This window comes from Mobula hypostoma, chromosome 5, assembly GCF_963921235.1.
Source record: "Mobula hypostoma chromosome 5, sMobHyp1.1, whole genome shotgun sequence".
Lineage (NCBI taxonomy): Eukaryota > Metazoa > Chordata > Chondrichthyes > Myliobatiformes > Myliobatidae > Mobula > Mobula hypostoma.
Window position 1 is genome coordinate 12,096,635 of NC_086101.1, and position 288,358 is coordinate 12,384,992.

Consider the following 288,358-nt stretch of genomic DNA (forward strand, 5'->3'; position numbering starts at 1 on the left):
GATACAGGGAAGGAGCAGGGGACCCAGGGCAAGGTGTTGGGCAGGTGAGAAAAGGTAAGAGGTCTGAATGGGGAATAGAAGACGAGGGGAGGGGGAGGGAATTCTTTTTACTGGAAGGAGAAATCGATATTCATGTCATTGGGCTGGAGGCTACTCAGATGGAATATAAGATGTTGCTCCTCCACCCTGAGGGTGGCCTCATTGTGGCACAAGAAGAGGCCATGGACCGATATGACAGAGCCACGACTCCCCACTCTAACACTGACCCACTCACTCAATGGCCGCTCCCACAATGACCACTCAGCTTAGATCATAAGAACTCGGAGCAGGAGTAGGCCAGCCTGCCCCGCCATTCAATAAGATCATGGCTGATCTGTCCGTAAACTCAGCTCTGTCTACCTGCCTTTTCCCCATAACCCTTAATTCCCTTACTATGTAAAAACCTATCTAACTGTTTCTTAACTATATTCAGTGAAGAAGCCTTAAATGCTGCCCTGGGCAGAGAATTCCGCAGATTCAACACTCTCTGGGAAAAATAGTTTCTCCTCATCTCCGTCCTAAATCTTCTCCACTGAATCTTGAACCATTTTATTGGCCTAATTACAGACAATCCAATGTCTCAACGCAATATGTGTTGTGCAGAACACCCATGCAGCCCCCTGGGGTGGATCACCACTACAATAATTGAGGGGCTTCCTTCCCCAACATGGTCCCTCCCTGCACAGTAGTGGATGGATTACTCTGGTCCTTCCCCTCCAAGCCCATGCAGTGGCTACACCAGGCTTCAGTGTGTCCCTCAGCACGTCCTCCTGCAGCCTAGAATGTGCCAGTCAGCAGCGTTCCCTCACAGTACACCATTCGGGTTTTTGGACAGTACACCTGGATGACAGACTTGAGTGGAGCACTAGCACAGAGGCTGTGTGCAAGAAGGGTCCCGAGTCGCCTCTATTTCCTGAGGAGACTGAGGTTCTTTGGAATATGCAGCCCTCTCCTTCACGTGTTCTAATATAAGAACTACCAGTCTGTAGTCCCCAGTGCAATCTTCTATGTGGTGATGTGCTCAGCCAGTGGCATCAACACCGGTGATGCCAACGGGCTCAATAAACTGATTAGAAAGGCTGGCTCTGTTATAGCAGTCAAACTGGACACACTGGAGGCTGTGGTAGAATAAAGGATCTACGGGAAATCCTGGCAATTCTGGACAATGTTTCTCACCCTCTGCACGCTACCTTGGCTGAACAGAGGAGCCCTTTCAGTCATAGACTAAGACCACTGTGCTGCTCCAAAGAGCGTTATATCAGGTTATTCTTACCCTCGGCCATTAGGCTCTGTAATGAGTCAACCTGTAGCCGGGGAAGTGATGACCCCCCCCCCCCGCTTCCTGTTAGACTGTTTGTGGCAACTTATTTTTTTAAATTCTCTCTACTAATATTTATATCTGTGCATTTGTAATACTACTGTAACACTGTAATTTCTTTTGGAATCTCTCTATCTCGATGTGCTGGCTGACCGCGACGTTTCGGGCGGACCACAGGGAGTTTTTCCCTTTGTTGATAATCGGCCAGCAGTACTTAATGTGCATCACCAGCTGGAAAGTGTACTCCATCTGAGTTCAGATTAAAGATTTCTGACCCATCATTTTATCCCCCGCTTGTTACACATTCAGATTACGTTTAGATTGTTTTTATTTATCACACGTACAGTGCCCCTGTTTGCCGCGTTTTTCGTTTGCTATACAGGTAATTAAGGAAGCACCTAATACCTCTCTCCCCACTGGACAAGCAATTTCCTCGCCTCATTAGATACTTTAGTGGTCATTGCATCTCAATTACTCTTCTCGGGTGACGTTTTACATTAAAATAGATCAGCCAATACCCCCATTCTACTGCGAACAAGACTTCTCTTCACGTCCTCCATTCTAAATCATCCCTCTTCTTCCGCAGGATTTAAAAGCTGTGGAAGTCTGACCGGAATGAGAGATCTACATTTCCATAATGCCTTTAAAACCGCAGGATGTTCCCAAGAATGTTTTAATCGTGGCCAGCGTTGTAAGGTAGGAAAGACAGCGGGCAATCGTCGCACAATATCAGTGAAATGCGAGCAGAAGTGCGCTGGTCAGCCCGTCAAGCCTGCTGTGCTGTTCATAAGAATATTTTCTTATGCGTCGCCTAATTACACCCATGTGACCAATTACCTATCAGACCATAAAACGAGGGAGCAAATTAGGCGATTCGGCCCACCAGGTCTGGTCTGCCATTCTACCGTGGCTGATTTATTACCCCTCTCAACCCCATTCTCCTGTCTTCTGCCGGTAACCTTTCACACGCTGACTAACCAAGAACTTATCAACCTCTGTTTTAAATGCACTCAATGACTTGGCCTCAGCCGCACCTGGCAATGAATTCCACAGATTAACCAGCATCTGGCTAAAGAAATTTCCGTCTCATCTCTGCTCTAAATGGACGTCCCTCTATTCTGAGGCTGCGTCCCCTGGTTCTGGACTCTCCCACTATAGGAAACATCCTCTCCACATCCACTCTATTCCAGGCCTTTTAATATTCGATGGGTGTCAGTTCTATATCTTCCCCCCCCCCCCGCCTCCACCTCCACCTCCACCTCCACCTCCACCTCCACCTCCACCTCCATTCCTCTAAACTCCAGCGAGTACAGCCCCAAAGCCATCAAGAGCGTCTCATACATTAACCCATTCATTGCCAGAACCATTCTTTTACTGGCATAATTTACATATTACTGTTTAACTATTTATGGTTCTATTACTATTTATTATTTATGGTGCAACTGTAACGAAAACCAATTTACCCCGGTATCAATAAAATATGACTATGACTTATGACATAGAAACATAGAAACATAGAAAATAGGTGCAGGGGTAGGCCATTCGGCCCTTTGAGCCTGCACCGCCATTTATTATGATCATGGCTGATCATCCAACTCAGAACCCAGCCTTCCCTCCATACCCCCTGACCCCTGTAGCCACAAGGGCCATATCTAACTCCCTCTTAAACATAGCCAATGAACTGGCCTCAACAGTTTCCTGTGGCAGAGAATTCCACAGATTCACCACTCTCTGTGTGAAGAAGTTTTTCCTAATCTCGGTCCTAAAAGGCTTCCCCTCTATCCTCAAACTGTGACCCCTCGTTCTGGACTTCCCAACATCGGGAACAATCTTCCTGCATCTGGCCTGTCCAATCCCTTTAGGATTTTATACGTTTCATGCTGACTTTGTCCGATCATTTCACCACTTTCCAAATGTGCTGTTATCACATCCTTGATAACTGACTCCAGCAGTTTCCCCACCACCGACGTTAGGCTAACCGGTCTATAATTCCCCGGTTTCTCTCTCCCTCCTTTTTTAAAAAGTGGGGTTACATTAGCCACCCTCCAATCCTCAGGAACTAGTCCAGAATCTAACGAGTTTTGAAAAATTATCACTAATGCATCCACTATTTCTTGGGCTACTTCCTTAAACACTCTAGGATGCAGACCATCTGGCCCTGGGGATTTATCTGCCTTCAATCCCTTCAATTTACCTAACACCACTTCCCTACTAACATGTATTTCACTCAGTTCCTCCATCTCACTGGACCCTCTGTCCCTTACTATTTCTGGAAGATTATTTATGTCCTCCTTAGTGAAGACAGAACCAAAGTAATTACTCAATTGGTCTGCCATGTCCTTGCTCCCCATAATCAATTCACCTGTTTCTGTCTGCAGGGGACCTACATTTGTCTTTACCAGTCTTTTCCTTTTTACATATCTATAAAAGCTTTTACAGTCCGTTTTTATGTTCCCCGCCAGTTTTCTCTCATAATCTTTTTTCCCCTTCCTAATTAAGCTCTTTGTCCTCCTCTGCTGAACTCTGAATTTCTCCCAGTCCTCAGGTGAGCCACTTTCTCTGGCTAATTTGTATGCTACTTCTTTGGAATTGATACTATCCCTAATTTCTCTTGTCAGCCACGGGTGCACTACCTTCCTTGATTTATTCTTTTGCCAAACTGGGATGAACAATTGTTGTAGTTCATCCATGCAACCTTTAAATGCTTGCCATTGCATATCCACCGTCAATCCTTTAAGTGTCATTTGCCAGTCTATCTTAGCTAATTCACGTCTCATACCTTCAAAGTTACCCCTCTTTAAGTTCAGAACCTTTGTTTCTGAATTAACTATCTCACCCTCCATCTTAATGAAGAATTCCACCATATTATGGTCACTCTTACCCAAGGGGCTTCTCACGACAAGATCGCTAATTAACCCTTCCTCATTGCTCAAAACCCAGTCCAGAATAGCCTGCTCTCTAGTTGGTTCCTCGACATGTTGGTTCAAAAAACCATCCCGCATACATTCCAAGAAATCCTCTTCCTCGGCACCTTTACCAATTTGGTTCACCCAGTCTACATGTAGATTGAAGTCACCCATTATAACTGCTGTTCCTTTATTGCACACATTTCTAATTTCCTGTTTAATACCATCTCCGACCTCACTACTACTGTTAGGTGGCCTGTACACAACTCCCACCAGCGTCTTCTGCCCCTTAGTGTTACGCAGCTCTACCCATATCGATTCCACATCTTCCCGGCTTATGTCCTTCCTTTCTATTGTGTTAATCTCTTCTTTAACCAGCAACGCCACCTCACCTCCCCTTCCTTCATGTCTGTCCCTCCTGAATATTGAATATCCCTGAACGTTGAGCTCCCATCCCTGGTCACCCTGGAGCCATATCTCTGTGATCCCAACTATATCATAATCATTAATAACAATCTGCACTTTCAATTCATCCACCTTATTATGAATGTTCCTTGCATTGACACATAAAGCCTTCAGGCGCTCTTTTACAACTGTCTTAGCCCTTATACAATTATGTTGAAAAGTGGCCCTTTTTAATGCTTGCCCTGGATTTGTCGGCCTGCCACTTTTACTTTTCTCCTTTGTACTTTTTGCTTCTACCCTCACTTTACACCCCTCTGTCTTTCTGCACTGGCTCCCATCCCCCTGTTGTGAACTAACCTCCTCACGCCTAGCCTCTTTAATGCCAACTCATCTTTTCTTGGATAAGAGGCCCAAACCTCTTCACAATACTCCATGTGGTCTGCCCAATGCCTTATAAAGTCTTAACATCACATCCTTGCTCTTGCATTCTAAATGAAATGAATGCTAACATTGCATTTAACTTCCTCGCCACTGACTCAACCCGCAAGCTAACCTTTAGGAAATCCTGCACAAGTACTCTCAAGTCCTTTGAACTCTGATTTGTGGATTTTCTCTCTGTTTAGAAAATAGTCTACCAAAGTGCATGACCATACACTTTCCTACACTGTATTCCATTCACCACTTCTTCCAATCTGTCCAAGTCCTTCTGCAGACACCCTATTTCCTCAGTACTACCGTCACCTCCATCTGTCTTCATATCATCTGCAAGGTTGGCCACAAAGCCATCAATTCCATCATCCGAATTGTTGACATGTATATCATGAAAAGAAGCAGTCCCAACACCAGCCCCTGTAAAACATCATGAGTCACCAGCTGCCCACCAGAACAGGACCCCCCCCCCTTATTTTGACTCTTTGCCTCCTGCCAATCAGTTCTGAAGAAGGGTTTCAGCCCAAAACAGTGACTGTTTATTCATTTCTGTAGATGCTGCCTGACCTGCTGAGTTCCTCCAGCATTTTGTGTATCTTGGGAATGTGGGAGGAAACTGGAGAATGCAGGGGAAACCCCGTAGTCACAGGGAGTACCTATTAACGCCTTACCGACAATGGCAGAATGGAACCCAGTCTCTGGTATATAATACTGTCACGCCTACTGCTACACTACCGCACCACCATCCTCCCACCACTATCTCCAGCCCTGTGGCTCCTTGAGACCAGTGCTTCAGGTACATATCAATGTCATTTGCTTACAACAACATGGGCCATTCACCCCACAAGTTCCATGCTCGATCTCCTCAGAGCAATCCCAGCAGTGCCATCCTCCACCACAAGTGTTTCCTCTTGTCACGTGCTTACAACCAAGGGCCAACTAAAGTTCAGACTGATTTGTCACATGTATATCAAACCATCAAATCGTTCATTGAAAGAGTCTCCACATTTCCAGCACCAACATAACGTGCTCGCAACTCACTAACCTTCACCCGTACGTCTTTGGAGTGTGGGAGGAAACCGAGCACCCTGAGGAGATACATGTGTTCGAACTCATTACAGAATCGAACTCTGGCCAGTGATTGCCGGTGTTGAACTTTGACCAGTGATTGCACTAACACTATCGTGCTGCACTACCAGGTTTGTGGTGAAACTGCAGCGGCCAGAGAAAGCCAAGGTCACCATTGAACCTGGCACCCTGGGGTTCTGTGTCAGCAGCCCCAGCTCCCGGGATCACAGTGTCCTGGGGTCGACACCCACTGGGCAGCAAAGTGCAGAGGGCAAAGCCCTGGGTCAAAGGCCAGAGTTCAGAGGCAGAAGACTGAAGGTCAAAGACTAAAGTTTGCAAATTCAAAGTCAGAGCTCCAGGGTCAGTTTATCTGGAGGTCAGGGATCCAATGCCTTCAAATCTGGGAGACTGGAGACAGGTGGTTGTCTGTCCTGGGACTGGAGGGCTGTCTGTCTGAGTGGGTGGGAAAGGGCTTGCTTTGCTGGTGTTGTCTTGTTTTTGGTTGCTGGTGTTGTTGCTGCAGCTTGTGTTGTTCCGCTGAACACCGTGGACACGTGGTGCTGGTGCTGGGATGTGTGGCCACAGTTGCTGGTTGCCCCGGGCACATCCGTGGGTGTGTTGGTTGTTAAATACGTAAACCTTTTCACTGTACATTTCGATATAGATCTGATAAATAAATCTGAATCTGAAATAAATTTCTTAGTGTAACTTATGATAATCACCTATACAATCACCTATGTCAGGATGCTGTTCATCGACTATAGCTCAGCATTCAACACCATCATTCCCACAATCCTGATTGAGAGGTTACAGAACCTGGGCCTCTACCTCCCTCTGCAATTGGAAGACCGCAATCTGTGCGGATTGGTGATAATATCTCCTCCTCGCTGACGATCAACACTATCGGGGTGTGTGCTTAACCCGCTGCTCGACTCTCTCTATACCCATGACTGTGTGGCTAGGCATAGCTCAATACCATCTATAAATTTGCTGATGATACAACCATTGTTGGTAGAATCTCAGATGAAGATGAGAGGGCGCACAGGAGTGAGATATACCAACTAGTGGAATGGTGTCACAGCAAAAACCTTGTACTCAACGTCAGTAAGACGAAAGAGCTGATTGTGGACTTAAGGAAGGGTAAGATGAAGGAACGCATACCAATCCTCATAGAGCGATCAGAAGTGGAGAGAGTGAGCAGTTTCATGTTTCTGGGTGTCAAGATCTCTTGAGAACCTAACCTAGTCCCAACATATCAATGCAGCTACAAAGAAGGCAAGACAGCGACTATACTTCATTAGGGGTTTGAAGAGATTTGGTAGGTTAACAAAAACACTTAGAAACTTCTATAGATGTACTGTGGAGAGCATTCTGACAGGCTGGATCACTGTCTGGTATGGGGGGATTACTTGACAGGACTGAAAGAAGCTGCAGAGGGTTGTAAATTTAGTCGGCTCCATCTTGGGTACTGGCCTACAAAATACCCAGGACATCTTCAAGGAGCGATGTCTCAGAAAGGCAGCCTCCATTTTTAAGGACCTCCAGCACCCAGAGCATGCCCTTTTCTCACTGTTACCATCAGACAGGAGGTACAGAAGCCTGAAGGCACACACTCAGTGATTCAGGAACAGCTTCTTCCCCTCTGCCATCCGATTCCTAAATGGACATTGAACCCGTGAACATTCCCTCACTTTTAAAATATATATATATTATTTCTGTTTTTGCACGATTTTTAATCTATTCATTATACATATACTGTAATTAATTTATTTGTTATTATTATTTTTTCTTCTATATTATGTATTGCATTGAACTGCTGCTGCTAAGTTAACAAATTTCACAATGCATGCCAGTATAACAAACGTGATTCTGATTCTGAATAATTTTTAAAAGTTTATTTCACTGTATATAATACATCATAGGATATAGGAGCAGAATTAGGCCACTCAGCCCATCAAGTCAACTTCAGCATTCCATAATGGCTGCTATATTACTCCCCTCGACCCCATTTCCCTGCCTTCTCCCAGTAATCTTTAATGCCCTGACTAATGAAGAACCTATCAACCTCCACTTTAAACATACCCAATGGTGTGGCCTCCATAGCCATCTGCGGCAATGAATTCAATGGATTCACCTCCCTCTAGCCAAAGAAATTCCTTCTCATCTCTATTCTACTTTCCATTCTCATTCTGACGTGTCAGTCAATGGCTTCCTCTTCTGCCGCAGTGAGGCCACACTCAGGAGCATCATCTTATATTCTGTCTGGATAGCCTCCAACTTGATGGCATGAACATCGATTTCTCAAACTTCAGGCAATGTCTCCCAAACCCCACCCTCTCCTTCACCATTCCCCAATCCCTCTTCTCTCTCCCACCTTATCTCCTTACCTGCCCATCACCTCGCTCTGGCACTCCTCCCCTTCCTTTTCTTCCACGGCCTCTGTCCTCTCCGAACAGATCCCCTTTCTCCAGCCCTTTATCTCTTTCACCATTCAGCTTCCCAGCTCTTTACTTCACCCCTCCCCCTCTCCCGGTTTCACCTATCACCTACTTCGTATTTCTTCCTCCCCTCCACGCACCTTCTTATTCTGACTTCTCATCTTTTTTCTCCAGTCCTGATGAAGGAACTCAGCCTGAAACATCGACTGTTTACTCTCTTTGCCTGGCCTGCTGAGTTCTCCAGCATCTTGTGTGTTTCTTCCCATCCTGTGTCACCACTTTTCAATGATTTGATTTCATTGTTTACCTACAGAGCCAGCCCACTCTATCTGCCAACCGGTCTTCCCTTTTGATACCTGTATCCTTGGATACTAAGCTCCCAACTATGATCGTCTTTCAGCCATGACTCAGTGATGCCCACAAAGTCATAACTGCAACGGCACTGGTGAAACCCAGCGACTGCTTTTCAGTGGCAAACAAGACTTAGTTAATTTCACTTTTTCTGTTTAAGTTTATGGTAACTGATCACCACAAACAATGGAGAGGCTGGTAGAGGCGAGCAAGAATCGAGGATCAAAGCGAGCAGAGGTGAGACTGAGTTGACGGTCGAAGCGAGCGGGTGTGAGCTGAAATCGAGGCTGGTTCGAGGTGAGGAAGAGTCAAGGCCCGTCCACCTAAACTGAGGGCGAGGTTTGATCGATCCAAGCGCCAGGCCAATTTGTAAAGTTTGCGTACGGGCCGTAATGTGGCAGTGAAGTCTAGGCCCAGAGTGTATGTCATGACAGAGCTCCGACCCTAGAGCGAGGAACGACCCATTGTTCAGACGATTTAAGCGCCAGGCCAAATTGAAAAGGCAGGGTATCAGGACCAGAAGTGGATGTCAGGCCAGTTCTGCTCACTGTTCCGCAATATTTACACAGCACTGCGCTGAACTGAGGCTAAGGCTTTGGCCTGCTCTGGGTTTCACGACTGTCGATTTACTTTTGTTCTGAATGCAACTTGCTTACCGATATTGTTTGCATGATGTTTTGTTTCTCTGCACGTTGGGTGTTTGACAGTTTTCTTTTCTTAGGTTACACTTCAACTCATCCCTCTGACTGCAATGTTGCCCAATCATCTGCCTGTCCTTTCTCACAGGCTCACCACACACTGCATTGATTTGTAAACCAACATCCCCACTCTCAGCCCATTCACTCTGGTTCCTTTCCCTCCGCTAAATTTGTTTAAACCCTCCCCAACAGCTGTAGCAAACCTGCCTACAAAGATATTGGTTCCTTTGGGTTCAGATATAATCTGTCCCTTTGTACAGGTCATATCTTCCCCAGAAGAGATCTCAATGATCCAGAAATCTGAAACCCTGCTTCAGCCATGCACTCATCTGCCAAATCATCCTTTTTGTACCCTCACTGTGTGTGGCACAGGCAGCAAACCAGAGATTACTACCCTAGAGGTCCTGCTTTTCAGCTTTCTACCCAACTCCCTATATTGTCTCCTCAGGACCTCCTCCCGTTTCCTATTAATGCTGTTTACCACAATGTACCATGACATCTGGCTGCACACTCTCCCCCTTTATAATGCTGTAGATCTGATCTGAGATATCCCTGACCCTGGTACTTGGAAAACTATCATCAAGGTGTCTCTATCACGACCACAGAATTGCCTGTCTGCTCCTAATTATGAAACCACCCCCCCGCCCCCCGCCATCACTACTGCACTCATTTCCCCCTTCTTCCCTTCTGAGCCAGAAACAGTGCCAGGAACCTGACTGTTGTGGCTTTTCCCATTAGGTCATTCCACCCCACCAATGGTATCCAAAGCAATGTACTTGTTGAGGGGAACAACCACAGGGGTACTCTGCACTGGCTACCTATCCCCTTTTCCCCCTCCCGACAGTCACCTAGTTACCTGTGTCCTCTACCTTGGGTGTAAGTGCCTCCATCTGTCCTGTCGATCAACCCCCCAGTCTCCTGAATAATTTGGAGTTCGTGCAGTTCCAGCTCTGACTCCCTAATACGGTCTGGAAGAAGCTGCAGCCGGACGCTGGAGGTGTCCCTGTCGCTTCCCACGTACCACACGAGGAGCATCTCACTATCCTACAGTACTGCGCAGAAGTCTTAGCAAACCTAGCTATGTTACATATCTAGGGTTCCTAAGACTTTTGCACAGTACTGTAATAATTTTATGTATTGTACTGTACTGCTGCCCCCCCCAAAAAAATCAAATTTCATGACACGTGAGTGAGGATAAACCTGATTTTGATACCAGTCTCTGTTGAGGACTGAGTGGAAGGGGGAGGGAGAGGGGAATCACATTTGGGAAAAGGAAGAGGCGAGAAAGTGAGAAGCCCCAGAGACACCTTAATGATCAATAAACCAATTGTTTGGCACCAAATGCCCCTGCCTGGTGTGTGTCAGGCTGGGTGTGTCTGTACTCGCGACACCCCATGCTCCTGGCACTCCACTCTGCCACTTGTCCCACACCATGCCCAACATCCTTTGCTCTCACTAGATTTGCAAATGCATTCTCCGCTCCATGTGGACAAATAGTAGTGTGCAAGTCTTAGGCGCATATATATAGTTAGGGTGCCTAAGACTGTATCGTACGTACGGATAATAAACCTGATTCTGATTCTGAAAAGCTGGATCTCCATCTTTTACAGATTGCAAAGTAAACACTGCCTGAGGACTGCTGTGGTGTTCGTGCACCTAAAATTGGAGCATCCATCTTCATTGTGGTATTGTTTATGGAATCACAGCCAAGCCCAAAGGTCTATTCCGGACCATTTAAGTGCGACTCTGGTGTTACTAAGTCATTGGTCTGCGATTGCCAGTCACCGCCATCATTCCAGGTAATCATAGTCATACTTCATTGATCCCAGGGGAAACTGGCTTTCATTACAGTTGCACCATAAATAATAAATAGCAATAAAACCATAAATAGTTAAATAGTAATATGTAAATTATGCCAGGAAATAAGTCCAGGACCAGCCTATTGGCTCAGGGTGTCTGACCCTCCAAGGGGGAAGTTGTAAAGTTTGATGGCCACAGGCAGGAATGACTTCCTATGACGCTCTGTGCTGCATCTCGGTGGAATGAGTCTCTGGCTGAATGTACTCCTGTGCCCAACCAGTACATTATGTAGTGGATGGGAGACATTGTCCAAGATGGCATGCAACTTAGACAGCATCCTCTTTTCAGACACCACCGTGAGAGAGTCCAGTTCCATCCCCACAACATCACTGGCCTTACGGATGAGTTTGTTGTTTCTGTTGGTGTCTGCTACCCTCAGCCTGCTGTCCCAGCACACAACAGCAAACATGATAGCACTGGTCACCACAGACTCGTAGAACATCCTCAGCATCGTCTGGCAGATGTTAAAGGACCTCAGTCTCCTCAGGAAATAGAGACAGCTCTGACCCTTCTTGTAGACAGCCTCAGTGTTCTTTGACCAGTCCAGTTTATTGTCAATTCGTATCCCCAGGTGTTTGTAATCCTCCACCATGTCCACACTGACCCCCTGGATGGAAACAGGTGTCACCGGTACCTTAGCTCTTCTCAGGTCTACCACCAGCTCCTTAGTCTTTTTCACATTAAGCTGCAGATGATTCTGCTCACACCATGTGACAAAGTTTCCTACCGTAGCCCTGTACTCAGCCTCATCTCCCTTGCTGATGCATCCAACTATGGCAGAGTCATCAGAAAACTTCTGAAGATGACAAGACTCTATGCAGTAGTTGAAGTCCGAGGTGTAAATGGTGAAGAGAAAGGGAGACAAGACAGTCCCCTGTGGAGCCCCAGTGCTGCTGATCACTGTCGGACACACACTGTTGCAAGCACACGTACTGTGGTCTACCAGTCAGGTAGTCAAGAATCCATGACACCAGGGAAGCATCCACCTGTATCGCTGTCAGCTTCTCCCCCAGCAGAGCAGGGTGGATGGTGTTGAACGCACTGGAGAAGTCAAAAAACATGACCCTCACAGTGCTTGCTGGCTTCTCCAGGTGGGCGTAGACACGGTTCAGCAGGTAGACAATGGCATACTCAATTCCTGAATGGTGGTGCAGGCTCGAAGGGCCGAATGGCCTACTCCTACACCTATTTTCTATGTTTCTAGTCGGGGCTGGTAGGCGAACTGGAGGGCATCTAAGTGTGGCCTGACCATATCTCTGGAGCTGTGGTAAGTCCTTCATTTTACATTGCACAGGCACCACTGTTAATTTTCCAATTTATTTAGTTTAATCAGAATGCACATGGGAGTATTGTGAGCAGTTTTGAGCCCCATATTCAAGAAAGGATGTGCTGGCACTGGAGAGGGTTCACGAGAATACCTTGAAAATAAAAGGGTTAATGTATGAAGAATGTTTGATGGATTAGGCCTGTACTTGCTGGAGTTTAGAAGAATGAGGGGGGAATAAAAACTGAATATTGAAAGGCATACATAGAGTGGACATGGAGAGGATGTTTCAAATTGTGGGAGAGTCTAGGACCAGAGGGCACAGCCTCAGAACATCCCTTTAGAGGGTGGTGAATCTGTGGAATTCATTACCACAGACAGCTGTGGACTCCAAGCCATTGGGTATATTTAAAGCTGAGGTAGATAAGTTCTCGATTAGTGAGAGCGTTAAAGGCCACGGGGTGAAGACAGGTGAATGGAGTTGAGAGGAAAAATAAATCGACTATGATCAAATGGTGAGCAGACTCAATAAGCTGAAAGGCCTGATTTTGCTCTGCTCTCTCTTGGTCTTAAAATTGAGCTTTGGTAATCATCAGAACAGCAAACTGGATTAAAATAGATATGATTTATTGTTTAAAAAATATTACTCACAATATAAATATAAACTTCAGTTTTTGATGAAAACATTAGGAATTAGGGCCAACCTGTCAGATATAGTACAAAAGCAGAAAGCTGGTTAGTGAAACCTTGTGATTAAACCATTATATGGGGTATAACAAAACCAGCTGTCAGAGAGTTTAAACTTCCACAACATTACGTCCGTGGTTGATAAGGGGGTTACAACTTGGCTTGTGATCGCTCCCCTCTGCTGTGTCAGGAAAGGCATGTATCCCAGTGCGTAACCTTTTCGTTTAAGCAGATGGGAACTTGGTTTACCGTTTTGGATTTTGCAGCTTCAGATTCACTGGACTAGGAATGAAACCTCTCAGCGTTTATGTGGAGAGGCACGCACCATGAGCTGCAGAGCATCTGACTGTGCACCAAACTAGTGTGATGAAGATCTACTTCAGAGAGCTGCGGAAGCAGAAATGAGCTGCAGCTCGTATTCTCCCACATGCATCACCAACTGATCTTATCTGCGGAAGCCTGTGATCACCCAGGAGCATTAATCAGCTGGCAATCTTCAAGGAAAAGTTGGCTTGAAACTTCCTTCCTTCCTACTGAGTTTCTTCCTCCTCCTCCTCTGTTATCTCTCTCTCCTCTTCATCCATAGTCACTGCTGCGCTCAATACTTGCAGTTCCTTGAGAACCTCTGCAAGGGAATCTGGAATCGGGGGAAAAAGAACTATTATAATAGCCTTTCCTAACTCGAAGGCATTAAAGTGATCTATGATGACTAACAGCCGCATCTTTAAAGAGGTAGTAGCATTGTCCAATACTGTGAGTAAACTCCTACAAATGTCAGTGCGATGATCATCTGATTGTATTTCTCAATGATGTCACTCAAGACAGGCCAAGTAGCACAGTGAGTTAAAGCTGCCTCCTCAAAGTGCCAGAGACCTGGGTTCAATCCTGACCTCCAGTGCTATCTGTGTGGAGTTTTCACGTCTTCTGTGTGACTGTGGGTTGCCTCCATTTTGTCCCACGTCCCAAAGAAGTGGAGGCTGGTAGGGTACCTGGCCAGCGTAGATTACCCCCAGTGTGTGGGTAAATGGTAGGACACGGAGAAGGGGAATCGATGGGTATGTGGGAAGATTAAATTAGGATTGATGGATGGTTAATGGTGTGTCCTTCCAGTAAGATGGTGACACGCTCAGATGCAGTGGGGTCAACCACAGATGTCATTGTCTTTTTTATGATCGCAGACCCTGCTGGACATTAAAAACTTAAAAGTACTGCAGGCCTACACATTCATCGAGTTGCTCATCAGCAGAGAAACTGACGGAGCTGGACGGTGCGGACCATGATACTGCCTGTGTCACTGCATGAAGGAGGTGTGTAGGTTAGTAGAGAGTGAATCGTCTTAGTCACTTGTGATCACAAGACCCTGTTGGTGGTGGGGACTACTGAAAGTCCAGTTCATTGGTTTGTTGGAAAACGGCAGGGCCAGGCAGCGGGGGAGATGAGTGGCCTCAGTCGTGGCATGGACTAGGCCTCAAGCCGCGGTGCTGCCTGTTTGCAGCCGCCCAGTGGCAGGTGACGGAGTTGCAGGCAGTGTGGTGCGGCCTCCATGCTCGAGTCGGTGCTGCCCCCCCAGTGTTCGCTTGGCAGAAGACAAGCTGTACTGTGTTCCACTGCACACTGCTGCAACATTCATGGACTCGGGCACTTGGACTATTTTGTTCTGTGACTGCATTTTACTGCTGTCTTATACTTGCCACCTTTTAGGTGTTTGCTACCTTGTATGTGCTACATGTGTCTTATGTTGGCACCTTGGCCCCTGAGGAACACTGTTTCATTGGGCTTTATTCATGGGTCTTCCTGTATGGTTGAATGACAATTTCATTGAAAACTTGAACATGAACTTTGGGTACACAGGACTTCCTGCTCTCCCTCAGTAGGACCTTCCTCTGCCCTCCCTCCCCACCCCCCAGAAGGTGGACACGAGCTTCATTCAACATCCCTTCCAAAAGCCTTAGCTGCTTCCCTGCTCAGTGGAATGGAGGAAGGGATAAACAGGTGAGAGTGAGGGATAAGGATGAGAACATAGAACGGGACAGCACAGGAACAGGCTCTTTGGCCCACAGTGTGCCAAACTAACTCAATTAGGAATCAAGTGGCCAACTAAAATGATCTCTTCTGCCTACATAATGTCCATATCCTTCTATTTCCCTCATATTCACGCTCTTATCTAAACATCTCTGAAAAGTCAATGTTTCTGCCTCTACCGCCATCCCAGGCAGCACGTTCCATGCACCCACCACTCTCTGTGTGAAAAAACCTGCCCCTCACATCTTCTTTTGAAGTTACCACCTCTCACTTTAAATGCATGCCCTCTGGTGGGAACCGCGGGGGACAGTGGATGAAAAGCCGATGATATCGGAAGAGTTGATGTTATAAGGTGGCATCATTAGATGAAGTGCAATGGGGAGAGGGAGAGCAAGAGAGGTGAGCGAAGTCTGGGGATCAGATGGTTCAAGGCTCGAAGGCCACAGCTTCTGGATCGGCACGTCCAGTGGTCTGCGATTCTGGGCAAGGGCTCGAAGGTTGCAGGCCTGAAGTCTGAGTCTGAGAGTCTGGGGCTGAGGTCTGGAGGTCACAAGTCTGGAAGCAGCTTGTCCTGATCTTGGCGGCTTAGCTATGTGTGTGAGTGGGAAAGGGGCTTGCTTTGCTGTTGCTGGTGTTGCCTGTGTTACTCTGGTGACTGTAGTGAGCACGTGGTGTTGGCACCAGAACTCTGGCAACACTTGCGGGCTCCCTCCGGAACATCATTAGGTTTCTGTTGGCCATTAACACAAGTGACGCATTTGACTGTATGTTTCGATGTAATCCAGGTGAGAGTTTTCTGTTTTAATTTGCAGTGCCGAGCTTGGTGATAGTTGCAGATACTTAAGGGACTCTTTGACAAGCACAGGGACGGGAGAAAAATGGAGGCATGGAGAAGGGGTAAATTGATTTTGGAGTCGGTTAAAAGGTTGGCACAACACTGGGCTGAAGGGTTTGTACAATGCTGTACTGTTTTACAATGTTTTACATTCTGACATCCCCCTATACTTTCCACCCATCACCTTGTTGTATTAGCCATTCCCATCCCGCAAAAAAGGTTCTGGCTGTTTCTGCTACACCTCTATCAAGCCACCTCTCACCTTCCTTCGCAAAGTGACTGGTTCCAGCGCCCTTCTGCTTCAGTCATCACGACGGGAAACTGCAACTGCTCACACGTACCTTTCGAGGGGTCAGTGCCTCTAGGCCTCGAGGCTGGCGACTGGGCTGGGGCCCTGGTTGGCTTCGACTGGTCAGAGAGGGCAGTAGACATGTGGACAGCCACAGCTCGGCTCTTCCTGAACTGACTGAGTAGCCCTTCCTGTCTCAGTGTCGCCTGCCGTTTTAAAAAAAATAAATTTCACTAGTCACATTTTTGAAAAAATGTTATTTTGAGACACAGCACGGTGACAGGCCTTCCAGTCCAAGGGGTTCCCAGTTCTAATTGTAGCTCAGTGACGTGAACCCCCCGCATCCCCCTCCCACCCCCACGGATACTGCTGAGCAGATCCCCAGCTCTGTTCTCCCCACCCCCGCCCCCCCCTCCGAACCTGCCTGCACAACAGACAACTCTCACCTCCTGTCCCCCACCAGGGCGGTGCTTACCACCAGGAGGTTCTTGTCCCGTTGCAGCTCCCTCAGCTGCTCACTCAGCTTCTGGGCCTCCCGCTGGAGTTGCTCTTCCTGTAGCTTCGCGCAGGTCTCCAGCCGCTCCTTGTCTCGCGCCGCCTGGCGGTCCGTTTGGCGCAGGGCCACCACTGTGTTTGCGAGAGACCGAGAAAACGCCTAAACAGCTGCTAACGTAACAAGCTGCCACCCTTGCCCATTTGAGGGGATTTGTTAGGTCACCGTATTTCCACAGTTGTATTGTGGAGAGCATTCTGATTGCTTCACCGTTTGGTATGGAAGGGTGCACTGCACGGGGTTGGAAAAAGCTGCAGAGGGTCGTAAACTCAGCCAGCTCCATTATGAGAGCTCTCTTCACCATCAAAGACATTTTCAAAAGGTGATGCCTCAGAAAGGCAGCGTCCATCATTAAAGACCCTCATCACTCAGGACATCCCCTCTTCTCATTACTACCATCTGGGAGAAGGTTCAGGAGCTTGAAGGCACACACTTAATGTTTTAGAAATAGCTTCTTCCACTCTACCATCAGATTCCATGAACCCATGAGGACTACCTCAGTAATTTGCTATGTGTTCGCACTGAGGCTCAGACGGTGAAGTCTGACCCTCCATTGAACCCAGTCACCCCCCACTTGAGCAAGACTGCTGGACCAACAACTACCCTGACTGACAGAAGAGCAACCCATTCACAGCCACCCGGTTAGAGGGACTGTCGGATTAGACTTAGGGGGACAAAGGAGTTTAGCTGGAGAACTCTTGGGACCCAGGACTTAACCCACTGAATCAGGGATGCTTCTCAAAGTTCATTTATTATCAAAGTATGTATACTTTATACAACCTTAGGTTCGTCCCCTTGCAGGCAGCCACAAAACAGGAAAACCTAATAGCACTCTTTAAGAAAAGAAACCTGTCAAACACCCAAAGTGCAAAAAACAACATTCATAACTGAAGCCCACCGACATGAAGCCAGCCGTCACTGTAGCTGATTCAGAAGTGCGGTAGTTGCAGACAACTGCCTCAGTTCACTGCAGAGCAAGCAAACCTCATGGAGCAGCGGGCTGTACAGGCCCGTCTCTTGTCTCCAGCCTGACACGCTGACCTTCCCAATCTGTACAGGCCCGTCTCCTGTCTCCAGCCCCGACACCCCGACCTTCCCAATCTGTACAGGCCCGTCTCCTGTCTCCAGCCCCGACACCCCGACCTTCCCAATCTGTACAGGCTCGTCTCCTGTCTCCAGCCCCGACACCCCGACCTTCCCAATCTGTACAGGCCCGTCTCCTGTCTCCAGCCCCGACACCCCGACCTTCCCAATCTGTACAGGCTCGTCTCCTGTCTCCAGCCCCGACACCCCGACCTTCCCAATCTGTACAGGCCCGTCTCCTGTCTCCAGCCCCGACACCCCGACCTTCCCAATCTGTACAGGCCCGTCTCTTATCTCCAGCCCAACACCCTGATCTTTGCAATCTGGCCTGGTGTTTAAATTGTCCAAACCTTGGGTTGCTCCTCACTCTGGGGCCTGAGCCCCGCTGCCCCGATTCAGTCCGTACCTGACCTTTTTAATTCGGCTTGGTGTTTAAATTGATCAAGCCTTGGATCTTCCTTTGCTCTTGGGCCCGGGATCCACCTCGACTCTGCCTCACCTCCACTTGCCTTGCCTCGGTTCTGCTGCATCAAATTGTCTCCAAGTGCACTCCAGCAATGGCCAAACATTGGCTCATTCCCTGCTCTCTGACCCGGACACCGCTGCCGCAATTCAGCCCGTATATGCCACTCTGCAACCGTTCTGCACCTTCCAGACTTCAGCTCCCACCGCAAAAATGCTAAGTTCAAAAGCTCAATTCCGACAGGGAAATTACAGGCACCGACATAGTGTGCCCACAACTTACCAAGCCTAACTAAATGACTTTGGAATGTGGGAGGAAATCCACGTCCTTACAGACAGCGGTGGGAATTAAACCTTCTAAAACATTGCACTATGCTACCACGCTGTCCAAAATGTCAGCACTTCCTTTCCTCCCACAGCAGACTGTGTGTTGTTCCAGAAGATGGACACTGTGATGATGGGTGGGGGACCCTTTCTGCCCTTGTCTCACCCCCCTCCCAGCCTGCCCCACTTACCTGCCTTGGTATGCTCCCTGCGCGCCTCGTTGAGTCGCTTCTCCATTTCGGACAGCTGCTCGGCTGCACGCCTCTCCACCTCCGCCATCTTCTCACGCAGGGCTGCAGGGACAACGCAGGCTGGTGAGCCTATCGCAGCCACTACTGGCTTGTTACTATCACACAGGATTCGGACTGCAAGTCCGTAAGACACAGAAGCAGAATTTGGCTGGTCAGCCCATTCTAATCACCCCATTACAGGAAGGATGTGCAGACGAGGTTCATCACGATGATGCCTGGATAAGTTACAAGGAGAGGCTGGACAAAATTGGATTGTTTTCTCTGAATTGCTGAAAAAATTCGAGAGGCATAGACAGTGCAGACAGGATCCTTCTTCCCCCCAGAGTAGAAACGTCAGATACTGCAGCATATTAAATTAAGCTGAGGGAATATTTAAAGGAGAGGTCTATTTTACATAGAGAATGGTGGGTGCCTGGATAGTGATAGAAGCAAAATATGACAGTGGTGTTTAGGAGGCTTTTATATAGGTTGCATGAATATGTGGAGAAGGGAGAGATACAGATGGTGTTTAGGTTTTAACTTAGTTTAGCACAGATATTGTGGGCTAAAGGACCTGTCCCTGTGCTGTACCATTTTGGGCCATTCCATACAACACTGTGCAGCAGTCTCAGACACATATATAGCTCGACTGTCTAAGCCTGTTGCATAGTACTGTCGTGATTTTTATGTACTGAACTGTACTTAGGCCACAAAAAAACAAATTTCATTACATATGTGAGTGATGATAACCATTATTCTGATATGGGTCTCTACTGTGGACTGAGATTGGGAAGGGGACAGGGAGAGGAGAATCATGGTTGGGAAAAGGGGAGGGAACAGGGAGGGAGTGGGAAGCACCAGAGAAACGTTCGGTTATGGTCAATAAACCACTTGTTTGGAATCCAACGACCTTGTCTGGTGTCTCAGGGATGGGTGTGTCTTCACCCAAGCCACTCCCCACCCTGGCATTCCTTCTCTGCCAACCGTCCCATACCCCTCCACAGCAGACTGTGTGTCTCCACCTGCAACGTTCTCCACATCCTTTGCTCCCGTCAGGTTTACAAACTCGCTCTCTGCTCCACGTTGACAAATACAGTACTGTGCAAATGTTTTAGGCACCCTAGCTCTATATATGTACCCAAGACTTTTGTACTGTAAACCACCTCCTCCTCCAGTGTTATTCAGGGTGGGCTATCAACACTAGCCTGGTGGATGAATGGGCCTGGATCATAAGAACGAACTGAAATGGACGGACGAAGTATGTTCTCCACTGCAGCTTCCCATCTTGGCTGTGGATTCTCTTTGCACCGCGCTCCAGCCTCACCTTCTTCGTAGTGCGCCTGCTGCCGGCACAGGTCTGCCTTTAGATCCTCCGCGGCCTCCCAGGCCTCCTTCAGCTCCTGCTGGGCCTCGCTCAGCTGCTCGGTCAGCCTCTGCTGCTGTCGGGTCTCCTGCGCCAAGGCTTCCTCCAGCTGCCCCTTCGCCGCCAGGTGCTCCTTCAAGTCCACCTCAACTAAAATTAGAACAGGAAGAGGGGGAAATGGAGAAGGTCTCTCCAAAGAGGTTTCAGATAAGAAGTGTGGCTTTAAATGCCAGTTTAGCATGGTTCCATCAAAACCCAACACCTCTCCAGGAGAAATTACAATCACTGTCAAATTTTGCTGGTGTTTATTGAAGCACCTATCCAGATGCATCACTCTTTGTACGGCAACTGTTCTATCTGTGACTGCAAGAAACTGCAGAGATTTGTGGACACATTCCACAGTCCACCATCCTTTCCTAACAGATTCCTTCATCTTCAGTACTTTACCTCTTCAACCTATCCCCTCCCAGCTTCTCACTCTCACCTCCCCCCTCAGCTGGTTTCCCCTATCACCTGCCCACTTGTACTCCTTCCTCTCTCCCCACCTTCTAACTCCGGCGTCTGCCCCTGCCTTTCCAGGCCTGATGAAGGAACATTGGCTGTTTATTCCTCACCATTGATGCTGCCTGACTCATTCAGTTCCTCCATCATCTTGTGTGTGTTCCTCAAGATTTTCAGCATCTACAGACCAGGTGTGGGTCTGGTGCAAACCGATGGGGTGGCTCCCAGAGGGGAGAGTGCCACAGCATACTCACACTTCAGCCGCGCCTCTGTAACCTTCCTCTCAATCAGCTGCGAGTTCCGCCTCAGTTCAGCTGCCAGCTGGTCCCGCTCCCCGTTCAGCATTTCCAGCTCCTTCTCCAGATCCTCATAGGGGCGTCTGTGCGGGGAGAACAGGAAAACGTATTGAGGGCTGTGACAGGTCCGCCAACCTTGCCAGGTTCTAGTGCAGGGCTGGCAAACCTATGGCATGTGTGCCCAAGATGGCATGCACAAAAATTTTGTTGGCATGAGGCATGCAGTGCCACCCCTCAATTCTTTAAATCCCACCCATTATGGAAAGAAGCACAATGATCATCTTTCCTGCCAAATGAAGCAGACAGTGATTTTTTACGGCCCGAGAGCAGTGAGATGTTTTCATGTGAAGTATCTCACACCGGCATGGTGCCAGCTGGACAGTTGCAAGAACACGTGACACTGGATGAAACACCTCACAGACCTGGGGTCCAGGGTACCTCACAGACCTGGGGTCCACGGTACCTCACAGTCCTGGGGTCCACGGTATTGGCATAGCAAACCGTTACAATAACAATACTATTTACAAATGATGTTATTCTTCAATTGTCTATTGTATTTTGATGCTGTCCTCTGGTCCTGGATCCTCCACTATTGGAAACATCCTCTCCATGTCCATTCTATCCAGGCCTTTCAATATCCGATAGGCTTCACAGAGATCCTCCCTTCATCCAAACTCTAGCCATCAAACATGCCCCATATTATATGTAAACCCTTTTATTCCTGGAATCATTCTTGAAATCCTCCTCTGGGCCCTCTCCAATGCCAACACATCCTTTCTTAGATATTGGGTCCAAAACTGCTCACAATACTGTGTGGTCTGACTAATGTCTTATAAAGCTTCAATGTTAAATTCTTACTCTTGTAGTCTGGTCCTCTGGAAATGAATCGATTTTCCTTCTGTGTACTACCTCAGTGGGCTGCGTAATGACTTGATCTGCATGAACAAGTTAACTGTCCACTGTAAATTGTCCCTAGTGTGTAGTTGAATGGTCAAGGAATGGTGGGGGAGTTTATGGGAATGTGGGAAGAATAAAATGGGATTAATATCGGATTAGACTAAACGAGTGATTGATGGCTGAATCGTCAGTTTCCTTGTTGTAAAAGCAAGGACGTAATATTGAGACTTTATAAAGCACAGGTGAGGTCTCACTTGGAGTATTGTGAACAGTTTTGGGCCCCTTATCTAAGAAAGGATGTGCTAACATTGGAGACGGTTCAAAGGAGATTCACAAAAATGATTCCACGATTGAATAGCTTGTTGTATGAAGAGCGTTTGATGACTCTGGGCCTGTACTCACTGGGTTGAGAAGTATGAGGGGTGACCTCATTGAAATCTATTGAATGTTGAAAGGCCTCCATAGAGTGGATATGGAGAGGATGTTTCCTATGGTGGGGTAGTCCAAGACCAGAAGACACAGCCTCCGAATAGAGGGGTGTCCGTCCTTTTAGAACGGAGATGAGGAGGCATTCTTTAGCCAGAGAGTGGTGAGTCTGTGGAATCTGTTGCCACAGGCAGCTATGGAGGCCAAGTCCAGGTATATACATGGCAGAGATTGATAGATTCTTGATTGGTCACGGAATGAAGGAATATGGGGGAAGGCAGGAAATTGGGCCTGAGAGGGAAAATGGATCAGCCATTATGAACTGGCAGAGCAGACTCGATGGGTCAAGTAGCCTAATTCTGCTCCAATATCTTAAGGTCTGTCCCTCCCTCTGTAGGTTGTCCCCACTGTAAGGGGTGGCAAGAGTTTGGGGTGATGAGCCTGACCTGCACGTGAAGAGCAGAATGGGATTCGTGCAGATGGGTGCTTGAGGTTCAGCAAGTCCACAGTGGGCTGAGGACTCCACGAGAAGGCAGTGCCATCTCACCTCCTCTTCATCTGACAGGGTACCAACCTGCCCACATCTCTGCCTGTCTCCCTGTCTCTCTCCTGTAGCTGAAGTCGAGCGAGTGCCTCCTTCCGGGCGCACAACCCTGGTCAGAGCAAAGCAGGATTGTCACAAGCGGTGCCACAGTGCCAAAAGCCTCCACCCTCACTCCGGCACAGACGCCACTGCTTCCCCTCTGTAGCCCACCCTCTCAGCCCCAGGAACTCCTGTTCCCTGCTGTGAGTTTGGGTGTCTAACAAAGAGCTGCAGAGAGCTGAGCAGCACAGGCAAGACCATCCACCAGCCCTCTCCAAGCCTTGTGACGGTCACAGCGGGCTGGTGGCAGGTGAGGTAAGAGGAGGTTAAAAGTTCAAAGTGAATCTATCATACCCTACCTTGAGATTCACCTGCTTACAGGCATTTACAGGGAAACTGAAATACAATAGTTTACAAAAATCTATATATGAAGAAAGACTGACAAATAATAATACTGAGAATAAAACTAGAACCAGAGGTGATAGTGAAAGATGAAATACTGAAGGGGAACCGAAGGGGGATCTTCTTCACTCAGAGGGTGGTGACAGTGGAGGTGGTGGTTACAGGTTTGATTGCAGCTTTTAAGACAAGTTTGGATCAGTATATGGATGGGAGGGGTATAGGAGGTTATAGTCCGGGTACAGGTTGATGGGACTAGGCAGAGTAACAGTTTGGCATGGACTAGATGGGCCAAATGGCCTGTTTCAGAGTCATTGTGCTCTATGATTCTAGCATAAGTTGTAAAAACAGTCCTTGAAAGTGAGTCTGTAGGTCACAGAATCAGTTCAGAGTAGTGATAAGAAGTTACCCATGCTGTTAATCCATCAATGTGCAAAAAAAAAAGGACAATATGTGCAAATAACATATTAAATAAATAATACTGAGAACACAAGATGTAGAGTCCTTGAAAGAGTCAGTAGATTGTGGAATCAGTTGAGAATTGTGGTGAGTGAAATTATCCATGCTGATTCAGGAGATTGATGTTTGTAGGGTATTAAACGTTCCTGAATGTGTTGGTGGGGGACTTGAGGATCCTGTACCTCTTCCCGATAGTAGTAGCAAGAAGAGAGCACAGCCTGGATGGGGGGGGGGGGGGTCCGAGATGATGGATGCTGCTTTCTCCTGGCAGCGTGGATGCTGCTTTCTCCTGGCAGCGCTCCTTGTAAACGTACGCAATGGTTAGCTCGCGTCTGCCCTCTTGTGCGCCCAGACATGCCCTCACAAAAATCTTGGAGGTTGACGCTGGTGTCCTCGGCAAGCTAGTCACCCGGCAATCCTGCCCGCACTTCCTGAGAAAGCCCTACGGGAATCTGAGAGGATCCGGTGGATTTTGCTCACCGTGAATGGTGTCAATCCGCTTGTTGGCGAAGGTCACCCTCTGGCTCAGGTTCACCAGCTGACACAAGGCTGTCTTCAGCTCCGCCTCCTGCTCCAGGAACCTCTGGTAGAAACTAAAGAACAGGGGGGTGGTGAGGGTAAAAAGTGAGTTAATGCTGCAAGTTTATTTGTGGAAACTGAGGCCATTCCAAACGCTGCTGCCTGTTTCTTATCCTGCAGCAAATCACCCTCATGTTCACTGTCTCTCAGTTCAAAGTAAATTTGTTATCTAAGTACAAATACTGTATGTTGGTATATACAACCCTGACATTCATTTCCCTCTGGGCATACTCAATAAAAATATAGAATAATAAACATGGAAGACCACTCAACTTAGGTGTTCTTCCAGAGTGCAGAAGACAACAAACTGTGCAAGTACAAAGAGAAAGAAATAATGATAAATAAATAAGCAATACATATTGAGTAGTTGGATTCTGGTCTCTCCATATCGTAATCTCTTCTACCCATCTTAGCAACCTTATCAACTTCCGCGGAACAGACTGAACTGAAGGATCTTGAGGTCCACGTCCATCGATCTCTCAAATTTACCGCACAAGTTGATACAGTTGTTAAGAAGGTGCATATTGTGTTGGTCTTCAGTAGTCAGGAATTGAGTTCAAGAGCTGCGACATATTGTTGCAGTTCTATAAAACCCCGGTTAAGGGTCCACGTCCATTGATCTTTCAAAGTTGCAGGACAAGTGAAAAGAGTTCCCAGCGATGCCCAGACTGAATTCTTGCAGCACTTGGTGCGGATGAATGAGAATTGGATAAGGTACATTCGGGCGCCCTCTGCTGGGATGTAATATTCGTGCAGGGAAGTAAGCAGTGAGTTAGAAGTGCCATCCTACTGTTCGACTGCCAATCAATCAGAATTAAAACCAGGTTTATTATCACTTACATACCGTACTGTGCAGGGAGAGGAGAAGGTGGGGGAAGCAAAAGTCAGGCCCTCCAGCATGGAAACAGGCTCTTAAGCCAACTTGTCCATGTCACATGAAGCCCCATTTACTCTCAGTTGGCCCGTATCCTTATAACTCTTTCAATATATGTTGTTATTGTGCCTGCTTCAAATATTTCCTCTGGCAGCTCATTCCATACAAGCACCACACCCTGGGCAGAGATGTTCCCTCCGGACTCTTTTAACTCTTTTCCCTCTCAACTTAAACCTAAGTCCTCTTTTTTTGTTACTTTTCCCTGGAGAAAAAAAGATTGCATGCATTCACACTATCTATGCTCCTGATGATTTTATACCCCCTCAGTGTCTTACACTCCAAGGAATAAAGACCATAAGATATAGGAGCAGAATTAGGCCATTTGGCCCATTGAGTCTTCTCTGTCATCTCATCATGGCTGATCCAATTTTCCGCTCAGCCCCAATCTCCTGCCTTCTCTCCATACCCCTTCATGCCCTGATCAATCAAAAATCTATCAACCTCTGCCTTAAGTATACATAAAGACGGATTCCACAGAATCACTAGTAGTAGGCAGCAGTTGATCCCAGGGGATCATGGGTTTGCTCCTCTGGTGGACTGTGTCCTCTCCAGGGTGCAAGCCTGGGCAGGAAGATTTGAAGAACTGGCTGTCTCCCATTTGAAGAACTAGTAGGTTCCCCCTCTCCACGTCACTGATGTAGACCAAGGGAAGGGCAAGCGATGATACAGCTTGGCACCAGTGTCGTCGCAGAGGTTGCCAGAGTGAAGTTGTAAACAACATCAAACTGCCTTAGGGACCCCAACTCCGGATTTCTTCCTTGGGGTTTTACTCCTGAAGCCGTTCCCATGGGTGGGTATGGCCGCAAGGCAGCAGAGGTTTAAAATGAGAGTCTTCCTTCTCTACAGAATGACTACACTCTGGCTAGAGAAATTCCTCGTCACCTCTGTTCTAAAAAGATGCCCCTCTTTTCTGAGGCTCTGTTCTCTGGTCTTTGACTCTCCCACTGTAGGGATCATCCTCTCCACATCCCCTCTATCAAGTCCTTTCACCATTCCACAGCTTTCAATGAAGTCATCCCTCATTCTTCTGAATTCTAGGTAGTACAAACCCAGAGCCATCAAATGGTCTTCATATGACAACCTTTCAATTCTGGAATCATTTTCATGAACCTCCTTTGAACCCTCTCCAGTTTCAGCACATCCTTTCTAAGATTAGGGGCCCAAACCTGGTCCCAATACTCTTAATGAGGCCTCACCAGTGCTTTATAAAGTTTCAACATTATATCCTTGCTTTTATATTCTAGTCCTCTTGAAATGAAAGCTACATTAAATTTGTCTTCCTCACCCCACATTCAACCTGCAAATTAACCTTTAGGGAATCCTGCACAAGGACTCCCAAGCAACACACACAAAATGCTGTAGGGTCTTGGCCCGAAAATGTTGACTATACTCTTTTCCATAAATGTTGCCTGGCCTGCTGAGTTCCTCCAACACTTTGTGTGTGTTACTTGGATTTCCAGCATTTGCAGATTTTCTCTTGTTTGTGCCAGGATTCCCAAGTCGCTTTGCACCTCAGTTTTTTGTATTTTCTCTCCATTTAGAAAATAGTCAACTCTTTCATTTCTTCCACCACTTCCTGACACTGTATTCCATCTGTCATTTCTTTGCCCATTCTCCTAATCTAAGTCCTTCTGTAGCGCCTCTACTTCCTCAAAACTACCTGCCCCTCCACCTATCTTCATATCGTCTGCAAACATTGCAACAAAGCCATCAATTCCATCATCAAATCATCGACATATAATGTAAAAATAATCGGTCCCAACACAGACCACTGTGGAACACCACTAGCCACTGGCAGCCAGCCAGAAAAGGTTCCCTTTATTCCTACTCTTTGCTTCCTGCCAATCAGCCAATGCTTTGTCCATGCTAGAATCTTTACTGTAATAATTTGGGCTCGTAGCTTGTTGAACAGCCTCATGCATAGCACCTTGTCTAAGATCTTCTGAAAATTCAAGTACACAACATCAACCAATTCTCCCTTGTCTATGCTGCTTGATATTTCTTCAAAGAATTCCAACAGATTTGCCAGGCAAGATTTTCCCTTGAGGAAACCATGCTGAGTGCAATCTATTTTAACATGTGCTTCCAGGTACCCTGAGAACTCATCCTTAATAATCGATTTCAACATCTTCTGAACCACTGACTGGCCTATAGTTTCTCTTCTTCTACTTCTCTCCCTTCTTGAACAGTGGAGTGATGTTCGCAATTTTCCAGTCTTCCTGAACCATGTCAGCATCTAGTGATTCTTGAAAGATCATTACTAATGCCTCCACGATCTCTTCAGCCACCTCTTTCAGAACCCTGGAGTGTACACCTTCTCGTCCAGGTGACTTATCTACCTTCAGCCCTTTCAATTTCCCCAAGAACCTTCAGTCTAGTTATAGTAACTTCACACACTTCATGACCCCTATCAACTAGAACTTCCACCACAATGCTGTTGTCTTCCACAGTGAAGACTATGCAAAATACTTATTTAGTTCATCTGCCATTTCCTTGTCCCCCATTACTACCTCTCCAGTATCGTTATCCAGTGGTCCAAATTCCACTCTTGTCTCTCTTTTACACCTTATGTATCTGAAGAAACTTTTGGCATCCTCTTTAATATTACTGGCTAGCTTACTTATGTATTCCATCTTTACCTTCATAATGACTTCTTAGTTGCCTCGTGTTGGTTTTTAAAATCTTCTCAATCCTCTAACATCCCTCTATTTTTTGCTCTATTATGTGCCCTCTCTTTGGCTTTTATGCTGGCTTTGACTTCTGTTGTTAGCCACGGTTGTGTCATCTTTCCTTCAGAATACTTCTTCCTCTTTGGGATGTATGTATGCTGTGCCTTCTGAATTGGCTCCAGAAATTCCAGCCATTGCTGCTCTGCCATCACCCCTGCCAGTGTTCTTTTCCAGTCAATTCTGGCCAACTCCTCTCTCATGCCTCTGTAATTCCCTCTACTCCACTGTAATACTGATACATCTGACTTTAGCTTCTCCTTCTCAAATTTCAGGGTGAATTCTATCATATTATAGATATGATAGAATTATATATAACATATATAATAGGTATACATTATAACATATCATATTATGATCACTTGCCCCAAGAGTTCTTTTACTTTAAGCTCTCTAATCAATTCTAATTTATTGCACAACTCCCAGTCCAGAATAGCTGATCCTCTAGTGGGCCTAACTTTGAGCTGCTCTAAAAAAAAATCTTGTAGGCAATCTGGAACAGCGGTCCCCAACCACCGGGCCGCGAGGAAACAATATGAATCAGCTGTACCTTTTTTCATTCCCTGTCACGCACTGTTGAACTTGAACATAGGGTTGCCAACTGTCCCGTATTTGCTGGGACATCCCGTATATTGGGCTATATTTGTCCCATACGGGACCACCCTTGTCCCGTATTTCCCCCACTAAGGTAGAGCATTCCTATGAAACCTTTCGTGCTGAAGTGGTGTAAAGTGAAGAAGCAATTACCATTAATTCATATGGGAAAAATTTTTGAGCGTTCCCAGACCCAAAAAATAACCTAACAAATCATACCAAGTAATACATAAAACCGAAAATAACACTAACATATAGTAAAGCCAGGAATGATTAGATAAATACACAGCTTATATAAAGTAGAAATAATGTATGTATAGTCGGGAAGATGAAGGCAAAACTGATTTGTGGGGGGCAAAAAAATCGGCACGTATGCGCATGCACACACAGGTGGCCGTGCAAGGCTTCATGGTCATGGTAGTCTTTCCTGGGGTAAAGTGTCCCGGGATTTGACTGCTACTTTTGTCCCTTATTTGGGAGTGAGAAAGTTGGCAACCCTAACTGTAAAGACATGTTGAGGTGAGCTTAACCCTACTTGAACACCACCCCCGCGCACCTGCCCCCCCAGTCGACCGGTCCGCAAGAATATTGTCAATATTAAACCGGTCCGCGGTGCAAAAAAGTTTGGGGACCCCTGCTCTAGAAACTCCCCTCCTGTGATCCAGCACCAACCTGATTTTCCTTGCATATTGAAGTCTCTCATGATGATTGTAACCTTGCCCTTTTGGCACGCATTTTCTATTTCCCATTGTAATTTATAGGCCACATTCTTATGAAACACCCTGGTTTCCTTGGCTGCGTAAGCCTAGGGAAAACACTCTCAAGTTCCGCCAAACTCATGAGATTGAGATGGCTCGTCCCACCCCAAACCCCAGTTTGTGTTGATGCTGAGTAATTTGTTACAAATTAGTGCCACAAAATAACAGACACTGCACTGTATACAATTAAAGAAATTATATTTATGAATCTTAACTAAAGGGTTGGTTAAGAATAAGTCCCTTCCTCTCCAAATTTCCGATGTCCAGACTGGCCGCTGGTCAAAGCTCTTTTTTTTTTTTTGCAAGTCCTAGCCTTCCCAACTTTTCCCTGTAACTCAAGCCCATGAGCCCTGGCAACATCCTCATAAATCTTCTTTGCACTCCTTTCAACTTCATGAGGTTTTCCCTACAATAGGGTGACCAAACCTATACAGTACACAATACTCCAAGTGCAGCCTCACCAACATCTTCTACAACATAACGTCCAATTCCTGAACTCAGTGCCCTGACTGATGATGGCCTGTGTGCTAAAACCCTCCCTATGTACCTGTGCTGTCACTCTCAGGGAACTATGGACTTGTACCTCTAGGTCCTGTTCTACAACACTCCCCAAGGTCCTGCTATTCAATGTTAAAGCCCTCTCCTGGCTGGTTTGACTTGCCAAAGTGCAACACCTCACACTTATTCGAATGGCATTTGCCAGATGTGCTGGCAGTGCACATATTAAACCCTGCAAACAGCAAAACGTTAGCTTATCAATCTAACAGGATGCTGCTCAATCTAATCTAATCTGTCACACCACCTACCTGCTCATTTGCTCTTGGATGTGGTGTAGGGCATCGTCAGCTCGGTTTGCCATCTCCTGAAACCGAACCACACTATTCTGAGCATCAGCCAGCTCATCTCTGAGGGACTGCAAGGGAAAACAGATGAAAACCTACCTTAGGGAGTCATTGAGTAATTCAGCATGGATATAGGCCCGTCGGCCCAACTCACCCATGCCAGCCAAGGATGATTACGCCGAGGGTGTTGGTACAGCTGTGAATGTTGTCTACATGGATTTTGGGAAGATGTTTGACAAGGTGCCTTGTGGCAGGCTCATTCAGAAGATTAAGATGCATGGGATCCATGGTGAATTGGCCTTTTGGATTCAGAATTGGCTTGCCTATCGAAGACACAAGGTAGTGGTTGAAGGGACTCATTCTAGCTGGAGATCTGCAATTAGTTGTGTATTGGGAATGTGTAAAGAGATCTGTGCTGGGACTTCCGCTGCTTATCACGTATATGAGTGACCTAGGTGGGTGGATTAGTCACTTTGCAGATGATATGAAGATTGGTGGTGTTGGGATAGTGTAGACAACAGGCAAAGAATACAGTGGGACATAGATCAGTCAGAGATATGGGCTGAGGTACGGCATATGGAGTTTAACCTGACCAAATGCGAACAGTAGGTCAAATGTAGAGACAGCACACTTCTAAAGGCAGGACCCTTAACAGTATTGATTAGCAGATGGATCTTGGGTCTAAATTCATAGCTCCCTGAAAGTGACTACACAGGTTGATAGGGTGGTTAACAAAATGTATGGCATGCTTGTCGAGGCACCGAGTTCAAAAGTCAAGAAGTTATGTTGCAGCTTTATAAAACTCCAGTTCGGCCGCATCTGGAGTACTGCATGCAGTTCTATTATAGAAAGGATATTGAGGCTTTGTAGAGGATGCAGAAGAGGTATACCAGGATGCTGCCTGGATTAGACATTAGACAGCATGCATTATAACAAAATGTTGGACAAACTTGGGTTGTTTTCTCTGGAGAAGCAGAGGCTGAGGGGAGATCTGAGAGATTAATAAGATTGTGAAAGACTAGAGTAGGCAAACAGCATCTTTTTCCAAGGAGCATGCAGTTAAGGTAAGAGTGAGTAATTTCAAAGGAGGCCCGAGGGCAAGTTTTTGTTTTTTAGCACAGGTGCCTGGAATGTGCTCTCTGGGATGGTGGTAGAGGCAGACACATCGGGGACTTTTAAGAGACATTCAGACAGGCACATGAATGTGAGGAAAATGGAAGACATGGACATTGTGCAGGCAGAGGGGATTAGTTTAGTTGGCCACATCAAAGTTGCTGGTGAACGCAGCAGGCCAGGCAGCATCTCTAGGAAGAGGTACAGTTGACGTTTCGGGCCGAGACCCTTTGTCGAAGAAGGAAGTCTGAGAATCGGAGCGGGAGTGCAAGGAAGCCATTTTTGAATTTTTCATGCTTTTTTCCGTCGGCGTTCAGAGAGGCGGGACTGCGCAGGCGTGTGACGTTGGGCAGTGAAGCGCAGATTTAAAAGGAACAGAGCCTCATACAGCAGGCAGCGTAGTTTGCGGGCGGCGGAGTGAGCCGGAAGCAGAGTGAAGGCTTAAGGGCTTCGGCTCAACGGGCTTAGGCGGAAACGGGCGAGGCGAGGAAGGTTTGAAATTCATGGTTTGTTGTTATTTGAGGAGAGGGGCAGTATGAGTGTGAGTGCAGTTTGTTGTTCTCGGTGCCGGATGTGGGAGGCCCTGGAGTCTCCAAGCCTCCCAGACGTCCACATCTGCGCCAGGTGCACCGAGATGCAGCTCCTAAGGGACCGCGTTAGGGAACTGGAGCTGCAGCTCGATGACCTTCGTCTGGTCAGGGAGAGTGAGGAGTTGATAGAGAGGAGTTACAGGCAGGTGGTCACACCGGGGCCATGGGAGGCAGACAGGTGGGTCATGGTTAGGAGGGGGAAGGGGAAGAGTTAGGTAATAGAGAGTACCCCGGTGGCTGTTCCCCTTGACAATAGGTACTCCTGTTTGAGTACTGTTGCGGGGGACAGCTTACCTGGGGGAAGTGACAGTGGCCGTGCCTCTGGCACAGAGTCTGGCCCTGTAGCTCAGAAGGGTAGGGAGAGGAAGAGGAGGGCAGTTGTAATAGGGGACTCGATAGTAAGGGGGTCAGACAGGCGATTCTGTGGACGCATTCCAGAGACCCGGATGGCAGTTTGCCTCCCTGGTGCCAGGGTCTGGGATATTTCTGATCGTGACCAAGATATCCTGAAGCGGGAGGGTGAGGAGCCAGAGGTCGTGGTACCTATAGGTACCAATGACATGGGTAGGAAAAGGGAAGAGGTCCTGAAAGGAGAATATAGGGAGTTAGAAAGGGAGTTGAGAAAAAGGACCGCAAAGGTAGTAATCTCGGGATTACTGCCTGTGCCACGCGACCATGAGAGTAGGAATGCAATGAGGTGGAGGATAAATGCGTGGCTGGGGGATTGGAGCAGGGGGCAGAGATTCAAGTTTTTGGATCATTGGGACCTCTTTTGGCGCAGGCGTGACCTGTACAAAAAGGACGGGTTACACTTGAATCCTAGGGGTACCAATATCCTGGCGGGGAGATTTGCGAGGGCTACTGAGGTGACTTTAAACTAGAATGGTTGGGGGTGGGAATAAAATTAAAGAGACTAGGAGAGAGGAGGTTAGTTTACAACAGGGGGATGGGAACCAGTGCAGAGGGACAGAGGGGTGTAAAATGAGTGTAGAAGCAAAAAGTAGTAAGGTGAAAAGTAAAAGTGGCAGGCTGGCAAATCCAGGGCAAAAATCAAAAAGGGCCACTTTTCAACATAATTGTATAAGGGCTAAGAGTGTTGTAAAAGCGAGCCTGAAGGGTTTGTGTGTCAATGCAAGGAGCATTCGTAACAAGGTGGATGAATTAAAAGTGCAGATTGTTATTAATGAATATGATATAGTTGGGATCACAGAGACATGGCTCCAGGGTGACCAAGGATGAGAGCTCAACATTCAGGGATATTCAATATTCAGGAGGGATAGACATGAAAGAAAAGGAGGTGGGGTAGCATTGCTGGTTAGAGAGGAGATTAACGCAATAGAAAGGAAGGACATTAGCCGGGAGGATGTGGAATCGATATGGGTAGAGCTGCATAACACTAAGGGGCAGAAAACGCTGGTGGGAGTTGTGTACAGGCCACCTAACAGTAGTAGTGAGGTTGGGGATGGTATTAAACAGGAAATTATAAATGTGTGCAATAAAGGAACAGCAGTTATAATGGGTGACTTCCATCTACATATAGATTGGGTGAACCAAATTGGTAAGGGTGCTGAGGAAGAGGATTTCTTGGAATGTATGCAGGATGGTTTTTTGAACCAACATGTCGAGGAACCAACGAGAGAGCAGGCTATTCTAGACTGGGCACTGAGCAATGAGGAAGGGTTAATTAGCAATCTAGTCGTGAGAGGCCCTTTGGGTAAGAGTGACCATAATATGGTGGAGTTCTTCATTTAAGATGGAGAGTGACATAGTTAATTCAGAAACAAAGGTTCTGAACTTAAGGAAGGGTAACTTTGAAGGTATGAGACGTGAATTAGCTAAGATAGACTGGCAAATGACACGTAAAGGGTTGACAGTGGATATGCAATGGCAAGCATTTAAAGATCGCATGGATGAAATACAACAATTGTTCATCCCAGTTTGGCAAAAGAATAAATCAAGGAAGGTAGTGCACCCGTGGCTGACAAGGGAAATTAGGGATAGTATCAATTCCAAAGAAGAAGCATACAAATTAGCCAGAGAAAGTGGCTCACCTGAGGACAGGGAGAAATTCAGAGTTCAGCAGAGGAGGACAAAGGGCTTAATAAAGAAGGGGAAAAAAGATTATGACAGAAAACTGGCAGGGAACATAAAAACTGACTGTAAAAGCTTTTATAGATATGTGAAAAGAAAAAGATTGGTCAAGACAAATGTAGGTCCCTTACGGTCAGAAACAGGTGAATTGATTATGGGGAGCAAGGACATGGCAGACCAATTGAATAATTACTTTGGTTCTGTCTTCACTAAGGAGGACATAAATAATCTTCAGGAAATAGTAGGGGACAGAGGGTCCAGTGAGATGGAGGAACTGAGGGAAATACATGTTAGTAGGGAAGTGTTGTTAGGTAAATTGAAGGGATTAAAGGCAGATAAATCCCCAGGGCAGATGGTCTGCATCTCAGAGTGCTTAAGGAAGTAGCCCAAGAAATAGTGGATGCATTAGAGATAATTTTTCAAAACTCTTTAGATTCTGGATTAGTTCCTGAGGATTGGAGGGTGGCTAATGTAACCCCACTTTTTAAAAAAGGAGGGAGAGAGAAACTGGGGAATTATAGACCGGTTAGCCTGACATCGGTGGTGGGGAAAATGCTAGAGTCAGTTATCAAAGATGTGATCACAGCACATTTGGAAAGCGTTGAAATCATCAGACAAAGTCAGCATGGATTTGTGAAAGGAAAATCATGTCTGACGAATCTCATAGAATTTTTTGAGGATGTAACTAGTAGGGTGGATGGGAAGAACCAGTGGATGTGGTATATTTGGATTTTCAAAAGGCTTTTGACAAGGTCCCACACATGAGATTAGTGTGCAAACTTAAAGCACACGGTATTGGGGGTAAGGTATTGATGTGGATAGAGAATTGGTTAGCAGACAGGAAGCAAAGAGTGGGAATAAATGAGACCTTTTCAGAATGGCAGGCAGTGACTAGTGGGGTACCGCAAGGCTCAGTGCTGGGACCCCAGTTGTTTACAATATATATTAATGACTTGGATGAGGGAATTAAATGCAGCATCTCCAAGTTTGCGGATGACACGAAGCTGGGCGGCAGTGTTAGCTGTGAGGAGGATGCTAAGAGGATGCAGGGTGACTTGGATAGGTTTGGTGAGTAGGCAAATTCATGGCAGATGCAATTTAATGTGAATAAATGTGAGGTTATCCACTTTGGTGGCAAAAACAGGAAAACAGATTATTATCTGAATGGTGGCCGATTAGGAAAAGGGGAGGTGCAACGAGACCTGGGTGTTATTATACACCAGTCATTGAAAGTGGGCATGCAGGTACAGCAGGCGGTGAAAAAGGCGAATGGTATGCTGGCATTTATAGCGAGAGGATTCGAGTACAGGAGCAGGGAGGTACTACTGCAGTTGTACAAGGCCTTGGTGAGACCACACCTGGAGTATTGTGTGCAGTTTTGGTCCCCTAATCTGAGGAAAGACATCTTTGCCATAGAGGGAGTACAAAGAAGGTTCACCAGATTGATTCCTGGGATGGCAGGACTTTCATATGAAGAAAGACTGGATGAACTGGGCTTGTACTCGTTGGAATTTAGATGATTGAGGGGGGATCTGATTGAAACGTATAAGATCCTAAAGGGATTGGACAGGCTGGATGCAGGAAGATTGTTCCCGATGTTGGGGAAGTCCAGAACGAGGGGTCACAGTTTGAGGATAGAGGGGAAGCCTTTTAGGACCGAGATTAGGAAAAACTTCTTCACACAGAGAGTGGTGAATCGGTGGAATTCTCTGCCACAGGAAACAGTTGAGGCCAGTTCATTGGCTATATTTAAGAGGGAGTTAGATATGGCCCTTGTGGCTAAAGGGATCAGGGGGTATGGAGGGAAGGCTGGTACAGGGTTCGGAGTTGGATGATCAGCCATGATCGTACTGAATGGCAGTGCAGGCTCGAAGGGCCGAATGGCCTACTCCTGCACCTATTTTCTATGTTTCTATGTCAGGACTGAAACGTCAACTGTACCTCTTCCTACAGATGCTGCCTGGCCTGCTGTGTTCACCAGCAACTTTGATGTGTGTTGCTTGAATTTCCAGCATCTGCAGAATTCCTCGTGTTATAGTTTAGTTGGCCATTTGATTACTAATTTAATTTGGCACATTGTGAGCCAAAGGGCCTGATTCTGTGCTGTACTGTTCAAAGTTCTGAGCTGGTCCCATTTGTCCATGTTAGACCCATATTCCTCTAAACTCTTCCTATCCATATGTCTTATAAGTGTAGTTATTGTGCCTTCCTCGAGGTGCCTGTTTTATCCTGGATAGTATGGAATTTCTTGCTTTGTTGGAATTGCCCTGAGCCAGGCAGGTAGTGCTCCTGACTTGTGCCTTACAGATAGTGGAAAGGCTTTGGTGGGGTGGGGGGTTAGCAGATGAGCCATTTGTCACAGCAGCAAGTCATGCAGAGGGAGAGGGGAGGGAACAGGAGGAAGAGAGATACAGAGGAAGAGAAAGAGAGAGAGATAAAATGTTGGTAGATGGTTAAACCCTCAGTTAATGATTAGATTCAAAGCAAAATGTTCCAGCTAAAAGCATCCTGATGAAATATTTTCTCAGGTACCCTCTGAAATATTTACTTTGATATTGTTGTGTTCTCTGTAAAGTACACACGTGCTCACGCTCTCCTCTGATGGTCACTCACCTGGTTTTTCACTCGCTCCATGCCCACCTCTGCAGTCCTGTCCTGTAAGCTGTGGACCAGCACGGCATGTTCTTGACCTTTCGTGGCAAGCTCCTCCTCCAGGTGTGCAACCTGCGTTGGTACAAGAATTTCAGCTGCACAAGCTTCATAATGAATGACCTGCTGAGCTAATGGCATCAGGAAGCATACAGGAGGGAGATTGAAAATCTGGCTGAATGGTGCCACAACAACAACAACCTCTCACTCAACGTCAGCAAGACCAAAGAACGGATTAATGGCTACAGGAGGAAGAAACCGGAGATCCACGAGCCAGTTCTTATTAGAGGATTGAAGGTGGAGTGGTTCGGTAACTTTAAATTCCTTGGTGCTATCAAGTCAGAGGATCTGTCCTGGGACCAGCACGTATGTGTCAACACAGAGACAGCACAGCAGTACCTCTACTTCCTTAGACACCTGTGCAGTTTTGGCATGTCACATAAAACTTTTATAGATACACAGTGGAAACTATCCAAACTGGTTGCATTGCGGTCTGGCATGGAAACACCAATACCCAGGAATGAAAAAGTCTACAAAAAGTGGTGAACACAGCTCAGTCCATCACAGGCAAAGCCCTCCCCATCAGGGAGCACGGCCACAGGAAAGCAGCATCTATCATCAAGGACCCCCACCATCCAGGCTATGCTCTCTTCTCATTGCTGCATCAGGAAAAAGGTATAGGAGCCTCAGATCTCACACCACCATGTTCAGGAACGGTATTACCCATCAACCATCAGGATCTTGAACCGGTGTAGATAACTTCACTCACCTCAACTCTGAACTGATTCCACAACCTATGGACTCACTTAGTACCACTCTACAACTCATGTTCTCAATATTATTTATTCACTGATTGATTGATAGGTCAACTGATTGATTGCACATTGGCTGCTTGTCACCCTTTGTGTGTAGTTTTTCACCGATTCTATTGCATTTCCCTGTTGTCTGAATGCCTGCAAGAAAGTGAATCTCAGGGTAATATGGTGACAGACAGAGGCAGTATGTAGTGAGATACTACACATTGCATCTGTTCGCAGTACAGAGCAAAAGTGGAGCGGCTGGTGGATTGGTGTGAGAAGAACAACCTAAGCCTGAACGTAGAGAAGACAAAGGAAATCATTGTGGACATCAGAAAGGTGCAGACAAACGATCTCCCTCGGTGAATACATGGCTCCTCCTTAGACGGTTAAGTGCACCAAGTTCCTGGGAGTTCACATCATGGATGACCTCACCTGGTCCCTTAATATCATCTCTCTGAACGAGAAGGCAGAGCAGTGCCTCCACTTCCTCAAGATCGAGGCAAGCAAGGCTCTCACAACCCCACATCCTAACTGTATTTTATAGAAGCACCACTGAGAGCATCCTGACAAGTTGCATCTCTATCTGGAAAGGGAGCAGTCGAGCACTGGACCGAAAGTCCCAACAAAGGACTGTGAGAACAGCTCAGAGGATCACTGGGGTCTCCCTAGAATCCATAAGGGATATTTATCAGGAATGCTGCATACCTAGAGCCCTTAGTATTAGTAAGGATCCCACCCATCAATCCAGCATCCTCTTTGACGTTCTACCATCAGGCAAGAGACTGTAACATATAAAAACAAGAACGGTCTGGCTGAGAAACCGTTTCTTCCCCCAGGCCATTAGGCTTCAGAACTTCCAGCCATATCATATTTGAAGTGTCACTGGTTAATCTATTCCGTACCTTACAATATTAAATATTAATGCACTTTAGTTTATTACTTGTGTGATCCATCCGTAGATTTTATCCTTACCATCATAAGTTATCATGTGTTATCTGTGTTATGTGTACTAGTGTGCTTTACACCCTGGTTTGAGGAAACATCGCCTTGTTTCTATATACATTATACGGTTATACATATGTATGTTGTTAAATGAGGATACCAGAAGCTTCTTCAGATACATAAGGTGTTAAAGAGAGGCAAGAGTGGATATTGGACCACTGGAAAATGACGATGGAGAGGTAGTAATGAGGGACAAGAAAGTGGTGGATGAACTGAATACGAGAAAATCTGCAGATGCTGGAAATTCAAGCAACACACACAAAATGCTGGTGGAACGCAGCAGGCCAGGCAGCATCAGCACCAGACCAGGCCAGATGCTGCCTGGCCGGATGAACTGAATAAGTATTTTGCATCAGGCTTCACTGTGGAAGTTCCAGAGAGTCAGGGGTCAGAAGTTACCACTACTAGGGAGAAGACTGTTGGGAACCTGCAAGGTCTGAAGTCACCTGGATCAGGTGGTATACACCCCAGTGTCCTGAAAGAGGTGGCTGAAGAGATTGTGGAGACATTTGTAATGATCTTTCGAGAATCACTAGGTTTTGTAATAGTTCCACCATTGTTGGTAGAATCTCAGATGGTGACGAGAAGGCGTACAGGAGCGAGATATGCCAACTAGTGGAGTGGTGTCACAGCAACAACCTGGCACTCACTGTCAGGGAGACAAAAGAGCTGATTGTGGGCTTCAGGAAAGGTAAGACAAAGGAACACATACCCATCCTCATAGAGGATCAGAAGTGGAGAGAGCGAGCAGTTTCAAGTTCCTGGGTGTCAAGATCTCTGAGGATCTAACCTGGTCCCAACATATCAATGCAATTATAAAGAAGGCACGACAGCAGGTAGACTTCATTAGGAGTTTGAAGAGATTTGGTATGTCAGCAAATACACCCAAAAACTTCTATAGATGTACCATGGAGAGCATTCTGGACACTACCTCACTTTTTAAGTATATATTATTTCTGGTTTTTTTTTGCATGATTTTTAATCTATTCGACATACATATACTGTAATAGAATTATTTATTTATTATTAATTTATTTTGTTTTTTTCTTCTATGTTATGTATTGCATCGAGCTGTTGCTTCTAAGTTAACAAATTTCACGGCACATGCCAGTGATAATAAACCTGATTCTAATTCTGAGATTGGAAAATTGAAAATGTCATTCCACTCTTCAAGAAGGGAGAGAGGCAGAAGAAAAGAAATTACAAGCCAGTTACTCTGACCTCAGTGGTTGGGAAGATATTGGAGTATATTACTAAGGATGAGGTCTCAGGGTACTTGATAAAATAGGCCATAGTCAGCATGGTTTCCTCAAGGGAATGTCTTGCCTGACGAAGCTGTCAGAATTCTTTGAAGAAGTAACAAGCAGGATAGACAAAGGACAATTGGTTGATGTTGTGTACTTGGATTTTCAGAAAGCTTTTGACAAGGTGCCACACATGAGGCTGCTTAATAAGCATGGATAAAGCAGTGGCTGATTGGCAGGAGGCAAAGAATTGGAATAAAGGGTGCCTTTTCTGATTGGCTGTGGTGACCAGTGAGGGGTCTTCTTTTTATGGTATATGTCAATGACTTGGATGATGGAATTGATGGCTTTGTTGCAAAGTTTGTGGACGATACAAAAATAGGAGGATAGGTAGTTTTGAGAAATTATAGAGGCTACAGAGGACTTAGACAGATTTGGAGAATGGGCAAAGAAATGGCAGATTGAATACAGTGTCGGGAAGTGAATAGCCATGCAATTTGTCGAAAAAATAATAGGGTAGACTATTTTCTAAATGGAGAGAAAAATCAAAAGTCAATTCAAAATCTTGGGAGTCCTTCAGCAGGATTCCCTAAGGATTAATTTGCAGGTTGAGTCTGTGGTGAGGAAAGCAAATGCAACGTTGGCTTTCATTTCAAGAGAACTAGAACCTAAAAGCAAGGATGTGATGTTGAGACTTTATAAAGCACTGGTGAGGCCTCAGTTGGAGTATTATTAGCAGTTTTGGGCCTCTTACACTAGAAAGGATGTGCTGACCCTGGAGAAAGTTCAAAGGAGGTTCAAGAAAATAATTCTAAGGACAGGATGGCTTGTCATATGAAGAGTGTTTGGTGGTTCTGGGCCTGTATTCGATAGAATTCCGAAGAATGAGGGGTTACCTCATTGAACCCTATTGAATGTTGAAAGGCCTTGATAAGAGTGGATGTGAAGAGGATGTTTCTTATGGTGGGAGATTCTGGGACCAGAGGATACAGCCTCAGAATAGAGCGGCATCCTTTTGGAACGGAGATGAGGAGGAATTTCTTTAGTCAGACAGTGGTGAACCTGTGGAATTCGATGCACAAGTGGCTGTGGAGCCAAGTCTTTATGGACATTTAAAGCAAAAATTGATAGATTCTTGATTAGTCAGGGCATGAAGGGATACAGAGAGAAGGCAGGAGATTGGGATCAGCCATGATGAAATGGCACAGCAGACTCGATGGACCAAAAGACCTAATTCTGCTCCGATACCTTATATACTCTGATAAAAATTTTTCTTTGAACTCTGAAATCCAGTCACACCAGGGCCCCCTGCTCCAAGGTGGCTCTGGGCTGAGACTTCTGTTGAGTCATGGCTCAGAATCAGTGTTTTTTTTTAGGTTCGTGGAGATGGTTTTGGGGACAGAAAAGGGAGTTAGGGGTCAGGTTAGGGTTTAGTCATAAGAAGCATTTTACTGTATGTTTCAATGTATACATGGTAAATAAACTTGAATCCTTTCCGCCTGTGCATTTCAGCAAATCCCTAGGAAAAGGGGCATTCATGATTTTGTAGCAATTGTTGACCAATTAATGCAAATTTGTGACTACTGCTAAGAACTTCACCAGAAAATTTATTACAGAAATAAGGAATTAACAATGAAAAAGAAGCTGCAGAGAATGGTTTCATCTTGAGTATAGCAGCTGTCTGGTTGCATCACAGCCTGGTATCGATGCTCCCATGCACAGGACTGGAAGAGGATGCAAAGGGTTGTAGGCTCAGCTCCATCATGGGCACAAGTCTCCCCCACCACTGAGGACATCCTCAAGAGGCAGTGACTCAAGAAGGTGCCACCCCTCCATCTGAGGCATGCCCTCTTCTCGTTTCCACAATCGGGGAGGAGGTAGTGGATCCTGAAGTCCCTAAAACTCGACAATTTAGGATCAACTTAATTCCCCTCCATGAACCCATAAGCAATACTTCATGAGTCCTTTTTTTTGCACTGTTTCTGTAACTAGCAGTGAATTTATACCTTTGCACTGTACTGCTACCACAAAACAACAAACTTCTCAACACATAAGGCAGTGATAATAAATAAATACTGATTTAGTAATCTTGTTTCTGTTTTAATATCTGTTCTGGAAGATGAGCGAATCAGCCTGGATTATATGATCACCGAGGTGGGACTGGAATGTCTCAGCGGTGCCATGAGGTCCCATCCCATTCCTCGGGACCCGCAATTTCTGTATTTCTGGCGGAGGCAGGGTCTGTGGGAATTTCCAGGGCTGCTCTTTCTGCAAAACAAGGCCAGGGCACCCCCTTCCTGAAGTCAAGGACCATCCCTTTTCTTGACGTTGAGTGAAAGCCACATAACTAAGCTCTCAATCTCCTTCATTGAGATGCAGTTCTCTACAGTGGTTTCACCTACAAACCAGTAGATGGAGCTAGAGCAGAACCTGATCATGCCAGAGAACGTACAGGGAGTAGATTAATGGGCTGAGGACACAACCTTGCGGGACTACAGTGTTTAGAAAGATCAGGGTGTAAGTGTTGCCGCCTGTCCTTACTGAGTGCAGTCTATTAGTTAGGGAGTCAAAGATCCAGTTGCAGAGGGAGGAAATGACGACCTAGGCCCAGAGTTAATCAAGAGTCAAGGATCAATTTTATTCGCCATATGCATTTACATGTGTTACGAATTTGCTGTGGTGTGTTGGTCCGGGTGTAACATGCAACAAAAAAAAAACAACATTCAACAACTATAAAGAATAAAGTGTTATATAAAAATAAGTTATGATGAGTGACACCCACAAAATAAACAATCAGGTCCTGATGAAGGGTCTCAGCCTGAAACATTGACTGTTTATTCCTCTCCATTGATGCTGCCTGACCTGCTGAGTTCCTCCAACATTTCATGTGTGCTGCTCTAGATTTTTAGCATCTGCAGACTATCTTGTGTTTATAAGTTATGAAGAGCTGCTTGAAATAATAATATTGAAGGCAGAATGCAATTAATAAACAAGGTACGCACCTTGACCTGGAGATGATTGATATCGTTGGTGTGACTGATCTCCTGCGACTTCAGCTGCACCATCAGAGCAAACACCTTCTCTCTCCAACGCGTCACCACTGATGCTTTCCTCCTATTGTCCCCGCTCTGGACATCCAGTGTAGGCTGGAAACACAAGGCAGAAGAAATCACAGTAACCATTTGCTTTCTCTTCCCTTCTGCAAACTTCAGAAGTGGAGAGAGTGAGCAATTTCAAGTTCCTGGGTGTCAATATCTCTGAGGACCTAACCTGGTCCCAACATACTGTATCAATGCACCCTAAAGGCAGCAAGACAGTGGCTGTACTTCATTGGGAGTTTGAGGAGATTTCATTTGTCACCGAAAACACTTGCGGATTTCTACAGATGCACCATGGAGTGCATTCCAACTGGCTGCATCACCATCTGGTATGTGGGGGAGGGAGGGGGCTGCTGCACAGGATTGAAGTAAGCTGCAGAGAGTTGTAAAGTTAGTCAGCTCCATCATGGGCACCAGCCTCCTTAGTATCCAGGATATCTTCAAGGAGTGATGCCTCAAAAAGGCAGCGTCTATCATTAATGATCCCCATTACCCAGGACATGCCCTCTTCTCATTGCTACCATCAGGAAGGAGAGACTGAAGCCTGCAAGCACACACTCAACGATTCAAGAACAGCTTCTTCCCCTGTCATCCGATTTCTGAATGGACATTGAACCCATGAACACTACCTCACTACCTTTTTATTCCTAGTTTTTTGAACTACTTAATTAACTATTTATTTATAGTAAAACAGGATCAACAGGTGCATGACATATGCCGGTGATATTAAACTTGATTCTAATTCTGACGAAGGTCCATGTTTCCTAGTGCCCCAGAGTGTGTACCAAACTACTAGTGACCTGCAGTACAATCCCCATCCTCAGCCTCCCACACTGTTCCCATGAACCTCAATGGAAAGTATCTCACCTCCTGGTTTCATGGACTCAAAATTCAATTCAACTACAGTATTTTAGTTAATCGGTTCTGTATCTCATATAAATGTTGAAGATGCATAAGATGTTGGTGAGGCCTAATTTGAAATAGTGTGTGCAGAGTTCTGTTCACCTACCTTCAGGAAATATATCAATTAGATTGAAAGAGTACTGAGAAATTTTACACAGATGTTGCTGGGACTTGAGTTATCAGGAAAGGTTGAATAAATCAGGACTTCATTCCCCAAGTGAAGAACAATGAGGGGAGATTTGATGGAGGTATAGATAGGGTTGGGTGGCAGGGTGGAGATAAATCTCTACCAAAGGAGGTGTAAGGCTCTCCTTCCCTCCGCTAGTCTGCAGGCCAGCCTTGGGCAAGCTGCAACACCTGCCTGGCTCCCCGATCAGGGTCACGCCAAGCCATGGGTCAGCTGGTGGGTGGGTGACACCCTACCTAATGACAAATGGCAGCCTACCTAAGAGAAATTAAAGGCAAAGGGTAGTCACACCAAATATTGATTTGATTTAGTTTTTTTACTGTTTATTGCAATATAATCTATTTGACATTTGGAAACTTTTCATTGCTTTTGAAAGCATCTTGTTTTACAGATTCTGTTTACATGTGCCTAAGACTTTTGCACAGTGCTGTACACTTCCATAAGTTCATCCCTCAATTCTCCTATGCTCCAATGAATAATGTCCTAGCCTGCTAACCGCTCTCTAGAGCTCAGTCGCTTGAGACGTGGCAACAGTCTCATATCTCTTTTTTTGCTTTCGAACCAGCTTAATGGCATCTTTCCTACAGCAAGGTTACCAAAGTTGAACACAACAGTCGAAATGTGGCCTTCCCAATGTCTTCCTACATCTTCACCAGACAATCCTTCAACACATTCTGCCCTCCACGGGGTTTCCACCTGAAACGTCGGTCATTTCCTTTCCTCCTTACAGATGCTGCTCGACCAGCTGAGTTTCTACTGAAGACTGTAGCTCCTCCTGCCCTTCAGTCTGTCCTAGTCTCCAACCTACCACTGATCACCTCTATCGTCTCTCGATCTCCTCTGCGACTTATACATGTTCCAATTCCTACGTTTTCCCTTCTGACCTGAACTATTAATGCTGGTTTTCCTCCCCATAGATGCTGCCTGACCTGTTGAGTATGTCATATTTCCAGGTTATATTTGCTTTGGAATTAGCAGCTATCTGGCTCCAGTCAGAAAGACATGGACTCATTTCCAGAAAACGCCCTCTCCCACCTACCCCATTTCTTTGTCGGAGGGCATCATACACATGTGTTGGCTCTGGAGAGGTTCAGAAGAATGAAAGGATTAATAAGGATATAGGAGCAGAATTCGGCCATTTGGCCCATTGAGTCTGCTCTGCCATTTCATCATGGCTGATCCAATTTTCCTCTCAACCCCAATATCTTGCCTTTTCCCCACATCCATTCATTCCATGACCAATCAAGAATCTATCAAGCATTGCCTTAAATATACATAAAGACTTGGCCTCCACAGCTGCTCATGGCAAAGAATTCCAGATTCACCACTCTCTCGCTAAAGAAATTCCTCTTCATCTCTGTACAAAAAGGACGCCCCTCAATTCTGAGGTTGTGTGCTCTGGTCTCAGACTCTACTACCATAGGAAACATCCTCTCCACATCCACTCAATCAATAGGTTTCAATGAGGTCACCCCTCATTCTTCTGAATTCTAGTGAATACCCATCAAATGCTCATCAGGTAACAAGCCATTCAATCCTGGAATCATTTTCATGAACCTCCTTTGAACCCTCTATAGTCTCAACACATTTTCTAAGATAAGGGGCCCAAAACTGCTCACAATACTCCAAGTGAGGCCTCGCCAGTGCTTTATAAAGTCTCAACATTACATCCTTGCTTTTATATTCTTGTTCTCTTGAAATGAATACTAACATCGCATTTCCCTCCTTACCACAGACTTAACCTTCAAATTAACCTTTTGGGAATCCTGCACAAGGACTCCCAAGTTCCTTTGCACCTCAGTTTTTTTGCATTTTCTCTCCATTTAGAAAACAGTCAACCCTTTCATTTCTTCTAACAAAATGCATGGCCTTACACTTCCCAACACTGTATTCCATCTGCCATTTCTTTGCCCATTCTCCAAAACTGTCTAAGTCCTTCTGTAGCCCCTCTACTTCCTCAAAACTACCTCCCCCTCCACCCACCTTCATATCGCCTGCAAACTTTGTAACAAAGCCATCAATTCCATCATCCAAATCATTGACATACAATGTAAAAAGAAATGGTCCCAATACAGACCCCTGTGGAACACCAGTAGTTACTGGCAGCCAGCCAGAAAAGGCTCTATTTATTCCCACTCTTTGCCTCCTACCGATCAGCCACTGCTTTATCCATGCTGGAATCTTTCCAGTCATACTACGGGCTCATAGCTTATTAAGCAGTCTCAGGTGTGGCACCTTGTCAAAGGCCTTCTGAAAATCCAAGTACACGACATCAACCGATTCTCCTTTCTCTATCCTGCTTGTTATTTCTTCAAAGAATTCCAACAGATTTTTCAGGCAAGATTTTCCCTTGAGGAAACCATGCTGACTGTGGCCTATTTTATCATCTGCCTCCAGGTGCCCTGAAACCTCATCCTTGATAATCGAATCAAACATCTTACCAACCACTGAGCTCAGACTAACTGGCCTATAGTTTCCTTTCTTCATCCTCACTCCCTTCTTGAAGAGTGAAATGGTGTTTTCAATTTTTCAGTCTTCTGGAACCATTCCAGAATCTAAAGACTCTCGATAACGCCTCCACAATCTCTTCAACCACCTCTTTCAGAACTCTGGTTTTGTTGGCTTTGACTTGTTGTGTTAGCCACAGTTATGTCATCTTTCCTTTAGAATATTTCTTCCTCTTTGGGATATATATATCCTGTGCCTTCCAATCAATTCTGGCCAACTCATCTCTCATGCCTCTGTAATTCTTTTACTCCACTGTAATACTGATACATCTGACTTTACCTTCTTTTTCTCAAATTTCAGGATAAATTCTATTGTATTATGACCACTGGCCCACTAAGGGCTCTTTTACTTAAGGTTTCTAATCAATTCTGGTTCATTGCACAATACCCAATCCAGAATAGTTGATCCATTTGTCGGTTCAACCATGAGCTCCTCAAAAAAAGCTAACTCATAGGCACTTTAGAAATTCCCCCTTCTGGAATCCAGCACCAATCTGATTTTCCCACTCCCTGCACATTCAAATCCACCATGATGATTGTAATATTGCCCTTTTGACATGCATTTTCTATTTCTTGTTATAATTTCTAGGCCACATTCTTACCATTGTTTGGGGGTTTGCATACAACTCCCATCAGGGTCATTTTACCCTTGCAGCTCCTTAGTTCTATCCACAAAGATTCACCACCTTCTGTCCCTATGCCACCTCTTTCTAACGATTTGATTTCATTTTTTACCAGCAGAGCAACGCCACCCCCTCTGCCTTCTTGTCTGTCCTTTTGACACAATGTGTACCCTCATGCTCATAGCTCCCAGCTATAACCTTCTTTCAGCTGTGATTCAGTGACGCCTACAACATGATACCTGCCAGTTTGCATCGGTGCTACAAAATTCCGTATACTGCGTGCATTCAAATATAACACCTTCATCAATGTATGAGATGCATTTGATGTCTCTGGTCCTGAACTTGGAAGTTCAGAAGGATGGGGGGGTGGGGGAGGGTGTGAGAATATCACTGAAATCTACCAGATATTGAAAGGCTTGGATAGAGTGGAAATGGAGACGATATTTCCATCAGTAGGAGAATATAGGATCTGAGGGAACAGAATAGAATAGAAATGTGAAGGAATTTTTTCAAGCAGATGGTGGTGAATCTGTGGAATTCATTGCCACAAAGGTCTGTGGAAGTCGACAGGCTCTTAGTTGGAAAGGGGATGATTTATTTCATTTTACTCATAGTTATATGTGGAGTAGGTCCTTCAGGCCCTTCGAGCTACACCGCCCTGCAACCTCCGACAACCCCGCTTTAACCCCAACCTAATCACGGGGCAATTTACAATGACTAATTAACCTACTTGATACATCTTCGGACTGTGGGAGGAAACCAGAGCACACGCGGAAAACCCACACACGTACAGAGACCCTTACAGATGACGCCAAACTCCGATGTCCAAGCTGTAACAGCGTTGCACTAACCTCTATACTACAGTGGCGAAGGTTAATGGGGAGAATGGGAGAACGGAGTTGAAAAAAACTCAGCCATAGTTGAATGGCTCAGAACCTGACAGGACGAATAGCCTAATCGTGCCCCTATATCTTTTAGTTGTTTGGCCCACTGAGTCCATGCCAGCTCACAAGGCAATCCCATTCCTCCACTAAGTTAGCCCTATATCCCATTGTCATCACATCGCATCAAACCCACCCACCTACACTCGGAGATATACAGCTGCCAATTAACTATATCATTGGCATGGACAAAACCACAGCACCCATAGATGCTTGAAAACTGAAACTGAAATCGAAAGTGCCGCATATCAGACAGCACTGTTAAGAGAAAAGAGTGTTAATCCTTCCGAATGGATCAAAGTTCATCAGCCTGTAATGCCAACACTCTCTACAGATGCTGACTGACTTGCTGGGTATTTCCAGCTTTCTCTCCCCTCACTTCAGCTCAGAGTGTTGCCGGTACCTTCCCACTGCGGTCACTCTCCTGGATGGTGAGAATGTCCATCAGAGATGTCAGGCGCACGTTGAGAAGCTCTGATGTGGCTCTTAGTGTCTCCTTCTCCTTCTCCAGGTGCTGGCAAAACAAAAGGGCACAACAGTGACTGACGGTGACACCTGATCCAATCCAACGAGACACGAGTATCAAGGACTGGCAGCAGAGTGGTACAGGAGTGCGAGTCACTATATCACACTGATGTGGTGATCAAGGAAGCCCATCAGTGTTTGTACTTGAGAACATAGAACATGACAGCACAGTACAGGCCCTTTGGCCCATGATAGTGTGTCAGCCTTTTAACATAATCCAAGATCAATAAAATCCTTCCCTCCCACATAGTCCTCCATTTTTCTTCTATCCATGTGCCTATCCAAGAGTCTCTTAAATGCCCATAAGACCATAAGGTACAGGTGCAGATGTAGGCCATTCGGCCCATCGAGTCTGCTCCGCCATTTAATCATGACTGATCCAATTCTTCCAGTCATCCCAACTCCCCTGCCTTCTCCCCATGCCCTTTGATGCCCTGGCTAATCAAGAACCTATCTATCTCTGCCTTAAATTCACCTAATAACTTGGCCTCCACAGGCACTCGTGACAACAAATTCCAGATTTACCACACTCTGACTAAAGTAATTTCTCCGCATCTCTGTTCTAAATGGCCATCCTTCGATCCTGAAGTCATGCCCTCTTGTCCTAGACTCCCATCCCATGGGAAATAACTTTGCCATACCTAAACTGTTCAGGCCATTTAACACTCGGAATGTTTCTCTGAGATCTCCTCTCATTAACCTGAACTCCAGAGAATACAGCCCAAGAGCTACCAGACGTTCCTCATATGGTAACTCTTTAATTCCTGGAATCATTCTCGTGAATTTTCTCTGAACCCTCTCCAATGTCGGTATATCCTTTTAAAATAAGGAGCCCAAAACTGCACACAATACTCCGAGTCTGGTCTCACGAGTGTCTTATGGGGCCTCAACATCACATCTGAGCTTCAGCTTGCCCACGAGGACTCTCTTGAACTTCCACAGAAGAACTCTAAGTACCCTGACCAGTTGAATCTCAGCCTGACATGGCAACTGCTCTGCCCTGGAACAAATGAAGCTGCAGACAGTGGTGAACACTGCCAAACCTTGCTGCTTCCTTCCATTCCACCCATCTTCAGTGTGTCATTCCCTTGTCCCTTCTCCATCTTCCAGAAGAACACAGAGGCACTAGCCTCCCCAGCATCGAGGACATCTTCAAAAAATGACGTCTGAAAAAGGCAGCATCCATCACCCAGCACATGCCCACTTCTTAGTGCTACCATTAGGAAGGAGGTACAGGAGCCTGAAGACACATACTCAAAGATTTATGAATCCGCCATCAGGTTTCTGATGGGATAAAAAACCAACCCATAATCACTCACTCGATATTTTTCCTCTCTTTTTGCGCTACTTATTTAGTTTAATTTCTTACTGTAAATTATATATTTATTATGTACTGGATGTACTGCTTCAACAAAACAAATTTCACTACAAGTGCCAGTGATAGTAACCGATTCTGATTCTGAGCTTTAAAACCTGAATGAAAAAGCTGATGAACTGCTATCATACGGAGTTTCTTCCATATTCCCTTCCTAGCCGTGCTGCCACTTTTTCAGTCTCTTTATAGTTCTACTTTAATCTTGCTCAATGCACTGGCAGTAATTTGATCTGTATGAAGAGTATGCCAGTCAAGCTTTTCACTGTACCTGGTGCATGTGACAGTAAAAAAACAATTATCAATGCAGGCTGAGTACCCCTTATCTGAAATTCTAAATCCAAAATTTTATTTTGAGCACTGACGATGCCACAAATGGAAAAATGGAAAACTGCGCAAAGCGCTGGGAAGGTTCCCAAGCAATGCACAGATCTCTGTGCACCACAGACTGCTGAGAAGTGACCACACAACAGAGGTTAATGGAAAATAGAACAACACTGCATAAAACGAAAAGTGAAGATCTCAGTCGTGTATTGAAAGAGTGGATTCATCAGCGTCGCAGTGAACATATGCTGATCATGGAACAAGCAAAAATCAATCTTGGTGAACTGAAAATTGAAGCTAATTGTTTCATTCACAAAATTAATAACATATAAAACTACCCCACACCCCCCCACCGCCCCGGAACAGGTGGCTGTTTGAAACTGACAGCAGATGTGAAGCCAATCAGCGCTGAAACCCGATAATAGATGCAGTGAGAGGTGATCATTCAACTCTGACAGTCTGAGGAGGCCCCAGCTCCATCACGCCAAAATGGGGTGATCTTAAATGAATTATTTACATCTATATTTTCTCAGGATACGGACCGAGTCTATGGAAGTGAGGCAAAGCGGCATCAACTTCATGGACCCTATACAGATTACATAGGTGTTTGCTACCCTGGGGCAAATCAAGGTGGATAAATCCCCACGGCCTGACAAGGCGTTCGCTTGGACCCTATGGGAGGCAACTGCAGAAGTTGCCAGGGCCCTAACATTGATATTTAAATCATCTTTAGCGACAGGGGAGGTACCAAAGGATTGGAGAATAGCTAATGTTGTTCTGCTGTTTAAAAAGGCCCTAAACAGAAACCAGGAATTTATAAGCCGGTGAGTCTGACATCAGTTGCTAGAAACTTATTGGAAGGGATTGGATAAATGAGCATTTGGATAAACATAAACTGATTAGGGATAGTCATCATGGCTTGGTGCGTGGTTGGGTCATGTCTTACCAATCTTAAAGAGTTTTCTGAGGAAGTTACCAGGAAAGTGGATGAAGGCAAGGCAATGTATGTTGTCTACATGAACTTTAGTTAGGCATTTAACAATTTTCCACATGGGAGGCTGGTCACGAACGTTCAATCTCTCAGCATTCAGGAGGAGGTAGTAAATTAGATTAAACATTAGCTTTGTGAGAGAAACCAGAGACTGGTAGTAGAGGGTTGCCTCTCTGACTGGAGGCCTGTGGCTGGTCGTGTGCCGCAGGGATTGGTGCTGTGTCCCTTGTTGTTTGTCATCTGTATGACACCAAGATTGTTTACCATGCGAGTCTCACATGTTATCATGAGACAGGGATGTGCAGGCAGCTTCTTCCCGAACTGGCTACACGTTCCCACCTCAGCAATTCCCCCCTTGTTTATCACGGTTGGAAACAGTGCTGTGTGCTGTCTGTGACCACGGTCAGTGGCCAGGCCTACCTGCACCCTGCTGCTCAGCTGCTCCTTCTCCTGCCGGGCTTCTTCCAGCTGCTTCTCATCCGGCACCAGTTGTCCGATGTAGGTGCGGAGTTGTCGGATCAAGGAGCCTTGGGATTCCAGCGTCCCTCTGGCTTTACTGCAACAGTAAAGAGGAAGAAGGTGGTTTTATTTAATCCCACCTCAGGAAGCTCAGACACGTCTGAGCGAAATACATGTTAGTAGGGAAGTGGTGTTAGGTAAATTGAAGGGATTGAAGGCAGATAAATCCCCAGGGCCAGATGGTCTGCATCCCAGAGTGCTTAAGGAAGTGGCCCAAGAAATAGTGGATGCATTAGTGATAATTTTTCAAAACTCGTTAGATTCTGGACTAGTTCCTGAGGATTGGAGGGTGGCTAATGTAACCCCACTTTTTAAAAAAGGAGGGAGAGAGAAACCGGGGAATTATAGGCCGGTTAGCCTAACGTCGGTGGTGGGGAAACTGCTGGAGTCAGTTATCAAGGATGTGATAACAGCACATTTGGAAAGCGGTGAAATGATCGGACAAAGTCAGCATGGATTTGTGAAAGGAAAATCATGTCTGACGAATCTCATAGAATTTTTTGAGGATGTAACTAGTAGAGTGGATAGGGGAGAACCAGTGGATGTGGTATATTTGGATTTTCAAAAGGCTTTTGACAAGGTCCCACATAGGAGATTAGTGTGCAAACTTAAAGCACACGGTATTGGGGGTAAGGTATTGGTGTGGGTGGAGAATTGGTTAGCAGACAGGAAGCAAAGAGTGGGAATAAACGGGACCTTTTCAGAATGGCAGGCGGTGACTAGTGGGGTACCGCAAGGCTCAGTGCTGGGACCCCAGTTGTTTACAATATATATTAATGACTTGGATGAGGGAATTAAATGCAGCATCTCCAAGTTTGCGGATGACACGAAGCTGGGTGGCAGTGTTAGCAGTGAGGAGGATGCTAAGAGGATGCAGGGTGACTTGGATAGGTTGGGTGAGTGGGCAAACTCATGGCAGATGCAATTTAATGTGGATAAATGTGAAGTTATCCACTTTGGTGGCAAAAATAGGAAAACAGATTATTATCTGAATGGTGGCCGATTAGGAAAAGGGGAGGTGCAACGAGACCTGGGTGTCATTATACACCAGTCATTGAAAGTGGGCATGCAGGTACAGCAGGCGGTGAAAAAGGCGAACGGTATGCTGGCATTTATAGCGAGAGGATTCGAGTACAGGAGCAGGGAGGTACTACTGCAGTTGTACAAGGCCTTGGTGAGACCACACCTGGAGTATTGTGTGCAGTTTTGGTCCCCTAATCTGAGGAAAGACATCTTTGCCATAGAGGGAGTACAAAGAAGGTTCACCAGATTGATTCCTGGGATGGCAGGTCTTTCATATGAAGAAAGACTGGATGAACTGGGCTTGTACTCGTTGGAATTTAGAAGATTGAGGGGGGATCTGATTGAAACGTATAAGATCCTAAAGGGATTGGACAGGCTAGATGCAGGAAGATTGTTCCCGATGTTGGGGAGGTCTAGAACGAGGGGTCACAGTTTGAGGATAGAGGGGAAGCCTTTTAGGACCGAGGTTAGGAAAAACTTCTTCACACAGAGAGTGGTGAATCTGTGGAATTCTCTGCCACAGCAAACTGTTGAGGCCAGTTCATTAGCTATGTTTAAAAGGAAGTTAGATATGGCCCTTGTGGCTACAGGGGTCAGGGGGTATGGAGGGAAGGCTGGGTTCTGAGTTGGATGATCAGCCATGATCATAATAAATGGCGGTGCAGGCTCGAAGGGCCGAATGGCCTACTCCTGCACCTATTTTCTATGTTTCTATGTTTCTATCACATAAGATAAGCGTTAGCGCTATTTGCCGCATGTTGTGTGCTTCGAAGCGTACAGTGAACTGTATCGCTTCGTATCAAATTAAATCAATAAGGGGTCCGCTGGGGGCAGCCTACAAATGTTGCGGTGCTTCCAGCTCCAACGTAGCATAACGACAACTCACTAACCCTAACTGTGCTTCTTCGGAAAGCGGGAGGAAGCCAGAGCACTTGTAGGAAATCACCCAGTCGGGGGAGACCATTAAAACCCCTTACAGACAGCGACGGGAACTGAACCCCGATCTCACAGCCGGTACTATAAAGCATTGCACTAACTGCAGCGCTGCTGTGTTATTGAGTGTGAACTATAGGAAGGCAAAGTCGTGAGAACACACCAGTCCTATGTCAAGCGTACCCAAGAAGGCACGCACAAAAATTTTGTTGGCAGGCGACATGCAGGGCTGCTGCTCATTTCTTTAAATTCCACCCATAATATAAAGATACACAATGATTATAATAAAAAGATAAACAATTATAATATAAAGATACACAATAATTATCTTTACTGCAAATGATTATAAAGATACACAATGATGATCTTTACTGCCAATTGAAGCAGCAAATGATTTTTTACAACCCGAGAGTAATGAGATATCTTCACAGGAAACGTCTCACACCGGCTCAGCACCAGCTACATGGTTGCGAGAATGTGTTACATTAATGATACATTTTTAAACTGGTGTACGCATCAGTATTTGGACAGTAAACTGTGGCTGACAATATTATTCAGAAATGAATAGTCTTTTTAAAGGACAAATGTTAATAAATTTTGAACAGATTTGTTTTAAGAGCCTCAATTATTTCAATCTGTCTGTTATACTTTCATTCATTGTAAAACAATGAATATGCATAAATAAGCAACAGGAATCATCTTCGTTCCTTAAAAAGTTTTTAATTAATATTACTAGTTCATTAATCAATGATAATTTTTGCATAAAGTTTAAGATGATCTTTATTGTCATATATACTTCAAAACAGACAGTGAAATGGATTTAAACGCAAACAACAGGAATTCTGCAGATGCTGAAAATTCAAGCAACACACATAAAAGTTGCTGGTGAACGCAGCAGGCCAGGCAGCATCTGTAGGAAGAGGTGCAGTCGACGTTTCAGGCCGAGACCCTTCGTCAGGACTAACTGAAGGAAGAGTGAGTAAGGGATTTGAAAGCTGGAGGGGGAGGGGGAGATGCAAAATGATAGGAGAAGACAGGAGGGGGAGGGATGGAGCCGAGAGCTGGACAGGTGATAGGCAGAAGGGGTTACGAGAGGATCATGGGACAGGAGGTCCGGGAAGAAAGACGGGGGGGGGGGGGTGACCCAGAGGATGGGCAAGAGGTACATTCAGAGGGACAGAGGGAGAAAAAGGAGAGTGAGAGAAAGAATGTGTGCATAAAAAAGAGTAACAGATGGGGTACGAGGGGGAGGTGGGGCCTAGCGGAAGTTAGAGAAGTCAATGTTCATGCCATCAGGTTGGAGGCTACCCATACGGAATATAAGGTGTTGTTCCTCCAACCTGAGTGTGGCTTCATCTTTACAGTAGAGGAGGCCGTGGATAGACATGTCAGAATGGGAATGGGATGTGGAATTAAAATGTGTGGCCACTGGGAGATCCTGCTTTCTCTGGCGGACAGAGCGTAGATGTTCAGCAAAGCGGTCTCCCAGTCTGCGTCGGGTCTCACCAATATATAAAAGGCCACATCGGGAGCACCGGACGCAGTATATCACCCCAGTCGACTCACAGGTGAAGTGATGCCTCACCTGGAAGGACTGTTTGGGGCCCTGAATGGTGGTAAGGGAGGAAGTGTAAGGGCATGTGTAGCACTTGTTCCGCTTACACGGATAAGTGCCAGGAGGGAGATCAGTGGGGAGGGATGGGGGGGACGAATGGACAAGGGAGTTGTGTAGGGAGCGATCCCTGCGGAATGCAGAGAGAGGCGGGGAGGGAAAGATGTGCTTAGTGGTGGGATCCCGTTGGAGGTGGCGGAAGTTACGGAGAATAATATGTTGGACCCGGAGGCTGGTGGGGTGGTAGGTGAGGACCAGGGGAACCCTATTCCTAGTGGGGTGGTGGGAGGATGGAGTGAGAGCAGATGTACGTGAAATGGGGGAGATGCGTTTAAGAGCAGAGTTGATAGTGGAGGAAGGGAAGCCCCTTTCTTTAAAAAATGAAGACATCTCCCTCGTCCTAGAATGAAAAGCCTCATCCTGAGAGCAGATGCGGCGGAGACGGAGGAATTGCGAGAAGGGGATGGCGTTTTTGCAAGAGACAGGGTGAGAAGAGGAATAGTCCAGATAGCTGTGAGAGTCAGTAGGCTTATAGTAGACATCAGTGGATAAGCTGTCTCCAGAGACAGAGACAGAAAGATCTAGAAAGGGGAGGGAGGTGTTGGAAATGGACCAGGTAAACTTGAGGGCAGGGTGAAAGTTGGAGGCAAAGTTAATAAAGTCAACGAGTTCTGCATGCGTGCAGGAAGCAGCGCCAATGCAGTCGTTGATGTAGCGAAGGAAAAGTGGGGGACAGATACCAGAATAGGCACGGAACATAGATTGTTCCACAAACCCAACAAAAAGGCAGGCATAGCTAGGACCCATACGGGTGCCCATAGCTACACCTTTAGTTTGGAGGAAATGGGAGGAGCAAAAGGAGAAATTATTAAGAGTAAGGACTAATTCTGCTAGACGGAGCAGAGTGGTGGTAGAGGGGAACTGATTAGGTCTGGAATCCAAAAAGAAGCGTAGAGCTTTGAGACCTTCCTGATGGGGGATGGAAGTATATAAGGACTGGACATCCATGGTGAAAATAAAGCGGTGGGGGCCAGGGAACTTAAAATCATCGAAAAGTTTAAGAGCGTGAGAAGTGTCACCAACATAGGTCGGAAGGGATTGAACAAGGGGTGATAAAACAGTGTCGAGGTATGCAGAAACGAGTTCCGTGGGGCAGGAGCAAGCTGAGACAATAGGTCGGCCAGGACAGGCAGGTTTGTGGATCTTGGGTAGGAGGTAGAAACGGGAAGTGCGGGGTGTGGGAACTATAAGGTTGGTAGCAGTGGATGGAAGATCCCCTGAGCGGATAAAGTCGTTGATAGTGTGGGAGACAATGGCCTGGTGCTCCTTAGTGGGGTCACGATCGAGGGGTAAATAAGAGGAGGTATCCGCGAGTTGTCGCTGTGCCTCGGCAAGGTAGAGGTCAGTACCCCAGACTACAACAGCACCCCCTTTATCAGCGGGTTTAATAATAATGTTAGGATTAGTGTGGAGGGAGTGGAGAGCAGAGCGTTCCGAAGGAGTGAGGTTGGAATGGGGACAAGGTGCGGTGAAGTCGAGACGGTTGATGTCCCGTCGGCAGTTGGCAATAAAGAGATCCAGAGCAGGCAGAAGACCACAGCGGGGTGTCCATGAAGAAGAGGAGGGTTGAAGACGGGAGAAGGGGTCATCGGTGGGGGTGGAAGAGTCCTTGCCGAAGAAGTAGGCTCGGAGACGGAGACGGCGGAAGAAAAGTTCTGCATCATGGCGAACACGGAACTCGCTGAGGTGTGGGCGAAGGGGGACAAACGTGAGGCCCTTACTGAGAACAGAGCGTTCTGCCTCCGACAGTTGAAGGTCGGAGGGGATGGTAAAGACCCGGCACGGATGAGAGCTGGGATCAGAGGGGGGAGGGGGGAGGGTGGGGGTGTCAATGGAGAGGGGAGGGTTGGGGTGAGAGGAAGATGGAGCCTCTGAGGGCCCAGGAGTTGACGGTGGGATCTGAGGAAGACGGGGCTGCGGAGTGGTGGTGGGGGAAGGGGAGACGGGAGTCACAACAGCAGCACATAAAGACCCGGCCTGGAGTTCAAGGCTGGAGTCGCAGTTGGTGGTTGCGCGATCGCTTTGAATGTCTCCATGGTCGTTGCTGGAGTCCAGGTTTTGAATATGTCCTGAGGTGTTGGAGCCGCCGAGATCAACGGCAGGGGCCGCAACCGAAAGTTCATGCCTGCTAGCGTCGGGGCCGGCAGGCTCTGGAGTCCGTAGATGTAAGATCTTGCGATCTTTGCCTAACATGACAAAGTCAAAGAAACGGCGATTGCAGGCGTGGATCCGACGGAGGATGAAATAGCGGGTAGGACCATTACAGACGGCGAAGAAAGTGTCCCGAAGGTGTGGAAGGGTCTGGGATAGGGACACCAAGTACCTCCTCATGGCGGAGAGCGTCGCCTTCAGAGCTTGACGGGAGAAGCGGCGAGAGGCAGAGTCAATGAAATGTGAGTACCTGGGATCCTCAGAAGGTCCAAATTGAGAGGCTTGGAAACGAATCCTAAAGCCAACTGGAGTAAGTTGGCGACGGAGGCACGTTCCAAGAAAGGATACATGGCTGTGATAGCGAGTTTGAGTGAAAGTCTGGTCGAAAAGTTGAAGAGCCGAAGAAATCACAGATGGGGAGCAGTGAGAGATGGTTTCACTGAACTCCCGTCGAAGAGAGGATCTAAACTTCTTCGGTGTAGGCATCACCGGAAGAGGCTTCGCAGTAGTGAATTTAAACGCAAACAACAGGCTACACATGCCCTTACACTTCCTCCCTTACCACCATTCAGGGCCCCAAACAGTCCTTCCAGGTGAGGCATCACTTCACCTGTGAGTCGACTGGGGTGATATACTGCGTCCGGTGCTCCCGATGTGGCCTTTTATATATTGGTGAGACCCGACGCAGACTGGGAGACCGCTTTGCTGAACATCTACGCTCTGTCCGCCAGAGAAAGCAGGATCTCCCAGTGGCCACACATTTTAATTCCACATCCCATTCCCATTCTGACATGTCTATCCACGGCCTCCTCTACTGTAAAGATGAAGCCACACTCAGGTTGGAGGAACAACACCTTATATTCCGTATGGGTAGCCTCCAACCTGATGGCATGAACATTGACTTCTCTAACTTCCGCTAGGCCCCACCTCCCCCTCGTACCCCATCTGTTACTCTTTTTTATGCACACATTCTTTCTCTCACTCTCCTTTTTCTCCCTCTGTCCCTCTGAATATACCTCTTGCCCATCCTCTGGGTCACCCCCCCCCCCGTCTTTCTTCCCAGACCTCCTGTCCCATGATCCTCTTGTATCCCCTTCTGCCTATCACCTGTCCAGCTCTCGGCTCCATCCCTCCCCCTCCTGTCTTCTCCTATCATTTTGCATCTCCCCCTCCCCCTCCAGCTTTCAAATCCCTTACTCACTCTTCCTTCAGTTAGTCCTGACGAAGGGTCTCGGCCTGAAACGTTGACTGCACCTCTTCCTACAGATGCTGCCTGGCCTGCTGCGTTCACCAGCAACTTTTATGTGTGTTCAGTGAAATGGATTGTCTGTCAACGACGAGCTGTGCTGAGGGTAGCCCACAAGAGCTGCTATGCTTCCAGCGCCACAGCATGCCCACAATTTACCAACTCTAATCTGTATGTCTTTGAAATGTGGGAGGAATCTAGAGTACCCGGAGGAAAACCACATTGCCACGGGAAGAACATACAGACAGCGGCAGGTATTGAACTGCACACAGCACACCTTTCCAACAATGATACACAAGGGGGGAATTGCTGAGATGGGAATGTGCAGGCAGTTTGGGAAGAAGCGTGTACACATCCTCTTCTCCAGGCAGACCCCAACTTGGGGTCCACAGACCCCCTTGCTTCATGGTATCGGTCCATGGCATTAAAAATAATCAGCAACTTGGGCACACACTCTCAAAAAGGTTCACCACCCCTAGATACCGTGGGCACCAATATCTGCCAGGAGGTTGTCTGAAAATCCAGGGCTGTAGTTACAAGGAGAGACCGGACGGACATCAAAGTATGTCAGGGTAAAGGGTGAACACACAGGATTATAAAATTACAAGGAGCATAGATTGGATCAGAAACAAAACCAGGTTTATCATCACTTATATATGTTGTGAAATTTGTTGTTTTAAGCCAGAAGCACATTGCAAAGACCTTTAAAAATCACTACAAGTTACCTTAAAATAAACAAATAGTACAAGCAATAAACAGTGTAGCAAATAGATAGAATCTTTTCTCCAGGGCAGGAGTGTCTGGAACTAGAGGGAAAACAGTGAAGATGACAGGGAAGAAGTTTAATGGAGGGGTGAAGGGAATGTTTTTTTCACACAGAGGGTGGTGAGTACCTGGAGTGAGCTGCCAGAGGAGGTGCCATTGGCAAATAACATTGCCACAGTTAAAAGGCATTTGGGTAGGTTCTTGGTTAGGAAAGGTAAAGGCATGAAGTGGGAAAATGCAATTAGCATACAGGCATTGGGATTGGCGATGAAGGGTCCCTTCTCTGTACTGCATGTGTGAAATCCCAGGTTGACGGCTGACAGTCCAGCACAGAACCTAAAACCTTATGGGGCAGAGGGAGGAACTCAGGGACGCCAAGACAGACCCAGGGTTTCACGTACCTCAGTTCTTCCTGCAGGGCATCCCGCTCCTGAGCTGTGGTCTCAAGAGTTGCCCTCAAGTGTGCCGTCTCGCCCCGGCTTTTCTCTTGAGTCTGCTGCAGCTCTTCCTCCAACTCGGCCACCCTTTGCCGCAGAGTCTCCAGGTCGCCGTCCAGAGACTTAGGCACAAGTGACAGCTGTCGGAACCGGAAAGAAAGGTTTATACCCACAGATGCTGGAATCTGCAGCTACACTAGTTTGTGGCAGGGGGTGGAAATTCATTCATTCATATTTTCGGGATTCAACATTGACAACTAATGACCCCTGAACTGGTACAGACGACGCCACTCCCCACTGCATTGCAGCCATTTGGAAAAGGAAATTCGCCCTTGGAAAACTCACCAAAAATTGAGATAGGGATAAAATTTACAGCCATTGAATTTATGTAAAAAAAAATGAATACATGCATTAATTTTTTCAAGTCGCATTTCTTGATACATCAGGGAGGCAGCTCCATCATGGGTTCTAGCCACCGCCACTGAGGCAGTGCCTCATGGAGATGGCATCGCTGATTAAGGACCCTCCCCATTGGGACATGCCCTCTTCTCATTAGAGGGGAGGTACAGGAAGGTGAAGATCCACATTCAGTGTTTTAGGAACAGCTTCTTCCCTTCTGCATTCAGATTTCTGAACAGTCCATGAAGCCTGAACACTACCTCCCTATTTCGTTCTCTTTTTGCACTAATTATATTTTTATAGATTTTATTGAAACTTAAAGTAATTTTTACGTATTGCGCTGTCAGTGATAATAAACCTGATTCCAATAAAAGATCAAGGTCTTACAGATTGGCTTTATTTGTCATGTGTACACTGAAACACACAATGAAATGCATCGTTTGTGTCAACGACCAACATAGTCCGAGGATGTACTGGGGGCAGCCTGATAATGTCGCCGCCCACAAATCACTAATCCTAACACCTACGACTTTGGACTGTGGGAGGAAACTGGAGCACCTGGAGGAAACCCAGCTATCATGTGGAGAACGTACAAACTCCTTACAGACAACGGCGGGAATTTAACCCAGGTCGCTGGCAGTGTAAAGCTTTACGTTGACCACCAGGTTACAGTGCCTCGCTACATGTACAGCTTGCAGAAAATCATACTGTGGACTAGCATACCTCATAAGGCAGGGGTCACCAGTCACTTGCTGGGCTATTTCAGTCAGCTATATTGTCGGCTCTGAGCAGGTTAAAAATGGTAGATTTCCACCTGAAGGACATTAGTGACAATCTGATAGTTTTCATGGCCTTGGATGTTTAGTGTCATAAGAAACTGAAACCCATCAGAGCAGCACACAGTATCCAACTCTACTAGCCGTGTTTTCTGGTTTATTAATTGGGTTTAAATTCTTTATGCAACATACATCAAAGTTGCTGGTGAACGCAGCAGGCCAGGCAGCATCTATAGGAAGAGGTACAGTCGACGTTTCAGGCCGAGACCCTTCGTCAGGACTAACTGAAGGAAGAGTGAGTAAGGGATTTATTCATGTTTTGATTGAATCTCGTTCCTTGGATCACTTCACAGATTCACTGAGTTATACAGCATGGAAACAGGTCCTTTGGCTCGACTTATCCATGCTGACCAAGATGCCTACCTACACTAATCCCATTTGCCCATATTCTGTAAACTCTTTCCTATACAGGAAGCTGGCCAAAAGTATTTTAAACACTGCAATCCTATCCACCTCCACCATTCCCTCTGCCAGCTAGTCCAGCAGTTTAACCACTGTGCCAAGCCTTACCCCTTTGACTCTGCAGGTGCGGGAGGCTCGAGGTCAGTGAATGAGAGAGTGGAAACAGACCCTTCAGCTGGGCATGTTCATGCCAACCAAGATGCTCATCTAAGCCAGTCTCATTTGCCAGCATTTGGCCCATATCCTGTAAACCTTTCCTATCCATGTCTCTGTCGATATGTCTTTTAAATGTTATTGTACCAGCCTCAAGCATTTCCTTTGGCAGCTCATAATATGTAAGGAAGAAGTTGCTCCTTGGCATGTACAAAATTGCATAATACAAAATTGAGTTTTGTGAGACAAAATGGCGTTGGTCTGGACTGTGGGAATGTTCAAAGTAAAAGGGGACCATTCCACTGTGAATGCTTTGAGAACTGGTTTACAGCCCCGAGTAGATAATATTGAAAAACATTCTTGCCGAGAAGGGGAAGGCGGTTGTGCAGGTGCAGAAACCACCAGGTTCTATGCCATGGGAAAGTACGAGGATAAAGGGTGAGGAACGGTATAAAAATGGGGCAATTTCCTTGTGTAAGGGGAAAGCTTCTCTCAAGCTGGGTTGCGACTGGTGCTAAGAGATAGAGATGAGAGATGAGAGAGACAGAGAGACATAGAGTTAGGGAGATATACTGTATATATAGGGCGCAATATATACAGATAGCGATAGAGATGGAGAGAGATGGGAGAAAGATGGTATGAGAGATGTTGGGAAAGAGAGAGATAGATACTGGAAAAGCTGTCGGATATTCGTGCCTCCCTCCAGCAGTGAGTTACTCGGTGTTTGGTTCATAAGGTTTAATTTGTTTACTTTACGATCTCATTAACCATATTTCTTTCTTTCTGTATTTTATCCTTTATATTTCTCTAATGAACTAACTTCTTCCAATCCTGAACATGTGCCCAGGGACCCCTTCGTTTGGAGGTACCTCTTGCTGCTGAATTGGAAGAGAACAAGAGACGAATTTAAAAATTATTTCTATTACCGAATACAGTGCCTATAAAAAGTATTTACCCTGCCCCCCCCAGATGTTTTCATGTTTTATTGTTTTACAACATTGAATCACAGTGGATTTAATTTGACTTTTTTGACACTGATCAACAGAAAAGGACTCCTTCCTGTCAAAGTGAAAACAGATTCTGCAAAGTGATCTACATTAATTACAAATATAAAACACAAAATAATTAATTGCCTAAGTATTCAACACCACTCCCCTTTAATGTGACATCAAATCATCACTGGAGCTGCCAAATGGTTTTAGAAGTCACACAATTAGTTAAATGGAAATCTGTTTTTGGAGACCTGTGGGCGGTCAAGTGTTTCAGTTGATTGTAGTAAAAATACACTTGTATCTGGAAGGTCTAACTGTTGGTGAGTCAGCATCCAGGCAAAAACTATGTCATCAAAAGAACACTCCAAGCAACTCCGCGAAAATGTTATTGAAAAGCACAAGTCAGGGAATGGAGACAGTTAAATCAATCATCAAGAAATGGAAAGAATAAATCTACCTAGAGCAGGCCGTCTTCAAAAACTGAGTGACCGTGCAAGAAGGGGACTAGTGAGAGAGGTCACCAAGAGACCTACGACAACTCTGGAGGAGTTACAAGCTTCAGTGGCTGAGATGAAGAGAGACTGCACACACAACAACTACTTTGCCCGGCTGCTTCACAGGTCGCAGCTTTAAGGGAGAGGGGCAAAGAGAAGGCCACCATTGAAAAAAACTCACATAAAATCTCGGCTACAATTTTCCAGAAGGCATGTGGGAGACTGAAGTCAGCTGGAAGAAGGTTCTATGGCAGATGAAACCAAAATTGGGCTTTTTGGCCATCAGACTAAACACGTAATCTAAGAACCGCACATCATCCCTACCGTGAAGCATGGTGGTTGGCTGCATCATGCTGTGGGGATGCTTCACTGCAGCAGGCCCTGGAAGACTTTTGAAGGTAGGGGGCAAACTTAATGCAGCAAGATACAGGAAACCCTGAGGAAGACCTGATGCAGTCTGCAAGAGAACTGTGACTTGGGAGAAGATTTGTTTCCCAGCCAGGCAATGACCCCAAGCATGAAGCCAAAACTACACTGGAGTGTCTTAAAAACAACAAAGTTAATGTCCTGGAGTGGGCAAGTCAGAGTCTAGACTTCAATTCAATTGACAACTTGTGGCTGGACTTGAAAAGGGCTGTTCATTCATGAATCCGATGCAATCTGACAGAGCTTGAGCAGTTTTGTAAAGCAGAATGGGGAAAAATTGCAGTGTCCAGATGTGCAAAGCTGATGGAGACCTATTCACATAGGCTAAATGCTGTAATTGCTGCTAAAAGTGCATCTACTAAATACTGACTTGAAGGGGGTGAATACTTATGCAATCAATTAGTTTGTGTTTTATATTTGTAATTAACGCAGATCACTTTGTAGAGATTTGTTTTCACTTTGACACAAAAGAGCCTTTTTTCTGTTGATCAGTGTGAAAAAAACCAAAATCCACTGTGGTTCAATGTTGTAAAACAACAAAACATGAAAACTTCCAGGGCAGTGAGGGGTGAATACTTGTTATAGATACTGTACGTGAACAACACTCGTGTGAAGAAGTTGCCCCTTAGGGTGCATTTAAATCTTCACCTGCTCATTTCAGCTATTAAGATAAAAGAAATTTGGAGCAACAGCACTGCCGGGAGTTGGTGCCGAGCATCTGCCATCCTGCTGACCTGCAAGTGGTTCTCCCTGCTTGTCTCTTCTCTCAGCCAGGCTGAGCCATCTTGCTGTTCCCTCCTTCTCAGCTCCTTTGGCTCTCCCTGCTGCTTCCCGGGCTCCTGGGGGGAGCGGTCTCCTTCCCTCACCGCATGCAACTCTCGCCGCTGGTCCTCCGTCTCGTCCCAGTGGCGATGCTGTGGCGGGGCTGCCCCCAGCCTCTGCAGCTCGGCCCTCAGCTCTCCCAGCTGCTCACCCAGACAGGCGAGCAGACGGTCCTTCTCGGCAACGGCGGCCGCCTGCCGCGCCACCCTGTCCCTCAGCAGCCCCGCCTCCAGGCAGGGTGCCTCCCAACTCTCCTCCACCCGTCTGGCCAGCTCATGGCTCGGCAGTGATCTCTCCTGTTCTGATGACCTGTGTGGGTTGGTAGACAACAGAATTTTTTCCTATTAACCAAAATAAATTTTATTCATAATTTAAAAAAATCAAGGACTAAACACTGCCACAGACATCCCACCTCTCCTGGAACTTCCGGGAGTCCCCCGCATATTAATAGTGGCTCCCTGATGCCCGCAAATTACATACAATATCACGGAAATCAATTTTTTTGAGAGCGAGCGAGAGAAAAGCAAGAGAGAGTGTGAGAGCGAGAGAGCGAGCAAGTGAGAAAGCGAGAGAGGGCGAGCGAGAGAAAGCAAGCGAGAGCACGCCATTGCAGAGTGTTCCAAAAAAAATAAAACGTACGTCAGCCCAGACTACACTAAAGTGTACCCCTGCCTAATAGGGGTCAAAATAATGACAGTGTTGCTCGCTGGACTGTTTGCAACACTGACTTTTCTATGGCCCGTGGTGGGTTAAGACTGTAAAAGATATGTTGAGGTGAGTTTAACAGATGTCATTCGTTCATTAGCATAGTTAACGTTATTTAAACCAGCTGGCTGGCTGCTAAGGAGCTACTCTGTTGCAGACATCCCACCTCTCCTGGAAGTCTCCCACAAATTGTTGGTACTACCTCCCTGAAATGAGGCAGCTTAATATTCCAGGGTTCCGATGTTTCAGATGTGATCGAGGCAGAGGAATGAAAGGTGGGGGAGTGGCATTGCTTGTTAGGGAAAATATTACAACAGTGCTCAGGCAGGACAGATTAGAGGGCTTATCTACTGAGTCCTTATGGGTGGAGCTGAGAAACAGGAAAGGTATGGCCACATTAGTGGGATTGTATTACAGACCACCCAATAGTCAAAGAGAATTGGAAGTGCAAATCTGCAGAGAGATAGCAGGCAACTGCAGGAAACATAAAGTTGTGGTGGTAGGGGATTTTAATTTTCCATATATTGATTGGGTCTCCCATACTGTTAGGGGTCTAGATGGTTTAGAGTTTGTAAAATGTGTTCAGGAAAGTTTTCTAAACCAATATATAGAGGGACCAACTAGAGGGGATGCAATATTGTTATTATAATTTCCTGTCAGGAAACGAGTTAGGACAAGTGACAGAAGTCTGTGTAGGGGAGCACTTTGGTTCCAGTGATCATAACACCATTAGTTTCAACTTGATCATGGACAAGGATAGATCTGGTCCTAGGGTTGAGGTTCTGAACTGGAAGAAGGCCAAATTTGAAGAAATGAGAAAGGATCTAAAAAGCGTGGATTGGGACAGGTTGTTCTCTGGCATGGATGTGATCGGTAGGTGGGAAGCCTTCAAAGCAGAAACTTTGAGAGTGCAGAATTTGTATGTTCCTGTCAGGATTAAAGGCAAGGTGAATAGGAATAAGGAACCTTGGTTCTCAAGGGATATTGCAACTCTGATAAAGAAGAAGAGGGAGTTGTACGACGTGTATAGGAAGCAGGGAGTAAATAAGGTGCTTGAGGAGTATAAGAAGTGCAAGAAAATACTTAAGAAAGAAATCAGGAGGGCTAAAAGAAGACATGAGGTTGCCTTGGCAGTCAAAGTGAAGGATAATCCAAAGAGCTTTTACAGGTATATTAAGACCAAAAGGATTGTAAGGGATAAAATTGGTCCTCTTGAAGATCAGAGTGGTCGGCTATGTGCAGAACCAAAGGAAATGGGGGAGATCTTAAATAGCTTTTTTGCGTCTGTGTTTACTAAGGAAACTGGCATGAAGTCTATGGAATTAAGGGAAACAAGTAGTGAGATCATGGAAACTGTACATATCGAAAAGGAGGTCCTTGCTGTCTTGAGGAAAATTAAAGTGGATAAATCCCCGGGACCTGACAGGGTGTTCCCTCGGACCTTGAAGGAGACTAGTGTTGAAATTGCAGGGGCCCTGGCAGAAATATTTAAAATGTCACTGTCTACAGGTGAGGTGCCAGAGGATTGGAGAGCGGCTCATGTTGTTCCGTTGTTTAAAAAAGGATCGAAAAGTAATCCGAGAAATTATAGGCCAGTAAGTTTAATGTCGGTAGTAGGTAAGTTATTGGAGGGAGTACTAAGAGGCAGAATCTACAAGCATTTGGATAGACTGGGACTTATCAGGGAGAGTCAACATGGCTTTGTGCGTGGTAGGTCATGTTTGACCAATCTACTGGAGTTTTTCGAGGAGGTTACCAGGAAAGTGGATGAAGGGAAGGCAGTGGATATTGTCTACATGGACTTCAGTAAGGCCTTTGACAAGGTCCTGCATGGGAGGTTAGTTAGGAAAATTCAGTCACTAGGTATACATGGAGAGGTGGTAAATTGCATTAGACATTGGCTCGATGGAAGAAGCCAGAGAGTGGTGGTAGAGAATTGCTTCTCTGAGTGGAGGCCTGTGACTAGTGGTGTGCCACAGGGATCAGTGCTGGGTCCATTGGAAGAAGCCAGAGAGTGGTGGTAGAGAATTGCTTCTCTGAGTGGAGGCCTGTGACTAGTGGTGTGCCACAGGGATCAGTGCTGGGTCCATTGTTATTTGTCATCTATATCAATGATCTGGATGATAATGTGGTAAATTGGATCAGCAAGTTTGCTGATGATACAAAGATTGGAGATGTAGTAGACAGTGAGGAAGGTTTTCAGAGCCTGCAGAGGGACTTGGACCAGCTGGAAAAATGGGCTGAAAAATAGAGGAGTTTAATACTGACAAGTGTGAGGTATTGCACGTTGGAAGGACAAACCAACATAGAACATACAGGGTTAATGGTAAGGCACTGAGGAGTGTAGTGGAACAGAGGGATCTGGGAATACAGATACAAAATTCCCTAAAAGTGGCATCACAGGTAGATAGGGTCGTAAAGAGAGCTTTTGGTACATTGGCCTTCATTAATCGAAGTATTGAGTACAAGAGCTGGAATGTTATGATGAGGTTGTATAAGGCATTGGTGAGGCCGAATCTGGAGTATTGTGTTCAGTTTTGGTCACCAAATTACAGAAAGGATATAAATAAGGTTGAAAGAGTGCAGAGAAGGTTTACAAGGATGTTGCCGGGACTTGAGAAACTCAGTTACAGAGAAAGGTTGAATAGGTTGGGACTTTATTCCCTGGAGCGTAGAAGAATGAGGGGAGATTTGATAGAGGTATATAAAATTATGATGGGTATAGATAGAGTGAATGCAAGCAGGCTTTTTCCACTGAGACAAGGGGAGAAAAAAACCCAGAGGACATGGGTTTAGGGTGAGGGGGGAAAAGTTTAAAGGGAACATTATGGGGGGCTTCTTCACACAGAGAGTGGTGGGAGTATGGAATGAGCTGCCAGACGAGGTGGTAAATGCGGGTTCTTTTTTAACATTTAAGAATAAATTGGACAGATACATGGATGGGAGGTGTAAGGAGGAATATGGTCCGTGTGCAGGTCAGTGCGACTAGGCAGAAAATGGTTCGGCACAGCCAAGAAGGGCCAAAAGGCCTGTTTCTGCGCTGTAGTTTCTATGAGTTTTTGCAGGGTGGGGTGCCTGGTGCCACTCATGTGGTCCCTTGTGGTGGTTCACTACTACAATAATTGAGGGGCTTCCTCACCCAACCTGGACCCTCCCCGTCCAGTAGAAGAAACCCAGACGTCTTTCCCCACCGACCTCACTGCACCGAGCTTCAGTTCGTCCCTCAGCACATAGTCCTGCAGCCTGGAATGTGCCAGTCAGCAGCAATCCTCCATGTACTGGAAAACCAACGAGTCTTGGCAAACCAAAGGGCGTGTTTCACTGAGTTGGTCATCTCCCAACAACACTTGACGCTCTTCTTTCTATGCGTCTCTGCGAACAGCCCCGTAGATCAGTGTCCTCCGTCACGCAGATGCTCGGGTTGAAACGTGACACAGGCCCTCGCACCTTTCTCCACATCCTCTTCGCAAACCCACAGTCCACAAAGAGGTGAGCGACCATCTCCTCCCCACTAGTCACCTCGGGGCCGCACATAGTGGGGTGATGCTCTGGGCATGCAGCACGGACCAGACTGGGAGGGCCCCTCTCACTGCCAGCCAGGCAAGGTCTTGCGCCTGTTGTTGAGATCTGATGACGATGCTTTCTGCCAAACAGTCTGTTCAGGAACCACCACACTGTGTCCATCAAGTCCTTCTGCAGGACTTTCTGTACTGACCACTACCTAACGGAGTTCTGGTCAAAGACGTTGATCTGGAAGAACTTTTCAACGAAGGACAGGTAGTGTGGCGCCATCCAGCAGGCTGGGACTTTGTGTGGCAACGGGTCAAACCCATACTTTGCAACACCGGGGACAGAAAGAACCTCAGCACATGGTGCCTTTGATCCCATGGGCTTGGAAATACAGTAGATTCCAGTTCAATGGGCCATCGGTTAATCAGGGCAGCTTCTTATTTGGGACAACTCTTAAAGAGCAAACACTACCGGAGAAAATAGCCGGGACTCCCTCTGTTTATTTGCGACACTATTGGGACAGCAGAATGTTGCCGAACAGTTCTAATTAGCATCAACTGAGTGCACTTGTGTGGCCTTTAAACATTATACTGTACTTAGAGCAAACAGTTTTTAAAATAGCATCAGTTGCACGTGCTTGCGTTATGTTATCGATTTCAGACGACAGACACCAATTCAAAAAACAGTGGTTTTTTATCAATTTGTTTTTAATTTTGACTTTTAAAGATTTCGGACCTTTGCCAAGATGCCACTAAAAGAATTGAAAATACTCCAAACTACCCTATACTGCAGCATACACTGGGTAAATTCCTCCATTGATAATTACTGTAATGGAACTAACATACAGTTTTATGGAGATACAGTAGTATTGGATGGTGCTCTAATTTGTTCTGTTTTTCATTTAAATAAATAATTTGTTACTTAGTTTAAGGTGGTTTGTCCTTCTTTATATCTTTTTAACTATTGCCATGACACTTCAGCTAATTGGGGCAGCCCTTAATTGGGCCAAAATGTATTGGTCCTGATGTGTCCCAATTAACTGGAATCCACTGTACTGAGCCTTGGTGAGTAACTGGAAGCAGTTTTTAAAAGCACACACTGTATCCAGCGGTGGACTGAATGTTTAGAGTGGTAGACAGAGGGACATTTAAGCAATTTGCTTCGTCTTGGAGGGTGTCAATCTTCCTTAGTGCATCAACGTACCTTTCCTTTTCAAATTCGCAGCAGCACCTGTTTGGTGATCCCTGCCTCCTCCTCAGACGTTCATTCTCTTGCCTCAGTTCCAGGATGTCTTTGGTAGCCTTGGACAGGGCAGCCCAGGGGTTTGAGTCCAGTGGCGGTGGGGCACGGGTTCGACTGCTGAAGTGTGATGGGGGAATCAGGTCCTCTGGCCCTGTTGACGAGAACAGGTTTACTTAGACAGCCTGCGACACACCACCAGTGGAGTAGAATCTCTTTAACCTTCTCCGAGCCTTCGCAAAATTCATCTATGATCAGCTATTTAGTAAGTTTTTCCCCTTCTAAACCTGTTTTGTTATAATGATCTTCCTTGAAACTCAGTGCTGTTAACACCTCTGACTATTCCTAAATTTGCACTTCAGCAATGGACTTAATCTTTCACGCCTTTCTCCATATTCCTGAATTTCCTACAAACTGTAGAACAACATGATCATAGCTCCTAACTCTACCATGGCTTCACTCAGGCCTTACCTTGTTTCCATTTTGTTGTACCGACCGTGTAATGCATAAGGTACAACTAATGTCAAAAAGGTTCACTGCTGATTATCACTAAGTTCAGGTTTAATTGTCATTCAACCATACATGAATACCCATCAACACAACCAAACAAAACAGCATTACTCTGGGACCAAGGTGCAAAACACAGTACCGACAGTCACACACAGCACAAAGCACATACAAGACATCAGTAAAATACAGTCACACAAAAAAACATTCCGTCCAACATTCTGAGTCCATGAATGTTGCAGCAGTGTTCAGTTGACAGTACAGCCCGTCTTCTGCCAAACAATCACAACGGAGCAGCACCGAGTCCAGCTTCAATGCCACATCACATCACATCACCTCCGGGGGAGTGTACCAACTCCAACGCCTCTCTCCTGGGCGGCTGTAAACAGGCAACACTGCAGCTTGAGGCCATTACCGTACGACGACCAAGGTCATGCAGCTCCCCCGCCATCCGCCCATAAACCAGTGAATCCGACTTACAACATTCCGCACTAACAGTGTTCAACAGGGTTTTACGACCACTCTGATCACTCGCTGTCAGACTGCACGCCGTCTACTCCGATGCCTCTCTAATGCAGGCAGCAGCAAAATCCGCACCAAGCCCAGCTCCTTCAGTTTCTCTGCCAACGAGCGAGTTGTTGATGGTACAGACCTGCAGTGTTTTAAGCTCTTAATGTCCACATGATTGACCCCATAGACGTTGCTGCAATCAAACATGTCGCCATCTTGCCTTGCTCTATTCCATCCACAAGCAAGAGAAAATCTGCAGATGCTGGACTCAGACTGTTTGTCAGAAAGTGTCATCATCACATCTATGGAAAAAGAGCAAACACGAGGAAATCTGCAGATGCTGGAAATTCAAGCTACACACACTAAATGCTGGTGGAACGCAGCAGGCCAGACAGCATCTATAGGAAGAAGTACAGTTGATGTTTCGGGCCGAGACCCTTCGTCAGTCCTACCAAAGGATTTCAGCCCAAAACATTAACTGTATTTTCTTCCATAGATGCTGCCTAGTCTGCTGAGTTCCTCCAGAATTTTGTGTGCGTTGTTCTTTTCAATATCCAGTTTGCTATGTGTAAAACCACATACGATGCCCCATAATTTGTGTCACCTATTTGTATAGCCACATACTCAGACTTCTAGCCCACAAAGCAATCTCTCAGTTATTAATGCATATCTATTTCAAATATCTATATGCCCATAGCTATCTATAGGGATAACCCAAATCTCATACATCTCAACATTTCCTCAGTATCACTCCACATTATAAACCTGCACTAAGTTGCAAACCTCTATGTGCACTGCAGACATTCTTTACAGAGCTAGTTTGCTCCTATGTCAAAACCTGCCTCTGTTTCCTATATTAGAACACAGAACAGTACAGCACAGAAAAACCATTCAGCGCACAACATTGTGCTGAGCCAATTAAATTAGTAATCAAATGTGGACGTGGACAGGATATTTCCAATAGTGGATGAATCCAGGACCAGGAGGCATATCAAAATACAACAGCATCCCTTTAGAACAGAGATGAGGAGGAATTTCTTTAGCCAGAGGGTGGTGACTCACAGAAGGCTGTGGAGACTAAGTCATCAGGTAATTCAAAGCGGAGTTTGATAGGTTCTGGAATAGTCAAAGCATCAAAGGTTACGGGGAGAAGACAGAATAGCGTTGAGAGGGAAAACAAGTCCGTCATGATCAAATGGCGGAGAAGACTTGATGGCTTAATTCTGCTCCTATACAGCGGCATGCAAAAGTTCTGTTACTGTGAATAGCTAAGCGAGTAAAAGATGAACTGATTTCCAAAAGGCATAAAGTTAAAGATGACACATTTCTTTAATATTTTAAGAAAACTTTTTTATTTTCATCTTTTACAGTTTCAAAATAACAAAGAAGGAAAAGGGCCCGAAGCAAAAATTTGGGCACCCTGCATGGGAGTACTTACCCCCTTTGGTAAACGCTTTTTGTAGCCAGCTAAGAGTCTTTCAATTCTTGTTTGGGGCATTTTTGCCCACTCTTCCTTGCAAAAGGCTTCTAGTTCAGTGAGATTCTTGGGCTGTCTTGCATGCACGGCTCTCTCGAGGTCTATCCACATATTCTCGACGATGTTTAGGTCAGGGGCCATGGCAAAACCTTTAGCTTGCACCTCTTGAGGTAGTCCATTGTGGATTTTGAGGTGTGTTTAGTTTCATTATCCTGTTGTAGAAGCCATCTTCTTTTCATCTTCGGCTTTATTACAGACGGTGTGATGTTTGCTTCCAGAATTTACTAGTACTTAATTGAATTCATTCTTCCCTCTACCAGTAAATGTTCCCCGTGCCACTGGCTGCAACACAAGCTCAAAGCATGATCAATCCACCCCCATGCTTAACAGTTGGAGAGGGGTTCTTTTCATGAAATTCTGCACCCTTTTTTTCTCCAAACATACCTTTGCTCATTGCGGCCAGAAAGTTCTATTCAAAAGGTTCAAAGGAACATCTAAACAAGCCTGATGCATTTTGGAAACAAGTCTTGTGGACTGATGAAGTTAAAATAGATGGAAACAAAAAAGTTTTCTTGCTTAAAATATTAACGAAATATGTCATCTTTAACTATATGCCTTTTAGAAATCAGGCCATCTTTCATTTGCTTAGCAATTCACAGTAACAGAAATTTTGACTAGGGGTGCCCAAACTTTTGCATGCCACTGTATCTTATGTATCTTAAACCTTTCTCCACTACATCACCAAGTCTTGCCTCGACCTCATCTAACATCAATAGAGTCTGTGTCCCTATAACAATGATTTCACAGTATTTTCCCCACACCAATTGGGCTTGTCTCCTATAAAAGTAACCTATAGTTTTGTCTCCTAACTTGGCCATCCATTAAGTCTGAACCAACCATACTCGATCGTGTCTCCCTCTGCACCAGGGAGATTCTGATCACTCCACACCAAGGATAAACCAAACACGCCGTACCGGGGACACACCGGTCACTTCGCACCGCGGATACAATGATTACTCCGTACCAAGGCTATACTGACACCAGGAAACTTGCATATCACTCGCTGTACCACAGTCCCACTTGGTACCATTCTCCTGCCCATCCACACCATTTCAGGAATCTCAACGACATGCAGGTCATTCCCCAGATCGGCTCTCCCCATCGCAGTTACATCACCGCTCTCTTGACATTTTTTATCTTTATTTTGTACCGATTTTGCCCCCGAAAGCTGCCGGTGGCTCCAGCCCTCTGCCTGGCCTCTCCGACATCGCTCTCCCGTTCCTCCTGCCGTTACTTGGTTCGTTGTTGCTCTCCCTCCAGTAATGTTTAATGGCGGTTGGCAAACGGTGCAGTACCGCCACCTACTGAGGTGGAGTGTGGAGCAAAGAATGACTGGGTTTGCCTCTCCCCTCCGCCCCTCCCGCTTCACCGAACCGCCAACTCCGCGCGTCCGGCGCCACAAACACTCCGCCGGCGGTTACATCTTTTACCGTCCGGCTGGAGAACGCCTGCCACGACCTATCAGTCCCCCCGAACATCCGGTGCTGGCACAATTCCCGCTCTGAGTGCAGTCAGTCCTTGGAGTGACAGTAACGCCGACTGCGCACATCTATATATTTGACAACAGCTTCCCCGTTTTTACAATCCCGATAAACATAATCAGTCCTGGCAAAAGGTCTTGACGCGAAAGTTGGCTGTCCATTTCCCTCCACAGATGCTGCATAACCCCGCTTAGTTCCTCACGCGTCTTTTTAAAACCAATTTTAATTGTGTATAAAATATGGGACTAACTTAATATTTCTTTGATGTGTCAAAAGGGGGCATCCATCATTAAGGTCACAAACGCACGAAATTCTGCAGATGCTGGAAATCCGAAGCAACAATACACAAAGTGCTGGGGCGACTCAGCAAGTCAGGCAGCATCTGTGGAAAAGAACCAAGAGACGATGTTTTGGACCGAGACCCTTGCTCAGGACTGGAAAGGAAGGGGGAAGACACCAGAATAAAAAGGTGGGGGGAGGGGGTGAAGGAGGAGAGCAAGAAAGTGCTAGGTGAAGCCAGGTGGGTGGGAAAAATGAAGGAATCTGAAAGGAGAGGAAAGTGGAAGGCAGAGGGGCACCAAGGGGAGGTGATAGGCAAGTGAGAAGAGGTAAGAGGCCAGAGTGGGGGAATAGAATAAGAGTAGAGAGGGAGAGATTTTTTTTACCGAAGAAGAAATTGATATTTGTGCCATCAGGTTGGAGGCTGCCCAGATAGAATACAAGGTGTTGCTCCTCCACCCTGAGGATGGCCTTATTATGGCACAAGAGGAGCCCATGGACTAACATGTGAGACTCGGAATTAAAGTGTTGGGCCACAGGGAAGTTCTGCTTTTGGCATGGGAGCGGAGGTGCTCAATGAAGTGGTCCCTCAATTTACAACAGGCCTCGCCAATGCAGAGTAGGGTGCACGGGGCATCAGATACAACAGGCAAGCCCAGCCCAGCAGATTCACAGGTGAAATGTTGCCTGTTTCTTTGTGTGCACGCTCTTCTAAGCCATTTTAGTCTATTTACAATTTGTCAGTGTGGATATGGTGGAGGATTACTAATACCCGGGGATACGAATTGATAATAAACTGGACTGGTCAAAGAACACTGAGGCTGTCTACAAGAAGGGTCAGAGCTGTCTCTATTTCCTGAGGAGACTGAGGTCCTTTAACATCTGCCGGACGATGCTGAGGATGTTCTAGGAGTCTGTGGTGGCCAGTGCTCTCATGTTTGCTGTTGTATGCTGGGGCAGCAGGCTGAGGGTAGCAGACACCAACAGAATCAACAAACTTATTCGTAAGTCTAGTGATGTTGTGGGGATGGAACTGGACTCTCTGACGGTGGTGTCTGAAAAGAGGATGCTGTCCAAGTTGCATGCCATCTTGGACAATGTCTCCCATCCACTACATAATGTACTGGTTGGGCACAGGAATACATTTAGCCAGAGACTCATTCCACCGAGATGCAACACAGAGCGTCATAGGAAGTCATTGCTGCCTGTGGCCATCAAGCTTTACAACTCCTCCCTTGGAGGGTCAGACACCCTGAGCCAACAGGCTGGTCCTGGACTTATTTCCTGGCATAATTTACATATTACTATTTAACTATTTATGGTTTTATTACTATTACTATTTTATTACTATTTAATTATTTATGGTGCAACTGTAACAAAAACCAATTTCCCCCGGGATCAATAGAGTATGACTATGACTATGACTATTTAACTATATTTTTACCTCCAAAGATGCTGCCTGGCAGGCTTACTATTTCCAGCATTTTATCTTTCTGTTTCTGGTTTCTAACAACTTGTTTGTTTGCTTTTCAATCATAATTTTATATAGTCAGGCTGTTGCTCTATTCAAATATCAATGAAAATTAAACAAACCAATTCTGATGGCGAAATAATTATTAAAATATCCTTTATTATATGATAGTCCCTCTGGCTAAGATAAAAATTATTTGAAGGGAGGAATCTCTTTTTCTGTGATAGGTGTGGAATTGTCGATCACTAAGATGCAAGTTATTTTAAATTAAGAAATGACTGAAATTTAAAAACAAAACAGAATGTGGTGAAAACTTACAGCTGTTAAAGCGAAACTCCATTACACATTAATCTAGCAACCACATGGTTCTGTAAACAGTGGAATCCCCGGTTTCATTCATTGCCATCATCGTTTGTCAAATCGAAAGGATGCACAGGGGACTATTGCAGAAGAGTGGTGACTGAATTATTCAATAGCAGAACAAACACGGGAGTCAGAATCGCCAGAATACTTTTATTTCCTAAACTGTGTTTAATATCATAAACCAGTAGATTGAATTTGACGCGTGCAGCGTTCATTGTTACTGCAATTGATACTCCGTTCATTACTGCACTACGTCAAGAGGAATTTTTCACTGAAATATCTGACAAGTCTGCTTGGCGCCGCTCTCAAATGATCACGCCCGCCTGTATGAAATATGGCGACAACCCGGCTGCTGTCTCCAAATGCGCACGCGCAGAAGTTGAGGGGCTCCGCCTTTAGATGAAATCTCGCGGGGTTGGCCGCCGTTGCTCCAGCGCGCCAATTTTCAAAGGCGCTTCCTGTAAACAGAGGAGAAGAAAGAGAAACAAGCGAAGGGCAGCTGGTGGTTGCAGCTTGTTGTGGGGGCGCCTACCCCCACAATAACACCTACCCCTCTCCTCGAGGCCGCCTCTGCAGTTGTCGCCGACTCCGCGCGATGACAGGACCATCGGCAGCCCCGGTACCCGAGCTCTCGCGCCCTTCCCCTCCAGCCTCTCATCCTATTGGCGGCGGCCCCCGTATCGAGCGCGCGACTTGACCCCACCACCCTCGACCCTCGCGCCCTCTTTTCTCCCTGTCGGCTCGCGGCCGCCTGGGTGACATAACGATCGCGCGCGCCTCTCTCCCCTCCACTACTCTTTCGTCTCGCGGACCAAGTACGAGTCCTTTGATGACGTGACAGTCGGTGCCTCAGCCCGCACCCTGTCGAGAGCTTTGCTGTCAATGCAGTGGAAGGAGCTCGGGCTCCGATGACGTAGCATCATCTCCCCCCGACCCGTCGCCCCAGGTTTGATGACGTGAGGCTCCCGTGCCGGAGCGCGAGCCCCGGGGCTCCAAGGGCCGTTCCGCCGCCAGTCAGAGCGACGATGCTGTCGGAGGTGCAACCGTGCCTGCAGCTGCTGCGCATCGGCACCGCTCCTCAGCCGAGCCCCGAATCCGGGCCGGCCGCGCCGCGAGATCTCTACACCTTCCTGCCGGCCGGTCAGCGCTGTACCTTTCGCCTGGGCCGCCAGGCTGACTTGACCGACCTGCGCCTGAGCTCGGGCCGGGCTGACGAACTCATTTCGCGGGTGCACGCCGAGCTGCAGGCCGAGAGGGGCTCGGCCGGCGACTGGAAGGTGCACATCGTGGACAGGAGCACTAATGGTGAGGATGGGGGCAATGGGTGTTGGGGAGGGACTGGGTGGGGTTGGGACGTTACTGGCAGGGGTGGGGCATATACACTAAATGGTTGGGGTATGACTGGGGTTCGGGATGAGGAAGAGCTACTGGGTAGTACAACATTGTGGGCCGAAGGGCCTGTAATGTGCTGTAGATTTCTATGTTTGCTGGGTCGTATTAATCTGCGCCAGGTGGGCTGGGCGTCTGGATATGGGCTGGAGGTGAGGCAGCTAGGGTGTAGAAAAGGGGCTGGAGCCTTGAGGAGGGGAGGTGGAGGGGTTGGGTTATGGAGAGAGTGGTAGCCGGGGTGGGGGGGGGGGGGCTACGGTGGTGTGAGGGGAAAAGGGGTTGGGTTGAGGAGAGGGATAAAATCAAAACTGATTATAAATCGGAGTTTCTGGGGAGATTTTAGACCCAAAGAGAGTAAGGCATACGGGACTAAAGGAAAATTGGGAATGCTAATTTAAGTGCTTTTTCTCGAATGGGGAAGGGTTTATTGGAGTGTTCAAGGACAAGGGATGGTTTAAAGATTAGAGGAGCAAGAGTGGATTTGAAGTTACCTTTCATTGTCAGAATCATTGCACCTTCACTGTCAGCTGTCTTGTCTGTCACTGTCCTAATTGTGTAGTGCAGATGGAATATAATACAAGCCATTTTCTTTTGTTTGCTGATGGTTAAAATGGTAAATTGAGATGCCTGATCTGTTCCTATAATTCCTGTGACAGATGGCCCATTAATACCGGTTTGACATCCAATAACACTTGTGATGTGCTGTCAACTGGCATGACATAGCAGTGTCCGTAATCTTGTTAAATACGGATCTTCACTGGGAGGAAAAGAACCAGACTCCGACATCAGCAAGTTTGCACTAATGAGCATTTCTGAGTTGCAAGAGTGAATGTTTGCGAGCTGATTACGTCTAAGGAAGGCATGCTGATGGCTGTGTTGTTTTCTCTAGGTACCTTTGTGAATGATGTTCGCATACCCAAAGGCCAAAGGACAGAGCTTGCAGATGGAGATACTGTCACTTTTGGCCACCCAGATGCTGTGAATATCCCAGAAGGTTGTTTGGCAAGTCAGCAGGACTCTGAATTCTATTTTCTGTTCCAAAAGGTCAGGGTCCGTCCAGCAGACTTTGATGCCATAACAATCCCCAAGGTTCGGGAGCAGTGTGGATTTCGACCTGTTTGTTCTACAGACAAGTGCATCTCTCCCCAAGGGACCAGGATACGGAGCTTCACTGAAACTCCAGCTGCTTCCCGGGCAACGTTAATTCTGAATTCCATAGGAAGTATCAGCAAGCTGAAGTCACAACTGTCTGCATTTCAGACAGAACGGGGAGGTAGAGGCCAGTGCAATGATACAAAGGGAGTTCTTGGAAAATTTCAGCAGTTCTCTTTGAATGGCTGCCGTCCCAGTAACAATGCAGTTGCTGCCCCAGCCCAGAAGAGGCCTGTAACCAAGCAACGGCGGAAGACAGTCCACACTGTTCTTCCTGACCTGGAGCTCGAGGAGGAATTACAACGGTTCTCAGTAGAGGTGCAACAAAGTGCCAACAGCCGTCGGCACTGTAAGTCTGAGTCTGACGTTGACCCAGATCTGTACCGACAGTTGACTTTGGGTGTTCGGGAACTGTCGCCAGAACCAAAGCCTACTTTCAAAAGGCATAAATTGGAGCACAACACTCCCGTTCTCCAAAATTCAATGGAGAATACCCACATCACTCCCACTGGGTAAGTCCACATGTGTTTCTCAAATTTACATCTTGCACTTTTTGGATGGAGAATCCTTACCTACCTGTCTAATGCTTCCTGAAGTTGGAAGTGTGCTGCAAATAAGTGATTGAAAGATTAAAAATGAACTTTATTTGTTGATGTACAGTCAAGTGAATCGTTTGCATGAAATCCTTGAGGGCTGCGCAGTTCAGATCGAAGCCAAAACCCATCTTTCCCATACTCCAGTGCAGTTGCAGACTAATGTAGCCCTGCTGCTTGTACTTTCGGTTTTAACATACCAGGGTAAAGAGATTAGAACTGTGCTAACTTTGAGCGAGACCCATAAATATCCGTCTCCAAAGGGATGCCACCACTATCCACATCTTTCCCTCCTCTGCTCCCCAATCCCCCGCCTTCTATAGGGATTGCTCATTTTGTGAGTCTTCCATCCCTCTTCACTTATCTCCCTCCTGGCACTTATCGGGACAAGTGGTCAAATGCTACGCCTGCCCTTACATCTCCTCCCTTGCCAATATTCAGGGCCCCAAAATGACCTTCCAGGTAAAGTGAAGCTTAACTTGTGAGTCTCTCGAGCTCCTCCTGCAACCTCCTGTACATTGTTGAGACCCAAATGCAGATGAGATGACCACTTTGTCGAGCATCTTTACTGTCTGCTGCAAAAGGCAGGATCTCCCAGTGGTTACCCATTTCAGTTCGATATTCTGTTGTCATTCTGGTATGTCTGTCCGTGGCCTCCTCTACTGCCACAATGCGGCCAAACTCAAGCTGGAAGAGCAACGCCTCATTGTCTGTCTGGGTAGCCTCCAACCTGATGGCGTGCACATTGATTTTAATAACTTCTGGCAATTTCTCCCCCTCCTCCTCCCTTTTCCTTTTTCCATTCCCTATTCTGACTCCCCTCCCATTTCTTCCAATAGTTATAGTCATAGTCATACTTTATTAATCCCGAGGCAAATTGGTTTTCGTTACAGTTGCTCCATAAATAATAAATAGTAATAGAACCGTAAATAGTTAAATAGTAATATGTAAATTATGCCAGTAAACTATGAAATAAGTCCAGGACCAGCCTATTGGCTCAGGATGTCTGACCCTCCAAGGGAGCAGTTGTAAAGTTTGATGGCCACAGGCAGCAATGACTTCCTGTGACGCTCAGTGCTGCATCTCGGTGGAATGAGTCTCTGGCTGAATGTACTCCTGTGCCCACCCAGTACATTATGTAGTGGATGGGAGACATTGTCCAAGATGGCATGCAACTTAGACAGCATCCTCTTTTCAGACACCGCCGTGAGAGAGTCCAGTTCCATCCCCACAACATCACTGGCCTTACGAATGAGTTTGCTGATTCTGTTGGTGTCTGCCACCCTCAGCCTGCTGCCCCAGCACACAACAGCAAACATGAGAGCATTGGCCACCACAGACTCGTAGAACATCCTCAGCATCGTCCGGCAGATGTTAAAGGACCTCAGTCTCCTCAGGAAATAGAGACAGCTCTGACCCTTCTTGTAGACAGCCTCAGTGTTCTTTGACCAGTCCAGTTTATTGTCAATTTGTATCCCCAGGTATTTGTAATCCTCCACCATGTCCACACTGACCCCCTGGATGGAAACAGGGGTCACCAGTAGCTTAGCTCTCCTCAAGTCCACCACGAGCTCCTTAGTCTTTTTCACATTAAGCTGCAGATAATTCTGCTCACACCATGTGACAAAGTTTCCTACCGTAGCCCTGTACTCAGCCTCATCTCCCTTGCTGATGCATCCAACTATGGCAGAGTCATCAGAAAACTTCTGAAGATGACAAGATTCTGTGCAGTAGTTGAAGTCCGAGGTGTAAATGGTGAAGAGAAAGGGAGACAAGACAGTCCCCTGTGGAGCCCCAGTGCTGCTGATCACTCTGTCGGACACACAGTGTTGCAAGCACACGTACTGTGGTCTACCAGTCAGGTAATCAAGAATCCATGACACCAGGGAAGCATCCACCTGCATCGCTGTCAGCTTCTCCCCCAGCAGAGCAGGACGGATGGTGTTGAACGCACTGGAGAAGTCAAAAAACATGACCCTCACAGTGCTCGCTGGCTTGTCCAGTTGGGCGTAGACACGGTTCAGCAGGAAGACGATGGCATCCTCAACTCCTAGTCGGGGCTGGTAGGCGAACTGGAGGGGATCTAAGTGTGGCCTGACCATAGGCCGGAGCAGCTCTAGAACAAGTCTCTCCAGGGTCTTCATGATGTGGGAGGTCAATGCCACCGGTCTGTAGTCATTGAGGCCGCCAGGGCGCGGTGTCTTCAGCACAGGGACAAGGCAGGACGTCTTCTACAATACAGGAACCCTCCGGAGCCTCAGGCTCAGGTTGAATACATGGCGAAGTACTCCACATAGCTGAGGGGCACAGGCTTTGAGCACCTTGGTACTGACACCATCTGATCCTGCAGCCTTGCTTGGGTTGAGACGTTTCAGCTGTCTTCTCACCAGTAGAGCTGTGAAGCCCACCGTGGTGGTTTTGTGTGGGGAATGGGTATAGTCATGAGAGCAGGGTGGGGGACTGTGAGGAGGGGTAGGAGAGGAGAGTGGAATATGTGTTGGTTGGGGACTGACAACAGATGGCTCATGTGGGGGATGGGCAGGGGTCACAATGTCAAATCTGTTAAAGAACAGGTTATGTTCATTGGCCCTGTCCACACTGCCTTCAGCTCCTCTGTTGCTAGTTTGCCAGAACCCAGTGATGGTCCTCATCCCCCTCCAGACCTCTCTCATGTTGTTCTGCTGGAGTTTCCACTCAAGCTTCCTCCTGTACCTGTCTTTAGCCTCCCTGATCCTGGCTTTCAGGTCCCTCTGTATTGCCCTCAGCTCCTCCTGTCCACTGCTCTCCTGTTAGGTTCCTTCTTTGACCCTTTATTTCTTCCACCTCAAGATTTTTTCCATCCATGTACTCGTCTAAATGTCTTTCAAACATTGTAATGGTTTCTGCCTCCACCACTTCGTTTGGCAGCTCAGTCCATATACCCACTGCTGCTTGTGTCAAAAAAAACATATATCTCAGGTCCCCATTAAATCTTTCCCCCCAACTTTAAATCTATGCCCTCTATAAGAAAAAGACAGACCATTCACCTTATCTATGCCCTTCATGATTTTATGTACCTGTGTAAGGTCACTCCGAGCCTCCAGAGAAAATAACCACAACCTATTTAGTCTCTCCTTATAGCTCATGCTCTCTCGTCTTGGCAAAATCCTTGTAATTCTTTTCTGCTCCCTTTCCAGATTAATAACATCCTTCCTGGAGGTAGGCATCCAGAACTGCACAGGATTCTCCAAGTGCCTTCTCAGCAATGACATCCCAACTCTTATGCTCAATTCTGTCCCAATGAAGGGTCTCAACCCAAAACGTCAACTGTTTACTCTTTTCCATAAATGCTGCCTGACCTGCTGAGTTCCTCGCGCATTTTGTGTGTGTTGCTTTTGGATTTCTACAGATTTTCTCATTTTCTTGAGCTCAGTGCCTTGAATGATGGTGGGAGTGACAAACATCATCTGATCACCCTGCCTACCTGTGTTGTCACATTGGACGTGTACCCCTCGGTGACTCAATTCTACAACACAATGCATGGTCCTGGCATTTACAGAGCAAATCCTGCCCGTGGTCATGGCAAGGTACAGCACAGAAACATCTCGTCCATGTGGCAACCATTTAAACTGCCTACCACCATCGACCTCTTCCGGGACCATACCCTCCATGCACCTATCCAGACTTCTCTTAAATGTTGAAATTAAGCTCACACTCTCACAATCGGTTCATTCCACACTCTCATGACCCTCCGAGTGAAGAACAGAAGAAATAGGAGCAGGAGTCGGCCATCTGGCCCGTCGAGCCTGCTTCACCATTCAATAAGATCATGGCGGATCTGATCATGGATTCACCTCCACCTCCCTGCCTTTTCCCCATAACTCTTAATTCCCCAACCTTGCAAAACCCTATCTAACCCTGTCTCACATATATTTACTGAGAAGCCTCCACTGCTTCATTGGGCAGAGAATTCCACAGATTCACCGCCCACTGGGAAAAGCAGATATGTCCCATCTCCATCCTAAATCTACTCCCCGAATCTTGAGATAATGTCTCTTGGAAACAATGTTCTTGCCTCTATCTTATCTATCCCTTTCATAATTTTATGTTTCTATAAGATCTCTCATTCTTCTGAATGCCAGCAAGTACCATCCCAAGTGACTCAATCTCTCCATGCAACACACACAAAATGCTGGTGGAACACAGCAGGCCAGGCAACATCTATAGGAAGAAATACAGTCGATGTTTCGGGTTGAGACCCTTCGTCAGGACTAACGGGAAAAAGCGATAGTAAGAGATTTGAAAGGGAGAGGGGGAGACACGAAATGATAGGAGAAGACAGGAGGGGAAGGGATGAAGCCAAGAGCTGGGAAGTTGATTGGCAAAAGGGATAAGGCTGGAGAAGGGGGAGTATCATAGGGCAGGGGGCCTTGGAAGAAAGAAAGGGGAAGGGCAACACCAGAGGAAGATGGAGAACAGGCAAGGAGATATTGTGAGAGGGAAAGAGAGAAAAAAAATAAATTAGGGATGGGGGTAAGAAGGGGAGGAGGGGCATTAACGGAAGTTAGAGAAGCCAATATTCATGCCATCAGGTTGGAGGCTACCCAGACGGAATATAAGGTGTTGTTCCTCCAACCTGAGTGTGGCTTTATCTCGACAGTAGAGGAGGCCATGGATTGACATATCGGAATGGGACGTGGAATTAAAGTGTGTGGCCACTGGGAGATCCTGCTTTCTCTGGCGGACAGAGCATAGGTGTTCAGCGAAACGGTCTCCCAGTCTGCATCGGGTCTCACCAATATATAGAAGGCCACATCGAGAGCACCGGACGCAGTATATCACCCCAGCCGACTCACAGGTGAAGTGTCGCCTCACCTGGAAGGACTGTCTGGGCCCTGAATGGTGGTGAGGCAGGTGTAGCACTTGTTCCGCTTACAAGGATAAGTGCCTGGAGGGAGATCAGTGGGAGGGGATGGGGGGGCACGAATGGACAAGGGAGTCGCGTAGGGAGCGATCCCTGCGGAAAGCAGAAAGTGGGAAAGATGTGCTTGGTGGTGGGATCCCGTTGGAGGTGGTGGAAGTTACGGAGAATTATATGTTGGACACGGAGGCTGGTGGGGTGGTAGGTGAGGACAAGAGGAACCCTATTCCTAGTGGGGTGGCAGGAGGATAGGGTGAGAGCAGATGTGTGTGAAATGGGAGAGATGAGTTTGAGGGCAGAGTTGATGGTGGAGGAAGGGAAGCCCCTTTCTTTAATAAAAGAAGTCATCTCCTTCGTCCTGGAATGAAAAGCCTCATTCTGAGAGCAGATGCGGTGGAGACGGAGGAAGTGAGAGAAGAGGATGGCGTTTTTGCAAGTAACATGTTGGGAAAAGGAATAGTCCAGGTAGCTGAGAGAGTCCATGGGCTTATAGTTGACATCAGTAGGTAAGTTGTCTCCAGAGACAAAGAGATCAAGGAAGGGGAGGGAGGTGTTGGAAATGGACCATGTAAATTTGAGGGCAGGATGGGAGTTGGAGGCAAAGTTGATGAAGTCAACGAGTTCAGCAGGCGTGCAGGAAGCAGCGCCAATGCAATCGTCGATGTAGTGAAGGAAAAATGGGGGACGGATACCAGTATAGACTTGGAACATGGACTGTTCCACAAAGCCAACAAAAAGGCAGGCATAGCTGGGACCCATGTGGGTGCCCCTAGCTACACCTTTAGTTTGGAGGAAGTGGGAGGAGCCAAAGGAGAAATTATTAAAAATAAGAACCAATTCTACCAGACGGAGGAGAGTGGTGGTAGAGGGGAACTGGTTGGGTCTGGAATCCAAAAAGAAACGGAGAGCTTTGAGACCTTCCTGGTGGTGTTTGGAGGTATACAGGGACTGGACATCCATGGTGAAAATAAGACAATGGGGGCCAGGGAACTTGAAATCACTGAAAAAATCCAGAGCGTGAGAAGTGTCACGAACATAGGTGGGAAGGGATTGAACAAGGGGGGATAAAACAGTGTTGAGGTATGCAGAAATGAGTTCACGTAGTTTCACCCCCTCAACCGGATGAACCTCCTCTACACCGCCTCCAAAGCCAGTATATTCTTCCTCAAGTCAGGAGACCAGAATTGCACGCAGTACTCCAGGTGCGGCCTCACCAGTACCCCATACAGTTGCAGCATATCCTCCCTGTTCTTAAATTCAATCCATCTAGCCAACATTCCATTTGCCGCCTTGATAGACTGCTGCACCTGCAAACCAACCTTTTGTGATTCATGCACAAGCACTCCCAAATCTCTCTGCACAACGGTGTGCTGCAATTTTTTTTACCATTTAAATGATAATCTGTTCTTTTATTTTCCCTTCCAAAGTGGTTACCTTGCATGTACCAACATTGTACTCCATCTGCCAGATCCTTGCCCACTCGCTTAACCTATCTATATTTCGCTGCAGACTCTCCATATCTTCTGCACAATTTGCTTTTTCACTCAATTTAGAATCATCAGCAAACTTAGATGCAATACACTTGGTCCCCTCTTCCAGATCGTTAATGTATATCGTGAACAGTTGGGCCCAGCACCAACCCCTGCGGCACACCATTCACCACTGATTGTTGGTACATACTGTTTATTATAGATTACTATAAATTTTACATTGCACATTTAGATGGATGTGTAATGTAAAGATTTTTACTCATGTATATGAAGGATGTAAGTAATAAAGTCAATTCCGTTCAATTCAACCAGAGTAATACACATGTATCCTAACTCTCTGCTTTCTATTAGTTAACCAATCCTCTGCCCATGCTAATATGTCACCCCAATTCTATGCATCCTTATCTTATGGATAAGTCTTTCATGTGGCACCTTATTGAGTGCCTTCTGGAAATCCAAGAAAATAATTCCCCTCTGTCCAATGTGCTTGTTATATCCTCAAGGAACTCCAGTAAGTTTGTCAAACAGGACCTCCCCTTACTAAATCCATGCTGCGTCTGCCTGATGGATCAATTTCTTTCCAGATGCCTTGTTATTTCTTCTTTAATGATTGCTTCAAGCATTTTCCCAACTATAGATGTTAAAGTAACTGGACTATAGTTACCTGCCCTTTGCCTACATCTTTTTTTGAACAGCGGTATGACATTTGCCGTCTTTCAATCCGCCGGGACCTGCCCAGAGTCCAGAGAATTTTGGTGAGTTATCACCAAAGCCTCCACGATAACTTCTGCCATTTCTTTCAGTACCCTGGGAAGCATTCCATCAGGACCAGGGGACTTGTCTATCTTCAGGCCCACAAGTTTGCTCAGCACTACCTCTTTAGTGATAGCTATTGAGGTCCTCACCTCCCATCGCATCTATAACAGCTCCCTTTGGCATGTTTGACGTGTCCTCCACTGCTAAGACCAACACAAAGTAGTCATTCAAATCCTCAGCCATTTCCTCATTACCCAATATCAATTTCTCCTCATCCTCCAAGGGACCCATGTTCACTTTAGCCACCCTTTTCGGCTTTATATATGTTTGTATATTTTGTGTTAGTTTATAGGCTATGAGGCTATAAGGCTAGAACTTGCGGGTGTGAATTGGGATGATGTTTTTGCAGGGAAATGTACTATGGACATGTGGTCAATGTTTAGAGATCTCTTGCAGGATGTTAGGGATAAATTTGTCCCGGTGAGGAAGATAAAGAATGGTAGGGTGAAGGAACCATGGTTGACAAGTGAGGTGGAAAATCTAGTCAGGTAGAAGAAGGCAGCATACATGAGGTTTAGGAAGCAAGGATCAGATGGGTCTATTGAGGAATATAGGGAAGCAAGAAAGGAGCTTAAGAAGGGGCTGAGAAGAGTAAGAAGGGGGCATGAGAAGGCCTTGGTGAGTAGGGTAAAGGAAAACCCCAAGGCATTCTTCAATTATGTGAAGAGCAAAAGGATGACAGAAGTGAAGGTAGGACTGATTAGAGATAAAGGTGGGAAGATGTGCCTGGAGGCTGTGGAAGTGAGCGAGGTCCTCAATGAATACTTCTCTTCGGTATTCACCAATGAGAGGGAACTTGATGATGGTGAGGACAATGAGTGAGGTTGATGTTCTGGAGCACGTTGATATTAAGGGAGAGGAGGTGTTGGAGTTGTTAAAATACATTAGGACAGATAAGTCCCCGGGACCTGACGGAATATTCCCCAGGCTTCTCCACGAGGCAAGAGAAGAGATTGCTGAGCCTCTGGCTAGGATCTTTATGTCCTCGTTGTCCACGGGAATGGTACTGGAGGATTGGAGGGAGGCGAATGTTGTCCCCTTGTTCAAAAAAGGTAGTAGAGATAGTCCGGGTAATTATAGACCAGTGAGCCTTACGTCTGTGGTGGGAAAGCTGTTGGAAAAGATTCTTAGAGATAGGATCTATAGGCATTTAGAGAATCATGGTCTGATCAGGGACAGTCAGCATGGCTTTGTGAAGGGCAGATCGTGTCTAACAAGCCTGATAGAGTTCTTTGAGGAGGTGACCAGGCATATAGATGAGGGTAGTGCAGTGGATGTGATCTATATGGATTTTAGTAAGGCATTTGACAAGGTTCCACACGGTAGGCTTATTCAGAAAGTTAGAAGGCATGGGATCCAGGGAAGTTTGGCCAGGTGGATTCAGAATTGGCTTGCCTGCAGAAGGCAGAGGGCGGTGGTGGAGAGAGTACATTCAGATTGGAGGATTGTGACTAGTAGTGTCCCACAGGATCTGTTCTAGGACCTCTACTTTTCGTGATTTTCATGAACGACCTGGATGTGGGGGTAGAAGGGTGGGTTGGCAAGTTTGCAATGACACAAAGGTTGGTGGTGTTGTAGATAGTGTAGAGGATTGTCAAAGATTGCAGAGAGACATTGATAGGATGCAGAAGTGGGCTGAGAAGTGGCAGATGGAGTTCAACCCGGAGAAGTGTGAGGTGGTACACTTTGGAAGGACAAACTCCAAGGCAGAGTACAAAGTAAATGGCAGGATACTTGGTAGTGTGGAGGAGCAGAGGGATCTTGGGGTATGTTTCCATAGATCCCTGAAAGTTGCCTCACAGGTGGATAGGGTAGTGAAGAAAGCTTATGGGGTGTTAGCTTTCATAAGTTGAGGGATAGAGTTAGGAAGAGTCGCGATGTAATGATGTAGCTCTATAAAACTCTGGTTGGGCCACACTTGGAGTACTGTGTCCAGTTCTGGTCGCCTCACTATAGGAAGGATGTGGAAGCATTGGAAAGGGTACAGAGGAGATTTACCAGGATGCTCCCTGGTTTAGAAAGTATGCATTATGATCAGAGATTAAGGGAGCTGGGGCTTTACTCTTTGGAGAGAAGGACGATGAAAGGAGACATGATCGAGGTGTACAAGATAATAAGAGGAACAGATAGAGTGGATAGCCGGCACCTCTTCCCCAGGGCACTACTGCTCAATATAAAAGGACGTGGCTTTAAGGTAAAGGGTGGGAAGTTCAAGGGGGACATTAGAGGAAGATTTTTCACTCAGAGAGTGGTTGGTGAGTGGAATGGACTGCCTGAGTCAGTGGTGGAGGCATATACACTAGTGAAGTTTAAAAGACTACTAGACAGGTATATGGAGGAATTTAAGGTGGGGGCTTATATGGGAGGCAGGGTTTGAGGGTCGGCACAACATTGTGGGCAGAGGGCCTGTACTGTGCTGTCCTATTCTATGTTCTATATCTTCCCTTTTTTAATTGCTTGCTTAGTGGTTCTTTGTTGCTTTTTAAAGTTTTCACAATCTTCCAGTTTCCCACTGCTCTTGGCGACTAGCACGAGCTTTTAGTTTGATCCCTTCTTTTATTTCCTTAGTTATCCAGAGCTGGCTCTCCTCACCCTTATTGTCCTTGCTTTTAACTGGAATATACTTTTGTTGAGCACTGTGAAAAATCTCTTTGAAAGTCTTCCACTGTTCCTCAACCATCCCACCATATAGCCTGTGTTCCCAGTCGACACTAGGCAAATCCTCCCTCATCCCATTGTAGTCTCCATTGTTCAGGCATAATACACTGGTTTTAAATCGAACTATTGCACCCACCATTTGTGTGAGAAACTCAACCATCCTGTGGTCACTGTTTCCAAGAGGATCCTTAACTACGAGATTGCTAATTTTACCTGTCTCATTGCACAAGACCAGATCCAAGATAGCATGTTCCCTTGTAGGTTCAGTAACATGCTGTTCAAGAAAGCCATCATGGATGCATTCTATGACATCCTCCTCAAGACTACCTTGACCAACTTGATTCACCCAATCTATGTGCAAGTTGAAATCCCCCACGATAACTGCTGTTCCATTCTTACATGTCTCAGATATTTCTGTTTATTGCCTGTGCCACTGTAATGTCATTATTCAGTGGCTGATAGACAACTCCCACCAGTGATTTTTTTTTCACTTTACTATTCCTAGTATCCACCCAGACAGATTTAACATTCTGCTCCTTATATCTTGTGTCGTCTCTCACTAGCACACTGATCTCATTTTTAATTAAGAGCACTACCACTCCTCCCTTCTCTTCCTGCCTATTCTTCCACATTACCTGATATCCTTGGACATTACATTCACGATCCTCTCCACCCTGCAACTGCGTCTCTACAATTGCCACTAAGTTATACCCCTTTGTACAGATTTGTGGCACATGTTCACTGACCTTGTTTTGAATACTATGGGCATTCAAATAAAGTGCCTTTATACTTATCGTGCTTTCAAAATCTTGTGATCTTTTATTCTTTTGTAGTTGACTTATCTTCACCCCGTCTTACTTTTATCTTTTGCTTTTCTTTATCTATACTTTTCTTTTTTACTTTATCCATACTTCTCCAATCTGTTGAATCCACCCCTCTTCTCTTTAGTTTAAAGCCCTATCCACAGCCCTAGTTATGCGATCGCTGGAATCCAGGTCCCATTTGTACAGCTCCCTCCTTCTCCAATACTGGTGTCAATTTCCCATGAATTCAAACCCACTTCTACTACACCAATCCTTGAGATATGCAATTTTCTCTCTAATTTTCTTGACCCTATGCCAGTTTGCACCTGGCTTAGGTAGTAATCCGGAGATTACTACCTTTTTGGTTCTGCTTTTTAATTTAGTCTCTAGCTGCTCAAATTCCCTCAGCAGAACCTCTTTCCTCATTCTACCTATGTTGTTGGTACCCACATGGACCACAACAGCTGGATCTTTCCTCTCCCACTGCAAATTCCTCTGCAGGTCAGATGAGATATCCTAAACCCGGGCACCAGGCAGGTAAGACAGCCTTCGGAATGCTCTATCCTCATGACAGAGAACTCTGTCTATTTCCCTGACTATACTATCCCCAATTGCCACTACATTTCTCTTCTCTTTCCCCCCTCTTGAATGACTCTCTGAACTATGGTGCCAGAGTTAGGTTGCTCATCCTTCCTACAGCACCCACTCTCATCCACACAGGGAGCAGGAATCTCAGACCTGTTGGACAAGCTCAAGGGCTGAGGCTCCTCCACCACTGTCCCTTGGAACCCACTATCCACCTCACTTGCAGTCACACCCTCTTGTCCCTGACCACAGACTGAATTTGAGGCGGCTAATCTAATGGGTGTGACTATCTCCTGAAACAGAGAATCCAGGTAACTCTTCCCCCTCCCGTATGTGCCGCAGTGTTTAAAGCTCAGATTCCAGATCATCAACTTTGAGCCTGAGTTCCTCGAGCAGCCAACACTTGCTGCAGATGTGGTCACTAGGAACCACAATGGGGTCCACCAGCTCCCACATCATGCAGCTACAGCACATCACCTGATCCTGCATCATCCCTACTTTATTTAATTAGTCTTTTTACTCAGCTACTACAAAAGCCTTACCTACCACTTGCCTGTGCCTCTTCGCCAAAGCCTCAAGTTCCCACTCATACACTGGTCCACTCACACAAAGGCCACGCTACATTGATCCTGCTTTACTTTTATTTACTCCTGCTAATGAATCGTGAATCAATTAGTCTGCCGCGAAGTTTTTATTTCATGTAGCACTTCACACTATTCCAAGTTAAGCTCTATATATTTCCTTGGGCCATTTTCCCTGTTGATATAGATCCCATTGTAATCTTGGATACCCTACACCATCCACTCTGCCATCAAGTTTGGTGTCATCCACAACCATGCCACCTGCAGACTCATTCTAATTAGTAATATGGATGACAAACAACATGGCTCAGCACGGATCCTGCTGGTCACAGGCTTCCAATCGAGAAAAACAACCCTCGACTACCACTCTGACTCCTACCACTGAGCCAATTTTGTATCCCATTGGCTAGCACACTCCATGATCTAACCTTCCAAACCGACCTACCATGTGGGACCTTGTTAAAGGCCTTGCTGAGGTCCAGATGGGTGACATCTAACACCCTACCCTTGTAAATCTTTCCCTTCCTTCCTTGCCACCTTAACTCCTGGTGGAGTCGTCGGGGCGCCGTCATGACAAGCTTTGCACCAGTCTGTTCCATCTGTCACGGTTGTGTGCCAGAGCCTGGGTCACCGCAAATGTTTTCCCTGTCCATCTTTTCCTCTGTCTGTCTCTCCTTTTCCCCTCCACAGTTCCTTGTAGAACGGTCTTTTCAAGGCCACTGGATCTTGTTACGTGGCCGTAACATCTCAGCTTTCTTTTCTTTACCATTGTGAGAAGGTCTTCATGGGGGCCAATGTGGTGCTGGATGGTCTTGTGGACCTGCTCGTTTGTGATGCCCCAGATGTTGTGATAGCATCTCATTTCCAATGCCTGTATCTTCCTCTGTAGCTCTGCTGTGAGGGTCCATGTCTCACATGCGTACAGGAAGATGGAGAATACCAATGCATGCAGGAGTCTGATCTTGTACTTCATGGTGATGTTGCTGTCCCTCCATATTGACTTGAGATTGGATAGTGCAGTCATTATCTGTGCAGTTCTTGCCAGGAATTCTGGTCTTGATCCTTCATCACTGATGATTGTCCCCAGGTATTTGAACTGCTGCACTGTCTCAAGTTTCTGACCATGGACTGAGATGTTTGTTGTGATGGCACCATTGGCAAATCTTCCTCGTCACTTCTTTAAAATAAAAACTCAGCTCTGCAAAACACTTACTTCCCACATACAGAGCTATGCTGACTTTCCAAAAGCAGTTTTTAAAAAATATATATATATTGAGAGACACAACACTGAACAGGTCCTACCAAGCTGTGTCACCCAGCAACCCACCTGGGTTGTAATCCCCTGGGTTTAACCATTGTAAAGTTATCCAATTAACCTACGAAGCAGTACACCTTTAGATTGTGGGAGGAATCCGGGACTCCTGGAGAAAGCCCATGCAGTCGTGGGAACAAGATACAAATCCTTGCAAGCAGCACTGGAAATGAACTCCAAACTCCAGTGCACAGAGCTTCAGTAGTGTTGCACTAACCGCTATGTTACTGTGGTGTCACAGTTAATTATTTCCATTCATAATCTCTTCCTGTTGGTCTCCACAGCCTACTGTCGCTTGTTCTTGCAGCCCTTCTTAACTAAAAATACAATCTTAGTCGCCATCCAGTCTTCCAGTACATCACCTGTGGCTATATTTCTACCAGCAATTATTTTCCAATGTCTAAGTTAGACTTGGTCTTGTCCCATGGACATCTCTACCTTTGTGTTTCAACTCTACCCACACTTCTCTGGCTGAATGACTAACTGTCGGGACAACACCGATTCCCTGAATTCCCTAGCTTCTATGACAGTATCATACATCTGCTGTCCTCTATCGGCCCCCTGCATTAATGAATTTCCTTAGTATTCTTTACAGGCCTGCAGTACTGAAGAATTTAAAACGATGACCAAACTGTTGGTGATTCTGTGGATAGGAAGTTTGGGAGATCACACTCTACATCAGGGGTGGCCAACCCTTTACATTCCATGCGTCAAAAGTTCAGATGCCATTTTTTTTCACGCACGAGTTCTATATTAACATTTTTACAAGAATTGAATGGGGGTACAAGAATTGTATGGCACATCTGAACTCGTGAGTGAAAAAATTGATGCACGGGATTCGGAGCAAGAAGGCTGCGAGTGAACGGCTGATTTTTTTTGGAGCGAGGGGAGTTTTACTACTCGTAAATGAGAGGTGAGACGTCAGCTAGTAGAGCGTGAAAGGTTTAAAAAAGCAAGGAATCATCAACGGTTTTTGCTTTGGAGCAAGAAGGCTGCGAGTGAACGGCTGATTTTTCGGAGCGAAGGGAGTTTTTTTTACTACTTGGGGTAAAAGAGAGGCAAGACTGCGCAGGTGCATGACGTCAACCAGTAGAGTGCGAAAGGTTTAAAAAGAAGACTGCCATATCCAGTGGGCAGCGGCGTGAGAGGCGGCAGAGTGATAGGGCTTTGGCTCAATGGGCTTAGGCGGTAACAGGAAGAGGCGAGGTAGGTTCACCTGTGTTAATTGTGGAAAGGAAGTAGTATGAGTGTGAGGCCAGTTTTCTGTGCTCGGTGTCAGATGTGGGAGGTCCTGGAGTCTCCCAGCCTCCCGGACGGCCATATCTGCACCAGGTGTGTCGAGCTGCAGCTCCTAAGGGACCGCGTTAGGGAACTGGAGATGCAGCTTGATGACCTTCGCTTGGTAAGGGAGAGCGAGGAGGTGATAGAAAGGAGTTATAGGCAGGTGGTCACACCAGGGTCACGGGAGACAGACAAGTGGGTCACAGTCAGGAGGGGGAAGGGAAAGAGTCGGGTACTGGAGAGTACCCCTGTGGCTGTGCCCCTTGACAATAAGTACGCCTGTTTAAGTACTGATGGAGGAGTACAGCCTGCCTGGGGGAAGCAACAGTGGCCGTGCCTCTGGCATGGAGTCTGACCCTGTGGCTCAGAAGGGTAGGGAAAGGAAGAGGATGGCAGGAGTGATAGGGGACTCTACAGTTAGGGGGTCAGACAGGCGATTCGGTGGACACAGGAAAGAAACTCGGATGGTAGGTTGCCTCCCAGGTGCCAGGGTCCAGGATATTTCAGATCGCATCCAAGATATCCTGTAGTCAATGTAGTGGGAGGGAGAACAGCCAGACGTTGTGGTACATATTGGTACCAATTACTTCGGTAGGAAAAGGAAAGAGGTCCTGAAAAAAGACTACAGGGAGTTAGGAAGGAAGTTGAGAAACAGGACCGCAAATGTAGTAATCTCGGGATTACTGCCTGTGCCACGCAACAGTGAGGATAGGAATAGAATGAGGTGGAGGATAAAAGTGTGGCTGAGGGATTGGAGCAGGGGGCAGGGATTCAGATTTCTGGATCATTGGGACCTCTTTTGGGGCAGGTGTGACCTGTACAAAAAGGACGGGTTGCACTTGAATCCCGGGGGACCAATATCCTGGCAGGGAGGTTTGCTAAGGCTACTGGGGAGAGTTTAAACTAGAATTGTTGGGGGGTGGGAACGGAACTCAAGAGACTGGGGAAGAGGAGGTTGGCTCACAAATAGAGAAAGTTTGTAGACAGTGTGAGAAGGAGGATAGGCAGGTGATAGAGAAGGGACACGCTCAGACCGATGGTTTGAGATGTGTCTATTTTAACGCAAGGAGTGTTGTGAACAAAGGGAATGAGCTTAGGGTAGATAAGTACTTGGAGATATTATGTGGTGGCCATTACAGAGACTTGGAAGGCTCAGGGACAGGAATGGTTACTTCAAGTGCTGGGTTTTAGATGCTTCAGAAAAGACAGGGAGGGAGGCAAAAGAGGTGGGGGTATGGCACAGTTAATCAGAGATCGTGTCCCGGCTGCAGAAAAGGTGGATGCCATGGAGGGATTGTCTATGAGTGGAGGTTAGGAACAGGAAGGGGTCAATAACTTTACTGGGTGTTTTTTATAGGCCGCCCAATAGTAACAGGGATATTGAGGAGCAGAAGGGAAACAAATCCTGGAAAGATGTAATAGTAGCAGAGTTGTCGTGGTGGGAGATTTTAATTTCCCAAATATCGATTGGCATCTCCCTAGAGTGAGGGATTTAGATGGGGTGGAGTTTGTTAGGTGTGTTCAGTAAGGTTTCTTGACACAATATGTAGATAAGCCGACAAGAGTAGAGGCTGTACTTGATCTGGTATTGGGAAATGAACCTGGTCAGGTGTCAGACCTCACAGTGGGAGAGCATTTTGGAGATAGTGATTATAGTTCTATCTTGGAGAGAGATAGGAACAGACAAGTTAGAAAAGCGTTTAATTGGAGTAAGGGGAATTTTGAGGCTATCAGGCAGGAAATTGGAGGCTTAAATTGGAAACAGATATTCTCAGGGAAAAGTATGGAAGAAATGTGGCAAATATTCAGGGGATATTTGTATGGAGTTCTACATAGGTACGTTCCAATGAGACAGGGAAGTTATGGTGGGGTTCAGGAACCATGGTGTACAAAGGCTGTAATAAATCTAGTCAAGAAGAAAAGGAAAGCTTACGAAAGGTTCAGAGAGCTAGGTAATGTTAGAGATCTCGAAGATTATAAGGCTAATAGGAAGGAGCTTAAGAAAGAAATTAGGAGAGCCAGAAGGGGTCATGAGAAGGCCTTGGCAGACAGGATTAAGGAAAACCCCAAGGCATTCTACAAGTATGTGAAGAGCAAGAGGATAAGATGTGAAAGAATAGGACCTAGCAAGTGTGACAGTGGGAAAGTGTGTATGGAACTGGAGGAAATAGCAGAGGTACTTAATGAATACTTTACGTCAGTATTCACTATGGAAAAGGATCTTGGTGATTGTAGTGATGACTTGCAGCAGACTGAAAAGCTTGAGCATGTAGATATTAAGAAAGAGGATATGCTGAAGCTTTTGGAAAGCATGAAGTTGGATAAGTCGCCGGGACCAGATGAGATGTACCCCAGGCTACTGTGGGAGGCGAGGAAAGAGATTGCTGAGCCTCTGGCAATGATCTTTGCATCATCAATGGGGATGGGAGAGGTTCCGGAGGATTGGAGGGTTGCGGATGTTGTTTCTTTATTCAAGAAAGGGAGTAGAGATAGCCCAGGAAATTATAGACCAGTGAGTCTTACCTCAGTGGTTGGTAAGTTGATGGACAAGAACCTGAGAGGCAGGATTTATGAACATTTGGAGAGGCATAATATGATTAGGAATAGTCAGCATGGCTTTGTCAAGGGCAGGTCGTGCCTTACAAGCCTGATTGAATTTTTTGAGGATGTGACTAAACACTGATGAAGGTAGAGCAGTAGATGTAGCGTATATGAATTTCAGCAAGGCATTTGATAAAATAGTCCATGCAAGGCTTATTGAGACAGTAAGGAGGCATGGGATCCAAGGGGACATTGCTTTATGGATCCTGAACTGGCTTGCCCACAGAAGGCAAAGAGTGGTTGTAGATGGGTCATATTCTGCATGGAGGTCGGTGACCAGTGGTGTGCCTCAGGAATCTGTTCTGGGACCCTTACTGTTAGTGATTTTTATAAATGACCTGGATGAGGAAGTGGAGGGATGGGTTAGTAAGTTTGCTGATGACCCAAAGGTTGGAGGTGTTGTGGATAGTGTGGAGAGCTGTCAGAAGTTACAGTGGGACATTGATAAGATGCAAAACTGGGCTGAGAAGTGGCAGTTGGAGTTCAACCCAGATAAGTGTGAAGTGGTTCATTTTGGTTGGTCAAATGTGATGGCAGAATCCGATGTTCATCCATCGTCAATGTCGATGAGGACCTCAGCACCATTATGATGGTGTCGAAACTAGCACGTGATTTGGATTTAAGTGAGGGAGAGTTGCGCAGCGTCAGCCTCACTCTCTCTTCCCAATTCCCATCTGGATTCAGTGGCAAGACAGAGTGGAGACGGCTGGAGATGGGACTAGGCGGAGTGGATGACCAGGACGTCTTCTGTGTCTTGTCCTGCTCTACACGTTCCACGACGCTTGCAGAGACTGCCTTCTTGACCATTGAACCTTCCGTTGGTCTCGTCCGCTCAATCCGCCGGAGTCAGTCTTCACATGCTGGGATTGACATCTCCCTATCTCACCGAGGGTTTGAGACCCATTGGCTACCCTCATCTGGTGTGTGTGCCCAGGGTGTGGCCGCTGTCGCATGCAAACAGTAATGGTAGAATATAATTTTAATGGTAAAACTCTTGGCAGTGTGGAGGATCAGAGGGATCTTGGGGTCCGAGTCCATAGGACACTCAAAGCAGCTGCACAGGTTGACTCTGTGCTTAAGAAGGCGTGAATTGAATTTAGGAGCCGAGTGGTAATATTGCAGCTCTGTAGGACCCCGGTCAGACCCCACTTGGAGTACTGTGCTCAGTTCTGGTCACCTCACTACAGGAAGATTGTGGAAGCCATAGAAAGGGTGCAGAGGAGAATTTACAAGGATGTTGCCTGGATTGGGTAGCATGCCTTATGAAAATAGGTTGAGTGAGCTCTGCTTTTTCTCCTTGGAGCGACAGAGGATGAGTGGTGACCTGATAGAGGTGTATAAGATGATGAGATGCATTGATCATGTGCAAAGTCAGAGGCTTTTTACCAGGGCTGAAATAGTTGCCACAAGAGGACACAGGTTTAAGGTGCTGGGGAGCAGGTACAGAGGAGATGTCAGGAGTAAGTTTTTTACTCAGAGTGGGGAGTGCGTGGAATGGGCTACTGGCAACAGTGGTGGAGGCAGATACGATAGGCTCTTTCCTTAAGAGACTTGTAGATAGGTACATGGAGCTTCGAAAAATAGAGGGCTATAGGTAAGCCTAGAAATTTCTAAGGTATGGAAATGTTCGGCACAACTCTGTGGGCCGAAGGGCCTGTATTGTGCTGTAGGTTTTCTATGTTTCTATGTAAAAGGTTGGCCACCCCTGCAGTACATGGTAGAATTGTTCTTTCTTCACACCGCCCTCCCTCCCATCTTCCTCCACCCCGTCATGTCCAGGTGTGGGTCACTTGACCCCTCCCCACTCCACCTCCCAGACACACAAGGTTCTTTAAAAATTGTCATCTTTCTATTATTAAGTTTACGTTGGTTAATAAGACCTTTTTGTGAATTGTTTTAACCACTGAGACTAATTGAGACTCATGCATTACATCTTTGAAGAGAGCAGTAGGGTATGATTGAAGTACAGCACAGGAACAGGCCTTTCGGCCCATCTAGTCCATGCTAAAATCATTTAAACTGCCTACTCCAATCAACCATCGCCCTCTATATCCCTGTTATCCATGTACCTGTCCAAAATTTTCTTAAACTGAAACCGAGCTTGCATGCACCACTTGCACTGGGAGTTCATTATACACTCTCACGACCCTCTGAGTGACGAAGTTTCCCCTCGTTCCCTTAAACTTCTCACCTTTCACCCTTAACCCATGACTTGTTTGTAGTCCCACCCAGCCTCAGTGGAAAAAGCCTGCCTGCGGTTACCCTATTGATACCCTTTATAAGTTTACATACGTACACCAAATCTCCTCTCAATCTTTTACATTCTAAAGAATACAGTCGGAACCTTCCCTTATAACTCAGATCCTCCAGACCCAGCAACATCCTTGTGAATTTTTTCCACTCTTTCAACCTTGCCTACATCTTTTTTTGTAGATGGGTAACCGAAACTGCACACACTACTCCAAATTGGGCCTCACCAACATCTTGTACAACTTCAACATAACATTCAATCCTGCATACAGTATTTTGATTTATGAAGGCCAATGTGTCAAAAGCTTCCTTTACTACCCTGTCTACCTGTGACATTACTTTCAATGAATTATGGACCTGGATTCCCAGATCCCTTTGTTCTACCACATTCCTCATTGCCCTACCGTTCACTATGTAAGACCTACCCTGGTTGGTTCTACTAAAGTGCAACACCTCGTATTTGTCTGTATTAAGTTCCATCTGCCATTTTCCAGCTGATGCAGATCCGTCTGCAAGCCATTATGGGCTTCCTCACTGTCCACCACAACCCCAATCTTCATGTCATCCGCAAACTTGCTGATCCAGTTCCCCACATTATCATCCTGATCATTGATATAGATGGCAAACAGCAAAGGACCCAACACCAATCCCCACAGCCAGGCCTCCAGTCAGAGAGACAACCCTTTACTACCACTCTCTGGCTTCTCCCACGAAGCCAGTCTAATCCAGTTTGCTACCTCATCCTGAATGCCGAGAGACTCTACCTTCTTGACCAGCCTCCTATGCAGACCTTATTGATGTCCATGTAGTCAACATCCACTGCTTTGCCTTCATCCACTTTCCAGGTAACTTCCTCGAAAAACTGATTGGTTAGACTTGACCTATCACACACAAAGCCATGCTGACTATCCTTAATCAGCCCATATCTATCTAAATACTTGTATTTGCTCCCTTAGAATACCTTCCAAAAACTTTCCCAGTGTCAGACTCACTGGCCTATAATTTCCTCGTTTATGATTAGTCTTTTTTAAACAGTGGAATGACATTGGCTATCCTCCGATTCTCTGGAAGCTCTTCTATCATTAAGAATGTTTTAAATATCTCTGCTAAGGCCCCAGCAATTTTTGCACTTGTCTCCCATCGTTTCCAAGGGAACACCTTGTCAGGCCCTGGGGATTTATCTACCCTGATTTGCCTCAGGGTAGCAAACACCTCATCCTCTAATCTGTGCAATGTCTATTAAGTTGATGCTGCTTTATCTTATCTCTATAGATTCGTCTCTGTCTCCTGAGTAAATACAGATGCAAAGAACTCATCTAAGATCTTCCTCCATCTGTTTTGGCTCCACACATGGATCACCATTCTGATCTTCCAGAGGACCAATTTGGTCCCTTGGAATCCTTTTGCTCTTAACATATTTGTAGAATCCCTTAGGATCCCCCTTCACTTTGTCTGCAAGAGCTATTCATGCCTTCTTTTAGCCCTCCCGATTTCCTCAAGTGTTCTCTTGCAGTTCTTGTACTCCATAAGCACCTAATTTGTTTCTACTTACCTATACCTGCTATGTACCTCCTTTTTTCTCTTAACCAGGGCCTCAATATCTCTTGAAAACAAAGATTCTCTAAACTTGTTATCTCTACCTTTTATTCTGACAGGCACATGCAAGCATTGTATTCTCAATATTTCCTTTTTTTTTGAAGGCCTCCCACTTTCCAAGTACATCTTTGCCTTGTCCCAATCCATACTTGTCAGATCAGTTCTGATACCATCAAAATTGGCCTTTCTCAAATTTAGAATCTCAACCTGTAGACCAGACCTATCTTTTTGCATATTTGCTTTGAAACTAATGGCATTGTGGTCACAGGATGCGAAGTGTTCTCTTACACAAGCTTCTGTCACCTGCCTTGTCTCACTCCCTAACAGCAGATTCAGTATTGCATGCTCTCTCATTGGGACTTCTACATAGAGATGAAGGAAACATTCCTGAACACGTTTGACAAACTATATCCTATCTAGTCCTTTTACAGTATGGGATTCCCAGTCAATATGTGAAAAGTTGAAATCACTTGCTATTACAACCTTATGTTTCTTGCAACAGTCTGCGAACTATTTAAAAATTTGTTCCTCATGAATGCCTAGGACTATTGGGTGGTCTGAAATATAGCCCCATTAATGTGGTCATACCTTTCTTATTTCTCAGTTCCACCCATTATGTCTCACTAGTAGAGTTCCCCAGTCTGGCCTGACAGTGCACTGCCCAGACATTTTCCCTAACTGGTATTGCCTTCCCTCCCGCTCTGTCGTTTCTATAACAACGGAACCCCGGAATACTGAGCTGCCAATCCTTCCTTTCCTGCAGCCAAGTCTCACTAACGGCTACAATGTCATGATGCCAGATGTTGATCCATGCCCTGAGCTCATCCGCCCTTCCTACAATATTTCTTGCATTCAAGTACATGCAGCTCAGAAAACTAGTCAACCTTTTGATTCCTAACTTTGTCTAAGGTCTTGCCAACATCTGCCTCCACAGCCTCTCCACTAGCTGTTCTGGCGCTATGGTTCCCATCCCCTTGCAACTCTAGTTTAGACCCCACCATGCCGCATTAACAAACTTTTCCACAAGCATTCAAGTCCCCTTCCAGTCAGGTGCAAGCATCCCCTTCGGTACAGGTCCCACCTCCCCTGGAAGAGAGCCCAATGATCCAAAAATCTTGCACCTTCTCTCCTACACCAACTCCTTAGCCACATAAACTGTATAATCTTCCTAGTTCTGGCCTCCCTAGTATGTGGTATGGGTAGCAATCCTGAGATCGCAACTCTGGAGTTCCTGCCCTTTAACTTGGCACCTAACTCCATGAACTCCCTTTGCAGAACCTCATCACTCAGCCTATCCATGTCATTGGTACCTACCTGGACCACGACTTCTGGCTGTTCACCCTCCCACTGAAGAATGCTGAGGACTCATTCTGAGATATCCTGGACCTTGGCACCCAGGGGGCAATATACCATCCTGGAATCTCGTTCTCACCCATAGAACCTCCTGTCTTTTCCCCTAACTAGTGAACCCTCTGTCACCACAGCGCGCCTCTTCTCCTGCCACTCCTTCTGAGTCACAGAGCCAGACTCAGTGCAAGAGACCCTACAACGGTGACTTTCCTCTGTTAGGTCCTCTCCCCTCCCCCCACCCCCGACAGTGATACTGTTGTTGAGGGGGGTGGCCGTAGGGGTCCTCTGCACTGGTGTTCAACTCCTTTCCCCTTCCTGACTGTCACCCAGTTTCCTGTGTCCTGCACCTTGGATGTATCTACCTCTCTATATGCCCTGCTATCATCCCTTCAGCTTCCTGAATAATTCAGAGTTCATTCAGTTCCAGCTCCAGCTCCTTAACGTGGATTGTTAGAAGCTGCAGCTGGATGCACTTCTCACAGTTGTAGTCAGGGACACCGGAGGTCTCCCTGCCTTCCCACATCCTGCAAGAGGAGCATTTGACTATCCTTCCTGTCATCTCTACTGTCCTAGCTGAGCAGATATAAAGAATGGAAGTGGTGGGTGGGGGGGAGCACTTTACCAAGGGGTTTTCTTTGTTTTGTTTTTTTTTTATTTTGTTGCCTTCTCTGACTGAAGACTCGAAGAGCTAAAGCCTCAATATCACCGCTCTCACTGTGTCCACTCTGACGATGGCCGCTGTTCTTGTCCCTGCCTTCCTTTAATTTGCTCTTGCTAATCAATCTCAAAGGCTGTTCCGAGCTCAGTTATGCTGCCGCAATCTGATACTGCCTTTTTCTACTGGGTCAGTGGACCTGATTGAAATCACCTCCTCTCAGACTTCTGATTGGTCACTAGCCTGAGCCTTTCAATTTCAGAGATAAAATTGAAAGGCTTGGGAAAGCTAGGCAATAGTTCTTTGGACTGTATTGCCAAAGGCAGTGGAGATTTCATGGTTAATTCCTGTGTATGATTCTCCTGGTGGACAGCATCTGTCAAGATGGTGTATGAGGTGGCACAGATGCACTATAATATAAACACAAAATAATCTGCTGATGCTGGGGTCAAAGCAACACTCACAACACGCTGGAGGAACTCAGCAGGTTGGGCAGCATCCATGGAAAAGATCGGTCGACGTTTCGGGCCGGAACCCTTCGTCAGGACTGTAAGGGGAAGGGGCAGAGGCCCTATAAAGAAGGTGGGGGGAGGCTGGGAAGGAGAAGGCTGGTAGGTTCCAGGTGAAAAACCAGTGAGGGGAAAGATAAAGGGGTGGGGGAGGGGAAGCAGGGAGGTGATAGGCAGGAAAGGTGAAGAAAGAATAGGGGAAAACACAATGGGTAGTAGAAGGAGGTGGAACCATGAGGGAGGTGATAGGCAGCTGGGGGAGGAGGCAGAGTGAAATAGGGATAGGGGAAGGGAGGGGGAGGGAATTACCAGAAGTTGGAGAATTCTATGTTCATACCAAGGGGCTGGAGACTACCTAGACAGTATATGAGGTGTTGCTCCTCCAACCTGAGTTTAAAACAGACAGGATCTCCCAGTAGCCACCCACTTCAACTCTGCTTCCCACTCCCATTCAGATATTACCATACATGGCCTCATCTACTGCCATGATGAGGCTAAACCCATTGTGTTTTCCCCTATTCTTTCTTCACCTTTCCTGCCTATCACCTCCCTGCTTCCCTTCCCCCACCCCTGTATCTTTCCCCTTATTGGTTTTTCACCTGGAACCTACCAGCCTTCTCCTTCCCACCCTCCCCCCACCTTCTTTATAGGGCTTCTGCCCCTTCCCCTTACAGTCCTGACGAAGGGTTCCGGCCCGAAACGTCGACCGATCTTTTCCACGGATGCTGCCCGACCTGCTGAGTTCCTCCAGTGTGTTGTGAGTGTTGCACTATAATATAATTAGATACAGTCAAACACCATAATGAACAAAGCTCACAATCTGATTATTAACTTCCTTCTGAAATTTTCCGTATGAGGAAAACTATGAACTGGGGAGCCCGAAGGCCATATGTTCCTGCTGATTACTACAAGAATTGTGCTACAACGTTGCCTTGGATTTGCTCCTACGGGACACTCTCCAGTTTTGATCCACAAAGTAGAAATTCAGCTGGCATTAAAACAAAAAAGGTTTTATAAAAAAAAACTGATCCTAAATTTGAAGAGAATATGATTTATGAAAATGCTTTAGTTCTGTTCTTTTGGAGTTGATCTGATGCTGGTTAGTGGAACACTTGCATTAGTAGTGCACTCCTGTGGCAAACTGGCCCTCATTTCCCTGTCATTCCCTTTTCCTGTCTTTAGAAACCTCCAAATGCTTGTTATGAAGCCTCTTGTTTAATAGAGCTTGGAAAAACTTCCTCCTCCTTGCCCAAAACTTTGACTCTTTATTCCTTTCCATAGATTCCTTCCCATCATTGCAAAGTGCTTTGAGAGACTGGTTCTACCACATCTGAAATCCGGTCTGCCCACTACCCTGGACCCCCATCAATTTGCTTATCGCACCAACAGGTTAACAGAGGATGCCATCTCCACGGCACTTCTCTCTGCCCCAACTCTTGCGTTAGAATGCTGTTCATTGACTTTAGTTCGGCATTCAGTACTGTGATCCCCTCCAAGCAGATCGTCAAACTTCGCCAGCTTGGTATTAGCTCATCCCTCTGCAATTGGACCTTGGACTTTCTGACTAACAGACCCCAATCAGTTAAGTTAGACAACCTCTCCTCCTCCACTCTCACCCTGAACACCGGCGTGCCTCAAGGCTGTGTGCTGAGCCCTCTTCTGTACTCCCTTTTTACCTATGACTGCGTTCCTGTACGTGGTTCTAACTCCATAATCAAGTTCTCAGACGACACCATGGTGGTTGGCCTGATCAGAGGGGTTGACGAGATGGCCTACAGGGATGGAGTCCAGCACCTGGCCGCGTGGTGTGCCGACAACAACCTGACCCTTAACACCCGGAAGACCAAAGAGATCATTGTGGACTTCAGGCATGCTAGGAGCCACACTCACGTCCCCACCTACATCAACTGAGCTGTAGTGGAGTGTGTATCAAGGTTTAAATTCCTTGGTGTCCACATTTCTGAGGATCTCACCTGGTCCCTGAACTCCTCCAGCCTGATCAAAAAGGCACAACAGTGCATTTATTTCCCACGGAGCATCAAGAAAGGTCATCTCTGTCCCAGGATACTGACGCACTTTTACCGCTGTACCATTGAGAGCATACTCACCAACTACATCTCAGTGTGGTATGGCGATCGTCCCGTATCGGACCGCAAGGCACTCCAGCGTGTGGTGAAAACTGCCCAGCGGATTATTAGCACCCAATTGCCCACCACTGAGAACATCTGCCATAAACGCTGCCTGACCTGCTGAGTTCCTCCAGCACATTGTGTATATGTGTGTGTCTGTGTCTCTGGATTTCCAGGATCTCCAGAATTTCTTGTGTTTATGTGAAAAATTGAAGGACTGAGACAATGCAACAGATTATGATACATTGTATTGTACAGCAATAGGATTTTTTTTAAACTGTTGTAGTTTTTGTCTTTCAGAAAGAAACGAGGTCGTCCCCGTAAGCATCCTTTAGGCAGCATTCCACTTGGTTCGAAAGTTACGTGTAAGGTCTTCACCCACACACTGTATGCTGCTGAACAGTGTGCCGCTGAGCAGTGCCAGTTGCCACAGGAAGATACTGTCGAGTGGGTGCAGTGCGATGATTGTGATGCATGGTATCACATCGCTTGTGTTGGGTGCAACTACATCGCTATGAAAGAAGCATCAGCGGAGTTCCACTGTGGCTGCACGTAACCGTCACTTTATAATCAGTCTTCCGGTTAGGGTTTGCCTTAAAGCTTTAAGCTTGAGAGAAGATGTTGGTGATCTGAGGAGTCTACTGGCTGCTTGTCTACCATTTTGTCCCTGAGATTTGAGTGAACTTCAGATTTTAAAAGGCTGCATATTCTTCCTTTTAAATTACTTCATTTGTAAAGTGCTAGAAATATGGCAACTGATAAGTGGGACCAATCAGGTGAATGAAAATTACATTATAATTTCAGTTTCACTGAAGGGAATATTATTACTGATTATTTCTGTTTTCCAATGTACAAAACCAGTATGAACTTCTGCAAAATACCTGAACATTTGGTTATTTCTATATCGTCTCAACTTTCCATTATTCACTTTGCAAAATTCTATTTTCATACCACCTGTAAAACTGTGAGATTAACCTTCTGATTACTTCACAGTAAGTGGGGGAGCAGGATTTATTTTTATTGTTTTTGGACCATGAAGGACAAATCCTTTGCTTTCTTCAACAGTGGGAAGAACTGTGGAGACTTCAACAATCTCTATACAACCTGACCAATTTAGCTAACTGCAGCACAGTGGCTCTGCGTTGATATCGGGGAAAATCCATTCGGATTACTTTTGCTGATTGATGTCCAGTACTTTTAACGTTGGCTATTATCATGTGTGTGAAATTGGATCCATACTGCTGAAGTTCCTAGTGCAGAGATGCCCGTAAACTCGGGCTGTTGTGTGAATCTGCACCTGACACCTTGTATTTGTGGAACTGTTCCTTTCTCAGTCTAACAACCATTGGGTGGTTCTTTTAGTCAGGATTAGATAGTTGTAACATCAAACTGCTGGGTCTGTCTTGGAGGAGGTGCTTGTTAAAGTTGTATTTTTCTGGTTGTACTTGAGTATTAAGGGTATGCTCAGGGAGATAAAGGAATAGATCATTGCTACGACTGAATTGAGCAGGAATAGCCTAGTTTCATGCATCAATTCAGTGGAGGCTTGTCACTCCTTGCAGACCAGGTACTCTCTCCCACCACCTCCCCTCCCCCCCACCCCTTAGGAAAGGAAGTGGTGTTTATGTGTGTTTTCTGATCCTTGATGCAGGGAATTGCGTTCATTATAGCTGTCAACCAACTCTGCATTTTTGACTTGATTATCATCCGATTTGTTTATTACAGAAATGTAACGTTTTGGACAGTTGAATATATGGTGTGTACCAGTTCTTTGCTCTGGTTGACTAAATGATAATTAGAAATCTGCATTGAGTACTGGAAAGAATGGTGGGAGACTGTGGCAGAGCCTGATGATGTTAGCTAACCTCAAAAAAAAATTAATAAAAGGTGCATTCTTCCCTTTGGACTTTCAGTATCAGAATCCAATGGGCTATTTTTATGTAAAGCATTATTTCAAAATGGCTTGGGGCAGTAAAATTATTATAGCAGCAGCAATAATATTAAATATTGTGAGGCAGATCCTTGAGCATCTAAGACCTAAGCACTGCCTTCTTTTTTTCCTTAGCCGTATCACCTCACCTGGGCATAAGCTGCTGACGGTCCACTGTCCTGGGCCAGTCTTTCAAGTTGTCCCTACGTATAGCCCATCTTGGTTCTTCCTCTTCCCAGTGATGAGGTCTTTGGACCTTCTGTAGCTCTGGGATGGGGTCTCCAGCCCCCTGTCCAACTCTCCTCCTTTCGCAGCTGGGTTTGAAACCATCCATTGCAGAGCTAAGTGCTGCATTTAAACAAGAAATTAGCTCCTGACCAGCCTGTTTTTGATTTACAGTACGTGCAGCCTTTACAATGGTTCTGTATCTGGTTTAAATAAGTGGGTGTGATCATGTGATGGATCTAGAATTTAAGGTTAAAATGACCATTTTTGCAGCTACTTAAGCCATTGCTTCTGGATGTAAATCAGTACAACTAAATCCGTAAAAATAGTTATGATAGGTTTATGGGTTACTTAAAATAGTGCACACACATGACAGCCTGAAATAGTGGTCTTGCTCTAAGACTACAAAATTGGATGATGCAACAGCACATTTATTGAGTTTCTATGAGGGAAAGTCGAAGAATGATCATTTCAAGTTTGTGGAAGTTTGATCTTGACATGCTGATGATTATTCTGTGAACCTTTTTCTGACACTGATCAGGCTTCACCAGAGAGTATTCATTAATATATTTCTCCGGTTACAAGTAAATGAATGACTTCAGTTGATTCACTTACTCTGTTTTAAATGAATGTATCATGTACCTTTGATTCATTTCCTTCATACTGTTGACTTTGCCTACCATGAACCAAGTTATTTTTCCTAATACATCAGTAAATATAATTCCAATTTTAGTAAATATTATCAAAGCAATAGAAAGCTGAGAAAGTAACCTGATTACTGAATTTGAGCTCCTCTGGGTCTTATTCCAACTTTCCAACTAGTATGGATCTCTAAATGTTTAGAAATAGGGAATTTTATTTGTCTGTTGTCTCATTTGTGTTGGTCCCGCTGTCCACTCCTCATCTATTTTCCTTCACTTTGTGACAGCGTTGTGTAATAATGAGAGAGTTGACCTTAATGGGCAAAGGAGGGAGCTACTAAAACATAACTACTTTGTAAGAACAAACTTAAACTAAACTAGATTTTGATGTAGTTTGGCATGAAAAGCATTAATTTGACCTATTTCCAAAATAAATCTATGGATTTATGAATGAGGACAGTGTATGTAGGGAGAAATTTTCAAGCAAGATTGGTTTGCAATTCAATCAAATTCTATGCCCTCTGATTGTCTCAAAGCACCTTACAGTTAATGAGGTATTTCAGAAATGTAGTCACAGGAAACATTTGAATAAACTAGAAAACAGAACAGATGTGTTTTGTTCTTAATGGGTTTGTTGTGATCTGAAATGCACTGACTGATAAAGGGTTAGGGTTAACCCTAAAGGTGGTGGTCTTGTATTCCTTGGTAATCTTTTAAAGCTAATTGGATAAACCCCTTCCCTACCCACCCACCTTTCCCCCTCACTTGTCAACCAGCTTGCACTCCTCCTCCCTTCCCCTCCGCCCCCCCCACTTATTCTGACTGCAGCCCCCTTCCTCTCTAATCCTAATTAAGGTCCTCAGCCTGAAATGTTGACTGTTTATTCCCCTCCATATATGCTTGCCTGACTTGCTGAGTTCCTTCAGCACTTTGTGTCTTGCCATTGGATATTTATCTAATGTGGATTAGGGAAATGCAAAGCTGCAAGGATAGACCAGAGCAGTCAATCTAATTGGAAGCTCTACCGATGAGCTGGCGGATAAATCAGGATAAATTGCGACCACCTATTTTATAATGGCTATCTTCCGTTTTTAAGCTAACAGTGTTTAAATATCACTTTCTTGTTTTATATTCCTTGTCCAAGTCTGAAGCACTTAATAATGGAGCTTGTTAAATTATTTATTTTAATGAAACTTAGCAGAATGTTACCACATTCATTGATTTGATTTTGTTTCTTCTTTTCTATACTGATGTCAATCCCTGATTTTTCAATTGGGTATTAAATACTTTGGATTGGGGAATTACATCACAACAAACTGGCAAGCAGGCTAATGAGAATTCACATTAGATTATAAATTGCATCGATGCAAATTTTCCTTCATCCACCAATATTTTTCAAAAAAAGAGGCAACTGTACAGAATCTTAAGAATGCATTAATACTTTTCTGTCTTTTGTTAGCAGAGAGATTACAGAGTGGGTAGGCAGCTGACTTCCTTGAGGTAGATGAGCTCAATCTACCTTGTTGCCCTTTTTGTCCTCCTTGTTGTGGCATGGTTGATTTCTCATTGCTGTCCTGCTTCTGTATGGTGCTGCTTTGAGTTTATTTGCAATCAGGAAGCCAACTGAAGGAAAGACTTTATGAACTAAATGTTGAATTTGTCTGTGCTTTTTAAAAAAGGATCGTGGATCAGTGTTGAATCCACAGGTTCTTAAACTTTGATTTTAAACTCTGGTGGTAGTGAATCAAATATGAGACATATGAACACTACAGTCTGCTGTTTGTGTGTTTTGCACATTCATCTGTCAGCATTCAGCTGATGAGTTTGCTTTCATTACAAATAACTTAATAAAATAATTAATGAGGGCACAGGGGACACAATTCATCTGTTTTTCATTGTTATAAAAAAGTACTGCAGTAAGGTCCAGATGCAATACTTCATTGGAACATGACATGATTAATCTGATCAGGATTACATTGGGTATAAAGTTAGCCAACTGTGTGCAGATCACTTCCACTTGTGAAAGTGAAATTCCAATATAAGCACTTTGCCCACAACTTTGATTGGACTCTTCATCTGTACTTTTATGGCTACTCTAGCTGGGATGGTGATAAGGAGGCACAACTCTGGCTATGATAGCCTTTATTGAGGTTCTTGCTGCTGACTTCTGTTGCCATAAAAGTCAAGTGGAATGGCAATCTACCCTGACTGATCAACCACCTTGGCCAGTGTAGCTAACAGGCAAAGGGTGTTAATCTATTGGCACAGTTTTCCACCACACAATCCAAGTGGGGAATGGTTAAATCCTGGATCCTGCCATTTTTCTGCTGAAGCAGAATAGTGATTATGATCAAAGCCTGGCAGCAGGACCCAGTAGCTCATTAAAAATAAGATTCTGCTGGTGTTGAAAATCCAAGGCAATATGCACAAAATGCTAGACAAACTCAGCAGGTCAGGCAGCATCTGTGGAAATGACTAAACAGTCAAACATTTCGAGCCAAGACCCTTTGTCGACTTTTATCCGTTTGCATAGATGTTGTCTGATCTCCTGAGCTTCTCCAGGATTTTGTGTGCATTAAGCAGCACCCAGTAGACAAGAGTACCCAATAAGAGCTGTATATTTAAAGAGGTCCCAAGTTTAGACTATGTATGTGTGATTTGGATTGATGCAAGCCCTGTACAGTGTCATGAGCAGCAATTACAATACCAGATCAGCTTTATGCAAATCTTAATGCTACGGTCATGTCAACCCATTTGAGCTCGAATCTGTTAGTGTGAGCCTTGCTTATATTATGTTTTTCTATTTGATCTGTTTAAGAGGGAACAATGGTATGTATGTTGGGTGGTTTTGTTTGTACAATTATGTCTGTGCACAGTCAGGATATAACCAAAAAAAAATTCAGCTACATATCAAATAATCAGCATAAAGCATATTTTATTAGACATGCATTCTGTAACTTGCACTGGATTTGTACTGTCCAAATTGATTTGGTTATGGACTTTTTGCATTTAAGAAACAATTTATTACAACTGCCTTACTGCTTGTTTCTCTAATTGTAGGAAAAATCATCTTGCCAATATCACTGCCAGTATTGAATAAATTAAATTGCGAAGAGCTTTGTCTTTATGTTGTGTATGACACATCTGAAGAAGTACTGATGGTCATGTACGTAAACAGATTTCTTTTCCTGCCCCACAAAGGTGCAAGGCTGCAATCTAGTGAGTTATCTTGCCTTGCAGATTGGCTTCAATGCCCCTTTGGCTGGAAAGAGGCGATGTATAGTTCTGACCCCTGCTGAAAAGGCATAAGTGTGGCCTGTGCAGAATCTTGTCTTTGTCTCCATGTCAATCGAAGACTAAGCAACTGTTGTCACTTTGTCTGTATTTGCATGTTCAGAGAAGGACATGTCTCACTGTCCAAATGCCAAGAAATTTGTACTTTATGCAGAGAAAAATAAATGGTGGCTGATATCAAGCTGTCAATAAGTCACATGCATTGAGTACAAAGCATATTTGGAAAATGGTGAACTTTTGTTTTGCATAATTACAATTTTTTAAAATGTGGGTATTCTGACCAAGGCTGCTCGAAACCAAACAGTTTTTGCCCTCAGAGGCAATGAGTTACTTTCCTGAACTGTGTAGTTTCTATGATGAAGGTATACTAACAATGCTGATAGGTTTGGGAATTCCAAAATTGGAGATTTAAAACCTGGAAACAAACTTGCAGTGTATTTTCTAGATGATCAGTGAATAGCACAGTTTTAGATATAATCAAACATACTGAATGGTCTAGCATGTATTCATTCCTTTTCGATTGGCCCATAAGAGTAGTTCCCTCAGTCTGTATCCGCTTGCCCATATATACTACTCATGCGGTTGTTAAAAGCATAAGTCAGTCAGTATGTTGGTTCATTAAATCAATCTTCAGTCCTGTTCTGCAGTTTTCCATGCAGCAGATATTATCCTTGCATGCTATTGATTTAACCATACTTTTGAAATTGATTCCACATTCAAGTTCCATGACACCAAGTTTGTTTTTAGCCTTCACTTTTTTTTTGCACGCTAATCAATAAACCATCTAACAGGCAAACACGACGAAATCTGCAGATGCTGGAAATTCAAGCAACACACACAAAATGCTGGTGGAACGCAGCAGGCCAGGCAGCATCTCTAGGAAGAGGTACAGTCGACGTTTTGGGCCGAGACCCTTCGTCAGGACTAACTGAAAGTAGAGATGGTAAGAGATTTGAAAGTGGGAGGGGGAGGGATGGAGCTAAGAGCTGGATAGTTGATTGGCAAAAGGGATACGAGGCTGGAGAAGGGACAGGATCATGGGACGGGAGGCCTAGGGAAAAAGAAAGGGGGAGGGGAGCACCAAAGGAAGATATTGTGAGAGGGACAGAGGGAGGAAAAAAAAGAGGGGAAAAAATAATAAATAACTAAATAAGGGATGGGGTAAGAAGGGGAGGAGGGACATTAACGGAAATTTGATAAGTCAATGTTCATGCCATCAGGTTGGAGGCTCCCCAGATGGAATATAAGGTGTTCCTCCAACCAGAGTGTGGCTTCATCTTGACAGTAGAGGAGGCCGTGTATAGACATATCAGAATGGGAATGGGACGTAGAATTAAAATGTGTGGCCACTAGGAGATCCTGGTTACTCTGGCGGACAGAACGTAGATGTTCAGCGAAAATAGTCTTCCAGTCTGTGTTGAGTCTCGCCAATATATAGAAGGGAGCACCGGGCGCAGTATATCATCCCAGCCGACTCACAGGTGAAGTGTCACCTCACCTGGAAGGACTGTCTGGGGCCCTGAATGGTGGTGAGGGAAGAAGAGTAAGGGCATTTGTAGCACAGTCCTTCCAGGTGAGGCGACACTTACTTATCTTTGTAAGTGGAACAAGTGCTACACATGCCCTTCCTTACACGTCCTCCCTCACCACCATTCAGGTCCCCAAACAGTCCTTCCAGGTGAGGTGACACTTCACCTGTAAGTCGGCTGGGGTGATATACTGCGTCCGGTGCTCCCGATGTGGCCTTCTATATATTGGCGAGACCCGACGCAGACTGGGAGACCGTTTCGCTGAACACCTACGCTCTGTTTGCCAGAGTAACCAGGATCTTCCAGTGGCCACACATTTTCATTCCATGCCCCATTCCCATTCTGATATGTCCATCCATGGCCTCCTACTGTCAAGATGAAGCAACGCTCAGGTTGGAGGAACAACACCTTGGATTCCGTCTGGGTAGCCTCCAACCTGATGGCATGAACATTGACTTCTTTAACTTCTGCTAATGCCTCTCCTCCCCTTTGTACCCCATCCCTTATTTAGTTTTTTTTCCCCCCTTTCTTTCTCTCCTTTTTTCCCTCTGTCCCTCTCACAATATCTTCCTCTGGTGCTCCCCTCTCCCTTTCTTTCTCCCTAGGCCTCCTGTCCCATGATCCTCTCCCTTCTCCAGCCTTGTATCCCGTTTTCCAATCACCTGTCCAGCTCTTGGCTCCATCCCCCTTCCTCCCGTCTTCTCCTATCATTTTGGATCTCCCCCTCCCCCTCCCACTTTCAAATCTCTTACTATCTCTTCTTTCAGTTAGTCCTGACGAAGGGTCTCAGCCTGAAACGTCAACTGTACCTCTTCCTAGAGATGCTGCCTGGCCTGCTGCGTTCACCAGCATTTTGTCTGTGTTGCAACCATCTAGCAGGAGTAGCTTATTATACGCAAACTTGTCTATGATCCTGTACACCTTGAGTTATGCTACTCAGCAGACTGCCAAATTTATCAGTTAGTGTTAAGCAGTAGGCCTTTATAAGGGCTTGAATACATGAGATGTTAGCAAAAACTCAAATTTAGAAGATAGATTTTGTTCTAAATTATAGTTCCACAGCTATAAAGCACATGTGCAGTGTCAAGTATGAAGATTAAACTACTCACCTGCAATAACAATTTGCTAAAATACCAGAATGCAGGTTAGCCTCATTTTAACAGAGGTGTTGCAAAAGCTCTTAAAACTGACAAGCTAGGAGCATATTTATTTGAATGAACATTTTTAAAAGCAAAGAGCATGTCCTAGCACTAATTCCACCCTACAAAAAATAATTCTTGGATGTAAACTATTTCTGTCAGCAAATGGCAGTCACCTTTTGCCTTCTCCAGAATTTAATGAGAACAGTCCAGGGTTAGTCATTAAACTGTGAAAATTTCATAACTGGGCTTTGGGTTAATGTCTTGACATTACAGAACAGTTGATCCACCTGCAAAATCATCCTTGAACTGTGCCTAAAGGATTATACGTGGAGCAAATACAAAGGACTGGATGTCAGTTTCCAAATTGTCCAGCCCATTCCCTCTAACAAACTTCAACCTGTGCCCAAAAGTATTGCTACTTTCAGATACCATTATGATACTTCAAGCTAGACACAACCCTACCTTCTACAAAACAATTAAAATCTGGGTGACAATTTCCTTCCATGTGTCTGATATTCTTCCACACCACCATCACCCACAAATCATTTCTCTTCAGCAGTGTAAGTCTCACCAGCGTTAAAGCATGTCCCAGTACAATTTCCAAATAGCCATTTGCTATGTTGATAACAGGGAATTTATTACCAAAGCAGAGAGTGATAGGTTCTTGGTTAGTTAGGGCATCAAATGTTAATGGGAGAAGGTAGGAGAGTGGGGTTGAGAGGGATAATAATTCATCCATGATGAAATGGCAGAGTAGACTGGCTGGGCTAAATGCCTAATTCGGTTGATATGTCTCATGCTCTTGTATATTTAAAGAAGTTGATAGGTTTTTGATTAGTAAGGGTGTCAAAAGGAGAAGGTAGAATTGGGTTGGGAGGAATAACAAATCAGTCATGATGAAACGGTGGAGCAGAATTCTGCTCCTAGTATATGTCTTATGGTCTGATGCACCATTCTTTCAAGTACCGGTGGGCTACTTGACAACAGGGAATGATTTTATATCCTTTATTATTTTGTCACATGCACATCCCAAAAGCAGCCACATGCGACCTACTAAATGTAACATGCAGATTTTGCACAGAAGTATTCTACAAACAGCAATGAAGCTTTTATTGTTGCTTGTACTAAGAAATATATAAAAATCCAATTGATTTTATAAGGGACAGCGGGCTCCAGCAGCATCATTTGCAAGTCCTCTCTGAGGATCATGGTGGAGAGGCTTGTGAGTTCCTGAGATTGATGCCATCTGAAGCTTGGCTCCTGGTAAGGACGCCCATGGTGGTAAGATCAAGGGGAGAGGTTCCACACCAAGACCTCAGCGGTGGAGCAGGCAGAGGATAATCTCATCACAATGACAGGAAGGCTGCAGCATTGCATCCCCATTCGTATTGCAATCCATGCCACCTTGACCTTGATCCCCAACCTGTCACGGGCCATGTGGTGGCTGACCTTGCATCAAATTCCCTGTGTTAAAGTCAAGCACAGGCATTCTCCATTGAAGGAATAACAGCTTGGGAGAACGTCATAGTCGAGTGATTGCACATCATTCCTAAGCAGCAAGGCCGAGAGTAATCGCTGCTGCCACATTCTTCTTAATTGGTTTGAAGTGGAGGGTTTCTAGCTGTTCAGCAGCAGAGCCAAGTAAATTAAGCATGGACATTTAGCAAGAACAAAGGATGAGTCACAAATACTGCAGCACCAGAGGGTTATAAATTGGTCTCCATCAATACAGTGGGTCTGGTCTTTCATCTAATTCCACTGACTACAGTTCAGTGTATAACACCTAGTTAATGATGTACTGTGCCATTCATTTCTTTACATTGCAAGATCAATTTTTCATAAGAATGGATTCAGCTTTTGAAGAAGCTTTTTAAATATATTTGTTTTAAAAACAATACCTGAAGAGCAATAGTACACAAACATTTCACAAAACATTCTCGAGTTATCAAGCTGCATCATCACACGCTCTTCCCCTACCCTTTCTATGGATTATCACAAGGGCAGGCAACTGTCTTTTAGATGCGTAGTGGCAATATTTCTGATTCCAACTGTAGAAAAAAAAACTTTACTATGAACCTACAAAGTTTGAGGGAGATTTTGAGGCAAAGAAATAACAAAACATGGGGTATCTGACATTCCAAATATCCGTTGAAAAAAATACATTAAAAATTATGGAAATCAATAAAAGCTAATTTAAAGTGGAAAGAGATCAATGGCTCAGCTTGGTATCAATAAAACAACAATCTGGATATTAAAAAAGTATCAAAAAACTACAGATACTATACTAGTCAGAACTAAAACTGCTGATGGACTCAGCAGGTCAGACAAGAGCTGTGGGAAGAGAAACAAAGTTAATGTTTCAGGTGGATGTCTCCTTCAGAACACTTGTTGCCAGCACTGTGTCATATTTAAGTGACGGTTCTTAAAGGAGGATGCAGGCTAGGAAGAGCTGACTCCACAAGAGGCTCGAAAAGTTTCCAAGCAACACACATAAAATGCTGGAGGAACTCAGCACTTTCCAAATTAGTCTGTATGAAGGCAGCCAATGAAAATATGTGAATGGAGCTCTGATCAAAGGGTTAACAACCCAAAATATTAACTCCATTTCTCTTTCTGTAGGTGCTGCCTGACCCCTCTGCCAAGTGTTTCTAGTGTTTCTGGGGGGGGGGTAGGGTCATCATTACTAGCCAATCACAACTTCCCCTTGTTTAAAATTATAAAAAAAGGTACTGGAAAGTACAAAGTTCACATCAATGCCAAACCATGCACTGTCTTCAAATTGGTTGTCCTCACACCATCCATCGAGATTGGACTCTGGGCACGGATATCCATTGCTGCCAATCTGGGCCGCTTGGTTTCCTGGTGTTCACTGGTCCCTAACTCGAGTGCATTGTCCTAGGCCCTGGAGGGCCCTGTGCCGACACACTGCTGTGGTATGAATCCCCCTGGTGGAGCTGGGGTACGTAGATGGTGGCGGCAGAGACGGCTGCCCCGTTGTAGCCCTGTGCACCGAACCCACCTGACGGGAATGTGGACACTCCATACTCGGGTAACCCCTCAAACTCTTCCCCAAACTGGAATGCAGCCCGCTTCCCCTTCTGGCGGCGATTGCAGAACCAGACTCGGACGACCTGCCGAGGAGAGGCACAGACAGAGTTAATGTGCTAGACGCTTGGCTGGAAGAGCCAGGGAATCCTTGACGATTGCACTTTGATTGAACAAAGTCAATGGTTAGAAAGTTTATGATACCAACCCTCAAAACACAAGCTCTAGGGTCAGGGTCAGGGTCAGATATGGAACCTGCCCATCAGCCAGGAGGTAGAAACACACCAACTGCTTCCCATCGGCCCACGATGTGCCAACCTTTTAACCATTCCCTCTCACGTAGCCATCCATCTGTCTCCATGCGGCTATCTAAGAGTATCTTAAATGTCCTCAATATATATATCTGCCTCTACTGTAGTAGCACATTATATGCACCCAGCACTCTGTGTAAAAAAAAGCTTGCCTCTGACATCCCACCTAATTCCTCCGATCACCTTACAATCATGCTCCTTTGTATTAGTCATTTCCACCCTGGGAAAATTGCACTGGCTATTCACTACACCAATGCCTATTATTATTTGATTCCCACATCTGTGAAGCAATCTTAAAGGTTTTGTGTACTCATCTGTCTGAAAACTCAAATTTAATTAAGCAAATATAGCACACAAAACAGCCATTTAACCCATCTGCCAAAAGCAGAACATCCCAGTGGCTAAACATTTTAGTTTTGATTCCTATTCCCGTTCCGACATGTCAGTCCATGACTTCCTCTTTTGCCACAATGAGTCTACCCACAGGGTGGAGGAGCAACACCTTATATTCCGTCTGGGTAGTCACCAATCTGATTACATGAATATTGATTTTTTCTTCCTGTAAAAATACATTCCCTCCCCCTCCCTTCTTCTTCTGTTCCCAATCTGGCCTCTTACCTCTTCTCAATTGCCTCTCATTTGCCTCTTCTCAATTGCCCTGGGTCCCCTCCTCCTTCCCTTTCTCCTATGGTCCTCTCTCCTCTCCCACCAGATTCCTTCTTCTCCAGCCTTTTACCTTTCCTACCCACCTGGCTTCACCCATCACCTTCTAGCCATCCTCCTTCCCCTCGCCCACCTTTTTTATTCTGGTGTCTTCCCCCTTCCTTTCCAGTTCTGAAGAAGGGTCCCGGCCCGAAATTGGTTTATTCGTTTCTGCAGGTGTTGCCCAATCTGCTGAGGTCCTCCTGCATTTTGTGTGTGTTGCTTTGGATTTCCAGCATCTGCAGAATTTCTCAAGCTTATGATTTGACCCATCATGTGTTCACCAGCTCCTTACCTAAGCAACTCATCCCACCTACTAGAGAGCCTTTCCAAATTGTTCTCTGCTCTTTTCATTCCCCTTTTGGAATCCATATTGGAACTCACCTCCAACACACCTGAGAATAATTCTAGACTCCAACCATGTTACATCAAAATGTTTCTCCCACACATCACTTGCATTTCCCCACAGGTCAAATTATAGCGTGAGCTGCTTTGGGGTCTTCATCTAAGAAAGGATGTGCTGTCATTGGAGAGGGTCCAGAGGAGGTTTACGAGAATGGTCCCAGGAAAGAAAGAATGTATGAGAAGCATTTGGTGGATCTGGGCATCTTCTCACTGGAGCTTAGAAGAATTGAGAGGGAATCTCGTAGAAACCGACTGAATATTGAGAAGTCTAGATGGAATGGATGGGGAGAGCATGTTTCCAATAATGGGAGAGTCTAGGACCAAAGGGCACAGCCTCAGAACACAATGATTTCTAGAATCAAAAATGCTGAGTCTGTGGGATTCATTCGCATAGACAGTTATGGAGGCATTGGGTAAATTTAAAGCTGAGGTTGATAAGTTCTTGATTAGTAAGGGTGTCAAAGGTTATGGGGTTGAGCGTGATCATGAATCCGCCACTGACTTCACTCACCCCAACTCTGAACTGATTCCAAAATCTATGGAATCACTTTCAACATCTCTACAACTCATGTTCTCAATATTATTTATTAATTTATTTTTTATTTGCACAGTTTGTCTTCTTTTGCACATTGGTTGTTTGTCACACTGTGTGTAGTTTTTCACTGATTCTATTTCTCTGTTCTACTGTGAATGCCTGCAAGAAAATAAATCCCAGGGTAGTATATGGTGAGGTATAAGTACTTCGATATAAATTTACTTTGAACTTTGATAATTAAATGGGCTGAGTCGATGGGCTGAATGGCCCATTTCTGCTCCTAGGTCTTATGGATTTATGGTCTAATTCTTTTTCCTTTCAATTTATGCCCATGAGCTCCAGTCTTCGATCCGTCTATCAAAGGAAAACAGCCACCTATGTTTCACTCTGTTCAGATCTATCATTTTCCATCCCCTGTCTCTCTCCCCCAAAGAATGCTCTCTGATCTGTGAGGTTGTAGTCCCCATCCCAGGAAAAATTATCAAAACTTTCCAGGGGCTTCTCCAACTTCATTTCCCTTTTCCTTACAGAGCTTCAATTTCAACCCACAACTTACATCCTTTTCCAGGTTGAGGTCATCAGCAATCTTCGAGATCTCTTGAGTGGTTGGCTTCGGGCACATGACGAAGAAATTCTCCAGCGCCTCCTTCACGTTGTTATCGATGCTGGTTCGCCGTTTCCGCTTGCGTGACGGAGTCAATGTTTGCTCGATGCTGCATAGCTGGTTTAAATATTGACTTAATGGTGACAGCGGTTCATGTACAATGCTTCCCTCCCACAACCAAAAAATAATTGACCCGCTACCTCTACTTGACAGTCTTTCACAGGTGAACCATATCTGACTACAGCGGGCCCCTCCCTTCTCTGTTCTGCAAGAATGTAAACCATGGGTGAAGTTGCACAAAATGTTCTTTTTGGTCCCAATGTTTCTGCTGTAGCTACACATAAGGCATTGGGGTAGGGGTGACTTACTATACGTCAGGATTAGTGTAGGCATTGGATAATTTGTGAACGTGGGTTGGTAGTAAGTTTGCAGCTGACACAAAGTTTGGCGATGTTGTGCATTGTGTGGAAGGTTGTTGGTTACAATGGGACAATGCATTAGGGTTACGGTTCGCCCACCCTAATGCGTGGGTTAAATTTGAAGGCTGAATACAGGGATAATGACAGGATTCTCAGCAATGTGAAGGAACCTCCACAGATCCCTCAAAGTTTGCACAAGATTAATGTTCAAAGTACATTTATTATCAAAGTATGCATATGTTGATAATATGTTGAGATTTGTCTCCTAATAGGCAGTCACAAAACAAAGAAAACCAAAAGAAACCATTTAAAAAAAAGACTGTCGCACACCTAATGTGCAGAGAGAAAAGAAACACGTCATGCAGACAATAATCGTAAGCAAGTAGCATTCTGAACTGGTGTCCACAAAGAGAGTCCCATAGTTCAGCACAATTTAGCACAGAGCCCAGTTGTGGAGCTGTGATCTGAACCGGCCCATCCCTCCCCTTGGGCCCCGACACCCGGACATTTTCAATCTGGCCCGACACCTAAATCGATGTACAAACATCGGGTTCAGTCGCTTCGATACGTGCTGGGGCCTGGAGCTCACTGCTTCACTTCAGCCTTTCTGAATCAGCCCTGCGCTTAAGTCTCTGTCCAGATATCGGGTTCAATCGCCACAATACGCTCTGGTGCCCCGGCCTCGCCACCTCGATTTGGCCTTAAAACGATCAAAGCTCAGCTCATCCTTGCTCTCGGCAATGGGCCCATAGCCTTGCCTAGCCTCAGTCCTGCCACATCGATTTGACTCCAAGTTCAAAGGGAAGTTACAGACTAGTGCTGGCAATGATCATGTGTCAGGAGAAGTGTGGTGAACAAAGTATTTAGCTGTTTTCCTTGTTTCATTAGCCACCAGACGGAAGCCGCTGCCATTGTAAACTGGAAGCTGATGGGGTTTAAGCGGGGGTATGGTTTTGCCTCTCACGAGTCAGGGGATTGAGTTAACGAGCTGTGAGGTAATGTTGTTGCAGCTCTGTAAACATAACTTTGCTGGATCAAAAAACGACAGCACAAAAAGATCGTTACTTATCTTTTCACCCGTTTATTTCTTCGAGCTCAGCCGGCGAGTGAACTTGGACCCGACATCCGGGACAGAACCTTTCTCATTTCCCCGGCGGTTCTACAAGTTCACTGCCCGATGTCAGAATTGTCAGAAGTTATAAGGCCACCGATATAAAAGAACAATCAGTTTGATAACCATTCCGGCCAAGTCAATGGACTATTGATACAGAGAACAATCAGTTTGATAACTATTCCGGTCAAGTCAATGGACTATTGATACAAAAGTACAACCAATTTGTTAGACACTCCAGCCACATTAATTAATGTGGCTGGTTTGCTGGAGCCACAACTTAATTACAAAGATAAGAACATCCGTCAAATTTATGCTTTAATTAAGAAAGGAATGTTCTGTCTCATTTCCATCAGGTGCTGCTTTTTGTCAAAATCAAAAGGTGTGAAAAACCCAGAGATATCTATGTAGATCCGGGCGAACTTTAATCATCATGCTCCAAAGAAGGCAGCTGTGAGACGTTATTCAACCACACTGCAGTCACAGACATAGTCAGTACTGAATCCATTGTTTACAGGGATCTGAGAATCCCCCATTCCCTTAAACTTTATCACCTGCTTAGACCATACTTGGAGCATTGTTTTCAGTTCTGGTCACCTCATTATAGGAAGGATGTGGACGCTTTAAGGAGGGCGCAGAGGAGATTTACCAAGATGCTACCTAGACTAGAGGCCATGTCATAGGTTGAACAAGCTGGGGCTTTTCTCTTTGGAGCAAAGGAGGATGAGAGGCTACCTGATAGAAGTGTACAGGTGCAAGATGATAAGAGGCATAGTTTGAGTGGGCAGCCAGAGACATTTTCCCAGGGTGGAAATGACTAATACAAGGCAAATTAAGGTGATTGGAGGAAAGTGTAAGGTGGTGTCAGAGATAAGATTTTATTTACACAGTTAATGGTGGGCACATGAAATGCTCTGCCAGGGGTGGTGGTAAAGGCAGGTAGATTAGGAACATTTAAGAAACTCTTAGATAAGGATGAGGATGATAGAAAATGAAGGGTTGTGCAGGAGGGAAGAGTAGGGTATAACACCAGCACAACATTGTCTAGAAACAGGCTACCTGGGAGGTTTCTGAAGAGTCTCACATCAGCTTCATCCCAGGTTGGAGGCCTTGTTCTTCATCTTTTTCTTCACTTTCTCCATCATCATTTGGAAAGTAACCCCCATTTTCCAGGATCCTAATGGAGCTGCTGAGATGTGGTCAGGGTGAGTTTGAAAGGACCTTTGTTTTCTTGATGCTCTGTCCCTTTTACTACACTTTAGCAACAACACTGGCAACTAATGGCAGCTCACACAAGGGGAGATAAAGGTGTGATATGGTTTCAGTCCTGTGCTGGTCAAAGATCCTCAGACCACAGAAGAGTACAGCACAGGAGCTTCAGAACCTACAGTGGGACGTCACAAAACACAGGGCACGCACCACCGACAGCATGTCAAGGGTCAAATTTATTCCCCGTTTACATTTACATTATTGGGAATTTGCTGTGGTGTGTGGGTGCAAAATACAACAGAAGGAAAGAACATTCAACAATTCCAAAGAATAAAGAATGAAGTTAGATGTTAAAGTACAGATATAGAATAAAATATGTATAAAAACGTAAATACCAGCATTTATTGTGTAAATAGCATTCAAAAAAGTGGTTGAAAGTATTTACAATAAGGTGCAGTGATGGGGTTATAAGATAGTGGGGTGGGAGTGTACATATTTAAATGTAGCGATGGGAGGAGTTGGGGGTGACTAACTAGAATTGTTGGTCAGATTTTCTAACTGAGAGAAGAAACTTTTAAGATGCCAGCAAACCCCTCCAAAAACACTGGCAGCATGTGCAAGTTTACACCAGCACCCATTTCCAGGCCAACATCCCCAGCATAAACAATCTATTCTCAGTCAACTCCAGTGGGCAAGCCACATCACCTGCTTGCCTGGCACCAGACTGCCAAAGCAAGCATGCTCTTCAAGTGTTTTCCCGGTCATCCTAGTCTGTTTTGGGAAGAGGTTTCCAGGCAGACAAGGAAAAAGGTTCAGGGATATTCCTTTTGCAGCATCTTCCCCCGACTCCTGGGAATACCTGGGAAATAGAGGAGCAACATCTGAGAGGGTGTTGACCCTCTTCCATATGAGCACGCAGATGCCCGACGCCGGCAGCAGGAGCACAGCATCTGCACTCTCACCCCAGACAAACAATACCTCCGCTGGATCTTGCAAGCACCCACAGTGCTGGAGGGAGTGCACATCCCAGAGGACGTGCATGCGCCAATTACTCTGCCCATTGTAGGTGGGGTCATTCCCTCTGCACTAACCTCCTGAAAGTTGCCGTTATCCTTGGCCTCTTGTAGCCACCGCTGCAGCAGGGGCTTCAGCTTGCACATGTTCTTGTAGCTCAGCTGCAACGCCTCAAAACGACAGATGGTCGTCTGGCTGAACATCTTCCCTGGGGAGAAACAGAGGTTCACAAACTCCTTCTTGCAAAGCCAAGCCCATTCACAATGACAAGCCGAGAGCAGGTGCAGACTGCCGCCAGGATGGGCTGTAACATTTTGCACGCTCGGGCGGGCGCCAGCTGTCTGCACCTCTGTGACCAGCCCCGGCTTCATGTGCATTTTTGGCCTTGAAGGTCCCACTTCGGAAGTTGAAGTGAGATCTCCAAAACTAGAGATACACAGCATATGGAGTGAAATCTGGAGTATGTGACGTGCACAGTCGTGAATTCTTCCTCTGCATAGCTCCGTACACACAGAGTGGTGGATGCATGGAATGTATTGTATTGCCAGGGGTGGTGCTAGAGGCAGATACATTCAGGGCATTTAAGAAACTCTTAGATTGGCAGATGTATGATAGAAGAAAACAGGGGGCTATGTAGGGTTGATCTTAGTGTAGGTTACAGGGTCGGCTCAACATCGTGGGCCGAAGGGCCTGTACTGTGCTCTACTGTCTATGTCTTGGTAAACCCATGTCTGCACTGTCGGTTCAGCACTGATTACTCAGCGCTGTTGCATTATGCCTCAGATTCTCTTAGCAGCTTCCAACCCCTCCATCACTCCACCGTTTCCATTCCTTACACTCATCATATGCTAGCCACAACTTTAAAAAAAACCTCTTTCCATGCTCGGGACCTTCTAGAGCTCTTCCCTTACAGGTTCAGCTGGGGACTGGGACAGCAAACAGAACATAAGACCGTAAGACATCGGAGCAAAATTAGAAAGTTAGATCATTCAGCCCGTCGATTCTGCTCTGCAATACAATCACGGCAGATTAATTACCCTTCTCATCACCATGCTCCAACCTTTTCCCCACACCCTTTCATGCTCTGACTAATCAAGAACCAATCAATCTCCACTTTAAATATACCCACTGACTTGGCCTCCATGGCTTTTGTGGCAATGGATTCCACAGATTCACCACCTCTGGCTAAAGGCACCCTCATCATCTCTGTTCTAAGGGGACGTCCTTCTACTCCGAGCTCTGCCCTTTGGGCCTAGACTCTCCCCTATGGAAACATCCTCTTCGCATCCACTTTACCTAGGCTTTTCAATATTCGGCAGCTTTCAACGAGATCAAGGACAAATGGACAAGGGAACCACAGAGGGAGCAATCTCTGCGGAAAGTGGAGAGTGGGGGGGGGGGAAGGGGGAGTATCCTAACCAATGTTGATTTGAGGTACAAGTATCTCCGAAACAGGTTGTTATCCCTTTTCTGTTTGTGGAAGCTTTTCCTGCACAAAAATGATGGACTGTTTTCCACCATATAGGGTCTGTGAACAAGGAAACGTAAGTACAAGAAGCTGACACATGTGCTTAACAACATGGCGAATAGAAAGAACGAAATAAGAAAAAGAAAGAAAAAAACCAAACAGGCCTCAAGTTTAACATCTCATCCAACACTTGGAACCTAGTGCAGTTCCAGACTAAGTAAGTCTGATTTTGTGTGTTGGAGTGTCATAGTCATAGAGCATTATAGTACAGTAACAGACCCTTCAGCCCATCTAGTCCATGCCAAACCACTATTCTGCCAAGTCCCTTTGACCTGCAGCTGGAAATAGCCCTCCATACCCCTTCCATCCATGTACTTATCTAACTTCCCATAAACATTGCAAATGACCTGCATCCACTAATTCTGCTGGCAGCTGACACCACCTTTATTTATATATTTATTTATCGATCTATTATCTGTTAAGATACAGTGTGGATAGGCCTTTTCTCTCCTTTGAGCCACGTCGCCCAGCAAACTCCCAATTTAATCCAAGCCTAATCACAGCACAATTAACCTACCAACCAGACTGTGGACTGTGGGAGGAAATCAGAGCACCCGGAGGAAATCCATGCAGTCAAGGGGAGAATGTACAAACTCCTTACAGGCAGTGATGGGAATTGAACCTGGGTCGCCTGTACTGTAAAGTGTTGTGCTGACCACTATGCTACCCTGCCACCCTCTGATTGAAGGAGATCCCACTTCTGGTTCCTCTTAACTATTTCACCTTTCACCCTAAACCTATGACCTCTAGTCCTTGCTCCAGTGGAAAAAGCCTGCATTACCTCGTAATTTTGTATACTTTTATCAAAACTCCTCCCATTGAGAGGCAAAAGTAGTACCTGTGGTCCCATAATTGACACCAATAGTTCAGTAAATGATGTACTACAGACAATGATGTTGGGCTAATCAAGATTTGTCTTTTCAAAAAGGAAAAGAGCCATCGCACTCCCTCAATCAAGCTTCATACTCACCATACAGAGCCCCAAGGGCCAAGCCCACCTCAGCCTGTGTGAAGCCCATTGTGATGCGCTTCTTCTTCAGCTCTTTTGCAAACTGCTCCAAGTCCTCCGAAGTGGGAGAATCCTATATGGTTAACGAACAGCAAGTCACCAGTTACAGAAACTTGAGTACAAGAACTAAGGTGAAGTTTACAAGGTGTTGGCCAGACATTTGAAATATTCTGAGCAGTTTTGGGCCCCTTGTCTAAGAAAGCACAGTTTTGGGCCCCATATCTCAGAGAAGATGTGTAGATGTGTTGTCACTGGAGACAGTCCAGAGGAGGTTCACGAGGATGAGTCTGGGAATGAAGGGGTTAACATATGAGGAGCTTTGAGCCTGTACTCATTGAAATTTAGAAGAATGCGGGTGTGGAATCTCATTGAAACCTACTGAATGTTGAAAGGACTAGATAAGGTGGACGTGGAGAGGATGTTTCCTATGGTGGGTGTATCCAGAACTAGAGCGCACATCCTCAAAAGAGGGGCGACTTTTTAGAGGAGGAATTTTTTTAACCAGAGAGTAGTGATTCTGTGGAATGCTCTGCCACAGACTGAGGTAGAGGCCAAGTTCATGGCTGTATTTAAGGATGAAGTTGATCGTTTCCTGATCAAAGGATATGGCGAGAAGGTGGGTGTATGGGGTTAAGTGGGATCTGGGATCAGCCATGATGGAATGGCAGAGCAGACTCGATGGACTGAATGGCCTAATTCTGCTCCCATGTCTTATGGTCTTATAATGGTTTCTTGTCCAGCATTGTCATAGAGTCATAGACCAATGCATCATCATCATCTTCATCATCATCATCATCATCATCAGGTGCCGGGCCTAGTTTGAGCTTTGACTGCCATGGCCCAACACTCCTGTTTCGGGTCAAGTGAATCAATTCATTGGTATTCATTTCCAGTTCTCCATCATCATTTGTCTTTGCTTTCCTCTTGCTGTCTTCCCTTCAATCTTTCCCATAATTACCGTGCATTCTGACTGTAAAAGCTTTTATAGATATGTAAAAAGGAAAAGATTGGTTAAGACAAATGTAGGTCCCCTACAGACAGAAACAGGTGAATTGATTATGGGGAGCAAGGACATGGCAGACCAATTGAATAATTACTTTGGTTCTGTCTTCACTAAGGAGGACATAAATAATCTTCCAGAAATAGTAGGGGACAGAGGGTCCAGTGAGATGGAGGAACTGAGCGAAATACATGTTAGTAGGGAAGTGGTGTTAGGTAAATTGAAGGGATTGAAGGCAGATAAATCCCCAGGGCCAGATGGTCTGCATCCTAGAGTGCTTAAGGAAGTTGCCCAAGAAATAGTGGATGCATTAGTGATAATTTTTCAAAACTCGTTAGATTCTGGACTAGTTCCTGAGGATTGGAGGGTGGCTAATGTAACCCCACTTTTTAAAAAAGGAGGGAGAGAGAAACCGGGGAATTATAGACCGGTTAGCCTAACATCGGTGGTGGGGAAACTGCTAGAGTCAGTTATCAAAGATGTGATAACAGCACATTTGGAAAGCGGTGAAATGATCGGACAAAGTCAGCATGGATTTGTGAAAGGAAAATCATGTCTGACGAATCTCATAGAATTTTTTGAGGATGTAACTAGTAGAGTGGATAGGGGAGAACCAGTGGATGTGGTATATTTGGATTTTCAAAAGGCTTTTGACAAGGTCCCACACAGGAGATTAGTGTGCAAACTTAAAGCACATGGTATTGGGGGTAAAATATTGATGTGGATAGAGAATTGGTTAGCAGACAGGAAGCAAAGAGTGGGAATAAACGGGACCTTTTCAGAATGGCAGGCGGTGACTAGTGGGGTACCGCAAGGCTCAGTGCTGGGACCCCAGTTGTTTACAATATATATTAATGACTTGGATGAGGGAATTAAATGCAGCATCTCCAAGTTTGCGGATGACACGAAGCTGGGTGGCCTGTGAGGAGGATGCAGAGTGACTTGGATAGGTTGGGTGAGTGGGCAAACTCATGGCAGATGCAATTTAATGTGGATAAATGTGAAGTTATCCACTTTGGTGGCAAAAATAGGAAAACAGATTATTATCTGAATGGTGGCCGATTAGGAAAAGGGGAGGTGCAACGAGACCTGGGTGTCATTATACACCAGTCATTGAAAGTGGGCATGCAGGTACAGCAGGCGGTGAAAAAGGCGAACGGTATGCTGGCATTTATAGCAAGAGGATTCGAGTACAGGAGCAGGGAGGTACTACTGCAGTTGTACAAGGCCTTGGTGAGACCACACCTGGAGTATTGTGTGCAGTTTTGGTCCCCTAATCTGAGGAAAGACATCCTTGCCATAGAGGGAGTACAAAGAAGGTTCACCAGATTGATTCCTGGGATGGCAGGACTTTCATATGAAGAAAGACTGAATGAACTTGGCTTGTACTCGTTGGAATTTAGAAGATTGAGGGGGGATCTGATTGAAACGTATAAAATCCTAAAGGGATTGGACAGGCTAGATGCAGGAAGATTGTTCCCGATGTTGGGGAAGTCCAGAACAAGGGGTCACAGTTTGAGGATAAAGGGGAAGCCTTTTAGGACCGAGTTTAGGAAAAACTTCTTCACACAGAGAGTGGTGAATCTGTGGAATTCTCTGCCACGGGAAACAGTTGAGGCCAGTTCATTGGCTATATTTAAGAGGGAGTTAGATATGGCCCTTGTGGCTACGGGGATCGGGGGTATGGAGGGAAGGCTGGGGCAGGGTTCTGAGTTGGATGATCAGCCATGATCATAATAAATGGCGGTGCAGGCTCGAAGGGCCGAATGGCCTACTCCTGTACCTATTTTCTATGTTTCTAACTCCTCTTTCCTAATCACATGTCCAATGAAGTTACATTGCCTTTTCATGATCTCATACATTATTTCTCTTTTTGTGTTTGCTCTGTTCATGACATCCTTGTTAGATATTCGTTTCATCCATGATATTCTTTGCATCCTCCTCAAAAACCACATCTCTGCTGCTTCAATTCGTTTCCTCATGTTATTAGATATTGTCCAACATTCTGATCCATATAACATAACTGGATAAACGTAACATTTCAGTACTCTGAGGCGGGTTGTCATGCCTAGTTTAGAATTGGTCAGTATACCCTTCATTCTCGTAAAGGTGTCTTTTGCCATCCCTATTCTTCTTTTGATGTCCACGTCGCACCTGCCATCTGAGGTCACCCAGCTTCCTAAGTAATAAAAGTTCTGTACTTGTTTTATGTCTTTCCTGTTTATTCTAAGCCTGCAGATAGAATTCTCCTTCTTGATATCCAAAGAGAAGGAGAATCCTATCTGCAGGCTGAGAATAAACGGGGAAGATATAAAACATTAACAGAACATAGACAACTACGGCACAGAAACAGGCCCCTCGACCCACCTAGCCTGTGCCGAACTATTACTCTGCCTCGTCCTATTGACCTGTAGCCCTTCACCCTTCCATCCATGCACTTATCCAAATTCTCTAAAACTTGCAGTGGAAACTACATCCATCACTTCGTTCCATACTCACACCACCCTCTAAGTGAAAGAATTCCCCGTCAAGTTCTCCTTAAATATTTCAGCTTTCACACTTATTCTATGACCTCTAGTTCTATTCTCATTCAAGCTGAATGGAAAAAGGCTGCTGGCATTAAGCCTATCTATACTGCAAACAATCTTGTATACCTCTGTCAAATCTTCCATCATTCTCCTGCACGCCAGGAAATAAAGTCCCAACCTATTCAACCTTTTCCTATAAACTTGGTGTTACACTTTCACTTTATTCTGTATTGTTCTGGTTCTACCTCAGTGCACTGTGTAATGATCTGATCTGTGTGGACAGTCTGCAAAAAAAGCTTTTCACTGTATTTCAGTACGTGTGTCAATAATGAACCAATTCTAATTCCATTCAGCTCCTTTCAAATCAAACTCCAAAGAAAGGCATTCTGCCAGATGACAAGGACAACATTTCAGAAAAACAACATACTTGAAATTCACCTTCTCACTCCATGACAGTGGGTGAGCCGGAGGCCTCTTCACTCCAGCTTCGGAGTCACCGGGTTGATCGCATTACACTCATGGCAGCCTCAAAGAATCACGGCAATCGTCCATGGTCCAGAGAAACACACGCAAAATGCTGGGGGAACTTAGCAGGTCTTGCAGCACCTCTGGAGGGGAATAAACAGGCGGTGGTTTGAAGGGTCTCGGCCTGAAACTTTGACTCCGTAGATGCTGCCTGACCTGCTGAGTTCCAACAGCATTTTGTGTGTGTTACTCTGGATTTATCAATCTGGGTTAGATTGATCTATGGGTAAACTAAAGGGTCAGCACAACTTTGTGGGCCAAAGGCCTGTCCTGTTCTATGTTCTATGCTCTAACCACCTTAAAATGTCAGAAATTTGCAGGACAGGAGGCAATTTGACTCATTCTGTCCATATGTTTTCAGTACATGGGAATACTGAGCTCACAGCAGGTAGATCTACTGCCTCACCTGCAGGTACAGTACCCAGGTTTGATCCTGATTTTTGGAGCTGACTATGGGGAGTTTGCATGTTCTCCCAGCAGTCAGTGTATGCTCTGCTTCCCCACCACAACACAAAGGTTGGTGGGTTAATTGGCCTTGTAAACCATTCATTAGTGTAGATAGTGAAAGAAAAGAGTTGATAGGCGCGAGGGAATGGGCAATAGTTGTAATCAAAGGCCCAAGAGCTAGTATTGATTCCATGGGTCAACTAACTTCTTGCTAAGTCTACAAAAATGTAACCCTACTTCACAGGTCACGATCCAATTCTGTGACAAGTCCTTTACAATTTTAAGAGCTAAAAGAGCTTCAAAACCAACATCGTCAAAAGCCTGTCCCGATCAAACCATGCAGACGCCACAGCCAAGAAAGCACCCCAGTCCCTCTACTTCCTCAGGAGATCGAAGAGATCTGACATGGCCCGCTGTTGACCCTCACCGCCTTCCGAAGAAGGCATCCTATCCAAATGCATCACGGCTTGGTATGGCAACTGTTCTGCCCGAGGTCACAGAAAAGTTCTGGACACAGCTCCATGGATTCTGTCTCCACATCTGGCTACCTCCGCAAAGCAGGCAACATTATCAAAGACCCAACAAACTCCAAACGTTCTCTCTTCTCCCACCTCTGACAGGGCAGACACTCCACAAGCCTGACAGCACACAACACTTGAGCATCTTCTATCCTGTACTGAACAGTCCTTGGACAAGGCCTCAATCTACCTCATGATGCCCTAGTACTCTACCCTGCCCTCTCTGTACCACTTTTCCCTACTCTCTATTGCTTTTCCAATGTACACCGACACCCAGTACACTGTTGCAATGAAGATACCGGTGTGGATGGCATCCAAAACAGTTTCTCGCTGTATCTCAGTATATGCAACAATAAGCCAATTTTACCAATTTTTCCTCATCTAGGTGCATTTTCATATCAAACCAAAAAAGGAGTGCTGAAAATGCTCCCTGGGTCAGGCAACACGTGTCTAAATCAAAGCAGTTTATTGCTATATTTCTAAGTACATGTCTTCACTGGTGGCAATGGGAAAACTTACTTGCAGCAGCAGGACAGGCACGTAGCATCAGATACACGTCATTATTCACAAGAAGCGCAAACTATACACAACCTGGACAACAAAACATAATTAGAACAAAAATAACTCTGCCCTCGTCATTGTGCTCATTGTGCTCACTACCATTCATGGCTCCAAACAGTCCTTCCAGGTGCAGTCTTCACCTGCAGTCTGTTGCAATCGTATACTATGTCCTGTGCTCCCGGTGTGGCCTGCTGTACATCGATGAAACCCGACGTAGATTTGAAGACCGTTTCGCCGAGCACCTACACTCCATCCACCAGAAGAAGTGGGATCTCCCAGTGGCCACCCATTTTAATTCCCCTTCCCATTCCCATTCCGATATGTCCATCCGTGACCTCTACTGTTGTGATGAGGCCACACTCAGGTTGGAGGAACAACACCTTGTATAAGAATGTGTGTCTATAAATAAATAATAGATGGGGTACGAGGGGGAGGTAGGGCGTTAGCGGAAATTTGAGAAGTCGATGTTCATGCCATCGGGTTGATTACACACATGCTTTTTCTCTCTCTCCTTTTTCTCCCTCTGTCCCTCTCACTATACCCCTTGCCCATCCTCTGGGTTTCCCCACCCCCCTTTTCTTTCTTCCCGGACCTCCTGTCCCACGATCCTCTCGTATCCCTTTTGCCAATCAACTGTCCAGCTCTTGGCTCCATCCCTCCCCCTCCTGTCTTCTCCTATCATTTTGGATCTCCCCCTCCCCCTCCCACTTTCAAATCTCTTACTCACTCTTCCTTCAGTTAGTCCTGACGAAGGGTCTCGGCCTCAGACGTCGACTGTACCTCTTCCTATAGGTGCTGCTTGGCCTGCTGCGTTCACCAGCAACTTTGATGTGTGTTGCTTGAATTTCCAGCATCTGCAGAATTCCTGGTGTCTCCCCCATCTCTCTGTTTCCCACATTGATTGATGTGATCCTCCAGAGTACGAATTTTGTCCCTTGCTATCCTTCTGCTCTTAATATACCTGTCAAAGCCATCAGGATTTTCCTTCACCTTGTCTGCTAGAGCACCTCATGTCTTCTTTTAGCCCTCCTGATTTCCATCTGAAGTGCTCTCTTGCATTTCTGGTACTCTTCAATATCCTCATTCGTTCCTGCCTGCCTTTACCCGCTATGCACCTCCTTCTTTTTCTTAACCAGGACCTCAAAATCTCTTGAGAACCAAGGTCCGCTGAACATAGTGTCCTTGTCTTTTATTCTGATAGCAACATACAAACTTTGTAATCTCAAAATTTCACTTTTGAAGCCTTCCCACTTACAAAATACACCTTTGCCAGAAAACAACCTGCTCCAACATACGTCTGCCAGTTCCTTTCTGATACCATAAAAATTGGCCTTACTCCAGTTTGGGATCTCAAGCCTAGGACCAGACCTATCCTTTTCCATAATTACCTTGAAACTAATGGCATTATGATCACTGGATGTGAAGTGTTCCCCTACACAAACTTCTGTCACCTGCCCTGTCTCATTCCCTAATAGCAGATCTGGTATGCACTCTCTCTAGTTGAGACTTTTATGTATTGATTAAGGAAAGTTTCCTGAACATATTAAACACTTTCCTATCCAGCTCTTTTACAGTATGGGAGTCCCAGTCAATAGGTAAATTTAATTTTCCACCTACTGTACCATAAGAACCTTGTGTTTTGTGCAACAGTCTGCGATCGCTCTACAAATTTGCTCCTCCAAATCTCACAGACTGTTGGGTGGTCTATAATATAATCCCGTTAACGTGATCATCCCTTTTTTATTCCTCATTTCTACGCAGAAAGCCTCGCTGGACGAGCTCTCCAGTCTGTCCTGACTGAGCACTGCGGTGATATTTTCCCCTCTAAAACGACGGAGCCCCGGAACACCGATCTGCCAGTCCCGCCCCTCCGGCAACCGAGTCGCCCTAACGACTACAATATCCTAATTCCACCTGCTGATCCATGTCACAAGCTCATCCGCCTTTCCTACAAAGCACCTTGCATTGAAATATACACAGCTTAGAATATCAGTCCCATCACGCTGGATCTTTCGATCCCTGACTTTGTCTGTAACAACATCTTTCTCCCCAACCATTCCGCTCTCTGCTCTGGTCCCCATTCCCCTGCAACAATAGTTTAAACCTCCCCGTGTAGCCCTTGCGAACCCGATGACTGACTGAATGATGTATGCGCTACGAACATTATTTCGAAACACTTGATCACCTTTTATGCCTGCGTAAGTGTGTTAAACATTCAACCGTAGTAGCCTGGGATTTGGAATGAGAGCGGCAAGGCAGGGGTTCGATCCTGACCTCGGCTCCTATCCGCGTCAGGGTTGTACGTTCTCCTTACTTCGGTTTCCTCCCGCGTCCCAGAGGTCAACAGTAAATTATATCCTCCCCCCCGCCCCTCAACCCTTACCAGTTTAGGTGGATGGAGAATAATCGGAGCAAATCATGGGTCTGTGGGCGGTGGCGTGACTCAGGTGCAGCATGGATTCGACAGAATCTCGTAAAGTCATAGATACAGTTACAGTCATACTTTATTGATCCAGAGGGAAACTGGGTTTCGTTACAGTTGCACCAACCAAGAATAGAGTATAAATATAGCAATATGAAACCATAAATAATTTAAAATAATATGTAAATTACGCCAGATGGGAAGGGGATTTCCAGTTTACCACAAACCCCCAAATACAACAGTCCCAGCCAATTTCAAAAGCCATTTCCAAGCCCCTATCTGTACCGACCTTAGTCTATAGAAAAAAAATGTGAAAGGCTTATTATTTCGGAGCAAGACACGATCTGATGTAGGAACTCGGTGCGACAAGTCGAGCAGCGTCGGTGGGAGGGAAGAAAGGGTCGATATCTTGGGTCAACGCTCAACCCGCTGAGTTCGTCCCAGCAGATTAATACACACACATTGCTGGAGGAACTCAGCAGGCCAGGTAGCATCTGTGGAAAAGAGTAAACAGTCGACATGGGCCGGGACGCTTCATCAGGACCTCCAGCAGGCTGTGTGTTGCACCAAATTCCAGCATCTGTAGTTACTTGTACCTTCAGTCTCAAAGGTTCGTTACCGTGGGGGGAAAAAGACCAGCAGAGAGAATACTGGTCCCTTTATGAGTTTAGGGATCGCGGTGGGTGGCGGTGGACGGGGGGGGGGGGGGCTGAATTGGGAAATTAATAGATACTACTGCAAGTGTACTTTGCAAGAGCCGGTGGGAGAGAGCCCTCCGGGTTCGATACCTCTGCGACAAATGCGTTGGGAGTGAGCTAGGAAAAGGTCTTCCCATTTTTGAATGAGTCACGGGAGGGCGAGAAGGGGAAAAGATTAAAAGTGACGGAGGTAAGGGATGATATGGGACGCGGTCGTGAGAAATGAACACAATCGAGCCCTTCGTTAGAAAACAATTAATGTATACTTCTAAGGGGAGGAAATAAACGCTATAGCCCAACAATAAACCAGATTTGATGGGCTGAACGGCCTCTTCTGCCCAAGGGTTACTCACTTCATTGCCGCCGTCCGGAGGTATCCATCCGGTTCCATCATCTCGCCCGGGACTGCCGGCTCTGTGGTCCTCCCCCAGGATTTGGGGGCTGGATGGTTGACTCTCGCTCCGGTGCCCCCCAGGCAGGTTCTGGCCGTGGTTCTGCAGAGTGGCGGGCCCCGGTCCGGCCGAAGTCCGATCGGCAGGCGGGCTGGGAGCTGAGGAGGGCTGGGGCAGGCAACAGGAGTTCCAGGGGGAGCTGTAGAACGGAGGCACGGCCGGCAAGTATTTGTCCTCAGCACCCCTGCCGTTCTCTTCCCTGCCCGAGTCGCGGGTGCTCTCCGGCAGGGCGTGGGGGTGACGAGTCACCAGTGATCCCTGAGGCCAGGCTTCCGGAGCAGGGAAGGAGTACCAAGGTCTGGAGAGACTTTGTGAAACCCCTGGCCTGGTTTGCTCTCCAAGACGACATTCCGGGATCGGGTGACCATGGTAATCCACCTTAAATGAGCCGGGGCCACACTGTCGTTCTTGAGCGGTGGTGCATCGGTCCTGGGTGAATGGCGAGCCCATCTCCTGGTTCTGCTGCCGGGGTTCATTGAAGAGCGAGGGGAAAGACTTTGGGGCTTCATGGTGGCTGCGGCCGGTCATAGTTGGTGGTAGAACTTGTATCGCTGAAGAAAAAGTGGGGGTGGGGAGGAAAGCTTCAGGAGTAAATAAATTCCAGACTGGACGGGAAAACGACTCTATGCAAATTGTCAGGCTTTTGGACTGTTGTAAGAGTTCACTCCCAATCACTGAACTTGGTCGATTCACGCCGTCCTTTGATTAAACAGACAGATCAGATGATCTGGGATCAGAAAGGTAGCCTCCTTTTTGTCCCTCCCCCGGGCTACTAGTTGAGGCAAATACGCTCCCTTTTCTCTTAAAGATGCTAATCTTACCTCCCCCACCACTCCATCTCCAGGTGATTTATTGCAGGGTTCTTCATCCTACCTGCCGAACTTAAAACCCAAACTCTTCGGTGTCCCATTAGAAACTAAATTCAAAGTGGAGGCGGGAAAATGCCATTGACACACCCACCGATTCCCCTTCCAAATCGGAGCCTTTAAGATCTAACTTCCATGAAACCAGGAGAGAATTCCAACAGGACCTCCCCACAATGTATCAAAGACCCACCAGCGCCATTATCTTGCTAAATGATCTGTCAATAATGTTAATGCTTCCCTCAGCCAGACTCTCTGGCTGGGCTCCAGTGGGCTCCCGGAGATCAACTTCCGATAAATTCTTCACACTTTTCACGTCTGAACAAACAGAAATATTTCTCACCTCCTGGTCTCCCGCTGTTTCAGGGGAGGCAGTCAATGGCCCCCACAAGATAGTCTTGTTGATTTAGTTATCTGGAGGTAAAGGGTTAGCGAGCAGCAGCAGCAAATTCATCTCTATTTTGGTTCCTCCCACGAAGGCACCTTTAAAATCCCTCAGGGCGGAGGGTGACTGACTTCCTCTATGTACGTCATGAAGTCAACATGGGGTAGCCGGTTGGAGGACACTGGGACCTCAAACAACCCGCTGGAGGAACTCTGATAAAGCAATTTATATTCCAACTCAGTGCATCCAGCAGCATCTGTGGGCTGGGGAGAGGACTTGTCCATGTTTGGTGCAACATCAGATGGGGTTGTTGAGAGATTGGGCAACTGTGCAATAGCTCAAGTCGTGTTTAGAGACACTTGAAAGCAGGAGGGTGGCTCAGAACATAGCACAGTACAGACCCACCGACTCATGATGTTGTGCTGACCCTTTAACCGACTCCGAGCTCAAACCAACCATTGCCTCCCACAAAGCCCTCCATTTTATTTTCGTCCATGTGCCTATCTACGAGTCTCTTAAATTTCCTCTTATTTGTCCCGTTGTTTGTTCTTAAATATCAGTAATGTATTTGCCTGTACCACCACCCCTGGGAGGGCATTCCCATGCACCCACCACTCACTGTATAAAAATACTACCTCTGACATCTCCTCTATACTTTCATTCAAATACCTTAAGCTGACGCCCTCTTGTATCAGCCAGTGATTCTATTCCATCCTTCAGTAAAACTTGAGGGATTGAGTTTTGGAGAGAGTTTGAACAGGTTGGAACATTTTTCATTGAAGCGTAGGAGAATGAAAGGTACATAAATCATGATAAACACAAAATGCTCACGATAGGTAGGTGCATTGATAGGTTCAATGCACATGGTCTCTTTTTCAGGGTTGGAGAATCAATAATTGGAGGGCATAGATTTAAGGTAAGAGGGGACAGGTTTGATAGGAACTAGAGAGGCATTTTTTTTACCTGAGGGCGGTTGGTATGTGGAAAGAGCTGGCAGGCGTAGTGGTTGAGTCAGGTACATTAATGTTTAAAGGGTACTTGACAGGTACGTGGAGACACAAGAGATTCTGCAGGTGCTGGAAATCTTGAGCAACACACACAAAATGATGGAGGAACTCAGCAGGTCAGGTGACTATGGAGAGACGTAAACAGTCAACATTTCAGGCTGAGATCGTACATCAGGAGTGATGAAGGGCTTTGGCCCGAAATGTTGACTATTTATTCTCCTCTATAGGTACATGGATAGGAAAGGCTTTGCGGGATATGGGGCAAACAGGACTAGTTTAAAAAACTTTTGTCAACATGGACCAGTTGGCCCAAAGAGCCAGTTTCCATGGTGTATGACTCTAAGATCTTGGCTGATTTAATCATTGACCTCATCTCCATTGCCTTGCCTTGACCCTCACAGACCCCATAAACTCACTGGAGAATTCCAAAGATTCACAGGTCTTTGAGAGAAGAAGTTCCCTTTCCTTGTGCTCACTGCAATCCTAGTCTTACTTGTTACAGGTGGATGGACTACCTTAAACCTTCTTTTGTATTTCAGGTTGGCGGGTGTGTACAGAGCATGTCTCATATTGTCTAGCAAATTAAGGAAGGTAGATTTGCATAGCACCTTACACCATCTGCAGTCATTCTCAATGTTGAATCAGTTGTTTTCCACAAAATTAAATCACTCATAGTGTTGTGACAATGACGATATAATCTCCTGAGGGATGCTAGAAGATAAAGGTGCTGTTTCAATTGGGATGGGGGTTGTGTAGTTGCAGATGAACTAGATCCTGATGGTTTAATGTCGGGTAAAAGCAGCAAAATAAGTCAACTGTACTTCTTTTCATAGATGCTGCCTGACCTGCTAGGTTCCTCCAGTATTCTGTTTGTGTTGCTTGGATTTCCAGCATCTGCAGATTTTCTCTTGATGGTAACTATTAACAAGGTGGCACCTCCTCAGCCCTGTACAGATAAATTAAATTAGTTTATTAATGTCACACGAACATTTTATGGACTCACTTTCAAGGACACTGGAGTCCCTGAAAAACAGTCCTTGAAGATGAGTCCGTAAGATGTCCATGTGACGATAATAAACTAATTTATCTGTACAGGGCTGAGGAGGTTAAAAGTAAATTTATATATATATATATGTGTGTGTGTGTGTGTGTGTGTGTAATTGCACAGTTTGATTCTATTGTATTTCTTTTTCTACTGTGAATGCCTGCAAGAAAATAAATCTCAATGCAGCATATGCCGGCATATATGTCGTGGCTATCCCTCGTGGTCGAGGATGATGGTCTTCGTTCTGAAGAAGTGGCCCACAGAGTGAAGACGCCTGTGCGTGCATTTGTTTAACGTGTACTTGATGTTGCACTCCAAGAAGCACACGATACTTCACAAATCAACCAACTGATTCCAGTGACATGGAAACCACGACGATTGGAGCTGATGGATTTGTTGCAGCCTTCATCCGCCTTCACAGCCGTTGAGTTCGAAGTAACTTCGTCCGCCTGTTCCACCGTTGAGATCTTGGTTGGATTGTTCTTTGTCAGGGACCTCACCCTCGACCTTACCGCCATGGGTGACCCTACCAGGAGCATAGCACCAGACAGCATCGCTCTCGAGATCACAGGACCACACAAGCTTCTCCACCACGACAAGGTGACAATCCACGGAGAAGACTGTCTGTGGCATATATGTACCTTGATAATAAATTTACTTTGAACTTTGAACCTTGCTTTCTCTACAGATTAATTGTTTCTTCCACCCTTGCTTGTGTGTAGTTTTTCATTAATTCTATTATATTTCTTTGTTCTACTGTTATTACAGACATTTACTGCCATTACAGACATTTATACCACACACTGCATCCGCAAAGCAAACAGCATTATGAGGGACCCCACGCACTCCTCATACAAACTCTTCTCCCTCCTGCCATCTGGCAAAAGGCACCAAAGCATTCGGGCTCTCATGACCAGACTATGTAACAGTTTCTTCCCCCAAGCCGTCAGACTCCTCAATACCCAGAGCCTGGACTGACACCAACTTACTGCCCTCTACTGTGCCTGTTGTCTTGTTTATTATTTATTGTAATGCCTGCACTGTTTTGTGCACTGTATGCAGTCCTGAGTAGGTCTGTAGTCTAGTATTCTTTGTGTTGTTTTACATAGTTCAGTGTAGTTTTTGTATTGTCTCATGTCGCACTATGGTCCTGAAAAATGTTGTCTCATTTTTACTGTGTACTGTACCAGCAGTTACGGTCTAAATGACAATAAAAAGTGACTTGACTTGAATAAGAAAATGAACCTCATGATAGTATATAATCACATATATGTACTTAGATAATAAATTTTCTTTGAACTTTTTGAAATTTGAGTGCTGGTAAATAGGATTAGCATAGATAGTCTATGCACACATGGTGGGCAAAGGACCAGTTTCTATGTTACACACATCAAAGTTGCTGGTGAACGCAGCAGGCCAGGCAGCAGCTCTAGGAAGAGGTACAGTTGATGTTTAGGGCCGAGACCCTTCGTCAGGACTAACTTTGCCTGGCCTGCTGCGTTCTCCAGCAACTTTGATGTGTGTTGCTTGAAATTCCAGCATCTGCAGAATTCCTCGTATTTGAGTTTCTATGTTGGATGACTCCATGCCTCTTGAGCAGGAGGGTGTTGGAGCCTGTTTACACTTTTATCGCTGTATAAACGGAGAAAACTGCCCTATACAATAATTAACACTGAGGCCCAAATTCCTTACCTTTCCTTTGGAATGGAGAGATGTTTAGAGCCAGTCCTGATGAAAGGTCTCAGCTTGAAACATCAACTTTCCACAGATACTGATTTTCTCCAGCAGTTTGTATGTGTGACACCGGATTTCCAGCATCTGCAGTATCTCTTGTGTTTTAGATATTTAGAGCTTATATTTATCAGTTTTAGACCACAGAGAAAAAAAAAATACAGTTCCAAAGACCTTAAAATCTCCTTACATTGAACAGTACTTAAATTAATGTCAATCACACATCCTGATTTAAGGATACGACTTTCAAAAAGCAGATATAGTTCATAGATTATTGCCCCATTGTGACCATGAAGTGAAGTATACCACACTCCGCTGAACGTCAGTAAGACCAGGACTTCAGCGAGGGGAAGCTGCAGGAACGCACTTCGAGGAGTCAGCAGTGGAAAGGCTTTCAGTACCTGGGTGCCAACATCTCTGCCCAACATATCGATGCAATCACCAAGAAGGCAGGACAGTAGCTATACTTCATTAGGTGCTTGAAGTGATTTGACATGTCACCAAAGAGCCTGGCGACTTTCTGCAAATGTACCCTGCTGAGGACTTGGACTGGCTGCGTTACAGCATGGTGTGGAGACTCCAGCGCGCAGAACTGTAAGAGGCTTCGGAGGGTTGTAAACTCAGGCCAACTCTATCATGCACACTAGCCTCCTCGCCATCGAGGACACCTTCGAAAGGGATGCCTCCACAAATGCAGCATCTATCGTGAAGGGCCACCTCCATGCAGGACATGCCCTCTTTTCATTACTACCATCGAGAGGAGGTACAGGAGACTGAAGACCCACACTCAGTGTCTTAGGAACAGCTTCTACCTCTCCACCATCAGATTTCTGAACGGTTCATGAACCCCTGAACACTACCTCACTAATTTTCTCTCTTTTTGCACTATTTATTTATGTTCGTATTTCTTATTGTAACCTATAGTAATCTTTAATGTACAGCTGCCGCAAAACAACACACTTAGTCATAGTCATAGTCATACTTTATTGATCCCGGGGGAAACTGGCTTTCATTACAGTTGCACCATAAATAATAAATAGCAATAAAACCATAAATAGTTAAATAGTAATATGTAAATTATGCCAGGAAATAAGTCCAGGACCAGCCTATCGGCTCAGGATGTCTGACCCTCCAAGGGAGGAGTTGTAAAGTTTGATGGCCACAGGCAGGAATGACTTCCTGTGACGCTCAGTGATGCATCTCGGAGGAATGAGTCTCTGGCTGAATGTACTCCTGTGCCCACCCAGTACATTATGTAGTGGATGGGAGACATTGTCCAAGATGGCATGCAACTTGGACAGCATCCTCTTTTCAGACACCACCGTCAGAGAGTCCAGTTCCATCCCCACAACATCACAACATTTCACAACATGGCAGTGATAATAAACGTGATTCTGATGTATATATGGAAAATAAAATCCTCAAACATCAAAAACCCAAGCGGTAATTTCAGTCTCCCTTTTGTAAAGCCCTTACAAGTTTAATCATAGTTTATTATAGGGATTGAAAGTCGATGTGCTTTGCTTGAGTTTCTTTTTAATGATTAAAAATGTAAATTTTAGCAAACGAAAAGCAAAAAGTGGCACCAAAACCAAAGGTTCCAGCCCTGGAGATATCCAGCTGTTAAAGTATCCATCCTAATTGCTAAAAAAAAACAAAACACAAGAGATTCTGAAGATAATAGAAACCTTGAGCGACACACACAAAGTGTTAGAGGAACTCAGCAGGTTAGCCAGCATCTATGGACATGAATAGAGAGTCAACGTTTCAGGCTGAGACCCTTTGTCAGGACTGGAAAGGAAGGGGGCAGAAGCCAGAATGAGAAGGTGGGGGGGGGGAGGAGTCCAAACTGGCAGGTGACAGGTGAGACCAGGTGAAGAGAATGCTGAGTGGGTGGGAGAGGACAATGAAGTGAGAAGCTGGGAGGCGATAGATAGAAGAGGTGAACGGCTGTAGAAGACGGAATCTGATAGGAGAGGACAGTGGACCATGGGAGAAAGGGAAGGATGAGTGGCACCAGAGGGAGGTGACGGGCAGTGAGGAAAAGATAAAGGATAAGAGGGCAATCGGAACAGTGAATGGAAAATGAGAGAAGGGGGGAGGTGGGAGTAATTACGGGAAGGTAAAATCGATTCACGCCATCAGGTTACCTAGACAGAGTGTGAGGTGTTGCTCTCCACCCTGAGTTTGAGGAGGTCATGAGTTATCATGGACAGACATGTCGGAATGGAATTGGTTAACGGAATTGAAATGGGTAGCCCTCAGGAAATCCGACTTTTCATCATGGATAGAGAGGAGGTGCTCGAGAAAGCAGCCCTCCAATCTGGGTCGTGTCTTGCCGATGCAGAGGAGGCCACACTGGGATCACCGACCTTTTGCAGCGGATGGAGCTGAGTTCTTTCAGCAGTGTGTGCGTGTTGCTCAAGATTTCCAGCATCCGTGGAATCTCTTGTGTTTATGATTTAAATGCTCATTGCTGGTTGTAATTTGCTGAGTTCAAGCCAGCTTCTTTGCTCTCTTTACAATGCTCTGTCATGACAACAGATTTCCAGGAGTTAGAGAAAATGGCTCAGAGGTCAGGGTCATAGAAAATACAGCTCTTCAGCTGACTGAGTTGCCCACCTAAGTTAGTCCCACTTTTTGGCCTGAATGCCTCCAAACCTATCCTACGTCCAAGTGTCTTTTAAATATTGTTACTACATCTGCTGGATGGTAGGGTGGAGATACCAAATGAGGTGTAAGGTGCTCCTTCCCTCTGCTAGCCTGCAATTCACCTTTGGGCAAGGTGTAGCACCTGCTTTGCCCCCACCTCCCCTGATCAGGATCACGTGAAGCCATGCGATCTGGTGGTCCATGGCCATATGAGCAGGCGGTGCAGATCACAAGTCATGGTTTTGCGACCACTGACACCAGGCAGACAATCTCTGAAGAGTACTGATAAAGGCTGGGGTCACCTGATTTGTAAAGGCACTGCCCAGAGGAGGGCAATGACAAACCACTTCTGTAGAAAAATTTGCCAAGAAGAATATTGGTTACGGAGGCCATGATCGCCCACGCCATACGACGTGATACATAATGATGTTGATGACTACACCTGCCTCAAATACTTTCTTTGGCACTTCAGTCTGCTGCACTAAGGGTGAAGAGGATGCCTGTCTGCTTCCTTTAGAACCTTCCCCCTCTCACCTTAAACCTACGCCCTCTGTGTCTTTGGTTCCCTCTCCCACAGAAGAAAAATTCTTTGGCCTGAGGGTGGCGAATATGTGGAATTCATTGCCGCAGGTGGCAGTGGAAGGTAATTCATCAAGTATGTTTAAAGCAGAAATTTATAGGCTCCTGATTAGTATGGGTGTCAAAGGTCACAGAGAGAAGGCAGGATAATGGATTTGAGAGGATAAATAAATCAGCCATGATGGAGTGGTGCAGCAGACTTGAGGGGCTGAGTCACCTGATTCTGCTCCTGTCTTATAGTTTATGGGAAAAAGACTGTGAACGTTAAACTTATCTGTACCCCTCATACCTTAATGAGAGCTACCACAAAGCTACCTGCATCATCTTCTCAGACTACCCACCCCTCTGCTCACCTCCCATCATTACTGGTCTCATTAGATAAGAATATTAACTACACTTTAATGCTATGTCTTTCTCTGCAAAGAGGTTTCCCATAACATGACTTTGAATGGTTTCATTGCAGAGTGGGATGTAGAGAGTTTTGAAGAAGGAAGACTATAAGACTACAAGACATAGGAACAGAATTAGGCCATTTGGCCCATTGAGTCTGCTCCACCACTTGATCATGGCTGATTTAATCTCCCTCTCAACTCCATTCTCTTGCCTTCTTCTCTTAACATTTTATGTACTTTCTAAGCAAGAACCTATCAACCTCCACTTTAAACATACCCAATGATTTGGCTCGCACAGCTGTCTGTAGCAAGAAATTCCACAAATTCACCTCTTTCTGGCTAAAGTAATTCCTTCTCATCTCTGTTCTAAAAGGATCTCCTTCTGTTTTAAAGCTGTACCCCCCCCACCCCCCGGTTCTAGATTCTCCCACTATTGTAAACATCCTCTCCACGTCCACTCTGCCCAGGCATTTCAGTATTTGGTAGGTTTCAGTTATATCGCCCTCATTCTTCTAAACTCCAATGAGTACAGGCCCAGAACCTTCAAATGTTTGATGGGTTGATATTTAACCCTTTCACTCCCAGGGTCATTCTTGTGAACCTCCTCTGGATCCGCTCCAGTGCTAGCACATCTTTTCTTAGATAAGTGGCGCAAAACTGTTCACAATACGTCAAGTGCAGGCTGACCAATGCCTCGTAAAATTTCAGCATTAAATGCTTGTTTTTATGTTTTAGTCCTCTGGAAATGAATGCTAACATTGCATTTGCTTTCTTTATTACCCTCCAAACTTGCAACTCAACCTTTCGGGAATCTGCGGTAGGACTCCCACCAGGAAGAGAACTGACGGGCCAAATAATCTCCCATACCCTCTCCAAAGTCAAAGTCAAGGTGAAGTTTATCGTCAAATGCACAAGTACCTGTGTGAACAGGTGCAAATAAAAACTCACCTGTAGCAGTACCACAGGCACGTGGCATTCACAAGGAAAACATAAACTGAACACTGTTTTTTGCAAGAAAGAACACTAATAGAACAAAAGAAAACATTTTTTGTGCAACGTGATCAAAGTGGTCATAGAATCAGAATCAGAATCAGGTTTATTATCACTGATGCATATCATGACATTTGTTGTTTTGCAGCAGCAGTACAGAGCAATACAAAAACAATTACTATACAAATAGTGCAGAAGGGTGAGGAAGTGTTCACAGGTTCATGGACTGTCGGAAATCTGATGGCAGAGGGGAAGAAGCTGTTCCTAAAATGTTGAGTGTGGGTTTTCAATCTCCTGTACTTCCTCCCTGATGGCCGTAAGAAACTCTGGTAGTGATTTTTCTCTCTTTTTTCCACTATTTATTTATTCTTTATATTTCTTACCTCATCGTAATCTTTTTGTCTTGCATCGTACTTACTTTACTTTATACTTTATTGTCGCCAAACAATTGATACTAGAGCGTACAATCATCACAGCGATATTTGATTCTGCGCTTTGTGCTCCCTGGAGTACTAATCAATAGTAAATATTAAAAATTTAAATTATAAATCATAAATAGAAAATAGAAAGGGGAAAGTAAGGTAGTGCAAAAAAACCGAGAGGCAGGTCCGGATATTTGGAGGGTACGGCCCAGATCCGGGTCAGGATCAGTTCAGCAGTCTTATCACAGTTGGAAAGAAGTTGTTCCCAAATCCGGCCGTACGAGTCTTCAAGCTCCTGAGCCTTCTCCCAGAGGGAAGAGGGACAAAAAGTCTTTTGGCTGGGTGGGTGGTGTCCTTGATTATCCTGGCAGCACTGCTCCGACAGCATGCGGTGTAAAGTGATGCAGAACAACTTATGTCACATCATGGGTCTGTGATGATAATTCTGATCCTGATTAGGATAGTGTCAGTTGGTTCAAGAGCTGAACGGTTGAAGGGAAGTAGCGATTCTTGAACCTGGTGGTGTCGGACCTCAGGCTTCTGTACCTCTGACCCGATGGCACGGCCTGGACTGTGGAGACAGAAATTGTCTGCTTGAGTCAGCGTATTCTGTAGACACTCCCGATGGTGGAGACTCGCAGGGGTTCCACCTGTCGTCCACGGACCCCTCGGTTAATGGTAAGGGTGCACGGCTGAAGAGAGGTTGGGAGCCCCTGGTGGAGAAGGATGTGCCAGTGGCAGAGAGTCCATTTCTCTCTGCAGCTCTCAAGTCTGAAGTGAAGGGATATCAGAATCAGTATTAGCTTCAATATCACCGGGATCTGTCATGAAATGTGCTAACTTTGTGGCAGCTGTACAATGCAATATGTAATATAGAGACACTGAATTACAGTAAGTATATACACGTATATATAATAGTTAAATTAAAATAATCAGTGAGGCGGTGTTCACGGGTTCAATGTCCATTTAGAAATCAGATGGCAGAGGGGAGGAAGCTGTTCCTGAATCATTGAGTGCGTGCTCTCAGACTCCTGTATCTCCTTCCTGACGGCAACAATGAGAAGAGGGCATGTTCTGGGTGTTAGGGGCCCTTAATGACGGACGCTGCCTTCCTGCGCCATGCGCACCTTGAAGGTGTCTTGGATACCATGGAGGCTACTGCCCACGATGGAGCTGACTAATTTTTATAATTTTCTGCAGCATACTTCAATCCTGTGCAGTAGCCCCCCTGCGCCTCCCCCCCCATTACCAGACGGTGAGGCAGCCAGTCAGAATGTTCTGCACGGAACATTTGAGGAAGTTTTCGAGCATTTTAGGCGACAAACCAAACCTCCTCAAACTCCTAGTGAAAGATAGCCTATTCCGGAAATCATTGACAAATTAACAGGGTCATTCAGTATACCTGGCTTCAAGTCTGATAACTGGGATTTATCTGCCTGTAATATATCTCTGTACTGGTTTTATCAACACTGTTATCACTGGACACAATACCAGGCTGCACAGAGAGGCTCCTGTGATTTAATTTCTAGTATAACATGCTTATGAAAGTCTACTGAAAGAGATTGCTGTCCGTCCAGTCCGTTTCTCCCTGAATGGTGCTGAGTCATACTCTGCAAAGGGACTGCAATTCGTAGATTATGTGCCTGTTCCCATGAGTCACCATTCATTCTTCCTGCTGAGTCAACAGAGGAAAGGCTCCCTCTCAGATTTACATAGAACAGTTAACGAGGCCCTTCGGCCCACAATGTCGATATCAAACACAATGCTGAAATAAACTACACAAACACGAGGAAATCTGCAGATGCTGGAATTTCAAGCAACACACATAAACGTTGCTGGTGAACGCAGCAGGCCAGGCATCTCTAGGAAGAGGTACAGTCGACGTTTCGGGCAGGATCTCCTAGCGGCCGCACATTTTAATTCCACATCCCATTCCCATTCTGACATGTCTATCCACGGCCTCCTCTACTGTAAAGATGAAGCCACACTCAAGTTGGAGGAACAACACCTTATATTCCATCTGGGTAGCTTCCAACCTGATGGCATGAACATTGACTTCTCTAACTTCTGTTAATGCCCCACCTCCCCCTTGTACCCCATCCGTTATTTATTTATATACACACATTCTTTTTCTCTCTCTCCTTTTTCTCCCTCTGTCCCCCTCACTATACTCCTTGCCCATCCTCTGGATTTTTCCCCCCTCCCCCTTTTCTTTCTCCCCAGACCTCCTGTCCCATGATCCTCTCGTATCCCTTTTGCCAATCACCTGTCCAGCTCTTGGCTCCATCCCTCCCCCTCCTGTCTTCTCCTATCATTTTGGATCTCCCCCTCCCCCTCCCACTTTCAAATCTCTTACTCACTCTTCCTTCAGTTAGTCCTGACGAAGGGTCTCGGCCTGAAACGTCGACTGTACCTCTTCCTAGAGATGCTGCCTGGCCTGCTGCGTTCACCAGCAACTTTGATGTGCGTTGCTGAAGTAAACTAACTCTCTTCTGCCTGAAAGTGATCCATATCCCTCAATTCCCTCTGAGCTTCGTGGCGATTTGCCCCACTGAGACCAAGGCCTGAGTCGCTCCGGGCTGCTCCAGGGATTCGCATCTCAGGACTCAGTTTGGTTCGGAATGCTGTTGCTCACTTCCATCGTTTGCGTGATTTGTCTCTTTTCTCTGTTTCTCTGTTACTCATACATCCTATGGTAATAAATATACTTTAAGACTTTTCAACATTCATGTGTCTATCTGATAGTGTCTTAAATGCCACTATCATATCCGTTTTCACCACTACCCCTGGCAACCCGTTACCAACCTGTGTAAAAATCTTACCCTGCACATCTACTTCAACCGTTCCCCCTCTCACCTGAAGAGCCACTAACTTCTCCCCTTGGCTGCAATGGCCAATGTAAAGGGTCATAATGTGATTACTGGAAAATATAATGTGGAGGATGTCAGCAGCTTGCTTTTAACACGGAGCACCCTGGCAGGGGTGGTGGTAGAGGCAGATAGGCACATGGATGATGGAAAAATGGAGGGCAATGTGGGAGGGAATGGTTCGATTGGTCTTTCTCACTCTCACACACACACCACACACACACAATGCCTCCTATGCTTGCTCTGACTGTCACAACATGGAGGAACCATCACGACCTCCCACAGCGCCCGGTGATCCTGTGGTTTCAGTCCCTGAGGCTGACAGACGAGCATCCTTCAGGAGGGTGAAACCACTGAGAATGGGTACCTGGAGCTGTGCTGATCAACTGGCCAGAGAGTTCACTGAGATCTTTAACCTCTCGCTTCGGCAGTCTGAGGTACCCACCTGTTTCATGCAGGCTTGACTCACACCAGTGCCTAAAAAGAATGTGGTACCTGCCTCGGTAAATATTGTCCAGTAGCACTTACATCCACTGTGATGAAGTGTTTTGAGAGGTTGCTGACGAAACATATGAACTCTTGCCTCAGAAGAGACATAATCAGCTCCAATTTGCCTACCATGACAACAGGTCCACAGCACATGCCACTTCATTGGCTTTTCACTCAACACTGGAACATCTGGACAGCAAAGATCCATACACCAGGATGCTCTTTATCAATTACAATTTGTCAAATCTAATCAATAATCTTAAAGTCCTAAGCCTCAATACCTGTTTGAGTAATGCATCCTCAATTTCCTCACTTGAAGACCCCAGTTACTATAGATTGCCATCAACATCTCCTCCACAGTCACTATCAGCACAGGTACATGACAAGGCTGTGTGCTTAGCCCCCTGCTCTATTCGCTTTACACCTACGACTGTGAGGCAGAGCACAGCTCTAATGCCATATTCAAGTTTGTTGACAATATTACTATTGCAGCCTAAATCAAAGGTGGTGATGAATCAGGATATAGGAGGGAGATTGAAAATCCAGCTGAGTGATGCCATAACAACAACCTCTCACTCAGTGTCAGCAAGACCAAGGAGCTGATTACTGACCCCAGGAGGAGGAAACCAGAGGTCCATGAGCCTGTCCTCATCGGAGGATCAGGATTGGAGAGTGGTCAGCTATTTTAAATTCTTCAATGTCATCACTTCAGAGGATCTGTCCTGGGTGCAGCACTTAAGTGCAATTATGAAGAAGGCACGGCAATGCCTCTTCTTCCTCAGGAGTTGCAAAGATTTGGCATAACATCTAAAACTTTGACAAACCTTTATAGATGCGCTGTGGAGAGAATACTGACTGGCTGCATCACAGACAGGTAAGGAAACACCAATGTCCTTGAATGGAAAATCCTACAAAAGTAGTGGCTCTGGCCCAGTTCATCACAGGTAAAGACCTCCACACCATTGAGCGTATTGCAGGAAAGCAGCATCCATCATCAGGGACCCTCACCACCCAGGTTATGTTCTCTCCTTGCTCCTGCCATCAGGAAGAATGTACAGGACTCCCACTACCAGGTTCAGGAACAGTTGTTGTTGTTGTTCAGTGCCATCGAGTGATTGCTAACTCCTGATGATCCTATGCCCAAATGAATTTTGATCCTCCTAAAGGTGGCTCATTGTAGATGACGTTGCATTCCCATTGCAGTCCTTATTGTGTCCATCTATCTGACTGGTGGCCTTCCTCTCTTCCATTGTCCTTCCCTCTTGCCGACCATGATATCCTTTCCCAGGGAGCCGTTTCTTCGCACGAGGTGCCCAAAGTACAATAGGCGGAGTCTTGTCATTTGAGGCTCTGGAGAGAGACTTGTTTTGATCTTGTAGAGGAGTGATTCGTTTCTTCTGTGAGAGGTCCATGAGATGCGTAGTATTTTTCTCCAGCACCACAGTGCCTTCTTCTTTACCGTCCAACTATTGCATCTATATAATGTCGTTGAGAACACCATCGTCTGCACAAGTCGAATCTTTGTATGTAGAGTTGGACTCCTGTTCCTGAGGATCTTCTCTAAATCCTTCATGGCTGCTCTGCCAAGGGTGATTCTTCGTTGGTTTTCTTGACTGCTTACCACTTTGATGTTTATCATTGATCCAAGTTAGTTGACACTGTCAACCACTTCAATTTCCTCTCCATTGAGATTGAAATTGATTGTGCTGCCTGTAGTCATAATCTTAGTCTTCTTCAGTAACGGCGCAGACCCATCTTGAGGCTACGTTCCTTGAAGTTGGTTAGCAGCTGCTTCAGGTCTTCTTCACTTTCAGCCAGTATTGTCGTGTCATCAGTATAACGAAGGTTATTGGTGACTCTGCCACCAATGCTCACCCCTCGACCCTCGTATACTCCTGCTTCTCTGTAGATTTGTTCAGTGTACAAATTAAACAGGCAGGGGGAGAGAATCCAGCCTTGTCGTACCCCTTTACAGAAGCTGAACCATTCTGTTCCTCCTTGTTCCATTCAAACTGCTGCTTCTTGATTGATATCAAGATTGTGCAAAAAGACGATCAAATATTCTGGTACAGTCGTGTCTAAATATGATCCATAGTTTGTCATGATTGACGTGGGTGAATGCCTTGCTGTAGTCAATAAAGCACGTACAGATGTTGTTCTGGTATTCCTTTGCTTCCTCGAGAATCCATCTCACATCTGCAAAGCACATAAGGGAACGCAGCAGGCCAGGCAGCGTCTCTAGGAAGAGGTACAGTCGATGTTTCAGGCCGAGACCCTTCGTCAGGACTAACTGAAGGAAGAGCTAGTAAGAGATTTGAAAGTGGGAGGGGGAGGGGGAGATCCAAAATGATAGGAGGGGGAGGGATGGAGCCAAGAGCTGGACAGTTGATCGGCAAAAGGGATATGAGAGGATCATGGGACGGGAGGCCTAGGGAGAAAGAAGGGGGGAGGGGGGAATTCTATGTTCATGCCATCAGGTTGGAGGCTACCCAGACGGAATATAAGGTGCTGTCCCTCCAACCTGAGAGTGGCTTCATCTTTACAGTAGAGGAGGCCGTGGATAGACATATCAGAATGGGATTGGGACGTGGAATTAGAATGTGTTGCCACTGGGAGATACTGCTTTCTCTGGCGGAAAGTGGGTCCTCCCACTTTCAAATCTCTTACTCTCTCTTCTTTCAGTTAGTCCTGACGAAGGGTCTCGGCCCGAAACGTCGACTGTACCTCTTCCTAGAGATGCTGCCTGGCCTGCTGCGTTCCCCAGCAATTTTTATGTGTGTTGCTTGAAATTCCAGCATCTGCAGATTTCCTCGTGTTCACATCTGCAAAGACGTCTCTTGTTCCCCTTCCTTTCCTGAAAACTGCTTGCACTTTGGGAAGCTCCCGTTCTAAAGAAGGTTGAAGTATTTTCTGAATGATCTTTAGTTAAGATCTTTCAGAAACAGTTACTAGCCCTCAAACATCCGGCTCTTGAATCAGTGAATAAAACTTGATTTGACTTCACTGAAATGATCCCATAACCTATGGACTCATGTTCATGGACATTGCATGTTCTTGATATTTATTTTTTAGTTATATATTATCAGTATTTATGCTTATATTTGCACAGTTTATTGTCTTTTGTACGTTGCTTGCCCACCAGCTGGTGTGCCTTTTGCCCGATGCAGGCACCCTAGGCCTGAGTAGGCGTAGTAGTGGTGTGTCTTTCATTGATTCTATTGTGGTTATTGGAGTTATTGAGAATGCCCACAAGAAAATGAATCACAGTGTTGTATATGGTGACATACAGTATATGCACTTTGATGATAAATTTACTTTGAGCTTTGAACACACATACATTTACACATACTTTGAGTCTCTCTCACACACTTGCACACATACACATACACACAAGCATGTGCACAGGTATTTTGGATCCACAGTGAACTCAGGGACGCCTTTGTTGTGGAGGAATGCAAGAAGTTAAGCTCTTGGGATGCTGATTTTCTCAAAGCTCAGCTGAAAGTGCCCTTGGCAAGTCCGCCATTGTCATGCAGGTTTCAAGTCCCAGGATGCGTGACAGAGGAGTGATTGGCAGCTCTTGATGTTGTTGCTCAGATAAGCCTATGAACACCTTCAAAGAGACAATGGGGCTCAGCTCCTGATTAAACAGCGAACCTTTCCCTTCTCCCCTACGGAGAACAGTAATTAACAAGCCCAGAGACAAAAGGAGGCACTTGAACTCACCCCTCCCAACCTTCTCTCGTCTTCACTTTGTTTCCTCTTGCAGATCCGAACCCTTTCATTATTACAAGGCCATTGACAACAAAAGGTTAAGAGAACTTTTCTGTTTGCCTGTAGCAGTATTCCTCTGCCGCTGCCTGCTTTCTGTGCAGCAGGTTACGAGAAGGATTACAGCGACACGTTCACAGTGTGAGCCACGGGAAGCTTGTGTGGCATAGACAATGCAAAGAAAGTTCCAATAAAGTTCCGAAGTACTTAGAAATCACACCAACAGTTTTATTTTCTATCTTTAGCAACCGCGACACCATCAGTTAATCGGCAGAATGGACTACAAGTGATTCTGCAGATGCTGGAAATCTTGAGCAGGGCACCACACACCCCTCCCCCCTCACCACCCCCATCTCTTCTATCACCTGCCAGTTCCTCCCCCCTCACCACCCCCGTCTCTTCTATCACCTGCCAGTTTGTACTCCACCCCGACCTTCTTGTTCTGGTTCCTCCCCCGCCCCCCTTTTTTTTCTAGTCCTGATGAACGGTCTCGGCCTGAAGCGTCGACTGTTTATACTCCACAAATAATGCCGGACCTGCTCAGTTCCTCCAGCATTTTGTTTGTGTGTGTGAAACACATCAGAGAAACCAGCCTGCTCTCTGTGGACTCGTTCTGCTCGCGGTTTCGGAAGCAGCTAACATACTGAAAGACGCCACCCATCCCGGACATGCTCCCCTCACAGCGGCTTGGGCGGAAGATGCGAAAACACGAGAGAGCGTACCAACAGGCTTAAGGGCAGCACCTACCCCGCTAAAACGCACACACAAAATACAGGAGGAACTCCGCAGGTCAGGCAGCATCCACGGAAATGTTCGAACAGTCGACGTTTCCGGCCGAGACCACTTTTCGGGACTCGGGATTCCATCCCGCGGTCATCCGACTCTTTAAGAGACTTCTTGTACGTAAAGATGGACTCTTGGCCTCACAATCTATCTCGTTATGATCTGGCACTTTATCGTTTACCTATACTTCATTCTTCCAGTATCTTGTACACTTTATTCTGCATTGTTATTTTTTTACCTATTCCTAGCGCAATGCACTGTGTATTTGATCTGTATGAACAAGACAAGACAAGCTTGACGCTGGTATTATATCTTGATGCACGTAGCAATAACCAATTCCGTTTTCAAACTGCCAAAGGAACTCAGCAGGCCAGGCAGCACCTATGGAGGGAAATACTGAAACGCCAGCTGTTTATTCCCCTCCATGGATGCTGGCAGACCTGCCGAGTTCCTCCAGCATTTTGTGTGTTAATCTGTATAGACCAAGCCAGTTGGATTATAAAATCTCGCTGAAGGAAACCTTTCTGCCCATCACATCTGAGCAAGCCCACTGGAGAGACGACGAGATGGCAGATCCTGGAATCAGGAGCAACAAACAATTTGCTGGAGGAACTCAGTGGCTTGAGCAGCAACTGTAGAAGGAAATGGACTGTTGACATGTTGAGTTGAGACCCTTCATCTGGACTGAAAGGCAGAGGGGAGATGGCTGGTATATTACAGCCCTCTGTTCCCTCCACTACCAGTCTCTGTCACTGCTCCTACTCTTCCCCCACCTCTCACCTGGTTCCGCCCACTCCCCTCTCCTCTCTAAACCTACCCCCTCTATATTTCAGTCCAAACGAAGGGTTTTGACCCTAAACATCAGCTGTACTTTTCCTTTTATAGATGCTGTTGCATAAGACCATAGATATAGGAGCAGAATCAGGTCATTTGGCCCATGATTCTTGCTCTGCCATTCAATCATGGCTGATCTAATTTTCCTCTCAGTCCCAACTCCTGCCTTCTCCCCATATCTCTTCATGCCCTGATCAATCAAGAATCTTATCAAACTCTGCCTTAAGTATACATAAAGGCTTGGCCTCTACAGCTGTCTGTGGCAAAGAATTCCATAGTTTCATCACTCTTTGGCTAAAGAAATTCCTCCTCATCTCCATTCTAAAAGGATGCCCCTCTATTCTGAGGCTGTGTCCTCTGGTCGTAAACTCTCCCACTATAGGAAACATCTTCTCCGCATCCACTTTATCAAGGCCTTTCACCATTCAATAGGTTTCAATGAGCTCATCTCTCATTTTCTGCATTCTAGTGAATACAAGCCCAGAGCCATCAAACGCTCTTCATATGACAAGCTGTCCAATCCTGGAATCATTTTTGTGAACCTCCTTTGAACCCACACTAGTTTCAGCACGTCCTTTTTAAATAGGGGCCGAAACCTACTCACAAAACTCTGAGTGAGGCCTCACCACTTCTTTATAAAGACTCAACATGACACCTCGCTTTTATATCCTAGTCCTCTTGAAATTAATGCTAACATTGCATTTGGCTTCCTCACCATCGACTCAACCTGAAAATTAACCTTTAGGGAATCCTGCACAAGGACTCCCAAATCCCTTTGCTCCTCAGTTTTTTTTTATTTTCGCTCCATTTAGAAAATAGTCAACCCTTTTATTTCTTCTACCAAAGTGCATGACCATACATTTCCCAACATTGTATTCCATCAGCCATTTCTTTGCCCACTCTCCTGATCTGTCTAAGAATTCCTTCTCCTACTTCCTCAAAACTACCTGCCCCTTCACCTGCCTTCATATTGCCTGCTATCAATTCCATCATCCAAATCACTGATGAAAAACTAAAAAGTATTGGTCCTAATACAGACCCCTGTGGAACACCACTAGTCACCGCAGCCCACCAGAAAAGGCTCCCTTTATTCCCACTCTTTGCCTCCTGCCAAGCAACCACTGCTTTATCCATGCTAGAATCTTTCCTGTAATACCACAATAAGCACCTTGTCAAAGGCCTTCTGAAAATCCAAGCACACATCAACCGATTCTCCTTTGTCTATCCTGCTTGTTATTTCTTCAAAGAATTCCAAGAGATTTGTCAGGCAATGTTTTCTCTTGAGGAAACCATGCTGACTATGGTCTATTTTATCACATACCTCCAAGTATCCTGAGAGCTCATCCTTAATAATTGGCTCCAACCACTGAGGTCAGACTAACAGGCTTTTAGTTTCCTTTCTTCTGCCTCTCTCCCTTCTTGAGCAGTGGAGTGACATTTGCAATTTTCCAGTCTTCCAGAACCATTGCAACATCTAGTGATTCTTGAAAGATCATTACTAATGCCTCCACGATTTCCTCAGCCACCGATTTCAGAACTGTGGGATGTATACCATCTGGTCCAGGTGATTTATCTACCTTCAGACCTTTCAGTTTCCCAAGAACCTTCAGTCTAGTTATGGTAACTTGACACACTTCGTGACCCCTGACACCTGGAATTTTCACTATAGAGTCTTCCACAGTGAATACTGAAGCAAAATACTTACTCAGTTCACCCGCCATTTCATTTTCCCCCATTACTACCTCTCCAGCATCATCTTCTAGTGGACTGATATCCATGCTCACCTCTTTTTTACACTTAATGTATCTGAAAAAAACTTTTGGTATCCTCTTTAATATTATTGGCTAGCTTACATTCGTGTTCCTTTACCTTCTTAATAACTTTTTGTTGGGTTCCTCCAGCATCTTGTGTGTTACCTTGGAAGAAGCTGTTCAATTTCAACATGACCTTGCATATTTCTCCTTCTCGAACTGTATATTCAATACTTCAGCATTGTTTAAGGATTCAAGGTTCACGTCACAAGTGTAACGGAGAATGAAATAACTGTTACTCTGGATCCAATGCAGCAAAAAACACACAATATGGAGCACAATAATAAAAAATATATAAAATCGTAACAACACACATCAAAGTTGCTGGTGAACACAGCAGGCCAGGCAGCATCTCTAGGAAGAGGTACAGTCGACGTTTCGGGCCGAGACCCTTCGTCAGATAGCTTATATACTCAGATTCATGGTATGCCCATAAAATGACAGGAGTGTCTGTCTGTAAGATGACAGGTAATAGTAACGTAGTAGTAGTTGGGGGTGTGGAGGGCTGGGTATGAAACTTTGACTGTTTACTCTTTTCCATAGATGCTGCCTATCCTGCTGAGTTCCTCCGACATTGTGTGTATATTGCATTATTCTGTGAAGTATGTGGTGGGCATAACTGTGGGGAACATGTGAGAATGTGGTGAGAGAGGGGAACATACAGAGTAATGGGGCTGATGGGAGGTGTTAGGGTCCTGAGTGGCCAATCAAACCAGCAACAGCATAACTCAATGGGCTGAGTGGCCTCCTGTTTCAGGTAGTGATATGACACTATAGCCAGAAACAGGTTCTTGACACCATTTAGTCTGCGCCAGCCTGTTCTGCCTGGCTCCATCTGCCTGCACCCAGGCCACAGCCCTGCAAACCTGTCTCATAGAACATAGAACAGAGAAATCTACAGCACATTTGGCCCAGAATGTTGTGCTGACCATGTAACCTACTCTAGAAACTGCATAGCCCTCTATTTTTCTAAGCTCCATGTACCTATCTCAGAATCTCATAAGAGATTCTATCGTATCCGCCTCCACCACTGTTGCTGGCAGTGAATTCCATGCACTCACCACTCTCTGTGTGGAAAAACTTACTCCTGAAATCCCCTCTGTACCTATTTCCAAGCACCTTAAAACAATGCACCCTTGTGTTAGCCATTTCACTGGGAAAAAGCCTCTGGCTATCCACATGATCAATGCTTCTCATCATTTAATACACCTCGATCAGGTCACCATCATCTCTCATCCTCCATCATTCCAAGGAGAAAAGTCCAAGTTCACTCAACCTATTCTCATAAGGCATGCTCTCCAATCCAGGCAAAATTGTCTTATATCTCCTCTGCATACTTTCTATAGTATCCACATCCTTCCTGTAGTGAGGTGACCAGAACTGAACACAGTACTCCAAGTGGGGTCTTATATAGCTGTAATTACCTCATGACTCTTGAACTCAATCCCACAGTTGATGAATGGCAACACACCATACGCCTTGTTAACAACACTGTCAACCTGTGCTGCAGCTTTGAGTGTCCTATGGAAATGCACCCCAAGATTTCTCAGATCCTTCACACTGCCAAGAGTCTAACCTTTAATACTATATTCTGCCTTCAAATTTGACCTTCCAAAATGAACCACCTCACATTTATCTGGGTTGTACTCCATCTGCCACTTCTCAGCCCAGTTCTGCATCCTATCAATGTCCTGCTGTAACCGCTGACAGCCCTCCACACTACCCACAACACCCCCAATCTTTGTGTCATCAGCAAACTTACTAACTCACCCTTCTACTTCTTCATTCAGGTCATTTATACAAATTACAAAGAGGAGGGGCCCAGAACAGATCCTTGCTGAACACCATTGGTCACTGACCTCCATGCAGAATATGAACCATCTACAACCACTCTTTGCCTTCTGTGGTCAAGCCAATTCTGGATCCACAAAGCAATGTCCCCTTGGAACCCATGCCTCCTTACTTTCTCAATAAGCCTTGCATGGGGAACCTTATCAAATGCCTAACTGATATCCATATACACTACATCTACTGCTCTAACTCCATCAATATGCCTCATTCCTATACCTATCCCAACTTCTCCTAAATGTTACACTTCTCCGTGGATTGTCACCTTGTCGTGGTGGAGAAGCTTGTGTGGTCCTGTGATCCTGGGAGCAATGCTGTCTGGAGCTATGCTCCTGGTAGGGTCACCCATGGCAGTAAGGTCGAGGGTGAGGTCCCTGACAAAGAACAATCCAACCAAGACCTCAGTGGTGGAACAGGCGGACGAAATTACTTCAAACTCAATGGTTGTGAAGGCGGATGAAGGCTGCAACAAATCCATCAGCTCCAATCTTCGTGGTTTCCATGCCATTGGAATCAGTTGATTGATTTGTGAAGTATCATGTGCTTCTTGGAGTGCAACATCAAGTACACATTAAACAAATACACGCACAGGCGTCTTTGCTCTGTGGGCCACTTCTTCAGAATGAAGACCATCATCCCCGACCTCGAGGGATAGCCACGACGATGACTAAATGTTACACTTGAACCGACATCTACCATTTCCACCAGTAGTTTGATCCACCCTCTCACCATCCTCTGAGTGAAAAAATCCCTCCTCAAATTCCCCTTAAATATTTCATCTTTCACACTTAACCCATGACCTCTCGTTGTAGTCCCACACAACCTCAGTGGAAAAAGCCTGCTTGCATTTACCCGATCTATATTCCTCATAATTTTGAATACCTCTATCAAATCTCCCTTCATTCTCCTACAGTCCAGGAAATAAAGTCTTGGTCTATTCAACCTTTCCCTCTAACTCAGGTCGTCAAGTTTCAGCAACACTTTTCTTTACACTTTCAATCTTATTTACACCTTCCTCGTAGGTAGGTGATGAGAACTGCACACAGTATGCTTGATTAGGCCTTACCAATGTCTTATACAACTCCTGCACTCAGTGCCCTGATTTATCATGCGACAAAAGTTATATTTATGAGCTGATACACTTGTGATGCCACTTTCAAAATTGAGGATCTATATTCCCTGATCCCTTTGTTCTATCGCACATCCCAATGCCCCAGCCAGATGAAATATGAAAACCCTTACATCTCTGACAAACATGGTCTGGGTCAGCAATTCAAATGTAAGAAGCTGCAGAGAATATCAGCCCAGTAAATCACATCCCTCACCGTTGGTAGCACGTACAGGATTTGCTGCCTCAGCTATGGTCAAAGATCCTCACCATCAGGTGGGAGGTACAGAAGCCTGAAGTCCCACACCACCAGGTTCTGGAACATCTACTTCTCTTCCACCATTTGCTTCCTGAAGCAACCTGCACAATCCCTATCACCACCTCAGTACTGTAGCACCATTACAACCGCGATCTACACTAGGAGTTGTTTTCGTTTTGTTTTAATTATGTTCTCAGTGTTCATTTTTGTGCAATAAATGTTTAATTTGTCTATTGTTTGTGAAAGTTTTATATTTAATGCCATGCGCCTGTGATGCTCCTGGAACTAAGTTTTTCACGACACCTGTCCCTACATCTGGCAATGAAGTCAACTTCGACATTGACATCTCAATACAATTGCTCCTTAATCTTCCCATTTCTCAGAACAATCACAATTCTTCCAACCAACAATCTGCTGGAGGAACTCAGTAGGTCATGAAGCACATGTGGGAGGAAAGGAACTGCCAGATTGTTGGTCTGTGTCAGGACTGTAAGTGGAGAGGGGCGGTGGCCGGGACACAGATGGAGGGGTGGAGAAGGTTGGTGGCCGGTGAACAGACGGGGAGTGGAGGGGGTCGGTGGCCGGTACACAGATGGGGAAGTGGAGAGGGTCAGTGGCTGGTGAACAGACGGGGAGGTGGGGAGGTAGAGAGAGGGCCGGTTGCCGGTATACAGTCGGGAAAATGGAGAGGCAAGAGTCTGAATGATTCCTCAACTTAGCAGCCCACAGTCACCTCAGATTCTCGTTTCAACCAAAATTTTGACAGTTCCCTTCCACTCGCACCTCCAAGAGACTGCAACCTTGTCGTAGGTTTATGAGGTTTGCGTGCTTCAATGCCCCGGAAAGCTATGTTGGCTGGAGTCGGGGTTTTATGCTTTGGCTCTTGGTAGGGTCACCCATGCCAAACTGGCCAAGGGGTGGAAGCCAGACTAAGAGTGATCCACTGGTCCTCCAGGTTCAGGGTTCAGCTCATGATGAACAACGCTGACCAGAAAAACAAAACTGTTACAGATACAGCAGTGAAGAATCCATCTACATCTGAATGCGACCGTATTTCTCAGTCTCCACCCCGAGTTTGCATGGCTGACAGTAATAAAACCTTTTTCAAGTATGTAAAAAATAAAAGTGATAAGAGTGGACATAGGGCCACTAGAAAATGAGGCTGGAGAAATAATAATGGGGGACAGGGAGATGACAGATGAACTAACTGAGTATTTTGCATCAGTCTTCACTGTGCAAGACACTAGCAGTGTGCCAGATGTTGTAGTGTGTGAAGGAAGAGAAGTGGGTGCAGTTACTATTGCAAGGGAGAAGGTGCTCAAAAAGCTGAATGACCTAACGGTACATAAGTCACCTGGACCAGATGAACTGCGCAGGTTCTGATTGTGGTGGCGTTAGAAATTATCTTTCAAAAATCAGTGGACTGTGGCATGGTGCCAGAGGACTGGAAATTGCAAATGTCACTCCACTCTTCTAGAAAAGAGGAAGGCAGCAGAAAGGAAATTACAGACCAGTTAGCCTGGCCTCAGTGGTTGGGAAGATGTTAGAGTCAATTGTTAAGGACGAGGTGATGGAGCACTTGGTGACACAGGACAAGATAGGATGAAGTCAGCATGGTTTCCTTAAGGGAAAATCCTGCCTGATTAACTTTTTGGAATTCTTTGAGATTACAAGTAGGATAGATAAAGGGGATGCAGTGGATGTTGTATAATTGGACTTACAGAAGGCCTTTGACAGGGTGCCACACATGAGGCTGCTTACCAAGTTAAGAGCCCATGGTATTACAGGAATGTTACTAACATGATTAGAGCATTGGCTGATTGGAAGAAGGCAGCGAGTGGGAATAAAAGGGTCCTTGTCTGGTTGGCTGCCAGTGACTAGTGGTGTTCCGCAGGGGTTGGTTTTAGGACCACTTCTTTTAATGCTGTATATAAATGATTTTGATGATGGAATCGATGGCTTTGTTGTCAAGTTTGCAGATGAAATGAAGATTGGTGGAGGAACAGGTAGTGTTGAGAAAACAGGTAGGATGCAGAAGGACTTAGATTAAGAGAATGGGCAAGAAATAAATGTGCAGGCTATTTTCTAAATAGGGAGAAAATCTAAAAATCTGAGATGCAAAGGGATGTCCTTGTACAGAACACCCTAAAGGTTAACTTGCAGCTTGAGTCGGTGGCAAAGAAAACAAATGCAATGTTTGCATTCTTTTCAAGAGGTCTAGAATACAAGAGCAAGGATGTGATGCTGAGGCTTTATAAGGCACTGGTTAGGCCTCACCTTGAGTATTGTGAACAGTTTTGGGCTCCTCATCTTAGAAAAGATGTGCTGGCATTGGAGAGGGTCCAGAGGAGGTTCACAAGGATGATTCTAGGAATGAAAGGGTTATCATACAAGGAACACTTGATGGCTCTAGGTCTGTACTTGCTGGAATTTAGAAGGATGAGGGGGTCCTCTTGAAACTTTTTGAATGCTGAAAAGCCTAGACAGAGTAGATGTGGAAAGGTGGGAGAGTCTAGGACAAGAGAGCACAGCCTCAGGATAGAGGAACGCCCATTCAAAACAGAGATGCGGAGAAATTTCCTTAGCCAGAGAGTGGTGAATTTGTGGAATGTGTTGCCACATGCAGCTGTCGACAGGTCGTTGGCTGTACTTAAGGCAGAGATTGATAGGTTCTTGATTTGACATAGCATCAAAGGTTATGGGGAGAAGGCTGGGAAATGGGGTTGAGGAGGAGAGAAAAAGAGGATCAGCTGTGATTGAAAGGTGGCGCAGACTCGATGGGCATTGAGAGTAGGGCACGGGGGAAGTGTTCAAAAGCACCTGCTCACTTCACTGCAGTAATGCATATACAGAAGGCTGCACTACAGCCTGCACTCAGAAATTGCAGGTGCATCCATTGTCACAGAGGCCAGCGAAATCATGGACTTTTATTATGAACTGCATTGAGCTTGGTCACCGAAATTCCCATTGCCAGCACCTCCCGCTTAAGCTTAAATCAAGCAATATTTCAGCAGCAAGTCTGGCCTCATCTGTATGAAGAGTTACACAGCTTAACGTTCCTATTCTATAAGCAGACTTTCAGTGCAGGGTAACGGGAGAGCGTCCAGCTTAGATACCAAATTTTCGGGATTGATGATCGTGCTGCCTTTCTTTTATTTCTTGGTTTCACGGTTAACAGGAGAACTGGAGAATTTCAGAATTGTATGCTTTGATAATAAATCAACCTTTGGACCTCTGAGATGCTCGTTTGCTTGAACCCATTGCCTAGAACTAAGGACTGTGGTCTTAGGGTAAAGACTGGGCAGTTAAGACTGCGGTGAGGAGAAATTTCTTCTCTCATTGGTTTGCACAACAGTCCTCATGGAGGGAGCAGAAGTGGAAAGGGTAAGCAATTTCAAGTTCTTGTGTGTCAGTAACTCTGAAGATCTATCCTGGGCCCAACACATTGATGCATTAAAATGACGGGATGCCAGCAGTTATACTTCATTAGGAGTGAGAGGAGACTCAGCCTTAGTAAATTCCGCAGAGGTACTGCGGAGTGCATTCTAACTGGCTGCATCACCATCTGGTGTAGAGGGGCCACTGCACAAGACCAGAAAAAAGCTGCAGAAAGCTGTAAACTCTGCCAGCCCCATCATGGGCAGTAGCCTTCCCACCGTCGAGGACATTTTCAAAAGGCGATGCCTCAGGATGGAGGCATCCATCACCAGGATGACACCACCCAGGACATACCCTCTTCACATTATGACCGTCAGGAAAGAGGCCTGAAGACATACAATCAATGTTTTGGGCACAGCTTCTTCCCCTCCACTATCAGATTTCTGAATGGTCCATGAACCCATGAACAGTACCTCACTATTTTTGCTCTCTTCTTGCCCTAAATTTTTGCATATATTTCTCATTGTAATTTGTTGTGTGCTTTATATATAGCGCTGCCCCGCTGTTGCAAAACAAAATTCACAACATCGGTCAGTGAAAATAAAGCTGATTCTGAGCGTATGTCTGGAACTATCTGATTCTGTGGATATTCAGTCACTGAGTAAACTGGACTCTAAGTTTGTTCTAATTGTGTTATTTCTGATAGAAATTGTGTACAATATATGTTTAATTTGTTTTTGTGAAAGCTGCTGATAGGATACTGCGTGTGTGCGATGCTGCAGCATGTTGAGTTTTTCATTGTACCTGTGCTGATGACAATAAACTTGACTTTCACTTCCCAACTTTAACCTTGACTTTTCTATGGAACTAAGGGATCCAAAAACAGTGCAGTTGTGTGGTGATGAAATAGCCACTCAACCGTGACTTTACTGAATGGTGGAGGTGGTACGAGGAACCAATCACATGTCCGTATTGCCAGGGATGACGATACCCCCATCGCTGACTTTTCACCTCCGATCATGTTACAATGTTGGGAAGTTTTGTCAACCCCCAGCTCTCTGTAAATTGGTGAATTTCAAAGATCCAGTTCCTACTGGTGGATGGATGGGCTGCCATGGTGGACAGAGGCATCGAACAGAGGGTTGTGAATCTCCATCTCTCCCGTCTGAAATGGAAGATCAAATAAATTGCACATATTATCCAATCGGGCGGCACAGCAATGTAGCAATTAGCTCTACATTTTACAGCACAGTTGTAAGATCAGTGTTTGATTCCCACTGCTGTCTAAAGGGAGTTTGGGCATTTTCCCCATGACTGTGGTTTCCTCCCACATTCCAAAGATGTATGAGTTAGTGTCAGTGAGTTGTGGGCATGTTATGTTGGTGTCAGAAGCCAGGTGACAATTGTGAGCTGCCTCCAGCACAATCCTCACTGACACGACGACGCAAATGATGCCATTCACCGTATGCTTCGAAGTTCATATGACAAATAAAGCTAATCTCTAAATCTTTATAACCAGATTGGTTGCATCCTAGTCTGGAGCGGCAAATCAAATGCACAGGAATGTAAGAAGCTGCAGAGAGTAGTGGAGCTGATTGTGGACTTCAGGAAGGGTAAGACGAAGGAACACATACCAATCCTCAAAGGGGGATCAGAAGTGGAGAGAGTGAGCAACTTCAAGTTTCTGGGTGTCAAGATCTCTGAGGATCTAACCTGGTCCCAACACATTGATGTAGTCATAAAGAAGGCAAGACAGTGGCTATACTTTATTAGGAGTTTGAAGAGATTTGGCATGTCAACAAATACACTCAAAGACTTCTATAGTTGTACGGTGGAGAGCATTCTGACAGGCTGCATCACTGTCTGGAATGGGGGCACTACTGCACAGGACTGAAAGAAGCTGCAGAAGGTTGTAAATCTACTCAGATCCATCTTGGGCACTAGCCTCCAAAGTACCCAGGACATCTTTAGGGAGCGGTGTCTCAGAAAGGCAGTGTCCATTATTAAGGACCTCTGGCACCCAGGGCATGCCCTTTTCTCACTGTTACCATCAGGGAGGAGATACAGAAGCCTGAAGGCACACACTCAGTGATTCAGGAACAGCTTCTTCCTCTCTGCCATCCGATTCCTAAGTGGACATTGAAGCTTTGGACACTACCTCACTTTTTAAAAAATATACAGTATTTCTGTTTTTTGCGCATTTAAAAAAATCTATTCAATATACGTAATTGATTTTCTTGTTTATTTATTATTATGTTTTATTTTATTTATTATTTTTTCTCTCTCTGCTAGATTATGTATTGCATTGAACTGCTGCTGCTAAGTTAACACTAAGTGATACTAAACCTGATTCTGATTCTGATCAGCCCAAAACATCACGGACACACCCCTCCCCAGCATCAGTCACCACAGGAGATGCTGGCCAAATATATCAAGGGGACATCCCACTCCAGCATCTCATGTTATCTATGGGAGGTGCTGGCCCAATACATCACAGGCACATCCCACCCCAGCATCTCATAGTAACTACTGGAGGTGCTGAACTAATGCATCAAGGGGACATTCCTCCCCAGCATCTCATGTTACCTACAGGAGGTGTCGGCCCAATACATCAGGGGCACTTCCCTCCCCACCATCACTGGTACCTACAGGAGATGCGACCTCAAGAAGGCAACATCCGTCATCAACAATCCACACCATCAGGGACGTCTTCAAGAGGTGGTGACTCAGCACCTGTCATTGAAGACCATCTTTGTCTGGGACATACCCTCTTCTCATTACTACCATAAGGAAGGAGGAACAGCAGCCTGAGGCCACACTGCGATACAGGTACACATTCTTCCCCTTCGCCATGAGATTTCTGAAAGCCTGTGAGCTCTACCTCGTCATTCTTTTGTTTTTAGCAATATTTATTTATTTATTTTCACAGTTTATAGTAATTTTTAGTCTTTACTCTATACAGCTGCCACACATCAGCATATTTCATGTTATTTAAGTTGGTGATAATAAATCTGATTCTGATTCCCAGGACAAGCGGTTGCCATGGTAGTGTAGCGTTAACGCGGTGCTATTACACCTCGAGACGTTCTGAAGTGCGGAGTTCACTTCCGGCGCCATTCCGTAAGGAGTCTCTGTGTGGGTTTTCCCCGGGTGCTCTGGTTTTCTCCCACCGTCCAAAGGTTAATTGGGTAATTGCAAATTGTCCTATGATGAAGCTACAGTTAATCGGGGTTGTGGGGCAGCTTGGCTTGAAGGGCCTATTCTGCGCTGTATTGCTAAATTAATAGGTAACTAAACAAATAAATATATCCATTTTTCTCAGACTCGGATCAATGACTGAACCTCCACAATATTCCAGGGTGGAGAATTCCAAAGATTCGGCACCCTCTGAGGGAAGACATTTCCCCTCATCTCCGTCCTATGTGGATGAAACATTTCAGACTCTAAAGGGACTTGACAGGAGAGGATTCTTCCTCCTGTGGGAGAACCTGGGGGGGGGGGGTTCACCATTCATAAAGAAGTGTGTCGATATTTCAACTGGAGGTCAGGTGCCTTTTCTCTCTCTCAGAAAGTGATGAATCTTTGCAATTCTCTTCTTCAAAGGGCGTTGGGGTTGAGGCAGTAAATAAAGAGATTCCTAATACTTCAAGGAATAAAATGTTGAATTATTTTAAAGTTACAGCGCTGTTAAGAAGGCACATGGTGTGTTGGCTTTCATTAGTTGGGGACTGAGATCAAGAGCCATGATGTAACTATGTAGCTCCATAAAACCCTGGTTAGATCACACTTGGAATGGTAGCCTCATTATAGGGCGGATGTGGAAGCTTTACAGACGATGCAGAGGAGGTTTACCAGGATGCTGCCTGAGATTAAGGAGCATGTGTGAGGAAGACAGGTTGAGCAAGCTTTGGCTTTCCTCTTCAGAGCAGGAGTTCTCACCCTTTTTTTATGCCATGACTCCTTACCATTAACTGATGGGTCCATGGACCCCTAGTTTAGAGAGAAGGAGGATAAGAGGTGACTTGATAAAAGGCGTAGTCATAGAGTAGTACAGCACAGCACAGGAACAGGCCATTTGACCCATATAGTCCATGCTGAATCCACTTAAGCTGCCTACTCCAATTGACCTATACCTGGACCAAAGCCCTAAATATCTCTATTATCTATGTATCTATCCACACTTCTCTTGAGCATTGAAATACAGCTCACATGGACCACTTGTGCTGGTAGCTCATTCCACACTCTCGTGACCCTCTGAATGAAGAAGTTCCCCTCATGATCCCCTTAAATTTCTCACTTTCACCCTTAAGCCATGACCTCTGGTTCTAGTTCCACCTAACCTCAGTGAAAAAAGCCTCCTTGCATTTACCCTGTTGATACCTCTCATAATTTCTATCAAATCTTCTCTCAATCTTCTATGTTCTAAAGAATACAGTCTTAACCTATTCAATATTTCCTGATAACTCAGGTCCACCAGACCCTTCAACGTCCTTGTAAACTTTCTCTGTACTCTTTCAGCCTTGCTTACATCTTTCCTGTAGGTTAGGACCAAAACTGCGCACAATACTCCACATTAGGCCTCAACAACATTTTATACAACTTCAACATAACATCTCTTCTCCTGTACTCAAATCATTGATTTATGAAGGTGAATGTGCCAAAAGCTTTCTTTGTGACCCTATCTACTTGTGACACCACTGTCAATGAATTATGGACTTGTATTCCCAGATCCCTTTGTTCTACCGCACTCCTCAGTGCCCCACTGTTCACCATTGAATTGAATTGACTTTACTACTTACATCCTTCATATACATGATGAGTAAAGGTCTTTATGTCACGTCTCCATTTAAATGTGCAATGTGCAATCATAGTAATTTATAGTAATAGAACAGTCAATGTACTATAGAGGACACTCAAGTCAGCGTGAGTTCCTCAGTCTGATGGCCTGGTGGATGAAGCCATCCCAGAGCCTGTTGGTCCTGGCTTTTATGCTGTGGTACTGCTTCCCGGATTGTAGCAGCTGGGCTGTCCGCACCACTCTCTGCAGAGTCCTGCAATTAAGGGAGGTACAGTTCCCATACCAGGCAATGATGCAGCCAGTCAGGATGCTCTCAGTTGTGCCCCTATAGAAAGTTCTTAGGATTTAGGGGCCCATACCAAACTTCTTCAACCATCTGAGGTGAAAGAGGAGCTGTTGTGCCTTTTTCACCACACAGCCAGTAGGTATAGACCACATGAGATCCTCGGTGATGTTTATGCCAGGAACTTAAAGCTGTTCATCCTCTCAACCCCAGCTCCATTGATGTCAATAGGGGCCAGCCTGTCTCCATTCCTCCTGTAGTCCACAATCAGCTCCTCTGTTCTTGCATGTAGGACCTACCCTGGTTGGTCTTACTGAAGTGCAAAACCTCTTACTTGTCTGCATTAGATTCCATCTGCCATTTTTCATCCCATTTCCCAGCCGATGCAGGTCCCTCTGCAAGCTATGATAGTTGTCCTCACCGTCCACTACACTCCCAATCTTGGGATCATCTGCAAATTTGCTGATCCAGTTAACCGCATTATCATCCAGATCATGGATATAGATGACAAATAATAAAAGATCCAGCACCGATCCCTGTGGCACACCACTGGTCACAGGCCTCCTACTACCACTCTCTGGCTTCTCTCACAACGCCGATGTTTAAGTGTATAAGATGATGAGAGGCATTGATCGTGTGGATAGTCAGAGGCTTTTTCCCAGGGCTGAAATGGCTGCCACAAGAGGACACAGGTTTAAGGCACTGGGGAGTAGGTACAGAGGAGATATCAGGGGTAAGTTTTTGACTCAGAGAGTGGTGAGTGCGTGGGATGGACTGCCAGAAACGGTGGTGGAGGCGGATACGATAGGGTCTTTTAAGAGATTTTTACATAGGTACATGGAGCTTAGAGAAATAGAGGGCTATGGGTAAGCCTAGTAATTTCTAAGGTAGGGACATGTTCAGCACAGCTTTGTGGGCCGAAGGGCCTGTATTGTGATGTAGGTTTTCTATGTTTCTATGTTTAATCCAATTTACTATCTCACCTTGAATGCTGAGTGAGTGAACCTTATTGACCAACCTCCTATTCGGGACCTTCTCAAATGCGTTACCAAAGACCATGTCAACGACATGCATTGCCTTGCCTTCATCCACTTTCCTAGTTAGTTCCTAGAAACACTCCGTAAAATTGGTTAGCCATGACCTACCACTCATGAAGCCATGCTGACTGTCCTTAATTAGTCCATGTCAATAGATCAAATGTACAGCCAGAGGCTTTTACCCAGGGCAGAAATGGCTGATACGATCTGCCACATAACAACATGTGGTGCATACATACATAACATACGGAGGTTCGGCATGTCATCGAAAACCTTGGCAAGCTTCTATAGATGTGAGGTGGAAAGTGTGCATTACAGCCTGGTACGGGAACATCAATGGCTTTGAGTGGTAAATCCTAGTGGCTTTGGCTCAGTACATCACTGTTAAAACCTTCCCAAACATTGAGCACATCTACATGAAACATTAACGGAGCAAAACAGAATCCATTATCAAAGATCCTCACCACCCAGGCCATGCTCGTTTCTTGTTGCTGCCATCAGGTAAAAGGTACAGATGCCTCAGGACTCACACCACCAGCTTCAAGAACGGTCACTACCCCTCAACCATCAGGCTCTTGAACAAAGGGGGATCACTACACTCATTTAAGGACTCTGTTCTATTGTTATTTCGTGCTTATTATTTATTGCCATTTATTTATACCTGCATTTGCACAGTTTGTTTACAGTTTCTGATGTTTACAGTTTACTGTTCTATAGATGTGCTAAGTATGCCCGCAGAAAAAAAATCTCAGGGTTGTATGTGATGACATGTCTGTACTCTTTTGCTTCGAACTTTTATTTCACGACATATGCCAGTGATGTTAAACCTGATTCTGATGAATCATGTTAAGGTAATTGGAGGAGCATATGGGGGTTGTGTCAGAGGCAAGTTCCTTACCCAGAGACCGGTGGGTGCATGGAACACACCTGCCAGGGGTCCTGGAAGAGGAAAACTCTAACGGTTCAGAAACCTTTAGATAGGAATGTGGATGATGGAAATAGAGAGGGCTAAGCAGGAGGAAAGAGTTAGATTGATCTTAGAGTAGGTGAAAAGGTCAGCACAACATTGTGGGCCAAAGGGACTATACTGTGCTGTCATGTTTCATCTTCTATGTTACCAGTGGTAGGACAGAATTAGATGTGACCTTATTAAATGGCAGTGACAAGAGGTGCTGTGTGGTATTGTCCATTTGCCTGTTGTGTCATGCAGCCATAAAACACTACAGTACAGAAGCAGGCTCTTCGGCCCATCTAGTCTCTGCTGATCTGTAAATGTGCCAAGTCGGATCATATCCTTCCAACCATGTACCTATCCAAAGTTCTCTTAAATGTTGAAATCGAGCTTGCCTCCACCACTTCCACTGGCAGCTCTTTCCACACTCTCACCACCCCCTGGGTGAAGACGTTCCCGCTCATGCTCCTCCTGGTGTACATATGGTCATTTTGGAGGACGAGGCAGAGAGGGCTGGAGGGGCTGGGGGAGAGAATGCCAGGGTTTCTGGGCTGAGCAACTGAAGATCAGGCTGCCAGGGGTGGAGAGATTCAAATTGGGCTCAGAATTAGAGTTCAGAGGTGGAAGGGATCGAGAGACGAACACGAAGTTTAGTGGAGTTGTGGGCAGCATAGAGGGCTGTCAAAGGATACAGCAGAAGGTAGATCCATTAGAGATATGGGCAGAGAAACGGCAGATGGAGTTTAATCCGAGTCAGTGTGATGTGTTGCTCTTTGGGAGATCTAATGTAAGCAAGGTGAAAGCATATATGGGCATACGTACAGAGTCAATAGCTCACAGAAAGTGACTGCACACGTAGATAGGATAGCAAAGAAGGAAAAGGGAATGCTTGCCTTCACTGGTTAGGGCAGCGAGCATAAAAATACAGAAGTCATGTTGCAGCTGTATAAAACAAGTCAGGCTCCATTTGTATTGAGTGCAGTTCTCATTACCCCCATTACAGGAAGGATTTGGAAAGGCAGCAGAAAAAGTTTCCCAGGATGCTGCCTGACTTGGAGAGTATGAAGAGCCGGTGGGCAAATTTGGGCTGTTTTCTTTGTAGCACTGGCGACTGAAGGGAATCGTGAGGGAAATTATTGGAGGCATAGAAAGTGCAGACTGAAACTTTCAGGGTAGAACTGTCAAATACTTGAGGATATACCAGAAGGAGGAAGTTTATAGGACTGAATTAAAAATTTAATGTGTGGAACAAATTTTTTTCCCCCATACAGAGAGTGCTGGGTGCTGGGAATGCATAGCTGGGGTGGTGGTAGATGCAGATATGAAAGAGGCGTTTAAGGGGCTGCTAGCCGACGCATGAAGACACAGGGATGGAGCGATATGCAACATGCACAGGTAGAAGAGGTTTACATTTGGCACTGAGATTTGGGCCGAGGTGCAGTGCAGAGAACTGGGGGAATGCGGACCTCACTGGGAGAGGGAAGGCTTGAGAGGAGAAACAGTGGAACGTTTAACGGGGAAGGGAGGATCTACTGGCGGGAGCTGAGGGAGCACAGACTCCAGTATGGATTTGTTGGGCCAAGTGGCCTTTCGCAGAGCTGTAAATATTCTGTGTAACTGTTTACTTACAGGTTTATTATCACTGACATACAGGATGCATGAAATTTGTTGTTTGCGGAGCAGCACAGTGCAAGACATAAAAAAAATTATAAGTTACAATAAACAAACTGTGCAAAGGATGTATATTGCGGTAGTGTCCATGGATTCCTATTTCATTCAGATATCTGATGGCAGAGGGGAAGACGCTGTTCCTAAAATGCTGAGTGTGGGTCTTAAGGCTCCCGTGCCTCCTCCATGATGGTAGTGATGAGAAGAGGGCGTGTCCCAGGCGGTGAGGGTCCTTTGTGATGGATGCTGCCTTCCTGGGGAACCACCTTTTACACAAGTCGATGGTGGAAACATTGCCAGTGAAGGTCAGAACGGGAAAGGAAATGGGTCCTCGAGTGAAACCTTACCGGTGCCAAACCCGGACACTCGTACACCATGTATTCCTCATTTCCATTATCCGGCTCTGATTCCATGTACGTCTGATTCCTCTTCACCTTGGGTTTGCTCCTGCAACAAAGGGGGCAACCGTCATGGTCAAGAAGTGAGAGGTTTGGAGGCTCAGGCTGGAGTACCCCAGGAGAGTCTGGAGTTTCCTGCAGTCTTCACGTCACATCATCTCACGTGGACAGAGAGTAGGGGAGGAGTGAGAGAGACGGCCCAGAGGGAGGGGGGAGGGGGAGGGGGAGAGGGGGAGAGAGGGACTGGGTATGAATGAGGAAGGAGACCTGGGGAGTGGCCGAGAGGAATGACAAAGATGCTGTGAGTAGCTCACAAGTGTCTGAAATGGTGGAATCTGCAACTACACCAGGCCTCGGGGGACTTTTTTATTCATGGTGAGGAATGAATGCTGGTGCAGGAAGACTCACTCTCCCAAAGCCTGGATGACTTTCTTCTGGTGCTGATAGTGGCTCCTCTGAAGCTTTTCCGCAATCCTCCTGTCAATGAACTGAGAAAAGAAAAGGGAACCTTCTTAGTGGAATCAAGTTCGTGTTTCCTCATGGAAGAAAGCCATTCAACCCATTATAACTATATAACAATTACAGCGGAAACAGGCCATCTCGGCCCTTCTAGTCCATGCCGAACCCTTACCTTATCCTATTCCCACAACCTGCACTCAGCCCATAACCCTCCATTGAACCAGGTCTGCCCTGAATGGAGCAACATTGTGACCACTTTGCACTACAATGATTTTGCCAATTTTTAAAAATCTGATTTTGGTCTTTCTGGCATAATTTTGCAGAATTTATGGTACGGTGAGAAGGTGGCAGAGGCAGATACAGTTACAACATTCTAAAGATGTTTGGACAGGCACATGGATAGGAACGGTTCAGATGGATGTGAGCCAATGAAGGCAAATAGGAGAAGTATCTTGCCTGGCAAGGACAAGTCTGTCATCAGGGACCTCCCCCACCCAGGTCATTCTCTCTCCTCACTGCAGCCATCAGGAAGATGGTACAGCAGCCTTAGGACCCACACCACCGGGTTCAGGAACAGTTATTACCCCTCAACCATCAGGCTTTTGAACCAGTGGGGATAATTTCACTCAACTTCACTCACCCCGTCACTGAACTGTTCCCACAACCTATCAACTCACTTTCAAGCACTCTTCATCTCATCTTCTTTATATGTTTTTTTGCTTTTTCACTTTGTACTTACTATGAATGCCTGCCAGAAAATGAATCTCAGGGTTGTATATGGTGATATATATGTACTTCGATAATAAATGCATTTCTAAATGACAATAAAAGAGGACTGAGTGTTCTCATGATCTAAATTTACTTTGAATCAGGCTGAAGGGCCTGTGTCTGAGCTGTAAGACTCTATGAATAGTTTTCCTCTTGATTTATAACAAAGTCTTATTATATCTCAGAAATTTAGCAAAGGGAATCTGTGGAAAGCTACAGAAAGTTGTAAAATTAGTCCTCTCCATCGCGGGTATTAGGCTCCATAGTAGCAAAGACAGCTTCGAGGGACGGTGCCTGAGAAGGCAGTGCCTATCATTAAGAGCCTCCATCGCCCAGGACGTGCCATCTTCTCATTGCTACCACCAAGCCCAAAGACACATACTCAGCGATTCAGGAACAGCTTCTTCCCCTCGGCCATCTGATTTCTAAATGGACATCAAACACTACCTCAGTACTTTTTTAAATTTCTGCTTTTGCACCACAATTTAATTTAACTGTTTAATATATACACAGTACACTTGCTCCAACTCAGGATCTTCCTCTCTATATTTATCATGTATTGTATTGTACAGTTGCTGCAAAGTTAATGGATTTCATGACATATGCCGGTGATTCTGATACTGAAAGTTCCACAAAGGTGAACATCAGGATACGTCTCACAACACAGCACGTCCTCTTGTTTCCCCCTTCTCCTTGGATCCTGCCTGATCAGCGGAATCTTTCTACCTTGGCATTTCCAGCATCTGTTGAACGGTTCACTTCAACGCCCGGCCTGAAAGACACAGTGGCCTCTCTCAGCCTTGATTCTGCACACACGTTATGGTGGTGGTGGGGGGGGGGGGGGTGGGGGGGAGCTTGAATGCACGAGCTTCTGACTCAGAAGGAGGGGCTCTGTGAGCTAATTCCCCAGAATATCCATAGAAACCATAGAAAAACTACAGCACAGAAACAGGCCTTTTGGCCCTTCTTGGCTGTGCTGAACCATTTTTTGCCTAGTCCCACTGACCTGCATACGGACCATATCCCTCCATACACCTCCCATCCGTGTATCTGTCCAATTTATTCTTAAATGTTAAAAAAGAACCCGCATTTACCACCTCGTCTGGCAGCTCATTCCATACTCCCACCACTCTCTGTGTGAAGAAGCTCCCCCTAATGTTCCCTTTAAACTTTTCCCCCCTCACCCTTAACCCATGTCCTCTGGTTTTTTTCTCCCCTTGCCTCAGTGGAAAAAGCCTGCTTGCATTCACTGTATCTATACCCATCATAATTTTATATACCTCTATCAAATCTCCCCTCATTCTTCTACGCTCCAGGAAATAAAGTCCTAACCTATTCATCCTTTCTCTGTAACTGAGTTTCTCAAGTCCTGGCAACATCCTTGTAAACCTTCTCTGCACTCTTTCAACCTTATTTATATCCTTCCTGTAATTTGGTGACCAAAACTGAACACAATACTCCAGATTCGGCCTCACCAGTGCCTTATACAACCTCACCATAACATTCCAGCTCTTATACTCAATACTTTGATTAATAAAGGCCAATGTACCAAAAGCTCTCTTTACGACCCTATCTACCTGTGACGCCACTTTTAGGGAAATTTGTATCTGTATTCCCAGATCCCTCTGTTCTACTGCACTCCTCAGTGCCTTACCATTTACCCTGTATGTTCTACGTTGGTTTGTCCTTCCAACGTGCAATACCTCACACTTGTCAGTATTAAACTCCATCTGCCATTTTTCAGCCCATTTTTCCAACTGGTCCAAGTCCCTCTGCAAGATTTGAAAACCTTCCTCACTGTCCACTACACCTCCAATCTTTGTATCATCAGCAAATTTGCTGATCCAATTTCCCACATTATCATCCAGATCATTGATATAGATGACAAATAACAATGGACCCAGCACCGATCCCTGTGGCACACCACTAGTCACAGGCCTCCACTCAGAGAAGCAATTTTCTACCACCACTCTCTGGCTTCTTCCATCCAGCCAATGTCTAATCCAATTTACCACCTCTCCATGTATACCTAGCGACTGAATTTTCCTAACTAACCTCCCATGCGGGACCTTGTCAAAGGCCTTACTGAAGTCTCTTGAGTGCGTTTTCAACACTGGAAGATCCTCTTGGAGGCTTGTTGCTTTACCTTGGGCCATTTCCTCCCAGCCCTCCTGGATCCTTACCGGGGGTAATGGCTTCTGTGATCCTTCATAGACAACCTTCTGCGCCTGTCTCACCTCCTTCTGCAACCTGCAAGGAAAGAAACGGACAGCTGAGGACCCTCCTGCACCAAAGTCAGAACTAACTCACTGTCTTTCACATGCTCTGCGTGATCCGCTGGGATCCCCCTCCAGACTGGGGAGACAAAGTAGCGCAGCGGCTAGTTCAGCGCTTCACAGTGGGTCAGCTGTGAGATTAGCGTTCGATCCATAGGAGCTTGTGTGTTCTCCCCGTGAGTTTCCTCTGGGTGCTCCTTCTTCCTCTCACATTCCAAAGATGTACCCTGTTGGTGTTAGTGAGTTGTGGAAGCATAGTGTCACTTGCAGGCTGTCCCAACACAATGCCTGCTGATTTGAGTTGACGTAACTCACTACATTGTTTTGATATACAGTATATGAGACAAATAAAGCTACTCAGATTGATTAAAGTACAAAGTAAATTTACTACCAAAGTGTTATCATATACTACCCTGGATTCATTTTCTTGCAGGCATTTACAGGAGAACCTCTACTTTTCGTTCATCCCCTGTCTCTTAAGAATCTCTTAAATACTCCTAACGTATCTGCATCTACCACCACCCCTGACAGTGCGTTCCCTGAATTTAGCACTCTGTAAATAACCACAAGACCATAAGACATAGGAGCATAATCAGGCCATTCGGTCCATCGATTCTACTCCGCCATTCTATCATGGCTGAGTTATTATCCCGCTCAACTCCAATTTCCCGCCTTCTCCCCATGACCTTTGGTGTCTTGACTGACTAAGAACCTCTCAGCCTCTGCTTTAAATAAACTCGATGAGTAGGCCTCCACACCCATTGGCGGCAATGAATTCCACTGATTCACCACCCTCTGGCTAAAGAAATTCCTTCTCTCCTGTGTTCCAAAGGGACGTCTCTCGATTCTGAGGCTGCGCCCTCTGGTTCTAGGCACAGCCACTTTGGGAAACATCCTCTTCGCATCCACTCTAACTAGGCCTTTCAATACTTGGTAGGTTTCAATGAGATCCCCCTCATTCTACTAAACTCCAGTGAGTACAGGCCCAGAGATATCAAATGCTCCTTATATGTTAACCCTTTCATTCCTGGAATTGTTCTTGTGAACTTCCTCTAGATCCTCACCAACGCCAGCTCATCTTTTCTTAGATAAGGGGCTCAAAGCTGCTCATAACGCTCCAAGAGTACTCTGGCTAGTGCCTTATAAAGCCTCAGCATCACATCCTTCTCTTATAAGATTAATTCCCGCCTTAGTTTAAACCCTTCCCCAACAGCTGTAGGAAATGTGCCAGCAAGGATATTGGTCGCCCCCCCCCCCCCCCCGGGTTCAGGTGTAAGCTGTCTCTTTTGTACGGGTCATACCTTCCCTAGAAGAGATTGCAATGACCCAGAAATCTGAAATCCCACCCTCTGAGTTCCTCAGCCACTCATTCATGGGTGTCGTTGTCCTGTTCCTACCCTGACTAGCACATGGAACTGGAACTAATCCAGAGATCACTATCTCAGAGGTCCTGCTCTTCAACCTCTTCCGTAACTCCCTACATTCACTGTGAAGGACCTCTTCCCCTTTTCTATGTGCACTGTGCCCTCTGGCTGCTCGCCCTCCCTCTTGGGAATCTTCTGCTGCCGCTCTGACACATCCAGGACTCTAACACTTGGGAAGCAACTCACTATCCTGTCTTCTCTTCCGCGGCCACAGAATCTCCTGTCCATCCCCCTAATCATCGAGTCTCCTATCACTACCACTACCACTCTGCCTCATTTTACCCTTCCCTGTCGAGCAGCTCCTGTTCCTTGACCTTGGCAGTCAGGAGCTGACGTTGGCTGCACTTCCTGTAAATGTACAGTCGTCATCAGGAAGACTGTTAGAACATAGAGGTACCCTGAAATCTCAAATCTCACAGGAGCAGCGTTCCACTGTATGAACTAGCATCCTGTCTACACCTGTTATACCTTAGCTGGGGTGTTTCCATCCAGGGGGTCAGTGTGGACATGGTGGAGGATTACAAATACCTAGGGATATGAGTTGACAATAAACTGGACTGGTCAAAGAACACTGAGGCTGTCTACAAGAAGGGTCAGAGCTGTCTCTATCTCCTGAGGAGACTGAGGTCCTTTAACATCTGCTGGACGATGCTGAGGATGTTCTATGAGTCTGTTGTGGCCAGTGCTATCATGTTTGCTGTTGTGTGTTGGGGCAGCAGGCTGAGGGTAGCAGACACCAACAGAATCAACAAACTCATTGATAAGTCTAGTGATGTTGTGGGGATGGAACTGGCCTCTCTGACGGTGGTGTCTGAAAAGAGGATGCTGTCCAAGTTGCATGCCATCTTGGACAATGTCTCCCATCCACTACATAATGTACTGGTTGGGCACAGGAGTACATTCAGCCAGAGACTCATTCCACTGAGATGCAACACAGAGCGTCATAGGAAGTCATTCCTGCCTGTGGCCATCAAACTTTACAACTCCTCCCTTGGAGGGTCAGACACCCTGAGCCAATAGGCTGGTCCTGGACTTATTTCCTGGCATAATTTACATATTACTATTTAACTATTTATGGATTTATTACTATTTATTATTTATGGTGCAACTGTAATGAAAACCAATTTCCCCCGGGATCAATAAAGTATGACTATGACTATGACTAATGCTGCCTTCAAAGTCAGCTGAAGGGTTTGCCTTCTATGCTGATCTGTGATTGGTGGGGGAGTGGTCATGCCTGGCTCAATTTCAAGCCCATGGTGAAGATATCAGACCTCCCTACATTCCCCTTGATCTCATCTGGCTCCAGTGAGCAATGGACCTCTTAGAGCAGGGGTTCCCAACCTGTTTAATGCTATGAACCAATACCATTAAGCAAGGGGGCAGTGGACCTCAGGTTGGAAACCCCTGTCTTAGAGGAACATCTCCTCATATTCCCCTTGGGTAGTCTCCAACCTAGTGGCCTAAACATCAAACTCTCAAACTTCTGGTAACTCCTCCCCCCTCCATCCCTTCCCCCTTTTTCTTGTGTCTCTCTTGTACCTCCTCTCTGAAGGTAGGTTGATAATAAACCGGATTCTGATAAGACCAAGTCAGCATATGGACTAGAGATACCGAAGGCCTGTTTCTGTTCTGTAGTGCACTGTATCTCTGTGACTTTTCTCCACACCCACATGGCCCCCGTCACCCTGTTTCTTTCACCTCCCCAACCTCTCCATCTGCTCATCACTCACACGCTCCTCCCACTGGTTCCCTCTACCCTCCCTACCTCCCTCCCTTCATACCAGAGGTTCCCAACCAGGGGCCAATATCATTAAGCAAGTGGTCTGTGGAGCCTAGGTTGGGAACCCTTGCTTTACATGGTGCTCCACTTTCCTCTCCTATCAGACCCCACCATTTTCAGCTTTTTATCACAGACACATCTCACCTCCCAGCTTCTGACATCACTCCCACTTTCCCCTCCCTCATCTGGCCATCAGCCCGGTCACCTGGTCCACCCGTCGCCTGCCAGCTCTTGGTCCACTTTTTTATACTGGCTACCTTCCCTCTCTCTATCAGTCCGGATCAGAATCAGAATCAGGTTTATTATCACCGGCATGTGATGTGAAATTTGTTATCTTAGCAGCAATACATAATATAGAAGAGAAAATAATAATACATAAATAAATAAATTACAGTATACGTATATTGAATAGATTAAAAAATGTGCAAAAATCAGAAAAACTGTATATTTGAAGGGTCTCGACTGAAACACTGACTCTCCATTTCCTTCCACAGATGCTGCCTGACCCACTGAGTTCCTCCAGTACCTTGTGCTCCCAATTCCAGCATTTAGTCTCTCATGTCTTCAGAAAGGGACTATCCTGTCATTGGTTCATAAACAGATCGCCAACTAATATCAGGAACAATGCCACCCAGTCCTAGAAGGATCCTTAACGTCATAACTGTGCATTGAAGGATTATCAGGCAAAATCTGACTCCAAGGGTCCTGGACATCAGCATCTGAGAGGATCTACCCTGGGTGCAACACACCAATGCTACCATGGTGGAGCAGACTCGATGGGCTGAATGGCCTAATTCTGCTCCTGTGTTTTATGGTCTTATGATGAAGCCACACCAGCAGCTCTGCTTCATTAGGGGTTTGAGGATACTCCGTGTATTACCAAAGATTCTAGCAAATTTCTCCAGATGTAGCGTGCAGGACATTCTGAGTGGTTGGTTCACTGCCTAATCTGGAGGCCCCGATTCTCGAGATTGTGAGAGGCTGCGGAGGGCTCTGGACTCAGCCAGTTCCATCACGGGCACAACCCTCCCCTCCAGCGAGGGCATCTCCAAAAGGCGATGCCTCAAGAAGGCAGCATCCAGCATGAAGGTCCCTCACCGTCTAAGACAAGCCCTCGTCTCATTACAACCTTCAGAGAGGAGATGCAGGAGCCCAAAGACATACTTAGTGATTTAGGAACAGCTTCTTCCCCTCCGCCATCAGATTTCTGAATTAATCCATGAATCCATGAACACTTCCTCAGCATTCCTCTTTTGCACCATGAATGTTTATGTATTTATTGTTAAAACGTATAATAATTTATCTTGCCCGCACTGTACTGCTCCTACAAAACAACAAACTTCACAACTTATATCAGGGACAATAACCAGATTGATCACTGCAATCAATAGGCTGCAACTTCCCTTTCGGATTGCCTGTATGACCAGGCGTATTTGCAGTGTGAACTGAAGTCTTGAAGGTGCATGCTGGCAGCGGCGTGGCGTGTATGGGTCCAATTGAGCTGGCAGGAATGGGCCTGGGACCGGGGAAAGAGCCAATGTTTGGCCACTGCTGGAATGGACTTCGAGGCGAGGCAAAGTCGAGGTGGTGGGGTCCGGGCCTGGGTCCGAGAGCAAGGAAGAACCCGAGGTTTGATTGATTTAAGCACCGGGCCAAATTAGAAAAGACCCTGGTACGGGCCGCAATGAGGCAGTGGGGCACGGGCTCAGGAGAGTATCGAAGGGGTCGGGTCCACGTCCGGCAGTGAGGAACGACCCAAGCTTTGGATGGATTAAATGCCAGAGCAGATTGTAAAGGTCACGGTGTCGGGGCCAGAGGCAAATAGATGGGCAGGCCAGTTCAGCTTGCGGCTTTGTGAAGCTTACTTGACTCTCCACTGAACTGAGGCTGTGGTCTGCGACCAACGGGCTCCTGCATCTGCGGCAGTGATGACTGACTTCATGGCTGCGAACTCACTTTTGTGAACTTCAGTTCTGAATATTATTTCCTTACTTTTATTGTTTGCAGATTTGGGTTTTTATTCTGCAAACTGGGTCTTTTTTTTAATGGGCTTTATTGGGTTTCCTTGTCTGGTGGCGGCCTGTAAGGGGACAAATCTCACGGTTGCATACTTTGATAATAAATGTACTTTGAGTTTTGATTCCGGTTCTGGTCAAGGAGGTGGAGAAAGGGCAGCGGGGCTGCGGAGGGGATTCCAAAGATGACCCTGTTGGCCAGGAGACACTGGGGCGGGAACAGAAACAGGGCACAGAGACCTGGAGGATTCAGCCAGCAGGGACTCACCGGTACCAACATAAAGCAGCCACGACCAGTCCGCAGAGACCCGTCACTGCGCAGATGATAATCAGAGCTGAGGAGAGAGGGGGAGAGGGAAGGAGAGTTAGTGGACAGCGGCTCAGCGAGTGAACTCTGTCTCTACAGAGACCACCGTTACATGAGGCACCAGGCAGCCGAGGGCCGCAAAAGGGTTGTCCAAGGCAGACCTGTGGGAGGGGGGTAGTGGGAAAGGAGCCACAACAGGTCCCCTGACCCACTTCACCACCTGCTCCGAGTCCTGACCGGAACGTTTTCCCAATGGTTTATTTCTAAGACAGAGGGCATGTTGATACCACAATTCTGAGACCAGCGACCCAAACCCCCCACCCACCTGTCCTCTCATTCTCACTGCCATCCACTCCCCAGACATCGCCTCATTGTTCCACCTCCTCTCTCTCTACCCCTCTCTCCAAAGAGCCTTCTTTTTTCATCCCATTATCTCGCTTCTCCTTCCCCATCCTACCTCCTTACCAACTTCCTCTTTTCTCATTCGCTCTCCCACTGCCTCATTTCTTGCCTCCTCAGCTCCCTCTCCCCTCCTCCCATCTCCCCCACTTACACCACCGACTCTCCCACTCCTCCTTCACACCACTCCCTTCCTTCTCTAACCTCCACAACTCCCCTCTTCCCACTTTTCTCTCCTAAAGCCACCCTCCCCCATTTCACCATCTCTCCCTCCTTCCCCATCCTGCTGTCTGCATCTCCTCCTTTCTCTCTAACCTCCCCTCTCACACTTCCCCTTTCCCTCACTCTCTCTAACCTCTTCTCTAACTTCTCAACCTTGCTTCCCTTCTCTCTACCCCTCTCCCTCACTTCCTGTTCTCTCTAACCCCCCTCTCCCTCGCTTACCCTTCTCTCTAACCCCCTCTCTCACTCACTCCCCTTCACAACCCTCTCTCTAATCCCCTTGCTCCTTCACTTCTCCTCTCTCTCTAATGCCCTCTCCTGCACTTCCCCATCTCAGTCCCCCCACATCCCTCTCTCTCTAATGCCCTCTCCCTCACTTTCCCCTCTCTAACCACATGTCTTCCTCCTTTCTCTCTAACCCCGTCCCCCTCTTTCTAACCCCCTCCCTCAGTTTCCCTTTCTCTCATCCTCTCTCCTTCTTCCCACTTTCTCTCCCTCTCTCCCTCACTTCCCCTCTCTTTAACCCCCCTCACCTCTCTCTAACCCCTCTCCGTCAGTTCCCCTCACTTCACCTCCCTCTCTAACCTCGCTTCCTCACCTCACTCTCTCTAATCCCCTCCCCTCTCTCTAACCCCTCTCCCTCAGTTACTCTCTCACTAACCCCTCGCCCTCACTTCCCTTCTCTCTAACCCCTCTCTCCCTCACTCCCCCTATCTAACCCCTCTCTCCCTCACTTCCCCCTCTCTAACGCCTATCTCCCTCACTTCCCCCTCTCTAAACCCTCTCTCCCTCACTTCCCCCTCTCTAAACCCTCTCTCCCTCACTTCCCCTCTCTCTAACCCCTCTCTCCCTCACTTCCCCTCTCTCTAACCGCTCTCTCCCTCGCTTCCCCCTCTCTAACTCCTCTCTCTCTTCCTCACCCCCTCTCTTTAACTCCTCTTTCCTTCACTTCCCCTCTCTCTAACCCCTATCTCCCTCACTTCCCCCTCTCTAACCCCTATCTCCCTCACTTCCCCTCTCTCTAACCCCTCTCTCCCTCACTTTCCCTCTCTCTAACCCCTCACTCCCTCACTTCCCTCTCTCTAACCCCTCTCTCCCTCACTTCCCCCTCTCTCTAACCGGTTTCAAGCTGGCTTCCTGTTACCTTACCCATTGAGACCACGTCGTTCAGCAGCCGTGGCAGCCTCCTGCCCCCGTTCCTCCCTGTCACGGGCTGCGTGTCCGGTGTGATTTTCACGGTGGCCTGGGGTTCCGTGGCGCGCTGGTGGGCAGACGGTGAGCTGCGGAGGCCAGTGGCATGGCTGGTGTCGGTGGGCTCTGGGCCTGGTCCGAGGGGGGTGGCTGAAATAGCAGTAAACATACGAGGTTGTGAGTGGTGATTGCAGTCCCTGACCTACCCCAGTGCAACGGAACCTGCTCTCAGAGTATAAGCCAGGGCAGGCCACTGGGACCTAGATACACGCTGCACCATTCATCAAGATTGTAAATGAACATATTGCCATTGACAAGCCTCAGGGGAAGAAGGAAGAGCCATATGCAAAGAGAAGTGGCTGGTGTCAGAACAGAGGTGGAGTCACGTTGGGAAATATCCCCTCACACCAAATGGTCTCTGTGTTTTTTCATCTATGGGAAGCCGGTGATGCTCTCAAAGAGTAATACAGCGCAGAAGAAGGCCATTCAGCCCAGCTAGTCCATACTGACCCAGTTGCCATTATGAGCTACTCCCATTTGCTTGTGTTTGCAGCATATCCTTCGAAACCATTCCTATCCACACAGTTATCCAAAAATCTTTAAGTCTTGTTATGCCCACCACAACCATTCCCTCGGCAGCTCATTCCATACGTGAACCTCCCTCTGTGCAAAGGACTTTTAAATCTTTCCCCTCTCACCTTAAATCTATGCCATCTAGATTTCTTGGGGAAAATTAATTGTCTGTATTCACCTTAAGTACGCCGCCACCCCGCCCCCCCCGTGATTTTATACAACTCCTCAGTCTACCATGTTCCAAGAAATAATGTCCAACCTCTCCCTATAGAGCCATAAGGACATAAGACATAGGGGTAGAATTAGGCCATTCAGCCCATCGAGCCTGCTGCACCATTCCATCATGGCTGATTTATTATTCCTCTCAACCCCATTCTCCTTCCTGTAAGTTTTGATACCCTGACTAACTAAGAAACTGCCAACCTCCATTTCAAACATGCCCAGTGAACCCCTGTCTCTGGCAATGAATTCCACAGATTCACCACCCTCTGGCTGAAGAAGTTCCTCCTCAACTCTGTTCTAAGGAAACATCCTTCTATTCTGAGGCTGTGCCCTCTGGTCCTAGACTCCCCCACTATAGGAAACATCCTCTCCACGTTCACTGTAAGTAGGCCTTTCAATATTCAATGGTTTTTGAAAAACCCTTCATCCCACTAAACTCCAGTGAGTACAGACCCGGAGACATCAGACACTGCTCATAGATTAACCCTTTCTTTCCCGGGATCATTCTTGTGAACTTTCTTGGCACTCTCACCAATGCCAGCATATCCTTTCTTAGATAAGGAGACCAAAACAGCTTTAACACTCCAAATTCCTGGCAGCAACTTTGTAAATCTTCACTTCAGTCTATCTAGTCTATTGACATCTTTTCTATAACAGGAGGACCAAGTGTAGCCTCAGCAAAACTGTGGACAATACAGTCCAATCGAGCGTGTCAGTTTTTAGATTTTTTTTTAGATTATGAGGACACACAGTCCTCTTTTATTGTCATTTAGTAACGCATGCATTAAGAAATGATACAATATTCCTCCGGTGTGATATCACAGAAACACAGGACAGACCAAGACTGAAAAACTAACAAAAACCACATAATTATAACATATAGTTACAACAGTGCAACAATACCATAACTTGATGAAGAACAGGCCATGACACAGTAAAAAAAAGTTCAAAGTCTCTCAAAAGTCCCACATCTCACGCAGATGGGAGAAGGAAGAAAACTCTCTCTGCCATGCCTGAGCACAGTCTGACTCTGAGTCATCCGAAAACTTCGAGCTCTGTTCAGCCCTCCGACACCGAGTACCGAGCACCATCTCTGCCGAACGCTTCGACCTCAGCCTCGGTCGCCAGCAGCAGGCCAGCCAGGGATGTTGGGGCCTTCCCTCCGGAGACTCTCGATCGCACGGTAACAGAGGCAGCGAACCCGGCATTTCAGAAATTTCTCCAGATGTTCTTCTGCTTCTCACGTCTGTCTTCATCAAATCAGAATTGTGCATGGTGTCCTATTTACAAATACAATATCATTTCACCGGAGAGGCTATGCGCGCTGCATCGCGCCGCCATCTTCTCCTCCTGCCTCGATGTTTACAGTGAGAAAATGGAATTGAGACCAAAGATCCCTCGGGAATTGCCTGGTCCACCAGCTGCTTTGAGGTGGAGGACTCGACGATATTCAGGGATTCGTCTTCAAATCTGAGTGAATATGTCACAGTTGTCATCAACTTCATTAAGGCCTGGTGTGGATGAGTGTGTGACTTCAAGGACATTCCAGCTATATCCAAACTAAAAGCTGTGGATGAACCAAGAGTTTCATAGAGAGCTGAGGGCTATATCTGTGATATTCAAGACCAGTGATCCAGACCTATAAAATAGGTCTATGAACAACCTATTGAAGGCTATTTTAAGAGTGGGAAAACCATTCTGATTGAAGCTAGACAGAGAAGTGGATGCACGTCAGCTCTGGCAGGGTTTGCAGGTGCATACTTCCAAAGAGTGAAACCTAACATCATGATTGGTAGTGATGCTGCACTCCCAAATGAGCTCAACACCTTTTATACACACTTCAAAAGGGAGAATAAAACCGCATCTGTGCAAATCCCTGCAGCATCTGGAGACGTTGTGGTCTCTGTCTCAGAGGCCGACATCAGAACGTCTTTCGAGAGGTGTACCTGATAGAGAATTGAAAACCTGTGACAACCAACTTGCAGGAGTGTTCAAGGACATGTTCAACCTCTTACTACTGAGGTCGGAGATTCCCACCCTGCTTCAGAAGGGTGACAACCAGATCAGTGCCCAAGAAGGACAGGGTGAGCTGTACCAATGACTATCACCTAGTTGCACTCATATTGACTGTGATGAAGTGCTTTAGACCAGAAGACCATAAGATATAGGAGCAGATGTAGGCCATTCGGCCCATCGAGTCTGCTCCACCATTCAATCATGGGCTGATCCAATTCTTCCAGTCATCCCCACTCCCCTGCTTTCACCCCATACCTTTTGATGCCCTGGCTAATCAAGAACTTATCTATCTGTGCCTTAAATACACCCAATGACTTGGCCTCCACAGCCGCTCATGGCAACAAATTCCACAGATTTACCTCCCTCTGACTAAAGTAATTTCTCCACATCTCAGTTCTAAAAGGGTGTCCTTTAATCCCGAACTCGTGCCCTCTTGTCCTAGAATCCCTTACCATGGGAAATAACTTTGCCATGGGTAATAGCTTTGAGAGGTTAGTCATGGTCAGAATCAACTCCTGCCTAAGCAAGGACCTGGGCCTGCTGCATTTTTCCTATTGCCACAGTGAGTCTACAGTGGACACGATCTCACTGGCTCTCCGCTCAGCTTGGGATCTCCTGGATAACAGCAATACCTACCTCAGGCTGCTCTTTATTGATTACAGCTCAGATTTCGTACCCTCATACTGAACAACAAACTACAAAACCTGGGCCTCCGTACCTTCCTCTGCAACTTGATCCTTGACTTCCTCATTGGAAAACCACACTCAGTGCGGATCAAACATAACATCTCCTCAGTGACAAACAACACTCCCCTGAGGAGCAGTGAGAGCACCTACTCCTTGGGGGCAGGCGGGGGGAATGTCCCCCCCATTTCTCACCCCACCAAAGAGTAGGCACTCTGTCTGGCTGCAGCTGATGTGAGGAAGAGCCTAGCTGTAGTCAGCCCATGTAAAGCTGCAGAGCTTGACAACGTACCTGGTGGGGTGTGAGGGACAGTGCAGCCTAGTTAACAGAGGTTCTAACAGACATCGTCAACATCTGTCTGGATCAGTCCACTGTCCCCGCAGGCTTCAAGGCAGCACCATCACCCCAGTGCCCAAGAAGGCAACAGTAACCTGCTTCAATGACTGCTGCTCAGTGGCACTAACTAAAAACATAATGAAGTGCTTTGATTGGCTGACATTAAATCCCAACTTCCTGCTTCATTGGGCCCTTTCCAGATCACTTACCACTCAAATTGGTGATGTCATAGCCTGTGCCTTCCACTCCAGCTTACCCCACCTGCAAAATGGTGCCTCATCTGCCAGGATGGTGCTCCCCCCTCAGAAGCTGGTGGGTAAACTGTCCTCGTTGGGTCGCAACACCTCTGTCTGTAAATCCTGGCATCTTGACAGAAAGGTCGCAGTTAGTCTGCATTGGCAGAAGCTTCTCTAGCTCCATCATGATGAGCACTGGTGCTCCCCCAGGGCTGCGTGCTCAGCCCACTGCCGTTCACACTGCTGATGTATGACTGCAGTGCTGATGCATGACTGCACTGCTGATGTATGACTCCGTTGCTGATATGTGACTGCACTGCTGATGCGTGACTGCGCTGCTGATGTATGACTGCACTGCTGATGTATGACTGCGCTGTTGATGCATGACTGCGCTGTTGATGTATGACTGCGCTGCTGATGTGTGACTGCGCTGCTGATGTATGACTGCACTGCTGATGTATGACTGCGCTGCTGATGTATGACTGCACTGCTGATGTACGACTGCACTGCTGATGTATGACTGCGCTGTTGATGCATGACTGCACTGCTGATGCATGACTGCACTGCTGATGTATGACTGCGCTGCTGATACATGCACAACAGCAGTCAGTCTCATCAACAATGATGACAAGACGGCATACAGAGAGGAGGTAGAGCAGCCAGTAGAATGGTGCGAGCACACCAACTTGGGTTTCAACATGGACAAAACCAAAGAGATGATTGTGGATGTAGGAAGGTGCAGGCTGACCACTCCCCACTGCACGTGAACTCTCCTCCATGGAGAGTTAGGAGCACCACGTTTCCCAGTGAGCACATACAGTAACTGATGATATTACCTGGACCCTCAACACCATCTCTTTGGTCAAGAAAGCACAGCAGCATCTCCACCTGCTGAGAAAGTTGAGGCGAGTGCATCCTCCCCCTTCTCCATTCTAACCAATTTTTATGGGAGCACCATTGACAGTGTCCTGATCAGCTGTACGGCTGCCTGGTACATGAATTGTAAGGCGTCTGACTGCAAGTCCCTACGAAGGATTGTGAGGACTGCTGAGAGGATCTCTTCCACCCATTAGAGACTTCTATCAGGAGCGCTGAGTACCTATGGCCCTGAGGGTTGTCAATGATCCCTCCTAACCGTCCAACAGTTCCTTCAAAGTTCAAAGAAAATTTATTATCAAAGTACATATATAACCCTGAGATTCATTTTCTTGTGGGCATACTCAATAAATACATAATAAAATAATAACAGTAAGAGGATCAATTGACCACATCAACAGGGTCTTCAACCAGTGTGCAAAAGACAGTAAACTGTGCAAATACAAAAATGAATAAATAATAATAACAATAATAAATAAATAAGCAATGAATGTCAAGAACACAAGACGATGAGTCCCTAAGTCCATAAGTTGCAGAAACATCTCATTAAAGGGGCAAGTGAAGTTGAGTGCAGTTATCCCATTTGGTTCAAGAGCCTGATGGTTTGAGTGGTAATAACTGTTTCTGAACCTGGTGATGTGATACCTGAGGCTCCTGTACTTTCTTCCTGATGGCAGCAGTGAGAAGAGAGCATGTCCTGTGTGGTGGGATCTCTGCTGGACGCTGCTTTCTTACGACAATGTTTCCTGTAGCTGTGCTGAATGCTGGAGAGGGCTTTATCTGTGATGGACTGGGCTCTATGCATTCCTTTATGTAGGAATTTCTGTTAAAGAGCATTGGTGTTTCTCTACTAGGCTGTGATGCAGCCAGTCAAAATACTCTCCACTGTAGAAGTTTGTCAAAGTTTTAGATGTCATGCTGAATTTTTTTCAGACTCCTAAGGAAGTAGAGGTGCTCCTGTGCTTCTTTTGTAACTGCACTTACATGCTAGGCACAGTTTAGGTCCTCTGAAATAATATCGTCAAGGAATTTAAAGTTGCTGACCCTCTATATCTCTGATTCTCTGATGAGGACTGGCTCATGGTCCTCTGGTCTCCTCCCCTGGAATTCAATAATCAGCTCCTTGGTCTTGCTGACGCTGTTGTTACGAGACCACTCAGCCTGATTTTCAATCTCCCTCCTATATGCTGATTTATCACCACCTTTGATTCAGCCTATGGCAGTGGTGTCGTCAGCAAACCTGAATATGGCATTGGAGCTGTGCTTAGCTACAAAGTCTTAAGTGTAAAGCAAGTAGAGCAGGGGTCTAAGCACAAGATGGTGCCGGTGAACCCCTATCATCAGGCAGGAGGTACCGTTATATTAGGACAAGAACTGTTCAGATGGGAAACAACTTTATCCCCAGGCTGTGAGACGACGAACTCCCTGCCACCACCCAGGCCTCATCGCATATGAAGCACTAGTAGTTTACTTTTTAACTCTGTATAAGCACCATATTACTTGTTAACTTCTTTGTGGTAATATTACTTTGGGCTGGCTGGTGGTGTAGTGACAGCAGCACTGGACTTCGAGGCGGATAGTCCTGAGTTCGAATCCGGCCGAGTCCCAGCCTGGGCAGCAGCACTATCTGCGTGGAAGAAAGGCCTGGGGATCTACTTCCTTATCTTGCTACGAAAACCCTGTGGGCAACTACAGCCGTGAGCTGAGGACTCAACAACAGCAATATTACTTTTATGTGTTGTGTGTACTGTGTAGTGCACCTTGGTCCGGAGGAGGGTTGTTTTATTTGGTGATATTCATGCATATGGTTGAAAGGCAATAACCTGAACTTGAACTCTGGGGCGAAGTCTTCTCCCACTGGGCCAACAGGGATTGGAGTAGGTCATCGACATCAGCAGTTGCTTTCACAACATCTGGAACCAGAGTAACAGTGCAATTTCTTTAGTATTTCGCCATCATTTAAATGCTATATACACTAAAGTTTGGGGGAGACCAACCTAGTCAGACTTGCCAACAGAACCACTGAACATGGAGAGGATCGAAGACTGTTCTCGGTGCTGCCACCTACAGGTGAAGGGAAGCAATTTATAGTGATACCACAAGAATGAAGTGAGCAGGGGAGTAGTTGGGAACTCACAGTGAGATGTGATGGGAAGGAATTCACAGTGACACCACAGGTCTGAGGTGCTGGGGATGGGGGATTCACTGTGATATCAGACTTCATTACTAGAGGAGGGAATTCACTGTGACACCACCAGTCTAAATAACACACACAAAGTGCTGGTAGAACTCAGCAGGTCTGGCAGCATCCGTGGAGGGGGATAAACAGTCGATGTTTCGGGCCGAGATGCTTCATCAGGACTTGGGACTGTTTATTCCCATCCATAGACAGTGCCTGACTTGCTGAGTTCCTCTTCTGTGAGTATGTGTTGCTCAAGTTTTCCAGCATCTGCAGGATTGCTTAGGTTTATGACCAACAAGTCTAAAACTGTGACGGGTATTCACTCACAGACCAATGGAATCTGTCGGACCCACCAGGGGGAGAGCAGAAGGGAAGAATCTAGCCGACCATCTGAAGAACAGCACCTCCGACACTGTAGAACTCCCTCGGCCATAGGGAGTGAGTGAGGGATCTGCAGTAAGGAGTTTGTACTTGAGTATCTGGAGTGGGGTTTGAACCAGGCTCCTTCAGACAAAGAGGTCAGAGTGCATCTGAACAAACACAGGAAGCACATCACTTGTCTGAGGCAGTGGGCGTCACAGTGAATTCTGGCCCCTTCCACGTTCAACTTGTGGTGTCACAGTGAATTTATTCCCCTTACAGCGAGTTCCCAACTGAACACTCACAAAATGCAGCAGGTGATCAGCAGGTCAGGCAGGATCTACGGAGGGGTATGAACAGTCGACATTTCGGGCTGAGACATTTCAATCAGGACCAATTGCTCCCCTATCAAGCTTCGACTTCAAAGTTCAAGGTAAATTTATTATCAAAGTACATATATGTCACCATAGACAACCCTGAGATTCATTGTCTTGTGGGCATACTCAATAAACCCATAGAATTTGGTCTGACTTCTGGTTTAAGACGGCTCAGTGACTGCTTGTTGGTGGCAAACAAAACAAAGAAAACAAATAAATTTTCCATGAATTACATTCTTTCTGCTAAACGCTCACTGTGAACGATAGACTGTAACTTCCCTGTCAGTTGAGCTTTTGAACCACTGGGACCTGGCACTTTTGGTATCAGGACTGAAGTCTTGAAGGTGCAGGAGGGCTGCGGTGTGGTGCATACGGGCTGAATCGAGGCGTTGGACCCAGGATGGCTGCGGTGTGGTTTATACGGGCTGAAGCGAGGCGTTGGGGTCAGGGCCGGACAGAAGGCAATCAGCTAATGTTTGCCCATTCCTGGAGTGAACTTGGATGCAATTTGATTTGGCAGGGCCGAGGTGAGACGAGCGGAAGTGATGCAGAGTCGAGGCAGCAGGGCCCGGACCTGGGTCTGAGAGTGAGGAAAGACCCGAGGTTTCACCGATTTAAGTGCTGAACCGAATTGGGAAAGTTAGGTACGGACCAACTCAAAGAGGTGAAGCGCTGGCCTGAGAGCATATTGAAGCGGCAGGGTTCGGGTCCGAGAGCGAGGTCTGGATGATTTAACCGCCGGGCCAGTTTGAAAAGGACAGGGAGTCAGACCCAAAGGAGAGGCATTGGCTGGTTCAGATTGCTGCTCCGCAAGGTTTACCCATCTCCGCACTGAACTTGAACTTGTTACTCCATGAGGTTTACTCACCTCTGCTCTGAACTGCGGCTGTGGCCTGCAACTATCAGTGTCAACTCTCTTTTGTGAACTTCAGTCTGAATGCTATTTGCTTACTTTTATTGTTCACGTTTTTTTTCTCTGCACGTTGGGTGTCCGATGGTCTTCTTTTCTTTTAATGGGCTCCACTGGGTCTCTTTGTTTTGTATCTGCCTGTATGAAGGCACATCTCAAGGTTGTATAAAGTATACATATTTTGATAATAAATGTACTTTAACTTTGACTTGAATAATAGCCATAACAGAATCAATGAAAGACTGTATCAAAGTGGCTGTTTGATGACTGTGCAAAAGACAACAAACTGTGCAAATACAAAAAGAAAAAAAATATAATAATAAGTAAATAATAAGTGATAAATATCGAGAACATGATCTGAAGAGTCCTTGAAAGTGAGTTCACAGGTAGTGGAAACATTTCAATGATGGGGGAAGTGAAATTGAGTTCTGTCTGCCAGAAGAAACGAGATCTCCCAGTGGCCACCCATTTTAATTCCACTTCCCATTCCCATTCTGATATGTCAATCCATGGCCTCCTCTGCTCTTGTGATGAGGCCACACTCGGGTTGGAGGAACAACACTTTAGATTCTATCTGGGCAGCCTCCAACCTGATGGCATGAACATCGATTCCTCAAACTTACAGTAATGCCCCCCACCACCACCTTCAACATTCCCCAACTTTTCCCTCTCTCACCTTATTTCCTTGCCTGCCCGTCACCTCCCTCCAGTGCTCCTCCCCCCTTTTCTTTCTTCCATGGCCATCTGTCCTCTCCTATCAGACTCCCCCTTCTCCAGCCCTGTATCTCTTTCACCCATCAACTTCCCAGCCTTTACTTCATCCCCCCCCCCGCCCCCGGTTTCACCTATCACTTTGTGTTTCTCTCCCCCTTCTTCCCCCCTAACCTTTTAAATCCACTCCTCATCTCTTTCCTTCCAGTCCCCCTGAAGGGTCTCGGCCTGAAACGTCAACTGTACTTTTTTCTATAGATGCTGCCTGACCTGCTGAGTTCCTCCAGCATTTTGGGTGGCTTGCTTTGATTTCCAGCATCTGCAGATTTTCTTTTGAAGTGCCTGATGTTTGAAGGATAATAACTGTTCCTGAACCTGGTGGCGTGAGTCCTGAGGTTCCTGTGCCTTTTTCCTGACAGTGGCAACAAGAAGAAAGGATGCCCTGGGTGGTGGGGGTCCCTGACGATGGAGGCTGCTTTCCAGTGACAGCGTTTCGTGTAGACCTGTGCTGTCACAGTGCATGTCCTCTCCCCACACCTCATAATTCATCATTTTCACAGCTCAAAATACATTATCAATGTATGTATATATTACACAACCATGAGGTTTGTCTCCTTACAGGCAGTCACAAAACAAGAAACCCTAAAGAACCCATTAAAGAAGATCCAATGTACAAAAACAAAACACCCGATGTGCAGAGAGAGGGATAAACAGTGCAAACATGAATGCGTAGGAACATAAGAAGCTGTGAGAATACATCACGGAAATGTCCTTCCCCACCATCAGTGGTGTCAACAGGCTGCACCTCCTCAAGAAAGTAACAGTAATCATCAAAGACCCCCAGCATCCGGGCTATGCCATGACATCGGGTAGGAAGGACAGAAACCTGAAGTCCCACACCATCGGGTTCAAGAACAGCGACTTCCCTTAATGAACCACCCTGCTGAACACTAACCGCTGTCTCGGTACAGCAACCCTCCAAACGCTTTGCTCTGCAGCGGACCTTAGTTCTTCCTGTTCTTACGTGTTCTTCCTCGCAAAAATTACATATAATTTATATTTAATTTACATTTCCTTGTGAACGTTCTGTATCAGAGGTCAGTCATGTGCCTGTGACAATAAACTTAACTTTGAATTCCCCTTGCCAGCCTTACGGCGGTCGTGTCCCAGTGATTTGCGCCCACTAACGTTAGACTTAGTGCTGCTATACAGGACATTGTAAAGTCTGGCTGATCGTGTTCCGTCAGCAAGTGAGAGATAGCGGCTGCAGAAACACCTCCCGTGGTGGTTTCGACTGCGGGAGGTGCCACTATCAATGCCCCGTTTTATAGTCCAGCTGGAAATCATACTCACCGACGCTGTGAAAGGCAGGTGCGGCGTAAACGGTGGAGAGGAGAGAGAGGAGCAGGAGAGGCCTCATAGCCCCGACTCACTCGGCTCTGCACTGGTGCCTTCAACCTGTTACTTTTCCATGCTTTATCTCCCCGAAGCAGCTGATTAAAGTGTGACACAGGAACCTTGTCCAGTGTAAACACAGGTGTTGGGCACAACAGCACTTTCCATCTGTCACTCGCTCGTAAGCAAAGAACAGTTCCCCAAACCCAGCATCAGCGTTTAGAAGGTAAAAAGTAGATCAGGTCAACACAGAACAGGCCCTTTGTCCCATAGTGTTGTGCCCAGCTATGTGATCGATCTAATCCTTCCTTCTCCCATAGCCCTCCGATTTTCTTTCATCCGTGTGTCTATCTTAAAGTCTCTTAAATACCCTTAACATACCTGCCTCTACCACCACTCCCGGGAGTGTGTTCCAGGCACTCACAACTCTCCGTGTAAAAAAACCTACCTCTGGCATCCCTCTTCACCTTCCTCCACTTACTTTAAAAGTATGGCCCCTGTATTAGCCATTGCCACTCTTGGGAAAAAGGCACTAGCTGTCCATTCTATCTGTGCATCTTATTATCTTATCGACATCTATCAAGTCTCGTCTGCTCCTCTGCACTCCAAAGAGATAAGTCTTAGCTCACTCAGCTTTTCCTCATAAGATATGCTCCCCAATCCAGCCGAAATCCTAGTAAATCTCCTCTGCCCCCTCCCTAGAACTTCCACGTCCTTCTTATAATGAGGCGACCAGAACTGAACACCATACTCCAAGTGTGGTCCAACCAGAGTCTGGGTGTGAAGCATGCAAAACGAAGTTTTTCACTGCATGTGACAATAATAAACCAATGTAATACCCTCAAAGCCCCTTCAAACCAGGAAGGGGTAAATCACATCCAGAGGGCTAAGTGAGTGGCAATGTGCCATGGTTAAAAGGGTGGGGGGAGCTTCAGGTTCCGGGGACTGAACATCACCAGTAGCCTGTCCTGTTCAAACCACAATGATGTCACGGCCAAGAAAGCTTGTCAACACTTCTACTTCCTCAGGGGGCCAAAGAAATTTGGCATTGACCATCATTAACTTTTACTGATGGACCTGAGAGAGTATCCTACCCGAATGCATCATGCCTTGGTATGGCACCTGCTCTGCCTGCGACCGCAGGAAGCTGCAAAGAGCGATGGACACAACTCAGCACATCACAGAAACTAGCCTCCCCTCCGTGGACTCTGTCTAAACTTCTCACTGCCTCGGTAGAGCAGCCAGAATCATCAAAGACCCCACCCACCCCAGACGTTCTCTCTTCTTCCATCGGACAGACGATACAAAAGCCTGAAAGCATGTACCACCGGGACAGCTTCTATCCTGCTGTTAAAAGACTATGGATTAGGCCACTAATGTTGTAAGATGGACTCTTGACCTCACAATCTACCTCATCTTGGCTCTGCACCTTGTCCTCTACCTGGCCTGCACTTTCTCTGTAACAGTAACATTTTGTTCTGCATTCTATTATTACTTTTCACTTGTCCTACCTCAGTGTTCTGATCTGTATGGATGGCATGTAAAATAGTGTTTTACAGTACCTCAGGTTCATCTGAAAATAATAAACTGAATATAATGGAAGTGTTAATACTTCAATGAAGTGAATGTCTGTCTTGACCAAATGACATTAAGAATGTAATTTTTTGCATTATATAAATAATGTCCATATCCTTCCACTTATGATTAAAGGTTATTTTTTAACAGTATTGTTTTCCCCACTCACCGTGCCTCTGGTGTCCTGTCAGTGCACACTTCTCCTCACCGTCCTCTCGGTAGCCAGAAAGGCAGGGACCGCAGTCCTGTGACCCAGCGGGACAATGGTTGCGGCGGCGAAGGGCACAGTCCAGAGGACTAGGACAGCTGGGTGCTACATCTGAGACAGAAAGGACAAGAAAACGAGTGGCTGAGATTTATTGTCCTCCAGAGCCTGCCGAACCTTCTGCCCAGGCTGAAGGGAGAAAAGGTTTAGCTGTGTGCATGCTTGATATTGGCAGGGACCTTGGCCACACTGAGCCATCAGTGGAGGGGGCTTTCAACTCAGCTTGTGGTCAGCTGTCATTTCCCCTGTGCCTCTGCTGGCAACCCTGTGAACAGAGAACATAGAACAATACAACACAGGAACAGCCCCTTGGGCCCAAAATGGTGTGCTGAACCAAACCAATTAGTAATCAAATGGCCTTCTAAACTTACCCCATGTCTACACAATGTCCCTATCCTTCCATTTTCCTCACATTCATGTGCCTATTTAAATATCTTTTAGAAGCCCCTAATGTTTCTGCCTCTACCACCACCCCGAGCAGCACATTCTAGACACCCACCACTCTCTGTATAAAAAAACTTGCATCTAACACCTCCTTCAAAATTAGCCCCTCTAACCTTAAATGCATATCCTCTGGTACTAGACATTTCAACCCTGGATGTTGTCTGTCTCCTCTGTCTATAGCTCTCATAATCTTATTAACCTCTATCGATCTCTCCTCCACCTGTCCAACCTCTTGGTATAGTACATGCTGTCTAATCTAGGCAGCATCCTGGTAAACCTCTTCTGGATCTTCTCCAAGACCTCGACATCTTTTCCTGTAATGGGGCGACCAGAATAATATGCAATACTCCAGGTACTGCCTGACAAGATAATTATAAAGCTGCAATATAACTTCCTGACATTTGAACACAATGCCTCAACTAATAAAGGCAAGTATACCACATGACTTTCTAACCACCGTATCAACCTGTGTAGCCATTTTCATAGAGCTATGAACTTCAACCCCAAGATCCCACTGCACATCAACACTGTTAAATTCTCTGCAAAGAGGTCATCCATTGTTCCCCGCTCCTCGTCAAAGGGCCAGCAGTGAAAAAGGTGGGCAGCTTCAAGTTCCATCTCACCATCTCTGAGGATCTGCTCTGGGCCCGCCACATTGATGCAATCATGAAGAAGGCACACCGGCGAACGTATTACATTAGGAATTTGAGAAGTTTTGGTATGTCACCAAAGACTCTAGCAAATTTATACAGAAGTACGGTAGAGAGCATTCCGAGTGATCGCCTCACCACCTAGTTTGGAGGATCGAAATGCAGAGTACTGCAGAAAACTGCAGAAGGTCTATCATAGGCATAAACCTCCCCATCATCAAGACATCTTCAAGGTCTGTACCACTCAGGACCCACACCTTCTTCTCGTTACAATCATTGGGGAGGAAGTTTAGGAGCCTGAAGACCACAGCTTCTTGCCAACTGCCATCATTTTTCTGAAGCAATGAACACTAACTAACTATTCCTTTTTTTTGCACTATTCCTTTATTTTTGTACTTAAAGTAATTTAGTATATTGACAGTGTACTGCTGCTGCAAAACAATCAATGTAATATCACTTAAGCAGTGATAATAAATCTGATTCTGATTCACAGGTGCTCCAGACAACATTTAAGACCTGGGAACAGGATTGACCATTGAGCTCCTCAAGCCTGACCTACCATTGAATAACACAGAAAGTACTGGAGGAACTAACTGGGTCAAGCAGCATCTATGGTTAAGTCAAGAACAGGAACGCAGCAGAGGTCACAGAGACGGAGCAGTGAGGGTGGGTCTCACAGAACTTCCGTCAAGAGAAAGAGAAAAACTATTTCAAAATGGGCACGGCTTGATGAGACCTCACAGTGGACTAGTGAAATGGAGACACGAGGGACTGTAGAAGCTGGAATCTAGAGCAGCTGAAAGAGTGCTGGAGGGAAATTGATGCGATAAGCTTCTGCCTGGGCCTCTGAGATTCCCCCAGTGCTTCTTCTGTTGCTCCAGATTCCAGCATTTGCAGCCTCTTGTGCCTGTCACTCAATAAAATTCTTCAGCTTCTCACAAAACACTCTAACCGACTACGACCGATAAACTGTTGAAAGTGTTCTGACTGGTTATATCATGGTCTGATGTGGGAATTTGAATGTAAAAAGCTGCAGGGTGTGGTGGGCTCTGCCCAATACATCGCGGGAACATCCCTCCCCACCTTTGGTTGTATCTGCAGGAGGTGCTGCCTCAAAAAGGCAACATCATCACCAGCATCCGGGCCAGCTGCCATCGGGCAGGAGCTACAGAAGCCTGAAGTTCCACACCACCAGGTTCAGGAACAGCTACTTCCCTTCAGACATTTGGTTTTTGAACCAGCCAGCTAAACCCTAGCCACTACCTCAGTGTAATAACGCTGAGGCTATTTTGACCACTTTGCACTGCAGTCGACTGTACTCTTTTCCATAGACGCTGGCCTGCTGAGTTCCCACAGCATTTTGTGTGTGTTGCTTGGATTTCCAGCATCTGCAGATTTCCTCTTGTTTGTGCTTATATTTTTTGTTCAAATTGTGTTCATTCGTGCGTAAGACTTGTTGCATCCAGTGGCATGATCTCGGGGGTGGCTCCCGCTCCCCAACCAAACACTAGCACTCTTGTGTGGGTGGATTCTGCGTATGGTGTCCTCTGTGTAACATCAGTACCCGGAAATAACATTCAGTCCACAATGTGTGATTAAACGATTAAGGTTTTATATTTAAGTATGGGGTTAGAAGAGAAACAAAAGAAAAGGAAAACAAATAAAAGGTGCCAATAATCTCATAAGCATGCCCAGTGTACAAACGTTGGAGCTCATGGATTCCCTTTCGCAGATCCTCCTTCGCTAGTCGGCCCCTGGGCTCCGGCCCCGATCCCAGGCCCAGCGGGTCCGGCCACCATCTCCTCAAGCCACGTCTTCTCTCTTCATCCTCCTTGCACCTTCTCCCTCAAGCCCATGCAAACTAACAGCTTTCACACAGACAGAAAGAATAACATCTATCCCAATTGGTTAGCAAATGAATACAAGTCCCGTTATCACTAATTATAACCCAAACAGGCTGCTATAGAGAACCACTGTCTCAGCAGTTAACAGTACAGAGAAGCCATTTTATTCACCCTAGCAGTAACATAAAAGAAGAAACCCTTACACGTGTATAAGTTTGAATAATTTAATTTATATTTTCCTTGGGGATATTGTTAATGTGAGCTACCACAAGTAAGTTTCAAACACAAGAAAGTCTGCAGATGCTGGAAATCTAAACACCTTAAATTCCTCCTGAGCAGCCTCCAACCTAATGGCATGAATATCAATTTCTCCTTTCAGTAAACTAATTTTCCCCCCACCTTCCTCTATTCCCCACTGTGGCCTTTTACCTCTTTTCACCTGCCTATTACTTCCCCCCGGGACCCTTCCTCCTTCCCTTTCTGCTATGGTCCACCCTCCTCTCCTATCAGATTCCTTCTTCTCCAGCCCTTGAACTTTTCCACCCACCTGGCTTCACCTATCACCTTCCAGCTAGCTTCCTTCCCATCCCATCCCACACCTTTTCATTTTGGCACCTTCCCCCTTCCTTCTCAGTCCTGAAGAAGGGTCTTGGCCTGAAAGTCGATTATCTACCCAATTCCATAGATGCTCTCTGACCTGCTGAGTTCCTCCAGCACTCTGTGTGTGTTTCTGCAGTTAAGTTTTTTATTGTACCTGTACATACCTGAATTTGTGCAGATGGCAATAAGCTTGACTTTGAATGTGGGCTGATATAACAGGGCTGTTTAGTCATATAGCATGCAATGGGTAATTGGAAAATTGGTTTATTATTAGAAACATAGAAACATAGAAAATAGGTGCAGGAGTAGGCCATTCGGCCCTTCGAGCCTGCACCGCCATTTATTATGATCATGGCTGATCATCCAACTCAGAACCCCACCTCAGCCTTCCCTCCATACCCCCTGACCCCTGTAGCCACAAGGGCCATATCTAACTTCCTTTTAAACATAGCTAATGAACTGGCCTCAACAGTTTGCTGTGGCAGAGAATTCCACAGATTCACCACTCTCTGTGTGAAGAAGTTTTTCCTAATCTCGGTCCTAAAAGGCTTCCCCTCTATCCTCAAACTGTGACCCCTCGTTCTGGACCTCCCCAACATCGGGAACAATCTTCCCGCATCCAGCCTGTCCAATCCCTTTAGGATCTTATACGTTTCAATCAGATCCCCCCTCAATCTTCTAAATTCCAACGAGTACAAGCCCAGTTCATCCAGTCTTTCTTCATATGAAAGACCTGCCATCCCAGGAATCAATCTGGTGAACCTTCTTTGTACTCCCTCTATGGCAAAGATGTCTTTCCTCAGATTAGGGGACCAAAACTGCACACAATACTCCAGGTGTGGTCTCACCAAGGCCTTGTACAACTGCAGTAGTACCTCCCTGCTCCTGTACTCGAATCCTCTCGCTATAAATGCCAGCATACCGTTCGCCTTTTTCACCGCCTGCTGTACCTGCATGCCCACTTTCAATGACTGGTGTATAAAGACACCCAGGTCTCGTTGCACCTCCCCTTTTCCTAATCGGCCACCATTCAGATAATAATCTGTTTTCCTATTTTTGCCACCAAAGTGGATAACTTCACATTTATCCACATTAAATTGCATCTGCCATGAGTTTGCCCACTCACCCAACCTATCCAAGTCACCCTGCATCCTCTTAGCATCCTCCTCACTGCTAACACTGCCACCCAGCTTCGTGTCATCCGCAAACTTGGAGATGCTGCATTTAATTCCCTCATCCAAGTCATTAATATATATTGTAAACAACTGGGGTCCCAGCACTGAGCCTTGCGGTACCCCACTAGTCACCGCCTGCCATTCTGAAAAGGTCCCGTTTATTCCCACTCTTTGCTTCCTGTCTGCTAACCAATTCTCCACCCACACCAATACCTTACCCCCAATACCGTGTGCTTTAAGTTTGCACACTAATCTCCTGTGTGGGACCTTGTCAAAAGCCTTTTGAAAATCCAAATATACCACATCCACTGGTTCTCCCCTATCCACTCTACTAGTTACATCCTCAAAAAATTCTATGAGATTCGTCAGACATGATTTTCCTTTCACAAATCCATGCTGACTTTGTCCAATCATTTCACCGCTTTCCAAATGTGCTGTTATCACATCCTTGATAACTGACTCCAGCAGTTTCCCCACCACCGACGTTAGGCTAACCGGCCTATAATTCCCCGGTTTCTCTCTCCCTCCTTTTTTAAAAAGTGGGGTTACATTAGCCACCCTCCAATCCTCAGGAACTAGTCCAGAATCTAACGAGTTTTGAAAAATTATCACTAATGCATCCACTATTTCTTGGGCTACTTCCTTAAGCACTCTAGGATGCAGACCATCTGGCCCTGGGGATTTATCTGCCTTCAATCCCTTCAATTTACCTAACACCACTTCCCTACTAACATGTATTTCGCTCAGTTCCTCCATCTCACTGGACCCTCTGTCCCTTACTATTTCTGGAAGATTATTTATGTCCTCCTTAGTGAAGACAGAACCAAAGTAATTATTCAATTGGTCTGCCATATCCTTGCTCCCCATAATCAATTCACCTGTTTCTGTTTGCAGGGGACCTACATTTGTCTTTATCAGTCTTTTCCTTTTTACATATCTATAAAAGCTTTTACAGTCCATTTTTATGTTCTCTGCCAGTTTTCTCTCATAATCTTTTTTCCCCTTCCTAATTAAGCCCTTTGTCCTCCTCTGCTGAACTCTGAATTTCTCCCAGTCCTCAGGAGAGCCACTTTCTCTGGCTAATTTGTATGCTACTTCTTTGGAATTGATACTATCCCTAATTTCTCTTGTCAGCCACGGGTGCACTACCTTCCTTGATTTATTCTTTTGCCAAACTGGGATGAACAATTGTTGTAGTTCATCCATGCAACCCTTAAATGCCTGCCATTGCATATCCACCGTCAATCCTTTAAGTGTCATTTGCCAGTCTATCTTAGCTAATTCACGACTCACCTTCAAAGTTACCCCTCTTTAAGTTCAGAACCTTTGTTTCTGAATTAACTACGTCACTCTCCATGTTAATGAAGAATTCCACCATATTATGGTCACTCTTACCCAAGGGGCCTCTCACGACAAGATCGCTAATTAACCCTTCCTCATTGCTCAAAACCCAGTCCAGAATAGCCTGCTCTCTAGTCGGTTCCTCGACATGTTGGTTCAAAAAACCATCCCGCATACATTCCAAGAAATCCTCTTCCTCAGCACCTTTACCAATTTGGTTCACCCAGTCTACATGTAGATTGAAGTCACCCATTATAACTGCTGTTCCTTTATTGCACACATTTCTAATTTCCTGTTTAATACCATCTCCGACCTCACTACTACTGTTAGGTGGCCTGTACACAACTCCCACCAGCGTCTTCTGCCCCTTAGTGTTACGCAGCTCTACCCATATCGATTCCACATCTTCCCGGCTTATGTCCTTCCTTTCTATTGCGTTAATCTCTTTTTTAACCAGCAACGCCACCCCACCTCCCCTTCCTTCATGTCTATCCCTCCTGAATATTGAATATCCCTGAACGTTGAGCTCCCATCCCTGGTCACCCTGGAGCCATGTCTCTGTGATCCCAACTATATCATAATCATTAATAACAATCTGCACTTTCAATTCATCCACCTTATTACGAATGCTCCTTGCATTGACACATAAAGCCTTCAGGCGCTCTTTTACAACTCTCTTAGCCCTTTTTAATGCTTGCCCTGGATTTGTCGGCCTGCCACTTTTACTTTTACTTTGTCACATGTATTGAGGTAGAGTGAAAACGGCACGCCACTCACACAGATCATTCCAAAGAGAAGTACTTGGAGAGAGTATCAAAGGAAAATTAATAACAGAATGTAAAATACAGTGTTATAGTTACAGAGCAAGTAGGCAAAATAAAAGGTGCAAGGTCCATGATGAGGTAAATTGTGAAATCAAGACTTTATTGCGTGTTAGGTCCATTCGATAGCAAACAAGAGAAAATCTAAGCCCTATGTCAGGATGCTGTTCATCGACTATAGCTCAGCATTTAACACCATCATTCCCACAATCCTGATTGAGAAGTTACAGAGCTTGTGCTTCTGTACCTCCCTCTGCAATTGGATCCTCGACTTCCTAACAGGAAGACCACAATCTGTGTAGATTGGTGATAATATCTCCTCTTTGCTGACAATCAACACTGGTGCAACTTAGGGGTGTGTGCCTAGCTCTACTCTCTCTGCACTCATGACTGTGTGGCTAGGCTTAGCTCAAATACCATCTATAAATTTGCTGACGGTACAACCATTGTTGGTAGAATCTCAGGTGGTGACGAGAGGGCGTACAGGAGTGAGATATGCCAACTAGTGGAGTGGTGTCGCAGCAACAACCTGGCACTCAATGCCAGTAAGACGAAAGAGCTGATTGTGGACTTCAGGAAGGGTAAGACGAAGGAACACATACCAATCCTCTTAGAGGGATCAGAAGTGGAGAAAGTGAGCAGCTTCAAGTTCCTGGATGTCAAATTCTCAGAGGATCTAACCTGGTCCCAACATATTGATGCAGCTGCAAAGTAGGCAAGACAGCGACTGTACTTTATTAGGAGTTTGAAGAGATTTGGAATGTCAACAAATACACTCAAAAACTTCTATAGATGTACCGTGGAGAGCATTCTGACAGGCTGCACCACTGTCTGGTATGGGGGGTGGGGAGGGTGGATGGCTACTTCACAGGACTGAAGGAAGCTGCAGAGGGTCATAAATTTAGTCGGCTCCATCCTGGCTACTGGCCTACAAGGTACCCAGGGCATCTTTAGGAAGCGGTGTCTCAGAAAGGCAGCGTCCATTATTAAGGACCCCCAGCACTCAGGCCATGCCCTCTTCTCCCTGTTACCATCAGGTAGGAGGTACAGAAACCTGAAGGCACACACTCAACAATTCAGGAACAGCTTCTTCCCCTCTGTCATCTGATTCCTAAATGGACATTGATCCCGTGAACACTACCTCACTTTTGAAATATATATTATTTCTGTTTTTGCATGATTTTAAATCTATTCAATATGCATACACTGTAATTTATTTATTTTTTCTTTTTCTTCTAGATTATGTATCGCATCGAACTGCTGCTGTTAAGTTAACAAATTTCACGACACATGCCGGTGATAATAAACCTGATTCTGATCTAGAGATGCTGGAAATCCCAGCAACACACACAAAATGCTGGAGGAACTCAGCAGGCCAGGCAGCATCTATGGAAAAGAGGTCCATTCAATAGTCTCATAGCAATGGCGTAGGAGCTGTCCTGAGCCTGCTGGTATGTATTCTTAAGCCCTTGTGTGTTCTATCCGATGGAAGGGATGGGTGTTAGGGATGAAGAGAGGACGGCCAGGTTGGGAGGGGTAATCGATTATGTTGGCTGCCTTCCCAGTTATGGTACACATCCGACTGCACCAGCTTCTGGGGTTTAGGTACTCTGATTCTCCAGAGTATGGATAGCTGGCGTGGTCCCTTTAAAGATTCAGGCCACTCTGCTAGTTGGTCACCATGCTTTAGTGCTAGGATTTGTATACTTAAAGAGCACCTGAACTCCGTTTCAGTGCTCAATTGTCGGCTCAACTTTAGTTCAGTCTGCAATTGCTTTTTTGATTTCTGTCTGATCTGGATTCTCATCCAGCATCTAGTCAAGAACCCTGTTCTCGTCTCAATCTCAAAATTGTGTCTCGAGCTTAGTCTCACGCCAGCACTTGGGTCCTCACTGTCCTCGCTTAGGCCTCTTGTCGCACTCCCAAGGCAATGGGAAGTGAGGATGGAGTGCACAGAGGGGAGGTTGACTTTCATGATGGACCGAGTTGCAATTTCTTGTGGTCTTGGTGGGATGCTCCCTGTGGTGCATAGTCACAGAACATGCTGCCAGCAGAGGTTGGTGAAAGCAGATAAAACAGAAACGTTGAAGAGGCATTTAGACAGGCATGTGAACGGGTAGGAACTGAGAGATATGGACCATTCTCATTAGCACCCCCTGCACCTCCATTCCCCTCGGCTATTAACCCCATCACTGCACTGTTAAAAACCTTAAAATCCTTTCTCATAATGTAAATGCATGCTGGTATTTATGTATTGATGCACATTTTATTCCATATCTGTACTTTAACCTCCAACTTTATTTTCTTATATGTGCACAAGAGATACTGCAGATGCTGGAAATTCAGAGCGACGCAAAGTCTTGATGAAGAGTCTCGGGTTTATTCCTTTCCAGAGATACCACCTGATCTGCTGAGTTCTACTAGCATTCTGTGTCTCTTTAATATAATTCTTTATTCTTTGTAATTGTTGAATATTATCTTGTCACCTGAAGCATTGGTAAATTTCATACCATGGAGAACATTCTGACTGGCTGCATCACCATCTGGAAAGGGTGTGTGTGTTTGTGTGTGTGGGGGTCGGGTTGCTGCACAAGATCGAAATAAGTTTGTAGGAACTTATAAAATTAGCAGCTTCATCATTGGCACTAGCCTCCATTGTATCCAAGACATCTTCAACCAGCAGGAAGGTGTCATCCGTCATTAAGGAACCCCAACACCCAGGACATGCCCTCTTCTCATTGTTACCGTCAGAAGGCATACACTCACTGATTCAGGAATAGTTTGTTCCCCTCTGCCACCCGATTTCTAAATGGACATTGAGCCCATAAAAACAGAACCTATCTATTTATCTATTTATTTATTTATTTATTTATTTATGATGTTATTTGTTCTTATATCCAGCGGTGTCGAGACATTCTACAGAGGAAAGGTTAACACCCTGACACAGGGGTTCCAAGATAACAACCTCTCCCTCAATGTTCAAAAAACAAAAGAGCTGGTCGTAGATTACTGGAGGAACGGAGACAGGCTCGTCGCGATCAGCATCAATGGGATTGCAGTTGAGAGGGTGAGCAATTTCAAGTTCCACGGTATACACATCACCGAAGATCTCGTCTGATCTGTACACACCGGCTGTGTGGCAAAAAAAAACGTCTCCTCCACCTCAGGCGACTGAAGAAGTTCGGCATGAGCTCCCAAATCCTCAAGACCTTCTACTGGGGCACCATTGAGAGCATTCTGACTGGCTGTATCACCGCCTGGAACGGGAACTGCACCAAACTTGATCGCTGGGCCCTGCAGAGGGTGGTACGGACAGCCCAGCGCATCTGTGGATGTGAACATCTACAGCAGGAGGTGCGTAAAGAAGGCCTGGAAGATCATCGGGGCCACCATAACCATAAATAGTTTTAGCTGCTTCCGTCTGGCAAACGGGACCGCAGCATTAAAGCCAGGACCAACAGGCTACAGGACAGCTTCTTTCTACAAGCCATTAGACTTAGAAATTCACATGTCTGTACATTGCGACAGAGTCATAATGCAAAGATTTTTACTCACTCACTTTGTGGGGATGTAATATTTAAATAAATTCAAATTCATTTAATTATTTTATATACATATATATTTACTGCAATTCAGGTTTTTCTCTCCATGTATCATGTATTGCATTGTACTGCTGCCGCAAAATTAACAAATTTCACGATCTATACCGGTGAAATTAAATCTGATTCTGATGTTCGGCACAGACGCCGAAGGGCAGGTTCCTGTGCTGTAATAGTGACGAGTTTTTACACGTAGCCCTCTGCAGCAAAGTGGAAAATGGATCTGTCAGTTTACTGTCTCGATAGAAACACTGATTTTTTTTTGGCCTCAGAGGGACTTTATGTAAACGCAACAGTATGGAGATCCCTAGTGAACAGCATCAGGATGGTTCCCGAGTCCATCCCAGTAACCATGGCGACCCGATGACGGCCACAGTTTCTGCATGACGTCTGCGCCCGTCCCTTGCCTGGGTAAATATTTGCATTTAAGGTTCGCTTGGGAGCGGGGCAATTCGTTGCTCGATCTGCTGTACACACCCCCCCCCTCTCGTTTCGGAAACAATTCTAGCTCTTTCGGAAGGATCAATTTCTGTGGGATTGCTGAGAAAACCTTGTACAATGCTCGTTTTCTTTTTAAGATAAAATTTTTAAAAATCACATTTGCTTATCACGTGTACATGGAAGCATACAGTTTGCGTGAACAACCTACACGACAACACAATGATATGCCGGGGGCAGCCTGCAAGTGTCCTCGCACGTCCTGGCGCCAATATAGCATGCCTACAATGTTTGGGAACGAACTCTGGGGTAGTGTAGTGGTACCGTAGTGCAACCCTTTACAGTACAGTCGACTACCTGTAACTTATATGTTCTTCGCGCGAATTTCCTCCAGTTTTTTTTTAGATTATGAGAACACTCAGTCCTATTTTATTGTCATTTAGAAATGCATACATGCATTAAATGATACAATGTTTCTCCGGAGTGATATCACAGAAAACAGGACAAACCAAAGATTAACACTGACAGAACCACATAATTCTAACACAAACAACAGGAATTCTGCAGATGCTGGAAATTCAAGCAACACACATCAAAGTTGCTGGTGAACGCAGCAGGCCAGGCAGCATCTCTAGGAAGAGGTACAGTCGACGTTTCAGGCCGAGACCCTTCGTCAGGACTAACTGAAGGAAGAGTGAGTAAGAGATTTGAAAGTTGGAGGGGGAGGGGGAGATCCAAAATGATAGGAGAAGACAGGAGGGGGAGGGATGGACCAAAATGATAGGAGAAGACAGGAGGGGGAGGGATGGATATAGTTACAGCGGTGCAAAGCAATACTGATGAAGAACAAACCATGGGCACAGTAAATAAAGTCTCAAAGTCCCGAGTCGATCGACTCCCAAGTCCCCAATAGCGGCGGCAAAAAGGAGAAACTCCCTGCCATAAACCTCCAGGCACCGTCAACTTGCTGATGCCTTGGAAGCACCCGACCACAGCCGACACTGAGTCCATCTGTCCGAAAACTTTGAGCTTCCGACCAGCCTCTCTGATACAGCCTCCCGAGCGTCATCCTCTGCCGAGCGCCTTCGACCTCGCCCCGGCCGCGGAAACAAGCAAAGCCGAGGATTCGGGGCCTTCTGCTCTGGAGATTCCGGTTACCACACAGTAGCAGCAGCAGTGAAGTGGGCATTTCAGAAGTTTTCCAGATGTTCCTCCGTACTCTCACGTCCGTCTCCATCAAATCAGGATTGTGCACGGTCCCCTACTTGACAGATAACAGATATCATTCACCACTGGAGAGGCCGCGCGCGATGCCGTCGTGTCGCCATCTTCTCCTCCTCCACCTACTGGTGGAAATTGTCCTGTGATTAGGCTCAGAATAAATAAATCGGGCGATGTATTTGGAGCAGACTCAGGCCCTTTGGCCCATTCACTCTATTCGCCCTTCAGTGGAAACTCCCTGGAAGGACCAAAATATTCCCAAGGATTTGCGTTCAAAGGTGGAACCCCTCAGGCCTTGTATCTGGAGAGAAAAGAGGCATCTGACCACAAGACCCTACAAAGAATTGCAACGATTGTCGAGAGGATATTCGGGGTCTCGCTTCCATCTACAGTACAGTATCAGAGATATTTACCATGAGTGTGTGTACGGAGGGCCCTTAACGTTGTCAATGATCCCTCCCATCTGTCCAACAATCTCTTTGGCCCACTACCTTCAGGCAGGACGTACTGTAGCATTCGGACAAGGAACAGATAGGATGGGAAACAGCTTCTTTCTCAGGCCATGAGTCTACTGAACTCCCTGCCACCACACAGGGCTCATCATGTATGAAACACCAGAGGAGTATGTGGTGTTTGAAATAACGGTTTGGCAAGGACTAGATGGGCCGAAGAGCCTGTTTCTGTCTTGTGGTGCTTTATATCTCTATCTTTTGCTCACTCTGGGAGACCCTGGCACTCCTGTCACTTCTGTGATTAGTGTTAGCTAACCTAATTACTTTTAAAGTCACCTCTTCTTTACATTTTCATATCACGTCGTCATCTGTGGATTCGTCTCCTTATAGTTCCTTGCAAGGAGACGAATTTCAAGGTTGTATATAGTATACATAATTTGATAATAAATGTACTTTGAACTTTGAATTTACCCTGTGTATCCTTCTGCCTTTACCTCTCGTGTTAGTTGCTGGAACTTTTAAAGCAATTGCGCTGGGCACAAGCTCCAAGTCGCCCCCTGATGTTAGGAAGTGATTACCGCAGCAACCCCTTCCTCCTCATCTCTGGATACCTAAAATTCTCAGGAGCTTGCAAATAGACACATGTTCTTCTTCGCATTCCCGTCTCTAACACGAAGCCACAGGTAGAACAAAGAATGCCCTCACCACTCTCCTTAATCGAAGGCGATTAAATTCTGATACTCCTTAAAAAATTACGAACGATATAACGCTTTCATTTCAGGTTCAAATCCATCGCACCTTTTGAAACATTATCTTACTCTCTAGAGCATGTGAATAATTAGGTCCCTTGCTATTCTGAATTTCATTAATAAAGCAAGATAGCATTTGGTTATTTCAACATTGCAAGGACATTATCTATTTTCTACGTGTCAGGGTCCAATCTGCAATTTTATTTCTCTTGGATTTACCATACAATTAACTAAATAAAAAAATATTTAGCCTGTATGTTTGCACAAGCCTGTCGACTGCAAGCCGATGTTTATTTTACAATTATTTCACGATTGAAACGGGCTGCAGGCGACATGTACAATTAATAGACAGGTGTTTAATAACAAAGCTTGTCTTACCAGAATACGAACGCCCCAGCAAGAGGAAGAAGATGAAAAGAGCGGTCCTGGAAGAGGAGAGATTCTTTCTCGCAGAATGCATTACCGGTTTAAAGTAAAGGAAACAGAACGCGAAGCAGGGAGAGCAGGGATAAGGGCGGAATTTGAAGGGGGCGGTGGACTGGGAAGGTCATTCCATTCAGCGACGAACATAAATCAAAATAAAGCGGGGCTTTGAGCGACAGGAGCCCGAGTTCCGAGCGGCCGGAAAGGGCTTCGCCAGCGTCGAACGTGGAGTTTTTGCAGCCCAGAAGAAGCCATTGGATCCTCTGAATCCACGGCAGCACAAGTTCAGCAACCCCGTCCTGATGCGGGCTTTCGAGCCGAATCGTCGATAGTTTCTCTCTCCCCCAAAAGATGCCGAGTTCCTACAAGAGGTATTTCCGTGACCCTGTCAGTCCCATGTCCCCACTGCCCTACAAATTCTCCCTCATGAACGCACTGAATGATGCTGTTTTTTTATTAGCCCCACGATCAGTGAATTCTATATCAGAACCACTAACAAGCACCTTTCTCACTATTCACTTTAACCACCCCACTTTTCATCTTCTTATTTCCCCCATCTTCTTCAACTATTTCCAAATAGAGACACAGAAAACTACAGCAAAGAAACAGGCCCTTCGGCCCATCTAGTCTTACCGAACCATTTAAACTGCCTACTCCCGTTGACCTGTACTACCATGGCCCTATCATCCATTTACCTATCCAAACGTCTCTTAAAAATCGAGTTTGCTTGCGCCACTTGTGCTGGCAGCTCGTTCCACACTCTCACGTCCTTCTGCGTGAAGAAGTTTCCTCTCATGCTCCCCTGAAATCCCTTACCTTTCACCCTTAACCCATGACCTCTGGTTGCAGTCCCACCAACCTCAGTGGAAAAAGCCTGCTTGCATTTTCCCTATCTATACCTCTCATAATTTTGTATACCTCTATCAAATCCCCTCTCAGTCTTCCACGTTCCAAGGAATAAAGTCCTAATCTATTCAACTTTTCTTATAACTCAGGTGCTCCAGACCCAGCCAGAAAATTGTAAAATTTCTCTCTACTCTTTCAACCTTATTTATTTAGCCACCTGTGGGTAGGTGACGAAAACTGCACACAGTCCTCCAATATTTATACAACTTCAACATAACATCCCATCGCCTGTAGTGAATATGTTGATTTATGAAGGCCAATATGACAAAAACTTGCTTTACTGTCCTATCTACCTATAGGAAATGTTTCCCTCTACCTACACTATATGTGGCTTTCCAACATATGTGAATATGTCCTGGGCCTGAAACATCGGCTCTTTATTCCTCTCCCGCTGGCTGACCCGCAGAGCTCCCCCAACAGTTTGTATGTGTTACCCTGTGAGTGTGTCTGCAAGTCCACAGGTCTACCGGAGACAGTCTGTCCTGGGTTGGAATCCTGTCTGTGTGTGTGGGTGGCAGGGAGGAAAGAGGTTTATTTTGCTGTTGTAGTGTTGTTGTTATTGTTGTTCTGCTGAACATTGTGAGCTATGTTGGTTCTGGACCGTGTGGCAACACTTGTGGACTGCCCCCAGCACATCCTTCGGTTGAGTTGGCTGTTAGTGCATTTTATGTATGTTTTGATGGACATATGATTGATAAATAAATAAATAAATAAATAAAGCTGAACCTGAATCATCCTTTATTATTTCCCAGGAGAATAAGCCCACCTTTCCAGAGTAACCCTGCCTTTGATATTGCTAACTCTGGAATGGTTCAGTAACATAATGGGTACTGTTGCAACTTCACATCACTCGAGTCATAGGTTCAAACCTGACCTCAGAATCTGAGTGTGCAATTTGCACTTTCCCCTCTGTGACCATTTGAATTCCGTTCAAGTGCTTTAGTTCCTTCCCGCATCTCAAAGTTGAGCGGGTTGGTGGGTTAACTGGCCACTGTAAATTGCCCCCAAAATGTAGATGAGAAGTAGGATCTAAGAGGAGTATAGAAATGGTGGACCAGGAGCGCCACAATGCCTGTCTCCATCTCTCTGTCCGTAAGTTAGGCAGTATCTGCAGGGGAAGAAGCAGAGTTAACATTTCAGCACATAAATGGATAAAATATTGGATCTAGGGTGGTGGCATTGAGGAGTCTCCCACTTTGGAGGGCTTGGAGCAGTTTGCAGAGGAGCTGAAGAATCGCATCACAATGGGCTTCACACAGGCTGAGGTGGGCTTGGTCCTTGGGGCTCTGTATGGTGAGTATGAAGCTTTGAGTCGGCGTAGTAGTATCAAAGGAGTGTGATGGCTCTTTAAGGCATTGGCTCTTTTCCTTTTTGAGGAGACAAACCTTGGTTTCCCAACATTTTGTTCATCGCATGTCATTTAGTGAACTACTGGTATCAACTGCGGGTCCGCAGGTACTACCGTTGCCTCTAAATGAGAGGAGATCCCTTCTTCTCCCGCCCTTGACCTTTCCCACCCACTTGGCTTCACCTATTACCTTCCAGCTACCCTCTGTCCCCTTCCTCAGCTTTTTATTCTGGCATATTCTCTCTTCCTTCTCAGTCCTGAAGAAGAGTCTTGGCCCGAAACTTCAACTGTTTATTCATTTCCATAGGTGCTGCCTGACCTTCTGAGTTCCTTCTGCATTTTGTGTGAGCTGCAAATGCAAACCATGTTGCAGTTGGTGAGGCTGCACAAGGAGTATTGTGTTCAGTGTTGGTCACCCTGGAATAAATAAGAAGCCATTAAGCTGGAAAGGGTGCAGAAAAGATTTACAGGGCTGTTGCTGGGCGTTAAGGAGCTTGGTTATAGGGAAAGGTTGGGCAGAGTACTTTATTATTTTGGAACATAGGAGACTGAGGAGTGACCTTAAAGACACATACAAAATCATGAGGGGCAAAGGCAGGGTAAATATTGAATATGAATTGAATTGACTTTCACATTCTTCATATACATGAGGAGTAAAAATCTTTATGTTACGTTGCCATCTAAACGTGCCCTTTTTCTCTCTCTTCATAATAAATAGTATATACAACAGGACAGTCAATATAACATACAAATATAATCGTATGAGCATGAATTAATCAGTCTGATGGCCACCAGGAAGAAGCTGTCCTGGAGCCTGCTGGTCCTGGCTTTTATGCTGCGGTACCATTTCCCAGATGGTAGCAGCTGGACCAATTTGTGGTTGGGGTGACTCAGATCTCCAATGTTCCTTCAGGTCCTTTCTCCACACCCGTCTTTGTTAATCTCCTGATTAGTAGGATGCTATATAGGACCCTGGTCAGACCCCACTTGGAGTACTGTGCTCGGTTCTGGTCACCTCACTACAGGAAGGATGTGGAAGCCATAGAAAGGGTGATTTACAAGGATGTTGCCTGGATTGGGGAGCATGCCTCATGAGAATAGGTTGAGTGAACTTGGTCTTTTCTCCTTGGAGCAACAGAGGGTGAGAGATGACCTGATAGAGGTGCATAAGATGATGAGAGACATTGATTGTGTGGATAGCCAGAGGCTTTTTCCTCAGGGCTGAAATGAGGACATAGGTTTACGGTGCTGGGGAGTAGGTACAGAGGTGATGTCAGGGTCAAGTTTTTTTTCCCTTTTTTTTATATACTCAGAGTGGTGAGTGCATGGAATGGGCTGCCGGCAACAGTGGCAGAGGCGGATACGATAGGGTCTTTTAAGAGACTTTTCGATAGGTACATGGAGCTTAGAGAAACAGAGGGCTGTGGGTAACCCCAGTAATTTCTAAGGTAGGGACATGCTCAGCCCAACTTTGTGGGCTGAAGGTCTTGTATTGTGCTGTAGGTTTTCTATGTTTCTAAGCTCACATCTACAGATGTGCTGGGCTGTCTGCACCACTCTCTGTCGAGTCCTGTGATTGAGGAAAGTACAGTTCCCATACCAGACAGTGATACAGCCAGTCAGGATGCTCTCAATTGTGCCCCTGTAGAAAATTCTTAGGATTTGGAAGCCCATACCAAACTTCAACAATTTGAGGTGGAAGAGGAGCTGTTGTGCCTTTTTCACCACACAGCTGGTATGTACTGACCATGTGAGATCCTTGGTGATGTGTATGCCAAGGTACTTAAAGCTGTTCACCCTCTCAACCCCAGATCCATTGATGTCAATGGGTGCTAGCCTGTCTCCATTCCTCCTGTAGTCCACAACCAGTTCCTTTGTCTTTGTGACATTGAGGGAGAGAATGCACACAGTAAAAGTGAATTAAAAACTAGAGGTCATAGGCTTATTGTAAGAAGGGAAAGATTTAGTACGAACCTGAGAGGCACCTTCCCCCCCCCACCCAGAGGGTGGTCAGTATATGGAACAAGCTGCTAGAGGACATGGTTGAGGCAGATACAGTAACAGCACCTGCCCAGGCACACGGAAAGGTGCAGAGGGATATGCATCTAACACAGGAAAATGCTTGTTAGATGTTTCTTGGTCAGCACGGATAAAGTACGCCGAAGGGCTTGTTTTCATGATGTATGACTCTTTATCACTTCCCATATCTTAGGAGATATGTCTTAGCAAAGGCTGATGTCAAAATCACAGACTCGAAACACAGCTTTGGTCTACTGGGGCAGCAATAACCCCTGCCCTCCTGTGTGTTTTGGATAAGGAGGATTAAATGTCCCCTCCTAATCCTTGTTTCCGTAATAATTAATGTTTCCACGTGCTCATCAGTACCTTGAACTCATCTGCCCTCTGTTACTAAAATCCCCACAGTTAAGATTTACAGAATAGTCACTACTGTAAACACCTTGTTATGGTTACATTGTAAATACATGATGGAATTTATGCACATTTAACCTCAATTGCTTGTATTTTCTTTATAATTGTTAAATGTTGTATTCCGAAAACACACCATGGCATTTTCCTAATACATGGCCAGTTGTTCCTTGATACCATTAAGCACAACCAAATGACATTTCTCTTTGCTTCCTTCCTTTCGTTTCCAGTTCTGCTCTTGTTCCTTCTGAACCTTTGCTCAGCAGCCTATGCAGCTACTGTAAGCCCTTCCTTTGCAGAACTAACTATCCATCCACTGGGATATTGGCCCGTGCACTGTAGAGGGACAAGGTGTTTGGCCTGTACCAGGTCCTACCTTCCCTGGAAGCAGTACCTCATTCTCCCTGAGCAGACTACAGCCTAGCAGAATAAACATTGAATTCTCAAAATTCCACTAACTGCCCCCCACCCCCATCACTTTTCTTCCTCTTGGTCTGTCATCTTGCAGTACCCTCCATCTGCCCATCACTCTCCTCCCACTAGATCCCCTACCTACTCCCCTCCCCCTCCCTCCACTTTTCCCAAGCTCCAGTTTAGCTGATCGGATTCCATCATCTTCAGCACATTATTACTTCCAGCCATCACCTCCTTTTGACATTATCATCTTCCTCCCTTCCTCACTCACCTGAATCACCTACCAACATTTGCTCCACCACATCCCACTTTTAATACTCACCCCTCTTTCAGATTCCCTTTTTTTGGTAATTTATATCAATTTCTTTACATTGCCCTGCTGCCACAAGTTTCATGTCCCAAGTGAGTAATAATAAATCAGATTGAGATGACCAGTCTTGACCCCAAACATCAATATTTCCCTCCATAAATGCTGCCCAACTTAGTGAGTTCCTCCAATGTCTTGTACTGCTCAAGGAATCAATATCACACTTCATGCTTCAATCACACATTCATCTCCATTATTTTCAGTTCTTTAATTCATTGAAATTTTGCGTCCTAATCTTCCAGCTCTTTAAAACCCACCAGCAAAACATCAGCTAATTTTCGCTGTTAGCGGTACCAATATAAATATTTTCCTGCATGTTCAACTTCTCCTCTCCAGAGTATTCTTCAGCTGCTCAGTAATACCCTCAACTCTAACACAAAGGAGGCAATATACTCACTTGAGTTTTTGCTCCACACAGGATAGCATTCCCTATTTGTTGGTGCTTAGATACAAAAACCTCAGTGAGCTTAGAGCTAATCATAGACTTCTTTTGTACAAAGCAACATCTTAATTAATAATTTTCCTAAAAAGCAACAGCTACAAACAATGCATTGGCTCCAAAGCATTTTTGGAAACAAAGTAGAAAAAATGACAGTGGAAACAACGTTTCAGAAATGAAACTTCAAAAGGTTATTTATTTCCAAACATCTTAAGTATAAATAAATGTTTAAGACCCCTTAGGTGAACAGGTCACCAAGTACAATCAAAAGTCCTAAACAAAACAAAGTGCTTTAAACAAGGCAACAGATATTTAAAAAATACTACAAACATCCCCTCCAAAACTGGATTTAGCAACATAACACATTGACAAACAAGTACAAGATCATCAGGCAAAATTGTGATCAGTTACATTAGGTCAAGTCCACTGTGGGATACTCTAAACAGTCATTTTAGCCCCAATGTAACAGGATGCACTTTATTGGATTTTAATCCACCTCCTCAATAGTTGGTCCGGCAGAACTGGCATTCCCAGCCTGTGCCCTGCACGATTCCCCTGCGGCTGCTCCTTGGTACAGTTTGGCAATGATGGGATTGCAGATTTGTTCCAGCTCTTTCTGCTTGTGCTCAAACTCCTCCTTCTCTGCCATCTGATTCTTCTCCAGCCAGGATATTGTCTCGTTGCACAGGTCAATGACTTTCCTCTTGTCATCAGCACTGATCTTTCCAGCCATCTTCTCATCCTCCACAGAGCCCTTCATGTTGAAGGCATAGGACTCCAGGGAGTTCTTGGCTGCAATCTTCTGCCGCTGCATTTCATCCTCATTCTTGTACTTCTCTGCATCTTGCACCATCCTGTCAATTTCCTCCTTACTCAGCCTGCCCTTGTCATTGGTGATGGTGATCTTGTTTGTTTTCCCGGTGCTCTTGTCAACAGCAGAGACATTGAGAATGCCATTGGCGTCAATATCGAAGGTCACCTCAATCTGGGGTACGCCACGAGGAGCGGGAGGGATGCCACTCAACTCAAACTTGCCCAGAAGATTGTTGTCCTTGGTCATGGCTCTCTCACCTTCAAACACCTGAATAAGGACCCCAGGCTGGTTATCAGAGTAGGTGCTGAAGATCTGGGTCTGCTTGGTTGGGATGGTGGTGTTACGCTTGATTAGGGTGGTCATGACTCCACCTGCCGTCTCCAGCCCCAATGACAGAGCAGCAACATCCAGGAGTAGCAGATCCTGAACATTCTCCGACTTGTCGCCCATCAGAATGGCCGCCTGGACAGCTGCCCCATAGGCCACGGCCTCATCGGGGTTGATGCTCTTGTTCAGCTCCCTACCGTTGAAGAAATCTTGCAGCAGCTTCTGGATCTTGGGGATTCGGGTGGAGCCTCCGACCAGGACAATTTCATGGATCTGGGATTTGTCCAGCTTGGCATCTCTCAGGGCTTTCTCCACTGGCTCCAGAGTGCCCCTGAACAGGTCAGAGTTCAGCTCCTCAAAGCGAGCCCTGGTGATTGAGGTGTAGAAATCAACACCCTCAAACAGAGAGTCAATCTCAATACTGGCTTGGGTGCTGGAAGACAGCGTTCTCTTTGCTCTCTCACAGGCCGTCCGCAGCCTCCTCACCGCTCTCTTGTTCTGGCTGATGTCTTTCTTGTATTTCCGCTTGAACTCCTCAATGAAGTGATTGACCATGCGGTTGTCAAAGTCCTCTCCTCCCAGGTGGGTATCTCCAGCTGTTGATTTCACTTCAAAGATACCATCATCGATGGAGAGAATGGACACATCGAAGGTGCCACCACCCAGGTCAAAGATGAGAACATTACGCTCCCCTTTGCCTTTCTTGTCCAGACCATAGGCAATGGCAGCTGCTGTTGGCTCATTGATGACACGCAGGACATTGAGACCAGCTATCACACCAGCATCTTTGGTTGCCTGGCGTTGGGAGTCATTGAAGTAAGCAGGAACGGTGATGACAGCGTTGGTGACATTGTAGCCAAGGTAAGCCTCAGCAATTTCCTTCATCTTGGTCAGCACCATGGAGGAGATTTCCTCTGGGTAAAAGGTTTTGTTCTCCCCCTTGTACTCCACCTTCACTTTTGGCTTTCCCGCATCACTCACCACCTGGAAGGGCCAGTGCTTCATGTCAGACTGCACCGTCGGGTCATCAAACCTTCTCCCGATGAGCCGCTTGGCATCAAAGATGGTGTTGGCGGGGTTCATTGCCACCTGGTTCTTTGCTGCATCACCGATGAGCCTCTCGGTGTCGTTGAAGGCCACATAGCTGGGGGTGGTGCGGTTGCCCTGGTCATTGGCGATGATCTCCACCTTGCCATGTTGGAAGACCCCCACACAGGAGTAGGTGGTGCCCAGGTCGATCCCGATAGCTGTTCCTTTGGATGCAGGCATCTTTCTCTCTGTCGATGTCCGTTAAGAATCTCGTCCGGTGCAACACGCAAATGTTCGGATTCCGCTATCTCCAAACAGCCGCAACTCTCTCAATCAAACCGCTTAAAACTGCCGTACTGCTCCTCCGTTTCTCCGTTTCTCCTTATATATAATCTGCGCCCCGGGTAGGGCGGAGACCAAGCATTGATTGACATGTATCTAACCAATAAGAAGACGAACTGATGACTCACCGCTCAATTGTTGGAGAAGGTTCTGAAAAGTGGACCAATGACAGCGCGGTATTTGTCAAGCTGCTGCACGAGTTCGAGAAGAATCTGGAGGTTGACTCTGATGGATGGCAGCCTCATCCAACGAAAGTGCCGGAGGGTTCGGCGAACGTTTCGCAGGGTAGCCAATGGTCGCGTGGCCCGCCCCACCTTCGCGAAAGCTCCATGACTGACGCCTTGCGCAGCCAATGGGAGTGCCGCAGTTTGAGCTCATTGCCGAAGGCTGGTGAAGGTTCTACGACCTCGTTCAGTGTTAAGGTCGCGGGCGTTGGCGGAGGAAACTTCTAGAAAGTGGCAGAAAGTTTGCTGGTGTGACGGTGGCGTTGTAAGAAAAGATGTACAGGAAGCACTGGGAAGAACGTAAAAAATGAGTGTGTCGACTCTGGGAATCGGCCAGAGTTGAGTTGAGTTATTCTTAGGACTTTAATCGTGTTGCTGTTGTGGGGGGCGAAAGGGTGTCTAGAACCCTCCAGAAGTATCAAGAAATTGTATAATCTGAGTGACTTTGCGGTGGGGTGTTAACTTACCGACGTTTGTTCTTACTTAGGACGGAGGGAAACTTAGAATGATGTTTATTACCGCTGACAGATACCTTGAGATTTGTTGTTTTGTGGCAACAGTGCAGTACAATACATAAAAATCTGTACAGGTTAATAACATATAATTAAGTGGTGTAAAAAGACCAGTGGTGTTCTGCAGGGATCTGTTCTGGAACCCCTCTTCTTTGTGAGTTTTATAAATGACCTGGGTGATGAAGGGTTGGTTAGTAAGTTTGCTGATGACACAAAGGTTGGAGGTGTTGTGGATAGTGTGGAGGGCTGTCACAGGTTACAGCGGGACAGTGATAAGATGCAAAACTGGACTGGCAGATGGAGTTCAACCCAGATAAGTGTGAAGTGGTTCATTTTGGTTGGTCAGATATGATGACAGAATATAGTATTAATGGTAAGACTCTTGGCAGTGTGGAGGAACAGAGGGATCTTGGGGTCCATGTCCATAGGACTCTCAAAGCTGCTTCACAGGTTGACAGTGTTGTTAAGAAGGCGTATGGTGTGTTTGTCTTCATCATCTGTGGGATTGAGTTCAAGAGCCGTGAGGTAATGCTACAGCTGTATCAGACCTTAGTCAGACCCCACTTGGAGTACTGTGTTCTGTTCTGGTCACCTCACTACTGGAAGGATGTGGATACTAAAGGGAGACTGCAGAGGAGATTTACAAGGATGTTGCCTGGATTGGATTGTGCACTTTATGAGAATAGGTTGAGTGAACTTGGCCTTTTCTCCTTGGAGCGACGGTGGATGAGAGATGATCTGATAGAGGTGTATAAGATGATGAGGGGCATTGATCATCTATGTGAATAGAACCATTGAACACTACAACACAGAAAACAGGCCATTTGGCCCTTCTAGTCTGTGCTGAAACTTTATTCCACTAGTCCCATTGACCTGCACCCAGTCCATATCCCTCTAGACCTCTCCCAGCCATGTATCTATGTAATTTATTCTTAAAACTTAAGAGTGAGCCTGCATTTACCACATCAGATGGCAGCTCGTTCCACACTCCCACCACTCTGTGAGTAAAGAAGTTCCCCCTAAACCTTTCCCCTTTCACCCTAAAGCCAGAGGTTTTTTTTTCCCATGGCTGAAATGGCTAACATGAGGATCTGTGTTTTATCATTTTAGCAATTGTTTTTCTGCTCCTGCATAATCTGAATGGAAAACATACACGACTTCAAATTTCTCCATCTCAAGCTGAAGCCAAGGGTGATATTTAGCACAAAGATTATGTTGGTTGAATTAAATGTAAACCATCAATGATAATGTGGAGAGAGACAATGTAATAGTGAATTTTGTGCAGCTTCTTTCACAATATCCCTGGACAACTAACAGGTTTGGTTTGTACAAATGGCCATAAATCAGAAACGTGAAGTCTGCAGATGCTGGCAATCCAAAGCAACATATGCAGAATGCTGGAGGAACTTGGCGGCATCTATGGAAGTGAATAAACAGTGGTCATTTCAGACAGTAATTTCGATTGAAGTCAGAAAATTCACAGAAGTTGTAGCCTCAGAAGAATTGGGTTTTATTATCACTGAAACCAGTTGTGAAATTTATTATTTTGTACCAGCAGTACAGGACAGGCATAGGAAATTATTCTTAAATTAAAATAAAAAATAATAGTGCAGAAAGGGGATAGTGAGGTAGTGTCAGAAAAAAACAGTTCTTAAAATGCTAAGTGTGGGTCTTCTGGCTCATGTAACTCCTCCGTGATGGTAGTAATAAGAATAGGGTATGTCCTACGTGGTGAGGGTCCTTCATGATGGATGCTGCCTTTTTGAGGCTCTGCCTTTAGAGGGTGAACTCATTGGTGGGGAGGATTGTGCCTGTGATGGAGCTGGATTTCCACAGTATAGTATTGTAATAAATGGTGTCAACAATGCACAGGACTGATAAGAAAGAACTATTACATTTGTATGTATGAGTGTTTTTACGTCTGGCATTGGTAACTTGGGGACACCTTATTGATCCCAAAGTACTTCTCAGTCAATTAAATATAACTTTAAAAAAATATATAAAATATACTACATTAATAACATAGAAACATAGAAAATAGGTGCAGGAGTAGGCCATTCGGCCCTTCGAGCCTGCACCGCCATTTATTATGATCATGGCTGATCATCCAACTCAGAACCCTGCACCAGCCTTCCCTCCATACCCCCTGATCCCCGTAGCCACAAGGGCCATATCTAACTCCCTCTTAAATATAGCCAATGAACTGGCCTCAACTGTTTCCTGTGGCAGAGAATTCCACAGATTCACCACTCTCTGTGTGAAGAAGTTTTTCCTAATCTCGGTCCTAAAAGGCTTCCCCCTTATCCTCAAACTGTGACCGGCACGAGCAAGGTTCCATAAACATTAATCATCACATTTAAAGTGATATTATTTGAGGGATATACACTGGAAAGGTCACCTATGAGTGTTTCAGGATGTTATCAGGCTCTGAATGGTACAATTGAAATATTCTTGGAAGTCCAATTGCTAACACAATGGAGGAAAATTAAACATTCACAGACTTCATACTTTATTGTCGCCAAACAATTGGTACTGGAACGTACAATCATCACAACGATATTTAATTCTGCGCTTCACACTCCCTGGATTACAAATATTAAATATTAAAGATATTAAAAATAGTTAAAATGAGTAAATATTAAAAATTTAAATTATAAATCATAAATAGAAAATAGAAAAATGGGAAGTAAGGTAGTGCAAAAAAACCGAGAGGCAGGTCCGGATATTTGGAGGGTACGGCCCAGATCTGGGTCAGGTTTCATTCAGCAGTCTTATCACAGTTGGAAAGAAGCTGTTCCCAAATCTGGCCGTATGAGTCTTCAAGCTCCTGAGCCTTCTCCCGGAGGGAAGAGGGACAAAAAGTCTTTTGGCTGGGTGGGTCATGTCCTTGATTATCCTGGCAGCACTGCTCCGAAAGCATGCGGTGTAAAGTGAGTCCACGGACGGAAGATTGGTTTGTGGGATGTGCTGCGCCGTGTTCACGATCTTCTGCAGCTTTTTTCGGTCTTGGACAGGACAACTGCCAAGACAGTGTGATTCCACAAAGCTACATGAACATATATATAGTGGCATGCAAAAGTTTGGCCACCCCGGTCAAAATTTCTGTTACTGTGAGTAAAAGATGAACTGATTTCCAAAAGGCATAAAGTTAAAGATGATACATTTCTTTAATATTAGATTAGATTATGAGGACACTCAGTCCTCATTTATTGTCATTTAGAAATGCATACATTAAAAAAATGATACAATGTTCCTCCAGAATGATATCACAAGAAACACAGGACAAACCAAGACTAAAACTGACAAAACCACATAATTATAACATATAGTTACAACAGTGCAAAGCAATACCGTAATTTGATAAAGAGCAAACCATGGGCATGGTAAAAAAAAGTCTCAAAGTTCCCATAGCTTCATCATCTCACGCAGACGGTAGAAGGGAGAAACTCTCCTTGCCATGAATCTCCAATGCCGCAAACTTGCCGATGCAGCATCCTGGAAGCACCCGACTGCAGCGGACTCTGAGTCTGTCGGAAAACTTCGAGCCTCCGACCAGCCCTCCGACACCGAGCACCATCCTCTGCCGAGCGCTTCGACCCTGCCTTGGCCACCGAGCAACAAGCAAAGCTGAGGACTCGGGGCCTTTCCCTCCGGAGATTCTGGATCACACAGTAGCAGCAGCAGCGAAGCAGGCATTGCAGAAGTTTCACCAGATGTTCCTCCATGCTGTCACGTCTGTTTCCATCAAATCAGGATTGTGCTCAGCACCCTACTTGACAGATAACAGACATCAATACCGGAGTGGCCGCTGCGAGCTGCCAAAAAGTTCTATTTTGACTTCATCAGTCCACAGGACTTGTTTCCGAAATGCATCAGGCTTGTTCCTTTGAACCTTTTGAATAGAACTTTTTGCCACAATGAGCAAAGATATGTTTGGAGAAAAAAGGGTGCAGAATTTCATGAAAAGAATCCCTCTCCAACTGTTAAGCACGGGGGTGGATCGATCATGCTTTGAGCTTGTGTTGCAGCCAGTGGCACGGGGAACATTTCACTGGTAGAGGGAAGAATGAATTCAATTAAATACCAGCAAATTCTGGAAGCAAAATCACACCATCTGTAAAAAAGCCAAAGATGAAAAGAGGACGGCCTCTACAACAGGATGATGAACCTAAACACACCTCAAAATTCACAATAGACTACCTCAAGAGGCGCAAGCTGAAGGTTTTGCTATGGCCTTCACAATCCCTTGACCTAAACATCATCGAGAATCTGTGGATAGACCTCAAAAGAGCAGTGCATGCAAGACGGCCTAGGAATCTCATAGAACTAGAAGCCTTTTGCAAGGAAGAATGGGTGGAAATCCCCCAAACAAGAATTGAAAGACTCTTAACTGGCTGCAAAAAGCATTTACAAGCTGTGATAATTGCCAAAGGGGGTGTTACTAAGTACTGCCATGAAGGGTGCCCAAACTTTTGCTTCGGGCCCTTTTCCTTTTTTGTTATTCTGAAACTGTAAAAGATGGAAATAAAAAAGTTTTCTTAAAATATTAAAGAAATGTGTCATCTTTAACTTTATGCCTTTTGGAAATCAGTTCATCTTTTACTTGCTTAGCTATTCACAGTAACAGAAATTTTGACTGGGGTGCCCAAACTTTTGCATGGCACTGTATCTGGCATCTTAATTGAGAGAAAAATACCTCCAATATGATAGTGCTCCCTTGCTGCTACATGGAATGATGAATTTAAGTCGTCCCCACAACTGCCTAAGCTAGTGCAGGTGCTGGAAAACAGAAAATGGTGCAAAACCTCAGCATGTCAGGCAGCAACTGTGGAAAGGGAAACAGTTGAAATTTCAGATTTGAAACTGTTTATCAGAACTGCTAATTGTTTCTCTTTCCACGGATGCTGCCTGACCTGAGTTTTTACATTGTTTTCTGTTTTTATCTTTTGTCATGATTTTCTTAACATAAGGCAATGTGGTAAGTATGAGCACTCCAATCAATATATTCATAAAATAATATGCATGTAATTTGAGGTAGATTTTTAAGTAGTACCTTGTGGAAGTTGCAGTAAGGCAAGAATAGCCTGGGGCAGTTATAGTCAAGTGAGTATGCTGAAGTGAGACTGCCAGAGATACCTCTGCTTATCACAGACGATCTAGGCTGGGTGACTGCGGCAGTGTGTACTCAGGCCATACAAATGAGGCCTCTGCAGTGAGACTTTTCCAGAAAGATCTTCCTAAAACATAGCGTCCCTTTGCACAATAGGGGTGCCAGAGACAGATGAGATAAGAATAAAGGAAGGATATGAAACATACCTAACAACCAAGGCTCTATTGTCTTTACTAACTTTGAAATATCATCGTCTGTCGGCTTGAAGTTTCAATTGACGTTAACAACTTTTATGATTGATCTTACATGTAAGGAATTCAAACGTACAATTTACAGTGATCAATACCTGTAAACAATAACCCAGTTCTGTATAAAAATATGAGTTTTCTGTTCAGAATTCAGAACAGTGTGGCTGACAGGTTCCCATTCCTCCTTGGGCACAAGTGAAATAAAAGGAATGCTTGAATTGTAAGAGTGCATGTGTTCTGGGCCCAGTCTTTTTAGTTGTGTCATTTTATCATTGGCAATGGCAATCTTATCGGGGGAGATAGAGTATTAGTGCAGGATAGCACACCCTCTCCATCAATACTCTGACTTCCTTCCAGACCTACAGTACTAATGAACAAACTCTTTAACTTCAGTGTTATATTAGATGGCTGCTTTTGTAAAGGTAACTTCTACAGCTGACCCAGCACCTGCTGCCTGGATGAATCCCAAGTGCCTTGAGATAAACAATGCGGAATTTTACACTGCTGTCCCACCTAGAGGCTGTTCAACTGAAACAAATGACATACTTAAACATGCATGATACAATTCACAAGTTGTGTCATCTCCATAAACTACACTCACAGAATCATAAGAAAATCTACACAACAGACGGAGGTAGATTAGCCTTTGTGTTTGTTTCAATTGAAAAATGTTACTTAAACAAATTCCACCTTCAAGTCTGGTCACTGCAGGTCGAAGTGCTGTCACAATGCGATGAGGGTTTCTGTTACTGCTATGATTTCTGGCAATACATTCCAGATCCTTAGCACTGCTTTGTTAAAAGACCTTGCTCATTCATCTTCTCACCCTGTCTTTTGCAAAAATGCCATCCCCTTCTTGCAATCCCGCTGTCTCTGCCGCATCTGCTCTCAGGATGAGGCTTTTCATTCCAGGATGAGGGAGATGTCCTTTTTTAAAGAAAGGGGCTTCCCCTCCTCCACCATCAACTCTCCTCTCAAACGCATCTTCCCCATTTCACGCACATCTGCTCTCACTCCATCCTCCCACCACCCCACTAGGAATAGGGTTCCCCTTGTCCTCACCTACCACCCCACCAGCCTCCGGGCCCAACATATAATTCTCCATAACTTCCGCCACCTCCAACAGGATCCCACCGCCACCTCCAACGAGATCCCACCACTAAACACATCTTTCCCTCCCCCTCCCCCTGCTTTCCGCAGGGATCGCTCCCTACGCGACTCCCTTGTCCATTTGTCCCCCCCATCCCTCCCCACCGATCTCCCTCCTGGCACTTATTCTTGTAAGCAGAACAAGTGCTACACCTGCCCTTACACTTCCTCCCTCACCACCATTCAGGGCCCCAGACAGTCCTTCCAGGTGAGGCAACACTTCACCTGTGAGTCGACTGGGGTGATATACTGCGTCCGGTGCTCCCGATGTGGCCTTCTATATATTGACGAGACCCGACGCAGACAGGGAGATTGTTTTGCTAAACACCTACGCTCTGTCTGCTAGAGAAAGCAGGATCTCCCAGTGGCCACACATTTTAATTCCACATCCCATTCCCATTCTGATATGTCTATCCACGGCCTCCTCTACTGTCAAGATGAAGCCACACTCAGGTTGGAGGAATAACACCTTAGATTCCGTCTGGGTAGCCTCCAACCTGATGGCATGAATATTGACTTCTCAAACTTCCGCTAATGCCCCACCTCCCCCTCGTACCCCATCCTTTATTTATTTATATATACACATTCTTTTTCTCTCTCTCCTTTTTCTCCCTCTGTCCCTCTCACTATACCCCTTGCCCATCCTCTGGGTTTTCCCCCCTCCCCCTTTTCTTTCTCCCTAGGCCTCCTGTCCCATGATCCTCTCAAATCCCTTTTGCCAATTACCTGTCCAGCTCTTGGATCCATCCCTCCCCCCCCCCCACCCCATCTTCTCCCATCATTTCGGATCTCCCCCTCCCCCTCCCACTTTCAAATCTCTTACTAGCTCTTCTTTCAGTTAGTCCTGACGAAGGGTCTCGGCCTGAAATGTCGACTGTACCTCTTCCTAGAGATGCTGCCTGGCCTGCTGCGTTCACCAGCAACTTTTATGTGTGTCTCTCTACTTTATGCCACTTAATTTAAATTTATGTCACATGGTTTTGACTGCCAAGGGAAATAAGTTTTACCTATTCAAAGTTCAAAGTTAATTTACTATTATAGAACGTACTTCACCATATACACTGCCAGTGATTTAGTGATGTTCCACAAGCGTCAGCTTGATGGGATTTTGTGGCCAAGTTTGCAGATGATGTGAAGATAGGAGGAGAGGCAGGTAGTGTTGAGAAAGTGGGGAGTCTACTGAAGGACTTGATAGATTGGGAAAATGGGCAAAGGAGTGGCTTATGAAATATAGTGTGACGGGGTCCTGAATTACCCCAATGAACTGTGCTTGTTATTAAGAGATAGAGTTGTTCAACACCAGACATCTTGTTATAAGAGAGAGAGAGAGGCGAAGCTTGCTTGGAGATGGTGTTATGGTTTCTGTGCAGCATGTTTACGCTTTGCAAGGACACTGGCAGCTTCTGTATCCTTACAGAGAGAGAAGGGAGGGGCTACTTGATGGGCAGCTGGTGTTCAGCACGGTGCGATAAATAGAAGGCCAGTTGATAGACTGACAGACACATGGTTTTGGATACTGAATGAGCTTTGTTGTGCCCACAGAAATTGGTGGGTTTTTGGAGGATCGATCAGTGGTCTCGCAGTGTGAAAGGGTGTGACCAGTGGGGAGTTATTCGTGTGTCCAATCCTCGCCTGGGTTGATAATTCCACCACAGAAGAATGGCCCCCTTTGTTGTGGTCACATTCGGTGACTTATAAAGGAATTCGGAGGACAATGGGAAAATTGACGGCAGCAGCTCACCTGAAGACTCAAATCTCTCCCTCTCTCTCTCCATCACTACTCAACTCAATACCACGAACTGAACTGAACCTTACTCATCACCGTAAGACTGTATCCATTTACACCTAGACTTGAAGAAGCTTGGTTTTTATATTTCCACACTTATTTGATATATCTGCATTTATATTACTGTATTGTGCAGTTACTAATAAATACCATTAGTTAATAGCAATACCAGACTCCAAAGTGTTTTATATTTCTGCTGGATCTTTAACCCGTCATGGGGTATGTGACAATAATGTAGGGAAGTGTATGGTCATACACTTTGGTAGAAGGAGTGACGGTGTATACTGTTTTCTAAATGGGGAGAAAATTCAAAAATCAGAGGTGCAAAGGGACTTAGGAGTCCTTGTGCAGTATTCCCTAAAGATTAACTTGCAGGTTGTGTTGGTGGTAAGAAGGAAAATGCAAAGTTAGCATTCATTTTGAGAGGATTAGAATATGAGCAAGGAAGTGATGTTGAGGATTTATGAGGTATTGGACAGATCACACTTTGAGTATTGTGAGCAGTTTGGGCCCCCTTATCTGAAAATGGATGTGCTGACATTGAAGAAGGTTCAGAGGAGGTTCATGAAAATTATTCTGGGAATAAGGGGTTAATCTGTGAGAAGGATTTGATGGCTCTGGGCCTGTACTCGCTGGTTGGTTGGTTGTTCATCCATTGTTGACATCGATGAGGACCTCGACACCATTGTGATGGTGCCGAGACTAGCGTGTGATTTGGATTTAAGTGAGGGAGAGTTGCGCAGCGTCAGCCTCACTCTCTCTTCCCAATTTCCATCTGGATCCAGTGGCAAGACAGAGTCTAGACGGCTGGAGATGGGACTAGGCGGAGTGGATGACCAGGACGTCTTATGTGTCTTGTCCTGCTCTACACGTTCCATGACGCTTGCAGAGACCGCCTTCTTGACCGTTGGACCTTCCATTGGTCTCGTCCGCTCAATCCGCCGGAGTCAGTCTTCACGTGCTGGGATAGACAACTCCCTATCACACCGAGGGTTTGAGACCCGTCGGCTACCCTCACCTGGTTTAGCCAGCTTGTCGAAGCCGTTGCCCGGGGTGTGGCCGCTGTCGCATGCAAACAGCTACGAGGAGCCACAGGTGAGAGCTGAGTGCCAGGTGGAGACCAAAGGTGGACTAACCGCCCTGAAAAGGACGTGACATGTTCCCCCACCAGAGGTGCTACCCCTCCCTGACACCTGAACTCGCTAGCGCTTAGAGGAAAGGGGGGGGGGGTCTAATTGAAACCTATCATCTATTGAAAGGCCTACAGAGCATTGATGTAGAGAGGATGATTCCAATAGTGGGTGTGTCTAGGACCAAAGGGCGTAGCCCCAAAATAGAGGGGCATCTATCTAGAACAGATGTGAGGAAGAATTTCTTTAGCCATAGGGTGGTGAATCTGTGGAATTCATTGTCACATCTGTGGAGGCCACGTTGTAGAGTATATTTAAAGTGGAGGTTGGTTGGTTCTTGATTAGTCAGGGCAATATAGGTTACAGGGAAAAGGCAGGGAATGGGACTGAGAGGGATAATAAATCAGCCATGATGGAGTAGTAGGTAGCCTTGATGGGCTGAATGGACTGATTTTGCTTCTATGTCTTATTACACTACCCTGAGATTGATCTTCTGCAAGTATTCACAGTAGAACAAAGAAATACAATATAATCTATGAAAAAGCTGCATACAAACACAAACTGACAAACAACCAAATACACAGAAAAACAAATAATATAAATAAGTATACTCTGAACATTAGTATAGTCCTTGAAAGTGAGTCCTTGGATTGTGTTGAGTGATCAGTTTAGTGCTGAGGTTAGTGAAGTTATCTATGCTGGTTCAGGAGTCTGTTGGTTGTAGGGTAATAACTGTTCCTGAACCTGGTGCTGTGGGACCTGAAGCTTCTTTTGTTGTGGTGGCTGTAACTTTATACATCTCATTTAAATCTTTCCTTAACTTCCTCTGCTCTACAAGGAACAATTGCGTTTTATCCAATCTTGCAGTTACAACTTCCCAGCGTTGGCACCATCTTTCCATAAATCAACCACACCCTCCCCAGAGCAAACAGACTTTTCCTATGACATGACCAGAGTTGTATGCAGTAGTAAAGCTGTGGTAAACTGTGTGTATATTTCTCGTATCTCCTCCATGCACTTCACATTTATTGTTTTGGCTAATGAAAAAATAAATTTGTATTCTACTTTAACAACATTATTGATCTGTCCTGAGGTCCCCTGTTTCTCCAATACACCCAAAATTCTCCCATTTTTGTACGTTCCATTTTCTTGTTGTGCATTTTTAACTGCACAATGTCACAAATCTCTGGATCACATTTAATTTGCCAACTTTCTGTCCAATCGACAATACTGTGCAAAAGTCCTGGGCACATGAAAAAAAATCTGTAAAGTGAAGATGCTTTCAAATATAGTGAAATGAAAAGTTTCAAATGTCAAAAAATTTACTAAAAAAGCACTAAATAGTATTATAGTAAATCAAATCAATATATGGTGTAACCACCCTTTGCCTTTAAAACTGCAACAAGTCTCTTAGGTACACACTGTTGTGCAGTTTAAAAAGAAAATCAGCTGGTAGATTGTTTCAAGCAGCTTGAAGAACTTGGCATAGTTGTTCTGCAGACATTGACTGTATCAATTGCTCTTTTGTCTCCCAGTAATCCCAGACAGCCTTAATATTGTTGAGATCAAGGCTTTGTCTGAGGCTCCGGAGGGTTCCTGTGCTGTGGAAGATGTCCTGCCTCGTCCCTGTGCCGAAGACGCCGTGCCCCAGCGGCCTCAATGACTACAGACCGGTGACATTGACCTCCCACATCATGAAGACCCTGGAGAGACTTGTTCTGGAGCTGCTCCGGCCTATGGTCAGGCCACACTTAGATCCCCTCCAGTTTGCCTACCAGCCCCGACTAGGAGTTGAGGATGCCATCGTCTACCTGCTGAACCATGTCTACGCCCACCTGGACAAGCCGGTGAGCACTGTGAGTGTCATGTTTTTTGACTTCTCCAGTGCGTTCAACACCATCCGCCCTGCTCTGCTGGGGGAGAAGCTGACAGCGATGCAGGTGGATGCTTCCCTGGTATCATGAATTCTTGATTACCTGACTGGCAGACCACAGTACGTGTGCTTGCAACACTGTGTGTCCGACAGAGTGATCAGCAGCACTGGGGCTTCACAGGGGACTGTCTTGTCTCCCTTTCTCTTCACCATTTACACCTCAGACTTCAACTACTGCACAGAGTCTTGTCATCTTCAGAAGTTTTCGGATGACTCTGCCATAGTTGGATGCATCAGCAAGGGAGATGAGGCTGAGTACAGGGCTACGGTAGGAAACTTCGTCACATGGTGTGAGCAGAATTATCTGCAGCTTAATGTGAAAAAGACTAAGGAGCTGGTGGTAGACCTGAGAACAGCTAAGGTACTGGTGACCCCTGTTTCCATCCAGGGGGTCAGTGTGGACATGGTGGAGGATTACAAATACCTGGGGATACGAATTGACAATAAACTGGACTGGTCAAAGAACACTGAGGCTGTCTACAAGAAGGGTCAGAGTCGTCTCTTTTTCCTGAGGAGACTGAGGTCCTTTACCATCTGCCGGACAATGCTGAGGATGTTCTATGAGTCTGTGGTGGCCAGTACTTTCATGTCTGCTGTTGTGTGCTGGGGTAGCAGGCTGAGGGTAGCAGACACCAACAGAATCAACAAACTCATTTGTAAGGCCAGTGATGTTGTGGGGATGGAACTGGACTCTCTGATGGTGGTGTCTGAAAAGAGGATGCTGTCTAAGTTGCATGCCATCTTGGACAATGTGTCCCATCCACTACATAATGTACTGGTTGGGCACAGGAGTACATTCAGCCAGAGACTCATTCCACCGAGATGCAACACAGAGCGTCATAGGAAGTCATTCCTGCCTGTGGCCATCAAACTTTACAACTCCTCTCTTGGAGGGTCAGACACCCTGAGCCAATAGGCTGGTCCTGGATTTATTTCATAATTTACTGGCATAATTTACATATTACTATTTAACTATTTATGGTGCAACTGTAATGAAAACCAATTTCCCCCGGGATCAATAAAGTATGACTATGACTATGACTATGACTAGAGGATATACCACCTGAAACCAAATAAAAAAACTCCAAGGTGCCTAAGAGTTTTGCATAATCTATACCATATGCACACTCAGTGGCCACTTTATTAGGTACACTTGTAAACCTGCTTGTTATTGTAAATATCTAATCAGCTAATTGTAGCAGCAACTTAATGTATAAAAGCTTGCAGACATGAGCAAAAGGTTCAGACCAAACAGAATGGGGAAGAAATGTGATCTAATTGACTTTGACTATGGATGATTGTTCATGCCAGATGGAGTGGTTTGAGTATCTCAGAAACTGCTGATCTCATGGGATTTTCATGCATAACAGTCTCTGGAGAATGGTGCGAAAAAGCAAAACAAAAATTCTGTGAATGGCAGTTCTGTGGGTGATAACATCATCTTAATGGCAAAGGTCAGAGGAGAAATGCCAAACAGTAACTCAAATAATCATGCAGTCATTTCAAAATGCATAACATGTTGAACCTTGACTGGGTGGGCTATAACAGCAGAATACTATGAACATAAACTAAGTGGCCACTTTATTATATACATGAGGTAAACAATGTATATATTTCTGCAATGTAAAGCATTCTTCTTCACTGGAGCACACGCATAAATGCTGGAGGAACCCAGCAGCCCAGGCAGCATCTATGGAAAAGAGTAAGCTGTCGCTGTTTTGAGCCAAGACCGTTCATTAGGACTGGAGAAAAAAATATGAGAAGTCAGAGTAAGAAGCTGGGGGGAAGGAAGGAGGAAATACAAGGCAGTAGGCGATTAGGGTGAAACCGAAAGGGGGGAGGAGTGAAAGAAAAAGCTGGGAAGTCATTTGGTAAAATAAATAAAGAGCTGGAGAAGGGGAAATCTGTTGTGAAAAGACAGAAGGCCATAAAAAAAAGGGAAGGGCGAGGTGATGGGCAGGGAAGGAGATAAGGTAAGAGAGGGAAATGGGAATGGGGAATGAAGGGGGGGGGGCATTACCGGAAGTCCGACAAATTGATGTTTAAGCCATCAGGTTGGAGGCTACCGAAATGGAATATAAGGTGTTGCTCCTTCAACCTGAGTGTGGCCTCATTGCAGCAGTAGAGGAGGCCATGGACTGACATGTCAGAATGAGACTGGGAAGTAGAATTTAAAAAGTAGTCTTTCTAAAATTCATGAAATCCTTATCAAATACACTGCCCTATTAACTCTTATTAACCACTTGAAGAATTCAATCAAGTTAGACAGTCATGATCTCATCCTAATAAATCCACAATGATTTGCCCTGTTCAACCTGTACTTTTTAAAACGAAATTTGTACTGTTTGTTCTAATAGTTTTCTATATAATTATTTGCTTTATCACTTTTAAACAAAAGGACGACATTATCCATGTACAATCTTCCAGCACAAAGAGGATTGGAAAGTTTTAGTCTGTCTTTGAAAAGCCTGGGATCATTCAGAGGAAGTTATTCTTTTTCAAATATATGTTTCCTTTCAATTTTTATCCTATCAGATACATTAACATCCTTTTTTGTGAAAAGATACGCAAAATATTTTTAGAACTTTATGCACGTCAGTTTGTTGGTTCTGATGTTGTTTGATGAAGCAGCAGTGTAGCATAGTGGTTAGCACAATGCTTACAGTACCAGTGATCCGGGTTCAATTCCCACCGCCGTCTGTAAGGAGTTTGTGCATTCTCCCCGTGACCTCTTACATTTCCTCCCACAGTCTGTTTGGTAGGTTAATTGGGAATTGTAAATTGTTCCATGATTAGGCTAGAGTTAAATTGGGGGTTGCTGGGCAGTGCAGCTCAAAGAGCTGGAAGGGCCAATGTATACCATGCTGTATCTGAAAGAAATAAAGAATAAAGAAATATACTTACAAAACAAATTTGGGTTTTCTTTAACTTGCTAATGTTTTTTCATACTCAGTTTGGTTTCAATGAAACCTATGAATACTATCTTGTTATTCCTTTCCTTGTTATCACAGAATAACCAATTTCATAGGGTTAGCCAGTGTCAATAGATTTCATTCTATTCATGATTTCCCTTTTAATTTAACTCCAGCAATTTCTATATTTGTTTAAGCTTTTCAATGTATTAAGTGCTTGGTATCTGATATAATTTTTCCTGGTTTGCCTTCCCTGCCATTAATGCATCTTATCATCCAGGGTATTGTACTTAAGGCATCATAAACTGCTTTGTAGTAATGTTATTTGACATTTTAAGCAACATATAAAGAGCATGTCATATGAAGAATGCTTGATGGCTCTGGCCTGTATTCACTGGAACTCAGAAGAATGAGGGGATGACCTAATTAAAACCAGTTGAATGTTGAAAGGCCTCAATAAAGTGGGTGTGGAGAGGTTGTTTCCTATGGTGGTAAAGTCTAGGAACACAGCCTTGGAATAGAGGGGCGTCCTTATAGAATGGATATGAAGAGGAATTTCTTTAGCCAGAGAGCAGTGAGTCTGGAATTCATTGCCACAGATGGCTGTGGAGCGCAAGTCTTTATGTATATTTAAGGCAGAGGATGATAAATTCTTGATTGGTCGGGGCATGAAGGGATATGGGGAGAAAGCAGGAAATTGGGGCCGAGAAGAAAAATTAGATCGACCATGATGAAATGGCGGAGCAGATTCAATGGGCCAAAATAACGTGGTTGGTCAAGTGACCATTGTTTAGATATGAAACTAAGCTTTAAGGAATATCTTGTAGATAGACAGATGCAGATGTGTTTAGCAAAGTAGTTCAAGATCCTGCACAGGTGTGATGGGTAAACAGAACAAGTAAATGTGTTCAATAAGGTATAGCTACTCATGTGCAAATAAGCTGATAGGAATAAAATATATGAGAAGGAAAGCAGTATTTTAATGTCTCTTTCAAAGTAATAATTCACCTACAGCAAGAAAAAAAAGGACATTTTTTCTGTGAAAATTACTTTGACTTTTTCAATTTTTATCACTATATTTCATCAAATGATTTTTATTGGTTGGAAAATGTATCTGGTTTTCCAGATGGTAAAAAGCAAAATGTCTTTAAATTTGGACCAGAATTAAACCAATCTATCATGTTAAATAAATGAGAAGTGAATTTGCAGTGGCAAAGTTTGGAAAAGAGAATCAATGTTTCAAAGAACAATTTAAAAAAAAAGCGCATATACCAATATACTTTAATAAGCAGTCTACTGCAGATTTATGTTTCAAACATTAAGTATGAAACATTTCAAAATTTTGTAACAAGATGGACGGAGTGAAAGGAAAATCCTATGTGCTTTCTGCATTTGCTACCAATTCTTTGAAACCATCATTTATGAAGCACAATATGCTTCAAGAAAGCAAAAAGCTGAACCACTATCAGACTTGTGTTGTTATTGCAGAGTTCTAAGAGTTAACCTAAAATTATCTATCTCAGACAAAGTTTACAGAGGCTGCTGTAGGTAGTCATAAACAGTGCATATGACATATGTCCAAAAGGTCAGTGATCAGTGTCATTCACAAGAACACAATCTATTAATCCACCTCCTCAATGGTTGGGCCTGAGGAATTGACACGTCCAGCCTGAGAGCCAAAAGAAGACTCATGGGCTGCTCCTTGGTACAGTTTGGTAATGATGGGATTGCAAACTTTTTCCAGCTCTTTCTGCTTATGCTCAAACTCCTCCTTCTCTGCCATCTGATTCTTCTCCAGCCAGGATATTGTCTGGTTGCACAGGTCAATGATCTTCCTCTTGTCTTCTTCACTGACCTTATTCCTTAAATTTGCATTCTCCACAGAGCCCTTCATGTTGAAGGCATAGGACTCCAGGGAGTTCTTGGCTGCAATCTTCTGCCGCTGCATTTCATCCTCATTCTTGTACTTCTCTGCATCTTGCACCATCCTGTCAATTTCCTCCTTACTCAGCCTGCCCTTGTCGTTGGTGATGGTGATCTTGTTTGTTTTCCCGGTGCTCTTGTCAACAGCAGAGACATTGAGAATGCCATTGGCGTCAATATCGAAGGTCACCTCAATCTGGGGTACGCCACGAGGAGCGGGAGGGATGCCTCTTAACTCAAACTTGCCCAGAAGATTGTTGTCCTTGGTCATGGCTCTCTCGCCTTCAAACACCTGAATAAGGACCCCAGGCTGGTTATCAGAGTAGGTGCTGAAGATCTGGGTCTGCTTGGTTGGGATGGTGGTGTTACGCTTGATAAGGGTGGTCATGACTCCACCTGCCGTCTCCAGCCCCAGTGACAGAGCAGCAACATCCAGGAGTAGCAGATCCTGAACATTCTCCGACTTGTCGCCCATCAGAATGGCCGCCTGGACAGCTGCCCCATAGGCCACGGCCTCGTCGGGGTTGATGCTCTTGTTCAGCTCCCTACCGTTGAAGAAATCTTGCAGCAGCTTCTGGATCTTGGGGATTCGGGTGGAGCCTCCGACCAGGACAATTTCATGGATCTGGGATTTGTCCAGCTTGGCATCTCTCAGGGCTTTCTCCACTGGCTCCAGAGTGCCCCTGAATAGGTCAGAGTTCAGCTCCTCAAAACGAGCCCTGGTGATTGAGGTGTAGAAATCAATGCCGTCAAACAGAGCATCAATCTCAACATCACTCTGGGTGCTGGAAGACAGAGTTCTCTTTGCTCTCTCACAGGCCGTCCGCAGTCTTCTCACCGCTCTCTTGTTCTGGCTGATGTCTTTCTTGTATTTCCGCTTGAACTCCTCAATGAAATGATTGACCATGCGGTTGTCAAAGTCCTCTCCTCCCAGGTGGGTATCTCCAGCTGTTGATTTCACTTCAAAGATACCATCATCGATGGAGAGAATGGACACATCGAAAGTGCCACCACCCAGGTCAAAGATGAGAACATTACGCTCCCCTTTACCTTTCTTGTCCAGACCATAGGCAATGGCAGCTGCTGTTGGCTCATTGATGACACGCAGGACATTGAGACCAGCTATCACACCAGCATCTTTGGTTGCCTGGCGTTGGGAATCATTGAAGTAAGCAGGAACGGTGATGACAGCGTTGGTGACATTGTAACCAAGGTAAGCCTCAGCAATTTCCTTCATCTTGGTCAGCACCATGGAGGAGATTTCTTCTGGGTAAAATGTCTTATTCTGCCCCTTGTGCTCCACCTTCACCTTGGGCTTCCCCGCATCACTCACCACCTGGAAGGGCCAGTGCTTCATGTCAGACTGCACCGTCGGGTCATCAAACCTCCTCCCGATGAGTCGCTTGGCATCAAAGATGGTGTTGGCAGGGTTCATTGACACCTGATTCTTGGCTGCATCACCGATGAGCCTCTCGGTGTCGTTGAAGGCCACATAGCTGGGGGTGGTGCGGTTGCCCTGGTCATTGGCGATGATCTCCACTTTGCCATGCTGAAACACCCCTACACAGGAGTAAGTAGTGCCCAGATCTATCCCGATGGCTAATGCTTTTGATCCAGGCATATCTGTCTCTCAGGTAATGTCATCTATATTCCGTCTTCTCTGCTGTTGCAATGGATTCTACAACTTTCAGTGCGTCTCTTCCCCAATAGCGCCTTTCCTGAAGTATGATATTTCGCTTCCCACCGTCCTTTTGCGTGGCGGCAGCTCAGTGTCGTAGGCGGCGCTCTGATTGTTATTGCCGCCGGCAGCAGCCAATCAGGGCGCAAGGTGTTAAGATCATTCCCGAGGTTTGGGGCGGGTTTCGGGGCTGCGATCAATGGCAGCGTGACTGGACGCCCGGAGCCGGAGAAGATGAAAATTGCGAGTGGGCGAGGGTAGTGGAAAGCTGGTGAGGTGCGAGAGCAGTAGCGCCGGGAACTGGACATGGGGTGGCCATGTGACTCTGATCAGCAGGGGCTGGAACTAATCAGTTCCAGTTTTGCCTCTCGGATCTTCTATTATCAGATCAATTTAGTCATCTAGTGAAGAGCGATACACACTTCGCCCCCAGATAGTGTAGATGTTGGAAATCTAAAATAGAAACAGAGACATAGCAAGCCTGGCTGCTTTATTGAAAGTAGAAACATTGTATATGCTTCTGGTCCATTACCTTTCCTCGGGGCTTGCAAAAGCCACCTGAATTCCCCATCTCACTCCGACCTCTCTTTACTTTTGACCTGATGTACTGTTCCAACAAGTTCCAAGTTAGGCTTGAGGTACAACTTTCCAGTTTTGGTGAAACCTATTGCTGCTTTCCAGACTCCATAAAAACTAAGAGTAGGCTCCTTACATTCCTAACATCAGAATCAGAATCAGGTTTAATAATATTGGCATGTGTTGCGACATTTGTTGTTACGTGGCAGCAGTACGCTGCAATCAATGTTCCCTCTAACTTGCAATTTCTGAGAAGCAAGATCTCCAGGGTAGTAATTACTGGATTGCTACCGCTGCCATGTGCCAGTGAGGGTAGGAACAGGATGACTTGTCAGATAAATACATGGCTGAGAAGCTGGTGCAGGAGGTAGTGCGTCAGGTTCTTAAATCATTGGAATCTCTTCTGGGGGATGTATGACTTGTACAAAAGGGACAAGTTGCACCTGACCCTGAGGGGCACCAATATTCTCGTGGGCAGGTTTGTTAGAACTGTTGGGGAAGGTTTAAACTAATTTGGCAGGGAGAATGGGAACTGGAATGAAGGGACTTAGGATAGGACCTTTAGAGGAAAGTGATCATGATATGATTGAATTCACCCTGAAATTTGAGAAGGAGGAACTAAAGTCAGGTGTATCAGATGTAGTCAAGGATTAGTGCAGTATCAGTGTAAATGTATCATTGGAGTAAAGGGAATTACAGAGACATGAGAAAGGAGTAGGCCAAAATTATTTGGAAAAGAACACTGGCAGGGATGATGGCAGGACAGCAATGGCTGGTATCTCTGGAAGCAAATTAGAAGGCACAGGATATATACATCCTAAAGAGGAAGAAGTATTCTAAAGGAAAGATGACACAACTGTAGCTAACAAGAGAAGACGTAGCTAACAAGAGAAGACAAAGCCAACATAAAAGCCAAAGAGAGAACATATAATAAAGCAAAAACAGTGGGAATTTAGATGATAGGGAAGCTTTTAATAACAAACAAAAGGTAACTAAGAAGTCATTAAGAAGGTAAAGATGGAATATGAAAGTTAGCTAGCCAGTCTCTCTCTCTCTAGCTATCCATCCCATAGGATGATGATGGTTCGTTTCAGTCAGTTAGTGGGGTTTATACCCCACTCAGAAGGGAACAGCATGTGCGTGAATAGATTTTAGGTGAGTGGGGGGTTGTGCAGGTCCAGACCCACCCTCTCGATATCCCCTCCCGGATCCAGCAGCATGGTGGGGTCCAAGACAGCTGGGGGAAGTTCTGTTGCAGTGAATGGTCAGACCAAGCTTCGATGCAAGGGATGCCCTTTCCGTGCTTCACGGCACGTGTTTGCTAGATGGCCATTGACCCTACGAGAGGGTTCATCCGCCCTTTGACAGGTCTTGTTTTTTGTCCTGCAGGGTGTCTAGCAGCATGGTTTCCTCAAAATCAGCATGGTTTCCTCAAGGGAAAATCTTGCCTGATGATCCTGTTGGAGTTCTTTGAGGAGGTTACAAGTAGGATAGATACAGGGGATGCAGAGGATGTTGTATATTTGGACTTTCAGAAGGCCTTGGACAAGGTGCCTCAAATGAAGCCGCTTACCATGTTAAGAGCCTATGATATTACAGGAAAGTTACTGACATGCTTAGAGCATTTTCTGATTGGTAGGAGGCAGCAAGTGGTAACAAAAGGATCCTTTTCTGGGTGGCTGCCGGTAACCAATGGTATTCTGCAAGGGTTGTTGTTAGAATTGCTTCTTTTTAATGCTGTATATAAATTATTTAGATGATGGAATAGATGGCTTTGTGCCAAGTTTTCAGTTGATATGAAAATTGGTGAAAGGGCAGGTAGTATTGAGGAAATAGGTAGACTGCACAAGGATTTAGACAGATTAGGAGAATGGGCAAGAAAATAGCAAATGAAATATAATGTTGGAAAATGCACGGTCATGAACTTTGGCAGAAGAAATAAATGCGCAGACTATTTTATAAATCAGAGAAAAATTCTAAAAATCTGAGATGCAAAGGGACTTGCAAGTTCTTGTGCAGAACACCCTAAAGGTTAACTTGCAGGTTGAGTCAGTGGTGAGAAAGGCTAGTGCAATGTTAGTACTCGTTTCAAGAGGTCTAGAATACAAAAGCAGATATGGTGCTGAGTCTTTACAAGGCACTGGTGAGGCCTTCTCTTAAGAACTGTGAACAGTTTGGGTTCCTTATCTAAGAAATGATGTGCTGGCTTTGGGGAGGGTTCAGAGGAGATTCACAAGGAATGAAAAGGTTATTATACGAGGAATGTTTGACGGCTCTGAGTCTGTACTCACTGGAATTTAGAAGGAGGGGATCTCATTGAAACCTTTCGAATGTTCAAAGGCCTAGACAAAGTAGATGTAGAAACGATGTTCCCCATGGTGGGCAGTCTCCGACAAGAGGGCTCAGCCTCAGGGTAGAGGGGCATCCATTTAAAACAGAGATGCCGAGAAATTTCTTTAGCCAGAGGGTGGTAAATTTGTTACCACAGGCAGCTGTGGAGGCCAGTTTATTGGGTGTATTTAAAGAGGAGATTGATAGGTTCTTGATTGGCCACGGCATCGTTATGGAGAGAAGGCTGGGAAGTGGGGCTCAGGAGGGGAAAGAAGGATCAGCCATGATTGAATGGCAGAGCAGACTCAATGGGGCAAATGGCCTAATTCTGCTCCTACGTCTTATGGTCTTATGGTAATGACCAGTGTGCACAAAATTCTTGCGCCGTGCAATTTTTTCCCAGTGACAACAACATGTGTGCACTGAATAATTTTCTTCGATAAAAACAGTATAAATATGCCAGTTCTAAAATCTGCAGACAAATCATTGAGAACTCCACGTTGTCAACACTGTCTGCATCAGAAATCGGAAAAAGAAATGTGATTGTGTATAATTGAGAAATATACTTAACATGCCAGTGAGGTAGAGTGGTGCATTTAGAGATTGGATGGTATGATTTGACATGTCAACAAATACACTCAAAAAGTTCTATAGATGTACCATGGAGAACATTCTGACAGGCTGTATCACTGTCTGGTGTTGGGGGGGGGGGGGGTGCTACACAGGACCGAAAAAAGCTGCAGAGGGTTGTAAATCTAGTCAGCTCCATCTTGGGTACTAGCCTCTTCAGGGAGCGGTGTCTCAGAAAGGCAGCATTCATTATCAAGGACGTCCAGCACCCAGGGCATGCCCATTTCCCACTGTTACCATCAGGTAGCAGGTACAGAAGCCTGAAGGCACACACTCAGTGATTCAGGAACAGCTTCTTCCCCTCTGCCATCCGATTCCTAAATGGACATTGAACCCTTGGACACTACCTCACTTTTTTTTAATATACCGTATCTCTGTTTTTTGCATGTTTTTAATCTCTTCAATATATGTATATTACTTATTATTTTTATTTCATTTATTATTTTAAAAAAATATTCTGTATTGAATTGAACTGCTGCTGAGTTAACAAATTTCACGTCACATGTCGGTGATAATAAATCTGATTCTGACGTTGTGGGCTTCACAGGGTCGTGGCTGAAAGAAAGTCATAGTTGGGAGTTTAACATCAAAGGATATACTTTATATCGAAAGGTAGGCAGGAAGGCATAGACGGTGGTGTGGCTTTATTAGTAAGAGATGGAATTACATCTTTAGAAAGAGATGACATAGGGTCAAGAATGCCAATCTTTATGGGTGGAGTTAAGAAACTGCAAGGGTAAAAAAAATATTATAGGAAATTATATATAGGCCTCCAAAGAGTATCCAAGATGTGGGGTTGAGATTGAAAAGGGAGCTGGAAAAGGCATGTAATAAGGGTAATGTCACAATTGTAATGGGGGACTTACTTCAATATACAAGGATATTGGCAAAATTAGGTTGGTGTCAAATCACACGAGAGGGAATTTGTTGAATGCCTACGAGATGGCTTTTTAGAGCAGCTTGTGTTCAAGCCTGCTGAGGAAAGGCTATCTTAGATTGGTGTTGTGTAATAATCCAGACTGTACTAGTCAGCTTAACGTAAAGGAACCCTTAGAAGGCAGTGATCATAATATGATTGAATTCATACTGCATTTTGAGGGGGAGAAGCACAAGTCAGATATATCAGTATCGCAATGGAATAAAGTGAATTACAGAGGCATGAGAGAGGAGCTTGCCCAGGTGGATTGGAGGGGATACTGGCGGGGATGATGGCAGAACAGAGGTGGCTGAAGATTTTGAATATAGTTTACAAGGTGCAGGATAGATCTGTCCCACAGAAGAAGTTGTTCTCAAACAGCAGGGCTAGGCAACCGCAGCTGACAAGGGAAGTTAAGGACTGCATAAAAGCCAAGGAAAGGGCATATCAGGTTGCAAAAGTGAGTGGGAAGTTGGATGATTGCGAAGATTTTAAAATCCAACAAAAGGCAACTAAAAAAGCTGTAAGAAGGGAAAAGATGAAATATGAGGGCAAACTAGCTGATAATATAAAGCAGGATACGGAAAGTTTATTTTCAGTTATATAAAGAGCAAAAGGCAAGTGAGACTTGATATTGGGCCACTGGAAAATAATGCTGGTGAGGTAGTAATGGGGGACAAAGAAATGGCAGATGAAAGTACTAAGTACTTTGCTTCATTCTTTACTGTGGAAGACACTAACTGTATGCCAGAGGCCCGTGAGTGTCAGGGAGCAGGAGTGAGTGCCATTGCTATTACAATGGAAAAAGTGCTGGACAAACTGAAAGGTCTCAAGGTGGATAAGTCAGCTAGACCAGATGGACTAAATCCCAGAGTCCTGAGAGAGGTTGCTGAAGAGGTAATGGGTGCATTGGTCATGATCTTTCAAGAATCACTTGATTCTGGCATGGTACCGGAGGACTGGAAAATTGCAAATGTCACTCCACTCTTTAAGAAGAGAGGAAGGCAAAAGAAAGGAACTGATAGGCCAGTTAGCCTAACCTCAGTGGTTGGGAAGGTGTTGGAGTAGGAACGAGGTTTCAGGGTACTTGGATACTAATGATAAAATTAGTCAAAGTCAGCATGTGAAGGGAAATCTTGCCTGACAAATCTGTTAGAGTACTTCGAGGAATTAACAAGCAGGGTGGACAAAAGGGACACAGTGAATGTCATTTACTTAGATTTTCTGAAGGCATTTGATAAGATGCCTCACATGAGGCTGCTTAACAAGATAAAATCCTGTGGTGTTACCGGAAATATACTGGCATGGATAGAGGAATGGCTGACAGGCAGAAGGCAGTAAGTGGGAATAAAGGGGGCCTTTTCTGGTTGGCTGTCAGGGGTCAGGATTGGGACAGCTACTTTTCACATTGTTTGTCAATGACTTAGATAGTGGAAGTGAATCCTCTCCACAGTACAACTGTAGAAATTTGCGAGTGCCTTTGATGACATTGCAAATCTACTCAAACTCCTATCCATTTCTTGAACCAACCAACATACCCTATTCACTACCTCAGAAAAGCAAAACTTTACACTAAAATGGACCTTGTATTTTTTTTCTGTCCAATTGTGTTCTCTTGAATAATGTTATATAATTTATGGCTAATGTATGTTTTTCTTGTGAATGTTTTCTCTGTAAAACCCATAGAACCTGGTGGCATGGTGCGAAGACAATAACCTATCCCTCAACGTCAGCAAGACGAAGGAATTGGTTGTTGACTTCAGAAGGAGTAGCGGACTGCATGACCCAATTTACATCGGTGGTGCGCAAGTGAAACAGGTCAAAAGCCTTAAGTTCCTTGGGGCCAATATCACAAATGACTTGACTTGGTCCAACCAAGCAGAGTTCACTGCCAAGAAGGCCCATCAGCACCTTTACTTCCTGAGAAAAGTAAAGAAATTTGGCCTGTCCCCTAAAACGCTCACTAATTTTTATACATGCACTGTAGAAAGCATTCTTCTAGGGTGCATCACAACCTGGTATGGAAGCTGTCCTGAAGACCGAAAGAAGCTGCAGAAGATCATGAACACGGTGCAGCACATCACACAAACCAATCTTCCATCCTTGGACTCACTTTACACCACACGCTGTCGGAGCAGTGTTGCCAGGATAATCAAGGACACGACCCACCCAGCCAACACACTTTTCATCCCTCTTCCCTCCGGAAGAAGGCTCAGGAGCTTGAAGACTCGTTTGGCCAGATTTGGAAACAGCTTTTTTCCAACTGTGATAAGACTGCTGAACGGATCCTGACCCGGATCTGGGCCGTACCCTCCAAATATCCGGACCTGCCTCTCGGATTTTTTCCACTACCTTACTTTCCATTTTTCTATTTTCTATTTATGATTTATAAATTAAAATTTTAATATTTACTATTTTTAATACTTAATATTTGTAATCCAGGGAGTGGGAAGTGCAGAATCAAATATCGCTGTGATGATTGTACGTTCTAGTATCAATTGTTTGGCAACAATAAAGTATAAAAATGTGTCTGTGATGGTGCTGCAAGTTTTTCATTGCTCAATTTGAGATGAAGGATTTCAGTTTCAAGGTTTGACTAGAAAACCTAGGTTATTCTCCTGGTTTATCTGAGAGATAAACGGCGCCATGATGGGTTTAGGTGGGGTAAATAGAGGGAATTTGTTCTCAGTAGCAGTTAATTCCCTGGAATGTAGGAGATTGAGAGGTGATCTGGTAGATGTATACAAAATTATGAGGGGTATAGACAGAGTGAAAGCATATTGTCTTTTTCCCCCAGGGAGGGGGTGCTAAAAACAAGAGGGCAGAGGTCTACGATCAGAGGGAAAAAAATTAAAACATAAGAGCAAACAACAGGAATTCTGCAGATGCTGGAAATTCAAGCAACACACACAAATGTTGCTGGTGAACGCAGCAGGCCAAGCAGCATCTCTAGGAAGAGGTGCAGTTGACGTTTCAGGCCGAGACCCTTCGTCAGGACATAACATAACAGAGGCAGTTTCCTCATGTTAAAGTTGCACCATAAATAATAAATAGTAATAGAACCATAAATAGTTAAATAGTAATATGTAAATTATGCCAGTAAATTATGAAATAAGTCCAGGACCAGCCTATTGGCTCAGGGTGTCTGACCCTCCAAGGGAGGAGTTGTAAAGTTTGATGGCCACAGGCAGGAATGACTTCCTATGACACTCTGTGTTGCATCTCGGTGGAATGAGTCTCTGGCTGAATGTACTCCTGTGCCCACCCAGTACATTATGTAGTGGATGGGAGACATTGACCAAGATGGCATGCAACTTAGACAGCACCCTCTTTTCAGACACCACCATCAGAGAGTCCAGTTCCATCCCCCCAATATCACTGGCCTTAAGAATGAGTTTGTTGATCCTGTCGGTGTCTGCTACCCTCAGCCTGCTGCCCCAGCACACAACAGCAAACATGCTAGCACTGGCCACCACAGACTCGTAGAACATCCTCAGCATCGTCCGGCAGATGTTAAAGGACGTCAGTCTCCTCAGGAAATAGAGACGCTAATGGCCAAATGCAGGCAGTTTGGACAGCTTGCTGGGTCAAACAGGTGGCATGGGTCTTTGGGCTGAAGGATCTGCTTCCAAGCACTGTTCAAGTACTGCATATTACAGAGCACAGAATGTGAGAAAATACAAGGGGGATGAGAGGGACAACTGTTTTGTGCAGTTTAATGATGATCTAAAACTCACTACCCATAGCAGAAGCTGAATTAATCAGGTTCTTCAAAGGGAATTGGATAGATGAGAATAAACTCTATGAGTGCAGAGTAAGAGTGGAACAATTAATGCACTAGGAGATGGCATAGACTCAAATGGGCAAATGGCTTTTCCTGAGCAATAATGATGCTGTGCATTAGCTACCATATAAACGAGTGTCAGGTTTTTCAGTCAATTACTTCACTGCTACTTCCCACTGCCCCGGTGCAAGGTTTGATCAATGGGAAGCCATTCTAACCATTTAGGTGTAACCATCAGTTTTAGATCTCAAGGGCAGAGTAGCAAATGGTGGTGCAGGCTCGAAGGGCCGAATGGCCTACTCCTGCACCTATTTTCTATGTTTCTATGTTTCTAAGTCATCTGGGTTCACTGCCATTATCTGGTCATTAAGGAAATAGATGCTTGTGGAATAGGGTCAGACTTGGTTTTGCTTGGTGGGATGATTTTTAATAGGACCAATCCATGGTGGAGTTCAATTGGAGGGTCAAGTTAGACTCACTCTCTCTCCACTTGAAATGAACTCTTACTGTATAACGCAGAGGTCATCGTTAAATACTGGATGGGCAGCACCATGGTGCAGCTATTGGAGATGCTACCACACAGTGCCAAAGATCCCGAACTTGAGGACTGTCTGTGTGGAGTTTGCAAGTTCACCCTGTGACCACGCAGGTTTCCCATAGATGATCCATTTTCCACTTACATTAAAAAAAACATGGGAATTAGTAAGCTAATTGCAACTGTAAATTGGCCCTAGCGTGCAAGCAAGAGTAGATCATTGGGGGAGTTGATGGAAATGTGGGTGAAAAATATGATTAATGTAGGTTTAGTACAGATGGGTGGTTGATGGCGCAGGCTTGATCGGCCGAGGAGCCTGTTTCTATGCATGACTCTCAGCAGCTTGAGGTAAAGTATCTTTTTTAAAATGAAACTTGTCTGTTTCTCCATGACTATCTAAATACGGCAAAGCATGGTGCTTCTAAATACAAAACCATCCAACCAAAATTTGAGATATTCTAAACAACCCTGTCAAGAAATAGACATGAGCTCAACCGATCGTAGTTGCAGCTATTTTAATATCAGAACAAAGTCATTTACAATCATGCCTTTATTGCAAAAGTAATATTTCTACAACATTGTAATAAAACAGATTGATTTATGTTCCCAAAAATTAAAAAGCTGCTATTAAAAAACAGCTAATTTAGTGCACATTAGTATAAGTTTCTGACATAATATTTTCAAAGCTGATTGATTGACTGCATTACAAATTTTTGTACTATTGCTATGACATTTGCCCTGAAGCAGCCTCTACACTTCCCATGAGAATGTCAATCAAATGAATTAATGCAAGTTTAAATTAGTTCAGCTACTAATTCCTGTGCCATTCTTACAAGGAATTACTAATGCATGGATGATTGTCTCCATTCTCCTATCTTAAAACCACAATCAAATCCAATTTAGTTTTGACTGTTGCAATTGGCAGTTTCAGCCCCATGGTATGCACATGGTTAGATTGTTTAAACACTACCAGACAAAGGTGGAACTTACTGCTTGAATTTTAATCGCTTCTTTTTTTGCATATTGTTCAGTAGGTGTTCTGATTTTTGAGTTTTGATGTGCTAGAGCAGTAAATAGAGTGAATGAAAGTTTAGTGCAGTTTTGATGTGTAAATGAAAGATAGATCATTAAGATAGTTGAGAGAAAATGCAAAAAGCACGAGAGAGGAAGAACTGCATGATACACAGAACAGCTTCCTGCTATATTGTCATAGAGTGCACACATGCAAAAGGTAGCTGAGGAACCAGACTGGCATCTTTCCAATGAGATGTTACACAGAAATCCCATCCACCTTCTTCAGTAAATGCAACAGATGGCATGGATGTTATTGCCAGTACCCTGGTCAATATTTGTTCCTCTATCAGTATTACTTGTAATAAATTATTGCTGATTAGCACACTGCTGTTTGCAGGAGAATGCTGTGCACAGATAGGCAACAATCAATAGAAGGTAGTGTCCACCTTCAACGGATAGCAATGACAACAATATCCAAATCCAGAAAATGGATGAATAAAACACTGTAAACATATCATTGGCTTACAAGCACTGAAGAGACACCCAGGATCATGAAAGCTAAGAAACACAAGCCTTTCTTTCACATAAATCATCTGGACTCGCAATGAGGTGGCGCTGCATCTACGCTGCCAATGGTTCAATTAAACTACCAAACTCCAGAAATTATCAGTTCCCGATTCCTGACCCATCCATTATTCGAGGCAATTTCACTAACTTGTTCACATAAAATCAGAATTAAGGATAAACTGGCCAATCTGCCTGAGCTTCATCAAGGTTGCCCCTCCTTGTATAACCTTTTCAACAGATTAAACCTCAAGATTCCACAGTGAAATATTTCTCAAAGTAGGCAAGCCAAGAGTAGTCAGATGAAAAACAGATCACCACCACTTAAAATGACTACAGGGCAGTCTTGCGGCCACCACAGAACAATTAACATTGTTGATATGTTCCCACAACTAATGATCTTATTTTAAAGACTCTTTATCCTGTTATTTTGTGCTCTCATTATTTATTGCTATTTATATATATATATATTACATTTCAGGAGTTTGTCTTCTATGCTCTTTGCTCTTTCATTGATCTCCTTTACAGTTACTGTTCTATAGATTTGCTGAGTATGCCCACACATGAAAGAATCACAGGGTTGTATGTGCTGACATGTATGTACCCTGATAATAAATTTTACTCTGAACTTTGAATATGCATTTACAGTCTTATAAATGTTATTTAGTATAGGTAGTGGATTAAGTCTTTTGGTGTACATCAATAAGCAAATAGTATAGTCCAACTGTGTTCTCAAATACTTTTAATTTCTTCTCACTGAGGGGTCAACAGTGGAAAAGGTAAACAGTTTGAAGTTCCTGGTGTCAACATCTGAGATATATCCCGAGCCCACCTTATTGATGCAATTATGAAGAAGGCATGGCAGTGGCTATATTTCATTAGGAGTTTTGAGGGGATTTGGCATGTCACCAAAGACTCTTAGTAAATTTCCACAGATGCACATGGAGAGCATTTTGACTGGGTTGCATCGTTGTTTGGTATAGAGGGGCCATTGCACAGGATCATTAAAAAAAAGCTGCAGAGGGTTGTAAACTCAGCCAGCTCCATCATGGGCAGTAACCGCTCCCTCCGAGGACTTCTTCAAAAGGCATTGCTTCAAAGAAAGGCAGCATCCATTATTGAGGAATCCCCCCCCCCCAACACTCAGGAGATTCCCTCCTCTCATTGCTACCATAACGGGGTGGTTCAGGAGTCTGACGAGAGACACTCAGTTCCAGCAGTAGCTTCCTCTCCGCTATCAGCTTTCTAAGTGGTCAATGAACCCATGGACACCACCTCACTATTTTTTGCTTTCTTCTTGCACTGCTTATTTATTTTTTTACATATGTATATGTATAGTATATTTTATGTATTGCCCTGTACTGCTGTCACAAAACAACACATTTTAGAAAATATATCAGTGACAGTAAATCTGATTCTGATGCTTGGGGTCAGTAATGGATAGGGGTGAAGCTAATGGCAGGTGTTTCACTGAATGGCAACTTCAAGTTAAAATGAAGCAGGATGCAATATGGTAACATCATGAGATTGAGTTATATCCTCCTTTCTCTCCCCCCACCTTTTTACTCTGGTGTCTTCCCCCTTCCTTTCCAGTCCTGAAGAAGGGTCAACTGTTAGTCATTTCCATAGACGGTGCCTGATCTGCTGAGCTCCTCCAGCATTTTGCCTGTGTTGCTCTGGATTTCCAGCACCTGCAGAATCTTTTGTGTTTAAGAACAACAGTGCTGCCGTGTCATAGCACTAACACACTATGCAATAACACACAAAGTGTCCTAACACACCCACTGCCAGCAGTGGAAACTGGCTATAATTTGAGTTTTTTTTAAAAAGAGAAATCTATTAGTAGTTTTTTTTAAGAAAAACGATTGACATTGTGTTAGGAAAGTCATGGGCTGAAGGGCCTGTACTGTTCTAAAAACCATCAACCTCAAAAGATAACTCTTGTGTTTCTCTCCCACCTCCTACAGATGCATTTCTGATTTTATTTCAAGATTTTAGTTTGGAACCAAACTGGAATGTGTCAACAGCAAAGTTATTCAATTATATGCAATGTCCAAGTTAAACATACCCAGACTGCATGAAGATTTGCTTTGCATACCTCATTTCATGTCCACTTCAGAATACTCCACAACAGCCAGTAATTAATCACCACCACAACCAAATTCTTCCCTGTCCACCCACCTTTTAATAACCAACAGGGAAACTAATAAGAAATTTTAAGGAAAGATGTAAGGTAGATCTTAAAAAGATCAATGTTGTTAACTCCAAACCAATATGCATCCAGGAAGAACATGTTTAAGGTAACGCAGGTAAGCTGATCCAATATTACTAGAGATTTTAAAAGAGTTAGAGATAAGGATTAAGTTGTCACGTGTACATTGAAACGTGCAGTGAAATTTGTTGTTTGGCATCAACGACCAACAGGATTGTGTTGCGGGGAGCCTGCAAGTGTTGCCATACTTCCAGAGGCAACATAGCACGCCCACACCTCAGTAACCTTAATCGGTACATCTTTGGAATATGGGAGGAAACCAGAGCACCTGGAGGAAACCAACATGGTCACAGAGGGAACAAACAAACCCCTTGAGGCAGTGGTGGGAATTGAAGCCAGCCTGCTGGCACCGTTAGAGCGTTTTACTAACCGTTATGCTATGGTGCCACCCAAACACTGTTGTTAAAGCATCTATGAACCAATACTCCCTAATTTTGTGACACACTACAGAACCGCAGGCAAAGTGCGTGACTGGCCCGCTGGACTCACTTGTCGAACTCCTCTGGAATTGGTAGCTATAGGAGATTCGGTGAGGGCAGTGGTGACGGGGTGGGGGAGTGGGAAACTACAACATAAAGGCGTAGGGTCAGCAGAGATAAAGAAAACAAAAGCAAGTGTGCGTTACAGAAGCTGGAGGTTGAACTTGTCGCCCTGAGGAATTTGCGGCTCACTCACAAGTAGAGGTGGTGTAATCTTAGCATCCCCCGGTTGCTCTTGGTCACGTGCAAGCCCGGGTGAAAGAACGGGTAGACTTTCTCGGTGAAGGTGGCATGGAAAGTGAAGAGATGAGAGAAAATATCTGCATCGTAGAAGGAAACCCTTCCACCTTCATAGTCTAGGTAAACCCCAATCCGTGTAGGGATGTCCTTCACCTCGATCACTTTACGGTGGACCAAAAAAGCACCAAAATTGTCCTTGTCCCTGTACACAGTCCAGTATCCATACTTAGGAGACAGCCGGATATCACCCTTCCGGTTGACAGACCCTCTTGCCACACCCAGACTCCAATCCTTCCCATCTCCCACGTCCACTTGCCAGTAGTGCCTTCCCGACGTGAACCCATCAGTAGCCAGGATGAAGGCGGCAACGCTGTATCTCTCTGGGATGTCGGGAACCAACTTGGGCTTTTCGTTGTACCTCACTCTCGTTGGTCCACAGAGGGAGAGGTGGGAGCTGGCAGTGTCAGGATCAAAAGTCAGATTAGACAGACCTGCAGAGATGAATGAATGCAACATATCAAGAAGTAAACTTCATTAGCAAAAGCCGACCTGATGACCACTTTCCAGAAGGCTTCAGTTGCTTTAAATTGCTTGTCACTTAAGTTTCCATATGGTACAGAAGGCAACTTGGGAGTGTCAGAATTGGAATGGGAACTAGAATTAAAATGGGTGGCCACCAGGAAAACCCACCTTTTTGAGACAGGCAGAGCAAAGATGTCATTCTGACATGTCGGTCCACGGTCTTCCCCACTGCCATGATGAGGCTATTCTCAGGTTGGAGGAGAAACAATGCATATTCTGTCTGGATAGCCTCAAAGCTGACAGCGTAAACATCCTCCCTCTTCTCTCTTTTTCAATTCCCCATTCTGGCTCCTCTCTTACCCCTTCTCCTCATCTGCCATTAGTGCCCCTCCTTAGTTTCCTCTCATGGTCCGCCCTCCTCTCCTGTCAGATTCTGTCTTCTTCAGTCCATTATCTCTTCAATCACCTCCCAGCTGCTCACATCATTCCCCCTCTCCACCCACCTGGTTACACCTAACACTTGCCTGCTTGTACTCCTTCCTGTCCCCTCACCTTCTTGTTCTGGCTTCTTCCCCACCCCTTTCCAGTCCTGAATAAGGGTCCCTGACCGAAATGTTGACTCTTTATTCTTCTCCTGGCTTCCTCCAGCATTTTGTGTGTAGCAACTGTACTGTGATTGCTGGATAATTCACTAGACAATTACATGCATGTCGATGATATTTAAAAAAAAACAAACATAGGAAAGTTAAACTACATGAAAAATAACAATTCCTCAGGGTTCCTACAGGGGTCTATGCCAAGCAATGAAGCAGTATTGTTCCTCTTCGAATTTTCAGCCATTCACCCTCATTTCCATCGATTCATCCTAAATTCCACTCTTCACCTATGTGAGGGGTATCTCATTGATACCTACCTGATACTGAAAGGCTGTGGTGAGGATGCCTCCACCAGGAGGAGAGTCTAGGATTTGGGATGAGACTCTTTATTCCCCTTCATAGATGTAGCCTGACCTGCTGAGTTCCTGCAGGTGTGTACGTGTGCGCGCATCTGCACTCTGGATTTGCAACACCTGCAGAATCTCGTGTTTATGCTTGGTGGAAGGGATCGATTCTGGATGTAAAATAAGCCGGACAGCAAATGATCCCTCTCACACAACAATCTCCATCAAGGTTTGGTGAGGATCAGGGGGGGGGGGGGGGGGGGGGGGGGGGGGGAGTGGAACAACGGAAGGCACTGGCAAATAGCTGAGAGACAGGGACGGGCAGATATGACAGAGCAGGTAGGAGAGTGGACAAAAGCTTGGCTCTTAGACCGAATGGCTAGCTCCTCTGTGTGAAAGCATCCACCATTTCTGCAAATGGATCCACAGGTTTTGTCCAGATTACGAAAGCCTCTCAGCAACCAGTGAACCAAAGTTAATATTCTCCTCAAACATGGGGGGGACTAGTGATGAAGAGAAAGATAATATGATCTTCTCCTTGTTCACCTACACCCTTGATGCTTATGTAGGGTTCTCAGTAATATTAGATAGACTGTTACCTGTTAATTGCCTATTACAAAATGGCTTCTCTGAAGCGTTAAAATAAAATGGTTTCTAATACTGTTAACTGCTGAGTAAGGAGTTCTCTGTGGGCACATGTTTGGGTTATACTATGTGATAATGGAAATTGTATTCGTTTGCTAGCCAATGGAAGCCATGTTATGCTATCTTGTACGTGTGTGCTGAGCTGAGGATCATGGACTTTTCGGGAGGAGAGCAGAGAGGATGGACATGCTGGACACGCTCTGGTCAACCACTGTGGTTGGTCCCAGGCGGTGGGTCGAGGGGGTCGGCGGGGATCGAATGGTGGAACGAAGACCCCGTTCATTGAGCTCCAACGGTTGTGCACGAAGTGGTTGAACTCTGATAAGTTTGGCGCCTTTTACTTTCCTTTTATATTGTATCTCTATTAATTATAGTTCCAGTAAGATTTATGAAGTGTAATCTGTAAATCGTACATTGTGTGTGAGTTTGATGTATGAGTCTGTACCAGGTGGTGTTACACAGCAACTACGCAAACGTGAGACACGGTTTACCGGGCAGACGGGGTTTCCCCTGAGATAAGCACGAGTCGATAGTCCTGAGCATTACATTTATTTCTAAGGACAAATTTCTACCTGAGTGACTCACCTGGGTCTAAGATCTTGAACATGTTTTTCCAAGTCCAGTACTGCAGAGGACCTAGGTAGTTCTCAGGCTTCACCTTCATGACAACGTGTTCCAAGGGAGGCACCAAAACTTCTGTTCTACATTTGAAAATAAAAAGTTGGAACTATTTACTGGCAGTGAAATATTTTGTAGATAGCGTCTGTTGCATAATCACCAGGACTCTGCCAGGGACAGGGATTTTGGTTAGGAGAGGATGTTGGAAAAGTTATAGTTGGAACGGAGGTGGATTTCAATGCGATAAAAGTCTTTGACAAATGAGAACAGGTGCTTGGGCTGGTCGGTAACCAGAAGTCAGAGATTTGAAACTTATTGACAATTGACAACTTGTTTGAAACTTATTTTCTACTGACAATTCCTAACTGAAGTGGTGCACAGAACTTCCTCAGAGTGCCAAATAGTTTCCTTCTGTGCAATCATTTTCTACCATCCTACGGTAAAACAGGTTAAAGATTAGCTTTATTTGATGGATGTCCATTGAAACATCCAGTGAATTGCGTCATTTGTGTCAACGACCAACACAGTGTGCTGGGGTAGCCCACAAGTGTCACCGCACTTCTGGTGGCAACATGGCAAGCCCACAACTTACTAACCCTAACCTTTGGAACGTGGCAGGAAACTGATGCAGTTACGATGTGAGGGTACAAACTCCTTACAGGGTGGCGGGAATTGAACCCTGATCTCCAGATTGGGCGCTGGTGCTATAAAGCACTGCGCCAACCACTTTGTGGTGCCAAAGGGGAGAGGTTCAATTTCTTCAATATTTTAGTCCTGATTAAGCCCATTTACACACCTTCTGCCTTTAGAATGTCCCAAAACTCTATTTTTTGAAATCTATGATGGCCAGTTTGTATATATCAGGTGATGGGAGTATACTGTAGATAGGCCTTGAAGAGGAACTGAAGGCGGCCAGATATGCACTCAAACAGGGCAGGAGCGCTGGACCAGATGGGATACCACCAGATGTCCTGAAAGAACTGCGACCTAGACGACATCTTGCTGGACATATGTAATACAGCACTGATGAAAGGCGACAAACCAGAACAGTGGTCACTCTCAAACATTATCCCAGTCCCCAAGTCTGGGTCCCTCACGAAGACAGATAACTACCATGGTATCAGCTTGACCTGCATCTTAGCAAAGCTATACAAACGGCTGATCTTGAACAGGATTCGCATCGCCATTGACCCCAAGCTAAGATTCAATTAGAATGGTTTTCAGCAGAAGCGCACAACAGTAATGCAAATACTTGCTCTCCGTAGTATCGAGGAAGTCAAGAACAACCACCTACCAGCCATGCTTACTTACATCGATTTCCGCAAAGCTTTTGACTCCATTCACCGAGGTAAAATGCTGAAGATCCTGAAAGCTTACGGAGTGCCAGACCATCTACTGAGAGCAATAGAGTCCAGCTATACCAAAACCATGGCGAAAGTTGTATCACCGGACGGAGAAACAGCAGTGTTCGAGCTCCTAGCTGGTGTGCTGCAAGGAGACACTCTGGCACCCTACATCTTTATAATCGTCCTTGATTATGCTCTACATCAAGCTACCAAAGATCATGACAAGCTTGGTTTTACCATAAAACCAGGACGAACCAAAAGAGTCAGACCAATTACGCTGACAGATCCCGATTTTGCAGATGACATAGTCCTGCTCTCTGACCAGATGGAGGAAGCACAGCAGCTACTGACAAAAAAGGAAATTGAGTGCAGTAAAGTTGGACTTCACCTAAACACTAAAAAGACAGAGTACATGGCGTTTAACTGCGACGAAGGTACTCTCAAGACAGTAGAGAATGAAACCATTAAGAAAGTCTTTGACTACAAGTACCTCGGGTCAAGAATGATGAGCTAGGAGAAGGACATAAAGATACGGAAGGCGCTGGCGTGGAGGGCTATGAATGACATGAAGGAAATCTGGAAGTCGAACCTGACCAGAGGGCTTAAAAAGAGGATTTTCATAGCAGTAATACAGTCTATTCTCACGTACGGATGTGAGACGTGGACACTCATCAAGACTATGCGAAAGTCTCTAGATGGTTGCTATACACGAATGGCTCTTGACGTCAATTGGCAACAGCACATGACGAACGTCGAGCTCTATAACAACCTACCGATGCTCACCACTAAAATCGAGGCGAGAAGACTGCAACTAGCGAGGCACTGTCTACGCCACCCCGAGCTACCTGCCAGCCTAGTCGTCATATGGGAGCCCAAGCACGGGAGGATGAACCCTGGGTGCCCTCCCAAGACTATGGTCAACACGCTCCTGGAAGACAGCGGCGTGCTAATATAGATGAACTGAACACACTGATGAGGGAGAGGGAGAAGTGGAGAGTCCATCATCGTGCCCGACGCCAGCCCCCTAGGCCTGAGTCGACGTAGTAGTAGTAGTAGTAGTTAGGCTCGATAGTCAGTGTGGACGAAGTGGGCAGAAGGGCCTATTTTGGTTTTGTATGACGAGTAATCCCACAAACGAGGGGACATAATTTTAAAGTGATTGGAAGAAAGTATAGGGGAGGTGGCAGAGGTAGTTTTTATTAAAACAGAGGTAGGTGCATGGAGTCTGCTGCCCGGAGTGGTGGTAGAGACAGATAGATTAGGGGTATTTGTGAAACTCTTAGATAGACACAATGATGATTGAAAAATATCGGGCTATCTGGGTAGGGAAGGGCTAAATTGATCTTAGAGCAGGTAAAAAAGCTTGACACAACATCGTGGGCCGAAAGGCCTGTACTGTTCTACGTTCCAAATCTTGACTTGTCTCTCTCGTTGCACTGGGTGAGGGAAGTATGGAGGTCTCGATTCTAGGAGCTCATCCTGCAATTTTGCCAGATATCTATATCTATATCTATAGGACGTCCTGACGAAGGGTCTCGGCCTGAAACGTCGACTGCACCTCTTCCTAGAGATGCTGCCTGGCCTGCTGCGTTCACCAGCAACTTTTATGTGTGTTGCTGGTCAGATGTCAGATCTCTCAGTGGGAGAGCATTTTGGAGATAGTGATCCCAATTCTATTCCTTTTACAATAGCATTGGAGAGGGATAGGAACAGACAAGTTAGGAAAGTCATTAACTGGAGTAAGGGGAAATATGAGACTATCAGGCAGGAACTTGGAAGCATAAATTGGGAACAGATGTTCTCAGGGAAATATGTGGAAGAAATGTGGCAAACGTTCAGGGGATATTTGTGTGGAGTTCTGCATAGGAACTTCCCAATGAGACAGGGAAAGGATGGTAGGGTACAGGAACCGTGGTGTACAAAGGCTGTTGTAAGTCTAGTCAAGAAGAAAAGTAGAGCTTACGAAAGGTTCAAAAAACTAGGTAATGATAGAGATCTAGAAGATTATAAAGCAAGCAGGAAGGAGTTTAAGAATGAAATTAGGAGACTCAGAAGGGGCCATGAGAAGTTCTTGGCGGACAAGATTAAGGAAAACCCCAAGGCATTCTACAAGTATGTGAAGAGCAAGAGGATAAGATGTGAGAGAGAAATAGACCCATCAAGTGTGACAGTGGAAAAGTGTTTATGGAACTGGAGGAGATAACAGAGGTAGTTAATGAACACTTTGCTTCAGTATTCACTACAGAAAAGGATCCTGGCAATTGTAGGGATAACTTACAGCAGACTGAAAAGCTTGAGTATGTAGATATTAAGAAAAATGATGTACTGGAACTTTTGGAAAGCATCAAGTTGGATAATCTGCCGGGACCAGATGAGATGTACCCCAGGCTACTGTGGAGGCGAGGGATGAGATTGCTGAATCTCTGGCGATGATCTTTGCATCATCAATGGGGACGGGAGAGGTTCTGGAGGATTGGAGGGTTGCGGATGTTGTTCCTTTATTCGAGAAAGGGAGTAGAGATAGCCCAGGAAATGATAGAACAGTAAGTCTTACTTTAGTGGTTGGTAAGTTGATGGAAAAGATCCTGAGAGGCAGGATTTATGAACATTTGGAGAGGCATATTATGATTAGGAATACTCAGCATGGCTTTGTCAAAGGCAGGTCGTGCCTTTCAAGCCTGATTGAATTTGAGGATGTGACTAAAGACATGGATGAAGGTAGAGCAGTAGATGTAGTGTATATGGATTTCAGCAAGACATTTTACAAGGTACCCCTTGCAAGGCTTGTTGAGAAAGTAGGAGGCAGAAGATCCAAGGGGACATTGCTTTGTGGATCCAGAACTGGCTTGCCCACAGAAGGCAAAGAGTGGTTGTATACAGGTCATATTCTACATGGAGGTTCCTGACCAGTGGTGTGCCTCAGGGATCTGCTCTTTGTGATTTTTATAAATGACCTGGATGAGGAAGTGGAGGGACGGGTTAGTAAATTTGCTGATGACCCAAAGGTTGGGGGTGTTGTGGATAGTGTGGAGAACTGTCAGAGGTTACAGCGGGTTATTGATAGGAAGCAAAACTGGGCTGAGAAGTGGCAGATGGAATTCAATCCATTAAGTATAAAATGGTTCATTTTGGTAGGTCAAATATGATGGCAGAATATAGTATTAATGGTAAGACTCTTGGCAGTGTGGAGGATCAGAGGGATCTTGGGGTCCGAGTCCGCAGTTCTGGTCGCCTCACTATGGGAAGGATGCGGAAACCATAGAAAGGGTACAGAGGAGACTTACAAGGATGTTGCCTGGATTAAGGTGCACGCCTTATGAGAATAGGTTGAGTGAACTCGGCTTTTTCTCCTTGGAGCGACAGAGGATGAGAGGTGACCTGATAGAGGTGTACAAGATGATGACAGGCATTGATTGTGTGGATAGTCAGACACTTTTTTCCAGAGCTAGCATGAGAGGGTACAGTTTTAAGGTGCTTGGAAGTAGGTACAGAGGAGATGTCAGGGATAAGTTAGTTTGTTTTTTTATTTTACACAGAGAGTGATGAGTGCTGCCAGCTACGGTGGTGGAGGTGGCTACGATAGGGTCTCCTGGACAGGTACATGGAGCTTAGAAAAATAGAGCCTATGGGTAACCCCATGTAATTTCCAAGGTAAGGACATGTTCCGCACAGCTTTGTGGGCCAAAGGGCCTGTGTTGTGCTGTAGGTTTTCTATGTTTCTATGTAATAAAGCTAATCTCTGTCATTAAAACACTACCTCCCAGGAGCCCAAAGACCAACTCCTTCACCATCCTGGCTACCTGTGATGCCACTTTCAGGGAGGTGAGCACTTATAGTCCTAGGCTCTTCAGTTCTACAATGATTCCTAGTGCCCTACCGTTCACTGTGCAAGTCGTACCCTGGTTTGACTTCCTAAAATGCGAAACTTTGCCCTTATCTGAATTGCACACCATTTGCCATTCCTCAGCACATACCCAGCTGATCAAGGTCCCCCCGTAATATTTGACAACCATCTTCACTGTCTGTGATGCCACCCAGTTTAGTGTCACCAGCAATACTCCTGACCATGCATTGTACATTTTCATTCATTTAGTTTACAGAAATGCCTACGTGCAAAAGGCACAGCTGGCGGGACACCACTAGTCACAGGAGTAGGAAAGCCATTAAGTTAATAAAAACATGCCAGACCTCTCCAGTGCTTTCAGCACCTGCAATATTTAATTTCCTTTCCTCTGACCTGAAGGAATACTGTCCTTGAAGGTACCTGCTCTCCATTTGGGCAGCTCTCCTCTCGGCCCTTTCTGGGTCCTGACCTTCACTGCTCAACTTACACTCAGTGGCCACTTCATTAGGTACACCTACTTGTAGATGCAAATGTTTGATCAGCCAATCATGTGGCAGCAACTCAGTGTGTAAAAGCACGCAGACATGGTCAAGAGGTTCAGCTGTTGTTCAGACCAAACATCAGAATGGGGAAGAAATGAGATCCAGGTGCCTTTGGCCAAGGAATGGTTGTTGGTAACAGACAAGGTTGTATCTCAGAAACTGCTGCTCTCCTGGGATTTTCATGCACCACAGGTCTCTGGTGTTTACAGAGAGTGGTATGCAGTTTAAAAAAAAATCCAGTGAGCGGCAGTTCTGTGGGTAAAAAGATGAGAGAGGTCAGAGGAGAATGGCAGACTGGTTCAAGGTTACAGTAACTCAAATAAGCTCAAGTTACTAAAGCAGTGCGCAGAATAACGTCTCTGAAAGCACAACGTGTCTAACCTTGAAATGGATGGGCTGCAGCAGCAGAAGACCACAAACATACACCCAGTGGACACTTTATTAGGCACGGCAGCCACTGAATGTATGTTTAGTATCTGATGCTATATGCCCGTGATGCTGTTGCATCCCATTCCCTCCTCCCTCCCCACAAAAAAAATTTAAAAAGCTACACTTGTAATTGTAAACCACTTGGGAACGTTTATTGCTTCCTCACAAGACGAAGAAATTCTGTACGTGGACCAATGGACCCTCACCAATTTCTAATCGATGCACTACATATAGCATTCTATCCTGACGCATTGAAGCTTTGTAGGGTATCTGCTCTCCCAAAGGCGGCAAGAAATTGCACAAAATTGTGGCCACAGTTCAGCAGAAACCAGACCCTTGCAATTTCAACAATTTTGCTTACACTTCTCACTGCCTCAAAAAAAAACCCAACAAATTCAAAGGTCCCTCCCACTCTCTTCTACCCCCTGCCATCAAGCATGGGATAAAAAAGCCCGAAAGCACATACCACCAAGGCTGGAGGACAGTCCCTATCCTGCTGTTGAACGACCTCCTGTACAATAAGGAGGGCTCTGGATCTCCCAATCTACCTCGTCACGGCCTTGCACCTTGTTGTCGGCCTGCAGTGCAGTTTCTCTGTAACAGTAACACTTGATTCTGCATTCCGTTAGCGCTTTTCCCTTCTACTCCACAATTCATGAATGAAAATGATCTGTATGGATGGTGTGCCAAACAGGTACCTTGGTATAAACCAACTGCAATACAAATTAAAAGTTACTCCTTCAGATTGATTGCCGCTGCCGGGCATCTTTGAATAGAACGAGAGTTACACCACTGCTGGTGGGGATTTGGAGATCTTCTACAGAATGGCAACTATACTGATCTACTTACAGGATTGACCAATAAACACAGAAAAAACAGAAGCGGGGGGAGGAGAGGGACTGTCTGTCTGTTATGAACAAACTTCAATTCTACACCTTGCGCCACAATTTTTAGATTCCCTTTCAGACTACATTCTACTTGCCCTGCATAATATCCTGCATTACAAGCTGAGAAAAAGGCTGTAAAAACTACCCAACTGAACTCACACCTACAAAGTCACTATTTGTGGCAAGATGGAGCTAAAATTAATTACCTTTTCTGTGTTTCTTTTAGATTCTGCAAAAACAAGAGAAGTTATTGGAATACAAATACAAACACAATATTTTTCACGATCAAGCAAAGTCAATGTGGAGGAATTTCGTGTCTCTTTTTTTGATGATTTATTCATTGACAGGACGTAGACATTGCTGGTACCGACAATATGTATTGTCCACCCCCTGCTGCCCCTGAACTGTGATGATAATTAAAAGCGAGCCACATTAGTGGAGCAGGAGTCATAAACTGGTTCAGTAAAGCAACTGACATAATCAAAGAACCGTACCACCCCAGACATTCTCTCTTCACTCCCTCCCAACAGGTAGAAGATACTGGCACCAGCTTCAATCTGGCTGTCACAAGACGAGTGAATGGACTTCTTGTACAATAAGATAGACTTTTGCCTTCACAACCTACCCCGTAATGGCCCTTGATATTTTGTCGTCCGCCTGGCTGCACTTCCTCTGTACTTAGAACACTATATTCTGTATTGCTATTGCTTTCCCTTGTACTTCCTCAATGCACTTATGTGACAAAATAATCTGTGTGGATGGCATGCAGAACAAAGTTGATCATTATACCTCAGTATATGCGACAATGAAAAATCAAGTCAGTGGGACTTGCAATAGTGGGTCTGGAATTAAATCTTAGAGCTGGAGGGCAGATTAGAAGATCAGATGGGCTTTTAAAATGACAGTTCTGTAGCTTTGTGACTACTGTTACTGTAAATTTTCCTCTCTTCAAATTCCAGATCGAGTTAACTATTCAATATTTGGTTCCTCAGCAGCACTGGTGGACGCAAACCTGTTGCATCTGGATCCGTGGTGAATGGTCTGGCTGCTAATACTGGAACTTAACCACACTATCATCACACCCCTTGACGAAAACTGCTGCTTCCGAAGAGCAATACAGGCCCTTCAGCACAAACAGTCCATGCACAGCACACTGCCCACCCACCTAGTCCCGATTTCCTGCATTTGGCCCGTATCCCTCAAAGTGGACTTATCCGAGTGCTTCTTAAATGTTACGACTGTACCTGCCTCAACCACTTCCTCTGGCAACTCGTTCCAATACACTCACCACCCTCTTGGAAAAAGCTGCCCCTTAGGTCCCAGGTATTCTTCGACGGTGACTGGAAGAAAGTCTAAGGGAGGTGTCAGAGGCAAGGTTTTCTTTTCCCTATACTGAGGGTGGCAAGTGTCTGGATCACACTGCCAGGGGAGGTGGTAGACACTGATACGTTAGGGACTCCTAGGCAAATGAATGAAAGAAAATTAGAGGGTATGGCCTGCGCAGGAGGGAAGTTAGATTGAATGTGGAGTAGGTTAAAAGCTCGCACGACATCGAGGGCAGAAGAGCCTACACTGCGTTGTAATGTTCTATGTTCCTTTTAAATCTTTCCCCTCTGACCCTAAACCTATACCCCAGACTCTTGGGCTCCCACTACCCTGGAGTAAAGACCGTTACCAGCCACCTTATCTATGCCTCCCATGATTTTAAACACCCCTCATTCTACGTTCCAAGGAATAAAGACTTGGCTTGGCCGACCTCTCTCTATAACTCCTGCCCTTTAGCCCTCGGCAGTACCCCGGTAAACCATTTCTGCATGCTTCCCAGTTCAACCGTGTCTTTCTCATTACAGGATAATGAAATCCACACACAATTCGTTGTGGTACGCTGCACAAGTTATTCATGGGGACCCGACACACCCTGATATTGCACAAGGAGCACTGAAGAAAGTCAGCGGCTCCCGCAGCATTTCTGGAGGGAATGGACAAAATGATGCTCCTTTCCTCTACAGGCGGTGCTGCCTGACCTGCTGTTTTATTTTCAGCGCCCCCTTATAATGCCCCCTGCCAGTGTCTGCAGTCTCTTGTGCGTCCAAGTGCCAAAGTTTATCGTCCACACCTCTTCCCACCTGCTCTGTCAAATCACTCCACCTTCCTCCCTTTTTGTTCACCTAGATTTCCCTGAGGAGCAGACAGGAAAATGGGGTTGAGAGAGAAGATAAATCAGCCGTGATCAAATGGCAAAGCAGCCTCAGCAGGCTGAGTAGCCTAATCTTGCTCCTGTGTCTTATGGTTTTACTACATAAACAGCTTTTCCCCCACCCGCACCATTCCTTGCTGGGTTAGAACAGGAAATGCCTTGAGGAGAGAGATGGACGACCTTTCGTCAGAGAGTCATGACTGACACCTTAACGCCGTTTCTCTTCCCGCATATGCTGCCAGACCTGAGGAGTATCACCAGCATTTTGTTTTTTTTTAATTTCAGACTCCAAGCATCTGCAGGTTTTTGTTGTTTTTCCTTCCACATAGGCGGGATGTCAGAGACACGTTTTTTTAAAAAACACAGGGTGGTGGGTGCATGAAAGCCACAGCCGGGGGTGCGGGAGAGGCAGATACATCAGGGACATTTACGAGACTCTTAAATGGGCACATGGATGATAGAAGGATGGAGGGCTACGTAAAAGGGAAGTATTAGAACGGGAAGTATCAGAAAGGCAGCGCCCATTATTAAGGACCTCCAGTACCCAGGGCATGCCCTTTTCTCACAGTTACCATCAGGTAGGAGATACAGAAACCTGAAGGCACACACTCAGTGATTCAGGAACAGCTTCTTCCCCTCTGCTGTCCGATTCCTAAATGGACATTGATCCCGTGAACACTACTTCACTTTTTAAAAAATATACAGTATTTCTGTTTTTTTCTGCACTTCTTTTAAATCTATTCAATATACATATACTGTAATTGATTTACTTACTTATTACCATTTTTATTTTATTTATTTTTTTCTCTTCTAGATTATGTATTGCATTGAACTGCTGCTGCTAAGTTAACAAATTTCACGTCACATACCAGTGATAATAAACCTGATTCTGAAGTAGGTTAAAGGGTCAGCTTGGGGACCGAATGTTGTATAATTTATCCCCTTGCAGTCCCTTTCTTCATACCCCGTCTCAACTTCCCCCTCACTCCTTCTCCCCGCCCCTCACCTTCTCATTCTGGCTTCTGCCCCCTCCCTTTCCAGTCCTGAATGTCTGACTGTTTATTCCTCTCCATCGACACTGCCCGACTTGCTGACTTCCTCCAGCGCTTTGTGTGTGTGCGCGTGTCTTACAATTATTGCGAGGGACACGTTAGACTGATCCAGGATTGGATTAAACTAACCCTCCCCTCTTGATAATTGTAAGGCACGCGCACACACAGCTTTCTCCCCTCACACTGCAGTTATTAGTAATGGCCCTCTTATTTTAGGTTTCCTCCCAGAAGCTTTACAAGGTGACATGCATACGGAGTTTAATTAGATCCCAGGCAATTGCATCCCCCAGCTGAGAGCTGAGAGGAAAATTGTAATTCTGTTTGAGTTTGAGTAGTGACTGGCAAAAGGTGGGTGAGCTTCCAGCCGAGCTTCACGAGGAAAAGGGGGAAAATGGAAGCTGAATTACCAGTAGGAAATCAATGTTGTCCAGTAGGCCCATTTCCTTCTGCACTGCCTTGATGCTGGCGTCCAGCGAAGACAGGTCTTTGGGGATCTGATCGATCTTCTCTTGCAGCTGGGTGCTCTGCAGGTTCACCTCAGCTTTCAGCTGCTGCAGCAGAGCAGACTCCTCCTTGTAGAGGAAGCTGTGAAGCTGCTCGAAGCTCTCCTTGATGCTCTCCATCACATTCTGCATCATGTCCTGGGTGCAAGTAGAAACAGAAATTAATACCAGGATTAGGGGGCATGTGCTATAATCCAGAGGATGGACAAACTTGGGTTGGTTTCTCTGGAGCGGCACAGGCTGGGGGGGGGGGGGGGGGAGATGTGGACCTGATAGAGGTTTAGAAGATTAGAAGAGGCATAGAATCAGAATTACTATCACATATATTGTGAATTTTGTTATTATGCAGTAGTAGTACTTTGCAATAGATATAGATTTAGATTAGATTATGAGGACACGCAGTCCTCTTTTATTGTCATTTAGTAATGCATGCATTAAGAAATGATACAATATTTCCTCCGGTGTGATATCACAAAACACAGGACAGACCAAGACTGAAAAAACTAACAAAACCACATAATTGTAACATATAGTTACAACAGTGCAACAATACCATAACTTGATAAAGAACAGACCATGGCACAGTAAAAAAAAGTTCAAAGTCTCTCAAATGTCCCACATCTCACGCCGACGGGAGAAGGAAGAAAACTCTCCCTGCCATGCCTGACCACAGTCTGACTCTGAGTCGGCCGAAAACTTCGAGCTCTGTTCAGCCCTCCGACACCGAGTACCAAGCACCATCTCTATCTGAACGTTTCGACCTCAGCCTCGGTCGCCAGCAGCAGGCAAAGCTGGGGATTTTGGGGCCTTCCCTCCGGAGATTTTCGATCGCGCGGTAACAACAGCAGCGAACTGGGCATTTCAGAAATTTCTTCAGATGTTCCTCTGCCTCTCACGTCTGTCTTCATCAAATCAGAATTGTCCATGGCCCCTGTTCAATGGATACGATATAATTTCACCGGAGCGCTGCGCCTGCTGCCATCTTCTCCTCCTTATTTATTATACATGATAAAAACTAAATTGCAGTAAGTATACAAATTTAAAAAGTTAAATAAGTAGTGTGAAAAGAGAGAAAAAAGTCGTGAGATAGGGTTCATGGCTTCAATGTCCATTCAGAAATCTGATGGCAAGGGGAAGAAGCTGTGCCTGGATTGTTGAGTATGTGTCTTCGGGCTTCTGTAGCAGTGAGAAGAGGGCATGTCCTGGGTGACGAGGGTCCGTAATGACAGATGCTGCCTTTCTGAGGCATCACTCTGAAGGTGTACTGGATACTGGGGAGGCTAGTGTCCACGGTGGAGCTGAATGAGTTTGCAACTTCCTGCAGCTTATTTTGATCCTGTGCAGTGGCCCATCCATACCAGAAGGTAATTTAGCCAGATTCTGTAGAAATGCGTGATTATCGTTGGTGACATACCAGGTGTCTTCAAACCCCCAATGAAATACAGCCCCTGTCGTACCTGCCTTGTAACTACATCAATATGTTGAGCCCAGGAAAGATTGTCAGAGAGGTTGACATCCATAGAGCAGACAGTCAGTTTCTTTTTCCCCTTGGCTGAAATTACAGAAGGCATGCATTTAAGGTGAGGGGATCATTTTAAAGGAGATGTGAGGGGCAAGTTGTTTAATTTTAAAACAGAGTGGTGTGTTGCCACCAGGAATGTGCTGCCTAGAGTAGAGAAAGAGGCAGGTATGTTACAGGCTTTCAAGAGAAGCTTCGATAGGCACATGAACGTGAGTAAAAGGACAGAGACATTGTGTAGGCACAGGGTGGCCATTTGATTATTAATTTAATCAGATAGGCACAGCATTGTGGGCTGAGCGGTCCGTTCACGTGCTGTACTGTTCTGTGTTCGATGTCAACGGGGTCAGCAAGGCTCGAGACACACTTGTACTACTGCGTCCCTCACTCCTTCGGTGCCAGAAGGCAGCAGGCGCTCCTGTGATGCACCCGGGGCTGGTTTACCACGGGTAGTAGACACAGCCTCATCCTTCACGGGCAAGCTCCCCCCCACCACTCGGCCACATCAGGAGGGGACGCTGCCTCAGGGCAGTGGCACCTCTCATTGAGTGTCTCCGCCATCCAGGCCCTTGCCTTCATTTCACGACTCTCACCAGGCAGGAGATGCGAAAGCCTGCTCCCACACCGTCGGGTTCAGGAACAGATTCTTCCTTAACTCTGATCACCCGAAAAGGCAGGACCTCCCAGTGGCCAACCACCATTTCAATTTGACTTCCTGCTCCCACTCCAGCACGTCTGTCTGCAGTCGTCTCTACCTCCTCAACGAGGCCACATTCAGATTAGAGGAGCAACACCTCATATTTCACCTGGAGAGCCTCCAACCCTGTTGGTATGAGCATCAGTTTCTCTAACTTCCATTAATTTCTCTCTACCCCCCCCATTCTTCTTACCCTGTCACCCCTTCTTTTCTTCTCACCCTATTACCATTCCTCGTTCTCCTTCTTCTACCCTTTCATCCCTGTTCCACTGTCCTCGCTTAGATTCCACCCTCTTCAGCCCTTTATCTTTTCCATTTAAGTACCTCACAGCTTTCAGACTTTATCCCCCTCTCCCACCCAGCCCTCCACTCACCTGGTCTCACCTAACCCCCACCAGCATTTACTCCTTCCCTCCCCCATCTTATTCTGGCTTCTGCCCCCTTCCTCCAGTCCTGATGAAGGGCTACAACTTGAACATCAACCCTTTATTCCCTTTCTTGGATACTGCCCGACCTCCTCCAGCACTTCGGGTGTATAGCTATCAGGAACGGTCTGACAGACTCAGACTGTTTTCTCAGAGGATGAGGGGTTAACTTTATAAATGCATATAAAATTATGAGAGGCACAGAAAGGGTAGGGTCTTTTTCACAAGGTTCAAAATGCCAATTACGAGAAGGCATGCATCTGAGGCAAGGGTGTGAAAAATTAAAGGAGATTTGCAAGCTTTTGTTTCTTTTCAGGGAGAGGTAGGTGCTTGGAAGAACCTGATGAGGGAGGTGCTGGAAGCTAATATGACAGCAACGTTTAAGAGGCATTTTAGACAGAAACATGGAGAGACAGGGAATGGAGTGGGGGGGCGGAATACAGACATTTGCAGAGAGATGGGATTATTTAAAATGGCATCATGTTTGGTGCAGACATTGTGCTGTTCCTGTGTTGTACTGTTCTACGCTCAGCCTCAGTGGAAGTGAACGTGAAGCCACCTGGTTGAAGTTAAAACTCATCAGGAATGACTGGTACCTTTAGGCTGAGTTGAGTGTAGTGTTGGTGCGTGGCCTATTTGCAAGTTGAAAGCCGCTTCACGCTGGCTGTTGATTGGTGGGTTTATAGACTGCAGCTGTGCTTTCGCATTGATTGGCTTGGGCGCCACGGTTCCAGACCCCTCAGGGGGGTTATAAGAGAAATACGAGCGAGAGATTCCCAGGGCATGCCTCGCAGAACCATCCGGAAGGTATGCTCTGCACGCTCTTTTAGCTAAATATCTATTTGATGTCCTTCAGCCTTGTAGTTTGTGTAACTTGGAGGAACTTGTATAGTTGATCAAATTTTTTTTTAGTGATTGTAAATAAATGCTTTCTTGTAGTAAGTGTCTTCTGTCCTACTCATCAAACCCGTAAGCCTGCTTCTACATCACAGCTGAGCAAGGAGATAGGGCCCCAACTCAACAGCTCATCCAAAAGACCAGCATGGCACCATCAGCACCGACTGCTCTCCAGTCTCTGGTCACTCAACCTTCCAGTTCAGGACAGACCATCACCAAGTCACATCCCTTGTGTTATCCGTGAGCAGCCTCAATGAGATGGCCTGTGCGGACTTTCCCTGAACCAGCTGCTCCTTGAACTGAATTCCACATGCAGCACTACAGACCAGGTCTTGTACTTTCATCGTCTCCTCTCTGGTTATGTTTTTTGTACTAATGTCTTCTTTGACACAGGTTTTTTTTTCTACACACCCAGGCACGTGTGTTACCTGTACCTACATACCCGGGGATACGAATTGACAATAAACTGGACAGGTCAAAGAACACTGAGGCTGTCTACAAGAAGGGTCAGAGCAGTCTCTATTTCCTGAGGAGACTGAGGTCCTTTAACATCTGCCGGACGATGCTGAGGATGTTCTACGAGTCTGTGGTGGCCAGTGCTATCATGTTTGCTGTTGTGTGCTGGGGCAGCAGGCTGAGGGTAGCAGACACCAACAGGATCAACAATCTCATTCGTAAGGCCAGTGATGTTGTGGGGATGGAACTGGACTCTCTGACGGTGGTGTCTGAAAAGAGGATGCTGTCTAAGTTGCATGCCATCTTGGTCAATGTCTCCCATCCACTACATAATGTACTGGTTGGGCACAGGAGTACATTCAGCCAGAGACTCATTCCACCGAGATGCAACACAGAGCGTCATAGGAAGTCATTCCTGCCTGCGGCCATCAAACTTTACAACTCCCCCCTTGGAGGGACAGACACCCTGAGCCAATAGGCTGGTCCTGGACTTGTTTCCTGGCATAATTTACATATTACTATTTAACTATTTATGGTTTTATTACTATTCAATTATTTATGGTGCAACTGTAACAAAAACCAATTTCCCCCGGGATCAATAAAGTATGACTATGACCGTTGCAAGGTTTTGCTTTTACAGCGCCTCACCATACCTGCACCTATGACAATAAACTTGACTTAGCTTGGAGTTATCAACCAAATTCATGTTTTTTTGGTGCAAAGATGCTTTTAAACAATAACATGCTCAAGAGAATTCTGAGCAACACGAGTTCCACGTAAACAAGACAAAGTCACTTACCGAGATATCCTCCAGCAAACTTTCATACTTGCTTTTTGCCAGCTTGCGTTTATCAATCATGGCTTGCAGTTTAGTCACAGACTTCTGAAGTTGTCCCTAAGTAACAGGATTAAGGCACTGTGTATTAGAGGGCATGCAGATGCATGGTGTTCAAACAAAATGTGTTTTTCTTTCCCACTGGAAAAAGGAACTGGGTTAGCCCTGGCGAATGGAACCCTCCCAGCACTTAGAAATCCTCTCGGTCAAAAGCGTTGAGTTTGTGGATAAAATAAGTGCATTGGATTCATTGTTTGGTTCCACTGAAGTTTTCCACAAGGACAAGTTCTATTCTGCTGTTATAAAGCTATTGAAAGGACCTCTTGTACGATAAGCTGGAGGCTTGGCCTCAGTCTACCTTGTTTATGGCCTTTCACCCTAATTATCCATCAGCACTGCACTTCCCCCTGTAGCACTTTGTTCTGCACTGTTATTGTTTTCACCTTGTACAACCCGAATGTCCTGATGTTCTGAAATGATCTGTACGGACGGCATGCAAAACAAAGTTTCAGATCCCACCACCACGAACGCACGAGGCTAATTAAACCAGCAAACCGTCCCCGTTTTGGATGGAGAAGGAAACCAGAATACCCAGGGAAACCTGTGCAGTCACAGGGAGAACAGGCAAACTCTATCCACACACACAACACATGAGGTAGGGGCTGACGCACCTGACAGGCTGGGGTTCCCATTCACAATTAAACTTCTGTTTGTCCAGCACAGTTAGTCGCACCCATTCCCTACTTTAGGAAAAAGTTTACTGGTTAGTACAACTTCCTCGCTTGTTCACCACTCTTTTGCTAATATCGCGATGGTGGGGAGCAAGTAAGGAAGTTACACTACTCGCAAATAATTGAATCGCTTCCTCTTATCTTTTGAGCTCGGCATTCAAATTGTGGCAACATGAAAGAGAAGGAAAAATACTCCTTTTCTTTCCCCTCCTCATCATTCTTCCATGAACAATCCCCACCCTCTGGGCCATGCCATGGTATCACAGCTACTTTCTGCAGGAGGTACAGAAGCCTGAAGTCCCACACCACCAGGTCCAGGAACAGCTACTTCCCTTCAACCGTTCAGTTACTGAACCAACTGGCACAACCATAATCCCTACCTCAGTGTAGCAACACTACCACCACTTTGCACTGCAATGGACTTGCTTTCTTTGCTCTACTTGTGTTCTTCCCTTGTAGTTTATGTTTAGTTCAGCTCCGTTTCACTGATTAAAGCAATGAGGAAGACTGAATCATTGAGGCGAACGTGGAGGGTGAGCGCTGGCTGCCTGCCTTCTGATTGCCGGTGGTTCACTCTGCCACCAGACAGGGCAGCCTGTACGGCCGGCAGCTGTGGCTGAGGACGTTTCCCAGGTTTTGCTACGTTTGGATATGGATGTGGATTTAGACTACCGACTGTGAACTTTTAATCCGTCTTCTGGTTTTTTTATACGAGGGGTGATTGGTAAGTTCGTGGCCTAAGGTAGAAGGAGTGAATTTTAGAAAACCTAGCGCATTTATTTGTCAACATAGTCCCGTCCTACATGTACACACTTAGTCCAGCGGTCGTGGAGCATACGGATCCCTTCTTTGTAGAAGAGGTCCATAGCAGGGGTGATTGCTAAGTTTGTGGCCTAAGGTAGAAGGAGATGAGTTATACAGCTCTCGGCCAGTTCAGTGATGAATATCTGTTATCTGTCAAGTAGGGGACCGTACACAATTCTGATTTGATGGAGACAGATGTGAGAGCATGGAGGAACATCTGGAAAATTTCTGAAATGCCCGTTTCGCTGCCGCTGCTACTGTGTGGTAACTGGAATCTCCGGAGCTGAAGGCCCTGAATCCTCGGTTTTGCTTGTTTCAGCGGCCGGGGCGAGGTCGAAGGCGCTCGGTAGAGGATGGCGCTCGGGAGGCTGTATTGGAGAGGCTGGTCGGAAGCTCGGAGTTTTCGGACGGATGGATTCAGTGTCGGCTGTGGTCGGTTGCTTCCAAGGCATCAGCAAGTTGACGGTGCCTGGAGGTTTATGGCAGGGAGTTTCCCCCTTTTGCCGCCTGCTATCGGGGACTTGGGAGTCGATCGACTCGGGGACTTTGAGACTTTTTTTTACCGTTCCCATGGTTTGTTCTTCATCAAATTATGGTATTGTTTTGCACTGCTGTAACTATATGTTATAATTATGTGGTTCTGTCAATGTTAGCCTTTGGTTTGTCCTGTTTTCTGTGATATCACTCCGGAGAAACATTGTGTCATTTCTTAATGCATGTATGCATTTCTAAATGACAATAAAAAGAGGACTGAGTGTTCTCATAATCTAATAACTGATCTCCTTCTACCTTAGGCCATGAACTTATCAATCATCCCCTGCTGTGGACCACTCCTGGAGGTCCAAGACGCTGACTTCTACAAAGAAGGGATCCGTATGCTCCACGACCACTGGACTAAGTGTGTAAATGTAGGAAAAATTAATGTGCTAGGTTTTCTAAAATTGACTCCTTTTACCTTAGGCCACGAATTTATCAATTACTCCTGGTATTCTGTATTTTCGCCCGTTCTTTCTCGTTTTATTTAGTGAAGAGAGGGGGATTTGGGGGCCAATGTCCTTTCTGCGTTTCATGCGGGGTGAGGGGGTTTAAGAGGTCAATGCTCTTGTGTTTTTGTTTGTTTTTGTGTGTGGGGAGAGGGGTATTTGGGAGTCTATGTTCTTGATGCGTTTCGGCTAGGGGAGGGGGGAGTTGGTGATTGTGTTGCCATTCCCCCCCCCGCCTCAGTTTTCGTGGCTATTTGGAGAAGAATCTCAGAGTTGTATACTTTGATATAAAGTGAATCTTCGAAATGTAATAGCAGTTCCTGCCATGATAGCATCACCCTCTGTGGGGAAAACTTACCCCTTAGATTCCTTGTCAATTTTCCCCTTCACACTTTCAACTTGTGTCTTGGGGAAAAGGACAGACTATCACTCTCCTATCTATGCTCCTCATGATCTTATAAACCACTACAAGGTCACCCCTCAGCATCCTACGCCCAGGTGAGAATAAATCTTGCCGATCAACTCCCTCCTTACAACATCAGCTTAGAAAATAATAAAAGAAAGAATTTCATTCCATCATTCGGGTGCAAGAGGGAAGAAGGAAGTCACGCAGTAAAAGAAGCAGGCTCCTTGACACACCCCAATTGAGATGTGTATTCTAATTGGTCCGAGTTTGGCCCATATCCCTCTCATGATTATGCCATGGACCAATACCGTCGTGCAAAGTGTCCCTGGACCCCAAGTCTGGGAACCCGACTCGAATCCTTTCCTATCCATGTACCTGTCCAAGCGTTTTCCTAAAAATGCAGTCATTGTACTGGTCTCAACTAACTTTCTCTGCTAGCTCATTCCATCCCTGGGTGAAAAGTTGCCCCCCAGGTTCCCGTTAAATCTCTCCCCTCAGCCTACATCCTGTAGTCCTGGGGGTGGGGTTGTGTGGAGGGGGGGGAAGAAGGGGTGTGCGAGCTCGGACAGCGTAGCAGTGCAGCTTGGGATGTCAGAGTTTGGAATTCAATCCGGAGCCATCTGTAAGGAGTTTGTATGTTCTCTCCACGACTGTGTGGGTTTCCTCTGGGTGCTCCAGTTTCCTCCCACAGTCCAAAGACACACCGGTTACTCGATCATTGTAGACTGTCCTGTGATTAGGCTAGTGTTAAACAGCTCGGTTGCTGGGGGAGTGGCTTATTGGGTCACCAGGGCCTGTTCTGTGCTGTGTTTCTAAACTTTAAAAAATCTGTCTGATTAAGGATTCACCGTTGGCAAGAGCAATGAGAGCATTAACGGCCAGGAAGGAGACAGAGGTAGGACGAGGACTCCCCGTACCTTGAACTCCTCAGCAGCCTCTTGCACATTGAGGACATCGTGGTGCAAGTGCTTCCTTGAATCGCGGCAGTCCAGGCAAATCACCTCGCAGTCTGTGACGCAGAAGCGTTCCATTTTCTTCCGGTGCTCCGGGCAGCGGTGGTGAGGCGGGACAGTCTCCTCCAGCCGCGCCTGCTCCCGGCAGATCGTCGCCACGATGTTCGAGAGCTTGCGGTTTCTCCTCAAGATGCCCTCAAGCGAGATGTCCCAGCACAGGGCACAGATGTGCTTACCCTGCTCTTCCCAGTGTCTGGTGATGCATTCCCTGCGGACACAGAATTGAGATAAGGTAAAAGATTAAACTGAAGAGATTCTGCAGAGCACTGAACACAAAATGCTGGGGGAACTCAGCAGGGCAGGCAGCATCCAAGGAGGACAAGAGTCGACATTTTGGGCCAAGACCCTTCATCGGGACTGGAAAGGAAGGGGGGGAGGGGAAAGAAGCCAGAAAAAAAGATTGCCATGTGTACATTGAAACGTACAGTGAAATGTGTCATTTGCATCAAAGCAAATTAGCAAGGATTGCGCAAAGCGTCACCACACCTCCAGCACCAACAGAGCACACACACAACACACCAGCCCTAATCTGTACTACTCTCATAAGACGTAAAGGGGTACCCTGATGTTACGAAAGGGAAGATACAAAAACAAGACTTTTTATTCTGCAATAAAATGGGACCTCCAACGGTCATTTCCTAGTGCAAATCTAAAATCTATTTGCTGAATTTCCCAAGTTGCTCAGTTGGAATTCGGATCTGAAATCACTCCCTCCTCCAATTATGCCTTGAAAATACTTCATCCAAACATCCGAATTTCCCCTCAAACTTATCACAGATCAACAAAATTGTGGCTTTTGCAAAGCTAGTGATAAATCTAGATCTAGCACAATAACTTCACCCAAAACTGCTACAAAACCCCTCGCAAATTGGGTCGGCACAACATTGTGGGCTGAAGGGCCTGTACTGTGCTGTACTATTCTATGTAATCTGTAATAACCCAACAACCTGCAGATACTCTCCATCCATCATCAAAGATCCTCACCACCCAGGCCAGGCTCTTTTCTTGCTGCTACCATCAGGTAGAAGGTGCAGGTCGCACCACCATGTTCAAGAACAGTTACTACCCCTCAACCATCAGGCTCTTAAACAAGAGGACAACTACACTCAGCTACTGAGATGTTGCCACAACCAATGATCTCACTTTAAGGACTCTTTATCTTGTTATTTCACGCTATTTATTTATATTTGCATGTGCACAATTTGTCGTCGTCTATGCTCCACGTGATCGTTCACTAACCCTGTTTACAGATACTATTCTATGGATTTGCTCAGTATAGCTGCACAAAAAAGAATCTCAGGATCATATGTGCTGATAGTAAAACTTACTCTGAACTTTGATGATATTGCCCCTAAACAAACCTGTTAAAATCCCCCAAGCTCAGCCTGTGATATGTCTATCCTCCTCTAATCATGGAACCTCCAATCTTCCTCTCTCTACTTCCTTTAAGCCTCTGACCTACCAGTGGTCCTTAATAATTCCATCAACCCAGAGCTTCTCCCTCTCTAAAACACTTTTCTAGCCGTAGTCTCACTTCTGGCAACCCCATCTCTCCTCTGATGGCTCCACCCTGTGCTATCTTCCAATACCCCTACACCCACACCCACTCACTGCCCAGCCTCTAGTCTCACATTACCTCCACCGCAGACCACCTGTCCCCACCCACAGCACTCAGTTCTCTCTGCATTCTCCACCCCATCCTGACTCCAAATCCCCTTCTGCAACCCCGGCCCTGCGACGTGGTCCGATCGCTCTCTGTACCACATGCAACCACAGAAAGCATCCTGCCTGGATTCACCACAGCTTAGGATGGTAACTGTTCTGCGGAAATTGCAGACAGTTATGAATGCTGCCTAGCCCATCACACAACACCCCCCTCCCTTCCACTAACTCCATTATTTACACTAGGAAAATGCTGCCGGCGTAATCGATGACTCTTCCAACCCTGGTCGTTCTCTCTTCCACCCACTGGGAGTCGGGGAGAAGATCCACAAGACCAAGAACATGTATCATCAGGTTCGGGGACAGCTTCGGTCTTGCTGCTCTGAGACTCTTGGACAGACGTCACCTCAATGTTCTTCACAACCTTTGCACTTTACTTCTCCAGCTGTACTGCACTTTCGTTGCAACGGTAACAACACATAGAAACATAGAAAATAGGTGCAGGAGTAGGCCATTCGGCCCTTCGAGCCTGCACCGGCATTCAGTATGATCATGGCTGATCATCCAACTCAGAACCCTGTACCAGCCTTCCCTCCATACCCCCTGATCCCTTTAGCCACAAGGGCCACATCTAACTCCCTCTTAAATATAACCAATGAACTGGCCTCAACTGTTTGCTGTGGCAGAGAATTCCACAGATTCACCACTCTGTGTGAAGAAGTTCTTCCTAATCTCGGTCCTAAAAGGCTTCCCCTTTATCCTCAAACTGTGACCCCTCGCTCTGGACTTCCCCAACATCGGGAACAATCTTCCTGCATCTAGCCTGTCCAATCCCTTTAGGATTTTATACGTTTCAATCAGATCACCCCTCAATCTTCTAAATTCCAGAGAGTATAAGCCTAGTCGATCCAGTCTTTCATCATATCAAAGTCCTGCCATCCCAGGAATCAATCTGGTGAACCTTCTTTGTACTCCCTCTATGGCAAGAATGTCTTTCCTCAGATTAGGGGACCAAAACTGCACACAATACTCCAGGTGTGGTCTCACCAAGGCCTTGTACAACTGCAGTAGTACCTCCCTGCTCCTGTACTCGAATCCTCTTAACATTCTACTCTTTTCTTTAATACCACTCCGATGTTCATACATAAGTATGAACTGATCTGTCTGGATGGTGAGCAAACATAACTTTTTCACAGTGTCTCAGTAGAGACGACAATAACAAACCAATTAACCTGCTTCTCATTTCCGCAGAGACAGTCACTCCATCCTCCGCTCTCCTCACTCTAGCCCCTGGACTCTGCTTTCTTCTCACCATCCCAGCCCTGAGGCACTCTACACTAATCTTTCCCCAAGAACACGCCCCTTTCACGGCCCAGCACCCCACCCCCCATCACCACTCCCCACTACCTCAGTCCCTAGTTTCTCCATTCCTAACCCCCACCGGTATCAGTCTCTCCCCTTCCACACCACCCCATCTCAAACACTGGTCTCTCTGGCCCCCTTTCCAGATCTTCCCGTCCAGCCCCTTCAGACGCTGACCTCCCTCGCTCGCCCCAGATCTTGCATCGCACCAACTCCCCCAACATTCCTCGTCCCGGGCCCACCTCCCCCAGGAATTACCGGCAGAAGTAATGCTGGCATTCCAGCTCCACGGGATCGACGAAGATAGCCTGGCACAGAGAGCAGGTCACGTCCGAGACCAGCTGCGAGACGCCGTCCACCGACGCAGCCATCTTCGCAACAACCTCGAGAATCTGCAACAGCGGCCAATCGCAGTGTGACAACGCCCCACGGCCTTCCGCGCAGCCAATCATGAGACAGGTGGCACCGGGACCGTCAATGATAGGAGAAGGGTGTGCTGCAAGCTCCAATCACGTAACAACACAGGTTCACGAGCCTAACAGCAATGACGAGACCTTTAGCCAATCATCTTCACAAATTCCGCCCATAGCTCTGTCTTGATTGGGGGCTCAGTCACCTGCCCAGCCAATCACATGTTTCCTCCTGTCAAGCGGGCCATTCGACAAGAAGCCCAGTCTGACCGGTGACTTAACAAGGTGTTAGAGGGCCGAGACCCTTCATCAGGACTGGGGTACGCAGGGCTAGGTGCGCAGTTTAAATAGTCTGGCTCAGACTAGATGGGTCAAAGGCCTGTTTCTGTGCTGTACTTTTCTATGGCTCTAGAATTGAAAGTACACGTGGACTAAGATGTTAACTGTCCTGTGCTATCACCAGTGGGGTCATCAGTTGATCTGCCACCTGTCTTCAGGAGTTTGGCCCGCTTATGATCAAGACTCCCTCCAGGTGGTGGGCCAGCAGTGCTAAAGCACCACTTCCCACTGGTGAGCTTAAAAACTTGGCATCTGCCTCTATTAGAATCCAACAGATAGTCTGCTCTTCAGGTGTCTATGCAACTACAGAAGGGTTTGCAAAAGATAGATACGCTGTCTGACTATCTGCCCCTCTGGACGTACTTGGTCCACACCCATGCTGATCCTGTCTCTGCTGCCTCAGCTACAGCCCTGCTGGTTGACTCGATCTCTCTTCTACTGAAGCAACTATCTCTGTAGACTCTGTGCAAATGTGTATGAAGTTCAACATTACCATTCAACGAGAACTTTCCATCCATACTTCACCACGTAGTTATGCCACCAACTCATCACCACCAGTTCTCAGAACTGATTCCATAACCTCCAGACTCACCCTCAAAGATTCTGCACCTCATGTTGTCTGTATTATTTATTTATTTATTTATTTAAAGGATTGCTTTGGAAAGGGTGATAGCTAGAGCTGATATCAGCCCTGAAGAATGATCTCAGACCAAAACCGTGACCATTTATTCTTCCCATAGATGCTGCCTGACCTACTGAGTCTCTCTGGCCTTTTGTGTGTGTTGCTCTGTATTTTATTAACCTATTTGTGGTACTATTTTGTGGTATGTGCTGTGTGAGATATATTTTTGTGGGTGCACCCTAGTCCAGAAGAACATTGTTTCATTTCTTTGTATATATGTACAGTAAGATGACAACAGACTTGAACTTGATATACTGCAGGTACTTTGATTTTAAATTAAATTTAACCTTTTTTTTAAATATACCATTGCCACAACATCTTAGTCCGGGGAAGGTCAGTCTAATTCATTGAGTTATATCGAGTCTGGCCCTACACGTTTTAAAAAATTTATTTGAGATATCTCTGTAATCAAACCTGACAAATTATCAGCTGTTCACTGTAAAGGTTGCTTTTTGCATGAGTTCGGGAGGTGCTCTTCTCAGTACTGTCCTAAAGGGATAATGATTCCTGATTTTTTTTTTAAATCGACAAACGTCCACCATAAGAACGGGACCTGAAGTTGCCCAAGACCAGTATTTGGCTGATATGCTAAACCAGTTCAAACTGCTCTGTCTCAGGAGAACAAAGAAAGTGCAAATTTGGGGGGAGCAGTGTAATACACACAGAGCACTGGAGGAACTCAGCAGGTCAGGCAGCATCTATGGAGAAGGATAAAGAGTAATGCTCCTTATAGCCTTGGAGCAGATCTGACACAGGCCAGTCAGATAATCCTGAGCCAACAAAACAAACACAGCAAATTCCAGCTGATAGAACAAGGATAAGAATGGGAAGGGTCTCGGGCATAGAAACAGCAGGAACCCTGGAGACCATCCATCATGGAGGTGAGTGAGACACACCCTGGAAATGTGGAGATCAAATCGGGGGGTTATTGTCAGCTGAAAGCCGCTTCCATCATGCCTGTCATCGATTGGCCTCTTTCCCCTCGTGTGCCACAGCAGTAGTGTCCGATTTTCAGGCACCTCAGGGGTGTAAGGACAGCGTGTGCGGGAGGCTCGGACTCTCTCCTCTTGTCACTAGGGGCTCATCACATTGAGGCAGTGACCAGTGCTGGAGAGCCCTTGGGAAAGCACGCTCCAGACTTCGAAGGCCTATGCTCACCCTTTGCTATGTATCTGACTGCTAAATAGTTAGTTTTGTCGTTTGTGTAACTTGGGGGGAACTTGGATGTTTGATCGAATCTTGTACTGTTTGTAAATAAATCATTAACATCCATATTCGTCGTCAGTGTCTTGTGTCTCACTCACTGATCCCCTAAGCCGATTTCCATATTACAGAGCGAGAAGGACTGAAGAGATTGTCTTATTTCTGGGCATGGCCTACTCATTATTACCATTCACTACTGTTGTACACACAAAATAATCTGCAGATGCTGGGGTCAAAGCAACACTCACAACACACTGGAGGAACGCAGCAGGTCAGGCAGCATCCGTGGAAAAGATCGGAGGACGTTTGCGGCCAGAACCCATGGTGTTAGCTAGTATGATTCCCATACTCTAATGACACAGTGAGAGCTTTCTATGAAGAATGATGGACAGTTTGAACACTTGCCCTTGCTCACAGGTCAGATGGCTCTCAAACGGAAGCTGAGACACTTCTATACATTTTTGAAACTATTATTTAAGTTCCTTGAAAACTCAAATGCTTCATTCAGTAATCAACTGAAGAATATTATAAAGAACAGCACTTATTTGTTAGAATTATTCACAAAGTTTAATGAAATCAGCCTTCATTTGCAAGGAAATGATGTGAAGTTAACAAATTTCACGACATATGCCAGTGATATTAAATTGATTCAGATTTTGAATCTTATCAAAGTCAAAACAGCCATCTCCACATTTCCTTCCAAGTTAACCCCATTTAAGTCTGCGGCAGGGTAGTGTAGTGATGAGCACGGCGCCATACAGTACAGGCGACCTGGGTTCAATTCCTGCCACTGCCTGTAAGGAGTTTGTAAGTTTGTGGGTTTGTTGTTTGGCTCCAGTTTCCTACTGCAGTCCACAGTTGTAATGGTCGTTGTAAATTGTCCCATGAGTCAGCTAATGTTAAATGGGGAGTTACTGGGTGACACGGTTCGAAGGACTGGAAGGGCTTATTCTGCACTGTATCTCAATAACATAAAACAACACAGGCTGTTGCGACCTTCCCAATTTCCAAACCTCTGAGTTGGAAGAGAAAGAAAGCACATCAGATGGTGATTTTCAGGTACACTGCGTCCACCAGGGTGAGCTGCATTGATACTTTAGAGAGATTTCAGCATCTTCTGTTCATCCAAATTCCAGACTGGGTAATAAATCCATTCCAGAATACCTGTTGTAAAAAAAAATTATTCATTTATGGGATGTGGGCATCATTGGATAAACCAGCATTTATTGCCCATCCCTAGTTGCCCTTGACAAGGTGGTGTGAGCTGCCTTCTTAAACCACTGCAGTCCGTGAGGTGCGGGTACACCCACTGTGCTATTAGGGAAGGAATTCCATGATTTTAACCCAGTGACAATGAAGGAACAGCGATATGTTTCCTAGTGACTTGGAGGGGAATCTCCAAGTGGTGGTATTCCCAGGTATCTGTAGTTCCTGGCCTTCTAGATGGTAGTACGGTAGGTGTAATGAGTAATTAACAGGAAGGATGGAGGAAGAGCTGACCACACTAATAATGACTGAGCTGAAGCCGGGGTTCAAAAAACCATATCAAGAATTTTGGTTGCAGAAAGAATCTCTGAACGCTATCCTGCACTGTGGAAAAAGGTCAATATGTTCCTTATTGCATTTAAGACTGTAAGACAAAGGAGTGAGCAGAAGTCAGCCATTCGGCCCATCGTCTGCTCCACCATTTTATCATGAGCTGATCCATTCTCCCATTTAGTCCCACTCCCCCGCCTTCTCACCATAACCTTTGATGCCCTGGCTACTCAGATACCTATCAATCTCTGCTTTAAATACACCCAATGACTTGGCCTCCTCTGCTGCCCGTGGCAAAAAATTCACTCTCTGGCGAAAATCTTTCTTCACATCTCTGTTCTGAATGGGCTCCCTTCAATCCTCAAGTCATGCCCTCTCGTACTAGACTCCCCCATCATGGGAAACAACTTTGCCACATCCACTCTGTCCATGCCTTTTAACATTAGAAATGTTTCTAAGAGGTCTGCCCTCATTCTTCTAAACTCCAAGGAATACAGTCCAAGAGTAGACAAATGTTCCTCACCTGTTAACCCTCTCATTCCCTGAATCATTCCAGTGAATCTTCTCTGTACCCTCTCCAACGTCAGCACATCCTTTCTTAAATAAGGAGACCACAGTACTCCAAGTGAGGTCTCACCAGCGCCTTATAGAGCCTCAACGTCACATCCCTGCTCCAATACTCCATTCCTCTAGTAATGAATGCCAACATTCTTCACCACCGACTCAACCTGGAGGTTAACCTTAAGGGTATCCTGCATGACTCTCAAATCCCGTTGCACCTCAGAACTTCCCTATTTAAATAATAGTCTGCCCATTTATTTCTGCCAAAGTGCATAACCATACACTTTCCAACATTGTACTTCATTTGCCACTTCTCTGCCCATTCTTCCAATCTATCCAAATCTCTCTGCAGACTCTCCGTTTCCTCAGCACTACCAGCCCCTCCACCTATCTTCGTATCATCAGCAAACTTAGCCACAAAGCCATCTATTCCATAATCCAAATCGTTGATGTACAATGTAAAAAGCAGCCCCAACACTGATCCCTGCGGAACACCACTGGTAACCGGCAGCCAACCAGAATAGGATCCCTTTATTCCCACTCTGTTTCCTGCCAATCAGCCAACACTCTATCCACGTATGTAACTTTGCCATAATTCCATGGGCTCTTATCTTGTTAAGTAGCCTCATGTGTGGCACCTTGTCAAAGGCCTTCTGAAAATCCAAATATACAACATCCACTGCATCTCCCTTGACTAGCCTACTGGTAATTTCCTCAAAAAATTGTAATAGGTTTGTCAGGCAGGATTTTCCTTTAAGGAAACCATGCTGAGTTCTGCCTATCTTGTCATATGACTCTAGGTACTCTGTAACCTCATCCTTGACAATCAACCCCAACAACTTCACAACCGCCGATGTCAAGCTGAAATATTACTTAATGGAGCATGGTTTCAATGTACCCACCCAACTTCTTTCAAAGCAATGAAACAGACGGCAAATTACTGAATGTGAGGATCTGAGACTCCTTCAGTATGCTGTTGAGAAATTGATAGTACAACCCGCCCATCTCATTAAAAAACACACAATGAAGTAGTGAACAGTTGGATGAATGTACACTCTACAATCACAGATTGTATTTAAATAAATAAATAACTTTATTTACAAGTTTAATAGATTTGAATTTTTTTGCCATTATTTGTTGCTGCTTTGAATTTGAAGTTCCTATTTTCTTTTACTGTGCATCATAAATCAAACTTCTTTATAATGTTTATGTAATGGCCAGAAAGTGAGCGGGGATGCTGGGGCAAAGTCTGGGAGCCAAGGTGGTGTAACACAAAAAAGATTGGGAAACGTTCACCCACCCAAACCAAGGCCCTCCGGTTTGAGATCGCTTCGTCACAGGGAAAAAGTTCTCACTGTCCATTTTCCCTGTATCCCTCTCTCCCATTTCTGCTCCGCAAGGAAAACAAACCCAACACATCCCAGCTCTGGGATGTCGGAGGGTGGACCAAAAACTAGATAGAATTTTATAAGCAACACACATCAAAGTTGCTGGTGAACGTAGCAGGCTAGGCAGCATCTCTAGGGAGAGGTACAGTCGACGCTTCGGGCCAAGACCCTTCGTCAGATGCTTGAATTTCCAGCATCTGCAGATTCCTCATATTAGAATTTGATGAAATAAGAGAAGCACCCTGCTGAATCTTCCCTTCACCTTTCAGATTTAGTTTAATTCGACATAACATTGTTTTGGCCCCCGAAAGGCCTGCAGGTGTGCTGTCCTATCCCTCAGAACGCTAACCCCCCCAGCAACATCCTGGCTAATCTCGCCTGCACCCTTTCCAGCGCAATCCCGGTCTGCGGGGCCGGGGATGGGGCCGCCTTTTCATTCACCCTGTGGGCCTCAGGCAGCTCCCTGCATTTCCTCAAGGAAAACACTGACACCGTGCGGTCGGGTTCGGCAACGACCAGTCGCTGAAAACCAATCGTGGCGCACATTTCCTTTTTTGGAAAACATGCAGATTAAGGTCTGGGATTTCTCACCAGTAAACTACAGCAGCTAATCAAATAATCTAGATTTGCGGCATTTGTGGTAACGGTATTCTAGGAGGAGCACGTGGAATAGTAGGAAATAGATCTTTAAAACATTTGTTCGCCTGATTATTGAGGGGTGTGGGTTAAGCATGCATGCGGATGGCAGAGAAGAAAAAGCATACTTACCTGGCAGGGGAGAGACCGTGATCATTAAGGCGGTTCTCCCAGGACGAGGCTATCCCATTGCACTTCGGGTGTGCTGACGCCTGCGATGTCCCCAAATGCGGGATACTCGACTGCAAAATTTGTGGTAGTGGGGGACTGCGTTCGCGCTCTCCCCTGATTTCTAATCTAAAAACAGAAACTGGAATTTGCCAGGTAGGGGAAGTTGGCTGCTGTACAGCCGTCGATAGGACCCGGTACACCAAGACGTGCATAATACAGCTACAGATCCCATCAATCCGCGTTGAGGACTTGGAGATGGAACAGTATGATTTCGACATCATTCTGCAGCCTGAAAACTGGGTAACGGGAAGGGGTTAAAGAGTTTTACGTAACCGGCAATGAATATTAATCGAGACAGGTTTTATAAAAACAACCGAACATTTATTAAACACGTATAAACGATAAGAGAAAAAAAAAGGAAAACTTTAACCGGAGAGTAACAGGTACTCAGTTGTTCACCAGCTCGCCACTCAGCTCTGGTTCTTAAAGCGTTAAATGCTGAAAACAGTTCTTAAAGCGATAACTTCCAAAGTCCAACAGGATTTACACGTTCAATTGGGAGACTTCTCTGGAGAACTATTTCTTCGCCGACACACCTTTATTTCTGGTTCCGTCCACAGGATTCCCGATGCCGAAAATAAACAACACATCAAAGTTGCTGGTGAACGCAGCAGGCCAGGCAGCATCTCTAGGAAGAGGTACAGTCGACGTTTCAGGCCGAGACCCTTCGTCAGGACTAACTGAAGGAAGACTGAGTAAGGGATTTGGAAGTTGGAGAGGGAGGGGGAGATCCGAAATGATATTAGACAGGACAGGGAGAGATGGAGCCAAGAGCTGGACAGGTGATAGGCAAAAGGGATACGAGAGGGTCATGGGACAGGAGGTCCGGGAAGAAAGACAAGGGGGGGGGACCCCAGAGGATGGGCAACGGGTATATTCAGAGGGACAGAGGGAGAAAAAGGAGAGTGAGAGAAAGAATGTGTGTATAAAAATAAATAACAGATGGGTACGGGGGAGGTGGGGCATTAGCGGAAGTTAGAGAAGTCAATGTTCATACCATCAGGTTGGAGGCTACCGAGACGGAATATAAGGTGTTGTTCCTCCAACCTGAGTGTGGCTTCATCTTTACAGTAGAGGAGGCCGTGGATAGACATGTCAGAATGGGAATGGGATGTGGAATTAACCGAAAATAAACAGTTTAAATCAACTGACCTTAAATTCCTTTTAGAGAGAGAGCCTTTTTGCATGAACTCATTGCGCTTTTACAAGAGTTATCTCAATGCAGCTTCTCTTCAACGAAAACTCAATAAGGTCGATCCTTCATCAAACTGCCAAACGATGCCGACTTCTCTCGCTCCTTCACTTCGACGAATTCTTTACTCTCCCTTCAAAACTGTCGGAATTGAGTAAATTGGCACTTCCAGCCACAAATTCCCAGTCCAAGTAATATGGAATCTTTGAACAGAACGTACAACCGTTTTAAAAATGAAACTGCGTCACAAAAACAAACGCAACAGAAACGGAGGCACAACTCACTCAACCCGAAAATCTACAAACTCAAAATCCTACTGCGTCGACCCTTATATAGTCACCGGGGGCATGTCATCACGTGACCTCACATCGGCGGGAAAATCACATCAGGTGACCTCCAAAAGACCGTTACAGCATTCTCGGAAAAAAACCCAGATCTCCTTGAGCACTTAACAGAGCAGACAGGATTGTGTGAGGAATGTCAGGAAGAGGAGTCAGTAGACCATGTAGTTTTGTGTTGCAGGAAGTATGGGATACAGAGAGAGATGATGAGAAATAAATTAAGGGAGTTGGGGATGCAGGAATTCACATTAAAAGGGTTGCTGGGCATGGGTGAGAGAGCACAAGTCCGGGTATTTTTAGCGTTTTTAAGGGGTACAGGGGTTTTTTATAGAATATGACGAATAAACTAGGATGGTCAAAGATGGGAGGGTGAAGTGTAGGTTTGTGTGTGTGTGTGTGTGCCCGTGCACGATTGGGTAAAGGGCTTTAGAATGTATGTCTAGTACACATTCTGGAGCAGAGGGTGGCGGTAATGCACCATTAAACTGGATGCCAACCGCCGTAAAACAAGATACAGACAGACAGACACTTAACAGAGCAGAGTACCCCTGTGGTCATTCCCCCTCAACAATAGGTATATCATTTTGGATGCCATCGGGGTGACCTAACAGTAGTCGGGTCCCTGACGGGATCCTGGATGGTGTGTGCCTCTTGGGAGCCAAAGTCCGGGATACTGTATCTCAGATTCAGTCCTCGACATTAAGTGGGAGGGTGAACAGCCAGAAGTTGTGGTCCGTGTTAGGTACCAATGACATGGCTAGGTCCAATGACGAGGTTCTGCGAAGGGAGTGTGGTGCTAAGTTAAAGAGCAGGGCCTTCAGGGTTCTGATCTCAGGATTGCCACCCGTGCCACGTGCTGGTGAGGCCAGAACTAGGAAGATTATACAATTTAATATGTGGCTCAGGAGTTGGTGTAGGAGGTAGGGCATAACATTTTTGGATCATTAGGCTCTCTTCCAGGGGAGATGGGACCTGTACAGAAGGGATAGTTTGCACCTGAACTGGAGGGGGACTAATATCCTATTTGGAAGGTTTGATAATGCTGCACAGGGTTTAAACTAGAGTTGTAGGGGATGGGATCCAAAGTGCTAGAACAGTTAGTGCAGAGTTTGTGGAGGCAGTTGTTGGTGAGCCACAGTTAGGAATCAAGTGGTTGAGCATGGTGAGACTAGTGTCCTGAGCTGCGTCTATTTCCATGCAAGAAATATCGTAGGAAAGATGAATAATATGCTGAAGATCAGGTAGCTGGTTTGCAAACAGAGGCATTGTGCAGTGAGGGGAAGCTGTTGATGGGGCAAAATTACAGTCAGCTGGATGAACAACACACACAGATTGTTGGAGGAACTCAGCAGGCCAGGCAGCCTCTACAGAAAAGAGTACAGTAGATGTTTTGGGCTGAAACCCTACTAGATAAGTTTTTTATTAGCAAAATATACGTTATTCACAAAATTATTTACAAGAATAAACCATTCAATAACTCTGCATTCTTTACAGACATTGTCAATCCTTTGTACACAGTGTAAAATAATTCTGCTCCTCTTGTGGCACCCTGGGGGTTCATTTCAGGCAATACAACCGCAATTGAGGGGCTTCTCCCCACCCCCCAGCCACTCCCTAAACCGTGGTCCTTCCTCTCAGGTGGCTTCAGTGCGACCCTCGGCACATACTCCTGCAGCCTGGAATGTGCCAGTTGGCAGAATTCTTCCACGGGGATACCACCGTTTCAGAATGACCAAGAGAATTTTTTCGCCGAGCTGATGATCTGTCAGCTTGATGTTTGTCTCCGTGTGCGTCCCTGGGAGCGGCCTGCAGATCAGAGGGTTGTCTACAACGCAGCTGCCTGCCGGGGATGAAACCTGACAGAAGCCCTTTCATCTTCTCTGTGAACCCACAGTGTGAAAAGAGGTGGGTTACTGATTCATCTCCACTGCAGTCCTCCCACGGGCAGGGGGTTGTGGAGATGATATTACGGGCATACAGGAGGGTTCTGACTGAGAGGGCTCCCCTCACTGCTGGCAAGGCTAGGTTTTGGTGGTCAACAAGATGAGTTTTTAGATTAGGTTATGAGGACACTCAGTCCTCGTTTATTGTCATTTAGAAATGCATGCATTAAAAATGATACAATGTTCCTCCAGAAAGATATCACAGAAACACAGGACAAACCAAGACTAAAACTGACAAAACCACATAATTATAACATATAGTTACAACAGTGCAAAGCAATACCGTAATTTGATACAGAGCAGACCACGGGCACGGTAAAAAAAAAGTCTCAAGTCCCGATAGCCCCATCATCTCACACAGACGGTAGAAGGGAGAAACTCTCCCTGCCATAAACTCCAAGTGCCGCAAACTTGCCGATGCATTCGAAGCACCCGACCGCAGCCGACACTCAGTCCGTCCGAAAACTTTGAGCCTCCGACTAGCCCTCCGACACCAAGTACCATCCTCTGCCGAGCGCTTCGACCCTGCCCTGGCCGCCGAGCAACAGGCAAAGCCGAGGATTCGGGGCCTTCCCCTCTGGAGATTCTGGATCACACAGTAGCAACGGCAGCGAAGCAGGCATTTCAGAAGTTTCACCAGATGTTCCTCCGTGCTCTCACATCTGTCTCCATCAAATCAGGATTGTGCTCAGCACCCTACTTGACAGATAACAGACATCACCACCGGAGTGGCCGCTGCGAGCTGCGTCGCGCCGCCATCTTCTCCTCTCCCCTGAAACCTAAAAGGGAGACAAAATCAAAAAGAGTGAACACAGGACTGGAAGAGTTGTATCTGAATGTGCGCAGTATATGGAATAAGGTAGATGAACTTGCAGCACAGTTGCAGGTTGGCAGGTATGATGGTGTTGGCATCACTGAATCATGGCTGAAAGATTACAGCTGGGAGCTTGATGTCCAAGGACACACGTATCAAAAGGACAGGCAGGAAGGCAGATGGGGAGGTGTTGCTCTTTTGGTAAAAAATGAAGTCAAATCATTAGGAAGAGATTGGAAGGTGTTGAATCATCGTGGACAGGGCTGAGGAACTGAAAGGGTAAAAAGTCCCTGATGGGAGTTGTATACAGACCCCAAACAGTACTGAGGATGTGGCCAACAAACTACAACAGGAGATAGAAAATCAGGTTGGTGCTGGATTGCAGGAGCGGTAATTTCTTGAGAGCCCATGAGATAGCTTTTTGGAGCAGCTTGTGGCTGAGCCCATTAGGTGATCAGCTATTCTGATCTGGGTATTGTGTGATGAACCAGAATTGATAAGAGAACTTAAGGTAAAAGAACCTTCAGGGGAAAGTAATCATAAAATGATTGAATTCACACTGGAATTTAAGAAGGAGAAGCTAAAGTCAGACGTATCAGTATCACAGTGGAATAATGGGAATTACAGAGGCATGAGAGAGGAGCTGGCCAGAATTGATTGGAATAGAACTCTGGGTTGATAGCAGAGCAGCAATGGCTGGAATTTCTAGAAGCAATTTGGAATACATATGATATTTACATCACAAAGAGGAAGCACTATTCTGAAGGGAAGATTACAGAACCGTGGCTAACAAGAGAAGTCAAAGCCAACATAAAAGCCAAAGAGGGGGCATAAAATCGAGCAAAAATTAGCAGGAAATTAGAGGATTAGGAAACTCTTAAAACCAACTCAAGGCAACTAAAAAGTCTTTAAGAAGGTAAAGCTGGAATACAAAAGTATGCTAGCCAATCATATTAAAGAGGATACCAAAAGTTTCTTCAGATACTTAAAGCATAAAAGGGAGGTGAAAGTGGATATTAGACCAGTGGAAAACAATGCTGGAGAGGTAGTAATAGGCGACAACAAAATAGCGGATGAACTGATTAAGAATTTTGCATCAGTCTTCACAGTGAAACACACTAGCAGTATGGTGGAAGTTCCATATGTCAGGGGCCATGAAGTGTGTGAAGTTACCATAACTAGAGAGAAGGTTCTTAGGAAAGTGAAAGGTCTGAGGTCACCTGGATCAGATGGTGTACACCCCAGAGTTCTGAAAGAGATTGTGGAGGCATTAGTAATGATCCTTCAAGAATCATTAGATTCTGCAATGGTTCCATAAAGGAGACTGGAAAATTGCAAACGTCATTTTACTCTCCAAGAAGGGAGAGAAGCAGAAGAAAGGAAACTATAGGCCAGTTAGTCTGACTTCAGTGGTTGGGAAGATATTGGAGTGGATTATTAAGGATGAGGTCTCAGGGTAGTTGGAGGAACATGATAAAATAGGCCAAAGTCAGCATAGTTTCCTGAAGGGAAAATCTTGCCTGAGAAATTTGTTGGAATTCTTTGAAGAAATAATAAGCAGGATGGATTAGACAAAGGAGGATCCATTGATGCTGTGCAGTTGGATTTTCAGAAGGCCTTTAACAAGGTGCCATACATGAGGCTGCTTAGCAAGCTACAAGCCCGTGGCATTACACAAAATATAAAACAGCAGCTGATTGTCAGGAGGCAAAGAGAGAGAATGAAGGGGTCTGTGTTGCGACCGATTCTTTTTACATTGTATATCAATGATCTGGATGATGGAATTGATGCAAAGTTTGCAGATGACATGAAGATGGGTGGAGGGCGGCAGTACTAGAGAGGCGACAGAAGGACTTAGACAGATCAGAGAATGGGGCAAAGAAATGGCAGGTGGGATACAGAGTTGGGAAGTGTATGGTCGGGCACTTTGGTAAAAGAAATAAAAAGGTTGACTATTTTCTAAATGGAGAGAAAATACCAAAAAAAACTTAAGTGCAAAGGGACTTTGAAGTCTGTCATGTACCCTGTAACTGGGTTGCCAAACCAGCAGAAATGGACCACTCAGTTGGAGTCTGGATTACTGGAACTAAGAAAGTTTTATTAAAGAAATAAGCAACACAGTACTCTAATCAAAAGGATAATAAATGCAACAGTTCAGCAATGATAAACACACATGTACACAGAATTAAGATAACAGGATCAATCAAGCTCTATCGTCGTCTAGGGGTAAATGACCAGTTTCAAAGTGACGCAAAGTTCAGTTCAATGGAATTCAGTTCAGTTCACAGTAATCACTGCCGTGGTGATGGACAGGGGGGTGGGGGGAGGAGAGAGAGAGGGTGAAAGCGAATGAATATTCAAAACGGCTTCCACACAGACCTTCGATATTCCCTGCAGTCAGCTTTCGGGCGAGCCCTTTGTAATGTCTTCTGAGATCACTGACTGTGACCCCTCTGTTTCAGATACGATCGTTCCTCAGCAGTGAACCCGGCACCCAGGCAAGGGCGGACACACACCAGGTTCCCGCCGATCGTACCTTTCCACCCTGTGCGTCTATGGCTTGTTCCCGCAACCAGCCCTCCAAAACTCCCACCGACTTGTGGGAGGCGCACCGCTTCCAGGGTCTCGTTACCTCGTGGTGTCGTGTGTGTCTGCCTTTGCGAACCTGTCCCTTTTTATCCCCCTGCTGGGGTATCGCCTGTCCATCACTTCAAACAGTTCAGGGTTCAAAAAGGAGCCGATCTTGACAGCTCTCAGACCGGTGTCTCCTTCCGTTAAACTCTCTTGTCTCTTCATTAACATTTCCAAATGCTGCTCCATTGTCTTCCTTATCTC

General features: G+C 45.5%; 7 protein-coding genes, 1 long non-coding RNA gene and 1 other non-coding gene across 11 annotated transcripts; 2 read left to right on the forward strand and 7 right to left on the reverse strand.

Moving 5' to 3' along the window:
- Nucleotides 1-13,427: 13,427 nt before the first annotated feature.
- cchcr1 (coiled-coil alpha-helical rod protein 1) lies at nucleotides 13,428-74,318 on the reverse strand. Of its 3 annotated transcripts, none has more exons than XM_063047403.1 (17): nucleotides 74,007-74,318; nucleotides 70,267-70,456; nucleotides 64,761-65,157; nucleotides 60,289-60,464; nucleotides 51,999-52,134; nucleotides 48,770-48,880; nucleotides 43,110-43,253; nucleotides 37,026-37,136; nucleotides 30,583-30,689; nucleotides 24,666-24,778; nucleotides 23,319-23,397; nucleotides 21,380-21,504; nucleotides 20,586-20,774; nucleotides 19,223-19,324; nucleotides 17,085-17,236; nucleotides 16,583-16,815; nucleotides 13,428-14,100 (listed from the first exon to the last, which is right to left on the reverse strand). In XM_063047403.1, the coding sequence occupies exons 1-17, from the start codon at nucleotides 74,062-74,064 to the stop codon at nucleotides 14,040-14,042; spliced, it is 2,484 nt and encodes an 827-aa protein (XP_062903473.1). In that variant the 5' UTR covers nucleotides 74,065-74,318; the 3' UTR covers nucleotides 13,428-14,039. The 3 variants fall into 3 exon arrangements, with proteins under 3 accessions (XP_062903473.1, XP_062903474.1, XP_062903475.1); XM_063047404.1 differs by having other exon boundaries at nucleotides 16,662-16,815; nucleotides 74,007-74,316; XM_063047405.1 differs by lacking the exon at nucleotides 13,428-14,100 and having other exon boundaries at nucleotides 16,692-16,815; nucleotides 17,056-17,236.
- A 2,579-nt stretch (nucleotides 74,319-76,897) lies between these two features.
- On the forward strand, nucleotides 76,898-111,004 carry tcf19l (transcription factor 19 (SC1), like). The gene is made up of 3 exons (XM_063048026.1): nucleotides 76,898-77,755; nucleotides 78,729-79,503; nucleotides 105,401-111,004. Exons 1-3 carry the CDS (start codon nucleotides 77,476-77,478, stop codon nucleotides 105,654-105,656), a joined length of 1,311 nt encoding a protein of 436 aa, XP_062904096.1. The 5' UTR covers nucleotides 76,898-77,475; the 3' UTR covers nucleotides 105,657-111,004.
- A 5,733-nt stretch (nucleotides 111,005-116,737) lies between these two features.
- Nucleotides 116,738-135,354, reverse strand: LOC134346444 (POU domain, class 5, transcription factor 3-like). Its single transcript, XM_063047814.1, has 5 exons — nucleotides 134,806-135,354; nucleotides 125,715-125,826; nucleotides 123,294-123,424; nucleotides 119,416-119,580; nucleotides 116,738-116,992 (listed from the first exon to the last, which is right to left on the reverse strand). The coding sequence occupies exons 1-5, from the start codon at nucleotides 135,352-135,354 to the stop codon at nucleotides 116,738-116,740; spliced, it is 1,212 nt and encodes a 403-aa protein (XP_062903884.1).
- A 26,303-nt stretch (nucleotides 135,355-161,657) lies between these two features.
- LOC134346107 (neural proliferation differentiation and control protein 1-like) lies at nucleotides 161,658-193,053 on the reverse strand. The gene is made up of 8 exons (XM_063047406.1): nucleotides 192,935-193,053; nucleotides 188,865-188,954; nucleotides 182,057-182,248; nucleotides 180,248-180,314; nucleotides 174,665-174,731; nucleotides 171,663-171,742; nucleotides 171,204-171,303; nucleotides 161,658-163,283 (listed from the first exon to the last, which is right to left on the reverse strand). Exons 1-8 carry the CDS (start codon nucleotides 192,999-193,001, stop codon nucleotides 163,209-163,211), a joined length of 738 nt encoding a protein of 245 aa, XP_062903476.1. The 5' UTR covers nucleotides 193,002-193,053; the 3' UTR covers nucleotides 161,658-163,208.
- A 21,379-nt stretch (nucleotides 193,054-214,432) lies between these two features.
- LOC134346590 (heat shock cognate 71 kDa protein-like) lies at nucleotides 214,433-217,005 on the reverse strand. Its single transcript, XM_063048028.1, has one exon. The coding sequence runs from the start codon at nucleotides 216,882-216,884 to the stop codon at nucleotides 214,962-214,964; it is 1,923 nt and encodes a 640-aa protein (XP_062904098.1). The 5' UTR covers nucleotides 216,885-217,005; the 3' UTR covers nucleotides 214,433-214,961.
- Nucleotides 217,006-233,611: 16,606 nt separating this feature from the next.
- LOC134346591 (heat shock 70 kDa protein 1-like) lies at nucleotides 233,612-235,534 on the reverse strand. Its single transcript, XM_063048029.1, has one exon. It carries the CDS (start codon nucleotides 235,532-235,534, stop codon nucleotides 233,612-233,614), a length of 1,923 nt encoding a protein of 640 aa, XP_062904099.1.
- Nucleotides 235,535-244,861: 9,327 nt separating this feature from the next.
- Nucleotides 244,862-274,637, reverse strand: LOC134346592 (nuclear factor 7, brain-like). The gene is made up of 7 exons (XM_063048030.1): nucleotides 274,506-274,637; nucleotides 271,128-271,431; nucleotides 267,251-267,346; nucleotides 262,362-262,595; nucleotides 258,912-258,934; nucleotides 251,625-251,740; nucleotides 244,862-249,423 (listed from the first exon to the last, which is right to left on the reverse strand). The coding sequence occupies exons 1-7, from the start codon at nucleotides 274,616-274,618 to the stop codon at nucleotides 248,885-248,887; spliced, it is 1,425 nt and encodes a 474-aa protein (XP_062904100.1). The 5' UTR covers nucleotides 274,619-274,637; the 3' UTR covers nucleotides 244,862-248,884.
- Nucleotides 274,638-277,464: 2,827 nt separating this feature from the next.
- Nucleotides 277,465-282,727, reverse strand: LOC134346108 (uncharacterized). Its single transcript, XR_010017831.1, has 3 exons — nucleotides 282,386-282,727; nucleotides 281,135-281,469; nucleotides 277,465-278,045 (listed from the first exon to the last, which is right to left on the reverse strand). It is a non-coding gene; the product is annotated as an uncharacterized LOC134346108 (long non-coding RNA).
- On the forward strand, nucleotides 281,127-281,290 carry LOC134347396 (U1 spliceosomal RNA). The gene has a single exon (XR_010018147.1). It is a non-coding gene; the product is annotated as a U1 spliceosomal RNA (small nuclear RNA).
- Nucleotides 282,728-288,358: the final 5,631 nt, after the last annotated feature.

Bases quoted from the DNA above. Each gene is read 5' to 3' on its own strand.
- cchcr1 (XM_063047403.1), bottom strand. From the start codon at position 74,064: ATGTCGGAGAGGCCAGGCAGAGGGCTGGAGCCACCGGCAGCTTTCGGG. The intron at 65,158-70,266 runs GTACGTTGATGC...CAACCCACACAG, and splicing joins TGCGAATTTGAAAAGGAAAG to GTCATCAGAACAGGAGAGAT. The intron at 23,398-24,665 runs GTGAGCAAAATC...TGCTCTGACCAG, and splicing joins GCGGATTGACACCATTCACG to GGTTGTGCGCCCGGAAGGAG.
- tcf19l (XM_063048026.1), top strand. From the start codon at position 77,476: ATGCTGTCGGAGGTGCAACCGTGCCTGCAGCTGCTGCGCATCGGCACC. The intron at 77,756-78,728 runs GTGAGGATGGGG...TGTTTTCTCTAG, and splicing joins CGTGGACAGGAGCACTAATG to GTACCTTTGTGAATGATGTT. The intron at 79,504-105,400 runs GTAAGTCCACAT...TTTGTCTTTCAG, and splicing joins ACCCACATCACTCCCACTGG to AAAGAAACGAGGTCGTCCCC.
- LOC134346444 (XM_063047814.1), bottom strand. From the start codon at position 135,354: ATGGGCTCGCCATTCACCCAGGACCGATGCACCACCGCTCAAGAACGA. The intron at 119,581-123,293 runs GTTAGTGCAGAG...TATTTAAACCAG, and splicing joins ATAACGGCAACTTTCAGGAG to CTATGCAGCATCGAGCAAAC. The intron at 116,993-119,415 runs GTAAGTTGTGGG...TCTCCTCGGCAG, and splicing joins ACCTCAACCTGGAAAAGGAT to GTCGTCCGAGTCTGGTTCTG.
- LOC134346107 (XM_063047406.1), bottom strand. From the start codon at position 193,001: ATGAGGCCTCTCCTGCTCCTCTCTCTCCTCTCCACCGTTTACGCCGCA. The intron at 174,732-180,247 runs GTGAGTCCCTGC...CTTTCCTTGCAG, and splicing joins GCTGCTTTATGTTGGTACCG to GTTGCAGAAGGAGGTGAGAC. The intron at 171,743-174,664 runs GTAAGGATCCAG...TTCTTTTCTCAG, and splicing joins CACAGAAGCCATTACCCCCG to TTCATTGACAGGAGGATTGC.
- LOC134346590 (XM_063048028.1), bottom strand. From the start codon at position 216,884: ATGCCTGCATCCAAAGGAACAGCTATCGGGATCGACCTGGGCACCACC.
- LOC134346591 (XM_063048029.1), bottom strand. From the start codon at position 235,534: ATGCCTGGATCAAAAGCATTAGCCATCGGGATAGATCTGGGCACTACT.
- LOC134346592 (XM_063048030.1), bottom strand. From the start codon at position 274,618: ATGGCTGCGTCGGTGGACGGCGTCTCGCAGCTGGTCTCGGACGTGACC. The intron at 271,432-274,505 runs GTAATTCCTGGG...CTGTGTCCGCAG, and splicing joins TGCCAGCATTACTTCTGCCG to GGAATGCATCACCAGACACT. The intron at 251,741-258,911 runs GTAATTAATTTT...TTTCAAATGTAG, and splicing joins CTAAAAGAAACACAGAAAAG to AACAGAAGTTTTGGTGCCTC.